Source organism: Schistocerca nitens, chromosome 2 (assembly GCF_023898315.1).
Source record: "Schistocerca nitens isolate TAMUIC-IGC-003100 chromosome 2, iqSchNite1.1, whole genome shotgun sequence".
Classification (NCBI taxonomy): Eukaryota; Metazoa; Arthropoda; class Insecta; order Orthoptera; family Acrididae; genus Schistocerca; species Schistocerca nitens.
Window position 1 is genome coordinate 21,487,150 of NC_064615.1, and position 288,358 is coordinate 21,775,507.

Genomic DNA, 288,358 nt, shown 5'->3' on the forward strand with positions numbered 1-288,358 from the left:
TTGCTTTTAAATATTTACTGTGCTAAGAGCGCCAATATTGTACGATGAATAGTGGAATACATGTGAGAATTGTTGTTGCAAGGTTGCCACCACTTAAATGTGCCAAGGTTTAGTGCACTTGTTTGCTAAAGCTACGTGAGAGATTTAATATATGTGAAGACAACTGGCATATGTATGTATGTACGTTTTTAGAGTTGTGTGTTAGAGGGTGCTTTTAAAGTAACTTGTAAATGTTTTTAGTGACTTAAAAGCCGAACGATTATTTTTTGTTGTTGGCAAACTTGATGAAATGCAGGTGGTTTTTAAACTGTGTTATCATCAACGATTGTGTTATTGCTCTTATCACAATGTGTAATATGCTGATTGTTTATCAATAAATGATGACTTGAAATTTATATCCAATAAAACAACCAGCACTCTCCTCTCTCCCAAGCTCCTACCTTATCACATAGTTACTTGAGTGACGAGTTTACTGCATAGCGGATTATCATCTCATTATGTGCTATCGCTTGACAAAAGTATGTCGATATTTTGAAATATTACGAAAAGAAAGACAGGAAAGAGGAAGATTATTATGTAATGACCCATCGATAACCAGGTCATTAGAGATAAAGCACAAGATGCAGCTGAAGTTAGATGGGGCAGGGAATCGTCCATAACTACTTTAAGAAAGCATTTCGGCATGCGATATTATCCAAGAATGTTAAAAAACTAAATAGACGTATAAAGTAGAAAATGAAGAAATAGTAAAAACAAAATGTGAGGAACGAATTGTGTGTAACAGCCTTGTCAGCCGAAGGACTAATTTAGTGGTATATCCGCTAAGGCATCCAGCAATAGTTAACTTGATGCTAGGAGCACAGTTGTTGCGGAAAAGAGTTGGGGCAGACAAAGATTACAATTCGCGGAACAGATTATTCCGAATGGAATGTTGTAGTTAGGTAGAGACGAAAAGATCAGCACAAGACGGGAAAATATAGCAGAGTGACTGATGACGTGGCAAAAATTACAATTTTTCGACGGTAGTGAAAGACCTGTGCAGGAATGATTCGAAGATGGTGCAGTATTTTGTTAAAGTGAGCTGTCTGGAAATACAACAGTTCTCAGTTTGGTTCTTAGCGGATAGGCACAGTCTGTCGTTAAGTACGCGACGCTTTTCACACTGTGATGTTGACTTTATTGTAGGCAGTCCTGTTGGCCACTTCACCTATAAACGACATCTGCATGTAGTTACAACACTGCCATGTAGATTAGCTACTGTTCGGAATATACACTCCTGGAAAAAAAAATTTGTTCACGCTTTTAGAGGTTTCCCGTTTACTCAACATTTGTTATTGCAATACTGCATGTAGAGTACGTGGAATATGAAGGACATTTGCAAGTAGTTAGAACACTGCCGCATAGAACAGCATTTGTACGGAATATGCAAGAACACTTCTGGAAAAAATAATTAGTATGCCATTTTAGAGGTTCCCAATTTACTCAAGATTTATTGTTGCAAAAGTGAGCTTAGACTACATGAAACGGGCAGTGTGTAGTTGCGCGTGGTACAAGAATGGTATAACAGCATTCGGCACATACTCATTTCTGCTTAGTGCCCCCTCCAGAAGCACCAAAGATGAACGACAGTTGTAGCTTATCGCATCCCAGACCGTAAGGTGCAGGTAGAATCTGCTTTCATCGCTAAAGACCATAGCGCGCCATCCCATTTTCTAAGTGATCTTCTGATGGTACTAGTTGAGCCATGCACATCGATGCTGTGGCGTGAATGGAAGATGGGCTAGAGGTGTGCATGCCCGTAGTATAGTTGCTAATAAATGACATGTAACACTTCTTGTTGACACGTCTGGGCTCAAAAACCTTCTTTTCTAGGTTATCGTAGCTATACGATCTGCCACTGCTGCCCTTACAATACGACGATCTTGGCAGGTGTCTGTGCTGCGTGGACGTCCACAACCTCGTCTATGGATGTGAGAATGTTCGCATGACAACTGATACCACGGTCGTTGGACAACTGACACAGCAGGTCCAACTTGTCTGACAATTCTCCAAAAGGACCATTTCGCCACTCGAGAGGCCACAATATGACCCCTTTCAAACTTGCTCGGTTGGCTGCAGGAAGCACGATAGCGTCTAGTTGGCACGGTTACCTGCTTGCGTCACAAGTTTGCACCACACTGAGCCTTTGGTTTTTTTTTTTTCCTTTATTGAATTTCAATTCCCCCCGAAGGGGGCGGGCTGGCAGCAGCTTAGTATGCCGCTCTTCAGCCTACAGACTTTGTTGGAAAGATGAGAGCCTTTGGCTGTGAGCATTTCCTCTTAAAGGGCAGACACAGAGGGCACTCTGGTAGCTATGCCACTAAGCTAGCTGTTCGCGGAAGAAGTTGAAACCGTTATCAGTACATCTACTATCCCCCAGATGGCATACGCCAACATCGCTTCAAAATAGACGTAGTCTTTCCTGGTGTACCAATTTTTTTCTAGCAGTCCATAAGTAGATACGGAAGAGTTGTGTAAGCAGGCTGTTTAGGTTTTTATGTTGGTAACGCCACGTAGCGCTCTGTATGAAAATCACTGACTGCGCTGTGTGCAGTCTGTGACTGGTTGGACTCATTGTTGGAATATTCGCTTGTGTGGTGTTGGGCATTTGGATGTGAACAGCGCGTAGCGTTTAGCAGTTGGAGGTGAGTCGCCAGCAGTGGTGGATGTGGGGGGAGAGATGCCAGAGCTTTGAGCGGACGATCCGGACGTGTGTCCGTAAGAAAATGGAAATTTGTTTAATTGGATGTCACAAAATATTATATATATAATGACTTTTGAACGCTATTAAGGTAAATACATTGTTTGTTCTCTATCAAAATCTTTCATTTGCTAACTATGCCTATCAGTAGTTAGTGCCTTTAGTAGTTAGAATCTTTTATTTAGCTGGCAGTAGTGGCGCTCGCTGTATTGCAGTAGTTCGAATAACGAAGATTTTTGTGAGGTATAGGTTATTGTTAGTCAGGGCTATTCTTTTGTAGGGATTATTGAAAGTCAGCTTGTGTTGCGCAATAAATAAATAAATAAATAAATAAATTGTGTGTCAGTTTAGTGATGATCAGAATAAGTAAAGAGAGGACTGTCTGAGTACGTTCAGTTTTACTCAGCTGCCTTTGTACCAAATACCGTAGAAGTTTACCAGCACAGTAATTTTAAACTTTTCAAAGGGGATGTTTAAGTTGTAAAGTCGTATTGATTAGCAGGTCGCAATTTCATTAGCCGTACGATGTATTTATGGCGAAGCGTTTAAGATTTTCATCTTATTTTGTTGGAGTTTACCTCAAGAAATTGTTTAGTGTTCCGTTCAAGCTGTCACTTTTGGTTTTTGTAGCAAAGGCTCACCTTATCCGATGGTCGTCTGGTAATACAGGAAGCAATCTTTTCTCCACCAAGTGAAAGAGCTAGTGTTTCCACAGATGGAGACGGAAGGCAGACGAGCAGGTTGCAATGTGAGAGGGTTCGCAGCTGCGACAACCCTGCTGAGCGGCTTACGTCGCTGGAGCAACAAACACTGCCCGCCCCTGCTTGCTTCCAGTTCTCAGGTGGGGAGTGCACCTCGGGGAAACAACAACAGAGAAACAAAGCCGGTGTTAAGTTCTCCTGTTTCGAATCACACCAGCATCGTTATTCCGTCTCAGATAATGGTGTGCGAAGGAGAGTGTGTACGAGGGAAAGTCAAAAAACAAAGCTTTTCTTTTTCTTTTTTAAAAAAAAGATCCGTTTTATTAGGAAAGCAAGATTGCAAGTAACATCAATTGTTCTCATATTCTCCCTTAAACTCTATGCGCTTGGTCCATCTCTTGGCAAAATTCCTAATTTCGCTGAAACTTTGTGGCGTGAAGCACATCCAATTTTGCACCGCTTTCACAGTCTCGTGATTCGTAGAAAACTTTGATTCAAGCAGGTGTTCCTTCAGCGAACTGAAAAATGAAAACTCACTTGGCGTTATACTTCGTTCATCATAAGATTAAAAGTAATGCAAACAGTCACAAACGCGGTGACTGGTCAGCAACCGTAGTACACGAACATTGGTGTTGTTCCGTTTTTGGAAGTAGGTCCAACTTACGTGTTAGATATCTCATTACTGTGTTGCTGTAAATGAAACTTTAAGATACACGAATGTATTAACAGCCATCAAGGTTTTTCTTAATCACACTTTAGCTATGAAGTTTTAATTTCAAAAATTATGTACAGTCGTATTCTCTGTAAAGGCTAGTTCCATTTCGATTGTCGGCTGTTAATATGTAGTGTGAAAATGGCGGACGCTGCTTCCGGCTCCGTAGTGAAACAAGCGCATGGATCATAGTTAAAATTGGCGAGAAACAGATTTTTATTAAAGTTTTTCATAAGTTCTTAGAGAAAATGGGCTATGAAGTTGTTAGAACAACTTCGTAGCCCATTTTCTCTAAGAAATACGTTATTTAATAAAAATTAACGGGATTTTTGTTAATGAGAATGGCAAGCGGGTGTTCTGTGGATCGCTGGATTGAATCTCCCAGTGATTTTTTTTTAGTTCGAAACTTACCTCATTTAAATGTACAGTTCATCAAACATATGCTAATTCACAAATATCTAATTCTCATTTTTTATAAAAAAAATGCATTTCTTCTTGTTTCTAATTACATGTCGCATGCAAAATTTCTGTTTTCATTGTAAATATGAATTCTTAACTATCGGTATTTCATTAAAGATTGTTAATAAAGGTTATTTAAAGTAAGAAAAGATTACAATTAAATTTTTAGGAGAAAAATGAAATACTTTTTATTTGGACTATGTCCATAGTTATGTACTCCAGATGCCGTCCCACAAGGGCCAGAGTGACAAGCGTCGCAGAAACATGGAAAACAATAATTTTTACGGATTCCAACACACCGTACAAATGCTGCCTTTTTAAACTTGCTACTGTACCAGTGCAATATGAACGCAATAGAATTGATCTGGTGTCAAGTTAAGGGGTTTGTCGCAACAAATAACAAGATTTTAAGCTGCCAAACATACTGGAACTAGTGCACAATGTTATATTGCTAGAGAAGGCCGAAATGCACACTATAAGCTCACGCAGGATGGCGTGAGGTCTGAAACAAGATACGTAATGAATGCTACAAAGAAAAGTACGTAGCTTCTGGAATACTTAACTTTAATCCATCATTTGTATACATCGTTCTTGATGAGACATGCTTCATACGATAACTATCAATTGCTATGGCGCCTTGCTAGGTCGTAGCCATTGACTTAGCTGAAGGCTATTCTAACTATCTGCTCTGCAAATGAGCGCGGCTTCGTCAGTGTAGCTTCGCTAGCTAAGTCGTCCGTACAACTGGGGCGAGTGCTAGTGCGTCTCTCGAGACCTGCCGTGTGGTGGCGCTCGGTCTGCGATCACTGACAGTGGCGACACGCGGGTCCGACATGTACTAATGGACCGCGGCCGATTTAAAGCTACCACCTAGCAAGTGTGGTGTCTGGCGGTGACACCACATTCCTCCCCCGCAAATCGGCGGACGGTCGTATTATAAGGCTTCCGCCCGCCGTGGGGAGGACCCCATGTTGACGTATGCGATGAGGTGGGGAGCCTAACAACAGGCGAGGCTGTGCCACCCGCACCCGGCCATTCGGTCCGAGGGGAGCTAGGAAACGCCTGAAAACCTAGTCCAGGGTGCACGTCAACATGCGGCGTATGCGCCCGTAGAGAGACAGGAGGGACCGAAGGGTCGACCTCCATTGCGTCGGGGTACCCGACGCGCAAAGACGACATCTGGTCCGGAGCCGGCAAGAGTTTCAAGTCTGAGGACAGCTGGTCACGGGAAGCGATCGGCGGCGCGTGACCCAGGGAGGCGCCCGGCGGCAGCAGCGAAGCGTCCACTGCGGGCGGCGGCGGCGGCGGCGGGAGGACCGGCGGCGGCGGTGGCGCGTCGCCATGGGGCAAAATGGAAGGCAGCGTCGGTAACACCTGGGGATGAGGCGAGCCAGTAGATGGGTCCCCAGGGCGCTGACCGGACGGCACCGTCGCTGAAAGCAGACGGGGAGCAGCAGAACCCAGGCGACGACAGAGGCGCAGCTGATTGAGATGCCGACGCACCTCACCAGAGGCCTCCAAAACCAGATACATAGCGCGGCCGAGGTAGCGAAGAATGCGCCCTGCGAGCCAACGCCGTGAACCCCGATAGTTGCGATAGTATAGAACGTCGCCTGGAGCAAAAGCAGGAGTCTGCCGCTGCACAGGAACCTGATGCGGCGGATGCAGCAAAGACATCAAGGTTCGATGAGGACGACCGTGGAGCAACTCAGCCGGCGTGGCGACCATCTCGGGGCTGAGAGCGATACGAAGACAAAAAGAGCAATATCGCGTCCTCCCGAGAATGCGACTCTTTCAACTTCAACATCCGGACCAATCGTTCAGCGACACCGTTTGAGTGAGGCGATAACGGCGCAGATGTCAGATGGCGAATACCATTGGCCTTGCAGAATGACTGAAATTCTGCGGACATGAATTGTGGGCCATTGTCGGAAACAATAGTCTGTGGAAGACCTTCAATGCAAAAGATAGCAGACAACGCTTGGATGGTGGCAGATGACGTCGTGGAAGACATCCGGACAACAAAAGGAAAATTACTGAAAGAATCGACCAGAACCAACCATCGAGCATTCCAGAAGGGACCAGCAAAATCGATGTGTAAGCGTTGCCAAGGGGAAGTGTCTTTCGGCCATGCAAAGAATTTCCGCGGTGGGGCGGATTGTTGTTCGGCACACGCCATGCAAGAAGAGCACATTGTCGTAATCGCAGCATCGATTCCGAACCAAGTATAGTGCTGACGAGCAAGTTGTTTCGTTTGCACTATACCCCAATGTCCTTGGTGAAGAAGCCGTAAGACAGAGGACTGTAACGAACGTGGGACCACAACTCTGGACTGATCATTATCAGAACGCAACAACAAAACACCACGTCGTACAAAAAGTCTCTCCTTGTGAGCAAAAAATCGGCGAACCAACGGATCCTCGATCCGTGACTTTGACAAAGGCCATTGCGTAGCAACAAAACGCAAAACGGTAGCAAGGACAGGGTCAGCACCTGTGGCGGTAGCCACACGACGAAAATAAATCGGAAACGATTCGACCACGTCATCGATTTCCGAATCAATGAACATGCAAGCAAGTTCGGACGAATCGAATGCTCTATCCTCAGCAACAGGCAAACGGGACAACGCATCAGCGTTGCCGTGCTTAGCAATGGACCGATACAAGATATCTTAGCGGTACTGCGAGAGGAAAATTGACCAGCGAATGAATTTCTGCGCTGTAGGTGGAGGTACAGGCTTGTTCGGATGAAAAAGCGATGTCAAAGGTTTGTGGTCTGTGATGATGGTAAAGTGACGACCATACAAGAAATCGTGAAACTTTGTAACACCAAATACGAGAGCCAAAGCTTCTTTCTCGATCTGTGAATAATGTCTTTGCGCAGACGAGAGCAATTTTGACGCAAAGGCAATAGGGCGATCCTGCGAGCCATCTTTGTGCGCAAGCACAGCACCGATCCCGAAATCCGATGCATCTACCATCAACAAAAGGGGTTTCTGGGGATCGAAAGGCGTAAGGCAAGTATTTGAAAGCAACGCCGATTTCAACTGGCGAAAGGCGCGTTCGCATTTCGTCGTCCAGACGAACGGAACACCTTTACGGCGTAAGCGATGAAGCGGAGCTGAAATGGAAGAAGCGCGCGGCACAAATTTATTGTAATAGTTAATTTTTCCCAACACACTCTGCAGCTGCTTCAAATTCTGCGGCGAAGGCAAGTCTTGTATGGCACGGATGTGCTCTGGACTGGGGTGTATGCCTTGGGCATTGATGACATGTCCCAAATATGGTAAGTCACGAGCAAAAAACACACATTTGTCCTTCCGCAAGCGAAGACCATTTTGTCGCAAAACCTGAAATAATGTTCGGAGATTTGCTAAATGATCGTCTGCTGTCTTTCCGGAGATCACAATATCGTCCAGATAGTTCGCAGCAGTAGGGACCGACGCACAAACAGTTTGTAAATATTGCTGAAACAATGCAGGGGCGGATGCACACCCGAATGGCAGTCTTTTGAATCGGTACAAACCAAGATGCGTGTTAACCACCAAGACGCGCTGGGATTCGGCGTCCACTGGTATTTGCAAGTACGCATCTGCTAGGTCCAACTTCGAAAAGTAGTTACCTGGGCACAGTTTATCAAAAAGATCTTCCGGGTGGGGTAAAGGAAAAGTTGCAACCACTAGTTGTGGATTCACAGTGGCCTTGAAGTCCACACAAAGTCTCAATTTTCCGGAAGGTTTTGGCAAAATCACTAAGGGTGAGGCCCAGAGAGAAGCCTGCACACGTTCAATTACACCTTGTGATTCTAAATCGTGTAACGTTCTTGCGACCTCATCACGCAATGCGTGGAGAACATTGCGCGCTCTGAAAAATTTCGGTTGCGCGTTGACTTTCAGTTCCAAATGTGCTTCATAGTTCTTAGCGCAACCAAGGCCCGGTGCAAAAATGTCTGCAAATTCTTCACATAGACTAGAAACACTGTCTGAAGGCACAGTCTGGTTCACTGATAGGACCTGATTTACTATAGACAAGTTAAACAACTGAAATAAATCTAAACCGAACAAGTTCACTGCAGTAGAAGAACGAAGAACATAAAATGACACAAGTTTTGTTTGTCCCTTGTATGTTGCAAGAAGGGTGCACTGTCCTAACACAGGGATATTCTGACCTGAATAGCTAGTTAATTCAACATTTGCGGCACGCAACGGAGGTTTGCCCAGTTGTTTGTACGTGCCGTGATTGATCAAGGAAACTGCAGCTCCCGTATCGAGCTGGAATGGTATCACTTTGCCTTCAAAGTCCAAGTCTACAAAAAGTTTATTGTCCTGCTGACGACAAGAGCGACTTTCTCGTGCAATTGGAACTGATACTGGTACAGAAGCACCTGCGACCGGACGAGATTTCCTGCGACGTCGACACACACTATTTGTGGGACGAACACAGTCACTGTTAGAGAAAGTGGCACTGGACGGAGTGGAATTAACTACATGAAGGGCGAAGGTGCACGAGCCTGAGTATGCTTGGTTCGATTCCAGCGCGAAGCAAAGGGCCTGGAATGGTCGTGATTGTCTGATCTGAGCTTTTTCTGGCAAACACTTTGAACATGTCCTTTCTTATTACAGTAAAAGCAAATAGCTTGGCGTGACAGGCAATTGTCACGCGAATGTCTAGTTGCACACCGCGGGCATGATTTTAGAACTGCGTTGGCATGCTTACGCGGCACACGTGTTTGAGAGCTAGGCCGCAGCTGCGCAGACGGGCGTGAGGGCTGTTTATCGTTCCGTGCAGCGCGCCCGGCGGGCCGGTTAATGTGACACACGGCTGGCGAAGTTTCAAATGATTCCTGAGCAAAGTCAAGTCTGTCTTGCCTATCCAATATGTCTATCATTTGCTGAAGGAAGGGATTGACTAGTTTCAAAATCTGTTCCCGTATACGAACATCAGAAACGTTCTGCGCAATTGCATCACGTACCATTGTATCTGAATAAGGGAGGCCACATTCACACTCAAAAGCACAATCCCTAGTAAGGCCTTGCAATGTTGCAACCCACTCCCTATTAGTCTGACCGGCCGTACGTTTTGTACGAAAGAACGTATACCTTTTTTGCAACGACATTGACTGTTTCTCTGAAATAGGCATCTAATGCCGACAAAATTTCTTCGTAGGACAGAGTTGCGACGTCGCGTCGGGGAAACAATTTCACTATCACACGGTAGGTGGACACACCTACACAGGCCAATAAAAAAGGCTGCCACTCGTTACCTTGAATTCTGTAGGCGGCGAGATGAAATCCAAATTGGCGTGACCACTCCGTCCAGGATTCCATGGCCGGGTCAAATGGCCGGAACGGGGGTGCAACGGCATGTTGTTGCTGCGGCAGCGGTGAAGCGGCGGCTGCCGCATCGGTTTGCAGTGCACGCTGACCCTGGACGAGCTGTCCAAGGGCATCCAATAACGCCTGCGTCTGCTGATTCTGCAAGCGATAAAATTCGGACAGTACATCTGGAGATTGTGGCGAAGCCATGACACAAATTAGAGCAATACGAACGCGAAATCCTCGTTTAAGCCTCGTCGCCACTTGTTATATTGCTAGAGAAGGCCGAAATGCACGCTATAAGCTCACGCAGGATGGCGTGAGGTCTGAAACAAGATACGTAATGAATGCTATAAAGAAAAGTACGTAGCTTCTGGAATACTTAACTTTAATCCATCATTTGTATACATCGTTCTTGATGAGACATGCTTCATACGATAACTATCAATTGCTATGGCGCCTTGCCAGGTCGTAGCCATTGACTTAGCTGAAGGCTATTCTAACTATCTGCTCTGCAAATGAGCGAGGCTTCGACAGTGTGCATCGCTAGCTACGTCGTCCGTACAACTGGGGCGAGTGCTGGTCCGTCTCTCGAGACCTGCCGTGTGGTGGCGCTCGGTCTGCGATCACTGACAGTGGCGACACGCGGGTCCGACATGTACTAATGGACCGCGGCCGATTTAAAGCTACCACCTAGCAAGTGTGGTGTCTGGCGGTGACACCACACACGAAGCGTTGTCACACGCCACTAACGAACGCTGGCAAGATGCCGAGCGGCACGTCATCAAAGAAGAGGAGAAAATATGGCGCTTGGGTTACTTGCGGATTCTGTTGTTGGCGTCTCGTTATCAATGTAACATTTGACGGTTCCTATACTGAAACGTATTCCTCCGATTCAGATGTGGAAGAAGTCCAGAGGTTACCAGTCGACTGACTGTAATACCTTCAGTGGCTTAGATATTTAACTTTACAGTGAAATTTCTGCAGTACGCGTATACACCACACATACTTCACACAGAAGAATTGCCTTGTGTTTAAATAAGGTAATTTTATCCTTCCTGTTTTCAATTACGGTGCCATGTTAGCTAAGAAAGAGAGAACGTTACGTTTACGTCTGGTCCCGTAAGAAGCGTATTGTCGAAGTTTTGCTATATATTTTTTCATTCTGTTAAAAAATTCAATGACATTCCAAGGTATAATGCTTCTCTGCTCGTCTGTTTTTACGCCTTAACTGCAACTGTTCTCGTCACTGCAGGTCAGTTTGATCAGCTGGGTGGCCAGTACAGTCACAGTTAATGCGCCAGTAAAGTTGTTCTGTCCTATTATCGCTGAGTCGATGTACACGTAACGAACAACATAATCGTACTTTTCGTACAACATTATCGTACTTTACGCAGGACAGCTTGGCTGATCGCTCCACGTGAGAGAGATTTCAGCACATGCATAAGAATACTTGGTGTAATGTTTACATCTGGTTTATTCTTATGATGAACGCAATACAGGTAATGACCGTACTGCGGGTGCTCCAGCAACAAAAAAACTTAGATTTGGAATGCACTGAATTATTTTCCCGTCTGTATGACGGCAGATATTATCCTGAAGCAAAATCACGGCTTTGAAAACATCCCCCCACCTCTTCGTTTTGGTTTTGAGTTTCAGACCTCGCAGTAGCTCCGAGTAGCTGTAACTGTTCACTAATTGGCCATTTGGAGTGTTATGCAACAGTAGGCATTACATTCGCACAAAACCGTTACCATCAGAGGCTTGGCTTTGAAATGTTTTGCTTCAGGTGCATGTAAGTGTTGTAACGCTCTTTAAAGAAGTGTAATGTTCTTTTACATAATAATCTTTATGATTACGTTTGTACAGGATGGGCGTATGGGGGCAGGCGGTGGGCGTTGTGGAATAATAGGGTAATTTTTAGAGAAAGGCCATTTATTGGCTAAAGCATGTTGAATGGGGCTACATAGGCCTAGGGAGGTGAGGGTGAGCCAGAGCTTATAATTTGGCGAACATTGTTCGCGAAGCTACCGAAAGTGGTTGTCTGCCAAAACTGTCCACAGTGCCGCAGCACCGGGAGAAGCGGGAGATGTTCAATGCTACAGGGAGCGCATCCGACTCGCGGGTGAGCAAGAATACAAGAGCGGGGGCCCGGCGACGGGCGGCCGGGTATATTCGACGCACCACGCGGCTTCCTCCACCCTGGTTGGTCAGGACCGAGCAAATCGTGCGGGCGGCATGGAACTTTCCAAAGCGTTGCCTGCTAAGCGACGCCTGAGGCGGCGTTACCTCGTAAGCACATGAGAGAAGCGCGTGATCAAGGTGCCCTTCCTCGGTGCTGACTTCCTGTTACTAGACCGTGGGACGAAAGAATTTACAGGCAGCTAACACTGCCGGCTGTGGCTTGGCCGCAATGGAAAAATGAAGTTACCGTTTGGGTGCTCATATAATAAAGTAAAATCCTCTATTGTCTGGCTCATCCTTTACACGTTGAATGAAGTGTGCATATAACAAATAAATAACTTTCCTTAATTAAATTTTCAGAATGATTATTTTGAATGAAAGTCTGAACTGTGGAATGGGTACTGAACTCAAATTATGGTGTAGCTTGTTGTAACTGCAAGTGGTGTGATTACTCTGGGTTTTTGCTAGCAAAAACTTTATACGAACAGTTTGGCCAATATAACTCTCAATGCCAATAAAGAAATACAGTCACTGCAAAATAGACACATCAAAAAAAGTTTTGCATAACCTCGGTTCCGAGAGTTCCGGAACCTGTACAAAAAATTGTAATAGAGATCTACATAAACATCATTTCCTGCCATTTTTATTGCTGACGAAAACCACACATTGCATGTTGTACCACCACACAGCGAGACCTCTAGAGGCGGTGGTCCAGATTGCTGAACATAACGATACCTCTAATACCCAGTAGCACGTCCTCTTGCATTGATGCATGCGTGTATTCGTTGTGTCCTACTATCCAAAAGTTTATCACGGCACTGCTGGTCCAGATTGTCCGACTCCTCAACGGCGATTCGACGTAGATCCCTCAAAGTAATTGCTGGTTCACGTCTTCCATAGAAAGCCCTTTTCAATCTATCCCAAGCATGTTCGATAGGGCTCGTGTCTGAAGAACATGCTGGCCACTCTAGTCAAGCGATGTCATTATCGTGAAGGAAGTCATTCACAAGATGTGCACAATGGGGGCGTGAATTGTCGTCCATGAAGACGAATGCCTTGCAAGTATGCTGCTGATGTGATTGCATTATTGGTCGGAGTATGGGATGCACATATCGTACAGTCGTTACGGTGCCTTCCATGACCACCAGCGTCGTACGTCGGCCTCACATAATGCCACCCCAAAACAGCAGGGAGCCTCCACCTTGCTGCACTCGCTGGACACTGTGTCTAAGGCGTTTAGTCTGACTGGGTTGCCTTCAAATACGTCTCCTACGATTGTCTGGTTGAAGGTATATGCGACAGTCTTTGGTGAAGAGAACGTGATGCCAATCCTGAGCGGTCCATTCAGCATGTTTTTGGGTCCACCTGTACTGCACTGCATGGTGTCGTGGTTGCAAAGATGGACTTCGCCATGGACGTCAGCAGTGAAGTTGCGCATCATGCAGCCTCTTGCACACAGTTTGAGTCATAACACTTTGTCCTGTGGCTGCACGAAAAGCATTATTCAACATTGAAGCGGCAACACCGTTTAAGAAGGGAAAAGGTTAGCTTCAGTGCAATATTTTGAAGCACACAAGTTACAGCCAGGTGCAGGCCTGTTGACAGTAAGTTACGCTACCAGTGGTTGAGAAGTAGAATGGAGGTCACAAGGCCGTAGACCCACTGAAAAGAGTAAATGCAGCGGTCTGCATGACGCAAGTTACAGGCAGAAGGGGTCCACTGGCTCAACGCGGGTGTTATGAGTACATGTCTCGGAGCGGCACGTTAGCAAAACAGAGGGGCACAGCTGCATATAAATAGGCGCTGGTTTACTAACAAGGTATTCAAGTGTGACAGCTCTCTTGGATGGTGGGGCGTGTCACACCACCAGCCACACGTAGCAGCAGATGGGGCGCCAGCGTTCAAGTCCATGGCAGGTCGCTAGTTCGATCCTCTGAGGCCAACACAGGGTCCACAGCCAGCCTTCGGTGGGCCACTCCACGGCTTGCGAGTGCGGGCAGTCTTGTTGGCTCCCAACACACGCTGGAGGCATCCCAAGGCGAGGGCCACAGATTCAGATGACGGCTCTTAGCCACGCTGGTGAGGAACCACGCTGCTGGGCCACCTTGCAGCTCCCAGCAGGTGGCGTTGAGGCGACAGCAGCGAAGACCGCTGAGTCTACTGCCGGTGCATCCTGACGTCGTCACATTTCCGCGGCCGTACAAGGCCGACACACAGCAAGCGCTGCACAGGTCACTGAGGCAGCCATTCTGCGCCAAGCCGTTTTGCAGACAGTAAAGTGGTGTCCTCAGCATTGTGGGACCCAGTGACGTAGACCAAGAGGAATGGGGGCACTGTAGCTGGAAATAATAAATCACTTGGGAAACTCAGATGAGTTTTAATACGGCGCATCCTGACAGTTACCATTTTCGTCCAACATTCCTCTACATTTGATGTCAGAATAGTGGGCGTCGTCTGTACGGTACGATGTTCGAGCCCACCGCCTGCATTACAGTCACAAAATGTGGTAAGTGGTGACCAATTTTTCTTTTTGAGTGTTAGACGTTTTCTTTCTTTTTTTTGTGTTTTGAGTATGGCTCTTGGCAGGCCATTTTAGATGTTTTGCGCAGGCATTTTTTTTTGTCAGAATAAGTGTTAGTGTGTTTGGGGCAGTATGATGTTGTTTTTCATGGCATTTGATTACTTTTGTATTGGTGTATGATGATACTGAGTATGATGATATGGAGCTGTAGGAAGTCAGGTAATTCTTGTACTTAAATGTTTTGTTTTGGGACTAACTGGAACGAAAGCAACACAATGGCAGAGTCAGGGACGTGAGGTGCGTCGAAACCAGAAGCGGTACGGATTTTGTTGGAAAAGGTAGCACAACTGACAGTGGACAATACGCAGTCGAGAAGTGAATTAGTATCTAGAAGTGAGTGGGAAACCGCATCCAATCAGTCATTGTTGCCTAGGGTGCCGCAGCAGGAGATTGATCCAGCTGCCTGAGTTTGATTATTCCATTTTCTGGCAAGGCATCTGAGGATGTGCGTTCGTTTGTGGAGGACTTGGAAACTTCAGCTGTGATGAATGGTTGCTCAGATGAACAGTTGTTACATGTAGCCAAGATTAGATTAACGGGTGAAACGAAGACATATGTAAGGTGTTCTGAGGCCTTAAGGAAGGCGGGACAGTTTAAGCAGTTGAAGGAGGGGCTTTCACAGAGGTACAAGAAACAGAATAGCGCTTGGTACTTCAGGGAGAGGTTGAGTACAATGACAAAGAGGCAGGTGGAGACGGTAGAGAAATTTGCGGACAGGATAAGAGAAACGAAAGAGTATACTTACGAGTTGGGTCAGAGCAATAGGTGCCGACAGTTCCTTTCTCTCTGTATCTCCTCCATGTCCGAACAACATTGCTTTGGTTCACTCCGAGATGGCTGGACACTTCCCTTGTTGAGAGCCCTTCCTGGTACAAAGTAACAATGCGGACGCGATCGAACCGCGATATTGACCGTCTAGGCATGGTTGAAGTACAACAACACGAGCCGTGTACCTCCTTCCTGGTGGAATGACTGTAACTGATCGGCTGTCAGACCCTCTCGGTCCAATAGGCGCTGCTAACGCTTGGTTGTTTACATCTTTGGGCGGGTTTAGTGACATCTCTGAACAGTCAAAGGGACTGTGTGTGTGATACAATATCCACAGTCAACGTCTATCTTCAGGAGTTCTGGGAACCGGGGTAATGCAAAACTTTTTTTGATGTGTGTAAATTCAGCTCCTTAGCCACTGAATCCTCTGGCCCTGTTCAAAACTGATAACTTTTGTCCCTGTGGACATAACAAAAATTAATTAGTCTTACCTCTAAAGCAGCAACAGTGGAACGCGATATATTCTGGTCTCTCATGAAAAAATATGCTCAGCGGTGTGCAGTGCTGGGCGTAATACTCTGAAATGCATATGAAATTCCTTTGGCTGATAAATGAAAATATTTGAGAAAATTCCAACTTTTTAGAAAAAAACATGTGACCTGCATAGGGAGGCGGTACTAATTATGGTGAATTACTAACACTGGTGTTCTTTAGCAAAATTACATTGCAAATTATGTTTGTCGCTCCAAAACATTTGGTAATTGAATTTGGTCAGAAAAATACATCATATTTACTAATTGATTCACGAACAATGAGATTTATACAGCAAGTATTATCTAACCTCACTAAAGCAGCATAAATGCAAATCATCAAATTACATATAGCTCTGCTAACAAATCTTAGAAACATTACAAAAGTGAAACATGTAAGTAAACTTTTTATCACATCAATTTACATACATTTACGTTCGGTTACTCAACAATTACAAATTATCAGCCAACTCATCTATACTAACGCGCTGGCAAAACAAAAATCGTAGTTACTTAATATCTTTACCTTGCTTGCATGAAGACTTCTGCTTCCATATTCAACAATATTGATATACCTTCCTTTACCTAACACTTGGCTTCACAGAACACATCACAAAAACTGCCTACTCCATCGTCTTTCGCTCACAAAGTAGCTACCTGCAACTGTGCGCTCGTTTACTCCAACACTATAATATCAGACCAGACTCTCTGCCGTCGTACACAGTCAGAGATCCCCATTATAAAGCCTATCAGAGACATACATCGTTTATAATATCATATTTTCAGTTTAACTTAAATTAATATTCATATCATATTCGGGTACCACATACAGGTGTGCCCCAGCAGACTCCTTTCATGTTTCGCCACCATACTCTGTTTTTTACACTATGATTGGTAGTCATGGCATAGAGTCATCTATGCGGGTAGAAAAGTGTTCTCCTTCCTCTTCAAAACGCCTTAAAGATGGCATTGGCCTTTCCAAACGTTCTTCTTTCTCCATACAATGTAGACTTTCACGGCAGTTTGAAACTCCCCTCTAAGTCTGTATAACCACTGATGACGTCTCAAGCATTAGGAGACGAAACGTTCCGGCAAATTGGACCGCGGCGTAATGGCCATAAAATTAAATTCACCAAGGACATCCTTGTTTGTATTTCTCAGCTTACGTGATATCCACTAAGTACAAATTTCGCCATTCGGTTTCATAGAATTTTGAACCGTGGCTAACGTTCGACACGAGCGTAATGTCATCAGTTCAAGGAAGACGGTCATCATGAATCATTCGCTCGGCTGTCTCGGTATTTTTCTCTGTTTTCGTGGTGGACGGTCTGTCTGAAAACTCCTCGTCACATACACATACACGCCCTCTTCTAAAGCGATTTGTCCACTCGGAAACGGATGCTCTCCCTCCATTTCTGCCTTGGTGCACACGGACAACGGTACATTGAAATAAAATGCTCGAGAATCACTATGTTTATAAGTATTCACTGAACCAACATACATAACGCACAAGAACAACAGTCAAGTTAAGGCTTGTCGTTGTCAAGTCAGTACTGTCGACCTACGGAAGAGAAAAAAATGCATTTAGTTACTTACCTGCCCTCGTACTAAGCTTTTATCATTACAACTCCCTGTCACTTCTCATTCGCTGCGGATGAGCGAATGTTACTTGGCTTGTGTGCAATCCTAAATTTCTTAAGTTTATCATCACAGTCTTCATGGAAGAAACAAGGGGATGATGGTAATAATTAATATATTTTTACAGTGTACGGTAAAGCAGTAGTTAGCCACGGAACAGCATGTTGTGTGCCCAGACAGATACTTTTATAAATGGTGCCGTTATGGCTTGTTTAATGGCGAACCTCATGCACAACATTGTGAGATTGTTCTCCGGAAGAGTTGTGCTATCTCTGAGTCTAATCTACTGTCGACGGCGCGACGGTGCTTGGCAGTTGTGACGGTACGTCACATAAATACTGACATTTTTATCGGTTGTAAACCGTAGTTAACGTATTTTATGAATATAATTAGTATAAAAGATACAGTTAATGTTCTTGAAACAACTGATATGCAGCGATAATTTAAGAGTAGCATCTGTATTTAATGTCTATGAAAAAAAAGGATCGAAAGAGACGCGATTGTATGGCCGAGGAGGAAGGACGTACTTTATGGTACACACTCTGTTTTGTTTCGCGACACGGAAGGCAGCCATTGAGCGGCTACACATATTTTATGTGAGTTATTCTGTATTCTACTAAAATAAACTAATTATTATTATCAAAAAATGAATTTCTTTGTAATAGTTGTCACCTCAAATCCTCGCAGTGGCTAATTATTTTTAATAAGCATTTTTTTAGTAATTTGCGCTGCGAGAAGCTCATCTTGCGATGCAGCCTCTGGTCGGCCATTACGCGCCGAAGTATTAATTAATGTTTCAAAGTGTTAACAGTAAATGTAAATGCGAGAGATTTCGTTGTAAGAACCTTTTTAAATTGCAACACATAATTAATTTACGTTAAAGTTCATTTTTTAAATTATACAGATTCCATTAGTTCAGTAAGTTTTATCTTGGCCGCTCCACGGCAACAATCGATATTCTCTCGAGCCTTCCTTTACAATCAATAAATAGAAATTAACAAAATTACATTCAATTCAGTTAACGGCAACTATATTTTAGTCATCACGTTCGAAATCTAAAGTTGGTACGTGAATAACAGCGGCCCTTCAAGAACCCGTCTCATATTTACTTATGCACGTAAGTAAAAGTGATAAGAAAAGATAATATCCCTGAGAGAAAGAATCATGCTCTAACAAAAGAAAAATTCATGCTGATAATATATATGTAGATAAGGTCATTAGAGAATTTGGTGTTAAATCAAAACTAGCAAACATAATTCGTGAAACACTAACAGGTACAGTATCTAAAGTCAAATTTATGGGAGAAGTATCTCAGCGTTTTGAAATAAAAACTGGAGTTAGACAAGGTGATGGTTTATCACCTTTACTGTTTAACTGTGTTCTAGAAAAAATTGCAAGGATCTGGAATTCAGAGCTAAAAAATCACAAAATTGAACCAATAGCTCTGGGAAGGAGAACAAATGGAATTAAGGTAAACTACTTGGCTTTTGCGGATGATTTCGCAATACTTTCAGAAAACCTGACAGAAGCAGTTACTCAAATAAACATCCTGGAAAAATTAGCAAACAGAACTGGTCTCAAAATTTCAGCTGAAAAAACAAAATTCATGACAAATATAAAAAATGCACCAAAATACATAGAAACACATTAGGTAAAATAGAGAGAGCAAATAAATTTAAATATCTTGGAGAAACTATACAACAAAATGGAATAGAAAAATCTGCAATAGATGTAAGAATAACAAAATGGAAAGAGCATATGGTTTGACCAAAAATATTTACAACAAGAAATGTATATCTAGAAAAACAAAACTAAAACACTACACCACAGTGGTATGACCAGAATGTTTATATGGACCTGAATGCCTAACGATGAACTATAAGATGGACAAACTAGAGGTACTGGAAAGAGGGATTATTATAAAAATAATGGGTGGAATGAAAACTGCAGGTGGTTGGAAAATAAGAAGTAATGAAGAGATCTACAAAAATATAGAGAAAATATCTGAAGTAATGGCCAAACGAAGATTAACCTTTTTTGGACATCTCTACCGAATGGATGGAAATAGACTTACAAAACAAATACTCCTATATTTCTGGAAGAAGAAATCGACAATAGCATGGATTACAGAAGTATGAAAAGATCTTGAAAGAAACAACATCAAAGAATCAGAAATAGCAGAAAGAAACCGTTTTAAAAACAAAATACTAAATTTGGAAGGCTTTCAAAGTAGAAGAAATAAAAAACTGGGAACAACATGACAGAAGAAAGGAAGAGACTTCATGGGGAGAAAATGAGGGAATACTGGAAAAATAGGGAACAACAACAAAGGAAAAAGAGGAACTGAAGTTGTTAACGTGATCCTAGTTGGTCAATACAATTGTGTATTGGCAACGACGTAACACAGTGCTGTCTGGCCCCTGCGTCTCCAGTTTTTGCTTAAAGCATAATGCATCACATTCAAAACAAAGGAAGAAGTGTAACTGAAAAGTAATGAATGTACTTAATTCCTCCAAAAAGAAATTGTTCGAAGTCGGGATACATCACAATGACCACAGCACGAACATGAAAAAGAAATATATGTCATCAGAAGTTCAATTTTGATGAAATTCACACCTACTGTTGGCCAAAATAAAACTCTTTCGTTACCTGATTTAGTAAGGGTCAGGTTCAGAGTCGATGTTGAGGAGTAGATAAACTTGGTGATGGCGGACTGTGATAATATGAAGGATAATGCGACAAAAAGTTTTGCATTACGCAAAAAACATTGACCGAACTTGTTGACAAGAAATTTAGACTGCAAGGTTTGACTTGTAGACAATGCAAATCTGTATACAACAGTGCGCGGATGGCGCGCAAAACAGCACGTCACCAAACCAATCGCTTCTCAACGCTATTAATACTGGAACAAATAAATTTTGGGCGCATCATTACAAGATCTCCATTGGACTACAATAAAATAAACATTTAAATGCATCTGAATACTATTACTATTAACTGTAATAGCGTAAATAATAAGAAAATACTTCCTTACATAAAGGCAGACAGAAGAAGAAAGAGAATATTCAGGTGCTACGCGTGCCTCAGTTATTTTTTAAATTGAATGACGAAAATACATCAAGGATTACAGATAGACAGTGATATATGATGCAACTGGATCTTTGGTTTAGCATACAAAATTAATTTACTACAGCGTCTACGCACACAGTGCACTGCTTTGTCGCCTATTTGGTTCACACATTTCATTCAAATTGAACGGCTTATAATGATAGCAGCACGTCAACGGGAAACGGGCTTCATCCGTATCTATAACATTCGTTGCAGCTTTTGGAAGGACACAAGCTTAGGATTTAACGCCCCATCTCGTCAAAATCCTACCAATGAACCGAACCATACCACCTATTTTACCTACAACTGAGTCTATGTGATCATTTCATTTCATATCCTTTTAAATTGTTACACCCATGTGTTTGCATGATTTTAGAGATTGCAGATCTGAATCATTGACATTCTGGTCATAGGATATTATGTTTCTGCGTTTTGTGAAATGCACGATTTTACACTTATGTACATTTAAAGTAAGTCTGCAGCTTTATTCAGAGAGCACTTCGTTATATATAAATGTATCATTTGTAAAACTGTGAGTTTACTGTTAAGATTTTCTGCCAAATCACTGATATACAACATGAACAGCTAGGCTGCCAATACACTTCGCTGGGATGCACCTGAAGTTACTCTGCACCATTTTAAGAAGTGTAACGACTTTAACGGCTTCTGACATCAAATGTAACAATTGTGTTACTAAATGTGACACTTCTGCTACTAAATGTAACTGGGTTTTCTCTTTGGATGCTGTCAATTGTCAGGATGAGCATTCTAAAGCATTCTGTCAGGGTGAAAATATTAAATAAATTAACTTTTCTCTCTTAACAACATGTGGGCAGGGTGGGTTCTTCCTTGGCTCGGGTATGAGGTCGAATGAAACATCATTTTTACATAAGATAACTTTTATTGACGATTTGTACAACTGTATCTTACGGGATGTTCTGGTTCGGAGAGCGGCAGCTGTGTCGTTTGTGAAGTCTTCTGCTGCGGTAGCGGCGGCAGCGGCGGCGGCGGCGGCGGCGGCGGCGTCTGATTACGCGTAGCGGTGTGTATCTCGTGTCGCTGTCTCGCTCAGTTGACTGGAGAAGCGCAGCGCGAGGTGGCCCGTTTAATTATTGCGAGCGAAATCGTGCATCGGATGATACCTTGGGTGTCGCGTCCCAGTGTTTCTCTTCTCTAAGCGGCCGCGTGTGTTCTGCGTCGGCCAGCGGAGCGGCGCGGCGGGGGAAGGCCAGTGTGGCGGACTCGAACCACGGACTCCTGCTTGCCAGTCTTCGGCTGTCAGGTCTTCATCCCAGCTCACAGGTGACTACTGACGTGAGGCCGTCTCCTTCCCGTCCTCACGAGTCACCCGGGTACGTAAAAATCAGACTTCAAATACCTTTTAACTTCTGTCTTCTGGCGCTGCGGCTACTGCTTGCTATTCCTCTTCTTACATGACGGTCTTCAGCACCGAAACTGACTGAAAACTACTGCTACGCTTCTTCGTCTTCTTCGTCTCTCGTCTCCGTCTCCGTCTTCGACTCCGTCTTCATCTGTCTTCATCTGACTTCCTCTGACTTCATCTGTCTGGCCCACTGCGTCTCGCGTATTTATTCACTTCAGTTTACTGGAGGTGAACGACTTCACGGTCATTGCCTCGTCTGTCACGTTGAAAAGCTTCTCGAAGAATCTTCTTAACGTCGGTCGTTGGCTCTTGGAATGTAGGTGAGGGCCTTTGATCACATGTGACGACTGAGAAACACGTGAGCCGGTCATTGCCTCTTCTGTCACGTTGAATAGCTTCTCGAAGAATCTTCTTTACGTCGGTCATTGGCTCTTGGGATGTAGGCGAGGGCCTTTGCTCACATACGACAACTGAGAAACACGTGAGCCGGTCGGGCGATGCCCTGACGGCTGAATCGACAGCGCCCGCTTATGTGGAATTTGCTGACTTCAGGGTCATTGTCTCTTCTGTTCTGCTGTACGGCTCGCTGCTTGCGAGTATGTAACTCTCTAAACTAAACCAAGTTTTTCATTTATATTCTAATTTCTAGTTCACTTTAATTTCACTAATTTATTTACTTACGTACCACTCAACAGAAGAGAAATAATCAGTCGTCAGCTGCACAAATTTTATTGAATTAACTTCTTGACTAATTTCGGCAAATTAATTTGCTATCCTCAGAAGATCGTACAATTAAGCTTATACCGGAATGGGATCGTCAAGCAAACTCTGGACTATAGAGCCCTTCATTAAAATTTTACATAGTACTGTCAAACAGTTAAAAGGTAACGTAAAAATGCGAAGATAAGGTGATCAGAAAAACTTCGCATCATAAGTAAAATATTAAAAAAACCACGAGACATATGATGATTAGTACCAACAGACTGCTTTCCGATGTAACCTTAATTGTATGATCTTCTGAGGATGGCAAATTAATTTGCCAAAACTAGTCAAGAAGTTCATTTAATAAAATATGTGCAGCTGAGACTCATTATTTATATTCATAAAATATGCTCCACAGTTGCTGACTGACAGCCGTGAATAAAATTTTATACTCTATATTTGTCAATGATTCTTCATCCAACATTGTAAGCCCCCCCTACGAAGAAATCCCCAACCCGATCACAAATTTTGTTTGATATGCGATCGTAATAACGTGATCGCTTTCATCCATGGCATTACGGATGTCATTTGAGGAAAGCACAAGTTGGGTTTCGAATGATCAATTCTTGTGGCATCAGTACTGGTTGACATGGAGGAGGCCATTCTGTTGGGTACTTCATTATGGGAGACTGTGTTGTAGGATTTCACAAAAAATGGACATCAATGAGATGATAGTTTTGTGGTTCACCTCTGTTACCCTTCTCATAAATAAGTCCAGTTTCCTGTCCTGGCAGGGTCACCAAGTGTAAAGTTCTTTTAAAAAATATTTAATCTTTTAAGATTATGTTGAATGAATGTCTGAACTGTGGACCTGATACAGCACTCGGATTGTCGTGTAGGTTGTTGTAACTGCAAGTGATGTGCTTATTCTGTGTTATTGTTAGCTAAACTTTACTCTAATTGAGCAGGAAATGTAACTCCCAGTAACGATAAAGAAATGCAGTCACTGCAAAACAAATTCAGCCCATTAGGCGCTGAATCATCTGGCCCTGTTCAAAACTAATAACTTTGGTCACAACATTTAAATAAAACATTCTTACCTTTAAAGCAGCAATGGAGAAACGCGATATATTCTGGTCTCTCATAAAATACAGGCTGAGCATGTAACAAAGACATTGTACTATTGTACATATAAATAATATTTTTTCCATCTGATTTTTCGTTAAACTTGTGTAACTGATGTTCTGATTTCATTTCTTTTTTGTTTCATGCCATTGTGTTAAGAAAACTGTAAACGAGTTTCAAGGTGATATTAATGTTTATGTCAAATGTCAAGTAATATTGTGATAGAATTGAAATGTAACAAATTTTGGAACTGTTGTATGATGTTTAAAATTGTAACTGTGCGTCTGGTCCATACGTAGGCAATGTGTTAGGATATGTAGAATGCAAAACCTCGGGTGAATACCCAGTCTGTAAGAGAGCGGTAAAAGGTGGATGGCAGGCGAGCACGGGAAAATGCGCACGGGCGCTGCACGGCACAACGGGCTCAGCAGTAGTAGTTGGAGTTTGGCACTGGTCTGAGCAACACCTTCTGGAGCGAGGAGGCTCTCCTGGAAGACGTAGTTTCATTGAGCCTCGGGTATGCCGTTCCAACGCCCACACAGCATGGCAAAATTTCATAGGCACTAAATGGAAAATTATTGCGACGCTAAGAAGAATTAAAGTGCCGATACATCAAGAGCCATAGCTGTGGTTGTATGTGTGCTCTGTGCCTCGCCATCTCGCCGCCCGCCAACCGCCGCATCGATACAAGCAGGTTGAAACTTTTAGTACTGTATTCGTATGGACCAGAGAGTGAACGGTTCAATAATAACCTAAATTTTACCGGAACTTTCCCATCATTTAATTATCCTCACAACTAACCTAGATAGGGTCCTTTCCAAATGTTGTGCAATCCGAGTGTCCCGAAATGAAAAATTAAATTTTGTGTTAATAATAATTACTTGCAGACCTAGATATGTTAGAATGGTGTTTAAAGATCTGTTTTGTTAATGAACCAATATATGACTAACGAAGGTCTAACGAAGTTGAAAGATAGCTTTAATATTGATATAGTAATGAGGTTTAACTATTTCGAGACAGATATAAAGGTATTTAAATGAGCAGTAAATAAGATGAAAAAGAGTAGTAACTTGCATACTGGAAATCTTGAACGCATAATAAAATCAGTAATAATTTGTTTTATTACAGTTTCAGGGTCTCTCCCCCCCTTTTATTCATTTGAATTCTGAAGTGTTCTAAATTGATTTGACCAGCAAAAGATAAAGTCAATATAAAAGCCAAAATCTATCAGTGTTTTGTCTTTATCATAATTGACATTTTGTGTGTGGCTCGAAAGTGCTATTTCTAGGGTAACCTATGCCCGATTTTAATCAGATTAATAGACAGTATAAAGTTTTGTAGAATACATTATAGTATAGTGTTATGTATTCATGGTTTTTCCATATCAGTACAGAACGTGAAACTATAAGTTCAACAGATTTTTTGGTTCTAAAGTTCTACTATATTATGCAGTGTTACAACTTGTTGTTTTGCATGAATATATACCAACTTGCACAGGGAAGAAACTCAGTTAATGCCTAATTAGGCTGGCGATCGTATTATTATCAAATTGGTAGCATTTTCAGTGTTGTTTTTGGTCCACCCTGACATGTAATTGCATTTCGAACTTGCTTGACGGATCATTGTTATTACAGAGTGGGTGTAAGTTTGATTTGCCACCATTCAGGTACACGCGGTCGATATCTGTAAGAAAATACTCTCTCATGAGGTGAACCCCACTCAATTACCACAGCGCAGGCTTCAATGAGTATTGTGTGCCCCACGCGCATGTTGCAAGTGGCGCCCGGTGACAGGACATCCAGTTGTCGTCGGTCACAAATTAACGTGAATACCGAACAGTGGATGTTCAGTGGCACGAATTGCAATAATATTCAGTGAAGTAAATAGCAGTGAACGGCAAGTACGGTAGTGAGGTGTAACTTGCGTTCGGTATGGACAAGAATGTAAAAATAGTAGATGTGCCGAGCGTAATGGAAGATTCTGCTGGCAATGATAGGAGTTTACGTGGCCAGATAACAGATGGCGTTAGCGGTAGACAATTGGCGTACATACAATACCACGAACATGTTAACGAACAGATTGAAATGTCGAGTTTGCCTAGAACACACCAAGGAATAAAACAGGAAGTACAGGATGACTTTGTAGATGATAGTGGGTATGTGAACGAATCCACTGACGTGTTTGATTCACCACAGATAAAGAAAGAACCGAAAGAAAATTTTGAAGTAGGATCGGAACGCACCAATTCCGTAGAACAAAACAGTGTGAAAATTTTAAGCATGAACGACTTATTTGAACTATTAACCAAACAAATTGCAGGACAGAGTGAGCAGCTCAAAACACAGAATGATCAGCTTCAAAAACAAGTTAGTAATCACGTTAGTCAGCTTAAAACACACGTTCTTCAGCTCAGAACACATGTCAATGTTCAGCTCAAAACACAGAATGATCAGCTTCAAACATAAGTCAATAATCAGGTTAGTCAGCTTAAAACACACTTTGACGAGCAGCTTAAAACACAAGTTGGTCAGCTTAAAGCACAGGTCGAAGAACAAGGAATTAAAATTAGTAAACAAATCGAACAGATAGAACAAAAAGTGGGTAATTTGAGTTCTGCAATAAATACAATGAAATCTGAAATTGACACAATTAATAAAAATTTGAATACTATGCAGGGGGAAATTGACGACATTAACAGTAGGTTTGATGTTGAAATTCTCAACATCCAGGAGAAAGTAGAGCCTCTAGTTGAAACAAAAGTAGACGAAAAAGTTTTCGGTCTTAAAACTGAGATCGTAAACAAATGCCAACATGAAATATCACAGCTGAAAAAGGCAGATTCAGATACTGAAAGAAATTTAGGCGAAAAAGTTACTGGATGTGTAGAAAAGTGTGAACAAAATACATCAAAAATTCAAGGCAAAATTTTCGATCTCGAGAGTAAAATCAAAGATATGCCTGGTGTTGTCTGTAATGGCACGCCACTTACGAAGTCGTTGGAAGGTGAGGAGCGCTTCGATCCCGCCAAAAAACATAACGGATGGCATCCGTTGGATTTCATCAAAAATTGCGAGAGGATGTTTCCTGAACACCTGTCTGATCAGGAGAAGATAAACGTAGTAATTAGCGCCCTAGCAGGTGACCCTAAGCGCTGGGGAATTAACTTGAATACCGAACTAATGACGTTCGAAGAGTTTAAACAAAAGTTTACAGAAGAATACTGGTCCGAACAAAAACAGGATCGTTTGTGGCGTGAGTTTATCATGGCCAAACTTCATGATAACAGGGGCAGGAATTCTTTGAAAGATTTCTGCGAATATTGGTACCGTTGACACACTTAAGAGGTAGAAGATCTGATTCTGAAATCGTATGGGAGCTATATAAAAAGCTTCCAGAAGATTCGAAGAGATATGTGCAAAGCAATCATCGCAGCTTCCAAGCGTTTCTCGGAAGGGTCGAAGACGAAGACCACTGGCGCGAAAGTCGTGCCAATTATCAAAATTTTAGTAACAGGAATAATCGTAATAATGACGAGAGGAATGACGGCGAGGGTTTTCGCGTCAATATGATACAGAGAGGTAGAGGCAGAGGAAGAGGAAGAGGGAGTTATCCAGGTCGTGGTAGAGGGTACACTGCGCAAAATAATAACGACGCGGGAAACTGATTTCCGCGAACGTTGCGGGCCAAACGGAAGCGGACAGAACATACCGGCCCCGATTTAAGAAATATTAGCGGACTGACAGTGAAGTTATGAGACAGCTTAGGGACAGGCGTGGAACGACGCAGCGTGTTGTGGCGCAGTAAGCGTCAGGTGCGAGCCAGAATGAGTCATCTCCGCCGCGCGGAGCGCTACTTGTTAACAGGCGATTAGAGCATCAGAGGGCAACGGCCCAGCCTAGCAGAACAGCTGTTCGGAGAGAAGCCACTAGCAAGGCGGCAGCATTTGGTACGAACATTGCCGTCAGAGCTGGCGAATACATTATGAGTGGTAATTCCGTGGCGAAGGAAATAGTGGACGGAACAGTGGATACACAGAGAGGTGCGGTTAGCAGTGTTAGCAATGAAGTAAATGGCGAGAATAAATTAGCAGAAGTAACTGATTGGTGTGTGCAGATCGACGATCTGTACAAGGGCCTCAAGCAATGTGAGTGGGAGGATTTTAAGAAGGAATATGAGGCAAGGAGGTTAATTAGTGAAAAAGGAAATAGTAGGGACGTCGATAAGGTGACGTGGCCCGAATTTGAAGAGGAGAGAGTAAATAGCGCCGCGCAAAGTACGCGTGCTGCCGATAGGACGATGGTTAAAAATAGGAAGGAATTGGAGGATGAAATCCTAAGCATTGACGAGGAAGTAACTTCTGTTAACGATCCGCCAACGATACAAGACGTTACCGAAAGGCACCGTGGGGAAGGGGCAAGTAATTACCTACGAGTAACTGAAGTTCACGAGGATTACACTAAGTATGAAGTAACATTGGATGTGAGTAAAGCTGATGATGAGGTCGTTTTGCCAGAAGAGGATATTGAGTTAAAATTAAAGCCTGACGAAAATGCAGAGGAAGAACTTAGTGCCTGTCTCAGAAAAGCTTTTATGTTAGAACCTGAAAGCGATCCAGAATGGTCGGATTCTGACGATAGTTCAGATGACGAGTATTTCGGTACTAGTGAAAATAATGGGAATACAGCTAATTGCGATATTGTACCTACTGATGACGAAGTTTCAAAACAAAACCCAGATGTTGAGACTGAACACAGACAGAAAGAGCCACCTGACGACTCAGTATCTATTTTGCAAAGAGTTCAAGTAAGCAAAGACTTTGAACTCCAGAAACCTAGAAAGCCACCAGATATAAATGGTTCACAGGTCAGGAACGTATCTTGGGACGATGTCACAGTCGACCAAGGTGCGTTGTGGAAAGAACAGGAAGGGGCATGATTTAGAGTCTGGGGCAGATTTATATCGGACTTTGAGAATGTCATGAACACCTTACGTCATGAATCTACTGGGTTCCCACCGGAAGAAATTTTGTTAGGCAGCAGAAGTAAAAGTTTAATTGAGGAAAAATTAGAGTTTCCACCTTGTACAAGCTCGGGGTTGAGTCAAAAGAAAGAATTAGTCAGAAAAAGGACAAAGCAAAAAGCTGAATCTAGATCTAAAAGACACGATATAAACCTGAAAGTTTCAAAATTTAAAATTGAGGATTATGTTCTTTTAAAAACCCACGAAAAATCTAGTGAACTGAACCATGAAATTTCCAAATTTATATATATTTATAATGGACCGTATATAATACAGTACATTCCGATCTACCCAAAATCCAAGAGACCTTTAGATGTAAGAAACGTTGTGGACCTGAAACTGTATGTTCCTAGGAGTAGGTGACCTAAGTACACTCAGCAAGCAGTCTGCAGTAAATGTGCTGAATCTTACGATGAAACTATTTTATTCTAAATGTAACAAATCTTTGTAAATGTATGTATACTAATGAAATGAAATGAAATGTCGTGTGGCTAGGGCCTCCCGACGGGTAGACCCCTCGTCTGGTGCAGGTCTTTCGATTTGACGCCACTTCGGCGATCTGCGCGTCGATGGGGATGAAATGATGATTATTAGGACAACACAACACCCAGTCCCTGAGCGGAGAAAATCTCCGGCCCAGCTGGGAATCGAACCCGGGCCCTTAGGATTGACATTCCATCACGCTGACCACTCAGCTACCAGGGGCAGACATGTATACCAATGTCAGTGTGCTAATGTACTTATGTAAGTTTCAGATTACCAAATGTACTATAAATGTAAAGATGTATGGAAAAAAGGGCTGAAAAGAAAGCGTAAATGCGGCAAGCCAAATAAAAGATGGGAATACCAAAAATCAAAGTGGGCAGTACGTGAGTCATTATATAAAGGACTGACAAACACCAAAGAGGGCAGATAAATAGTCAAAGGAGAATTGTAAGTGTGGTACAGGTGATGTGATAAAATGATGCGAAATGGACTGCCCAAATCTGAATAATAGGCAGGAAATATATGTAGTGATTTTTCTAAATAGTATTTTGTGTTTATTAGTAAATAAGGAAATGGACTGCCATTCAATGCAAGCAGCAACAAATTGTTTTATAGTGTATATAGGTATTTGTATATGCTTTGTAGTTAAGTGTTTGTGTTCAAAATTTTGATTTTATTTACCTGAGAAATTTAATAATAATGAGTAATTTGCTACTTAAATCACGTTGTGATAGGAGGATGGACTGTGCCAAAGGCACTTAAGTAAATGATAGGCAAATTTTCTCGATGTATTAAAAAGTATAGACCTCTATAATGTGAGTGAAAGGAAGTTTAGTGATACAAAATTTTATGATGGTACCTTCACACAAAGATTCAGAACCCCTGTACAAATATAAAATTCAGTGTTCCCATCAAATTTGCACTTAGTGAAGTTTGCTAGAAACAGGGGCATGTGTAACAACAACGACGTTGTAGTATTGTACATATAAATAATATTTTTTCCATCTGATTTTTCGTTAAACTTGTGTAACTGATGTTCTGATTTCATTTCTTTTTTGTTTCATGCCATTGTGTTAAGAAAACTGTAAACGAGTTTCAAGGTGAATATTAATGTTTATGTCAAATGTCAAGTAATATTGTGATAGAATTGAAATGTAACAAATTTTGGAACTGTTGTAAGATGTTTAAAATTGTAACTGTGCGTCTGGTCCATACGTAGGCAATGTGTTAGGATATGTAGAATGCAAAACCTCGGGTGAATACCCAGTCTGAAAGAGAGCGGTAAAAGGTGGATGGCAGGCGAGCACGGGAAAATGCGCACGGGCACTGCACGGCACAACGGGCTCAGCAGTAGTAGTTGGAGTTTGGCACTGGTTTGAGCAACACCTTCTGGAGCGAGGAGGCTCTCCTGGAAGACGTAGTTTCATTGAGCCTCGGGTATGCCGTTCCAACGCCCACACAGCATGGCAAAATTTCATAGGCACTAAATGGAAAATTATTGCGACGCTAAGAAGAATTAAAGTGCCGATACATCAAGAGCCATAGCTGTGGTTGTATGTGTGCTCTGTGCCTCGCCATCTCGCCGCCCGCCAACCGCCGCATCGATACAAGCAGGTTGAAACTTTTAGTACTGTATTCGTATGGACCAGAGAGTGAACGGTTCAATAATAACCTAAATTTTACCGGAACTTTCCCATCATTTAATTATCCTCACAACTAACCTAGACAGGGTCCTTTCCAAATGTTGTGCAATCCGAGTGTCCCGAAATGAAAAATTAAATTTTGTGTTAATAATAATTACTTGCAGACCTAGATATGTTAGAATGGTGTTTAAAGATCTGTTTTGTTAATGAACCAGTAAATGAAAAGCGAAGGTCTAACGAAGTTGAAAGATAGCTTTAATATTGATATAGTAATGAAGTTTAACTATTTCGAGACAGATATAAAGGTATTTAAATGAGCAGTAAATAAGATGAAAAAGAGTAGTAACTTGCATACTGGAAATCTTGAACGCATAATAAAATCAGTAATAATTTGTTTTTATACAGTTTCAGGGTCCCCACCCCCCTTTTATTCATTTGAATTCTGAAGTGTTCTAAATTGGTTTGACCAGCAAAAGTCAAAGTCAATATAAAAGCCAAAATCTATCAGTGTTTTATCTTTATCAAAATTGACATTTTGTGTGTGGCTCGAAAGTGCTATTTCTAGGGTAACCTATGCCCGATTTTAATCAGATTAACAGACAGTATAGATTTTTTGGTTCTAAAATTCTACTATATTATGCAGTGTTACAATTTGTTGTTTTGCATGAATATATACCAACTTGTACAGGGTAGAAACTCAGTTAATGCCTAATTAGGGTGGCGACCGTATTATTATCAAATTGATAGCATCTTCAGTGTTGTCTTTGGTCCACCCTGACATGTAATTGCATTTCGAACTTGTTTGTCGGATCATTGTTATTACAGAGTGGGTGTAAGTCTGATTTGCCACCATTCAGGTACACGCGGTCGATATCTGTAAGAAAATCCTCTCTCATAAGGTGAACCCCGCTCAATTACCATAGCACAGGCTTCAATGAGTATTGTGTGCCCCACGCGCACTTTACAAGCAGTGTGCAATGCTGGCCATAATACATGTAATGCACATGACATTATTTTGGTTGATAAACGAGAACATTAAGAAAATTCAACTTCTTTGAAAAATATTTGACCTGGACAGGGAGGCGGTACTGAGTGTGGTGAATAGCTAACACTGATTTTTTTTTTGCAAAGTTATATTGCAAGGTAAGTTTGTCTTTTCAAAAATGTCTGACAATTGAAGTTACATTACTCACAACTGATTCACAAACAATGACATTTAAACAGCAAGTATTATCTAACCTCACTAATCCAACAAATGCAAATCATCAAATTACACATAGCTCTGCTAACAAATCTTGAACATTACAAAAGCGAAATATATAACTAGACTTTTTAACAAAACAGTTTATGTACATTCCGGGGTTACTCAACAATTCCAAATTATCTGGCGACTAATCTATACTAATGCGCTGGCAAAAATAAAAATCATAATTATTTAACATCTTTACCTTGCTTGTATGAAGACTTCTGCTTCCAAGTTCAACGATGTTGTCGTACCTACATTAATCTAACACTTGGTGGCTTCACAAAGCACACCACAAATAAAGCCTACTTCATCGTCTTTCCCTCACAGACAGCTACCTACAACTGTGCGCCAAGCGCTCTTTTACACCGAGTATGATCGCAGACCAGAAGCAGTCCGTATCTCTGGTTCTGCTGTCGTACACAGTCAGCGATATAAAGCCTATCAAAGAATACATCTTTCATAAAATCACATTCGGGTGCCACATAGAAATGTGCCCCAGTAGACTCCTTCGTGTTGTAGGATTTCACAAAAGATGGTCATCAATGAACTGATATTTTTGTGGATCACCTCTTCTAGTCTTCTTACAAGTTAAGTATGAGCTTTTATTTCTTACAGCTACTAGCAACGTTTTTTGTTCGAGCGATCTTCAAGTGAATGTTACAGGGACTCCATCGGATCATGAAGCATTCTTTATTTTTAACTATTATAGCTACTCCTTAACACCTCTGACACTACTATCTGCCGAAGTTGGATAAAAATGTGGAAACATCAAGAGAAATGCATGCCTGAACATAAATGCTGATGTTAACCAAGCCTCAGAGCCGCGATTTTATTTGACTACAGATGGGACGCGTTATCCTCATTACGTGGCCATCGTTGTCAGAACAGTGTTCGTGTAGTTGTGAGCGCATTATGTCGGAGCTAAGTGAATTCGAATGTGGGATAATTATTGGTGCTCGTACTGTGGGTGCTCTCATAGTCAAGGTAGCCGAAGCATCTAGTGTTTCAATAGGCACCGTGTCGAATTTTTGTACACATTCAGGGAAAGCAGAGAAACGTGTTCGCTAAGCCACAACGCAGACGAAAGTGTATGTTGAATGATGGTGACGGACGGTCATTGAGGAGAATTTTGAGGAAAAATAAGAGGACAGCAACTGAAAGTAACTCCAGAACACGATGTCACACTCGCGAATCCTGTGAGCACGTAACATCGCGAAGGAAGCTCCGTAGGCAGGGAATTTCAGGGAGAGCTGGAACTGCAGAAACAGTCATCACCGATGCGAATGCCCGTAAAAGGAAAACGTGGTGCCGAATCCATTAAACCTGGACTATGGTCCAAAGGCAGAAAGTCTTTTGGTCGGATGAGCGTTGTTGCACACTATTTCCAATTTGTGGTAGGGTTTACGTCCCAGGACGAAACGTGGCGAGGGTTGCATGATTTGGGCAGACATATCGTGGTATTCCATTGGCTCCATGGGCACTCTGAAGGTCTCATTATTCCCAAGGATTATTTGACCTTTTTGGCTGACCAGGTCCATTCCATGTTTGTTCCCCAATGGTAATGCTGCCTACCAAGAACACTGAGCCCCTGTTCACACAGGCCTAACCGTCCAGAACTGGTTTTGTGAGCGAGAGGATGAATTTTCGTATCTCCTCCGGCCATTACAGTTGCCAGAGCTCAATATTATTGAGCCTTTGTAGTTTACTTTGAAGAAAAGGGTGCATTGTGGCTGTCCACCTCCATCATCCTTGCCTGAACTTACCATTGTTGTACAGGAACAATGGCATAGGATTCCCTTGAAAACCATAAAAGGATTATATTAAAATAAAACAGTTATGGCTGCAAAGTTTTCTTTTATAAAAATGAGAAGATAGAAATGACTTTGCAGCCGTGACTGTTTTACACGCATCATAAAAGTTTTTGCATCACCTCGGTTCCGAGAGCTCCGGAACCCGTACAGGAAACTGAAATAGAGATCAACATAAACATTATTTCCGCCCTTATTATTGCTCATGAAACCCACACATTGATTGTTGTACCATCATACAGCGATACCTTCAGAGGAGGTGGTCCAGACTGCTGTACACACCGGTACCTCTAATACCCAGTAGCACGCCCTCTTGCACTGATGAATGCCTCTCTTTGTCGCAGCATACTATCCACAAGTTTATCAAGGCCCTGTTGCCTCAGATTGTCCCACTCCTCAACGGCGATTCGGCATAGATCCCATAGAGTGATTGGTGGGTCGCGTCGTCCATAAACAGTCCTTTTTCTTATTGATTTGATTATGATTATTTCTTTCCTGTTATTTTTTTAGTTTTTTCTGTTTGTGAAGGTGCTTTAGGTCTTTCTATTTTGGTTTCAATAATTCGGTCTCATGGTAATGATTTTTTAATTCTTTTGGGTTATCTTTATGTTAAAGTATTTCTTTATAACTATTTTTTTGATCCCTCTTTGTTAAATAATTGTTGGTGGTTGGTTCATTCTTTTATGTTTCTGTCGAGTTTTGTTCTTATGATTTGTGTTTATTCATATGCTGAATTGAACATAATTAGATATTATTTTGGTATTGATTATTTTTCTTTTAGTTTGATTTTGTTGAGTTTTTGAATTTGTTCTTTAATAATTACTGCTAGAGGTTCAGTTTATTTAAGTTCTTATCACCCAAATTTTTTTGTTTTTATGGTTTTAATTTTAATGATTATGCTTTATTGTTCATTTGCTAGATTGAGTCTTCTTTCTTTTTATATTTTTTTTTGAGGCTAGGTTAGTTCCTACTTTACTTTTGATTTTGGGTTGGGGTTACCAGCCTGAACGTTTACAAACAGCCCTTTTCAATCTATCCCTATCCATGTCTGCAGAATATGCTGTCCACTCTAATCGAGCGATGTCGTTATCCTGAAGGAAGTCATTCACAAGATGTGCACGATGGGGGCGCGAATTGTCGTCCATGAAGACGAATGCCTGGCCAATATGCTGCCGATACGGTTGCACTATCGGTCGGAGTATGGCATTCACATGTCGTACAGCCGTTACGGTTCCTTCCGTGACCATGAGCAGCGTACATCGGCCCCACATAATGCCACCCCAAAACAGCGGGAACCTCCACCTTGCTGCACTCGCTGGACAGTGTGTCTAAGGCGTTCAGTCTGACCTGGTTGCCTCCAAACACGTCTCCGACGATTGTCTGCTTGAAGGCATATGCGACACTCATCGGTGAAGAGAACGTGATGCCAATCCTGAGCGGTCCTTTCAGCACGTTGTTGGGCCCATCTGTACCGCTTTTTATGGTGTAGTGGTTAAAAGATGGAAATCGCCATGGACGTCGGGAGTGAAGTTCCGCATCATGCAGCCTATTGCGCACAGTTTGAGTCGTAACACGACGTCCTGTGGCTGCACGAAAAGCATTATTCAACGTGATGGCTTTGCTGTCAGTGTTCCTGCGAGCCATAATCCGTAGGTAGCGGTCATCCACTGCAGTAGTAGTCCTTGGGCGGCCTGAGGGAGGCATGCCATCGGCATTTCCTGTCTCTCTGTATCTCCTCCGTGCACGAACATCATCGCTTTGTTTCACTCCGAGACGCCTGAACACTTTCCTTGAGAACCCTTCCTGGCACAAACTAACAGTGCGGACGCGATCGGACCGCGATATTGAGCATCTAGGCATGGTTGACCTACAGACCACACGGAGCCGTGTACCTCCTACTTGGTGGAATGACTGGAACTGATCGGCTGTCGGACAGCCTCCATCTAATAGGCGCTACTCATGCATAGCTGTTTACATCTTTCGGCTTGTTTAGTGACATCTCTGAATAGTGAAATGGACTGAGTGTTTGATACATAATACAGAGTCAACGTCTATCTTCAGGAGTTCTGATGTATGTATTTTAATATAACAATGAAAACGAGTTGCTGTCTCAATCCGCCAACAATGCAGTGGAATGAATAGATACAGGGACTGTATTTATCCACTCCGAGACAACTGGAAGCTGTTGTAAATGCTAACGGGTTTACTACACCGTATTAGACATGGCAACTGTAGTTGTGGTGTATCTATATTTTGTTCTCTCCCTGTATATAACTCATTTCTGGTGCGGGAAGTAAATTTCTGAAGTACTTCTGCATCATCATTCGTAAAGGAACATTTGAAGCAGACCGTAAACCATGGAATTTATTGAGATTTTGTACGATTGGAGTATTGTTTTAATCGTGTTAATTGCAGTGGGGAGACAGTGGCAAACAGAGCTTACCACTGAAAAGTCGCCCGACTCCTGTTCGCTGAGATTATTTCAGGACCAGTCCGGAGGACGAGACGCACCACGGCAGTTTCGCCTCCGACGCCCTCACGCGGCACAGTAAAGCGATACGCCCGTGCGAGAGGCGCCTCGCCGCAGCGAAACAAAATCCTGTTACCCGCCCGCTACACCCCTGAATTTAAATGAACACGGCGGCGTCCGTGTGGACCACGCGCTTTTCAAATTAAAACATGTAGCCTCACTACAAGTATTTTTCTTCCCACTCGCCTTTTTTTCATCTTTTTATTTTGCTTAGCGCTGACCCAGTACGTGTTTGGAAGCTGGAGCCAAGTACAGAACGCAGGCCCCTTTTTTATACAGTCCTGTCCCTGCTTTTAGAAGCAAATGTGAGCCAATTTATTAATTATAACACTTCGTGTTGTAATGTTGATGCATTAAGTTGTTCTGAAAGCGGTGCTGATATTCAAGATAATAAAAGCGGATTAAAAGCTGTGAGCCATCTGGGGAAGTTATCCTTGCATTACTGACCAACTGTTTCACCAGGTATCCAGTCTAGTTTACCAAATTCCCAACCAGATTAACATTAATTATAATCTTTTAATAGTCATCTCACGACAACCTGTGATAAAAAGAAATAAATCAGTTTATATTTAGACATTTATTTTAACATTGATCATTGTACCATTAAAATTTTAGCATATTAAACTTGATTCATAACTAAACTGGTGCCTTATTTAGGATTGTGAAAATGTGAGTTTGTAATCTTACGGAACACATCAAATATGGAGCCAAGATTGGGAGACCGCATACAGCACTGCATTCATAAAATAACACACAAAGAACGTTGAAACATATGCATGGGAAATTAACCACAACGAACCGATTCAATTTTCTCTCAAAGAAGTTACGGTCGTAGCGCAATCCTGTCCGTCATGAAATTATCACACACTGGTATACTAAATTCATACTAACTCTCTGTGAAATCTTCCCGAAAAGAATAGCTGAGGGCTACTTTGATGATTACACTACATGCTTCACGCGGTCAACTTGGTTTACACAAAGAGTGTAACTCCACAGTAATTTTGATAGTTAAAATAAATTACATCGAAACGCAATTTACAAAAGAAAAACCTCGAACTGGTTACTATCGTCATACTATTAACCTGACGGGTCAAACAATTATATAAGCACGTGATACTGGTCTCACAAAGTACACCCCACGTGGGTTGAACATAAAGAAAAGTTGCTATATTGAAAGATATTGTCAAGACGAGACATTCTAATCTCACGCACATTCGCATTTAAGATTGATGATCTTAGTTAGAGTTACGGATCATCAACTCGTGGTTCCACTTTACTCACAAAGTAATGACAAAGCAAACTACTGGAAGATATTCTAAACTTCACACTCGAATTACACTGTGTTGCAATTTAAGATAACATAAGATATTTTACATCTAAACCTGAAACAAAGGTGATTAAATTTTCAGTTAGGCTGAACTTAAGAAATCCATTGTCCTACGGACTTAGCAGAGACGTGCTTAGCCGGAGATCTTACCACTTCAGATGCTTGCCGCGGACAGACTGACCTGGGCTCCTAACGAGCGTGCTTAACAAACGGAAGTGACCAGAGAGGCAGCTTCCTATACCAACATGACAAGGGATGGACAGGACCATACTAAGAATAGAAACCTCTCTGCTTTTATAAAGTGTAGCTACCTGTTCCGACGTTGGTCCTACTGTTCTCTAGCATTCCGACGTTGGTCCTACTGTTCTCTAGCAGACAGGCTTGTCTGCTACCATCAAGCATGCAACTAGAAATACATTTGCTCATTCATCCTCTCACAAAGAAGGGAAGGGGGATGACAGTATCTTATCATATACAGTATATAAAAGAAAGCGGATGTAGGTTCCGTATGAGACTGTGTGACATGAATTACATATAAACTGTGTTTTAAAGTGTAGTAGTGTGACAGATCGTTCATGTTTATGTGTAAAAGTAACACGTTTCACTGCTCAGTCTCCTCCCAGATAGTCAGAAACACCACAGTAAATTTAGAAGAGGAATTTATGCCGTAAATGACAACAGATTTAAGAAATTAACATGAAAGGAATCTAACAGAGACCTTTCAGTGTCGCCTCCATTCCTAGAGTCCTTTTATGGTTACAGCAGGAGCGAAGAAACATCACAGAATGTTAACATCCACAGAAAATAACTTTCGTTTCATTGTACCTTAGAATTTGTCGAAATCCGACTTTTCTCTGAATCCCGCCGGTTACGCTGTACTCTGTACTGCAGAACTCGAAACGTCATTCTTAACGGCACGGGAACGTCATATGCAAAAGTAGCTTCCAGCATAACAGAGTCCGCAGCTGGAGGTCTATGGCGAGCGTTGCTTCCTCTGGATAACGGGGTCCCGGGTTCGATTCCCGACCGGGTTGGGGATTTTCTCTGCCCGGGGACTGGGTGTTGTCCTCATCATTTCATCATCACCATCATCATTGGTGACAGTGGCTAGATTGGACTGGGAAAAAATTGGACTGTGTAAAAATTGGGACTTTGTACTGGCGCTGATGATCGCGTAGTTGAGCTCCCCACAAACCAAACATCATCATCACCAGCACAACCAAAGGGAGTATACTCGTATAAGTCTTCAGGCTTTCGTGGCCGTTGTCATTCACGGTAAATAATCTGTGCTCTAAGGCTGCGTGATATTCCTCTTCAAACTTCTGGAATATTCCACAGCCCTGAGTGCTCAGTTACGTATTGCAGAGTCGTCAGCGTGCTAGTCGAATTACACAGACGGAAAAAAATCGCAACATCAAAACAAAATTAATGTAGAGTAATGAAATTACGGGGGTACATTTGTCTCAGTAAGATATTTAAGCGATTAACAATGCAAGGTGACAGCTCGATGTAAGCCATGGCAAATGTGAAATGCAGGTGCATTAATAACTGTTGTAACTGCTGGGTTGGGTTGTTTGAGGGGAGAGACCAAACAGCGAGGTCATCGGTCTCATCGGATTAGGGAAGGATGGGGAAGGAAGTCGGCCGTGCCCTTTCAAAGGAACCGTCCCAGCATTTGCCTGGAGCGATTGAGGGAAATCACGGGAAACCTAAATCAAGATGGCCGGACGTGGGACTGAATTGTAGTCCTCCCGTGTGCGGGTCCAGTGTGCTAACCATGGCGGGTGTAACTGCCAGAATGTTGAACGGAAGCGTGCATTGTGTTGTATAGGTGCCGGATGTCAGTTTGTGGGATGGAGTTCTATGCCCGTTGCGCTTCGTCGGTCAACGCAGAGACGAATAATGATCTTTGTGGATGAAGCTCGAGTTGTCGTTGGATGATGTCCCACATGTCCTCGACTGGATACAGATCTGGTGGTAGAGCAGGCCAAGGCAACTTGTCGACACAATGTAGAGCATTTTGGGTTAAACCAACCGTGTGTGGACAACCGTTAACCTGTTGAAAAACAGCTCCTGGAAAGCTGTTCATAAGTGGCAGCACAACAGGTCGAATACCTGATGGACGTAAAAATTTGCAGTCAGGGTGCGCGGGATAAACACGTGAGTGCTTCTTCTGTCATACAAAATCGCACCCGGACCGTAACTCCAGGAGTAGATAACTCCAGGAGTAGATCCAATATACACTCCTGGAAACTGAAATAAGAACACCGTGAATTCATTGTCCCAGGAAGGGGAAACTTTATTGACACATTCCTGGGGTCAGATACATCACATGATCACACTGACAGAACCACAGGCACATAGACACAGGCAACAGAGCATGCACAATGTCGGCACTAGTACAGTGTATATCCACCTTTCGCAGCAATGCAGGCTGCTATTCTCCCATGGAGACGATCGTAGAGATGCTGGATGTAGTCCTGTGGAACGGCTTGCCATGCCATTTCCACCTGGCGCCTCAGTTGGACCAGCGTTCGTGCTGGACGTGCAGACCGCGTGAGACGACGCTTCATCCAGTCCCAAACATGCTCAATGGGGGACAGATCCGGAGGTCTTGCTGGCCAGGGTAGTTGACTTACACCTTCTAGAGCACGTTGGGTGGCACGGGATACATGCGGACGTGCATTGTCCTGTTGGAACAGCAAGTTCCCTTGCCGGTCTAGGAATGGTAGAACGATGGGTTCGATGACGGTTTGGATGTACCGTGCACTATTCAGTGTCCCCTCGACGATCACCAGTGGTGTACGGCCAGTGTAGGAGATCGCTCCCCACACCATGATGCCGGGTGTTGGCCCTGTGTGCCTCGGTCGTATGCAGTCCTGATTGTGGCGCTCACCTGCACGGTGCCACACACGCATACGACCATCATTGGCACCAAGGCAACAAGCGACTCTCATCGCTGAAGACGACACGTCTCCATTCGTCCCTCCATTCACGCCTGTCGCGACCCCACTGGAGGCGGGCTGCACGATGTTGGGGCGTGAGCGGAAGACGGCCTAACGGTGTGCGGGACCGTAGCCCAGCTTCATGGAGACGGTTGCGAATGGTCCTCGCCGATACCCCAGGAGCAACAGTGTCCCTAATTTGCTGGGAAGTGGCGGTGCGGTCCCCTACGGCACTGCGTAGGATCCTACGGTCTTGGCGTGCATCCGTGCGTCGCTGCGGTCCGGTCCCAGGTCGACGGGCACGTGCACCTTCCGCCGACCACTGGCGACAACATCGATGTACTGTGGAGACTTCACGCCCCACGTGTTGAGCAATTCGGCGGTACGTCCACCCGGCCTCCCGCATGCCCACTATACGCCCTCGCTCAAAGTCCGTCAACTGCACATACGGTTCACGTCCACGCTGTCGCGGCATGCTACCAGTGTTAAAGACTGCGATGGAGCTCCGTATGCCACGGCAAACTGGCTGACACTGACGGCGGCGGTGCACAAATGCTGCGCAGCTAGCGCCATTCGACGGCCAACACCGCGGTTCCTGGTGTGTCCGCTGTGCCGTGCGTGTGATCATTGCTTGTACAGCCCTCTCGCAGTGTCCGGAGCAAGTATGGTGGGTCTGACACACCGGTGTCAATGTGTTCTTTTTTCCATTTCCAGGAGTGTATCTAGCACGCAGACAGGTTGGCTGCAGACCCATAACAGGTGTGTTTGTAAACAACACACAGTCACCATTGGCACCGGGGTAGAACCAGCTTTCGTCAAAAAACACAATAGACCCCCATCCTGCCCTCCTATGAACTCTCGCTTGACGCCACAGAAGTCACAAATGGCGGTGGTTTGGGGTCAGTGGCGAGTAGTTACAGGGCGTGTGGCTCGGAGCTACCCTCGAGGTAACCGATTTGTACAGTTCGTAGTGCCACTGTGGTGCCAACTGCTGCTCAAATTGCAGCTCGAGATGCAGTACGATGTGCCAGAGCCATACGCCGAATACGATGGTCTTCCCTTTCGGTAGTGCCACGTGGCCGTCCGGAGCCCAATCTTCTTGCGACCGCACATTCTCGTGAACACGGCTGCCAGCAATCACATACAGTGGCTACATTCCTGCCAAGTCTTTCTGCAGTCCCGCAGAACGAACATCCAGCTTCTTGTAGCCATATTACACACCCTAGTTCAAACTGATTGAGGTTGCGGGGCGGCGGATAATTATCAAATTGTCGTTACTTCGTCATGTCATTATGAAAAGACTCTTAATTTGTCTGTGTGTGCACTCCACCTTTCTTCAAAAGCCTAAAAACTATTTTTACGGTCAGCCAGAAAGTGACAGGGATAATACTGTCCATAATTTCCTATGTGCAAGTCCACATTACACCTTGTGTTCAATGACAGAATACGTTCCTACAGGATGTTTCAAAAATGACCGGTATATTTGAAACGGCAATAAAAACTAAACGAGCAGCAATAGAAATACACCGTTTGTTGCAATATGCTTGGGACAACAGTACATTTTCAGGCGGACAAATTTTCGAAATTACAGTAGTTACAATTTTCAACACCAGATGGCGCTGCAAGTGATGTGAAAGATATAGAAGACAACGCAGTCTGTGGGTGCACCATTCTGTACGTCGTCTTTCTGCTGTAAGCGTGTGCTGTTCACAACGTGCAAGTGTGCTGTGGACAACATGGTTTATTCCTTAGAACAGAGGATTTTTCTGGTGTTGGAATTCCACCGCCTAGAACACAGTGTTGTTGCAACAAGACGAAGTTTTCAACGGAGGCTTAATGTAACCAAAGGACCGAAAAGCGATACAATAAAGAATCTGTTTGAAAAATTTCAACGGACTGGGAACGTGACGGATGAACGTGCTGGAAAGGTAGGGCGACCGCGTACGGCAACCACAGAGGGCAACGCGCAGCTAGTGCAGCAGCTGATCCAACAGCGGCCTCGGGTTTCCGTTTGCCGTGTTGCAGCTGCGGTCCAAATGACGCCAACGTCCACGTATCGTCTCATGCGCCAGAGTTTACACCTCTATCCATACAAAATTCAAACGCGGCAACCCCTCAGCGCCGCTACCATAGCTGCACGAGAGACATTCGCTAACGATATAGTGCACAGGATTGATTACGGCGATATGCATGTGGGCAGCATTTGGTTTACTGACGAAGCTTATTTTTACCTGGACGGCTTCGTCAATAAACAGAAGCGCATATGGGGAACCGAAAAGCCTCATGTTGCAGTCCCATCGTCCCTGCATCCTCAAAAAGTACTGGTCTGGGCCGCCATTTCTTCCAAAGGAATCATTGGCCCATTTTTCAGATCCGAAACGATTACTGCATCACGCTATCTGGACATTCTTCGTGAATTTGTGGCGGTACAAACTGTCTTAGACGACACTGCGAACACCTCGTGGTTTATGCAAGATGGTGCCCGGCCACATCGCACGGCCGACGTCTTTAATTTCCTGAATGAATATTTCGATGATCGTGTGATTGCTTTGGGCTATCCGAAACATACAGGAGGCGGCGTGGATTGGCCTCCCTATTCGCCAGACATGAACCCCTGTGACTTCTTTCTGTGGGGACACTTGAAAGACCAGGTGTACCGCCAGAATCCAGAAACAATTGAACAGCTGAAGCAGTACATCTCATCTGCATGTGAAGCCATTCCGCCAGACACGTTGTCAAAGGTTTCGGGTAATTTCATTCAGAGACTACGCCATATTATTGCTACGCATGGTGGATATGTGGAAAATATCGTACTATAGAGTTTCCCAGACCGCAGCGCCATCTGTTGTTGACAATTGTAACTACTGTAATTTCGAAAGTTTGTCTGCCTGAAAATGTACTGTTGTCCCAAGCATATTGCAACAAACGGTGTATTTCTATCGCTGCTCGTTTAGTTTTTATTACCGTTTCAAATATACCGGTCATTTTTGAAACACCCTGTACTTGCTGTTTAGTCAGTGGGATCAGTAACTACGACTATAAACAAATGTTTTGTGTTTTAACTAACTGCTATATTCTCTAAAAGTTTACATGGGCAAACTAGACTGAAGAGCCTAAGAAACTGGTACATCCGCCTAACATCGTGTAGCGCCCCCGCAAGCAGGCAGAAGCGCCGCAACACGACGTGGCATGGACTCGACTACGTCTGAAGTAGTGTTGGAGGGAACCGACACCATGGATCCTGCAGCGCTGTCCATAAATCCATAAGAGTACGAGGGGGTGGAGATCTCTTGTGGACAGCACGTTGCAAGCCATCCCAGATCCCAGAGCTCAATATGTTCATGTCTGTGGACTTTGGTGTCCAGCGGAAGTGTTTAAACTCAGAAGAGTGTTTCTGGAGCCACTCTGTAGCATTTCTGGACGTGTGGGGTATCGCACTTTTTTTTTTGCACTATGGGACTTTTTTGTTGCACTAGGGGACTTAACATCTGAGGTCATCAGTCCCCTAGAACCGCTCGGTCACAACGGCTGGCGGTATCGCATTGTCCTGCTGGAATTGCCCTAGTCCTTCGGAATGCGCAATGGACATGAATTTGTGCAGCTGATCAGACAGGATGATTACGTACGTGTCACCTGTCAGAGTCGTATCTAGAAGTATCAGGGGTCGCGCATCACGCCAATTGCACACCATTACAGAACCTCCACACTTTAGAACAGTCCCCTGCTGACATGCAGGGTTCATGCATTCATGAGGTTGTATCCATACATGTACACGTCCATCCGCTCGATACAATTTGAAACGACGAGGCAAAATATTTCCAGTCAGTCCAATGTCGGTGTTGACGAGCCCAGGCGAGGCGTAAAGCTTTGTGTTGTGCAGACATCAAGGGTACACGAGTGGGCCTTCGGGTCCGAAAGCCTATATCGATGATGTTTCGTTGAATGGTTCGCGCGCTGACATTGGTTGACGGCCCAGCATTGAAATCTGCAGCAATTTGCGGAAGGGTTGCACTTCTGTCACGTTGAACGATTATCTTCAGTCGTCGTTGGTTCCGTTCTTGCAGGATCTTTTCCGGCCGCAGCGATGTCAGAGGTTCCGCTAAGGATTGCTGTTATTCGCGGTACACTCGTGAAATAGTCAAAAATGGCTCTGAGCACTATGGGACTCAACTTCTGAGGTCATCAGTCACCTAGAACTTAGAACTACTTAAACCTAACTAACCTAAGGACATCACACACATCCAGGCCCGAATCAGGATTCGAACCTGCGACCGTAGCGGTCGCACGGTTCCAGACTGTAGCGCCTAGAACCGCTCGATCATCCCGGCCGGCGTGAAATAGTCGTACCGGAAAATTACCTCTTCATTGCTGCATATAACAACACGTTCAAACTCACTTAAATGTTGATAACCTGCCGTTGTAGCAGCAGTAACCGATCTAACAACTGCGCCAGACACTTGTTGTCTTATAGAGGCGTTGCCGAACGGAGCGCCGTATTCTACCTGTTCACGTATCTCTGTATTTGAATACGCATGCCTATACCAGTTTCTTTGGCGCTTCAATGTATGTCTTAGTACATTACTACATATCCCTATCGGAAACAGCACTATTAACAGTTCAGAGGTGACCTTTACTGGAAGTTCCAAGTAAAATGGTCTGGCGCCCTGACGTATCACCAAATGTGCTTGCCTTGGAGGAAAATAATCTCGCCACTTGCCACACTGTACGGGCAACTAACACAGTTACTTTCATGTAATCTAAGCGAAGCAGGACGGTGTACAGTGTTTTGGTTGGCAGGAGAGCCAACACCGTGTTACTAGAAGGAGGCCGAAAGGCACGCGTTTTAGCTCACGCAGGCTGGCGTGAGGTCTGGAACAGGACAAGGAAATTAGAATTTAGAAAAACGGACGTAGCTGGTGGAATACCTAACTTTAATCCGTTAATGAAGAACGTCGGTCTTGACGGTACATGATTCATAATATCAATAGTAACTGATAATGGCGCCTTGCTAGGTCGTAGCAAATGACGTACCTGAAGGGTATGTTAAACTATCGTCTCGGCAAATGAGAGCGTATTTTGTCAGTGAACCATCGCTAGCAAAGTCGGTTGTACAACTGGGGCGAGTGCTAGGAAGTCTGTCTAGACCTGCCGTGTGGCGGTGCTCGGTCTGCAATCACTGATAGTGGCGACACGCGGGTCCGACGTATACTGACGGACCGCGGCCGATGTAAAGGCTACCACCTAGCAAGTGTGGTGTCTGGCGGTGACACCACATATAGTCCTCGCAAGTTCACTTCCTAACGAAAACGCATTCAAGTGTGTCCAGCTGTGACGCAATCCGAGACACAACGTACGCGGTCGTTTGACAGACGCAGACGATCTGATGTCTGATATCTCGGCGCGAAGTGTGTCTTATCACTGCCTCTGTAGTTGTGTTTATGTAGGGGCGCAGCGGACACCTCCTATCAACCGCCCTAGGCACAGGGTGGAGTATCTAAATGACCCTTTCTCTGATACGAATTAATTAATAGCTCTGTCGTTTAACAATTTACAATCTTCTTGATTTATATATAAGTAGAGTTAAGTTTGCTTTAGTTACTGAAAAAGTTTACACTCGACTACATTAAAACTTTGCCGCCTAGAATTTTTAGAACGAAACCAGCAATACAACACGACCTATGAACTGTCTTTTTAAGATTCCTTCTAAGCATCGTTATTTACAATACAGTCTTGAAATTTTCCTTTAATTTACGTGTGTGGTCACAAACCTTTTGTTAACAAAAAGTTTGAGCATAGACGTAAATTAAAGGAAACTTATTTTATATACGGGTCACTGTTTTATTCGCAACAACGTCGCAGCTTGTGAAACAGTCTTGAAACTTGGTACAGCTGTACTATTTCAAGAATGAAATCAAGTGCTGTAATTATAACTTCCTTTTCAAATACAAATGAGACTTAATCTACCATGAATATGGATGTTTTCGTTCCAGATTTGGTTTTTAGTAAATAACTTGACAACTAATAGAGATAGAGTTGTAAATAATAGATTTCAGCTATCAGTCATCCTTTTGAAATTTTATTGGCAGATCTAGATTTCAGCTAGAAACTAGCCATTCTCAATGCACTGTCATTTATATGAATGTATGTAATGCCTGTTGGTCGGGCTTCATCCACAATTCATTGAACTGTGGATGAAGCCCGACAACAGGTATTACATGCATTCATCAAAAATGATAGTGTATTGAGAATGGCTAGTGTCTAGCTGAAATCTAGATCTGCCAATAAAATTTCAAAAGGACGACTGATAGCTGAAATCTATTATTTACAAGTCAATATAACAGTCGCTGCGAGCAACAGCCTTCTGAATGGAGGGTAACCTGACAATACAGATAGCTTGTTGATGTCATATATTTAAAGTTTTTGCATGAAATGAGGCTACATACCAATTTTCAACTTTCTGAGTCTAATATTTAGCGGCTTCAGTTCTTCGTAAAACACCGATTTTAACCAAAATATTGCTGTGATCAAGTTGAGACTTGTAACTTTTAATTGTGACATACATCTACATATTCTGACCAATTTTCAGCTTCCTAATTTTATTATTCAACGTCACTAATTTTTTCTTAAGATCGTATATTTTGCCTAACATATTCATTTGATCATTCTGAGTCTCTACAACGTTAACATTAATATACCTAAGCATACACTGATGATGTTTGGAAAAGTTATTTTAATTTTCAATTTCGCTCTTAAATTATGTTTCAGTCCTTTGTATGTTAACCACAGGTGCGTTACGATGACGTGGGGCTGATAGTGAACTGTCTTAAGGGGGGACGTACGAAAAAGCGACGAAAATTGTGAAATATTTTGTATTCGATGTTTATTTACTACATGCTATTGAAATTTCAATTCCTGAATATTAGGTCAGAATTCCTTTTCTAAGAGTGTTAAAAATAATAATTAACAGAAGCTTGCACGCGGCCACGCCCTTTCATGTTCTGTATTTCCTCATACTATTTGCTGTATCCTTAGTGGATAAGCAGAGCAAAAGTGTGGATTCAATTCGAGGAAGTTTTCCGGGCTGTGAGGATATGCAACACAAGGCCAACAATTAGTAATAACTTGTATTAAGAGAAACAAACAGATTACACAACTTCTGATATGTTGAGCGAAGCAAAGTACAGGATACAATGTTCATAGATAATATGTTCTTCTCCGCTGGCTAGCTGGTGTGCGTCCGCTGTATGGCTCGTCGTCTTATCAGCAGGAAGACTGGGTGCTCTTTTTCTATTGGCTGCCGCGTGGCGGGGCGCCCTCGTGGCGACCCGCAGCAACTTTGCTGCCAACCTGCGTTTCGTATCGTGCTATCGATACTGCATTATTTATTCCTGCGGTGTTTTCTTCCAGTTTTATGCCGTCGCAGTTTGCAGAATATTTCGGTATTTAGCAGATCCAGAACGTCTACAAATGTGTGTACATGGAAAAATTCAAAATTATAATGAAAGTTACAAATTTCTGACAGGAAAATCATGCCCCAAGCCAACATTTGTTTCCACAACTACTGATGAATTTGCAGCGTACGATACTTGTTTAGTTTTTAACTGTGCTAATCTTGGCAGACTATGGAGGCTAGGATTTTATCCAGAAGCTTTCACACTGTCGATATTGAAGGAAATAGATAATAGGACAACTGATGCAGCTGACATTATTGTTACTGAGTTTGAAAATCAGGTTAACCTAATAGAACAAGCAAAGAAAAGACTACTTGAGAGTGAAGATGGAAATGCATATGGTTTCCACTAGTTCACCCGGATAAGGTAAGGCCTGTAAAAACACTGTCGAATTTTTAATTCGTGTTTCCCATAACTTACATTTTTGCAACTGTATGTACCTTTTCCTCACAAGCCACTAAGATTATAGTATTTGAATTTGGCCTGCAATTAGTCAATAAAAAAATAACTAAACTCCGTCCGAACAGGAAACGAAGGCCAAACGGTACCGACTGGCCGAACTCAGGCATCACTGTGTAACGCCAGAAATGCATATCCTCCTATTTCCATCTATTGTACTATAAATTTTTTTCCTTATTTTGCTACCTGAAGATATGACATTTCTGTGTCTTTATATATTGTAATTGTTTTACTGTCTGTATGTATATATTTATGCATTTATGTCGATGTATAATTGGTTTGTTTTGTAAATACTATTTGAATTTTTGCGCTGGGTCTTGCCTAGGGAAAACTATGCTATCGAACGATTACATCGATAGGTCGTGTGGAGAACCAAAGTGTTTAGGATCTTTGGTAGTGTGAACTCGGCCGCATGGAGCGCGGGCAGAGCAGAGAGTGTCTGGCTGGAGTAGTGCGGTTGAGCAGGTGTGTTGTGTGACGCTCCCGCGAGTTGCCGCGCTTTCGGGGTTTCGCAGCATGTAGTTGCGCTCGTCTTGCTATATTAGTTTCTGACACGGTGTCGTGGACAGGAAGCGTTATCTGGCACACGTCAAGAGCCCGTTTCGGCTGGAGACCGTGTCGAGAAGAAGGCGCGCCAACATCCAGCTTCTGCAACAGCTACGGCCGACAATGAGTGATTGTCGCCACCTCCTCGATCGACGACTTCAAACCACCAATCAACCAACAAGGAAGACTGGAAGCACGTAAAGTTTTAGAACTGTATGGCAGACCTCAGCTTTTCAAACTGGTCAATTTGTGTCACCAAATTACAGCAACGTAGGATGAACCTTTGTTGCTCATTGTTCCAATTGCATTACCAAGCAGGGTCCCTTCCTTTTCCGGAATGAACCCGAGTGTCGTTGAAATTCAAACGCCAGCATTAAAGTAATATCATTCGATTTCACTGCTTTAATTTCAATGTTCAGTTAAAGTATTCATAGCTGGCTACAATATTTAGATTACACATGCACAAATTAAGAGTGCGAGTTTTCTTACCATATTTTAGCTTACCTGTGACTGCAGCTCAGCTTGGTACGTACTAAATTTTACTATTGTTAATTGTTCAGAATCATTTAATTCAAGTTCGAAGCTAAATCTCTTATTTCTAAATTGCGTAGATTCAAGTTGCTTTTGAGATGATTGTTGAGGTAGCCCAAGACTAACCTCATTTTATTTAATTTCGTAGTGCTTCAGAAACAAAGTTCACTATTAATTTCAGTCACTAAATTAACTTTCAGTTTTCCGGTTTTATTAATTCTTTTGCTAAATTAATCCAGAGTGTAGAGAAAATTTGTTACTTCTGACAAACATTCAGTTTTCACACAATACGCTGACGACTGTTACAGCGTGTTTTTTAAGAAAATCTGATTTGCATCCTCACAGTGGAGCAATTAGCGCCACTCTTATGCGACTGGTGCGAAATCTGAAAAGAAATCATGATTCGGATGTAGAAACACGCCTACCAACTTTCGTTTATGTTGCAGAACCCCTTCTCTGTAAAGCGATTTTTTTTTTCCATGAGTGTCTCATGTTCCGAGTGACTCAGATGCGGGGCGAGGAAATTGGTCAAGTACTTCGCCAGCTTGTATGTCGGTGAACCAGCCGTGGGTACGTTGAGGCAGAAGGGTGTCCCATCCTTGTGGATCTTCAGTAGAGCATTAGCGGTAGAGAGTCTAGGCGCACAAGGGGATCCTTCACCACACTGTTTCCGGCGATGAGCGCTTCGAGAAGCTCAGAAGTCCTTTTTAAAACTCTCGATGTTGGATAGCGTGGGACCGCTGGTAAGTGTCTTTGTGCAGTAGAGTACTTGTGTTCGTATGGTAGTCCCCGTGTTCCATAATTACGGGTGCGATGCTGTTTGTTAGCAGTAACAACAACAACGCTATCATCGCTGCGAAGTGAGTAGGGCGACTGCACTCAGCTCTGGTCATATTAGGAGCTTGTAATTTTCCTTCCTTGAGAATACGGCTCGTTTCACTTCGTATTTCGTCTTCATCCCCCGCCCCTCCCACTCCCCCCCTCCCCCCCCCATGAACCATGGACTTTGCCGTTGGTGGGGAGGCTTGCGTGCTTCGGCGACACCGATAGCCGTACCGTGGGTGCAACCACAACGGAGGGGTATCTGTTGAGAGCACAGACAAACGTGTGGTTCCTGAAGAGGGGCAGCAGCCTTTTCAGCAGTTGCACGGGCAACAGTCTGGATGACTGACTGATCTGGCCTCGTAACACTAACCAAAACGGCCTTGCTGTGCTGGTACTGCGAACGGCTGAAAGCAAGGGGAAACTACAGCCGTAATTATTTAAGAGGGCATGCAGCTTTACTTTATGGTTAAATGATGATGACGTCCTCTTGGGTAAAATATTCCGGAGGTAAAATGGTCCCCCATTCGGATCTCTAATTGAGGACTACTCAGGAGAACGTCGTTATCAGGAGAAACGAAACTGGCGTTCGGCGGATCAGGGCATGGAATGTCAGATCCTTTAATCGGGCAGATAGGTTAGAAAATTTAAAAAGGGAAATGGATAGGTTAAAGTTCGATATAATGGGAATTAGTCAAGTTCGGTGGCAAGAGGATCAAGACTTCTGGTCAGGTGAATACAGGGTTATAAATACAAAATCAAACAGGGGTAACGCAGGAGTAGCTTTAATAGAGAATAAAAAATAGGAAGCTACTACGAATAGCATAGTGACGTCGTCTTCATATAAAGATTTTTTTATGCTGTTAACAGAACCCGTATTTTTAGAAAGTCACATTTGATCTTACCATACGAGAGTTCTCCTTTATTACCATTATTGGCTTTTGATGTGTTACCACATTACTGTAAACCTTTACAAGGTACAAATTGCGGCCATCGGCATTGCTCCGTATTTTAGCGCTATACATGCACCTGGCCCATTCTTTCCTGGGTGTAATTTTATGCTTTTGACTTCTCATTTCATGAAATGATTATTTACCCAGAGTTCGACCACCTGAAGATGCCCTTCAATACAGGCGAAAAGTGTCGCAAAAATAATACCATATCTACATCTACATCTACATGGATACGCTGCAAATCACATTTAAGTGCCTGGCAGGGGGTTCATCAAACCACCTTAACAATTCTCTATTATTCCAACCTCGTATAGCGAGCGGAAAGAACGAACACCTATGTATTTCCGTGCAAGCTCTTATTTCCCTAATTTTAACATGGTGATCGTTTCTACCAATGTAGGTCGGTGTCAACAATATATTTTCACATTCGGAGGATAAAAGTTGGTGATTGGAATTTCGTTAGAAATGATGTCCAACCCAAATCCTGTATCATTTCAGTGACATTATCTCCCCTGTTTCGCGATAATACGAAACGTGCTGCCCTTGTTTGAACTTTTTCGATGTTCTCTGTCAATCCTATCTGGTAAGGATCCCACATCGCGTAGCAGTATTCTAAAAGAAGACGGACAAGCGTAGTGTAGGCAGTCTCTTTAGTAAGTGTCCCGCCAATAAAACGCAGTCTATTGTTTGCCTCTCCACAACATTTTCTACGTGTTCCTTCAAGTTGTTCGTAATTGTAACTCCTAGGTATTTAGTTGAATATACGGCCTTTAGATTTGACTGATCTATGGTGTAACCGAAGTTTAAGGAATTCCTTTTAGCACTTATGTGGATGACCTCACACTTTTCGTTATTTAGGATCAATTGCCAATTTTCGCACCATACAGATATCGTTCCTAAATCGTTTTGGAATTTGTTTAATCTTCTGATGACTTGAGTAGTCGATAAACGACAGCGTCATCTGCAAACAATCTAACACGGCTGCTCAGATTGTCTCACCAATCGTTTATATAAATAAGGAACAGCAAAAGGCCTATAACACTACCTTGGGAAACGCCAGAAATCACTTCTGTTTTAATCGATGACTTTCCGTCAGTTACCACGAACTGCGACCTCTCCGACAGGAAATCACGAATCCAGTCACATTACTGATACGACATTCTATAAGCACGCTATTTCATTTCAAGCCGATTGTGTGATACAGGGTCAAAAGCCTTTCGGAGATCCAGAAATACGGAATCAATTTGAAATTCCTCGTCCGTAGCACTCACCACCTCGTGCGAGTAAAGATCTAGTTGTGTTTCACAAGAACGATGTTGTCTATATCGTTATTGACTGTTATCGCACCCACGACTGAATTCTCTCAACATTACCACTGTTGCTGTACAAGTGCTACAGAGTTTGACATTGGAGTGGAATGATTTCTGAAAAGAAATTAGGTTCCGTGCCGTTCTGTGGCGTTGTTCGATACAGTTCCTCACAGTCGTTTAATGAACAAAGTAAGAGCATATGGACTATCAGACCAATTGTGTGATTGGATTGAAGAGTTCCTAGGTAACAGAACGCAGCATGTCATTCTCAATGGAGAGAAGTCTTCCGAAGTAAGAGTGATTTCAGGTGTGCCGCAGCGGAGTGTCGTAGGACCGTTGCTATTCACAATATAAATGGCCTTGTGGATAACATCGGAAGGTCGCTGAGGCTTTTTACGGATGATGTTGTAGTATATCGAGAGGTTGTAACAATGGAAAATTGTACTAAAATGCAGGAGGATCTGCAACGAATTGACGCATGGTGCAGGGAATGGCAACTGAATCTCAATGTAGACATGTGTAATGTGCTGCGAATACATAGAAAGAAAGATCCTTTATCATTTAGCTATAATATAGCAGGTCAGCAATTGAAAGCAGTTAATTCCATAAATTATCTGGGAGTAGGCGTTAGGAGTGATTTAAAATGGAATGATCATATAAAGTTGATCGTCGGTAAAGCAGATGCCAGACTGAGTTTCATTGGAAGAATTCTAAGGAAATGCAATCCGAAAACAAAGGAAGTAGGTTACGGTACACTTGTTCGCCCACTGCTTGAATATTGCTCACCAGTGTGGGATCCGTACCAGATAGGGTCGATAGAAGAGATAGAGAAGACCCAAGGAGAGCAGCGCGCTTCGTTACAGGATCATTTAGCAATCGCGAAAGCGTTACGGAGCTGATAGATAAACTCCAGTGAAAGACTTTGCAGGAGAGACGCTCAGTAGCTCGGTACGGGCTTTTGTTGAAGTTTCGAGAACATACCTTCACCGAGGAATCAAGCAGTATATTGCTCCCTCCTACGTATATCTCGCGAAGAGACCACGAGGATAAAACCAGAGAGATTGGAGCCCACACGGAGGCATACAGACAATCTTTCTTTCTACGAGCAATACGAGACTGGAATAGAAGGGAGAACCGATAGAGGTACTCAAAGTACCCTCTGCCACGCACCGTCGGGTGGCTTGCGGAGTATGGATGTAGATGTACATATGTCGAACAAGATAAGCCGCCTGATGAAAAGCACACCAAATCGATCTTCAGGCCTACGTCAAAATGCCGGTAATTACTGAGACCAGTTAAATATGTGGCAAGTCTCAATGCACCTGGGATCTACACGATATCTCCGGAGCGTTGTCAGTCTTACGCCGGACCTACAATGTGCACAATAGAAAACACAGGAGTGAGCATAAAAGGTTTTACGGTCTACGCTATTCCTAAAAATCCTCTGTAGCAGCATTTCATAATGACCACGGAGTGCTTGGTTGAAATCTCATGGCTTTTTAACCGCTTGACATGGCTGGAAGTTTGAGAGACCCCTTACTGCTGGTTTACGTGGCGTAGATTGTAAACGTGTGGTGATTTCTTCGTGGTGGTCCAAAAACATCCACTGCTCTATCTGAAGCCTTGGCTTTCAAACAAAATGTTAACAGACCAAAGCATCGTTACTTTTCATGACCAACATAAACGATTCTCTTGCAGCGTTTCAAGAATAGCCCCTGTGTGACGTGAAGCTTCCAGGCCCTGGCGTCGTCTAACAGCTAACGTCACCTTGCAGTTGTGTCCCTTTGTAGTCTTGGTTTTCAAGAAAATCACTATCTCGACAGTGATTAACAACTAGGTAGCAAGTAGCAAAAACTCATCATTATATGTTTATGATTTCTCGCTCACTATACCATCGCACACAAAATAGATATGATAATTTTTCCACTCATAAATTAATGAAGTTTCTGAATTAATTTTTAGCCTCAAGTGCTTCAATTTCTTTAATCTGATTATAAAGTTTTATTGCCATCCCACGGGAGTGAGGTATGCATTGACAGGACACATCTTGAGGTATCAAGGAATTGTTAGTTTAGTAATGAAAGGAATTAGGGGGGGGGGGCGGAAAAAAGTGTAGAGTGAGACTAAGATTTGAGTACAGTTAGCTCTTTCAGGTGGATGTAGAGTGCAATATTTGTGCAGAAATGAGGAGGTTTACATAGGACACAAAAAGCGTGGAGACCTGCATCAATCCCGCTACAGCAATAGCAACAATATTTCTTCATTTTTTTCCTAAGTATTTCAAATTTTTCAGTTTCTCAGTGCAACCTAGTACTTGGCTGGTATCGAACAGTCTAGCGTGGTTTAAAGACCATTACTATCTAGCACCATTCGCGACTGAGTCCCTGTACGGCCACTGGCGAGTTTCAGGTCAGAGAGAGAGATAGGGGAGGGAGAGAGAGAGAGAGAGAGAGAGAGAGAGAGAGAGGAGGGAGGGAGGGAGGGAGGGAGGGAGGGAGAGAGAGAGAGAGATCGTAGTTGTTTACAAGACCCGTTGCACTGCAGCGAACGACCATTCTGCAGAGCCGCGGAAGCTCCGCCGTCGGAGTGGAGAACCTAGTTTCCCTTACAGATGTAAATCCCAGGTCAGATGTTGCGCCCGGCCGCACCCGCTGTTAATTTGGGGCCTGTTACAAAGTACACGAGTCAGCACTTAACTGTAAGCGCCGTGGGACTCTCCCCACGCCGGCGGGCGCCGCCGTCTCGGCGCTGGTCCTTAGGCCTCTTGGGAGGACACCTCGGCAGCCCCTCGGATGACCCCTCCACACATTTCCCTTTCTCCTTTATTTCGATCACTGATGCAATTAAATTACACTTTTCCTGACCACGAAATTACAACACGCACGAAAGCTGATGGTCCTCGAGCGAATTGAAATCGGCCTTCACCAATGTGTTGTACCTCAAGGTATCTGCACTCACAAACCTGGCAAATGGACCTTTTTTGAAAAATTTCGAAGATGTAAATTTTCTATGAGGTGTACTCCATGGATTAGATACGTTGCACGAAAAACATTTTTTATGCCACCAAGAGCTGCTTCTGCTTAACATGAAGTACTTTATTGTGCTGTGACTGATTTCGTCATCTAACAGGCATGGACATAACGTATAACAAAATAATATTTTTACTGAAACTTCCTAGCATATTAAAACTGTGTTGCTCATCTCATACCTTACAAACTTGCTCATTCTGGAGACACCCTCAAGCATTGAATAAGCCACGTCTCCACAGTATACTTTCTTTCAGAGGAGTACTAGGTTTGTGAGGTTCGCAGGAGAGCTTCTGTGAAGTTTGGAGGTTAGAACATGAGGTACTGGTAGAAGTAAAGCTGAACGGACGGGCCCTGAGTCGTGCTTGGGAAGCTAAGTCGGTGGAGCACTTGCCCGCAAAGAGCAAAGGTCCGGAGTTCGAATCTCCAAAAAATGGTTCAAAGGGCTCTGAGCACTATGGGACTTAACTTCGAAGGTCATCAGTCCCCTAGAACGTAGAACTACATAAACCTAACTAACCTAAGGACATCACAAAAATCCATGCCCGAGGCAGGATTCGAACCTGCGACCGTAGCGGTCTCGCGGTTCCAGACTGTAGCGCCTAGAACCGCTCGACCACCCCGGCCGGCTCGAATCTCCATCTGGCACAGTGTTTTAATCTGCCAGGAAGTTTCATATCAGCACAAACTCAACTTCAGAGTGAGAATCTCATTCTGTAATATTTTTATTGAAGGAAAGGCGCGTTATGGTATTACATTGTTAAGCACAAACTAGATAGCTCAGAGTGGTATAACAGGTAGGCACATAAACACTGACACATTATACACTACTGGCCATTAAAATTGATACACCACGAAGATGTGTTACAGACGCGAAATTTAAGCGACAGGAAGAAGATGCTGTGATATGCAAATGATTACCTTTTCAGAGCATTCACACAAGGCTGGCGCCGGTGGTGACACCTACAACGTGCTGACACGAGTAAAGTTTCCAACCGATTTCTCATACACAAACAGCAGTTGACCTGGGTTGCCTGGTGAAACGTTGTTGTGATGCCTCGTGTAAGGAGGAGAAATGCGTACCATCACGTTTCCGACTTTGATAAAAGTCGGATTGTAGCCTATCGCGATTGCGGTTTATCGTATCGCGACATTGCTGCTCATGTTGGTCGAGATCCAATGTCTGTTAACAGGATATGGAATCGGTGGGTTCAGGAGGGTAGTACGGAACGCCGTGCTGGATCCCAACGGCCTCGTATCATTAGCAGTCGAGATGAAAGGCATCTTATCCGCATTTCTGTAACGGATCGTGCAAACACGTCTTGATCCCTGAGTCAACAGATGGGGACATTTGCAAGACAACCATCTACACGAACAGTTCGAGGACGTTTGCAGCAGCATGGACTATCATCTCGGAGACCCTTGATGCTGCATCACAGACAGGAGCGCCTGCGATGGTGTACTCAACGACGAACTTCGGTGCACAAATGGCAAAACGTCATTTTTTCGGATGAATCCAGGTTCTGTTTACAGCATCATGATGGTCGCATCCGTGTTTGGCGACATCGCGGTGAACGCACATTGGAAGCATGTATTCGTCATCACCATACTGGCGTATCACACGGCGTGATGGTACGGGGTGCTATTGGTTACACGTCTTGGTCACCTCTTGTTCGCATTGACGGCACTTTGAACAGTGGACGTTACATTTCAGATGTGTTACCCCCCGTGGCTCTCCCTTTCATTCGATCCCTGCGAAACCCTACATTTCAGCAGGATAATGCACGACCGCATGTTGCAGGACGTGTACCGACCTTTCTGGATACAGAAAATGTTCGATTGATGCCCTGGTCAGCACATTCTCCAGGTCTCTCACTAATTGAAAACGTCTGATCAATGGTGGCCGAGCAACTGGCTCGTCACAATACGCCAGTCACTACTCTTGATGAACTGTGGTATCTTGTTGAAGCTGCGTGGGCAGCTGTGCCTGTACACGCCATCCAAACTCTGTTTGACTCAACGCCCAGGCGTATCAAGACCGTTATTACGGCCAGAGGTGGTTGTTCTGGGTACTGATTTATCAGGAGTTATGCACCCAAATTGCGTGAAAATGTAGTCACATGTCAGTTCTAGTATAATATATTAGTCCAATGAATACTCGTTTATCATCTGCATTTCTTCTTGGTGTAGCTATTTTAATGGCCAGTAGTGTACACCATGATTACGCTGCTAAATGCTTACCACCTACTTTTCATACTGTATCACGAACTACCTGGAGCATACCTCGACCTATTGCTGCACACAATCACAAATGAATTTGTACGTAATTTAGGCTACTAAATTCGTTTACTTTTAAGCCTATGAACTGCATTTCTACACTGGTAGTTCCACGTATCCGGTCTGAGACATACTCGTAAATAAGCGGATCTTTGAGCCCCAATCCAAGCTTGGTTCTGATCGCTCAAGATAGCTATCAATATCGGACTACATCTAAAATTTTTTGCAGAGTCATTGGAAATCACTTTGAAACCTATCTGCCAATGGTCTGGCTGACTTGTTTCATTTCATATTAATTTATGTCATTTTGTTAAATGGATGGACTTGGAATTCAAGTAGTAACAGAAATAACTGCAGAAGATTGGTAAATAGTACCTCCGGCATCCGACCTTCAGATTGCGACTTAGATGCACCTCCCAGTATGGGCAAAGCAAGAGCAATTTTTTAAAACCTGTTACGATGTTAAATGAGCTGTCACTTTGAAGCTAAAATTGTGTGTCATTGTAGCTCAGTGGTGGGGTTGACCTCGCACGGCATGAGAAAACTTTTCTCCATGGGACAGGTAACCCGGCCGCACGCCACGTGGGGAGGGGGGGGGGGTTCCCCTATTTGTGTCCCTTCACAAAAGGTGTGTTGTTGGCTGCGTTAACAAAGTCTGTGGCGGTGGAAACTTCAAAGGACAGACACCACTTAACGCTCTGTGTGTGTCTTGCAATGAGGCGCCACAACATCGCGTAGCAACCAAAGACATGCCTTCCCTTTGGGTGCTGGAAAATTTATCAGTTACAAATTTGGGAATTGTTAACGCATAGGCTCATCGTGACGTACAGGTGTCGACTCATATGTTTCCTCCCTTTCTATGTAAAGGACTGGCTCGGTCACGCCTTGAAAAGTTTGGAGCGAGGAACGCAATCCTTGCCCTGCCAGAGAAGTCGACATAGCGCCGTGATGTTAGGTGTCACGCCGAGGGACCCAACTCTCTTGCTTACTGTATTGATTAGACGATGCAATTGCAGAGTTCCTGAATTCAGGTACGTTGCGACGAGCCATGCCGGCCATTAAATAGCCCTCTCTCGTTTCTAGTACGGGAATTTCAGTTCGTTATTTTCAAAATTTTCTTGAAAAGTGTTTTCGAAGAGTCTATCTCCCCTCGTCGCATTGGCTGACCACTAGTTATGCGATTGGCCTCCATATTCTAACGCTGACTTTCCGTTTGGTAAGCGCTGATTTGCTGGATAGTGTGTAGGCTCCAGCAGGTGTTCCTAATCCGTGAAGGAATTTTGAAGACTCCAGTGATTTATTCAGTTCGGTGACAATGATTCCATTCGTTGCTTTGTCCGATTCACGAATAGACGTCATCTTAGTGAATCGCTTCCATGCGCTTTCGAAAGATGTCTCATGCAGTGCCCAGTACATGCCGTTAATTTTTTGCACGTCTGATTAACATCCACTTCATATAACACGATGCATGCACTTGTAACGTCGCCATTCCTAACTGGCCTATTGGATTACGACATAAATGAGTGTGATCGCGCATACCTAATGAAATTTTACAATGAGCAAGGTTGTCGTTACCGAAGGAAAATAATGTCGGTTAGTAGGAGGAAAGTGTACAACAGACACTTCTGAAGGGAGAATCTGTACTAAAACTAATCTAACTACTGGTAATAATTTTGAAATTGGGGGAATATAGTGCAATCGCTCACGAAGTACGCTGGTGGGAGAAGGGTACCATGAAGTACTTTTAAGACAAAAAATATTGATAGTACAAAAAATACTGATGACCAAAAAGGGGATAATTAAGCGGTCACCAGCCCACTAGGGTAACGAATATCCAGAATCTCAAGAAAGGTAATAGCAAAGAAAATCAAGCAAATAATCACTGGCGTGGCAACATAAGGTTGTAATTCTTCTCCACAACACAACAGTTCACGGGAAAATAAATGAACGAGAAAACACTGAGTTTAGAGTTACTTACTGTGAAATATCCAATTTTGAAAGTAGTTAAATGAAGTTGTTGGTTAAATAAATGACTGGCTGTAATTGGAACTTTGCTACATAAAAACGACTTTCGGTAACCTCAGCGTAACGTAACGCAAATTTTGGAAAAAGGCAAGGAATTTACTTTTAATTATTGAACAATGGAATTGATTTTACTCTAAGTAAATGAGCAACTGATCTACTTTTAACATAAGAACAGTAAGATCCGTACAAAGCCAGCAGAAGTCACTCGCTAAGCTAAATACAGAATAAATGAAATTGTGCACTCTTAATGTGTGCTGTATCGTTAGTTATTAGTTTTGCCAATGAAATTTTATGTTACTTTAATTGAGTGAAGTTAGTACTCGAAACAGTAAATTAGTCAAGCCTCTGTTACGGAATACAAGAATGAACAGTTAATGAGGCAGCAAAATTTAGACTGAAACTGGTCATTAGCAAACAGACAAAACTGACAGTAAAAAGTTAATCAGTTTTCGTATTTTTACGACACTCGGTGACTACATAAAAAGGAAAGCGACCCTGCTTGGTAATAATGTCTAAGGACAATGACAGCACAGGTATTGTACAAATTTTAACCATCGCACGTTATTGTTCAAGAAAGTTAGTTATTAAAGTTTGTGAAAGAAATACCACTGGGTAATGCCTGTACAATATTGGTTATATTCTGTTAGTTAACAGTCTCACGATGTTGTGGCTGTGCAGACGTCGAAGAATGCAGCGGAAGACAGTGCTGAGCTGCTGCTGTTACTGCTACTTGAGAACCACGAGTCGTTTCCAGGGCCGCGGATAATTTATGGGACAGGCAGTCATTACAAATGCAGCTTCGTTCGCCTGTCGGCTTCGACAGTGCTCTGAATACTCGCGGGTTAAGAAAGCAGGTGCCGCCTACACTGGCGGGATCACAGTTGCACCCCGCGACTCCGGGACCGACGAACAAACACTTCCGCACTCTTTCAAGACTCCAGCTGGTATATCATCTCTGCTCTCGGCGCGGCAGGCTCTCCATACGCAAAGACGAACGACGGTACAGGCTACTGCTATCGATACATTTAAATAAAGTTTCCTTGGCTGTTACTCAGCAATTTACAAGATTTACATTATAATTACAATCAATTATGTACATTTACAAATAAATGCACTAATACATTGATTACGTATTAAATATAGTTTCTGTAATGAAGTTCATCAGAATTAACAGTATATTACAATTTATCACCAGATATTAAAGGACGAAATGGTGCAGATGGTATTTTCTCTACAGTTTCGGTATTACAAACTGTTTCAGTACGACCGTCGTATATACACTACTGGCCATAAAAATTGCTACACCACGAAGATGACGTGCTACAGACGCGAAATTTAACCGACAGGAAGAAGATGCTGTGTTATGCAAATGATTACCTTTTCAGAGCATTCACACAAGGCTGGCGCCGGTGGTGACACCTACAACGTGCTGACACGAGTAAAGTTTCCAACCGATTTCTCATACACAAACAGCAGTTGACCGGCGCTGCCTAGTGAAATGTTGTTGTGATGCCTCGTGTAAGGAGGACAAATGCGTATCATCACGTTTCCGACTTTGATAGAAGTCGGATTGTAGCCTATCGCGATTGCGGTTTATCGTATCGCGACATTGCTGCTCGCGTTGGTCGGGATCCAATGACTGTTAGCAGAATATGGAATCGGTGGGTTCCGGAGGGCAATACGGAACGCTGTGCTGGATCCCAACGGCCTCGTACCACTAGCAGTCGAGATGACAGGCATCTTATCCGCATGGCTGTAACGGATCGTGCCGGCCGAAGTGGCCATGCGGTTCTAGGCGCTGCAGTCTGTAACCGCGAGGCCGCTACGGTCGCAGGTTCGAATCCTGCCTCGGGCATGGATGTGTGTGATGTCCTTAGGTTAGTTAGGTTTAACTAGTTCTGAGTTCTAGGGGACTAATGACATTAGAAGTTGAGTCCAATAGTGCTCAGAGACATTTGAACCATCCCTCAGCATCATCCGAGTTAATTCGACTACATTCCATTATCCTCGTTTTGCTTTTGTTGATGTTCATCTTATATCCTCCTTTCAAGACACTATCCATTCCGTTCAACTACTCTTCCAAGTCCTTTGCCGTCTCTGACAGAATTACAATGTCATCGGCGAACATCAAAGTTTTTATTTCTTCTACATGGATTTTAATACCTACTCCGAATTTTTATTTTGTTTCCTTCACTGCTTGCTCAATATACAGATTGAATAACATCGGGGAGAGGCTACAACCCTGTCTCACTCCCTTCCCAACCACTGCTTCCCTTTCATGCCCCTCAACTCTTATAACTGCCATCTGGTTTCTGTGCAAAATGTAAATAGCCTTCCGCTCCCTGTATTTTACCCCTGCCACCTTCAGAAATTGAAAGAGAGTATTCCAGTCAACATTGTCAAAAGCTTTCTCTAAGTCTACAAATGCTAGAAACGTAGGTTTGCCCTTCCTTAATCTAGCTGCTAAGATAACTCGTAGGGTCAGTATTGCCTCACTTGCTCCAACATTTCTACGGAATCCAAACTGATCTTCCCCGAGGTCGGCTTCTACTAGTTTTTCCATTTGTCTGTAAAGAATTCGTGTTAGTATTTTGCAGCCGTGACTTATTAAACTGATAGTTCGGTAATTTTCACATCTGTCAACACCTGCTTTCTTTGGGTTTCAAATGGTTCAAATGGCTCTGAGCACTATGGGACTTAACATCTATGGTCATCAGTCCCCTAGAACTTAGAACTACTTAAACCTAACTAACCTAAGGACATCACACAACATCCAGTCATCACGAGGCAGAGAAAATCCCTGACCCCGCCGGGAATCGAACCCGGGAACCCGGGCGCGGGAAGCGAGAACGCTACCGCACGACCACGAGCTGCGGACCTTTGGGATTGGAATTATTATATTCTTCTTGAAGTCTGAGGGTATTTCCTTAGGTTAGTTAGGTTTAATTAGTTCTAAGTTCTAGGCGACTGATGACCTCAGAAGTTAAGTCGCATAGTGCTCAGAGCCATTTTGTAACGGATCGTGCAGCCACGTCTCGATCCCTAAGTCAACAGATGGGGACGTTTGCAAGACAACAACCATCTGGACGAACAGTTCGACGACGTTTGCAGCAGCATGGACTATGAGCTCGGAGACCATGGCTGCGGTTACGCTTGACGCTGCATCACAGACAGGAGCGCCTGCGATGATGTACTCAACGACGAACCTGGGTGCACGAATGGCAAAACGTCATTTTTTCGGATGAATCCAGGTTCTGTTTACAGCATCATGATGGTCGCATCCGCGTTTGCGATATCGCGCTGAACGCACATTGGAAGCGCGTGTTCGTCATCGCCATACTGGCGTATCACCCGGCGTGATCGTATGGGGCGCCAGTGGTTACACGTCTCGGTCACCTCTTGTTCGCACTGACGGCACTTTGAACAGTGGACGTTACATTTCAGATGTGTTACGACACGTGGCTCTACCATTCATTCGATCCCTGTGAAACCCTACATTTCAGAAGGATAATGCACCACCGCATGTTGCAGGTCCTGTACGGACCTTTCTGGATACAGAAAATGTTCGACTGTTGCCCTGGCCAGCACATTCTCCAGATCTCTCACCAATTGAAAACGTGTGATCAATGGTGGCCAAGCAACTGGCTCGTCACAATACGCCAGTCTCTACTCTTGATGAACTGTGGTATAGTGTTGAAGCTGCATGGGCTGTACAAGCCATGCAAGCTCTGTTTGACTCAATGCCCAGGCGTATCAAGGCCGTTATTGCGGCCAGAGGTGGTTGTTCTGGGTACTGATTTATCTGGATCTATGCACCCAAATTGCGTGAAAATGTAATCACATGTCAGCTCTAGTATAATATATTTGTCCAATGAATACAAGCAGAAATTCACACTATGAGCATTTCTCTTTTACCTGTCCTGAATCCGTTGTTATGGTTTTCAAGTTCCAGCGTAGTACAAGTTGCAAGCTCTGACTGCTACGCTATAGACACACCTAGTGGTAACGCCCTCTGTTTTACTGGTTCCAGTGGTGTCGTCATTTACCAAAGTTATGCCCTTTCTCAGAGGCTGGTCTCACACTGCAAAACGATTTGGACAGCGTTTCGCACTTACTCGAAGAGTGTGCGTCGAGTCGCTCAAAAACAAAATTCAGCGACTGGTCTCGTGCACTGTAGTGCACTTGTGAACGGGTATTGGATACACACGCTAAGGAACGATGTTAGTAACATTTTAAGGACCATCTGATGTTTTGTTCAACCAAACAGGATAATGTGGCTGCCTGAAAACAACTTAAATGTCACTGACATTATTTTTTAAGTTCATTTACACCAGCTCGTGCACGTTACGAAGCTTCATTGTTGACGCGTTCATATTGATTGTAAAATCTTTGAGGAATTTTCTCAATGTTATATTCGTCGATCGTACAAAAACAGTTTCATGTATCATGTTATATGAAGTGGATGTTAATAAGACGTACAAAAAATTAACGATAAGCGCTTGGAACTGCATGAGTAATCTTCAAAAAGTGTGTGAACACAATTCTGGAGAACCAGTATACTATCAAGATTCATGAAACAGACCAGAAACACGTTTACAACTAAGTTGTTCACACACAGTTTGTCACCATGTATACCACCATTATATAGTCCACCGCCAGAGCGAGGTTTTAACTTTATGTTTATTCTATATAGAAGGCACCTCATTTCATTAATTGTACATTTTTTGGCTTATTGCGAGATACCTTCGACGCACGCAATATAAACAGTGCTTCCATCATACACTCCTGGAAATGGAAAAAAGAACACATTGACACCGGTGTGTCAGACCCACCATACTTGCTCCGGACACTGCGAGAGGGCTGTACAAGCAATGATCACACGCACGGCACAGCGGACACACCAGGAACCGCGGTGTTGGCCGTCGAATGGCGCTAGCTGCGCAGCATTTGTGCACCGCCGCCGTCAGTGTCAGCTAGTTTGCCGTGGCATACGGAGCTCCATCGCAGTCTTTAACACTGGTAGCATGCCGCGACAGCGTGGACGTGAACCGTATGTGCAGTTGACGGACTTTGAGCGAGGGCGTATAGTGGGCATGCGGGAGGCCGGGTGGACGTACCGCCGAATTGCTCGACACGTGGGGCGTGAGGTCTCCACAGTACATCGATGTTGTCGCCAGTGGTCGGCGGAAGGTGCACGTGCCCGTCGACCTGGGACCGGACCGCAGCGACGCACGGATGCACGCCAAGACCGTAGGATCCTACGCAGTGCCGTAGGGGACCGCACCGCCACTTCCCAGCAAATTAGGGACACTGTTGCTCCTGGGGTATCGGCGAGGACCATTCGCAACCGTCTCCATGAAGCTGGGCTACGGTCCCGCACACCGTTAGGCCGTCTTCCGCTCACGCCCCAACATCGTGCAGCCCGCCTCCAGTGGTGTCGCGACAGGCGTGAATGGAGGGACGAATGGAGACGTGTCGTCTTTAGCGATGAGAGTCGCTTCTGCCTTGGTGCCAATGATGGTCGTATGCGTGTTTGGCGCCGTGCAGGTGAGCGCCACAATCACGACTGCATACGACCGAGGCACACAGGGCCAACACCCGGCATCATGGTGTGGGGAGCGATCTCCTACACTGGCCGTACACCACTGGTGATCGTCGAGGGGACACTGAATAGTGCACGGTACATCCAAACCGTCATCGAACCCATCGTTCTACCATTCCTAGACTGGCAAGGGAACTTGCTGTTCCAACAGGACAATGCACGTCCGCATGTATCCCGTGCCACCCAGCGTGCTCTAGAAGGTGTACGTCAACTACCCTGGCCAGCAAGATCTCCGGATCTGTCCCCCATTGAGCATGTTTGGGACTGGATGAAGCGTCGTCTCACGCGGTCTGCACGTCCAGCACGAACGCTGGTCCAACTGAGGCGCCAGGTGGAAATGGCATGGCAAGCCGTTCCACAGGACTACATCCAGCATCTCTACGATCGTCTCCATGGGAGAATAGCAGTCTGCATTGCTGCGAAAGGTGGATATACACTGTACTAGTGCCGACATTGTGCATGCTCTGTTGCCTGTGTCTATGTGCCTGTGGTTCTGTCAGTGTGATCATGTGATGTATCTGACCCCAGGAATGTGTCAATAAAGTTTCCCCTTCCTGGGACAATGAATTCACGGTGTTCTTATTTCAATTTCCAGGAGTGTATTTTGTATTGTATTGTGTGGAACTGTGGACCTATAAACGACGGAGAGGCCTCGTCCCCGCCGTAGCCCTCACTGGTACACAACCCCACAACAGGCTACAGCAGTCCACTCACACCACCGCCGCCCCACACCGAACCCAGCGCTATTGTGCGGTCCACACCAGACGAGTGTAACCCCAATGTTAGCGTGGTAGAGTAATTATGGTGTACGCGTAAGTGGAGAAAGTGTTTGCGCAGCAATCGCCGACATAGTGTAACTGAGGCGGAATAAGAGGAACCAGCCCACATTCGCTGAGGCACATGGAAAACCGCCTTTAAACCATGCACAGACTGGTCGGCGCACCGGACCTCGACACTAATCCGCCGGGCGGATTTGTGCCGGGGACCGGGACGCCTTCCCGCCCGGAAAGCAGTGCGGTAGACCGCACAAATGATGTAAGTAAAATGTTTCAAACTCCTTCCATCTGGAGCTCCATCATACATAAACCATACATTTCTTCTTCTTTTTCTTCTTAACTATCATCACAACACTCTCAAATGTATCAGGCCCATATCTGCTACACATCAATACGGAGTGCTAACCTCTCCAGCATGCATGCATATAGAGAGATCATATGTAAATGAATGGGTGATATCACTAAGACTTGTAGGGAACAGTCTTTGCAGAATAACAGTTATAGTATTGGAATGAGAATTCCGGTCTATATCACTAGCGTTGGTCGGTTGTGCAAGTCTGGAACACGTGTTATACTCTTTCTGTAACGAAAGTATCGAAGTGTATTAATTACATGGAACTCAGCTTGTTCCGTTCCTTCATGAGACGTCGAATACAGTGGGTGTAGTACCATCCTACTTTTGATGAGTCCTAAATGAAATCGGAGACAATGCTGTAGGGAGCATTGTTTAAAGACAGAGGAAGAGGTGCGAGATGCATAGGAGTGACCATCTAGAGTTTTGCTCAGGATCATTGGCTGACAGGTTCAACGAAAGGGTACCTCGTTTCAGAATGGAGGACAGAGTGCTGCTATGGATATGATTCGTTTGTTGGGGTGGTAAGCATCAAACGTGCTGGTGAGATACTTCAATTCCCAACTTTATCCCACGAATGCGAGAATAACTGGTAACTCACATCTACATAGGGGGAGATGGTCAATCGTAATAAAATCTTACCGAATTTGTATAGTGTTTCGGCTAAGGAATGTAGTTTTTGCACTTCCTCTTTGCTGTTGACTGTTTCCCATACTATGAAACAGTATTTGCGTCATGCGATGCAGACGGTGTAACAGAGTTTGCGATATGTCCACATTTATATAGCACTCGCAGAGTAACAGAGGTGGTGGTCTAGCAATGATACGGACATTGAGAACTATGCTGCTACGTCATTGGCTAATAGAATCACGAGACCGACGCGATGAGACGTTTCTTGACGTGAGAAGTCATCGAGAGCTGTGGTTTTGAACTCGAGTAATTGGGTAAAATGCGGTAAAGATTACGGAAAAATCTGGTAAAATTGGGAAATTGACGGGGAATACGTAAAACTGAGGAAAATACTACAGGATTCTTATAGAACTCCAACCTCGGCATTTCGCTTATCAGTCATCGACAACAGAATCATATACTGAGTTCACAGTTCTATTCGACTCCAACATACGCACCATCCATTGAGCTGTGGATCACCTCAGAGATACCCCAAGTACAGACTGTGGATGGGAATGTACGAATAATCACTATCTGTGACATAAATGTATGGTGAAGCTGCACTCATGCTGAAATATGGAGACCGACCCATTTATTTACGACATTCAAGAGAATACCTAGCGTCTATTCTCTATTGATTGGTTGAAAGATGTATACGTTAAATAATTTTGTAGAAGTGACGAAATCGAGACATCTTGTGTGAATGAGACGTCTGGGGGCCTGAGGTGATGTTTTCGAATTTAGTTTTTCCTGCTTACGCCCTTTATTCCTCTACAAATATGTAATAACGACGATGTGACAAGAAGGTTTTGCTACAGCCGGCCTTGCAAGAGGATACCCAGCTGGTGTGAATGGTCATACCATAATTTTTCGGACGCTGTTCACCTGTGTATGAGAACCACGCTACTCGTCGGGAATGTTATGCTGTTTGTCCCTAACGTTACTGTGGACAGAAATGTCACCAGACATGTGTGGGAAGCGATCAGACTACTATTCCTGTAAAAAATTACGTATGTCTAGCCGTAAGGGGATGGTTGATATGATGCGGGGAATTGTGATTTCAACGCACTGACGAATATTTCCGACTGTAAGAGATCATAGATTCGTTTCGTAAACGCTTGCACATTGTACTAATGCAAGGGTTCAACTGGATCTGCTATAGTGTACAAACAGGGCATGCAATACATATGTAACTTCAACGATACGCAAAACGTCCTCTCATTGGCTCCCCTATGCAGATCCTCATAGTTTCTTTGTTACACCGTCGACTGTGATGTGCATTACAGTAAACTAACCCATATCGGCAGTGTCATCTCAACCCTTTCGTCCACAGGAGCTCTGTCGATTATTGCATAGTGTCAGGCGTCTGTGCACAACACTTCTTCCAGAAGTGCTGGCCGAAAATACCATTAGTAGTCTGTTCTCGAATCTGATTTGCTGGAAGACTTAAACGTTAAATACTTTCCTAGAACTGAGGAGAATCGAGACTCCTAGCCGGTGTGAGTGCGGACATGTTGTTGTTGTGGTCTTCAGTCCTGAGACTGGTTCGATGCAGCTCTCGATGCTACTCTATCCTGTGCACGCTTCTTCATCTCCCAGTACGTACTGCAGCCTACATCCTTCTGAATCTGCTTAATGTATTCATCTCTTGGTCTCCCTCTATGATTTTTACCCTCCACGCTGCCCTCCAATGCTAAATTTGTGATCCCCTGATGCCTCAGAACATGTCCTACCAACCGGTCCCTTCTTCTTGTCAAGTTGTGCCACAAACTCCTCTTCTCCCCAATTCTATTCAATACCTCCTCATTAGTTATGTGATCTACCCATCTAATCTTCAGCATTCTTCTGTAGCACCACATTTCGAAAGCTTCTATTCTCTTCTTGTCCAAACTATTTATCGTCCATGTTTCACTTCCATACATGGCAACACTCCATACAAATACTTTCAGAAACGACTTCCTGACACTTAAATATATACTCGATGCTGACAAATTCCTTTTCTTCAGAAACGCTTTCCTTGCCATTGCCAGTCTACATTTTATATCCTCTCAAATTTTTCTTTTGTTTCCTTTACTGCTTGCTCAATATACAGATTGAATAACATCGGGTAGAGGCTACATCCCTGTCTCACTCCCTTCCCAACGACAGCTTCCCTTTCATGCCCCTCGACTCTTATAACTGCCATCTGCTTTCTGTACAAATTGTAAATAGCCTTTCGCTCCCTGTATTTTATCCTTTCCACCTTTAGAATTTGGAAGAGAGTATTCCAGTCAACATTGACAACAGCATTCTCTAAGTCTACAAATGCTAGAAACGTAGGTTTGCCTTTCCTTAATCTTTCTTCTAAGATAAGTCGTAAGATCAGTATTGCCTCACGTGTTCCAACATGTCTACGAAATTCAAACTGCTCTTCCCCGAGGTCGGCTTCTACCAGTTTTTCCATTTGTCTGTAAAGAATTCGCGTTAGTGTTTTGCAGCTGTGACTTATTTAACTGATAGTTCGGTAATTTTCACATCTGTCAACACCTGCTTTCTTTGGGATTGGAATTATTATATTCTTCTTGAAGTCTGAGGGTATTTCGCCTGTCTCATACATCTTGCTCACCAGATGGTAGAGTTTTGTCAGGACTGGCTCTCCCAAGGCCGTCAGTAATTCTAACGGAATGTTGTCTACTCCCAGGGCCTTGTTTCAACTTAGGTCTTTCAGTGCTCTGTCAAACTCTTCACGCAGTATCGTATCTCCCATTTCATCTTCATCTACATCCTCTTCCATTTGTATAATATTGTCCTCAAGTACACCGCCCTTGTGTAGACCCTCTATATACTCCTCCCACCTTTCTGCTTTCCCTTCTTTGCTTAGAACTGGGTTTCCATCTGAGCTTTTGATATTCATACAAGTGGCTCTCTTTTCTCCAAAGGTCTCTCTAATTTTCCTGTAGGCGATATCTATCTTACCCCTAGTGAGATAAGCCTCTACATCCTTACATTTGTCCTCTAGCCATGCCTGCTTAGCCATTTTGCACTTCCTGTCGATCTTATTTTTGAGACATTTGTATTCTTTTTTTGCCTGCTTCATTTACTGCATTTTTATATTTTCTGCTTTCATCAATTAAATTCAATATTTCTTCTGTTACCCAAGGATTTCTACTAGCCCTTGTCTTTTTACCTACTTGATACTCTGCTGCATTCACTACTTCATCCCTCAGAGCTATTCATTCGTCTTCTACTGTATTACTTTCCCCCATTCCTGTCAATTGTTCCCTTATGCTCTCCCTGAAACTCTGTACAACCTCTGGTTTAGTCAGTTTATTCAGGTACCATCTCCTTAAATTCCCACGTTTTTGCAGTTTCTTCAGTTTTAATCTACAGTTCATAACCAATTGATTGTGGTCAGAGTCCACGTCTGCCCCTGGAAATGTCTTACAATTTAAAACCTGGTTCCTAAATCTCTGTCTTACCATTATATAATCTACCTGATACCTACTAGTATCTCCAGGATTCTTCCATGTATACAGCCTTCTTTCATGATTCTTGAACCAAGTGTTAGCTATGATTAAGTTATGCTCTGTGGAAAATTTTACCAGGCGGCTTCCTCTTTTATTTCTTAACCCCAATCCATATTCACCTACTACGTGCGGACATACCATAATTTTTTTGGACGCTATATGCATTCAACGATAATCGCACTGCTTGTCTGAAATGTGTATGTGTTGGAGTGTAAAGTTACTGTGGTCAATGTTCCTACATATTCAAAGAAAATGATGTGTGTGGGACTATGTCCGGTCGTAAGGGAGGGGAGGGAGGTGTAGATTTGATATGGAAAGTTGTGATTTCAACGCATCAATAGCTGTAAGCATATGAAAGATTTTATGTGGAATATTAAGTCCAGTCATAAGGAGAATATAGATTTATTGATATTTCCAGAACCAGAGTCGTCAGGAGGAGGTATTTCCGATACTTCGCTAATTTTTAATGCCACCAGCTGTAATCATAACATTTAACTGTAATTAAACTGATAAATGAGTGGCTGGTTTCCTTGGACAACTCTGCTTGGCATCTGGGCACATGGCGGAGATAGCCAGTGGCCAGAACAGATGGATAAATGGTTCAAATGGCTCTGAGCACTATGGGACTTAACATCTGAGGTCATCAGTCCCTTAGAACTACTTAAACCTAACGTACCTAAGGACATCACACACATCCATGCCCGAGGCAGGATTCGAACCTGCGACCGTAGCGGTCGCGCGGTTCCACACTGAAGCGCCTAGAACTTCACCGCTCGGCCACGGCGGCCGGCAACAGATGGACATTTCCGGCTTAAGGAGTGAGCCGCTGCTGAGCCTCCTAAACTGGAGAGGCGGGGTATGAGGTTTCAGTTGACCTAAGTGTGACGCCCCTTGGGCGGATGATTAGCGAACTAATGGTATGTGTTGGGCAGCCTTCATGCGCTACTATGTTGCGAGTATTCTCCGATTTTTATGTGGAAACTTGAGAAGGATCAATATGGCGAGTGTTTGCATTGAATGATTATTCCCTTCATGTAAACTGATCAGCTGATGGCTCTGCACTCATCTTGGTACTCTCACTGAACCTTGAACATCTGTAATGGCCAGTGTTTGGCTGTCAGGAGATGGCATGCAGTTGTTGGTGTGGCCAACATGGTAATGGCCTACAGAAGTTTCCACTATCTCTGACATCTAACTGAGACAACTGCTACAGAATGTATTATGGTTTAAGTCTGTGTTTACCAAGTGCTCTGTCAGTACAATGGTGGCTGCCGTCTGTGGCATTGAGTGCTTCTCAATACACCCCAGTAGACTCTGTCTTTGCAATGGAAAGGTGGAGTGATATTTGTTTAAAGAAAGGTGGCTTACTACCCTATCGCACGGTAGACGCTTTTGCCTCCATCTTCTTCCTGAAGTGGCAGACAGAACCAACTTGGAAATTCTATGGTGCTTTAAAAATACAGTTATCAGACCTGTAGGTAGTCGGTAATTACACAAATGTGACGGCATAAATTCCACCCAAAATTTGAAATTACAACTATCGCTTTATACAGCACCAGTTCCAATCACAACATCAAATTCCCAAGTAATCAACCTATTGTTTCCAGTAACTGTATTGCGAGCAGTCAAACCACTGTGCTATCTCCTGCAAATTGTTGAAGGACGTGGTGCTACTGAGCTGAAATTTGAAATTCTCACTACTATTTTCAACTATCTCCAACATAATGGATTCCCTGGCAAACGACCAACTGTGCCAGTGCCCACCAACACAATGCAAGGAAAATCCAGAAGAGGGAAGAGCAGGGTTTGGAAACCAGGCGGTTGTGGTGTCGATTCTAGATAGCCTCAAAATTTCCCACCAAATACTCAAGTCTTAGTATCCATCAATAGAAAGCAAGAGAAAGCTGTCCCATACAGAGGGTTTGATTTAATTAATTAGTCAATCAATTTGACTGAGTGAGTGTAGCACAAATAAACTATTTCCCAAACATCAATAGCTCAGCGTTTGGGTAGGGCTAGGGATTAACCAGGTATCCGCTACTTCGTTCGTGAAGAAAGAGGTGCTGCATGTGGTTTCTGGTGGCACACAACAGAAATTGCTGGGCAGGAAGTAGACACTTGAGAAAGAAAGGGGGCAGAGGGAGAGAGAGCATGTGTTTCGACAGGAATGTCCCAGGTATTAATATAAAGTAGTTGCTGCCACCTGTGTTTTGTAAGTAACTGGAGGGGTGAGGGGGGCAGGGAACTAGGGACTGGAGGGAGGAGGGGTGGAGAGGTTGCTTCTCCAGGCGTCCTTAGCTGGTGATGTTGTGAACTAAGTCAGTCACTATCTGCACAGCAGGGCGAGCATACAGGGGGAGTATTTTCTTCCACTGACCTGGTGTGGAAGTTGTGTGTTTGGTAACAAAACAGGAAGTGAGTTTGGTAGAATATTTAAAAGGAAGCTGACATCCGGTATTGTGGTTTCTTCCGTAGGTGGTAGGTGCCTCCCAGACCAGTGCTCTGGACTCAAAGGGTTGTCAGCAGTCTAGCACATGTGGTGTAGTGCAGAGCATTTGAAGACACAATCGGGATGCTATTAGCCAGATATGTTTAGTGTTCCAGAACGAGATTTTCACTCTGCCTGCCAGATTAAAACAGTGTGCCGGACCGGGACTCGAAATCGGGACCTTTGCCTTTCGTGAAAGGCCAGGAAGTTTCATGTTTAGTGTGATCTGTAACGGAGTAATTATGTGTGGTGAGTGTTTTGTGTTCACATCGATTTTATGGCGGTATTCCTTGTATGATGGGAAAAAAGAGAACTATTTATGTGTTTAATTACTTGTTTTTGATGTACTTTACAAGACTTGACTCAGCAGAAATTGAGCGATTTTCTGTGCCAGTTTTTTTTCTGGGAGGGATGGGGAGGGAAGAGGCTAGGGTCAGGGGTGGGTGGGATGTCTTCTGATGGTGGCGTTATCTACTAGCTCAGTCGATCAATGCATGTCAAGGTGAGCATATGGATGAAAATTTTCCAGCAAGGCAACACCTCGAATCTGCAGCAGTGTTTGCATAATTAGGACATGTAGTTGCTGCACAAGGTAATACTTGCACCTTCCAGTCTAACAGCTCAGCACTGGCTTAGCATTTCCTGCCATTTTCCCAGGTGGGGGAGAGGGGAGGTAATAGGCTGAGCTTTTCCCTCTAATTTTCAAGAGGGTTGCACCCAAACTAAAAAAGAACATAAACTATCCTATGTCATTCAATAGCTCAGCACAGACTGAATCTTTTTCCTGCTTTCCAGATGGGGAGTGGGGAAGTGGGGGGTGGGGGAGGGTGACTGGATGATTTCCCACAAATGGGGAGGGGTTCATTAATTGATCAAATTAATTAATTAGTCAAATAATTTGATATCAAAAGCGTGTTTGTATTGGCAAGGTGGCGAGGGAGGTTTGCCAATTTATGGGAGAGGCGGGGGAGGAAGGGGAGTGGTGGGGGATTTCTCAGAAGGACTAATTATCCCCAGGAAGTCATAAATCAACCACCAGGAGATCATAAATTATTTAACAGAACAATAGGTTTGCCTTTGAGTGTACACTTGCCCCTGAATGTATGCAATCCACACAAACAAATGGCACAGAACTTGCTTTGTCCTAATACTCTTGATTGTTTGTAACCTCCCCCTCACTTATCGACCTTAATGACATTGAAAATATTAGACCGCGTGTACCTAATGGGAATTTTGGAAAAGCAATCGTCACCGAAGTTAACCTGTCGGTAAAGAGGGAGGAAAGGGTTACATCTAAATGAAAGGAAAAATGCAAATGAAACTGGTGGAAATTAATTTTGAAAAGGGGTAAAGTTAATACAGAAAGTAAATGTGCGGCCGTTACATTAACAGTTAACTAGCGGTAATTAGATATTTGAGATCTGGGGGAAATTACGGTCGCCAGTCCTATGGACAATTACTATAGTAACTGAAAAAGAAAGATTATTACACATATAATTAGCACTAGAAGTGTGGCAACTGAAGGTTGACACGTGCAGTGTGAAAACTGAAAGTTTGTCAGAAGTAATAAATTTCGCTACACTCTGACTGAATTTAGCAAAAGAATTAATAAAACAGGAAAATCGAAAGCTAATTTAGTGACTGAGGTTAATAGTGAACTTTGTTTCTGAAGCATATCGAAATTCAGTAAAATACAGTTAGTCTTGGTCTACCTCAACAATCATTTCTAAAGCTACTTGAATCTACGCAATTTAGAAAGAAGAGATTTAACTTTGAACTTGAATTAAATGATTCTGAACAATTAACAATAGTAAAATTTAGTACGTACCAAGCTGAGCTGCAGTCACAGGTAAGCTAAAATACGGTAACAAAACTCGCACTCTTAATTTGTGCTTGTGTAATCTAACTATTGTAGCCAGCTATGAATACTTAAAGTGAACTTTGAAATTAAAGCAGTGAACTGGAATTATGCTGGCGTTTGAATTTCAACGACACTCGGGTTCATTTCGGAAAAGGAAAGGGACCCTGCTTGGCAAAGCAATTGGGACAATGAGCAACAAATGTTCACGCTAAGTTGCTGTAATTATAGTTACGAAAATGGTACAGTTTGTAACACCATGGCTCTAATGCTCTACTGATCTATTTTGTCTCTGTTTCATTTAATGTTTCATCATTGAGCTTCTGTAAATGTATTTGTTTGAATCGATAACATAAAATTGTATACCCCTTTCTTTATACAAACTTTGATGTCATGATTTGATTGTATGCTGTGTAGCATATCTGTCATTTATATTCTTTGTCCCATTTGGAGGGAACAAAACTTACTGTATATAATTGTAATCCTGTGTAAATAATGTTTTTATAGAAGTGTCAATATGTGCAAAGGTTCTATGTTATTCAATGCGTTTGTTTGCTGTTATGTAAACTGCTGATCCTCACTTAGGAATCTTAGTTATTCTGTATATAAGAGGTAGTGTGGTTCCCCTCGGGAACGGAACTGGGTAGCGCGCGCAAAATGTGATTGGCCTAGGTGGAAAAGGTGGAACTGATAGTCAGTCGGGGACGAGCAGTCAGTCGGGGACGAGCCAGCAGTCTGAGATGAGCTACGAGTCCGTGCGCTGCCGTGTAAAAGTTGCATAGTGCTGGTTTCGAGAGAGGTTTTTCTGTTATTTTCCAATGCCTCGGATGGGTGGATAAATAGCTGGGCTATTCTGGAATTCGTATCTATCTTCGCCACCAAGAAATGACAGAGTCCAGCAATTCTGCTTGCAATTCCACCTACCAACATGCTGTGGCCACCACATTGCGCAATCATTGCAACATATCACTATAATGATGTACAGTGAAGGATCAGCGTAATGGATGTGTGATTGTGCTGAAATATAAGGTAATTCGTATCTGAATTTATGTACCTACCTTGACTTTTCTCCTCATCATAACACCTCTCAGGGTCCTTTCCGTTCGAACTAAAGTGATTACCGAGTACCCTTACTGAAAATACGTTAAAACTCAGTTTGCTAATTAATACCTATTGGACAGAATAAAGTTAAAGTTAATGTGGCAAGAGAGTGAGTTATAATTAATGATGCTTGCTGAAATAATTTTCCTAGTAAAACTGATTATTAATGTGTTGTTGCCAACTTCAAATTAAAATCTCTCAAGACTGAGGTTTATAAAGTTTTGCTTAGTAAATGATCACATTACTACCTGTTGCTAATCGCAGAAAGTGAGCTAGTATCTTACATAAATGTTAATTTTATGTCTCATGGTAGTAAAAGTAGAAAATTGCATAGTAGAAAATTATATGTACATGATTACTAAGTGTTTGTCTCTCTTGTGTGCATATTAACAGTATAAAGACCACTCACTTTGTGTAAGCCCTGAAAGTAATAGTGGGTTTCGGTAGCTGTTATAATTTTGGAAATAGCTAGTGCTGATCCAATTGTTAGCTTCAATCTTAAAACATAGGTGTGTCAGAATTCATTGCACTCGTGTGTGGCCAAGTTTAGGTTGTGTTTGTCCGTTATAGTTACTTATACCTACTTTCCTAATCGAGAATGTTAATCTTTCTCTTGCCTAGTTAGGCTGGCGGCCGTTTTCTTTATCCGTTGAACAGTGCAAATAGGCAAAATTTCGTTTGGTACTGTTTAAATATTTACGTAATTCTAATTTTCATTTCCGATAAGCCACTTCCGTTGGGTACAACACGGTCAATTTAACAAAATTCGTCTCAGAGGGTAACACTGCTCTGTTGATTTGCACTATAATTGCTTTTACAAAAGAGTTATATGTCACAACCTGTTTCTAGCATTGAGGTTATGGTGCAGTAATAACAGCAGTTAGGAGTGTTATACGTGGCTTTTCCGTGACAGGACTATTTTGTTCTGTTGGGGACATACTACATAATAAACCAAATTTGGTATTTCTAAGCTACGTAAAAACGCTGCTGTAGTGTTAAAAGTTTGAAAAGCTGAGGTCTGCCATACAGTTCTAAAACTTTACGTGCTTCCAGTCTTCCTTGTTGGTTGATTGAAGGTTTGAAGCCATCGATCGAGGAGGTGGCGACAGTCACTCATTGTCGGCCGTCGCTGTTGCAGAAGCTGGATGTTGGCGCGCCTTCTTCTCGACACGGTCACCAGGCGAAACGGGCTCTTGATGTGCGCCAGCTAATGCTTCCCGTCCGCGACACCATGTCAGAAACTATCATCGCGAGTCGAGCGCAATTACATGCTGCCAAACCCCGAAAGCGCGGCAACTCGCGGGAGCGTCACACAACACACCTGCTCCACTCGCTACTCCAGCTAGACTCCAACTGCTCTGCCCGCGCTCCACGCGGCAGAGTTAACACTACCAAAGATCCTACACACTTTGATTCTTCACATGACCTATCGATGTAATCGTCCGATAGCAGTTTTCCCTAGGCAAGACCCAGCGTAAAAATACAAATAATATTTACGAAACAAACCAATTATACATCGACATAAATTCATAAATATATATATATACAAATAGTAAAACAATTACAATATGTAAAGACACAGAAATGTCATATTCAGGTAACAAAAATAAGGAAAACAAATTTATAGTACAATAGATGAAAATAGGAGGATATGCATTTCCGGCGTTACATGTTGGGCCCTGCCCATAATGCTCCTAAAAGTTCTTAACTTGGGATCCATTTGGAGACCTTGTTAGCAAAGATAAGGTTTGGCAAGCAGGAAGACAAGTAGCAGAAACACTCGCCATGTGTAGGTGGGCATTATCTTGCTGAAATGTAAGCTCAGGATGGCTTGCCATGAAGGGCAACAAAACGGGGCGTAAAATGTCATCGCCTTACAGTGGTGCTGTAAGGATGTTGCTGATGACCACCAAAGGGATCCTGCTATGAAAAGAAATGGGACGGCAGACCATCACTCATAGCTGTCTGGCCGCATGGCAGGCACCAGTCAGGTTAGTGCTGTGACTGTGCTGGAAGAATAATACACAGTTCAGCACACTTGCTTAACATTGGTGTTAGCAATATAAGCATTGTTAACTAAATGTCTTGAACTACGTGTGTCATCCTGAATAGTACACAGTGAAATGATGTTAACGGTCAAAGAACATTGTACAGGATAATGTCGTGAAAGCCGAAGTCTAAATTGTACAGAAGAAAAATACAGTAACACACAGGCAAATGGCGGCGTATTCTTGCAAAAAATATTGTATGACTGTGCCTCAGCACCAATGAAAACTTTTTTGTGCAGCGTAGTCAAAACATCCTGTCAACAAAATGTCCACCGACATGGTGCCAAGATTTTTATTCAGTTCACTGCATAAATTCACAAGGAAGCCCCAACATCTGTCTCATACTCTGCGAGCCACGTAATGGCGTGTGGCGGAGGGACATCTGTAAAATCCGAAGAAATTGAGGTCGTATGTAAAGTACACAAGCGGCAAGACGCAGTCAGTACCTTCGCTGCGCAAGGCCGATGGTACTGTTACCGACGACTGTACCGCTAAAGCGGAGTTATTGAACGCAGTTTTCCGAAATTTCTTCACCAGGGAAGACGAATGGAATATTCCAGAATTTGAAACACGAACAGCTGCTAGCATGAGTTTCTTAGAAGTAGATACCTTAGGGGTTGCGAAGCAACTCAAATCGCTTGATACGGGCAAGTCTTGAGGTCCAGATTGTATACCGATTAGGTTCCTTTCAGATTACGCTCATACAGTAGCTCCCTACTTATCAATCATATACAACCGCTCGCTCACCGATAGTTCTGTACCTACAGATTGGAAAATTGCGCAGGTCGCACCAGTGTTTAAGAATGGTAGTAGGAGTAATCCATCGAACTACAGGCCTATGTCATTGACGTCGGTTTGCAGCAGGGTTTTGGAGCATATACTGTATTCAAACATTATGAATCACCTCGAAGGGAACGATCTATTGAACGTAATCAGGATGGTTTTAGAAATCATCGTTCTTGTGCAACGCAGCTAGCTCTTTATTCGCACGAAGTATTGGCCGCTATCGACAGGGGATCTCAAGTTGATTCCGTATTTCTAGATTTCCGGAAAGCTTTTGACACCGTTCCTCACAAGCGACTTCTAATCAAGCTGCGGGCCTATGGGGTATCGTCTCAGTTGTGCGACTGGATTCTTGTCAGGAATGTCGCAGTTCGTAGTAATAGACGGCAAATCATCGAGTAAAATTGAAGTGATATCAGGTGTTCCCCAGGGAAGCGTCCTGGGACCTCTGCTGTTCCCGATCTATATAAATGACCTGGGTGACAATCTGAGCAGTTCTCTTAGGTTGTTCGCAGATGATGCTGTAATTTACCGTCCAGTAAGGTCATCCTAAGACCAGTATCAGTTGCAAAGCGATTTAGAAAAATTGCTGTATGGTGTGGCAGGTGGCAGTTGACGCTAAATAACGAAAAGTGTGAGGTGATCCACATGAGTTCCAAAAGAAATCCATTGGAATTCGATTACTTGATAAATAGTACAATTCTCAAGGCTGTCAATTCAACTAAGTACCTGGGTGTTAAAATTACGAACAACTTCAGTTGGAAAGACCACATAGATAATATTGTGGGGAAGGCGAGCCAAAGGTTGCGTTTCATTGGCAGGACACTTAGAAGATGCAACAAGTCCACTAAAGAGACAGTTTACACTACACTCGTTCGTCCTCTGTAGAATGTTGCTGCGCGGTGTGGGATCCTTACCAGGTGGGATTGACGGAGGACATCGAAAGGGTGCAAAAAAGGGCAGCTCGTTTTGTATTATCACGTAATAGGGGAGAGAGTGTGGCTGATATGATACGCGAGTTGGGATGAAAGTCATTAAAGGAAAGACGTTTTTCTTCGCGGCGAGATCTATTTACGAAATTTCAGTCACCAACTTTCTCTTGTGAATGCGAAAATATTTTGTTGAGCCCAAACTACATAGGTAGGAATGATCATCAAAATAAAATAAGAGAAATCAGAGCTCGAACAGAAAGGTTTAGGTGTTCGTTTTTCCCGCGCGCTGTTCGGGAGTGGAATGGTAGAGAGATAGTATGATTGTGGTTCGATGAACCCTCTGCCAAGCACTTAAATGTGAATTGCATAGTAATCATGTAGATGTAGATGTAAATGTAGATGTAGACACTAACTGATCCCTCCTACTCCGTACCATTCGCGAATGGTGCGTGGGAAGAACGATTGTCGGCAAGCCTCAGTTTTGGCTTTAATTTCTCGAATTTTCTCGTCGTCTTCATTACGCGCGTGATGTCTGTTGGATGGAGTAGCTATCCTACTCTTCCTGGAAAGTGCTCTTTCGAAATTTAAATAGTAAACCTCTCCGTCATGGTCAATGTCTGTCTTGTAACGACTGCCAATGGAGTGTGTTGAACATGTCGGTGTCACCCTCGCTCCGACTAAACGATCCCATGATGAAGCGCGCCGCTCTCCGATGGGTCTTCTATCAGTCCTAACTGGTAAGGATTCCATATTGATAAACAGTACTGCAGAATCGATCGAACAAGTTTCTTATAAGCCACTTTCTTCGTGGATGAGTTAAACTTCCTTAATATTCTTTCTATGAATCTCAGTCTGGCATCTGCTTTGGTGATTCCACTTAAGGTTCAAATGGTTCAAATGGCTCTGAGCACTATGGGACTTAACATCTGAGGTCATCAGTCGCCTAGAACTTAGAACTACTTAAACCTAACTAACCTAAGGACATCACACACATCCATGCCCCAGGCAGGATTCGAACCTGCGACCGTAGTAGTCGCGCGTTGCCGAACTGAAGCGCCTAGAACTGCTCGGCCACCGCGGCCGGCTCCACTTAAGGTATCTCTGGATAGTTGCACCTAGGCATTTTCCTGCAGGTACTGTTTCCAGCAGTTCCACATAAATAATGTAGTAGTACAGTAGTGGCTTTCCGTTCCTATGTATGCGCAATATCTTGCATTTACTTACGTTCAGGGTCAACTGCCAGAACCCGCACCATTCATCAATCCTCTGCAGGTCACTCTACAAGTCGACACTATTTTCTGGCGTTTCTACTTTGTTGTAGACAACTGCATCATCTACGAACAGTCTTAAAGAGGATCCGACGCTTTCTAGTGGTAAATTTATATACGAGGCATGTTTTTTTTAAAAGTAGGTATCGTTTCGAAATAAAAATGAAACAAGTAGACTTATCTTAGGAGTTTTGTTTTTACATGAAAACCTGTACTTTCTACGTAATTCTCCCAGTCTCAGGGCGCGTATCATATCGTACAACACGCCTTTGAATACCGTTCTCGTAGAAATCTGCCGCCTGATTAGGCAACAACTATAAAGTACACTTCTTGATATTTGAGGGAACTCATGACATAACGTCGAAGTCGTACAGCGACTGTTCTGCCTCACATTTTTTTGTCAACTTTCTGCACCAAATCGCCAATAATGACTGAAGATCGGCCACTTAGTTCCTCCTCGTACTCATTCGTACGGCCATCGTTAAAAGTTCTCACTCATTTTCCTAACATCTCATGGCTCACAATCTTTTCTCCATGCACGTCACTGATCTGACTATGAATTTGAGCCGATTTCACGTGTTTAGCACTAAGAAAACGAATCAGCGCAAATTTTACAATCGGCGTGGTTCTCAATCGGAGAAGGTATTTCAGATACTCGCAGACAAACATAAACACGCCGATTATTGGCGGGAATTACATAGAAAAGCTGGTTAAGGTACATGCCGTAATGCAAAAAAAATGCTAAGAAAGTCAACTTTTTTATTTTTAAATGAAAACGGTACTTATTTAAAAAAACACGCCTCGTACATTGTAAACAATAACGATACTATCACAGTTCATTGGAGTACGCCGAAAATTTCATTTACATCTGTTGATTTCGTTCCGTTAATAACGACACATACACATTCCATACAGTCCTGATCTCTCCCTATGCTGTTACCACACTTTCAGAGCCCTGAGGAAAGACAGCGTCGATTTCTTTCGAGCGAAAAGATGCACACCTGGGTACAATCATGGTTTCATAAGCAACCACAAACATCTGTCCATGAAGACACTGACAGTCTTGTCTCACAATAGGATAAATGTAATAACAGTTATGGTGATTCATTTTGAAACAATAAACAGTTTAATAAAATCTTTTAGGGCTTCCAGCTGTGTCAGGTGGTTAAAACCTGCGCGGCTGGAAATCCGAGAAGATATTATTAATTAATGTCGCCTTGAGACCTTGCGATAAACAGGTTAATTACTTTTAGGATTCTGAACCTCAATAGGTAAAACGGAACCCTATAGGATCACTTTGTTGTCTGTCTGCATGTCTCTCTGCCCGACTGTTAAAAACCCTTTTTCTCAGGAACGGGAAGACATATCAAATTGAAGTTTATGTCACATTCTGACGTCTATGGTCCCTTGATGTAAAACACATACGTTTCTAAATTAATGCAAGCAAATGATACGGCCATTTATGGCAGATATTTTGATACAAACTCATCAAAGCCTGTAGGATACTTGCCGATGGCCCAATAATTTGGCAAGAAGCAAGGCTTCACGATACAGCCAAAGGAGAAAATCCGAAAACTGTAGATTTGTATCACTTGAAAAAGAAATTTCTTTTGTCATTTGTCATCTGACTGTCCGTCCGTCTGTTCAGGCCCCTTTCTCTCTGGAACGAGTAGACACAAAGCTGAAATTCATGTCACATACTAACGTCTACGGCCCCTTTTTTTGGGTCATCAGTCTTCTTATGACTGGTTTGATGCGGCCCGCCAAGAATTCCTTTCCTGTGCCAACCTCTTCATCTCAGAGTAGGACTTGCAACATACGTCCTCAATTATTTGCTGGATGCATTCCAATCTCTGTCTTGCTCTACAGTTTGTGCTCTCTACAGCTCCCTCTAGTAACATGGAAGTCATTCCCTGACGTCTTAACCGATGTCCTACCATCCTGTTCCTTCTCCTTGTCAGTGTTTACCACATATTCCTTTCCTCGCCGATTCTCCGCAGAACCTCCTCATTCCTTAACTTAGCCGTCCACCTGATTTTCAACATGCACCTGTAGCACCACAGCTTCTAGTCTCTTCTGTTCCGATTTTCCCACAGTTCATGTTTCACTATCATACAATGCTGTGCTCCAGATGTATATTCTCACAAATTTCTTCCTCAAATTAAGGGCTATGTTCCATACAGGTAGACTTCTCTTGGCCAGGAATGCCCTTTTTGCCATTGCTAGTCTGATTTTGATGTCCTCCTTGCTCCGTCCGTCATTGGTTATTTTACTGCGTAGGTATCAGAATTCCTTAACTTCATATTCTTTGTGACCATCAGTCCTGATGTTAAGTTTCTGTTCTCATTTCTGGTACTTCTGATCATTTTCCTCTTTCTTAGATTTAGTCGAAGTCCATAGTCTGCACTCATTAGATTGTTCATTCCAATCAGCATATCGCGTAATACTTCATTTTCACTCAGGATAGCAATGTCATCAGCAAATCGTATCATTGATATCCTTTCACCTTGAATTTTAATTCTATTCCTGAACCTTTCTTTTACAGTGTTTCCATAATCGTTTCTTCGATGTACACGTTCAACAGTATGGGAGAAAGACTACATCTCGGTCTTACACCCTTTTTAAGCCGAGCGCTTCGTTCTTGGTCGTTCAGTTTTATTATTCTCTCTTGGCTCTTGTTCATATTGCATATTACCCGTCTCTCCCAATACATTACCCGTATTTTTCTTAGAATTCCGAACATCTTGCAACATTTTACATTGTCAAAGGCTTTTACCAGGTCGACTAATCCTATGAACGTGTCTTGATTTTTCTTTAGTTTTGCTTCCATTGTCAACCGCGAGGTCAGAATTGCCTCTCTGGTGCCTTTACCTTTTCTAAAGCCAAACTGTTCGTTATCTTGTACATCCTCAATTTTCTTTTCCATTCTCCTGTATATTATTCTTGTCAGGAACTTTGATGCATGAGCTGTTAAACTGACTGTGTGGTAATTTTCGCACTTCTCAGCTATTGCAATCTTCGGAATTGTATGGATGATATGATTCCGAAAGTAAGGTGGTATGTGGTGTAATGGTTCTTTACCACCCGCAAACCCTATTTTTCGATGCCGTAGACTAATGGATATTTTTCTACGTAATGTCCCATATTTTTCACTCTATTCAAATTTGGTTTCATTTTTATGTGTATGTACGTCGATATTTTGAGATGTTGAAATCGGTATAATATCTAGTGTTAATATCTTTGTACTCATTGCTATCTTTGATGGTGGTTTGTGTCTTTTGGCGCGGAAGCGTACAGAGTAGTCAAGTTTTTGTGTTGAATATGAACAGTCTTGAATTTGTGTTGTAAATGGAAAGATGAGTCTGAGTTGTGGACAATGACAAATGTTGTGAGTTTTATTAAGAGCAGTAACGGCTGCGAAATTGTATGATGAAGTAATGTTTTGAACATGCGAAAGTATAAAAAGTTTAATAAATGTGAATTTTCATGAAAAGCGAGTGTCAAGAATTATTTTCAAGTGACCATTCTTTAAAAAAGTATGAAGCACATTGCAATGAAAAAACGTGAATCATCAAATTAATCCTGAAAGATTGTCTTCGTAAGTTCTTCAAGTCGGCGTCATTAACATTCCAGTGCCTTTCGCACCAACAGCGACAGTCACGCTACCTGGACAACATTTTTAATTACGAGCCGAAGCCAGAGCGAGGTCGTCGTTGGATTGCAAATGGAAGATAAGTGATATTATTCTTAATTTTCTTCAGTAACTGTAATCAATTGATGATTGATGTAGCAATACTTGCCACATTAAAGACCTTTTAGTTGCGCAATAAAAAGATCATACTTTGAGTGCGCGACGTGTTAGTGGAGGTACTCTTATAATGGCCAGACTCATACATTCTACACACCAACGTGAATAGCCGTTTTGTTGCCACTTCCCCTAATGATTTTAGAAATTCGACCCTACGGTGGTGTAAAACACTTGGGATTCTAAGACAATGCAATCAAAAGCTACGGCCGTTTATGACATTCTGATACACCTATACTCATGCACCCAAACTTGTCCAATACTTCTCTCTGGCCTAGACGGAATGTTTAACAGCACAAGTAAAGGAAAACAAATCCGAAATGTTAATTTGTCATTTTATTTCTTTTGTCATTTCTTCAGACTTCAATTAAAAAAAAAATGGTTCAAATGGCTCTGAGCACTATCTGAGGTCATCAGTCCCCTAGAACGTAGAACTACTTAAACCTAACTAACCTAAGGACGTCACACACATCCATGCCCGAGGCAGGATTCGAACCTGCGACCGTAGCAGTCGCGCGCTTCCGGAGTGAAGCGCCTATAACCGCTCGCCCATCGCGACCGGCTCAACTTAAAACTTAAATATTCTCGTAAGTCTTGGGATTCCAGGGATCGATGTCCTGCCGGTATCAATGTCTTTAATAGATAAAAACCGTCAAAATTCTCGATTTCCGGGGCGGATGATCTGTCTGTACACTTATTTAAGTTTGTACAGAACTCCGAGAGCTCGAATCCCACTCACATCTGGGTAATTTTTTCCCCTATTTTTCTCGTTTTCAGTTGACTGCTGTTAATAAGTAACCCGAAACGGGAATCAGTTGGGCTAGTGATGAAATACGTGCGGAAGGAGCGTCTCTTAAACATTACTCGTCCATGCAGCCGTGCCCGTTTCCCTGCCTTAAAGGTTTTTGGAGCACTGTCTATTCGCTGCCGCCTGCTAACAAAAGCAGGGCCCGATGCACAGCGTCGAGCGCGCAGCTGCCGCCGTAAGGGGCCCGGCCGCGTTGCCCGCCTGTGCGGCGCCGTAATTTGGCAGTCGGCGCCGCGACGCCCAGCGCCGCGACGCCCCCTCCTCGGCTCAGCCGGCGGCATCTCTGCAATTCAGATTGCGACCAGCGCCACCCGTCGCCGCCACACTTGCTGGGCGCTCCCCCCCCGCTGTACGCCGGCTGGCGCCGTCGCAGCGGCGGCTGACCGCGCTGGGGTGACACGGGAACTGTGCGCCCCTTTCGGCGAAGCGCGTCTTTTATCCGCCTTCCTTTTTCCTCTCCACTTTACCTGTTCTGATTTCACAGCGTTTCTCGCCACCTCTTCTGCCGGTTTCCTAAATACGCTGCCTGACAAAAATGTAAAGCACTCAGAAGACACGGTCTAACGTCAGTGTAACTACGCGCACGTAATCAGCGGGTATGTAAATGAAAGTTGTAGTTCTCTGCAAAAGGTAGAATGACCACCAGACTGCATTAGTGCAGTGTAATTACGTACACTACTGGCCATTAAAATTGCTACACCAAGAAGAAATTCAGATGATAAACGGGCATTCATTGGACAAATATATTATGCTAGAACTGACTTTTTCATGCAATTTGGGTGCATAGATCCTGACAAATCAGTACCCAGAACAACCACCTCTGGCCGTAATAACGCCCTCGATACGGCTCGGTATTGAGTGAAACAGAGCTTGAATGGCGTGTAAAGGTACAGCTGCCCATGCAGCTTCAACACGATACCAAAGTTCATCAAGAGTAGTGACTGGCGTATTGTGACGAGCCAGTTGCTCGGCCACCATTGACCAGACGTTCTCAATTGGTGAGTGATATGGGAATGTGCTCGCCAGGCCAGTAGTCGGACATTTTTTGTATCCAGAAAGGCCCGTACAGGACCTGCAACATGCGGTCGTGCATTATCCTGCTGAAATGTAGGGTTTCGCAGGGATCGAATGAAGGGTAGAAAAAAATGGCCCTGAGCACTATGGGACTTAACTTCTGAGGTCATCAGTCCCCTAGAACTTAGAACTACTTAAACTTAACTAACCTAAGGACATCACACACATCCATGCCCGAAGCAGGATTCGAACTTGCGACCGTAGCGGTCGCGCGGTTCCAGACTGTGGCGGCTAGAACCGCTCGGCCACAACGGCAGACTGAAGGGTAGAGCCACGGGTCGTAACACATCTGAAATGTAACTTCCACTGTTCAGAGTGCTGTCAGTGAGAACAAGAGGTGACCGAGACGTGTAACCAATGGCACCCCATACCAACACGCCGGGTGATACGCCAGTATGGCGATGACGAATACACGCTTCCATTGTGCGTTCACCGCGATGTCGCCAAACACGGATGCGACCATCATGATGCTGTAAACAGAACCTGCATTCATCCGAAAAACTGACGTTTTGCCATTCGTGCACCCACGTTCGTCGTTGAGTACACCATCGCAGGCGCTCCTGTCTGTGATGCATCGTCAAGGGTAACAGCAGCCATGGTCTCCGAGCTGATAGTCCATGCTGCTGCAAACGTCGTCGAACTGTTCTTGCAGATGGTTGTTGTCTTGCAAACGGCCCCACATGTTGACTCAGGTATCGAGACGTGGCTGCACGATCCGTTACAGCCATGTGGATAAGATGCCTGTCATCTCGACTGCTAGTGATACGAGGCCGTTGGCATCCAGCACGGCGTTCCGTATTACCCTCCTGAACCCACCGATTCCGCTAACAAACAGTCATTGGATCTCGACCAACGCGAGCAGCAATGTCACGACACGATAAATGGCAATCGCGATAGGCTTTATCAAAGTCGGAAAGGATCAAATGGTTCAAATGGCTCTGAGCACTATGGGACTCAACTGCTGAGGTCATTAGTCCCCTAGAACTTAGAACTAGTTAAACCTAACTAACCTAAGGACATCACAAACATCCATGCCCGCGGCAGGATTCGAACCTGCGACCGTAGCGGCCTTGCGGTTCCAGATTGCAGCGCCTTTAACCGCACGGCAAAGTCGGAAAGGTGATGGTACGCATTTCTCCTCCTTACACGAGGTATCACAACTATGTTTGACCGGGCAACGCCGGTCAACTGCTGTTTGTGTATGAGAAATCGGTTGGAAACTTTGCTCATGTCAGCACGCAGGAGGTGTCGCCACCGGTGCCAACCTTGTGTGAATGCTGTGAAAAGCTAATCATTTGCATATCACAGCATCCTCTTCCTGTCGCTTAAATTTCGCGTCTGTAACACGTCATATTCGTCGTGTAGCAATTTTGATGGCCAGTAGTGTACATGTAATCGCTGGGTATGCAAAAGAGAGTCGTAGTTCTCTGTAAACGGTAGAGCGACTACCAGAGTGTGGCTCTGAGCACTATGGGACTTATCATCTGAGGTCATCAGTCCCCTAGAACTTAGAACTACTTAAACCTAACTAACCTAAGGACATCACACACATCCATGCCTGAGGCCAGAGTTGGTGATGTTCGTGTTTACTGTTACTACCAGGCCTCGTAATGTGCGTGAACAGCGTCATATGTTTTTGCTCCATCACTGTCAAGGGCACGGAAATGCTGCATTCTCGTGTTGGGACATCGTTATCAGCACCTGACAGTATGTACGATCGGAGCACAGCACTGTATGGTTGTGAAACATGGACTGTGGGAAAACCGTAACGGAAGAGAATCGAAGCATTTGAGATTATGGTGCTACAGACGGATGTTGAAAAGTAGGTAGACTGATAAGGTAAGGAACGAGGACGTTCTCCACAGAATCGGAAATGAAAGGAATTTATAATTAAAACAGACACTAAGAAGAAGAAGGGACAGGATGGTAAGACGTCTGTTAAGATATCACGAAATAGCTCTCGTGCAACTAGAAGGAGCTGTAAACGATAGAAACTGTAGATGAAACCAGAGGTTGGAATACATCAAGCATATAATTGAGGAAGTAGGTTGCGGGTGTTACTCTGAGATGAAGAGGTTGAAACAGGAGAGGAACTAGGGGCATCAAACCGGTCAGAAGAGTGGTGACTCAAAATTTTCGTAGCCATTACTGTTTTCAACGCGCCCTTGTACTGACGAAGAGTAGAAGTCAAACCAGTGTGCAGGAACAGAGACTTTAAGAAATTTGGTGCTACAGAAGAAGGGAAAAATTTAAATTTAATGTCCGATCGCTAATGAAGTGACACTGAATCAATCTGGAGAAATAATAAATTTATGGGACAACATGACTAAAAAACCTCTTGGGACACCAAGAAATTTTTAATTCGGTTATGGGAGCTGAGGGTGGAGACAAAATTGTAAAGGAAGACAAGGGCTGACTGATTACTGCTTCAACTGTTGCCGTGTACCCATATTTCAGCATTACAGCATTTACAGCATCGGCAGTACCATGGAGCTTCGAAACAGCGCACCATAAAACTGCAGGTAAGTGGCCTAGGCCATAATCGTTATGCATTGCCACTGCTTGTCCTGCTTTTCAGAGTGAGAACACTATTAATCTTGCATATACATGCCGTGTCACTAACTAATGCCTCCAAGAATAGCCCTGACAGTATAATAGGAGCTGAAAAGTTTATGGGATAAAAGTTGCATGGGACAACCGGGACACAATATGACGTTGGTTTTTTGTTGTTAAGTGGGGTCACTTTGTTTTTTAAATGGGATGCTATAGTTTGGTACTTATTTTCTCATAGCAGCTATCGAGACGAATTCAATGATGTGTAACAGTAATGCCTTTGAAGGTCAACGAAGGTCAAAAAGGTGGCACGAACGTCCATTTACAGAATGTGTTCGAGGTGATGACCATTGGTATCAGTGCAGTGCTGCAATATTCTTATCATGGAGTGGTATTCCTTATCACATCGGCACTTATCAAAGCACATGCTCTGACAATTATCTCTCGCATATCTTCAGGTGAAGTTAGAACATCTTAATAAACAATGCCTTTTACGAATCCCCACAAGAAAAAATCCAGAGACGTCAAGTCTGGCGAATGAGCCGGCCACGACGCATCCCTTCCGCGTCCAATCCCACGATATGGGTATTGTCTCTGCAGCTCATTTCTAGCCATCAGCGAAAAATGTGCCGGACACCCATCGTGTTGATACCACATTCTGTTCCTTGTTCCAAAAGGTATTTCTTCCAATAACAGACCTAATGTTTCTTGCAGAGATGTGGTGTACTTACTACCATTAGATTTCCTTCAATGCCCGCCGAAGTGGTCGTGCGGTTAAAGGCGCTGCAGTCTGGAACCGCGAGACCGCTACGGTCGCAGGTTCGAATCCTGCCTCGGGCATGGATGTTTGTGATGTCCTTAGGTTAGTTAGGTTTAACTAGTTCTAAGTTCTAGGGGACTAATGACCTCAGCAGTTGAGTCCCATAGTGCTCAGAGCCATTTGAACCATTTGAACCATTTCCTTCAATGAAACAGGGGCCTATAATTCTGTCCTCCAGAATTCCACCCCATACATTCACCGACCACGGTTTCTGGTGTGCAACTTGCCGCAGCCAACATTGATTTTCAGTTACCCAGTAATGCATGTTATGCAAATTAACATATCCATGGTTCGGAATGTAGCCTCGTCAGTAAATAAAATCGAATTAATAAATGTGTCGTCCATCTGAATCTGAAGTTGAGCCCATCTGCAGAATTCAATGCGACGCATAGAAGCCGTACCAGTTAACTCTTGGTGGAGACTGATATGGTAAGGATGATACCTATGGCGGTGCACAACACGAACAACATTACTCTGGCTCATGCCAGATTCGCTTGCGATTTGACGAGAACTAACACAAGGATCTCGAACCACAGTGACAAGAGTACCAATTTCCATTTCCTCGTTAGTAATTTCCCTTTGCCGGATATGTTTCCGATGCGTTAAAGATCCAGTTGTTCTCAATTTATCATACACATGTTTAAATGTACGACGTATACGGTGAGAACGTTGAGGATATCTTTTAACGTATTAGTCTTTAGCTCTCACTGAATTTCTCTGGCCTCTCCGTAAATGAGAAGCGAATCGATTTGTTCTGCGAAGGAATACATCATTCACATTCGCTTGATTCGACGATACTAGTCTTACCGTTCCTATTAGTGTTGTATAGTGAAACTGTCGGATGGTGTTTACATATCAATGGCACGTTAGATGGATACGCGAATATTTGCTATGTGCATGATATGCGAGAGAGAATTGTCAGAGCATGTGCTTCGATAAGCGCCGAAGTGATAACGAATACTACTCAATCCATTATAAGAAAATTGCAGCACAGCATTGTTACCAATGGTCTTCGCTTCGAACACCTTCTGTAAATGGACGTTCATGCCACCTTTGTGGCCTTCGTTGACCTTCAAAGACCCTACTGTTACACATCATTGGATTCGTCTCGATAGCCGGTATCAGAAAATGAGTACCAAACTGTAGCATCACATTAAAAAAAAAAACGAAGCTGACCTTCATATCTCTGACGTGACCCCACCTAGTAACAAAAAAGCAACGTCATATTAACGCTGTCTGGTCTCCTTCCCCAACCAACCATCCAACCATCCAACCAACGTCATATTATGGTCCCCGTTGTCCATGCAACATTTGTCCTTTGTCCCCCAAACCTTTCAGCTACTATCATACTTTCGGAGTTATTCTAGGTGGTAACAGGTAGTCATTAACCCTGTATGACGAAAATGCAAGTGGCAAGGGTCGCTTACGAAATTCCACATATGTTATGTCGTTAAAGTGCTCTTCGAACGTTCTTTCCAATACGAGAGCGAGTATTATGTGGTTCCATTAAAAAAATTAAAGACCATCTAAAACCCTTAATGCTTCACACTTACGTCAGAAAATTCACCACACTGTCTGCTAAAACATAGCGAAAACCTTACCCCAAAACGTGTACTCGATCTGGAAGTACAGGTATATTGAGGTTGTCTCTCTTACAGCTTCACCCTATATACAACACTTACGAACAAGACATTCATGGAATTGCCTCCTCGGCAATTTAAGGTTACCTGAAATGCCGTAGTATCCGATATGTAGTGACCGAAGTAATGACTTTTCAGAAAATGAAGCGTTATTCCTTTGTGCTTAAGAGTTATTCAGTGAATAAAATTTGTAGTAACGCCACTTTGCCAACTTATGAAGGAAGTAAGTTTTTGAATCATCATTATTGCAACTGCTGCAAAACCCCACCATAAAAAAGGAATTCAAAGGGCGAAAAAATGTTTATAAAACAGGAATGTAGGTGGGTGAACTTAAATGCAGGAATGGGCTGTACTGCCATTTCGTGCTAAATCGCACCAAGCGGGCTGTAACAATCAAATGGCAACAGTATGAAAGCGTCACCAGCGGAGGGGGTGGATATGAACAATTATGTGGCGGCGAAATTGTCTCGTCCCTGTTTCATCTGTATGCAGAATGATGGAAATGTGATGTTGTTTGGTGTTTTAACCGCAGAGAAAGCAGTTTGTGACAGACCGCATTACGCTCGTTTGTGGGCAAATCCAACTGCAGCTATTGACCACTGAAAAATGTTTTACTCTTATTTTGCTTTACTGCAGTACGGTTGTCAGTCTGACGCGCGGTAACGGTTTATTACGGCTATTAGCTGCAGATAAATTCTTTAGAGAAATACGGACGCTTCTCTGTTGATTACGAGGAATAAAAGTGCAAGTTATAGCTGCAAATGTAATGTTACATTCAGCTGCATTTGTTGTCTATCGTACTGTAACGTCTACGCTCGGGCGTACGTTAACTCTTTAAAGCCTGTACTATGGTAAGTTGACGGGCTTCACCTTATAAGAAAGGACTTTAGTAAAAATGTTGACCGCGTGTACCTGAATGGAGGCAAAATCAGACTTTCACCCACTCAGTAACAACAATGATACGTCAAGCAAGTTTAAAGTGCAACTACACGTTAGGACGGGCAAGAAACATACACAGCAGATGCTACCAATTGTTAATAATACGGTCGCCAGCCTAATTAGGCATTAAGTGAGTTTTTTGCTTGTACAAGTGGATGTACGTACGAGCATAACAACACGTAGTAAAACTGCATTAAATGGTAAATTTTAGAACCAGAAAAACCTACTGAACTAATATTTTCCCTTTCTGTACTAATTTGGACAAGCTATAAATACACAACATTACACTATAATGATTACTACAAACTGCGTTTTGTCTATTGATCCGACTGAAATCGGGCATAGGTTACCCAAGAAATAGCACTTTTGAAACACACATACAATGTCAATTTTGATAACGGTAAAACATTGATAAATTTAGGTTTTATATTGACTTTAACTTTGCTGGTCAAATCAGTTCAGTACACTTCAGAATTTAAATGAATAGGAAAGAAAAGAGTGGAGGGGGGGGGGGACCTGAAACTGTTATGATCATTGTGTTGAAACTATTAACTATTGGAACCATTAGCATTAAGCACTCAAGATTTACAATGTATGAATTACTACTCTTTTTGTCTTATTACTTCCTCATTTAACTACCATTATTTTTGTCTCAAATTAATTAAGCTTCATTACTAAACCAATTCCAAAATTATCTTCCAACTTTGTGGTGGTGGTGGTTAGTGTTTAACGTCCCGTCGACTACGAGGTCATTAGAGACGGAGCGCAAGCTCGGGTTAGGGAAGGATTGGGAAGGAAATCGGCCGTGCCCTTTCAAAGGAACCATCCCGGCATTTGCCTGAAACGATTTTAGGGAAATCACGGAAAACCTAAATCAGGATGGCTGGAGACGGGAATGAACCGTCGTCCTCCGGAATGCGAGTCCAGTGTTTCCAACTTTGTCAGACCTTTGTTCTTTGCTTATACACTCCTGGAAATTGAAATAAGAACACCGTGAATTCATTGTCCCAGGAAGGGGACACTTTATTGACACATTCCTGGGGTCAGATACATCACATGATCACACTGACAGAACCACAGGCACATAGACACAGGCAACAGAGCATGCACAATGTCGGCACTAGTACAGTGTATATCCACCTTTCGCAGCAATGCAGGCTGCTATTCTCCCATGGAGACGATCGTAGAGATGCTGGATGTAGTCCTGTGAAACGGCTTGCCATGCCATTTCCACCTGGCGCCTCAGTTGGACCAGCGTTCGTGCTGGACGTGCAGACCGCGTGAGACGACGCTTCATCCAGTCGCAAACATGCTCAATGGGGGACAGATCCGGAGATCTTGCTGGCCAGGGTAGTTGACTTACACCTTCTAGAGCACGTTGGGTGGCACGGGAGACATGCGGACGTGCATTGTCCTGTTGGAACAGCAAGTTCCCTTGCCGGTCTAGGAATGGTAGAACGATGGGTTCGATGACGGTTTGGATGTACCGTGCACTATTCAGTGTCCCCTCGACGATCACCAGTGGTGTACGGCCAGTGTAGGAGATCGCTCCCCACACCATGATGCCGGGTGTTGGCCCTGTGTGCCTCGGTCGTATGCAGTCCTGATTGTGGCGCTCACCTGCACGGCGCCAAACACGCATACGACCATCATTGGCACCAAGGCAGAAGCGACTCTCATCGCTGAAGACGACACGTCTCCATTCGTCCCTCCATTCACGCCTGTCGCGACACCACTGGAGGCGGGCTGCACGATGTTGGGGCGTGAGCGGAAGACGGCCTAACGGTGTGCGGGACCGTAGCCCAGCTTCATGGAGACGGTTGCGAATGGTCCTCGCCGATATCCCAGGAGCAACAGTGTCCCTAATTTGCTGGGAAGTGGCGGTGCGGTCCCCTACGGCACTGCGTAGGATCCTACGGTCTTGGCGTGCATCCGTGCGTCGCTGCGGTCCGGTCCCAGGTCGACGGGCACGTGCACCTTCCGCCGACCACTGGCGACAACATCGATGTACTGTGGAGACCTCACGCCCCACGTGTTGAGCAATTCGGCGGTACGTCCACCCGGCCTCCCGCATGCCCACTATACGCCCTCGCTCAAAGTCCGTCAACTGCACATACGGTTCACGTCCACGCTGTCGCGGCATGCTACCAGTGTTAAAGACTGCGATGGAGCTCCGTATGCCACGGCAAACTGGCTGACACTGACGGCGGCGGTGCACAAATGCTGCGCAGCTAGCGCCATTCGACGGCCAACACCGCGGTTCCTGGTGTGTCCGCTGTGCCGTGCGTGTGATCATTGCTTGTACAGCCCTCTCGCAGTGTCCGGAGCAAGTATGGTGGGTCTGACACACCGGTGTCAATGTGTTCTTTTTTCCATTTCCAGGAGTGTATTTTCATTAACAATAAAGCTCCTTAAACATCTTTCTAGCATAGATAGGTCTGCAGGTAATTCTTATTAACATAAACTTTAAATCTTCATTTCGGGACACTCGGATTGCACAACATGTGGAAAGGACCCTGTCTAGGTTAGTGATGAGGATAATTAATTGATAGGACAATTCTGGTAAAAGTTAAGTTGTTATTGAACAGTCAGGAACAAAATTAACACTGGTCCACACGAATACAATTCTAAAGATTCAACCTGTTCGTGTCGATGCGGCGGTTGGCGGGCGGCGAGATGGCGAGGCGCACAGCACACATACAATCACAGCTATGGCTCTTGATGTATCGGCACTTTGCTTCTTCTTAGCGTCGCAATCCTTTTCAATTTAGTGCCTATGGAATATAGCCATGCTGTGTAGTCGTCGGAAACGGCACATCCGAGGCTCAATGAAACCACGTTTTCCAGGAGAGCCTCCTCGATCCAGAGCGTGTTTCTCAGACCGATGCCCAACTCCGACTATATTGCCGAGCCCGTTATGCCGTGCCGCGCCCGTGTGCATTTTCCCGCGCTCGCCTGCCATCCACCTTTTACCGCTCCCCTACAGACAGGGTATTCACCAAAGGTTTTACATTCCACATATCCTAATACATTGCCTACGTATGGACCAGACGCACAATTACAATTTTAAACATATTACAATAGATTCAACATGTGTTACACTTCAATTCTGTTATAGCATTGCTTGAAATTTGACATAAATATTAATATTCACATCGAAAGTTGCTTACAGCTTCTTTAACATAATGACACGAAAAGAAAAAGAAATGAAATCAAAACATTGCTTACACTAATTTATCGAAAATCAGAAGGAAAAAATTATTATATGTACAGTTGATTTACAGTACACTGTAAAATTTACGTCGGTCGACTCTGAATGTTACATGGAAAACGAAGAGCGAGATACGTTGAAATAACTGAATGGATAGTTATTCAGATAAAAAAAAAACTGGTATTCAGAGTGAGATATGACATGTTCGTTGCTGAGTATTTGAGTGTAATCTAGTGGATACATCCCGTTACGCAGCTTGCCAACCAATTTTAATCGAAATAGATAGATCTGGATCGATCAGCTAACTAGTGACAAATAACGCGCTCTCCTTGAACAGTCGAAAAAAAAATAGTCTTGCTCCATCCTCATGTCTTATATACTATACCCGACAAGAAATGTGAGGCACCCAGAAGAGGACGTATAGACAAAATGAAACGTCATTGATTGAGAGCGTTAAGCCCTAGAATACATCGTCGATGAACTGCTGACGGATTACCTCAAAACTCATAACATCCATGACAAATATCAGTCAGGCTTTCGAAATCACCATAGTACAGCAACTGCATTAATCAAAGTAACTGATGACATTAAGCATGCTATGGACAGACGTGAAGCTACCATCCTAACACTGCTTGACTTTAGCAAGGCTTTTGATACAGTTGACTTTGATATATTACTAATTAAAATGAAACAGCTGAATTTCTCAAACAGCGCAATACACTGGTTCGACAGCTACCTCAAAAACAGAAGTCAACAAGTCATTTGTGGGTTGGAAAAGTCATCATGGAAAAACGTTCGCTCTGGAGTTCCCCAAGGCTCCGTCCTTGATCCATTACTCTTCTCACTGTACGTTAATGATATTTCTTCAGTGATTCACTCCTGCAACTACCATCTATATACCGAGCGAGGTGGCGCAGTGGTTAGCACACTGGACTCGCATTCGGGAGGACGGCGGTTCAATCCCGTCTCCAGCCATCCTGATTTAGGTTTTCCGTGATTTCCCTAAATCGTTTCAGGCAAATGACGGGATGGTTCCTTTGAAAGGGCACGGCCGATTTCATTCCCCATCCTTCCCTAACCCGAGCTTGCGCTCCGTCTCTAATGACCTCGTTGTCGACGGGACGTTAAACAACACTAACCTAACTAACCTACCATCTATATGCCGACGACATCCAACTGTACATAAGTGCAAGCCCCACGAACATTGCTGACGCAGTAGCGAGTATGTACGCAGATCTTTGCTCTGTTTCTCGATGGGCACAGAACCTAGGTCTGAAACTAAACCCCAAGAAATCCCAGGTCATACTTATATCTCATCCAAAGTTAATCAGTCGGTACTTTCGCGAAACTACCATACCAAAAAACAGTAAGAGACCTTGGAATAATCTTGGATGAACACCTAAATTGGGAAGAACAAACAGTCACAGCTTGCCGGAAATCGCTCTCCTCCCTACATGCAATTCAAAAATTTAGAAAAATATTTCCAACCCATGTAAAACAAAAATTAGTCCAAACACTAGTCTTGCCTAATCTTTACTACTGTGATGTAGTTCAACACGACACAAATAGTGAAAATTCGAGATTCTTCGAGCTAGTGATGAACGCTTGCGTTAGATACGTGTGCAATATACGGTTGTATGATCATATCAGTCCTTCATACTCCCAGCTAGGTTGGATACGCCCACATAAGGCACGCGATCTCCACACGATGTGCTTACTTCATCGATTTCTTAGCCACTGGTGCCCCCAATACTTATCTTCTCACATTAAACACTTATCATCATTCCACAACCGCAATACCAGATCGGATACGTCTAGCATCTTGGCTGTACCTTTACATAACAAATAATCTTTCTCCGTGTCATTCTCCATCTCAGCCATACGACTATGGAACGTGCTCCCCTGTGATCTGCGTCTTATCCAGAACCACTCAACATTCAAGAGGGAACTCAAAACTTACATAGTAGTGACGGTATAGCCACCATTGTTGTGCCCCTCTCATCTCTCTCTTTCTCCTCTCCATCACAGCTTCGAATTTTACCATTCTATTTCTCTTCCTATAACCTATCTACCTCTTCTGTATCTCTTTCACCCCATTCTATCGTCTTATGTCTCTGCTCGATGAGAATAACTCACAAGCTGCAAGAACATAAATTCCCAACTAGCAATAGGACTGACATTCACAAGAGAAAAATATGTTTACTTTCATATACATAGTCATTATTATTTGTTATAATTATTTTTTGATTGTTATAATTATCATTGTACTACTGTTATAATCTCTATTTTTTTTCTTTAACATTAATACTGTATAACACGTGGTATGTCCATAATGTTCTGTACAAACTGAAATTCGTTCAATCTGAGTATGCCCGGTTAGGTGTAAGAGAGGGCCTGAAGGCCCTAATCTTGCCAGGGTAAAATAAATGCATAAATAAAGAAATTTATTTCAGTGGTTACAACATCGAGTCAAATTTGCGAAGAACTAGAACCCACTTAGCCAGTACAGTGTTACATCCTCTCGGGGCTCGATGCATGCATTGATTCTGCTGGGAAGAATATCAAAAGCCGTTGTATCCTCCTTCCATGACTCAAATTGGCCCACAGCTGTTGTACTTGGTCCTTGATAATTTTGGTACGGGCACTGGGACGTGGTTGACGTCCGAACTGGGCCCCCACACTTTCTATCAGAGACAGATCCGTTGATCTTTCTGGACATGCGAGTACCTCAGCTTCAAGCAGGCAGTTCATGGAGACATGTGAGAGGTGTGGATGAGCATTGTCCTGTTGAAAAATGTCACCACGATACTGTCGGATGAGAGGTAACAAAAGAGGACGGAAGATGTTCCCTCAGTGACTACGAGCCTTGACTTGAAGTCATGCCCGATGGCTCCCCATACCATGACGCCAGAAGTGACACCTCTGTTCCTCTCCCCACGTAGCCGCCGTATTGGGGGGCCAATGATAGTCATCCGCCATAGTGAAGAACCACGATTTATCGCTGAACACAGTCTGACTCCATTCGCAACTATCCATGCTTCCCTGTCGTGTAGTGGTGAGTATGCATGGGACGGTAACTCCCCAGTCTGGCTGCTGGTAGTCTCTGACCACTAGTGCAGCATAAGACAGAACACTTCAGGGAGTCCATTTCTTGTTCTCGGATGGCAGGCGCAGATCTGAAGAGCTTACGATGTGCTTGGTACGCAACATGATGATCCTCCTTTGTGCTTGGCGGAAGTGGACTACCAGAAACTTGACAACAAATATGCCTGCTCTCACGCTCCCAGGCAGTGGAAAGTTGAGGCACTGTCACAACCCAATGCCCCATGAATCTGGGTCATGGTTCGACCAGCTGACCAAATGGAGACCCACAATGAGTCTCTTTTAAACTGTTGTCAGTTGCTGATAGCTGAGTGATACAAGTACTCTGTATCTCCATCTCCTTCTCAGTGATCATACCGTCTGAAGCTGTTTACGCTTCTTGCATACGCTACAAACTTGGGAAATGAAGTATCTGCACTAGCAGAATAGAAATGCGGAAAACAGAAGTCCGAAAACAATTTATTAAAACGAAACAATAATACAATACCAAAAGAACAACCGACTCGATCCCAACTGCGGATAGACACAAATACAAAATAACAAATAATAATAATAAGAATAGGCCTCCGGTATGTTCTGCCAGTCGTAAAAGGCGACGAAAAGAACAAACCACTAATAGGGCTAACCCCCCTTTTAGTGTGATTACTTGGTTCAGGACAGAACTAAAGAAGCCTCGGACAAGCGCCGTCATGGTCGGGGACGACGCTTGAACCCTATGCCCGCCCACAATGGTAACGACACTGCTAGCCAACTGGAAAATGATTTAAATCCAAATAGAGGTGTTTTGCAGGATATGCTTCCTGCAACCACCCTAGAAGGAAAACAAAGACAGAGGATGAGATGGTCAGATGAAGTTAATCGACACCTCATGTTCTGTTATTACCAAGCAACAAACCTAGGAACCAACACAACTGGATACAGATCACAAGTACACACAACATTTATTACCAGATACCCAGAATTAAAATTTTTAACAGAACAACGACTAGCTGATCAGATCCGTGTAATAATCAAAAATAACAGGATACCCCAGTCAGAATTAGAAAACATCAAACAACAAGTACAACAAATACTAGAACAAAATAATGTGCAATCAGAAGAAGAAGAAGAAAATACAGTAATGGACTCAAACATCCCAGAGCAAACAAACAAAGAACAACACACATCAATTAAACAATCAGAGGAAAACGACATCTTAAGACAGCCACCAGAACAAGCACAAATAGAACACGAAGTGACACACATGTTAGATATAGAAGAGAAATTTCAGCTGACATATATAGAATACAAAGACACAAATACAGACATTAGACCATTCTTGCATAGACCACCAAATAACCCACAAGTCGAAACAACAATAACAACTATCAACACAATCATACACAACAAAATAAATGAAAATACAACAATGGAAGAGTTACAACTACTGGTTTATGTAGGAGCACTCACTACACTAAATATACACACTAGGCAGAGATCAGAACCAACCAACACACAGAAGAAACCCACAAAACCAGCATGGCAACACAGGCTACAGATCAGAATAGAAAAACTGAGAAAAGACATCGGACAGCTAACACAATTTATAAGAAATGAAATATCAGACAAAAAACGAAAAAGGTTAGGTAAAATCTCACAACAAGAAGCAATAGAGCAATTAGATGAAAAGAAGCAGAAGTTACAAGCATTGGCCAAACGACTTAGAAGATACAAAAAAAGTGAAAATAGAAGGAAACAAAACCAAACATTCAACACAAACCAAAAGAAATTTTACCAGACAATAGATAACACACACATTAAAATAGACAATCCACCAAACATAACAGACATGGAACACTTCTGGAGCAACATATGGTCAAACCCGGTACAACATAACAGGCATGCACGGTGGATACAAGCAGAAACAGACTCACACAAGATGATACCACAAATGCCTGAAGTGATAATTTTGCAACATGAAGTCACCCGAGCAATTAATTCTACGCACAATTGGAAAGCCCCTGGAAATGATAAAATAGCAAATTTCTGGCTAAAGAAGTTCACCTCAACACATTCACATCTAACTAAATTATTTAACAGTTACATTGCAGACCCATACACATTCCCTGGTACACTTACACATGGAATAACCTATCTGAAACCTAAAGATCAAGCAGACACAGCAAACCCAGCTAAATATCGCCCCATAACATGCCTACCAACAATCTACAAAATATTAACTTCAGTCATTACACAGAAATTAATGACACATACAACACAGAACTAAATTATAAATGAAGAACAAAAAGGCTGTTGCAAAGGAGCACGAGGATGTAAAGAGCAACTGATAATAGATGCAGAGGTGACACATCAAGCTAAAACTAAACAAAGGTCACTACACTACGCATACATTGATTACCAAAAAGCTTTTGATAGTGTACCCCACTCATGGTTACTACAGATATTGGAAATATACAAAGTAGATCCTAAATTGATGCAGTTCCTAAACATAGTTATGAAAAACTGGAAAACCACACTTAATATCCAAACAAACTCTAATAATATCACATCACAGCCAATACAGATTAAGCGTGGAATATACCAAGGAGACTCATTAAGTCCTTTCTGGTTCTGCCTTGCTCTGAACCCACTATCCAACATGCTAAACAATACAAATTATGGATACAATATTACTGGAACATACCCACACAAAATCACACATTTGCTATACATGGATGATCTAAAACTACTGGCAGCAACCAATCAACAACTCAACCAATTACTAAAGATAACAGAAGGATTCAGCAATGATATAAGTATGGCTTTTGGAACAGACAAATGTAAGAAAAATAGCATAGTCAAGGGAAAACACACTAAACAAGAAGATTACATATTGGATAACCACAGCGACTGCATAGAAGCGATGGAAGAAACGGATGCCTATAAATATCTAGGATACAGGCAAAAAATAGGAATAGATAATACAAATATTAAAGAAGAACTAAAAGAAAAATATAGACAAAGACTAACAAAAATACTGAAAACAGAACTGACAGCAAGAAACAAGACAAAAGCTATAAATACTTATGCCATACCAATATTGACCTACTCATTTGGAGTAGTGAAATGGAGTAACACAGACCTAGAAGCACTCAATACACTTACACGATCACAATGCCACAAATATAGAATACATCACATACATTCAGCAACAGAAAGATTCACATTAAGCAGAAAGGAAGGAGGAAGGGGATTTATCGACATAAAAAACCTACATTATGGACAGGTAGACAATTTAAGAAAATTCTTTCTAGAACGAGCAGAAACTAGCAAAATACACAAGGCAATCACTCATATAAATACATCGGCTACACCACTGCAATTTCATAACCACTTCTACAACCCTTTAGATCACATAACATCAACAGATACGAAGAAAGCAAATTGGAAAAAGAAAACACTTCATGGCAAGCACCCATATCATCTAACACAGCCACACATCGATCAAGACGCATCCAACACATGGCTAAGAAAAGGCAATATATACAGTGAGACAGAAGGATTCATGATTGCAATACAGGATCAAACAATAAACACCAGGTATTTCAGCAAGCATATTATTAAAGATCCCAATACCACAACAGATAAATGCAGACTTTGTAAACAACAAATAGAAACAGTAGATCACATCACAAGCGGATGTACAATACTAGCAAATACAGAATACCCCAGAAGACATGACAATGTCGCAAAAATAATACATCAACAGCTTGCCTTACAACATAAACTTATAAAACAACACGTTCCTACATACAAGTATGCACCACAAAATGTACTGGAGAATGATGAATACAAATTATACTGGAACAGAACCATTATAACAGATAAAACAACGCCACATAACAAACCTGACATCATACTCACCAATAAAAAGAAGAAATTAACACAACTAATCGAAATATCCATACCCAATACAACAAATATACAAAAGAAAACAGGAGAAAAAATTGAAAAATACATCCAACTGGCTGAGGAAGTCAAAGACATGTGGCATCAGGATAAAGTTGACATCATACCAATTATACTATCAACTACAGGAGTCATACCACACAATATCCACCAATACATCAATGCAATACATCTACATCCAAACATATATATACAATTACAGAAATCCGTAATTATTGATACATGTTCAATTACCCGAAAGTTCCTAAATGCAATATAACATGTACCGTACAGCAAAAAGGAAGTGACGCTTGATAAAGGTCCGCGTCACTCTATTCTTAACCAGACTTAAAAAAAGTCTGAGAAAGTAAAGAAATAATAATAAAGAAAGACCCGACTCTTCACGGGGAGCGAACACAAACAGTTCTACAACATTAATAGTGAAACTTCTTTACTAATATTCTCCTTAAGCTGAAATAACTGGGAGGTGAAACTTCTTAATTTATTTCTGAAACTGCTGAGTGAAATTGAATGCAAGTGAACCTACTTTCTCTTTACTTACTCTTATCAATTCAACACTGACCCACAATATCCTAGTGCAGCGCAATCTGCCTGCTCAAAAAAAAAAAAAAAAAAGGCACAACCTGGCTTCAAATGATTAATTCAAAAGAAAAAAGAATGGCTCCGACTGTCAAGAAATCCTAACAATAACCTATACATTTCATTAAGCACTTACCTCGAAAAAATCTTCATTACGCGGTCAACTGCAATACAGCGAGCGTCAATACTGCCAACTAAATAAAAGATTCTAACTACTAAAGCCACTAACTACTAATAGGCATGTGGTAAGCGAAGGAAAGATTATGTTGCAAACCAAGTAATGTATTTTCTTACCTTAATAATGTGACATCCACTTCAGACACGAGTATAAATCGTCATTGACATCTAGTACAAAGGTATATAATAATGAATAATATTCACTCTCCAAGTCGAACATGTACAGATCGTTAGCCTACGCTAACACTTCAGACCTCTACCCTCCATCAATGCTAACTTGTCACATTTAACATGCATCACTGCTGGCTGTTCACCTCCAGCTGCCCAACAGTACTTCCATCACTGCTGGCGACTAACTTAAATGGGTCAAATCAAATGGCTCTGAGCACTATGGGACTCAACTGCTGACGTCATTAGTCCCCTAGAACTTAGAACTAGTTAAACCTAAGTAACCTAAGGACACCACACACATCCATGCCCGAAGCAGGATTCGAACCTGCGACCGTAGCGGTCTCGCGGTTCCAGACTGCAGCGCCAGAACCGCGCGGCCACTTCGGCCGGCGACTAACTTAAAACAACGAGTCCAACCAGCCACAGAGTCTCTTACAAAGAAAGCCCAGTCAGATCCAATGCAAAGCGCTACACAGCGCTGTCAACACAGAAGCAGCCCATTTACAAGATGTTCGTCGACTATACCAAGAGACCGGCCAGCTAGAAGAGGCGTCTGGCCGTCACTGCCGGGGCGGCAGCTCTGTATCATTCCGAGCGGTGTGTTGAACTGCCTTTTGCCCTCTGTGCACCGCCCTATAAAGCCCGTTGGCGGATGTATCTGCCGGAACTATTTGCGATCACGTGCCTGGTGTAGCAAAGTAGTTCCTAGGCTAGCTGCGACCTCTCGTGAAGCTGCTCTGCAGGCTCCGCGAACGGGTAGCGTTCCCTGGCAGCCGTTGGTTGAGACCTGGTGGTGTGTTGTGTTGTGGCCGCCGGTAAGTCTTCGTTTTGATGACCTAGACGACGTATGTTTTCCTGGTGAATATACACCCTGTGGTGCAGGCATCCCTTGATGGTTGGACGTAAAGTGCAATGCCGATGGACTAGGCGTTACTTTGTCCGACGTGTGCGACCACAGCAGTAACAAAACTACACATGGCCTTGCTACCTGTGACAGGGAATTGCAACCCTAATCGTTAAAAAACCCGCCGATGGCGTGTCCTTGCACTAAGTTACACTGACATGCGATCATCTCTTCTGGGTGCTTCACTGTTATTGACAGGCAGTGTACTTCATGTGTTCCTGGTCGGTACGCAGTTTCTTAGTATCCTTTTGTTCACAATAGGTCGCCGCGTCCAAACACCTTTGTAATGGTGGGCAATAATAAACCAGCACCATCTGTGCAATTCATTACCCGCCAGGGTAGCCGAGAGCGCTAACGCGCTGCTTCCTGGACTGGGGTAGGCGCGCCGGTCCTGGATCGAATCCGCCCGGCGGATTAACGACGAGGGCCCATGTGCCGACCTGCCTGGATATGGTTTTTAGGCGGTTTTCCACGTCCCGATAGGTAAATACCGGGCTGGTCCCCATGTTCCGCCTCAGTTACACGGCTCGCAGACATCTGAACACATTCGCACTATTCCATGGATTACACTCGACGCAGACAGTTGGGGTACGCTAATTCTGTCCCGGGGGGTTCGGGGGGGCGGGGGGGGGGGGGGCGGCAGGCAGGGCATCCGGCCGCCCCTTAAACATTAACATGCCAAATCCGATTAACGATGGCTGACCCTGCGGGAAAAGGCTCAAGCGATAGATAGACAGATCTGTGCAATTCAGTACGGCGCGACTCCAATTTCGAAAGGGACAATGCGGCTGTCTGCTAACGAGTCTCGAATGGCCGTTTTAAGCCATGCGTGCATTTCGACATTATGGAAAGAAGGATTGGCAACATGAGAAGCTGTACGAAGATTCGGCATGAAACATTCAATAGCTTCAACGACATCGTGTTCACTTCTACATCTGCACACGTACGCCGCAAGCCACCGTACGGCGCATAGCGGAGGACATCACGCAGTACTACTAGTCATTTCCTGTCCTGTTCCACTCGCAAATGGAGCGAAGGGAAAAAACGTTTGTCTAAAAGCTTCTGTATTAGCCCCAATTTCTTTTATCTTACCTATGTTGGCCTCAAGGGAAGTGTACGCCGACGGCAGTAGAATGGTTCTGCAGTCGGTCTCAAACGCCGGTTCTCTAAATTTCCGCATATCGCCTCTCGTCTTTCCTCCATGAATTCCTATTTGGGTTCACGAAGCATCCCGTAAGCATCCCGAAGCATCCTGTAAGGTTTGGAAGGTAGGAGACGAGGTACTGACAGAAGTAAAGCTGTGAGGACGGGGCGTGAGTCGTGCTTGGGTAGCTCAGTTGGTAGAGCACTTGCCCGCGAAAGGTAAAGGTCCCGAGTTCGAGTCTCGGTCCGGCACACAGTTTTAATCTACCAGGAAGTTTCATCCAGTAATACTTGCGTGCTGAACGAACCTACCAGTTAAAAATCTAGGAGTACGCCTCTGAATTGCTTCGATGTCTTTTTTTAATCCTACATGACGGGGATTCCAAACACTCTACTAGTAATCAAGATTGGGTCGCAACAGTATCCTACATGCAGTGTCATTTACAGACGAACCACACTTTCCTAAAATTCTTCCAATTAACCGAAGCCAACCATTCGCCTTTTCTATTACAGTCCTTACATACTCCTTCCATTTAATAATGCTCTGCAACGTTACGCCTTGATTTTAATCGGCGTGGCTGTGCCAAGCAGCGCACAACTAATGCTGTATTCGAACATTACGGGTTTGTTTTTCTTAGACAGCTACATTAACTTACATTTGTCTACATTTAGAGCTGGCTACAATTCATCACACCAACTAGACATTTTGTCTACGTCATCTTGTATCTTCTTACAGTCACTTAACGATGACATTTTCCTGTGCACCACAGCGTCATCGCCGGCCGCGGTGGTCTAGCGGTTCTAGGCGCTCAGTCCGGAACCGCGCGACTGCTACGGTCGCAGGTTCGAATCCTGCCTCGGGCATGGATGTGTGTGATGTCCTTAGGTTAGTTAGGTTTAAGTAGTTCTAAGTTCTAGGGGACTGATGACCACAGATGTTAAGTCCCATAGTGCTCAGAGCCATTTGAACCATTTTTGAACAGCGTCATCGGCAAACAACCGTAAATTGCTGCTCACCGTTTCCGTCAGATCATTTATGTACACAGAGACTAGGAGGGGTCCTATCACACTTCCCCCGAGGAACTCCTGACGATACCATTGTCTCTAATGAACACTCGCCGTCGAGGGCAATGTGCTGCGTTCGGTTACTTCACAAGACTTCGAGCCTCTCACGTATATGGGAACCTAAACCTTATGCTCGGGCCCTCGCCGACAGTCTCCAGTGGGGCAGCGTGTCAAACGCTTTGCGAAAATCTAGGAATATCAAATGTTCCTGTCGGCCAGCACCTCGAAGGAACCATAGTGGGGAAGATGAGAGGAATCATGGCCGCTTGAACATCTTACAAGGAGTTTAGAGACAATTATTAGTCATGTGATACACAAGAAAGGATGAAACATGAGATGATAATATGCAGGAGACCTCGAAACGAAACGGCGTGCAGGAAATAGATTTCTCTGTTTGATGGGGAGAACGTTCCAACAATACATGCTGAGTTATGGAAGTGTACACCAATAATACATCATCATAATAATGATGTAATATTGGGTAGGTGCTGCAGACACTTTCCTGCGTGGTGAAACAAATCTCAATGATGAAGAATGAAGTGGCAGACCATCTCTCTGTGAAGAACCAAGAATCGAAAAATAAGTGGAGGCCCTGGCGCTCACAGACCAGCGTATCACAATTGTGGTGATAGCGAAAAAAGAAATAGAAATTAATCATGGATCAGTTTTCAACATATTTTGAACATGATAAATGTCGTAGGACATTGGGCTCCACAACTGCTCACACTCATTCAAAAATTCTGGAGAACCGAGGCAGCAGTGTAAATGTTGCAACTGAAGCAGGCCATTCCAGGCGGCTCCTTTAGCTATGGATGAATTCCTGGTGTATCACTATGCAATCAAGTAAGGATCAAACCAAGCAATGGCACATGTGCATTCAAAATAGGTGAAGGGCTAACCTCCATTGGGAAATGTGAGGCTAATTGTTTTCTGGGACTAACATGGTGTGGCGCGAAGAGGCTGTATTCACTGGGGGCAAACTATCACAGAAACGTAACTACCGAAATCTCCAGCCGAGGCTGCATGACAATGTCAAGCTGTAAGTCGTCCAAGCGGGTGTTTTTCCAACACAACAATGACCCACCTCATTCCGCGCAGTACAAAGACACACATGCAGATTCATTGGGTTACCACCCTCTCCCCTTCTTCCTTCTGTTCTCTCTCCACATGGCACACACTAAGGCCTTCCTCTTTCCTCAGATGCAGAAACCATTGCTTGGCAAGTATTTTTATAAAGGCGATGAGGTGGTTTTTGTCGTGGAACGTTTTATAAACACCTAAAATGCAATCCACTGTAAGCAAGGGCTCTACCAAGTCATCCAGCGTTGGAAAAAAATCTTTCACGTTTAAGGATAAGTATGTGCAGAGGAAATAACACCAAATATCATGACAGCAACTTGATTTTTTCGCGGCGATACTTCAAACTTTATAATTGTCCCTTATAGTTTAGCCGGCCGGAGTGGCCGTGCGATTCTAGGCGCTACAGTCTGGAGGCAAGCGACCGCTACGGTTTCAGGTTCGAATCCTGCCTCGGGCATGGATGTGTGTGATGTCCTTACGTTAGTTAGGTTTACTTAGTTCTAAGTTCTAGGCGACTGATGACCTCAGAAGTTAAGTCGCATAGTGCTCAGAGCCATTTGAACCATTTGAAAATTATACTTTATTTTGGTAACAACGAACTCGCGAAATCAAAACCACTGCGAAAATCGGATGAAACTTTGCGCAGATGTGTTGCACATAGTCTCTAGTATGTCTGTCAATTGCGTCACAATTTTAAGTTCTGACTGCATGAGGAGCACGTAAAGGTGCAGAGCCTCCTGCGAGGGGTAACGTGCGTGCTGTCATTCGATTTTCTCGGGTTGAAGGGTTCTACCTGATTTCATACAGCCCGCATGACGTATCTGTCGTGCGTGTCAGCACACGGTGGAAATGGCACAGGAACTTTTGAAGTAGGACGTACAGACGTTCACGATGCAGGCGACCAGGGAGGAAAGCGAGTTACAATCGATGATCTCTTTCAGTCAGTGGACCACGCGTTTGGAAAAAATCATCTGCAAAGAGCAGTTCACAACAAGGGAAGAGGAATCTCGTTGTCAGGCAATGTCCTTCACCATGACAGTCCGATGCTGCGAACTGCAGCCGGCATAAAAACAATCCTGCAGCGTTTTCGAGGCGAAATGATCACCCACCTTACAGCCCGGACTTGACTGCTCCTGTCTTTTAGATCTTTGCTCAACATGAGCCGCTGGCTATGAGAACAGCATTTTCACAACAGACAGCGAGCTGAAGACTAGCGAAGAGATATGACGGAAAGCATACGTCGCTGGCTGCCTTTTATGGCACAGGTATTGGAGAGTTGGTACGCCGCTGTGACGACTGTCTATCGCAGAGGCGACTATGAAGTGAAGCAATTGGAAAGTGCACCTAAATATTGCATATAAATCACTTTTAGGGTTCCGTACTTTGATCAGTAAAAACTGAACCTTTATAGGATCACTTTTTAGCCTGGCTGTTTGTCTGTCTGTCTGTCCGATAGTTAAAATCCCTTTCTCTCAGGAATAGGTAGACGAATCAAGTTGAAGTATATGACACACATTAAAGTCTATGGTCCTTTGGCGCAGTTGGAAATTAAAGCTTCTAAGCCAACGCAATCAAAAGATACGGCCATTTATGTCACATATTTTGATACATATCTTAGAAAATAGATTATTGAAAGGCAAACCTACGTTTCTAGCATTTGTGGACTTAGAGAAAGCTTTTGACAATGTTGACTGGAATACTCTCTTTCAAATTCTGAAGGTGGCAGGGGTGAAATACAGGGAGCAAAAGGCTATTTACAATTTGTATAGAAACCAGATGGCAGTTATAAGAGTCGAGGGGCATGAAAGGGAAGCAGTGGTTGGGTTGGTTCAAATGGTTCAAATGGTTCTGAGCACTATGGGACTTAACATCTGTGGTCATCAGTCCCCTAGAACTTAGAACTACTTAAACCTAACTAACCTAAAGACATCACACACATCCATGCCCGAGGCAGGATTCGAACCTGCGACCGTAGCAGCCGCGTGGTTCCGGACTGAGCGCCTAGAACCGCTAGACCACCACGGCCGGCTGCAGTGGTTGGGAAGGGAGTGAGACAGGGCTGCAGCTTATCCCCGATGTTATTCAATCTGTATATTGAGCAGCTGAATGGAATGGACAGTGTCTTGAAAGGAGGATATAAGATAAAACATCAACAAAAGCAAAACGAGGATAATGGAATGTAGTCGAACGAAGTCGGGTGATGCTGCGGAAATCCGATTAGGAAATGAGACACTTAAAGTAGTAAATGAGTTTTGCTATTTGGGGAGCAAAATAACTGATGATGGTGGAAGTAGAGAGGAAAGAAAATGTAGACTGGCAATGGCAAGGAAAGCGTTTCCGAAGAAGAAAAATTTGTTAACATCGAGTATAGATTTAAATGTCAGGAAGTCGTTTCTGAAAGTATTTGTATGGAGTGTAGCCATGTATGGAAGTGAAGCGTGGATGATAAATAGTTTGGACAAGAAGAGAATAGAAGCTTTCGAAATGTGGTGCTACAGAAGAATGCTGAAGATTAGAACGGTAGATCACATAACTAATGAGGAGGTATTGAATAGAATTGGGGAGAAGAGAAGCTTGTGGCACAACTTGACTAGAAGAAGGGATCGGTTGGCAGGACATGTTCTGAGACATCGAGGGATCACCAATTTAGTATTGGAGGGCAGCGTGAAGGGTAAAAATCGTAGAGGGAGACCAAGAGATGAATACTAAACAGATTCAGAAGGATGTAGGTTGCAGTAGGTACTGGGAGATGAAGAAGCTTGCACAGGATAGAGTAGCATGGAGAGCTGCATCAAACCAGTCTCAGGACTGAAGACCACAACAACAACATTTTGATACACGCAAACTCACTCATCAGAAGGTATGGTTTTGATGAGAATCATGTGATCTGGTAAGAAGCAAGGTTTTACCCTATAAGTAAGAGAAAAAAATACATAATCATTAATTTGTGATTTTATCACATAAGAACATATTTTTGTCATTTGTTATCCGACTGTCTGTTCATCGGCTAAGACCCATTTTCCTCAAGAACAGGTTGACGTACATTTTGTCAGTATCGATATCGATAATAGATAAAAATCGTCCAGATTCTCGATTCCGCGGATGAATACATTATCTTTATACGTAATTAAGTTTGTACAGAATCCTCAGTGTGCAATTGCTACTCGTACTTTCTTTGATTTTGCTGTTTTCATTTAAAGACCGATCGGACCTTGAAAAAAAATGTACACAGGGTGGTCCATTGATAGTGACCGGGCCAAATATCTCACGAAATAAGCATCAAACGAAAAAACTACAAAGAACGAAACTTGTTTGAAGGGGGAAACCAGATGGCGCTATGGTTGGCCCGCTAGATGGCGCTGCTATAAGTCAAACGGATATCGACTGCGTGTTTTTAAATAGGGACCCACATTTTTTATTACATATTGATGTAGTACGTAAAGAAATATGAATGATTTGGTTGGACCACTTATTTCGCTTTGTGATAGATGGCGCTGTAATAGTCACAAACGTATAAGTACGTGGTATCACGTAACATTCCGCCAGTGCGCACGATATTTGCTTCGTGATACATTACCCGTGAAAAAATGGACCGTTTACAAATTGCGGAAAAGGTCGATATCGTCTTGATTTATGGCTATTGTGATCAAAACCCCCAACGGGCGTGTGCTATGTATGGTGCTCGGTATCCTGGACGACATTATCCAAGTGTCCGGACCGTTCGCCGGATAGTTACGTTATTTAAGGAAACAGGAAGTGTTCAGCTACATGTGAAACGTCAACCACGACCTGCAACAAATGATGATGCGCAAGTAGGTGTTTTAGCTGCTGACGCGGCTAATCCGCACATCAGTAGCAGACAAATTGCGCGAGAATCGGGAATCTCAAAAATGTCGGTGTTGAGAATGCTACATCAACATCGTACCATATTTCTATGCGCCAGGAATTGCATGGCGACGACTTTGAACGTCGTGTACAGTTCTGCCACTGGGAACAAGAGAAATTACGGGACGATGACAGATTTTTTGCACGCGTTCTATTTAGCGACGAAGCGTCATTCACCAACAGCGGTAACGTAAACCGGTGTAATATTCACTATTGGGCAACGAAAAATCCACGATGGCTGCGACAAGTGGAACATCAGCGACCTTGGCGGGTTAATGTATGGTGCTGCATTATGGGAGGAAGGATAATTGGCCCCCATTTTATCGATTGCAGTCTAAATGGTGCAATGTATGCTGATTTCCTACGTAAAGTTCTACCGATGTTACTACAAGATGTTTCACTGCATGACAGAATGGCGATGTACTTCCAACATGATGGAAGTCCGGCACATAGCTCGCGTGCGGTTGAAGTGGTATTGAATAGCATATTTCATGACAGGTTGTAAGTAGGCTGTTTAGGCTTTTATATTGGTAACGCCACGTAGCGCTCTGTATGAAAATCACTGGCTGTGCTGTGTGCAGTCTGTGGCTAGTTTGCATTGTTGTCTGCCATCGTAGTGTTGGGTAGCTGGATGTTAACAGCGCGTAGCGTTGCGCAGTAGGAAAATGGTTCAAATGGCTCTGAGCAGTATGGGACTTAACATCTATGGTCATCAGTCCCCTAGAACTTAGAACTACTTAAACCTAACTAACCTAAGGACATCACACAACACCCAGCCATCACGAGGCAGAGAAAATCCCTGACCCCGCCGGGAATCGAACCCGGGAACCCGGGCGTGGGAAGCGAGAACGCTACCGCACGACCACGAGATGCGGGCGCGCAGTAGGAGGTGAGCCGCCAGCAGTGGTGGATGTGGGGAAGTGAGATGGCGGATTTTTGGGAGCGGATGATCTGGAAGTGTGTCCATCAGAAACAGTACATTTGTAAGAATGGATGTCATGAACTGCTATATATATTATGACTTTTGAACACTATTAAGATAAATACATTGTTTGTTCTCTATCAGAATCTTTCATTTGTTAGTTTGAATCTTTTATTAAGCTGGCAGTAGTGGTGCTCGCTGTATTGCAGTAGTTCGAGTAACGAAGATTTTTTGTGAGGTAAGTGATTTGTGAAACGTATAGGTTAATGTTAGTCAGGGCCATTCTTTTGTAGGGATTTTTGAAAGTCAGATTGCGTTGCGCCAAAAATATTGTGTGTCAGTTTAAGCACAGTCATGTACAATTTTTCTAAGGGGACGTTTCATAAGGTGGATTGGTCGTCGAAGCACCATACCGTGGCCCGCACGTTCACCGGATCTGACGTCGCCGGATTTCTTTCTGTGGGGGAAAGCTGAAGGATATTTGCTATCGTGATCCACCGACAACGCCTGACAACATGCGTCAGCGCTTTGTCAATGCATGTGCGAACATCACTGAAAGGCGAACTACTCGCTGTTGAGAGGAATGTCGTTACACGTATTGCCAAATGCATTGAGATTGACGGACATCATTTTGAGCATTTATTGCATTAATGTGGTATTTACAGGTAATCACGCTGTAACAGCATGCATTCTCAGAAATGATAAGTTCACAAAGGTACATGTATCACATTGGAACAACCGAAATAAGATCAAACGTACCTACGTTCTGTATTTTAATTTAAAAAACCTGCCTGTTACCAACTGTTCGTCTAAAATTGTGAGCCATATGTTTGTAACTATTACAGCGCCATCTATGACAAAGCGAAAAAAGTGGTCCAACTAAAACATTCATATTTGTTTATGTACTACACGAATATGTAATAAAAAATGGGGGTTCCTATTTAAAAAAAGAACAACGCAGTTGATATACGTTTGATCTATGGCAGCGCCATCTAGTGGGCCAACCATAGCGCCATCTGGTTTCCCCTTTCAAGTTAGACAAGTTTCGTTCTTTGTAGTTTTTTCGTTTGACGCTTACTTCGTGCTATATTTGGCGCGGTCACGATCAGTGAACGACCCTGTATACAGCGTGTTACAAAAAGGTACGGCCAAACTTTCAGGAAACATTCCTCACACACAAATAAAGAAAAGCTGTTATGTGGACATGTGTCCGGAAACGCTTAATTTCCATGTTAGAGCTCATTTTAGTTTCGTCCACCTACGCTCAATGGAGCACGTTATCATGATTTCATACGGGATACTCTACCTGTGCTGCTAGAACATGTGCATTTACAAGTAGGACACAACATGTGGTTCGTGCACGATGGAGCTCCTGCACATTTCAGTCGAATTGTTCGTACGCTTCTCAAGAACAGATTCGGTGACCGATGGATTGGTTGAAAATGGTTCAAATGGCTCTGAGCACTATGGGACTCAACTGCTGAGGTCATTAGTCCCCTAGAACTTAGAACTAGTTAAACCTAACTAACCTAAGGACATCACAAACATCCATGCCCGAGGCAGGATTCGAACCTGCGACCGTAGCGGTCTTGCGGTTCCAGACTGCAGCGCCTTTAACCGCACGGCCACTGCGGCCGGCGATGGATTGGTAGAGGCGGACCAATTCTATGGCCTCCACGCTCTCCTGACCTCAACCGTCTTGACTTTCATTCACGGGGGCATTTGAAAGCTCTTGTCTACGCATCCCCGGTACCAAACGTAGAGACTCTTCGTGCTCGTGTTGTGGACGGCTGTGATACAATACGCCATCCTCCAGGGCTGCATCAGCGCATCAGGGATTCCATGCGACGGAGGGTGGATGCATGTATCCTCGCTAACGAAGGACATTTTGAACATTTCCTGTAACAAAGTGTTTGAAGTCACGCTGGTACGTTCTGTTGCTGTGTGTTTCCATTCCATGATTAATGTGATTTGAAGAGAAGTAATAAAATGAGCTCTAACATGGAAAGTAAGCGTTGGGGACACATGTCCACATAACATATTTTCTTTCTTTGTGTGTGAAGAATGTTTCCTGATAGATTGGCCGTACCTTTTTGTAACACCCTGTATATAGAATCCTAATTTTCCGCGTTATTGCTGTTTTTGTCTTTGAAGCAGCTAACTGTGTGGATAACTGGAAATCTGCCTGGCGACAGTTGTGGCCGGATAGCCGAAACATCTTTAGTGTAACTTGTCATTAGAGCGTGCAAGAGCGCGTTCCCCCTGTCACGTAACAAGGCGGCGCGGCCGAGGCAGTATTTATTTCGGTGGGTAATCCCGGCATTAGGCGAGGCAGGGGCGGGCAGCGTTACGGCCGCCGTCCGTCTAGCGCCGTGTCTCGCTTAGGCCGGTCGCGATGGGTGCCTCGCAACATGCAAATGTCCGCTAATGCGGGATTACCGCTGCCGCCCCTATATTACTTTGCGGCGCACGCGCGCGGCGTGAGGTCGTCAGGGTGGCCCGAGGGGTTGCAGCGGGCCTACCGCGTCGCGTCAGCCCGGTAACCTTCGTTGCTGCTGCACCCTCTGCTTACGTTTCACGCTAACCGTACGGCTATTTTTGGCAAAACCGAGAGAGTAAAATAAATGAAAAAATTTAATGAAATCAGTCTACTGCCTTTCCAAAAGCGTTCCTTTTTACTCTGTCAATGTGCGTTTCGATCTCACAGCATCATCAGGACTTCAGTTATGTAAGGATAACTATTTCGCTCTATCAAATCGCCATAAACGCGAATCTCCGAATTTTTTATTACTGATTTATTTTCTTTCTGATCTCACAATGAGGAAACTCCTATTATTATACGACGACTATTCGGAAAGTTTGCTCCGATCGAACGTGGAATGTAAATCACAGTGAAAATCCGATGAAGCTTTCCGCAGATGTGTTGGGCAGTGTCACCAGCATGCCCGTCGATTATGTCAGGCTACCTTTCCCCTTTCCCACCAGAGGGAGACACCCAAGCTGCGATTGCCACAGCGGCGCCACCGCCAGAAACGGAGGGCGACTGCTTCACGCTACGCGCTGCGGCGCGCTCTTCAAAACAGCAATTTTTACCAGTGCTCAACCTCCTCTCCTCAAACTAGAACCCGTTCAGGAAGTAAGTCTTGGATGCGCCATAAGTTAGACAAAGGCGAATTGACAGGATAGGCCAATAAGAGAGAGGCCGGAGTAGTCTTCAATGCCTTATGAACCGCAGTGTTGAACGCAAAATTAATCCAGGGCAAGTTAGTATCCCACTTACTTGGTTTAACCTGATGCTAAATTATTAAAGCTGATTTTAGGTTGCGATTCACAGCAAAGGACCTTTGAGGGTAATACAGTGTTGTGTTTATGTGCTTGATGCCATTCCCGAAACAAAAGGCCTTAAACTTATCTGACACAAAAGCAGGGGCATTATCACTCACCAAGCTCTTAGGAAGCCCAAAGATCGAAAAGATGTTAGTAAGGTGAGAAATAGTTACGTTGGTAGTACTGCTTCTACTGGGAATCAGCCACGTAAAACCAGAAGAGGCATCAATTACCACCAAATTATAGATATTCCCTCTACTGGAACGTGGCAACGGACCCACATAATCGATATAAAGACGATCCATCGGATAATTTTCGCGTTCCGAAGACATTAGACCTTGATGTGGGGCACTGCTAGGTTTCGCGGCCTGGCACAAATGACAAGCGGATACTAATTTCTTAATGTCACGCTCAAGATGAGGCCAGTTCTGAGCTCACAGTGAGCACGTAAAGATGTCTATAAAATAGTAATCCCGCCTAGCATGAGGGCCTGGTGAGAGATCACGCCTGATGTGATGCACCCCTTTTAACATAACTGTCATGCGGTTCCTATTTCATGATAATATTCTCGTCTGCACTCTGCAGGGGCTGATCTGGAAACGTTTTGGAAATTTGTGGTAAGTTCGTATGGGACCAAACTGCTGAGGTCATCGGTTCCTAGGCTTACACACTACTTAACCTAACTTACGCTAAGGACGACACATACACCCATGGCCGAAGCAGGACTCGGACCTCTGACCGGGGAGGGGAGCCGCGTGAACCGGGGCAAGGCGCCCCTGACCGCACGGCTACCCCTCGCGGTCATATTCTGCAGGGGAAATGAAGTCGCATCTGTCTTCTATGACGAGGATATTGGAAAGTTGTTACGACGCTACGAGAAATGTCGAGTCCGAGCAGCGACTACGTGGACAAGTAGCAGGAAGGAGTAGCTAACCGTTGCAAACAAATCATTTTTGATTTTCTACATCTACATGGATACTCTGAAAATCACATTTAAGCGTCTGGCAGAGGGTTCATCGAACCACCGTAATTCTCTATTATTCCAATCTCGTATAGCGCGAGGAAAAAAGAACACCTATATTTTTCCGTGCGAGCTCTTATTTCCCTTATTTTATTATGGTGATCGTATCTCCCTATGTAGGTCGGCGTCAACAAAAAGTTTTCGCAGTCGGAGGAGAAAGTTGGCGATTGAAATTTCGTGGGAAGAAAACGCCTCAACGAAAAAGTCTTTGTTTTAATTTGTATTAAGTATTACTGTTACTTTAAGGTTCCATTATTTTCTTCAGAATTCTTCTTTCAACTTTTTCCAGTTTGCCAGTATCAGAAAATCTTGTTAATTTAAAGTCTTTCTGCTGCATAGCTACTGTCTTAGTTTTGTGCTCCAGGACAACTTTTTTATAATACATGTTTTTTTGTCATATGGAAGTCCTTCCGATTTTATGTACTCTATTTTCTATTGATATCTTTTCTTTCGTATTACTCCTTATTTGTTCTCATACGTATTTCAAATTATCCGTGTTATGAATTTAAGACTTTGGAAATCATCACTGACGTCATGAACTATGATATTTCATATATTTTTAGTCCTGTTTTGGCTGCTTGTATCTTGGTTCTATGATTTGTTCTTTGGCGCTATCGAAAGTGTCAGTAATTAATGCCATGTCGTCTGTAAAAGATACACAGTCTATGGCAATTTTATTGGGATTTGTTCCTAGATGTACACTCTTTGTATTGATGAATTTCCTCCATTCTCTCACTACATTCTCGAACACGCAGTTGATACGTAGAGGTGACAAACCATCTCCTTGTCTTACACCCGACTTTTTTTCAAAAGGTTTTGACAGCTCACCCATAAATTTCACTTTCAAGGTTGTGTTTGTTAAAGTTACTTTAATCATTTCTGTTGTTGAATTATCTAGAACCTAATTTCCTTGTACTACTGATCAGTGTATTTACGTTATAGGGCTTTATAAAAATCTACAAAAATTATCACTCATAAGACGTAACTCTTACATTAAAATGCGCATGACAGCTGACCCTTTTCCCATTAGGTACAGTCATCCTAGGTGGAAGTGCAGCTAAACCACTCTTCATATCAGTTGTTTTATGATTCCCCACGTCGATGCTGTTGGTATAACACTCCAGGCCACGTAAGACTAATTACGAGCCAACAGGGGGGGGGGGGGGAGATACAAAATTACTTACGCTGATTGTGGTAAGCTTTATATTGATCAATCAGGCAGAACGTAGCAACTTGAACAAGATTGCTGTTGGAGGTTGCAGAATTATGATTTCGCATTTTATGAAAATGTGCTAAGTGACTGATATAGCTACTAGCCACAATCCCACGTGCAGTTACATGTCCCATGTGAAAAGCGGAAAACGTAACCTGTTGGAAGCCCTTGAAGCCGACAACATCTGACCCACTGTCGTAATATTAAGTGACTAAACACAGCTCAGTACTTTCCCTCTTCTACACTTCACTTAACCCTCACAGTTTTCCGATGCTCCCCAAACATTCTGTGCTATTCTTTTCCTCTATTTTCTTGTTTTTATTTGTTTCATTGTAATAACAACAATAAAAATAATTTCGTGCGGATCAGTGGGCTGATGCAAGTAAGTTAGTTGGACGCCATTTCGGCGACTTGCGTGTCCCTAACAAACCCCATTTATCCAATCAGGTAAAGGGCACCTACAGTTGAACGAGGAATGCGATCAATGTGTTGTTTCTGGCGACTTCTCACATCGTGAAGAACTGAAGGCTAGGTCAAACCGAAAAGTGAAAAACCTTTGCTACGCCAGACGTACGATCCTACGACTTCCCTGTTCCCATACATACACTTAACCGCTAGAGCACCAGGCCCGCGTGGTTTTCTCTTCAAGCTGTTTTTCAGTACTCATGTCATGAACTACTTTTATTTTATTGCAATTGTTAATTTAATTTAAACTGTTGTATGGGCCCTGTTTTTTTGGAGTTTAGTGTTAAATGTCTTCTGGCTCTTCCTTTGATGTCTATTGATTATTTAACATTTGTAGATACATTATCGCCGCTCTGTCAAAGATGACATTAACTTTCCGTTTTTACGTCTTTCTTGAGTGTAGCAACTTATTTAACTGTTTCAATGTTGTTCAAGAACACTGTACTATCTTTAACAACGATGGACTGTTAAAGGCTGATAATGGCTTTGTAAGCCGAAAACCGGTTAACAAAAAATGTTAATACTATGGAACATACACAAGACTGTGCTGTTCCTTTACATACATAATACACAGAACAAAAACGTTTTGCTTCACCTCGGTTTCGAGAGTTCCGGATGAATTCCTGAATATCAGTAAATAAATGTGGAGATATAATATACGCATTTTGTGCCATTTAAGGGAATGGGATAGATAACAGAAATATTTAGGTATAACACTCTAATTTCTTGTGCATTTCACACGTTCCACATCATAACGGTTTTTCCGTGCTATTGATCAACGGAACACGTAACTAACTAACTAACTAACTGACGGAAATCAATGGATGTGCTATATATGTACAGCCAAACAAATGATTAAAATGACAGGTTGTATATTCAAGAGAAAGAGCTTCACAAGTGGAGCAATTCAGTAACGCGTAGGTCCACCTCTGGACCTCATGCAAGCAGTTATTCGATTGGCATTAATTGATGGAGTCGTTGGATGTCCTCTGTCCAACTGGTGCGTTATGTCGTCAAAATCCCAGGCTGCTTGGAGGGTCTTGCCCACAATGCTCCAGACGTTCTCAATTTGGGAGAGATCGGGCAACCTTTCTGGGCAAGGTAGGTTTTGCAAGCACGAAAAAAGCAGTAGAATCTCTCGCCGTGTGCGGGCGGGCATTATCTTGCTGAAATGTAAGCCCAGAATGGCTTGCCATGAAGGGCAACAAAACGGGCCACAGAATATCATCGACGTACCGCTGTGCTTTAAGAGTGTCGTGAATAGCAAGACAACAAGACAACAAGAAATGACCTGTAATATCATCCATTGGAGAAAACTGTCTTCAGTGACGAGCCCCAATGACCAGCGAAAGACACTCCAGACAGCTGTGGGCCGACAACCAGGTGTGATGGCCAGGGTTGCATGGCAGGACACTTTGGTTGTCGTACACTGCACCCTTCAAACAAAGCGGTATGTCGACTGTATTCTACGCTCCGTTTGATTACCTTCACGGCAAGCCCTACTGGCCTTACATTTCAGCAAGATAATGCCCGCCCGCACTCGGCGAGAGTTATATGGCTTGCTTTCCTTCTCGCCACGCCCTACCTTGGCCAACAAGATCGCCGGATCTCTCTTCCCTTGAGAAAGTTTGGAGCGTTATGGGCAGGCCGTCCAACCAGCTTGGGATTTTGACGATCCAACGCGGCAAGTGGACAGAATTTCGCACAATATCCCTCAGGACATCAATCAACAACTCTCTCAGTCTACGCTAAATCGAATAACTGTTTTCATAAGTGCCAGAGGTGAACCAAAGCTTTATTGATTTGTTCAATTTGTGTAGCTGTTTCTTTTGAATAACTAATCCAATTTTTCTGGAACTGTATAATAATTTGTTTTTTCATGTTCGTAACATCTACCGATTTCCGTCCCATTCGGATAATGCATTCGTGGTGCGTTGTTTCTTTCTTTTTTGTTTTTGTCTTACAGTGTATTACGATCTAACGAGAAACTTTCGAACGATAAGATGAAATAAGGGTGCGAAACACATGTCGTTACTTTCAGTTACGAAAACGTTGCTTGCTAAAGGTGTTTGCTTGATAAAATGCCTTATTTTCAAGTTTATTTTTCGTTTTAGATGTGCGTTACGATGGTTTTCTCAACGTGTGCATTAAATAGAACTATCAAAAATTCGAGTTTTGAGACGTAATTGAAGAGGACATAAGAAAAAGAAATATCTCGAGAGGAAACTCTGCCACTGGAGAATTTGACCACAGTGGTAACAGATTCACAGCATTCCCTGATGTAGAGCATGATGTAAGCGTGGTCTGGACAATGCAATACGTGAGTAGGAAGTCCAGCTTGATGCACCTATTTCGATACATACGCTGTCTTATCCCATGCCTTATTTTCAGACAGTGCCAAAAACATCGACCTCCAAAGAACAATTTATACTTTGGGCAAAGCATGTAACCTAGAGATATCAACGGAAAAATCATAGCTTTTAAGGGAGAAAGCCCCAAAAGATCATAAATTATTGTTTTTTCAACAATCAAGGAAGTGACTTTGCGGGGATATCACAGAGACAGATACAAGTAACTAGTAAAATTCTCAAATGCATGTGGAATAATCAACAGCTCCCTGAAAATCAAAACACGGGAAGAGACACAATTAAAATTTTTGTAAGACAATGGCTGTTCCTACTATATTGCGGGGACGTGAGTCATGCGTCGCATATATACAAGAGAATAGAATTAAGGCAGTAGAAATGAAATTTTTCCGATTAGTAAAATGATTTAGCGGATTAGCCAGAATTAAGAATGCTGACATGAATTAGGAAATTAAATCTATGAAAACAGAACAAAACTGAAGGAACACATTAACAGGGCGAGTATCCAGATGCAGACATAATAGGAGAAGAAGTCAAGGGAGACCGAAGAAAATGTGGGAATCCTAGAAGGAAAATGACTGACGGTCGACGTATGGAAGAAGAAGAAAAGCAGGATAAGTATGTGCTGTTGATAACACGTCAACAAAACTTCGTATCAATAGTTGGTATGTTCAAGAACCAGGAACTGCATTTACTAGCAATATCTTTGACTTCACGTTTTACTCTGATGACGTATTATCATAATTTCAGCCCAGCTGACAAGTTGATCAGACCCATTTAAGTAAGAAGATATTATTGCAGATACTAATTTGCCTTACGGGCAGTTTTATGCGCAAGCATTAAGAGTGAATGGTCTCTTGGTGTCGGTCGTAACAATTTTACGATGCTGCTGAATTATTCTCTCGCCCTTTAACGACGACTCATCACTGGCATTAAGAGCACTTGACTGATGCGCCGGCCGTTATTACAAGTGATGACGGCACACATGAGCAGCCATTTGAAGTTGTTCATATTACATTTTTCTAATTTTATTTTGACGTTATGGTCATTGGATTGTAATACTGTTAAGCGTTCGCAATTTTTAGTGAAGTTATACGACAAAAACTTGTAAGACTTCGATATTTCTTATGAGACTGACTGCTGAAGTTCTGGTTTTAGTATGATCATAGATGTCCAAAAGCGAAGTCTGGAAAGGGCACTTGTCCCTGCCTGGAATATGGAGTACATAGTATTTATGTATGGAGTGGTTAACCATCAATTCTCTGAGTGCCACCTGTAAAATTGAGTTCTTCATGGCATGACGTGTCTCGAAACATACCAGATTGACTACGTAGAACACTCTGTAGTGATACTATTGTGGAAACGAAAGTGGCTGCCAAATTGTGATCAGCAGGTCGCTATGTACGTCTGGTTACTTTACATTTTGAGCTAGTTGCAGATTATGCTTATAGAACGTCAACTTCTGAGCTTATTAAGTTTGGTAATTAATTTTCCACATATTACTCTCTCAGTAGATATTGTGACATGGAAAGCGTAAAGGAAAACGACACTACCTGGCCATTTACGTGTAGGTAGTTACTTAAAATGTATTCAAGAACTTTTTTCTGATACAGTAGGAGTTCTTAACGAGAAAGAACTTTAATATTCATTTGAAAAGTTTGACAGCCATTTTGGTTCTGTAGGTATAATGCCAAATAGCTTAATATCAAAGATATTCGCTCCATTCTGAGGCAATGCTTAATTCACTAGAAGTGAGTGCAGTTTTATTTACAATCTCAACTTTGTTAGTACCAGCGTCATTTTCAAACTCAAATGGATTATTGCAATGTGAGGCTGTAGTTAATATTGTTCTACGAAATTAATACTGAAGCATAAACTGATAACTCTCGAAGAATAACATACAGATTATAAAAGCAGAGATTTTTTAAAAGAAAGAACATTGTTATGTGTTGTGTTGATGACAGGAATATTCTATCTTAGAGTCTAAACAATCAGATGATATTCTTTTGAAGCTGAAGCGATTACTAATTTCATCTTGCACGTCAGCCAATAATTTGATAAAGATCTTTGCAGTAGTAAACACACACTTGATTTAAATGTTCAGAAAAGTAAACCTATGCACTCCATAAACGTAAAGAAAGTACTATCCTATGGATAAAACATCAAATGTCAGTGGGCCACAATTCACGCAAATACAGTTTCAACGATACGCGAAACGATCACATTAGCTCAGTCACAGAGACTTAGGTTGATTGGTAGAATACTAAGGAAAATCAGGCAGTCTACAAATAAGATTGCTCACAACACAGTCGTGTGAGCATCCTAGAATGCAATCACAGATTTGTTTGACCCTATGATGAGCATTAAGGAGACAATAAAAACCTGAATTGGTGAACGCTTGAAGAGATATGCAGACTATCCAGTGACAGAGGACTATTAATATTTTTTTATAGTTTTAAATTTAGATGAAATTTACAGAAATGGGAGTGTAAGAATTGTAAGATCATTAGAGAGACTTCTGCTAGATGTGTAGTTATATTCTTACATTCTGATGTTATTTGCTAATTAAATATTTTATTTACGTCTACTGCATTACTCTAGAAGATAATTCCACGAGACAAGATCTAATCAAAATAGCAACGTAATGGAATACTTGTAAGCGCAAAATAAACTTAAGCGAGGTTTCTTAATGGTACGTATTCCAAGTTTACTAGCTAGCCAAACAGACAAAAGGAACTTTACCCGCAGTGTTTCATTTAGTGAGGTACATTAATAGTTTTTCTCCTAACAAGATATCATTTTATCTGTTCCAGATTCTTTTGTGTTTTTGTTCAGAGTGCTCAACATTGACGTAGTTAGCTTCCATGAAAATTTCGTTACATATGCATGAGCCTTAAAACTATGGAACATTTCGTTTAAATATGTCAAAACAGCAGAGAAGGCATAAGGAAATATTCTCAACTGAACATTCAGCATTAACATAAACGTTTTTCTAATTGCATTTCAAGTAAATCTAGCTAGCTGACCGGTAATATAAAAAAACGGAAAAAAGTCAGCCAGTCTCAAACGTGATGCAACCTTCGAATACCTATCTGAAGACACACCTGCTCTTTGTCTCTCTCTCTCTCTCTCTCTCTCTCTCTCTCTCTCTCTTTCTCATTCATAGAAGTGTAGCACTGATGATATAAAATATTTCACTATTAAAAGTAGCCTACTTAGAATGGCCCCCCATGAACCATGGACCTTGCCGTTGGTGGGGAGGCTTGTGTGCCTCAGCGATACAGATGGCCGTACCGTAGGTGCAACCACAACGGAGGGGTATCTGTTGAGAGGCCAGACAAACGCGTGGTTCCTGAAGAGGGGCAGCAGCCTTTTCAGTAGTTGCACGGGCAACATTCTGGATGATTGACTGATCTGGCCTTGTAACACTAACCAAAACGGCCTTGCTGTGCTGGTACTGCGAACGGCTGAAAGCAAGGGGGAAACTACAGCCGTAATTTTTCCCGAGGGCATGCAGCTTTACTGTATGGTTAAATGATGATGGCGTCCTCTTGGGTAAAATATTCCGGAGGTAAAATAGTCCCCCATTCACATCTCCGGGCGGGGACTACTCAAGATGACGTCGTTATCAGGAGAAAGAAAACAGGCGTTCTACGGATCGGAGAGTGGAATGTCAGATCCCTTAATCGGGCAGGTAGGTTAGAAAATTTAAAAAGGGAAATGGATAGGTTAAAGTTAGATATAGTGGAAATTAGTGAAGTTCGGTGGCAGGAGGAACAAGACTTTTGGTCAGGTGAATACAGGGTTATAAATACAAAATCAAATAGGGGTAATGCAGGAGTAGGTTTAATAATGAATAAAAAAATAGGAGTGCGGGTAAGCTACTACAAACAGCATAGTGAAAATATTATTGTGGCAAAGATAGACACGGAGCCCATGCCTACTACAGTAGTACAAGTTTATATGCCAACTAGCTCTGCAGATGATGAAGAAATTGATGAAATGTATGATGAGGTAAAAGAAATTATTCAGGTAGTGACGGGAGACGAAAATTTAATAGCCATGAGTGACTGGAATTCGAGAGTAGGAAAAGGGAGAGAAGGAAACATAGTAGGTGGAATGGGGTTAAGAAATGAAAGAGGAAGCCGTCTGGTACAATTTTGCAAAGAGCATAACTTAATCATAGCTAACACTTGGTTCAAGAATCATAAAAGAAGGTTGTATACCTGGAAGAATCCTGGAGATGCTAGAAGGTATCAGATAGATTATATAATGGTAAGACAGAGATTTAGGAACCAGGTTTTAAATTGTAAGACATTTCCAGGGGCAGATGTGGACTCTGACCACAATCTACTGGTCATGAACTGTTGATTAAAACTGAAGAAACTGCAAAAAGGTGGGAATTTAAGGAGATGTGACCTGGATAAAGTGACTAAACCAGAGTTTGTACAGAGTTTCAGGGAGAGCATAAGGAAACAATTGACAGGAATGGGGGACAGAAATACAGTAGAAGAAGAATGGGTAGCTCTGAGGGATGAAGTAGTGAAGGCAGCAGAGGATCAAGCAGGTAAAAAGACGAGGGCTAGTAGAAACCCTTGGGTAGCAGTAGAAATATTGAATTTAATTGATGAAAGGAGAAAATATAAAAATGCAGTAAATGAAGCAAGCAGAAAGGAACACAAACGTCTCAAAAATGAGATCGACAGGAAGTGCAAAATGGCTAAGCAGGGATGGCTAGAGGACAAATGTAAGGATGTAGAGGCTTATCTCACTAGGGGTAAGGTAGATACTTCCTACAGGAAAATTGAAGAGACCTTTGGATAAAAGAGAACCACTTCTATGAATATCAAGATCTCAGAAGGAAACCCAGTTCTAAACAAAGAAGGGAAAGCAGAAAGGTGGAAGGAGTATATAGAGGGTCTATACAAGGTTGATGTACTTGGGGACAATTTTATGGAAATGGAAGAGGATGTAGATGAAGATGAAATGGGAGATACGATACTGCGTGAAGATTTTGACAGAACACTGAAAGACCTGAGTCGAAACAAGGCTCCGGAAGTAGACAACATTCCATTAGAACTACTGACAGCCTTGGGAGAGCCAGCCCTGACAAAACTCTACCATCTGGTGAGCAAGACGTATGAGACAGGCGAAATACCCTCAGACTTCAAGAAGAATATAATAATTCCAATCCCAAAGAAAGCAGGTGTTGACAGATGTGAAAATTACCGAACTATCAGTTTAATTATAGTGACAGCTGCAAAATACTAACGCGAATTCTTTACAGACGAATGGAAAAACTGGTAGAAGCCGACCTCAGGGAAGATCAGTTTGGATTCCGTAGAAATGTTGGAACACGTGAGGCAATGCTGACCTTACGACTTATCTTAGAAGAAAGATTAAGTAAAGGCAAACCTACGTTTCTAGCATTTGTAGACTTAGGGAAAGCTTTTGACAATGTTAACTGGAATACTCTCTTTCAAATTCTAAAGGTGGCAGGGGTAAAATACAGGGAGTGAAAGGCTATTTACATTTTGTACAGAAAGCAGAAGGCAGTTATAAAAGTCGAGGGGCATGAAAGGGAAGCAGTTGTTGGGAAGGGAGTGAGACAGGGTTGTAGCCTCTCCCCGATGTTATTCAATCTGTATATTGAGCAAGCAGTGAAGGAAACAAAGGAAAAATTCAGAGTAGGTATTAAAATCCATGGAGAAGAAATAAAAACTTTGAGGTTCGCCGATGACATTGTAATTCTGTCAGAGACAGCAAAGGACTTGGAAGAGCAGTTGAACGGAATGGACTGTGTCTTGAAACGAGGATATGAGATGAACATCAACAAAAGCAAAAGGAGGATAACGGAATGTAATCGAATTAAGTCGGGTGATGCTGAGGGAATTAGATTAGGAAATGAGACACTTAAACTAGTAAAGGAGTTTTGCTATTATGGGAGCAAAATAACTGATGATGGTCAAGTAAAGAAGATATAAAATGTAGATTGGCAATGGCAAGGAAAGCGTTTCTGAAGAAGAGAAATTTGTTAACATCGAGTATAGATTTAAGTGTCAGGAAGTCGTTTCTGAAAGTATTTGTATGGAGTGTAGCTATGTATGGAAGTGAAACACGGACGATAAATAGTTTGGACAAGAAGAGAATAGAAGCTTTCGAAATGTGGTGCTACAGAAGAATGCTGAGGATTAGATGGGTAGATCACATAACTAATGAGGAGGTATTGAATAGAATTGTGGAGAAGAGGAGTTTGTGGCACAACTTGACAAGAAGAAGGGACCGGTTGGTAGGACACGTTCTTAGGTATCAAGGGATCACAAATTTAGCATTGGTGGGAGACGTGGAGGGTAAAAATCGTAGAGGGAGACTAAGATATGGATACGCTAAGCAGATTCAGAAGGATGTAGGTTTCAGTAAGTACTGGGAGACGAAGGAGCTTGCACAGGATAGAGTAGCATGGAGAGCTGCATCAAACCAGTCTCAGGACTGAAGGCCACAACAACAACTTAGAATGGTTTTTCAGGGATATGTAACTGGTGAATCAGGCGAACGGAAATGTATGCCCTAAAAATATGCAAAGGCATATTCACTCTGTCTTCACACCTTGTCACCAAGTAAAATATTCAGCTAAATTATGGCATATCGAGAGCTGAAAACTGCTTATTGAAAATCTATACTAATAATAAAACCGTACAACCATCGCGTCTGCCTGTTTGAACAGCTAACTTCCAAAACAAGTAGACGAATTATCATGAGGTTTCCACAGATAAACTGAGTGTTGCTTGAGGCAAAATACAGGCTTTATTCATAAAATCAAATCACGGAAAAATGTAGTTTAACTTAAAATTTTATCTAACAGCGTTGTACTTGTACACGCTAATGTCCAAAATCACAAGAGGAATTTTCATGACGATTTCACAGGCAACTTGGGAGAAAGTAGAGCTTGTACTTCATCAAAACCGGATCACGAAGAAGATAAGGATATAGTAAATGAAAGTTAAGTGAGTTTGCTCAGCTTTGTAGTTCCGTTGTTTACCTTACAAATGGACCGTACGAACTTCCCTCATCGATCTCATTCACGTTGACAGGTTGTGAGGCTGACGACTCTGTCTTCAATATACATAAATAGGAATACGCAACTCTCGACCATTTTCGAGAAAATATAGTTTGAAAATTTTATGTGTGTTTATACATTCTGTATGGTTGCTATTACTCAAGAAGTCTGCAGTCTAACATGAGCAGTTAGGTTCACAAGCATTAGGCCTATTTTTCGAATATCCCTGCCTCAACTTTTTTTTTCTTCCCACGTATTTACTGTGACTGTGCAATCACTCTACATCTACATCTACATGATTACTCTGCAATTAAGATTTAAGTGCTTGGCAGAGGGTTCATCGAACCACAATCATACTATCTCTCTACCATTCAACTCTCGAACAGCGCGCGGGAAAAACGAACACCTAAACCTTTCTGTTCGAGCTCTGATTTCTCTTATTTTATTTTGATGATCATTCCTACCTATGTAGGATGGGCTCAACAAAAATATTTTTGCATTCGGAAGAGAAAGTTGGTGACTGAAATTTCGTAAATAGATCTCGCCGCGACGAAAAACGTATTTGCTTTAATGACTTCCATCCCAACTCGCGTATCATATCTTCCACACTCGCTCCCCTATTACGTGATAATACAAAACGAGCTGCCCTTTTTTGCACCCTTTCGATGTCCTCCGTCAATCCCACCTGATAAGAATCCCACACCGCGCAGCAATATTCTAACAGAGGACGAACGAGTGTAGTGTAAGCTGTCTCTTTAGTGGACTTGTTGCATCTTCTAAGTGTCCTGCCAATGAAAGACAACCTTTGGCCCACCTTCCCCACAATATTATCTATGTGGTCTTTCCAACTGAAGTTGTTCGTAATTTTAATACCCAGGTACTTAGTTGAATTGACAGCCTTGAGAATTGTACTATTTATCGAGTAATCGAATTCCAACAGATTTCTTTTGGAACTCATGTGGATCACCTCACACTTTTCGTTATTTAGCGTCAACTTCCACCTGCCACACCATACAGCAATCTTTTCTAAATCGCTTTGCAACTGATACTGGTCTTCAGATGACCTTACTAGACGGCAAATTACAGCATCATCTGCGAACAACCGAAGAGAACTGCTCAGATTGTCACCCAGGTCATTTATATAGATCAGGAACAGCAGAGGTCCCAAGACGCTTCCCTGGTTAACACCTGATATCACTTCAGTTTTACTCGATGATTTGCCGTCTATTACTACGAACTGCGACCTTCCTGACAGGAAATCACGAATCCAGTCGCACAACTGAGATGATACCCCGTAGGCCCGCAGCTTGATTAGAAGTCGCTTGTAAGGAACGGTGTCAGAAGCTTTCCGGAAATCTAGAAATACGGAATCAACTTGAGATCCTCTGTAGATAGCGGCCATTACTTCGTGCGAATAAAGAGCTAGCTGCGTTGCACAAGAACGATGTTTTCTAAAAACTATGCTGATTACGTATCAATAGATCGTCCCCTTCGAGGTGATTCATAATGTTTGAATACAATATATGCTCCAAAACCCTACTGCAAACCGACGTTAATGATATAGGTCTGTAGTTCGATGGATTACTCCTACTACCATTCTTAAACACTGGTGTGACCTGCGCAATTTTCCAATCTGTAGGTACAGATCTATCGGTGAGCGAGCGGTTGTATATGATTGCTAAGTAGGGAGCTATTGTATCAGCGTAATCTGAAAGGAACCTAATCGGTGTACAATCTGGACCTGAAGACTTGCTCATATCAAGCGATTTGAGTTGCTTCGCAACCCCTAAGGTAGCTACTTCTAAGAAACTCATGCTAGCAGCTGTTCGTGTTTCAAATTCTGGAATATTCCATTCGTCTTCCCTGGTGAAGGAATTTCGGAAAACTGCGTTCAATAACTCCGCTTTAGCGGCACAGTCGTCGGTAACAGTACCATCGGCACTGCACAGCGAAGGTATTGACTGCGTCTTGCCGCTTGTGTACTTTACATACGACCAGAATTTCTTCGGATTTTGTACCAAATTTCGAGACAATGTTTCGTTGTGGAACCTATTAAAGGCATCTCGCTTTGAAGTCCGTGCCAAATTTCGCGCGTCTGTAAATTTTAGCCAATATTCGGGATTTCGCGTTCTTCTGAACTTCGCATATATAGTGAATAATTCATTTATTATTTTCATAATATTTCTCCCGAAAAGTGGAGAAAAAATTTCATAATCAGACTAAAAAAATGGGTATACAAAAACTTTCAATCAGAACAGTGCAGTAATACTATTTTTATTATTTTATCTACCTGCGTGGAAGTATTGTGGGTAATCTATGGAACACTGTACGAATCAGGATGCTAATGATCATAGAAACATGGGAAACAATAATTATTGCGACATATAGCACTTGTGACGAACGCCGAATCTTTGTATGCGTATGGTTTTTTTCTATACATCTCTTGCAAAACAAAGTTGGGTTACGTTCGTAGGCGATGTTCGGTCATCATACAATTTCGAGGTGTACCACGCATATTTGTTGTTATAATTACGTGGGAATGAAATAAAAAAAGTAGTAGAAGTAGTACTCGATCCACAGACCTGCTTATGAAACGAAGTGCTTGCTCGCTCGGCTGTGGAATGCTTGCTTATTAGCGATCACACGAAGTACACAAGCACGCGTAAAGTGTTCAGAATTCATTTTCTCGAAAATGGTTGAGAGTTGCATCTTGTTATTTGCATACGTTGAAGTCCTAGACGTGCCATACCCAGCCTGTCAATATGAATCAAATCGCTGAGGGGAAATTTGTACGGTCCCCATGTTAGAGACACGATCTTCACAGAGTAGTACACCAAAGAACAAAAAGATGGCTCTGCTAGTTTCGTAGTACACCAAAGAACCAATAGACAGCGCTGTTAGTTTACTTCAGTGACACAATTAAGCGCCGCAATCATATGTTTACGAGTACAGACTAACATTGAATCACTTGGCTAGGATAAATGGATTTAGTAATTTCGATTTGTATAGTAAACAGCTAACGAAATGGCTTTTCTACACCTACCACGTAGTGGTTCCTTTAACTTTCGTATGAGATCAAAGTCAGATCATGGTAGGCGGTTTGTGACACGAGAGGGCATTAACAATTCTGTGCGACAACAGGTGACCCGATTCAAACACGCTGTGGCAAATGGTGAGGCGGATGGCATTCAACCCCTCCCAGTGTAGTGTGATGAATATTGCAGGGGGCTACTTTTAGGACCTACACACCCGCTTTTTTCATGTTAGTATATGTGTGCTATGCTGCAATGATTTTACACCATGCCATGAAACCAATATTTTCCTATACGCTACAGTAACAAATATGTGAGGCAGAATGTTCTCATGTTCTTCCGTGTCCATACATGTAGCGCCCACCCTATCCATTCATCTATATAACCGTGTTTTCCAACCTTGCTAGTATCTGCGAGAAAAGAAATAGTTGCAATAGCAACCTATTGGTAGGTGTAGCATTTGAAGTAAAAAGAATAAAAATAGACACGTAAATATAACTAATCACTCACTGTTAACACAGACTGATCATATAGAAATATCAAAAGATGATCGCAAATTCCATTCCTCTATTAAGTATATAAGTGGAAAAAAATAAATAAACAAAGAAAATAAAAAGGGAACTGACAATAGAAATAAATAAATAAAATAAAAATAAATAAAAATAAAAAAGTAACAAATATAAAGAGTGTAGACAATAGAGTCACACACACACACACACACACACACACATACACGCGCGCGCGAGCGCGCGCGCGCAGATTAAACTTAAAAAGTTTTCAATGGTGCCGAGCCACAGTCAGACAGTACACTTTGAAAGGATAAACCAATCTTCTTTATTGTAATAAAAACTATTAATGTTTAAAATGGTTCAAATGGCTCTGAGTACTATGGGAGTTAACATCTAGGTCATCAGTCCCCTAGAACTTAGAACTACTTAAACCTAACTAACCTAAGGACATCACACACATCCATGCCTGAGGCAGCATTCGAACCTGCGACCGTAGCAGTCGCAACTATTAATGTCCTCGACACGATGGCTTCTCCCAGCAGGACAAGGCAATGTGCCAGGCAGCTCGCAGCGTACGTGCATGGTTCGAAGAGTTTACCGTGCCCTCTGGCCATCATACACCCCGGATTTAGCTGCTGAGAATTCCTCCGGGTTGTATGGCCGTGTTCCATGGAACTCTTCAATCCCTGACGTTTCGTCCAAGACTACGGTGGACATCTTCGGAGATGCTGCAGGTTGTGCTGAGTCTTGCCGACTGACAGTCGGACGAACGTAGCAATGGACGAAACGTCAGGGATAGAAGAGTTCCATCGACCACGGCCATACAACCCGGAAGAATTCTAGGCAGCTGAAACATCCAGTCATGAAAGCCTTCATTGTACGGCTTTAACCCGACCGAGACTCTGTGTGACTATCTCTATCGAGCTGTTCGCGCCTTGCATCCTCAACCAAGACACACAGCTCAGTTGGCAATGGGACTGATGTCGGCATTGCGCCACATCCCTGTTGGTAGCTTCAGGACCTCATTGACTCTCTTCCTGCACGTCTCGCAGCGATCCGCGCTGCAGAAGAAGGTTATTTAGGATTTTGACAGGTGGTGTGACTGGACAACGTAAAATAACCAGTAGGACATAACTTAAACTTAACTACACCCGAACAGGCCATGAAGACCCAAAGGTACCGACCGGCCGCCGTGTCATCCGCAGACTACAGACGTCACTGGATGCGAATGTGGAGGGGCATGTGGTCAGCACACCGCTCTCCCGGCCGTAGGTCAGTTACCGAGACAGGAGCCGCTACTTGTCAATCAAGTAGCTCCTCAGTTTCGCTCACAAGGGCTGAGTGCTGCACGCTTGCCAACAGCGATCGGCAGACTGGTTGGTCACCCATCCAAGTGCTAGCCCAGCCCGACAGCGCTTAACTTCGGTGGTCTGACGGGAACCGGTGTTACCTCTGCGGCAAGGCCTTTGGCTTACCAGTAGGACATGAGGAACCCTAAATAATTTGGCTCTTCACATAGGGCTCGATCAAATAACCGCTACAGAATGTGACACTCAGTGGTGGACCAGCGAGCGCAGCACTATAGCAATGCCTAGATAGTGCTTCGTTAGACTTCGATCACGCGATCTATTCCACGTCGACAGTGAAGCAAGCTCAGCATAGTCGAGCTGTGCCAAACAGAGTTTACAAGAAACGCGTCAACAAGAGATGTCGTCATTGATATAGTTTTTTCTTCTACCACTATCCTATAGAGAGACCCAAGACTTTGCAGCTCAGTTGCTTTGATAATTATCTTGCTGTCAGATTATATACTACATCAAACATTAATACTGTTCTTGCACATAGTTTCAAATAATTTTTTTTGAAAACAATTTCAGGTAACAATTGGCTCTGCTGCCCACATTTTTATAAAGGAAATTTCTGTTGGTGACGGAATCAAAGTAGACAGTATTTCAGAATTACTTTTACAAACTTTGGGTACAGGTTCCTTATATTAAACCAAGAAAAGAAGTCCGTATAAACATGCACGAAAATTCTACGTTTTCCAGTTATTAATGGTAGTGTACGATTTAAGTGACTGGAACTCATCAACATACAAACTCACAATAATTCCTCCCAATGTCCTTCTCTTGCTTCTAAACACGCATGAATTCGTCGAGTCATGGACTGTCGCACCATTTCACATATTCGCTGGCGGTCTCGAACTGTTTCGCATGCTTCCCTGACACGTGGATGAAGCAATGTCTGCATCCGGGTGGTCTGCTGCATGGACCATTTAAGATAACCCCCAGAGATAATAAAGCAAAGGGAGGCTGTGGTACAGGTTCTTCACTACCTATCCATGTATCACGGTAGATACCAGGCAGTGCATCCCGGAGACTGAAATGTGCCGGAGTTCTTTCCTACATAAGCCACATGTTTCTTCGTATATGCAGGGGCACATCTTCTAGCATTTGTAGACTTAGAGAAAGCTTTTGACAACGTTAACTGGAATACTCTCTTTCAAATTATGAAGGTGGCAGGGGTAAAATACAGGGAGCGAAAGGCTATTTACAATTTGTACAGAAACCAGATGGCAGTTATAAGAGTCCAGGGGCATGAAATGGAAGCAGTGGTTGGGAAAGGAGTGAGACAGGGTTGTAGCCTCTCCCCGATGTTATTCAATCTGTATATTGAGCAAGCAGTAAAGGAAACAAAAGAAAAATTCGGAGTAGGTATTAAAATTCATGGAGAAGAAGTAAAAACTTTGAGGTTCACCGATGACATTTTAATTCTGTCACAGACAGCAAAGGACTTGGAAGAGCAGTTGAACGGAATGGACAGTGTCTTGAAAGGAGGATATAAGATGAACATCAACAAAAGCAAAACGAGGATAATGGAATGTAGTCAAATTAAATCGGGTGATGCTGAGGGGATTAGATTAGGAAATGAGACACTTAAAGTAGTAAAGGAGTTTTGCTATTTAGGGAGCAAAATAACTGATGATGGTCGAAGTAGAGAGGATATAAAATGTAGACTGGCAATGGCAAGGAAATCGTTTCTGAAGAAGAGAAATTTGTTAACATCGGGTATAGATTTAAGCGTCAGGAAGTCGTTTCTGAAAGTATTTGTATGGAGTGTAGCCATGTATGGAAGTGAAACATGGACGATAACCAGTTTGGACAAGAAGAGAATAGAAGCTTTCGAAATGTGGTGCTACAGAAGAATGCTGAAGATAAGGTGGGTAGATCACGTAACTAATGAGGAGGTATTGAATAGGATTGGGGAGAAGAGAAGTTTGTGGCACAACTTGGCTAGAAGAAGGGATCAGTTGGTAGGACATGTTTTGAGGCATCAAGGGATCACAAATTTAGCATTGGAGGGCAGCGTGGAGGTTAAAAATCGTAGAGGGAGACGAAGAGATCAATACACTAAGCAGATTCAGAAGGATGTAGGTTGCAGTAGGTACTGGGAGATGAAGAAGCTTGCACAGGATAGAGTAGCATGGAGAGCTGCATCAAACCAGTCTCAGGACTGAAGACCACAACAACAACGTCTTCTAGTAGGTCTTGTAAAATTCCAGCCCACAAACAAATCTTAAACTGATGCTAATGTCTTGTCATACATCTATATCTACATCTACATGGATACTCTGCAAATCACATTTAAGTGCCTGGCAGAGGGTTCATTGAACCACCTTCACTATTCTCTATTATTCCAATTTTGTATAGCGCGCAGAAAGAATGAACATATATATCTTTCCGTACGAGCTCTGATTTCCCTTATTTTATCGTGCTGATCGTTTCTCCCTATGTAGGTCGGTGTCAACAAAATATTTTCGCATTCGGAGGAGGCCGAGTGGTTCTAGGCGCTACAGTCTGGAACCGCGCGACCGCTACTATCGCAGGTTCGAATCCTGCCTCGGGCATGGATGTGTGTGATGTCCTTAGGTTAGTTAGGTTTAAGTAGTTCTAAGTTCTAGGGGACTGATGACCTCAGCAGTTAAGTGCCATAGTGCTCAGAGCCATTTGAACCATTTGAACCATTCGGAGGAGAAAGTTGGTACTGTAGCATGAGGACTGCAATCGGCCCATATCTGTTGATTGTGGAAATTTGTTATTCCACAACTTCCAAAAGTTGATTTGTCTGCAAAAGAAACTGAAGAGACAAACAACGGATTGGCAGTTTCTGCAATAAACTATCGACAAAAGTTCTCCTGTGGTAGGTACTCGGGAGGTGTAAAATCCTGCACACGTTGAAGGTGACACGAACCTATCTTCATCCAGAATCAGGAGTACGAAGTCAAGTGTCATTGTTTGAACGTTACTTTATGAAAAGGTCAATTCTGTTGGAAAAACGTCTAGTTATCTCTCCAAGGTCAAGTATCATCGTGCCGGTGGTGGGCCGGCGACGCAGGCTTTCCGATTTTAGTTCCTCCTCTCGTCAATGTAATAGCACTTTCTCTCTGTTGCTTATCTTATTCCTTACAACCAACACTTAAAAATTAACGTTCAGAGAAAAGATGATTATAGACATAATTTCGAGTACTGGTCGAGTGTTTGGGATCCCAGCCAGGTAGGATTAAGGAAGATATCGGAGCAGTTCAAAGGCAGCTAGCTAGATTTGTCACCGGCAAATTCGACTAAACGCGTGTATTACGCAGATGCTTCGTGAATTCAAATAGAAATAGCTGGAGGGAAGACTCGTTCACTTCAGAGAGCACTACTGAGAAAATTCAGAGTGCAGGAATTTCCGGCTGACTGCAGAACGATTCTAATGTCGCCAACCCGTATATTTTTTGCAAGGACCGCGAAGACAAAGTAAGAGAAATTAGGGATCGTACGTAAGCATGTAAATAGTCGTTTGCATTGTGTTTAATAGACATTGTGAAACATTACACACGTAATCAAGCCCTACCACTCCCCTATAGTTCTATTATAAATGATAAAAGTATTGATTAATAATCTCATATAACAAGTGAAATGTACGGTGAATGAGACGTTTACCCAATGATGTTAGAGTTTCAGGGCAGTTTTTGTGAATTATTTACTTTATAATTTTATTACATTGCGTCTGGTGGCTGAAGATCGACGAGAAGGAGATTACGGTTATTAGAAATAAGTTATTCCCAAAGTACCTAACTTACCCTCACAATCTTATCAGGAAATTCTTTCTTAACGCATATTTACAGAAACGTACAAGCACTAGTTTCTAAACTGAGTAAATACACTCTAAAGCAGTCCACCGTCCGAGGATCGTTGACGAGGGAGTGGAAAGGAGTTGCCTGGATTTACAGCCGGTCCACAGTCCATATTTTCTGTGTATTCTGTAATTAATTTGAAGAGTGCAACGATAATTTTTAATTTAGTTTGTTGATGAACATTCCGTGCAGTAGGCGAAATGTCAAATTAGTTACGCCATCGGCGAGCGCTGACCGGGGGCTTATCTGATTTCACGTACCAGTGCTACTTGTTACGTTCGCTATGCGTCCAGCAACGTTTTAATTAAAAGATCAACTCGGTGAATGTAGAATAACGATTGCTGTACGATGATCCAATAGAATAAAATAAGCAACACTCATCGCGGTACACAAGATTTTTGTCATGTTGCACTAGTGTTCGCGTAGTGTAACGACTGACAAGCAAATGTACTTGTTAATGTCATTAGACTATTATATGAGTAAACTGCAGACTTTTCTTTTAGACGCTGGTGCGAAAATGGTTTAGTACGAGAACTGTAATCTTGTATAATCACTGATTTTTATTAACAGCGTTAAAAGCTCCCATATATCAGACATTTTTGATAAAAAACTGTGCGAGTGATTTAGCAAGTTCTGCCGTTCACTACAACTACCTTTCTGTCACCCGTCCGCAATAAGGAGGACAAGAGAGAAATTAAATTGAGAAAATTGCTGTTGTAACATTCTTCTGAATATTGATTAATCGGAAGTCAGGATGAGTCACAGTGAATGAAGTGCGTAATTCAGAGTTGAATCAAGTAATGCTGAGGCAGTACTTTTTCTGCTGTGAATGGACTATTTTGTTCGATTCGTTTACCGGGTGTGGTGGAAATCAGGTGCCGAAGCGAAGATGGCGAGCATATAAGTTTGGTGACTGCGGAGTTTGTTTGTATTAAACACAATACAAAAAATGATTTATCATTACGTGGAATAGTATAGATCTGACTCTGGTAAGTAAATTTAGCTGCAAAGTCTCGGCTTTTTTGAGGTGCACGTATTGGTGCGAATCGACACGTCACAAAATTGATCTCCTTCCATCCTCAGTACCATTGAAAAAGATAAATTTTGTTATCACCATTAACAAGCGTTAACACAGTGCCTTGAACGTTAAACATAGAGATAAAGATTGCAATTATTAATCATCTTGTGGTGCAGTTCTTCTTGTTGTCTCCGTGCTTGCAATTATTGTTTTTGTTATTACTATTATTTAACTACATAAATAGTAATACAAGGATGCTTGCATGAAAAGCTGGTGCGAGCAAGCAGGCTTACGAAGAAGTGGTGGCAAAAGATACGAGGCAAATCGTGCCTCTCTTATTTACAAATGAACGTCGTAATTAACATTAGAGACTGCTGTAGAAATGTCGTAGTAGTATCTGTGTTTGACGCTGAAATAATTACTTACATAATATAAACAACGGTTTTCACACCAGGCTTAGAAATGACTGATATGAAGGGTATTTGAACCGGGGATGTCGTCCATATGGTGCAATATTTCGGAAAACTGACTCATTTATATTATTTATATTTTTATTCTTCCCAGTTACAGCCTGATGTCTGAGAAAATAAAATAGACAATGCAATTCACAATTAGTGGGTAAAACTCAAAAATTGGTTGAGTTATTCAAGAGAAAGAGCTTAACAAGTTGAGCAAGTCAGTAAGTATTTGATCGAGCTCTAGGCCTTATGCAAGCAGTTATTCGGCTTGGTACTGACTGAAGCGTTGTTGAACGCCTCCTCCCCCCCCCCCCCCCCCCCCCTATCTCCACCCATTGGAATGTCGTGCCAAATTCTGTCCAACTGGCCCGTTATAATGTCAAAATCCCGAGAAGGCTTGAATGCCTTGCCTATAATGCTCTAAACGTTCTCAGTTGCGGAGAGATCCGCCGACCTTGCTGACCAAAGTATAGTTTGGAAAGCGCGGAGGCAAGCAGTAGAAACTCTCGCCTTGAGCTGGCGGGCATTATCTTGCCGAAATGTAAGCCCGGCATGGCTGTCCACGCACGGCAACAAGTGTGTGAGTGTGGCGAGGATGTCAACTGGAGGTGTACTGGTGTGAAATGAAATGACACCCCACGTTATCACTGTCGGTTGTCAGTTGTCGGGCTGTCGGTCGGACGAAATTCAGGCTAGTACACAATGTGATCAAAAGTATCCGGACACCCACAAAAGATATCTTTTTCAGATTAGACCCACTGTGCTGCCACCTACCCCCAGGTGCTCCATATGAGCGACCTCAGTAGTTATTAGACATCGTGAGAGAGTAGAATGGGGCGCTCCGCGGAACTCACAGACTTCGAACGTGGTCAGGTGATTGGGTGTCACTCGTGTCATACGTCTGTAAGCGAGATTTCCACACTCCTATACATTCCTAGGTCCACTGTTTCCTATGTGATAGTGCCGTGGAAACGTGAAGGGGCCCGTACAGCACAAAAGCGTACAGGCCGACCTCGTCTGTTGACTGACAGAGACCGCCGGCAGTTGAAGAGGGTCGTAATGTGTAATAGGGAGACATCTATCCAGACCATCACACAGGTATTCCAAACTGCATCAGTATCCACTGCAAGTACTATGACAGTTAGGCGGGAGGGGAGAAAACTTTGATTTCATGGTCGAGCGGCTGCTCATAAGCCTCACACGACGCCGGTAAATGCCAAACGACGCCTCGCTTGGTGTAAGGAGGGTGAGTATTACCCACTAATTGTGAATTGCATGGTCTATTTTAGTTTCTCATACATCAGGCTGTAACTGGGAAGAATAAAAATATAAATAATATAAATGAGTCAGTTTTCCGAAATATTGCACCATATGAACGACACCTCCCGGTTCAAATACCCTTCATATCAATCATTTCTAAATCTGGTGTGAAAACCGTTGTTTATAATATGTAAGTAATTATTTCAGTGTCAAACACTGAGTGGAAAAACGTTGTACGGAGTGACCAATCACGGTACGCAATGCGGCGATGCAATGGCAGGGTGTGGGTACGGCGAATACCGGTTGGATATCATCTGCCAGCGTGTGTAGCGTCAACAGTAAAATTCGGAGGCGGTGGTGTTATGGAGTGGTCGTGCTTTTTTGGAGGGGGCTTGCACCCCTTGTTGTTTTGCGTGGCATTATCACGGCACAGGCCTACATTGATGTTTCAAGCACCTTCTCCTTTCCCACTGTCGAAGAGCAATTCAGGGATGGCGATTGCATCTTTCAACGCGATCGCACACCTGTGGCAGAGTTGTTACACGACAATAACATCCCTGTAATGGACTGGCCTGCACAGAGTCCTGACCTGAATCCTATAGAAAACCCTTGGGATGTTTTGGAACGCCAACTTTGTGCCAGGCCTCACCGACCAACATTGACACCTCTCCTCAGTGCAGCACTCCTTGGAGAATGGGCTGCCATTCCCCACGAAACCTTCCAGCACCTGACTGAACATATGCCTGCAAGAGTGGAAGCTGTCATCAAGGCTAAGGGTGGGCCAACACTAGATTGAATTCCAGCATTACCGATGGAGGATGCCACGAACTTGTAAGGCATTTTCAGCCAGGTGTCCGGATACTTCTGATCACATAGTGTATCTCTGCGCTGTCCGGGGCGTCTCTAGAGACGTTTCGGCTTGAAATCTCATTGAATGGATCAAAATTGTCATGAGCCCCGCTTGGAACTGGGCCTCGATACCAGCGAAGGCGCCCTGGACGGCAGTGGGTTAGCAAACTGACTGTCCCCCGTGCCTGTGCTGCCATTCCATTTCATAGTAGTACCCCTTTGGTTGTCATCCTCGGCTCCCTTACAGTACAGCGGTACGTCGACGATATTCTGCAGTTCTAGGCGCTTCACTCTGGAACCGCGAGACCGCTACTGTCGAAGGTTCGAATCCTGCCTCGGGCATGGGTGTGTGTGATGTCCTTAGGTTAATTAGGTTTAAGTAGTTCTAAGTTCTAGGGAACTGATGACCTCAGATGTTAAGTCCCATGGTGCTCAGAGCCATTTGAACCATTTGATATTCTGCAGCTTGTTTTGTTGCCATTCATGGCAACCCATCCTGGGCTTACATTTCAGCAAGATAATGCCCGCACACGTCGAGAGTGTGTACTGCCTGTCTTCGTGCTTGCCAGACCCTACTTTGGCCAACAAGAACGCCGGATCTGCCCTCAGTTGAGAACGTTTGGAGCATTATGGGTAGGGCGCTCCAACCAACTCGCGTTTGTGACGATCTAACGCGGCAAGTCGACAGAATTTGCCACGATATCCCTCAGAAGCACATACAACAACTCTATCAATCAATGATAAGCCGAATAACAGCTTGCATGACAGCCAGACTGGACCAACGCATTACCGATCTACTCAATTTGTGAACTCCTTCTCTTGAATAAATCATACAATTTTTCTGAAGTTGTATTCATTTGTTTTTTGGTCCCCTTTTGGGGAATTTCTTCATCATGTGTCTATTTTGTCTTAGAGTGTGCGTTAATTATTTATTCCCTGTACTTAATTGAAAAAGAAATGCTAATGCTGCTAAAATGCTAATGTTACTACTACCTTATGCCACTACAAGACTACACACATCAAAAAACGTTTTGCATCACCCCGGTTCCTAGAATTCCTGAAGATAGACGTTGACTGTGGATATTGTATCACAGACACAGTCCCTTTGACTGTTCAGAGATGCCAAGCAAGATCGTAAGAGATGGAAAAGAGCCACCGTGGTACAACAACCGAGTTAGAAAACTGCTACGGAAGCAAAGGGAACTTCACAGCAAACATAAACATAGCCAAATCCTTGCAGACAAACAAAAATTACGCGAAGCGAAATGCAGTGTGAGGAGGGCTATGCGAGAGGCATTCAATGAATTCGAAAGTAAAGTTCTATGAACTGACTTGGCAGAAAATCCTAAGAAATTTTGGTCTTATGTCAAAGTGGTAGGTGGAGCAAAACAAAATGTCCAGACACTCTGACCAAAATGGTACTGAAACAGAGGATAACAGACTAAAGGCCGAAATACTAAATGTCTTTTTCCAAAGCTGTTTCACAGAGGAAGACTGCACTGTAGTTCCTTCTCTAGATTGCCGCACAGGTGACAAAATGGTAGATATCGAAATAGACGACAGAGGGATAGAGGAACAATCAAAATCGCTCAAAAGAGGAAAGGCAGCTGGACCTGATGGGATACCAGTTCGATTTTACACAGAGTACGCGAAGGAATTTGCCCCCCTTCTTTCAACGGTGTACCGTAGTTCTCTAGAAGAGTGTAGCGTTCCGAAGGATTTTAAAAGGGCACAGGTCATCCCCGTTTTCAAGAAGGGACGTCGAACAGATGTGCAGAACTATAGACCTATATCACTAACGTCGATCAGTTGTAGAATTTTGGAACAAGTATAATAACTTTTTGAGTATAATGACTTTTCTGGAGACTAGAAATCTACTCTGTAGGAATCAGCGTGGGTTTCGAAAAAGACGATCGTGTGATACCCAGCTCGCACTATTCGTCCACGAGACTCAGAGGATTCCCAGGTAGATGCCATGTTTCTTGACTTCCGCAAGGCGTTCGATACAGTTCCCCACAGTCGTTTAATGAACAAAGTAAGAGCATATGGACTATCAGACCAATTGTGTGATTGGATTGAAGAGTTCATAGATAACAGAACGCAGCGTGTCATTCGCAATGGAGAGAAGTCTTCCGAAGTAAGAGTGATTTCAGATGTGCCGCAGGGGAGTGTCGTAGGACCGTTGCTATTCACAATATACATAAATGACCTTGTGGATAACATCTGAAATTCACTGATGCTTTTTGCGGATGATGCTGTGGTACATCGAGAGGTTGTAACAATGGAAAATTGTACGGAAATGCAGGAGGATCTGCAACGAATTGACGCATGGTGCAGGGAATGGCAACTGAATCTCAATGTAGACAAGTGTAATGTGCTGCGAATACAAAGAAAGAAAGATCCTCTTTCATTTAGCTACAATATCCCAGGTCAGCAGCTGGAAGCAGTTACTTCCGTGAATTATCTGGGAGTAGGTATTAGGAGTGATTTAAAATGCAATGATCATATGAAGCTGATCGTCGGTAAAGCGGATGCCAGACTGAGACTCATTGGAAGAATCCTAAGAAAATGCAATCTGAAAACAAAGGAAGTAGGTTACAGTACACTTGTTCGGCCACTGCTTGAATAATTTCACCAGTATGGGATCCGTACCAGATAGGGTTGATAGAAGAGATGGAGAAGATCCAACGGAGAGCAGAGCGCTTCGTTACAGGATCATTTAGTAATCGCGAAAGCGTTACGGAGATGATAGATAAACTCCAGTGGAAGACTCTGCAGGAGAGACGCTCAGTAGCTCGGTACGGGCTTTTGTTGAAGTTTCGAGAACATACCTTCACCGAGGAGTCAAATGGTTCAAATGGCTCTGAGCACCATGGGACTTAACTTCTACGGTCATCAGTCCCCTAGAACTTAGAACTAATTAAACCTAACTAATCTAAGGACATCACACACACCCATGCCCGAGGCAGGATTCGAACCTGCGACCGTAGCGGTCACACGGTTCCAGACTGTAGCGCCTAGAACCGCTCGGCCACACCGGCCGGCACCGAGGAGTCAAGCAGTATATTGCTCCCTTCTACGTATATCTCGCGAAGAGACCTTGAGAATAAAATCAGAGAGATTAGAGCCCACACAGAGGAATACCGACAATCTTTCTTTCCACGAACAATACGAGACTGGAATAGAAGGGAGAACCGATAGAGGTATTCAAGGTACCCTCCGCCACACACAGTCAGTGGCTTGCGGAGTATGGATGTAGATGTAGATGTAAATGTCACTAAACCCACCCAAAGATGTGAACAGCGATGCACGAGCAGCGCCAATTGGACGGAGGGGGTCCGACAGCCGATCAGTTCCAGTCACTCCACCAGGAAGGAGGTACACGGCTCGAGTTGTCGATAGTTCAACCTTGCTTTGACGGTCCATATCGCGGTTCGATCGCGTCCGCATTGTTCCTTTGTGCCAGGAAGGGCTCTCAACAAGGGAAGTGTCCAGGCGTATCGGAGTGAACCAAAGCGACGTTGTTCGGACATGGAGGAGATACAAAGAGACATGAACTGTCGATGACATGCCTCGCTAAGGCCGTCCAAGGCCTACTACTGCAGTGGATGACCGCTTCCTACGGATTATGGCTCGGAGGAACGATGACAGCAACACCACCCTGTTGAATAATGCTTTTCGTACAGCCACCGACGTCGTGTTACGATTCAAACTTGGCGTAATAGGCTGCATGATGCGCAACTTCACTCCCGACGTCCATGGCGAGGTCCATCTTTGCAACCACGACACCATGCATCGTAGTACGGATGGACGCATCAACAAGCCGAATGGACCGCTCGGGATTGGCATCACGTTCTCCTCACCGATGAGTGTCGTATATGCCTTCAACCAAAAAATCGTCGGAGCCGTGTTTGGTGGCAACCTGGTCAGGCTGAACGCCTTAAACACACTGTCTAGCGAGTGCAGCAATATGGAGGTTCTCTAGTGTTTTGGGGTGGCATTACGTGGGGCCGACGTACGCCGCTGGTGGTCATGGTTCAAATGGCTCCAAGCACTATGGGACTTAACATCTGTGGTCATCAGTCCCCTAAACTTAGAAACATAACAAACCTAAGCACATCACAAATATCCGTTTCCGAGACAGGATTCGAACCTGCGACCGTAGCTGCAGCGAGGTTCCGGATTGAAGCGCCTGAACCACTTGGCCAGTGGCCGCTGGTGGTCATGGAGGGCGCCGTAACGACTGTATGATACGTGAATGCCATCCTCCGGCCGATAGTGCAATTATATGAGCAGCATATTGGCGAGGCATTCGTCTTCATGGGCGACATTTCGTGTCCCCATCGTGCACATCTTGTGAATGATTTCCTTCAGGATAGCGACATCGCTCGACTAAAGTGGCTAGCATGTTCTCCAGATATTAACCCTATCGAACATGCCTGGGATAGATTGAAAAGGGCTGTTTATGGACGACGTGACACACCAACCGCTCTGAGGGATCTACGCCGAATCGCATTTGAGGAGTGGGAGAATATGGATGAATTTGTGAATAGTATGCCACGACGAATACAAGCATGCGCCAGTGCAAGAGGAGGTGCTACTGGGTATTAGAGGTACCGGTGTGTACAGCAATCTGGACCACCACCTCTGAAGGTCTCGTTGTATGGTAGTACAAAATGCAGTGTGTGGTTTTCATGAGCAATGAAAAGGGCGAAAATGACGTTATGTTGATTTCTATTTCAATTTTCTGAACAGGTTCCGGAACTCTCGGAACCAGGGTGTCGGAAAACTTTTTTTAATGTGTGAACAATTAATCTTAGTCAATTACCCAGCTATTAGAAATACTATTAGCACTGCCGTATCTGCTCTGTTTTTGTTATATATTATAGTGAATTCTCAGACATCAAAAAATTTACAATAAAAAACTAGTTTGTACCTTTGTAGATTTTAGAAAGGCTTATGACTCAGTGGATCGTGAATCTCTTTTCCAAATTGTGAAAGAACAAGGCCTGGGTCCTAAAACCACGGCAATTATCAGAGACACGCTAACTGGTACAAAATCAAAAGTAAAGTTCAGAGGAGAAATTTCAGAATCCTTTGAAATAAAAACAGGCGTGAGGCAAGGTGATGGACTCTCTCCGTTGCTATTTAACTGCGTTCTAGAAAAAGTAATACAAGAGTGGCGCGAACGAAAATTGGAGTTCAAAATTGACCAACCAGTGAAATTAGGACGAACAAATATTCGAATAGACTGTTTGGCCTTTGCAGACGACTTGGTTATTCTAACGCAGGACATCCAAATTGCTCAGAAACAAATAGAAATCCTTAAAGAAACAGCAGAAAGAGTAGGTCTACAAATCTCATTTGAAAAAACACAGTATATGACTAGCAACAAACTGGCACCCAAACTTTTGGAAACTAAGTATGGAAAAATCAAAAGAGTTTCGCAATTCAAATATTTAGGTGAAACAATCTCAGAGACTGGTCTAGAAAAAATTGGAAATGAAATTCGTTGTCAAAAGATGGAGACAGCTTTTAGACTTACAAAAGACATCTACAACAAAAAATGTCTCTCGAGGTACTCTAAATTGAGACATTACAACACGGTCATAAAACCAGAGTGCCTTTATGGGGCTGAAACGCTAATTTTAAACAGAAAAAAGGACATTCAAGAAATCCAAAAAAGAGAAAGAAAAGTAATCAGAAAAATTCTAGGTCCAAAATATACTGAAGAAGGAACATACAGGCTAAGAGCAAATAGTGAAATTCAACAATACACCAGCATATATTCAGATATGAAAAAACGCAGATTAAAATTTTATGGGCATATTAAAAGAATGGATGCTACCAGACTAACTAAACAAGTAGTGGAATTCTACGAAAATCGAAGTAAAGCTAAATTTGAGACAATAAAATGGATTGCCGCTATAAAAGAGGACATGAAAGAGGCAGATATAAAACAAGATGAAATTCAAGACAGAAAATTATTTAGGCAAAAAATTCATGACTGGGTAGTTGGTCAAGCTGAAAAACCAAAGAAAACTGGAACCACATGGTCTGATGAAAGGAAAAGAGCTCATTCCGAGAGAATGAAAACAATTTGAGCAGAGAGAAAGTCTAAAAGAAAATAACTGAATGCCCCGTGATTGTACTTCGCGTGGTCCAGTAGGGCCCAAACGTGAATAATAATAATAGTGAATTTAGACTGTAGATGGTTTTTTCCGCTACTGGATCCGAAAACGTATTACCCCTGTCAACAGCTGATGTCTTCTTGTTTCATTGCGCATAGCACTACCTCTACGGAGGACGTGGCGTGAGGTATGACAGGGCCAAGCTGCTGCAATAGTCCACTAGTTTCTGGGACCTAATTCTAAAGGAATCGGAGGAAATTCATATACACGACGGACTTTTCAGCTTTGCAAAGAATGCGAGACATCTTTGAGACTGTTCAACGCCAGATAGTTCAGAGATCTATGCGTGCTACACTGAGGACGATGTAACGTTCCCTGGCAACACACACACTATTAATAAACTAAAATTTAATTGTACTATATACGCCGCTATGAAGCAATTTGTATATACTGTAATTATTTAACAAAAAATATTATTTAATTTTGTGTAAAGGACATTCGTTATTATTGTAATATTTTCTGTAGTAATATAATTACGAAATGTGTCAATATCTGCGATAAGAAAAATGTAAAATACAGCCGCAGATTGTAAAGAGACAATAACGGTTGAGAGTCGTATAAATAGGAATACATAGTGTGCATTCTTTGTTGTCTTCCTCGAGAGCTGAGAGAGAGAGGAACTCGTGACGTAGCATTTTATGAATGGGTAGACTTCTTTTGTCTGTATCTAGATTTAGCCGCCATTAGAGGAGAAATTACAAACTAATGTAAGTTGAATTATTGTTGTGGTCTAAATACATTATAATTTATCAAAAGTGTGTATTACTAATGTCAATTAGCTTGCCCATGTCATCTATAATATTTCTTTAAAGAATTTTCAGCATTTTTTAGCGGTGTTGCTGGGCTGTGCCGCGACCGAACGATTTGCAGCGGCGGCACATTTAAAAAAATTGTTCTGCTAAGAAAAATTAACCAAACCCGTAAATCGGGAGCAGATAAAAATTAGCAGTGAATTAAGTAAATGTTTTCTTTTACAGCGATCCTGAGACTGACGGAATTTATTACTAGTTTCACATTTGTGCATTCATAGGCGGATAGTTAACGTTGAAATTTAACAATTTGTTGGTTCTTTCAAATAACTTAAATGTATATTGAAGTGTGTTTTATCAATGATAATTAAACGTTCAGGTCGGCTTGGCAATATTTAACCATTTTCTGCTAATGGAGACAGTCTTGTGTTCCATAGCTAACGCCGGGAAAGAATTCAGTAAATATTTAAAAAAAAACCCACTGCATTTAGAAAATGTGTGCCAAGGCCGAATTATGTAAAAGATTTAATTGTCAACTAAATATTCTTAATCAGTTAATATGAATTTATCAGCATGAGAGGGTTGACTAAGTTCACGTAATTTTAAATGTACTTAATTCTATTTAAATGAATTTTTATTACCACACGTAAATAAGGGGTTCTACAACAAAGTTCGTACAGAAAGAAAAAAAGAGCAAATAATAACAAAAACAATTTAAAAAGTAACATTTACAATCCCCCCCCCCCGTACATTTTGCAAAAACATTTCACATTTCATTTTATATATATTTATATTTCGTTTTTAATTTAATTTCATTAAAACGAGACAGTAGCACGAGAAGGCGCTTGCTCTGCTCCAGCTGTGGTCTGGAGACAGCGGGGGCGGAAGGGCTGCAGAGGGCCGCGGCCTGTGCCCAAACGACGCGCTTCCCCCTCCACCTCGATAACGGAGCCTCGCCCGACAATCGAGTGCCCGGGGTTGGCAGCAGAAAGGGGGGGGGGGGGGGGGCACACACAGGACATACGACCCGGCACCCAAAGGAAGGCACTGTCTGAGAACGGCAAGAAGTCTGCCGAAATATCGCAGCATTTTAGCGTCCGTTAAAAATAAATAACTAAAAGATTAATGCTTTTAACTGTTTAGTTTCAGTTGAATTTTAGACCATACTGAAGCTCCATAATACAGTACAATCCCGCTAAAGTGCTAGGATGACAATGTAAAACCCATCTATAATAACTCTGTCGCAGCAGCATAGGACAGACTTAAATAGAGAATTTCATGGCTAAGAACAATACTGGACTGTTCTATCGCGCACTACAGATAACTGACGACAGATTATGAATAAGCTTAGATTTATTCAATAACATTAACAGTCGTTCAAAATGCATATGGCTCGGTCCTTCTATAGGAAGTCCATTGCAACTACGGGAGTAGCCAAAATTTTACGTACTGTACGCTTGCACATCCAGACAAGAAAGCCACTACAGGAAGAGAGGTAAAACCGAATCGCATAAAACAAGCGCTGGGATACCTCGTCTTTGACAAGAATTATAATTTTTACTACAGAGATAGTTAATAAAATAAATAAATAAATAAATTCGCGTCGAAGTAGCGATTGATACTACATCATTTGGATGACGACAACTGGCCGAATGCGCGTGAGTAGTTTAAAATGGTCACACGCAGAGATCACACAGAAAATAGTTGTTTGAATAAACGTACGTTTGGAAAAACAGCTATATGTTACCTGAACGGCAATGCGCCTGAATATAGTTGTGTTGCATGCTACAACGTAATTTTCTGCAGCGGTTTCTATCGATAAAGTCTTCGTGGTTGATAAGCGGTGCCAAATCGAAGGTAAACAGTCCAAGTTTCCGAGTAACGGAAACCGTGATCACTGTAGAGAGTGCAGCTCTGAAGATCCAGTTGCTCGTCCAAACTGATGTGGCTTAGCTACAGAAAATATCGTATCCACTATCCATTATAATCTGTTGCTTCCGAGAGTTTAGATAATTAAAATGTGGGTACTTTAAGGTAAGGATCAGGACGCCGATGAGAAAGGACCTAAACTTCCTTGAGTCTTCTCATTCACACTAGTGTAAAACAAGCAGGAAGGCTGAGGCGAAAAATGGAAGAAATCGAAAAAGAAATGGTCGTCGGATGTCAGATTCAGCGTATAGAAAAGTCAAAGAAACCTTTGCTGAAATTAACAGCAATCAACATTAAGAGCGCAGGATGGATTCCGTTGTGAAATATAGGCAAGAGAGCGTATGAAAGGTTTCGCAGTGAAACGTGTACATAACGTTACGCAGTTCGTGGTAACAAGGCGTCGGACCGAAGATCAGTACTTACTGATAGAATAAAGGAGCTACAACCTCATCACTAGTACACAAATGTTTCTTACTGCACACAGCAACGAAATGTAAATATGGTAATAAATTAAAGTCTCACTGTAGTTAGCCACAATTTTGAATGTTATAACATGGTTTGAATGAAATTAAGATTGCGGAATAAAACGGGCGCCAGCTCCAAAAACGGGAAAAAGTAAATTTTGGTAAATGATTGTAATGAATTTGAAATCACGTAAAAATCATCTGGGAATGACCAAGCAGCAACTTGAAAAATGGGGGCGAGCTAGCTTACATGTACAAGACACGTGTGACACGAACACAAAAGACGTTAATTTGGAATGAAATGATGTTAGTTACCATCACCAATAATAATCGACGACTAGCTGCACTTTGTTGTTGTTGTTGTGGTCTTCAGTCCACAGACTGGTTTGATGCAGCTCTCCATGCTACTCTATCTCGTGCAAGCTTCTTCATCTCCGAGTACCTACTGCAACCTACATCCTTCTGAATCTGCTTAGTGTATTTATCTCTTGCTCTCCTTCTACGATTTTTACCCTCCACACTGCCCTCCAATACTAAATTGGTGACCCTTTGATGCCTCAGAACATGCCCTACCAACCGATCCCTTCTTCTAGTCAAGTTGTGCCACAAACTCCTCTTCTCCCCAATTCTATTCAATACCTCCTCGTTAGTTACGTGATCTATCCATCTAATCTTTAGCCTTCTTCTGTAGCACCACATTTCGAAAGCTTCTATTCTCTTCTTGTCCAAAATATTTATCGTCCACGTTTCACTCCTATACATGGCTATACTCCATACAAATACTTTCAGAAACGACTTCCTGAGACTTACATCTATACTCGATGTTAACAAATTTCTCTTCTTCAGAAACGCTTTCCTTGCCATTGCCAGTCTACATTTTATATCCTCTCTACTTCGACCATCGTCAGTTATTTTGCTCCCAAAATAGCAAAACTCCTTTACTACTTTAAGTGTCTCATTTCCTAATCTAATTCCGTCAGCAATACCCGATTTAATTCGACTACCCTCATGCTCACAAATTAAGGATAACTGCAGAATGTGGTGCCACACAACGTGGCACTACACAAAACTGGCGCTAATAGCATAGGCACATAGGGAACACACACGACACAGATCAGTATGTCCACCGTATTGGTGATAAGTTGAGAAAACAGTCCCGAAACACATGTGCTGCAAAACGCCACTGTTTCCTGCGCATGTACCGCGACATCAATATGGGATATGATCACCATGCACGAGTACACAGGCCGCACAATGTGTTGGCATACGCTGGGTCAGGTGGTCGAGCAGCTGCTGGGGTATATCGTCCCATTCTTGCACCAGTACCTGTCGGAGCTCCTGAATTGTCGTAGGGGTTTGAAGACGTGCAGCGATGCAACGACCGAGAGTATCCCAGACTTGCTCGATGGGTTTTAGGTCTGAAGAACAGGCAGGCCACTCCATTTGCCTGAAAACTTCTGTCTCAACGTGCTCTTCCACGATGGCAGCTCAGTAGAGCCGTATGTTATCATCCATTAGGAGGAAGGTGGAACCTACTGCACCTATGAAAAGGCAGACATACTCGTGCAAAATGACGTCCCGATACACGTGACCTGTTACAGTTCCTCTGTCAAAGACATGCAGGGGTGTACGTGCACCAATCATAATCCCACGCCACACCATCAAACCATGACCTCCATACAGGTCCGTTTCAAGGACATTAAGGGATTGGTATCTGGTTCCTGGTTCACCCCAGATGAAAACCCGGCGAGAATCACTGTTCAGACTATACCCGTACTCGTCCGTGAACGTAACCTGGGACCACTGTTCCAATGACCATGTACTGTGTTCTTGACACCAGGCTTTACGGGCTCTCCTGTGACCGGGGGTCAGTGGAATGCACCTTGCAGGTCTCCGGACAAATAAACCATGTCTGTTCAGTAGTCTGTAGACTGTGTGTCTGGAGGCAATCGTTCCAGTGGCTGCGGTAAGGTCCCGAGCAAGGCTACCTGCAGTATTCTGTGGCTGCTTGCGGGCACTGATGGTGAGATATCGGTCTTTTGTGGTGTTGTACACTGTGGACGTCCCGTACTGTAGCGCCTAACACGTTGCCTGTCTGTTGGAACCGTTGCCATAATCTTGAGATCACACTTTGTGGCACACGGAGGGCCCGTGCTACAACCTGCCGTGTTTGACTAGCCTCCAGTCGCACTAGTAATCACCCCTCATAACGTCATATGTGTTCTTTGAGCCATTTTCAACACACAGTCACCATTAGCACGTCTGAAAACGTTTGCACACTTGTATTGTGTTGTATGTTAACCGGGGACCTAGAAACGACGGAGAGGCTCCGTCCCCGCCGCAGCCGAAGTGGTCCACAACCCCACGACGACTGTCGCAGTCCACTTCACCCCTCCGCAGCCCCACACCGAACCCAGGGTTATTGTGCGGTTCGGCCCCCGGTGGACCCCCCCCGCCCCCCTCCCCCAGCGAACGTCTCACACCAGACGAGTGTAACCCCTACGTCTGCGTGGTAGAGTAATGGTGGTGTACGCGTACGTGGAGAACTTGTTTGCGCAGCAATCGCCGACACAGTGTAACTGAGGCGGAATAAGGGGAAACAGCCAGCATTCGCCGAGGCAGATTGAAAACCGCCTAAAAACCATCCACAGACTGGCCGGTTCACCGGACCTCGACACAAATCCGCCGGGCGGACTCGTGCCGGGGACCAGGCGCTCCTTCCCAATCCGGAAAGCCGTGCGTCAGACCACACGGCCAACCGGGCGGGCCGTCTGCACACTTACTCGCTGCACCGTACTCTGACGTGCACCAACACACCTTTGCGTACGTAGACTGCTGCCAGCGTCACTGTGCGACGACCGCAGGTCAAATGCACCGCATGGTCATACCCCGGGGTGATTTAAACCCGCAAACCGCCCAACAGAGCGTTGTTTCACCATGTATCAGCATTATCCTTAATTTATCAGCATGAGTGTACATCCATTAACCTCGTTTTGTTTTTGCTCATCTTACAGGGTGTTTCAAAAATGACCGGTATATTTGAAACGGCAATAAAAACTAAACGAGCAGCGATAGAAATACACCGTTTGTTGCAATATGCTTGGGACAACAGTACATTTTCAGGCAGACAAACTTTCGAAATTACAGTAGTTACAATTGTCAACAACAGATGGCGCTGCGGTCTGGGAAACTCTATAATACGATATTTTCCACATATCCACCATGCGTAGCAATAATATGGAGTAGTCTCTGAATGAAATTACCCGAAACATTTGACAACGTGTCTGGCGGAATGGCTTCACATGCAGATGAGATGCACTGCTTAAGCTGTTCAATTGTTTCTGGATTCTGGCGGTACACCTGGTCTTTCAAGTGTCCCCACAGAAAGAAGTCACAGGGGTTCATGTCTGGCGAATAGGGAGGCCAATCCACGCCGCCTCCTGTATGTTTCGGATAGCCCAAATCAATCACACGATCATCGAAATATTCATTCAGGAAATTAAAGACGTCGGCCGTGCGATGTGGCCGGGCACCATCTTGCATAAACCACGAGGTGTTCGCAGTGTCGTCTAAGGCAGTTTGTACCGCCACAAATTCACGAAGAATGTCCAGATAGCGTGATGCAGTAATCGTTTCGGATCTGAAAAATGGTCCAATGATTCCTTTGGAAGAAATGGCGGCCCAGACCAGTACTTTTTGAGGATGCAGGGACGATGGGACTGCAACATGGGGCTTTTCGGTTCCCCATATGCGCCAGTTCTGTTTATTGACGAAGCCGTCCAGGTAAAAATAAGCTTCGTCAGTAAACCAAATGCTGCCCACATGCATATCGCCGTCATCAAACCTGTGCACTATATCGTTAGCGAATGTCTCTCGTGCAGCAATGGTAGCGGCGCTGAGGGGTTGCCGCGTTTGAATTTTGTATGGATAGAGGTGTAAACTCTGGCGCATGAGACGATACGTGGACGTTGGCGTCATTTGGACCGCAGCTGCAACACGGCGAACGGAAACCCGAGGCCGCTGTTGGATCACCTGCTGCACTAGCTGCGTGTTGCCATCTGTGGTTGCCGTACGCGGTCGCCCTACCTTTCCAGCACGTTCATCCGTCACGTTCCCAGTCCGTTGAAATTTTTCAAACAGATCCTTTATTGTATCGCTTTTCGGTCCTTTGGTTACATTAAACCTCCGTTGAAAACTTCGTCTTGTTGCAACAACACTGTGTTCTAGGCGGTGGAATTCCAACACCGGAAAAATCCTCTGTTCTAATGAATAAACCATGTTGTCTACAGCACACTTGCATGTTGTGAACAGCACACGCTTACAGCAGAAAGACGACGTACAGAATGGCGCACACACAGACTGCGTTGTCTTCTATATCTTTCACGTCACTTGCAGCGCCATCTGTTGTTGAAAATTGTAACTACTGTAATTTCGAAAGTTTGTCCGCCTGAAAATGTACTGTTGTCCCAAGCATATTGCAACAAACGGTGTATTTCTATCGCTGCTCGTTTAGTTTTTATTGCCGTTTCAAATATACCGGTCATTTTTGAAACACCCTGTATATACTCCTTACAAGATACTGTGCATTCCGTTCAGCTGCTCTTCCAGGTCCTTTGCTGTCTCTGACGGAATTACAATGTCATCGGCGAACCTCAAAGTTTTTATTTCTTCTCCATGGATTTTAATTGCTACTCCGAATTTTTCTTTTGTTTCCTTTACTGCTTGCCCCATATACAGATTGAATAACATCGGGGATATGATACAACCCTAACTCACTCCCTTCCCAACCACTGCTTCCCTTTCATGCCCCTCGACTCTTATAACTGTCATCTGGTTTCTGTACAAATTGTAAGTAGTAAATGTTTAACGGATCGTGAAATCCAGTTGTATTTTTAAAATTAATATGACGACCTTGCATCGTTTAATTTGATAAGAAACATTCGTGTAATAGCCTCCTACGGACATGGGTAGACTTACGAAAACAATAAAAATAAAAAAAAAAATAAAAATAGTAATCGGGTTTCGAATAAGGGGCGCAAACCAAAACTAAGAAGCAGTCTCGCTTTTTTCCTTTTTTTTTTAAAAAAAAAGAAAAATGCCGTACTAATACAGATGAAATGCTGGTTACCATGAAAACCATATACCGGAAGTCTATTGAAAGAAAACATAAGATATATGCAACACGAATGAGCTGTATAAGCAAGGACTAAGAAGATATTTCTCACAATGGACTTACGAATGGTCTGTGTTTGTTTGCTGTCCAGTGTCACTCTCAAGTAGTTTAGAAATGCGGCAGTTTGTAAATAAAATAAATAGGATTTCTCTGTTACTTTTAGACCTGGCGGCCTATCGGTCTGTCACAAAACTGATAAAAAATATGGCCTTCAGCGAGACTGCAAACGCGAGCCAAAGTAGCCTTCGCTTCATAGGCAACCACGTTTCCTTTTCTCAGGATAACAGTCCGCTACAGGCCTTGTCACGGTGTCTTCCACCCTCCCTAATACTAGCATACCCATCTGGAAACCGGAAAACCCCGTAAGGCGGTAAGGGATGGCAGGCGGACCGAGTGCAAAGGGTGAGCACGTCATGTTCTGTTGCGAATCAGACGGGCGATTGTCACGCCGGGAACATATTACTTAGCCACGATTTCGTCCGAGCATACCGCATGGTTAAAGGCACGAAATTACCTGGAAAATACCTCGAAAACTTTGACTGTCGTTTTTTCAGAAACGGTCGAGTATCTACGGTTAAGCCGAGACACGTTGTCGCTTATTTTGACTCCTTTTCCACTGAGCGAAGTTCCTGGGAAATCGGGTGATGCCACTTGCCGTGTTCCACCGCAGTATCTGCGCGTACTCGCCACGCTCCGAAGTACACCACTGGCCATTAAAATTGCAACGCCAAGAAGAAATGCAGATGATAAACGGGTATTCATTGGACAAATATATTATACTAGAACTGACATGTGATTACATTTTCACACAATTTGGGTGCATAGATCCTGAGAAATCAGTACCCAGAACAACCACCTCTGGCCGTAATAACGGCCTTGATACGCCTGGGCATTGACTCAAACAGAGCTTGGAAGGCGTGTACAGGTACAACACGATACCACAGTTCATCAAGAGTAGTGACTGGCGTATTGTGACAAGCAAGTTGCTCGGGCACCGTTGACCAGACGTTTTCAGTTGGTGAGAGATCTGGAGAATGTGCTGGCCAGGGCAGCAGTCGAACATTTTCTGTATCCAGAAAGGCCCGTACAGGACCTGCAACATGCGGTCGTGCATTATCCTGCTGAAATGTAGGGTTTCGCAGGGATCGAATGAAGGGTAGAGCCACGGGTGGTAACACATCTGAAATGTAACGTCCACTGTTCGAAGTGCCGTCAATGCGAACAAGAGGTGACCGTGACGTGTAACCAATGGGATCCCATACCATCACGCCGGGTGATACGCCAGTATGGCGATGATGAATACACGCTTCCAATGTGCGTTCACCGCAATGTCGTCAAACACGGATGCGACCGGCATGATGCTGTAAACAGAACCTGGATTCATCCGAAAAAAGACGTTTTGCCATTCGTGCACCCAGGTTCGTCGTTGAGTACACCATCGCAGGCGCTCCTGTCTGTGATGCAGCGTCAAGGGTAACCGCAGCCACGGTCTCCGAGCTGATAGTCCATGCTGCTGCAAACTTCGTCGAACTGTTCGTGCAGATGGTTGTTGTCTTGCAAACGTCCCCCCATCTGTTGACTCAGGGATCGAGACGTGGCTGCGCGATCCGTTACAGCCATGCGGATAAGATGCCTGTCATCTCGACTGCTAGTGATTCGAGGCCGTTGGGATCCAGCACGGCGTTCCTTATTACCCTCCTGAACCCACCGATTCCATATTGTGCTGACAGTCATTGGATCTCGACCAAAGCGAGCAGAAATGTCGCGATACGATAAACCGCAATCACGATAGGCTACAATCCGACCTTTATCAAAGTCGGAAAGGTGATGATACGCATTTGTCCTCCTTACATGAGGCATCACAACAACGTTTCACCAGGCAACGCCGGTCAACTGCGGTTTGTGTATGAGAAATCGGTTGGAAACGTTCCTCATGTCAGCACGTTGTCGGTGTCGCCACAGGCGGCGGCCTTGTGTGAATGCTCTGAAAAGCTAATCATTAGCTCATCACAGCATGTTCTTCCTGTCGGTTAAATTTCGCGTCTGTAGCACGTCATCTTCGTGGTGTAGCAGTTTTAATGGCCAGTAGTGTAGCTCTCCCTTGAATTTTTGCGCGTGAGTGGTACGGTACAGGAGGATGGAATACCAGCTCCGCAGCCGGCACCGTAAATCGGAAACGAGTAAGTTAGGCACGTGAGAGGATCGCGACGTTGCGCGGAAACAATCTGTTATTTAAATGAGCGGCTGGGGTTGCTCGGGCGGCGGCAGGTGGCTGCCTGACCATCGGCAACAGTGGCCGGTGCTGCCGCCTGGCGGCCGCGCGGCCATTAGCTATGTAAACAAGGACAGGATTACGGCGCTCCCTGGGGGCGGGCCGCCCAGCGCCGCCGTTATTGAAATTCCTGCGCCGGGCGCCGCCGGCTGCGACCGCGGAAGTACTTCGCCGCCGCCCGCACTGTGCGGGGGCTGCTCGCCCAAAGGAGGCCGGCGCCGCAGGGGGTGCTTTCTACTTCTGGCCGGGCCGCCGCTCCCTGCTCTGCCCCCGCAATTCCGACGTTATACCCCGCAAAATGACGATGCGAACTAGTTACAGAAGAATGAGAAAAAAAAGGGTACAATCCGACCTCGGGGAAGATTAGTTTCAGTTCCGGACAAACGTATGAACACGTCGGGCCAGTACTCACCCTAAGTCGTATCTTGGAGGATAGATTGACGAAAGGCAAATCTACAGGGTGTCCGAAAAGTCTTTCCCTGATTACATAAATTGATAACTCTGGCTAGAAGTAAGATGCAAATATGAAACTGGTGTCTAATTGTTTACAAACTACCAAAGTTTTTTTCACACATCAGTAAACTTCCACTTCCATTGTTGCCCAATGACAGTACACGTCGATATGACTTTGCGGTCGAAATGCTATCACGTATTGAGGACGATGATGGTTATCTCAGACGAACTGCCTTTTCCGACGAAGCGACCTTTTTTGTCAGTGGAGTTGTGAATCGCCCTAATGTGCGCATTTGGGGTTCACGAACCCCCTGGTGAGGTCATGGAGTGCACCAGAGGCGCTCCAAAGGTGAATGTTTGGTGCGCGCTATTGCACGATCGAATTATCGGGCCATTCTTCTTCGCTGATGCTACCATCACGTCTGCAGTGTATCTGGACATGTTGCAACTGAATGCTGTTCCTCAGCTGCTTCATTAACACCCCGATGTTCTGTTTCAGCAAGACGGTGCACCGCCGCATTGGGGTTTGGACGTCCGTGCCTATCTCGATATGACCTTTCCTGGGCGATGGATTGGTTGTGATGGGCCAACGGTTTGGCCTCCACGCTGTCCTGACATAACCCCATTAGACCTCTTTTTATGGGGTTATGTCAAGGACAAAGGTCTACCGAACACGTGTACCAAATCTTGAAACCCTGCGGCAACGGATAACCACAGTCGTTGAATCGATCCCTCCAGTGACGTTGGCTAATGTGTGAACGGAAATTGAATGTCGCCTAGACGTGCTACGCGCTACCAATGGCGCTCATGTGGAAGTTTACTGATGTGTGAAAAAAACTTTGATAGTTTGTAAACAATTAGACACCAGTTTCATATTTGTATCTTACTTCTAGCTTGAGTTATTGTAACGTCTTGTAATAAACAAAGACAATATATTATGTAATAATTAAAATATTAGATGTGTCATATTGTGACATTATGTAAAATTATGTATTATTTTCTTTATTTTTTATTTTTGAGAACGTCTGTGTCGGCGAGTAATAAGACCGACACAGAAGATAAATGTTGTACAAAGATCACCAAATGAATTTGTATATAAGGCATGATGTAAAGCAATGTCTCTGTTCTTCTTAATCTGAAAGCTGTGAGAGAAAGATCTCCTGCTATTGTCGTAGAGAGCGTGAAGGTAGCATTCTTTTGTCGAGATTGTGAATTGGACGCCATTGCGCGTGAATGTACACAGGTCTGTAATTATTAAGATATTTAAATGTTTAAATAGAGTTGTTTAAATGAAAACTTGTATTACTTAAATGTTAAAGTGTGCCTGCCTATTATCCCATCCTGTTAAGATATTTTTCAGCCATATAAAAATATTATCTGTGGAGCTGAGCTGTGTGGAGAAAGAAGAGCCGCTGCCGCGGCGTATTTAAACGACTTACAATATAGTCGAGTATACCGCAAGGAAGCGGTAAAATAATAGTAAAAAATAATATTATTTCTTTTAGCTCCCAGGTTGGCAGTGAAGATCAGCAGATTTTATGATGTGTTGCAGGTTGACGCGGGCTGCTGATAGGATATAATTTCCAGTGCAAATAATTTTATGTACCTAAAGAATCTGATAGGAAACTTGCTGTGCTCCGTTCTGATCTGGCTAAATTTTATAGTGAATACGTAATTTTCTTTAATGAGAGTCTCATGTTCTTGGGCTAGCCGTGGTATGAAATAGCATTTTAGTAAGAAATAAAATCCACTGCAGACTTGTATTTGTGAACGATCGTACGAACTGTAACATTAGTGATCATAGGACATTAGTTTCAACTTTGAATAATTATGAAGTAGGAAAGATATATTGATATTTAGCATGAGTTGCAGTTACTTAAAAATCGTTCTTTAAATTGTAGGCCAGATTCAGAACAATAATACTTCCATCATTTTATTTTGCTAAAAAGGGTAACGATGATAAAGCAATTAAAAGCACAGCATTGTTAAAAGAATTTCACGTCACTCTTTCCATATATGCGTTGTTACGCCAATAATAATTAAAAATAATTAAATAAACCAGAAGGAGCAAAAACAATTTGCATAAAAGCAACAATTAACGAAAAGTCAGCAACAGCTATAATAGTTTTTTTTTAAGAGAGAAGACGTGAAACTGTCGCCCAAAAACGCGGGGCCCGAATTTGCAGTGGCCACAATTATAAAATTTTATGTATTTTCTTTCAGTGTCTATTGCTATGTAGGTGTATATGTATATGTATTTAGTGTTAAATGTATGTATATCATGATCTATGCTATGTATTAATGAATGTTCAAACACTCTTACATGACAAAACGTACTACTGCAAGCGAGTTTGAGAAGACGATCCTGATTGTACTGAGAAGCTCTAACGACTACGTAATCCGGGGGCAGCCGGACCCCGAGATAATAGAAACTAAAGGTAAGACTACAGTGTAGTTGTCCTGTTTGTAGAAGTTGAGCTCCAGTGAAGTAATCTCATATCGCTAGTGGTGTGCATACTGTATGTAGTTTGATGTTAGTATTTGTGACAGGACAAAGTTGATGTAGATAGTAATTTTTAGTGTGCAGTGTAGTGTATATAAAGTGATGTATTTTGTGTGCAAGGGGAAAAACTGTTAGATTTTGTGTTTTAGTAAGCAATTTAGGAATATGGTTAAGTTGCGTAGTCAACGTCCAAGCAATATGGATACTGAAGAACAACAATTAGCTAGTGAAGGAAATGTGGAACCGGGTGCCTCAAGTAGTACTAGTACGCTCTTTGAAGATATAACTGGCGAAAATGTGGGGGCAGGGCCACAGGAAGTAGTGCCACCGCCCACTAGTCATCAAGTTGATGTAGATAAAGAAATTGTACCACCACCAGAAAAGCAGGAACCAGAGAGTGGTAATCTGCCTGGTGGGTATTCAATTCAGGCTATATTAGAGCGTGTGCTAAATTACCAGGCAAAATTTGCGCAACAGCAAGCTGAACGAGATCGTCAGCAAGCTGAGCGAGATCGCAGGCTAGAAGAAAATTTACTTGCACAGCAAGCCGAGCGAGATCGCCAGCAAGCTGAACGAGATCGTCAGCAAGCTGAGCGAGATCGCAGGCTAGAAGAAAATTTACTTGCCCAGCAAGCCGAGCGAGATCGCCAGCAAGCCGAGCGGGACCAGCAACTTGTGCAATCGTTAGAAAATATGAAAAAAGAGATAGCAGATATGAAAAGGAATTACGAGTCGATACCTAAGGCCGTGCAGGAGCTGACTGAACAGGTCACCCACCTGCAAGTAGCAAACACTAACATGGTAGATGAAATAGGTGTCTTAGCCAACAGAGTAGAAAAGCTAGAAATAGATTCCACACAGCTTGTAGAGCAGAAGTGGAATGAACAGGCAAATAAAATTGAAACAGAATTTAAATCATGGATAGAAGTGAAGGAGACTGAGATTGACACGAATATTAATTCTAAAGTAGAAGCAGCAATAGCGAATAGAGATTCAGAATCGTTCAGTACCGCCGTAAATAGTCAGGTACAGAACGATGTGCAAACCATTAAACAAATACTCAGTGAGGATATTCCGCAGTGGCAAGTGAATGTTAACAAACGGATATCCGATCTGGAGAAGGGTTTAGCACAAACCAGGAAACAAGTGGAACAGGAACCTCTGTCGCCAACAGCCCATGGTTTTGGCAACGCACAAACTTATATGCGATACAACAATGGGGAATCTGTAGTCGATAATGCGAAGAGCTGTAGCTCCGGTTCGGAGCACCCAGCATATGTCCCAGCAGCAAACCCCTGTAGTTCAAAAATATTAGTGGAAGAAAGTTTAATTAAAAATAGACAATTTCAAACATTTACTACTGAAAGGAAATCAGTACACCCAGTAGTATTTATAAAAAGCTTTAAAAATATCTTACCCAGTGTATGGAACGAAACACAGAAAATACAATACGTAATGTCGTACATTCAAGGTGACGCAGCACTGTGGGCTACAGAAGTAGCAGACAGCTGCAAGACATACGAACAGTTTGAAAGGGCATTTTTATCGAAATATTGGTCGCCGTGTATACAAGAGCGACTAAGAAAAGAGGTATATAATCCCGAACCGTACTCACCCCGTCTTGGGAATTTGAGGCGGTACTTTGAAAAATATATAAACAAAACACGCTACTGGGACGAGCCTATATCACCGAGAGACATAATAAGACTACTCAAATCCCATTTACCAATTCAGATCAAGGAGAAGTTAATACATGTACCAGAAAGCGACATGGAAAACTTCCTGTCGGTCCTAGATTCCATAGATTTGATACAGGAAGATGTAAAATCGGCGTGCGACCATTTGCGGAATAATGGGTCAGGATGTAATCACGACAGAAACAGTAGTGCACAGAACCACAACCATAGAAATGGTGGGGGTGGGAGCAAGCGACAAGAACAATCGCAAAATGGTAGTAACGGTAGAGGCCAAAACGGGTATGGACAACCAAATTATAACAAAAAGCGTCGATTTGACGACAGATACGAATCCGGAATGTCAGGGACCAACCGCTGGAAAAATGCGCGAAGTCAGTGGCAGAGTAATTATAATGATAGTAATCGAAATTGGCAACAGAATCAGTGTAGAAGCCCAGAGCGACAGGCTAGTGACCGGTATGACAACAATAGACCACCACCGCAAAACGCGCCTATTGCGCAGCCGTGGCGGCCTACAAATCAGAACGTACATATAGTGGAGGTCGCGGACAATAGCCGTCCAAGTACCTCCCAAGTAACTAATCCAACAAACTAGAATCGGCCTCGATATGCTCTCCATCGACGGCCGAGGGATGGAGTGAGAGCAACTCGAGTAATAACAGTAATAGACCTGGGATACGCATGCTGCGATACAACGAAGGTGTCAGTATGGATAAAGATCTGCTGAACGAACCGCACGAATGTAAGAAGGATAATAACGAAAATGTGCAAGCTATTATTGAAGCTAGAATCAATGATGTTGCAGTAAACATAATTATCGACACAGGTGCCTCAGTAAGTGTGATGAGTATGGAGCTATTTAAAGCACTGGGAAAGGGACATAGTATTCCGACCTTCCCGGTTAATAATTGTAAGGTGTCTGGAGCCATTAGTGCACAGAGCCAATCAGTTAAGTACCAGGTGCAGGTGGAGATTTATAAGGAGGGCGAAGCCATAGTGAGCTCGTTCCTCGTGGTTAAAGGATTGAAGGTGGCCTGCATTCTGGGAGTAGATTTTCTCCGTGAGAGGGACGCATTGATCGACCTCTCCGTGGGGAAACTAAGCATAATTAATAGGGGTAGAAGGATTGAATTATCTATGATGAAATCGAAGGAGGTACTTGTGCCGTGCTGTAATCGAATCGATATCAAAGGTAGGAACCCTTGGGTACTACACATCGATGATTTTTCACATGCAACAGACCTCTATTACCCGAACTTAGAGGATCAAAATTTCGAAACAAATGTTGAGGCATTTCAGACTAAAGTGCACGAATCGGAAGGTTTAAATGATACGCAAAAGCAACAGTTGACGCAGCTGCTATCGGAATATACTATGGTATTTACCGACCGTCCAGGAATAGTAAAAGGGTACCACTATCACATAGAGGTGATACCCCATAATACATACTGTCGCGCAACCTACTCCATCCCTTGGTCGAGGAGGGAATTAGTAGCTATTTGTTAGCACATCCCCATACGGGGAAGATCAAAGGATTATATCCACGTAAAGACGTGAAGTTATTTATTCAGTGACACATAATATATAAAGAGTAATAGGTGTAAAAAGATGTTAATTGTGTTTTAGAATATAAGTGTGTTAGTATTTAGAAAGAAATTTGTGTGTAATGAAGTTGGGAGGAAGTGGAATCAGAAAGTGAGCAATAGCTTACACAGGACAGATTTTGTTTACAGACAATTAGTCATTAAGATATTATGTGCTTATTAAAAAATGAACAATTTTCTTGTTGTATAAAGGATTAATTTCTTGAACCATTTTCTATGGGTAGTGTGTAAGTGCAATTAATGATGCAATCTTATAGAGTAAGGGAATTGCTGTAATTGTATTAGGATAAGAAACCCTGAGAGAGAGAGTCTTTACTAGCCAGACATTGACTTTGCAATATGCAACAATGATGTAATGTGATGTTGGCTGCCAGTAGTGATTTGAGAACGACACTGGAGCAGAACCTAATTAAAAACGAGCCCGTTCCGTGGAAACTCCGTTCTGTATGTAGCAATGCTTCAATTGAAGCCTGTGTACTTGGTACACGACCTTGAATATTCATTACGCGATACGCGAGTCAAGTCAGACAATGCAGAACCTACACTGTAGTCATATAGGAAAAATCATTAAAAATAATGTTATTGCTGAACGAAGTATTTATTGAACAATATGCCCGAGTCAAGCTGTCATGCACATGGTAAAATCTGTTTGATAGATGGGTGATAATCAGGCAAGCTACACTAAGAAAAAAAAAAAAAAATATGTATAAAAAAAAAAAAAAAAAAAAAAATTCACACACCGTTAAAAAAAAAAATTTTTTACAAAAGGGACAAATACGCCTAGCAACAATATGAAGAGTATGTTGTGATAAAGTGAAAACAAATAAATGCTATGTAAATCAGAGTGACTATGCAAAGAACAGTTAAAAGGTGTTAAAAAAATAAACTGTGTGCATAAACACTTAAGGACAGGACGGAATATTGTGTGTAGTAGGGACAGAAAATGACTGTTGTATCTGCACCAATATATACGTCGATAAATCTAGTGTTGAGTGATAGACTGTCCTAGTGCAGCGCTCAACGAACAATAGACAGTGTATAAAAACAGTAGTTATTGATCCGTTCGGAGACGATTTACACAAACATCGCTCAACGGAGACATGTGGTATGAGTGTAACGAACCATTTTCGCGTGTTGAAAGACGCTCTGGCAGTGCGTCAACCGTGGAAGTGAGTGAAAACGTGTAGTACAATGTGCGTGTGACGAACTCTGAATACCAGTGTCACGATGCCACAAAAAACCTGTTATCACGCCAAAACATCCTGTGCATACCAGTGAAGCGACGGCTTACTGAACAATAAACGCTTTTAACAAATTGCCTCTTCTTCCACAGCTAGTAATCTGTGTCCTTAAAGACAGTACACCGTTGTGGAATGTTTGTTTCATGCGCCACGACGGGGAGCCATGCGGAGAAGCAGAGACGAGTGCCGTGCCGCCATCCAGCCGGTTGCGGTAAACCACTGCCACTCGCCGACAACAGCGAATGGTTCAGCGCGGTTCGCGACTGCTTGGGCGCCACGCTAGCACGACCTCACTGTTATTGAGAGCCGGTCGTCGAACCCAGCGGCCGTCGGTACGCGGCGTTCCAGACGACGCTACTCAACAATTGCTTCGCGCCGCCAGCTCCATACCACATTGTTGTCATTCAAATGAACTATTAACTATATGTATAATGTGCTAACATGAATGGTGTTTAATGGACACGCAATGACGTGATAAACATCTTTTTTTTGTTGTTATCCAACACGAACTCACAATATTCATGGATTTAGTGATGTATCGATCTAATATGTTTGCGTCATGTTAATGAAAGATACTCGCACGAATGCTAGACATTTTAAACCAACTGTCGCGAGTAAGTGCAAAGACGGTTCATTATACTATTGTAAAAATGTGTAATAAGTGACTTTCATAACAATCCAGAATACAAGTAGTATATTGATAACAAAGAGACTAAAAGTGTAGCATGCTATCACAAATAGCCTTTGTTATATGTGGACATTGAATAGAATCTAAACTTTTCGTGAGATGACCATGGCTCCGGCGCAGTTTTCCCAGGTTTTCTGATCGCACGTAGCCCGAATGGGGGAGCCAAATAAATGTAATGACCCTGGGACTAGGTTGACGGTCACCTCGCAAGGTGTAAGAACAGTATACGAAGTGTAATTAAACCTACAGTGTAAAAGAACTGAGTAGTGTAAAGTGAATGTTCCAACCAAAGTAATAAACCATAAACAAGACAGATGTTAGTGGCAGCATATTGCCGAACATTTTCATCGTTAGTCAAATGCTGCCAGGGGGCAGTGTAACGTCTTGTAATAAACAAAGACAATATATTATGTAATAATTAAAATATTAGATGTGTCATATTGTGACATTATGTAAAATTATGTATTATTTTCTTTATTTTTTATTTTTGAGAACGTCTGTGTCGGCGAGTAATAAGACCGACACAGAAGATAAATGTTGTACAAAGATCACCAAATGAATTTGTATATAAGGCATGATGTAAAGCAATGTCTCTGTTCTTCTTAATCTGAAAGCTGTGAGAGAAAGATCTCCTGCTATTGTCGTAGAGAGCGTGAAGGTAGCATTCTTTTGTCGAGATTGTGAATTGGACGCCATTGCGCGTGAATGTACACAGGTCTGTAATTATTAAGATATTTAAATGTTTAAATAGAGTTGTTTAAATGAAAACTTGTATTACTTAAATGTTAAAGTGTGCCTGCCTATTATCCCATCCTGTTAAGATATTTTTCAGCCATATAAAAATATTATCTGTGGAGCTGAGCTGTGTGGAGAAAGAAGAGCCGCTGCCGCGGCGTATTTAAACGACTTACAATATAGTCGAGTATACCGCAAGGAAGCGGTAAAATAATAGTAAAAAATAATATTATTTCTTTTAGCTCCCAGGTTGGCAGTGAAGATCAGCAGATTTTATGATGTGTTGCAGGTTGACGCGGGCTGCTGATAGGATATAATTTCCAGTGCAAATAATTTTATGTACCTAAAGAATCTGATAGGAAACTTGCTGTGCTCCGTTCTGATCTGGCTAAATTTTATAGTGAATACGTAATTTTCTTTAATGAGAGTCTCATGTTCTTGGGCTAGCCGTGGTATGAAATAGCATTTTAGTAAGAAATAAAATCCACTGCAGACTTGTATTTGTGAACGATCGTACGAACTGTAACATTAGTGATCATAGGACATTAGTTTCAACTTTGAATAATTATGAAGTAGGAAAGATATATTGATATTTAGCATGAGTTGCAGTTACTTAAAAATCGTTCTTTAAATTGTAGGCCAGATTCAGAACAATAATACTTCCATCATTTTATTTTGCTAAAAAGGGTAACGATGATAAAGCAATTAAAAGCACAGCATTGTTAAAAGAATTTCACGTCACTCTTTCCATATATGCGTTGTTACGCCAATAATAATTAAAAATAATTAAATAAACCAGAAGGAGCAAAAACAATTTGCATAAAAGCAACAATTAACGAAAAGTCAGCAACAGCTAGAATAGTTTTTTTTTAAGAGAGAAGACGTGAAGCTAATGTGTGAACGGAAATTGAATGTCGCCTAGACGTGCTACGCGCTACCAATGGCGCTCATGTGGAAGTTTACTGATGTGTGAAAAAAACTTTGATAGTTTGTAAACAATTAGACACCAGTTTCATATTTGTATCTTACTTCTAGCTTGAGTTATCAATTTATGTAATCAGGGAAAGACTTTTCGGACACCCTGTAGATTACATTTATAGCTTTCACATAATTGGAGAAAGCAATAAAATGTGTTTACTGGAATAAATTCGTTGAAGTTCTGAAGGAAGTAGATTCAATGAGAATATTCTCAGGACGAATACAATGAGGAGACAAAAGTCGTAGGATAGCTACAAAAATAGTGTCGGATCTGATTTTGCCTAGAGTAGTGTAGCAAATAGGCGTGTCATGTATTCAAGTCGCTGGAAGATCGCTGCGAAATATTGAGCCATGCTGCCTACATAGCTGTCCATAATTTTGTAAGTGTTACCGGTGCTTTGCTGTCCTTAAAGTGTCCGATTTGTAATAGTTCATTGTGTCACTGAGATGCTAACTTCTGCTCAGATCACTGCTATAGATACAGTGCATTGCGCCGCAGGCATGCACTGAACACGATGGTCTTCCCTCTCGGCAGTGCCACGTGGCCGACTGGAGCCAGATCTTCTTGTGACGATACATTCTCGTGACCACAGCTGCCAGCAACTATGTACATTGGCTACATTGCAGCCAAGTCCTTCTGCAGTACCGCAGAAAGAACATCCAGCTTCTCGTAGCCCTATTACACAATTTCGTTCAAACTAAGTAAGGTGCTGATAATGACATACCTCACTACCATCAGCTCACCGCTTCCAAAGGTAAATAACTCTGTTACTGTGCGTATTTAGAGCAGTATTTGCATGGTCATTGTGGTGCTACTAGCGTCACACTGGGGAGAAATTTGATTAATCATTTTTCAGATGTAGAAACACACCTACCAATTTTCATTTATGTCGCACGACGCCTTCTTGGTGCTACCATTTTTTTCCATCGGTATATGATTGAAGGTTGCTACAGAAGAGTGCTGAATATTAGATTGGTAGATCATGACAAAACTCTACCATCTGGTGAGCAAGATGTATGAGACAGGCGAAATACCCTCAGACTTCAAGAAGAATATAATAATTCCAATCCCAAAGAAAGCAGGTGTTGACAGATCTGAAAATTACCGAACTATCAGTTTAATAAGTCATGGCTGCAAAATACTAACGCGAATTCTTTACAGACGAATGGAAAAACTGGTAGAAGCGGACCTCGGGGAAGATCACTTTGGATTCCGTAGAAATGTTGGAACACGTGAGGCAATACTAACCTTACGACTTATCTTAGAAGAAAGATTAAGAAAAGGCAAACCTACGTTTCTAGCATTTGTAGACTTAGAGAATGCTTTTGACAATGTTGAATGGAATACTCTCTTTCAAATTCTGAAGGTGGCAGGGGTAAAATACAGGGAGCGAAAGTCTATTTACAATTTGTACAGAAACCCGGTGGCAGTTATAAGAGTCGAGGGGCATGAAAGGGAAGCAGTGGTTGGGAAAGGAGTGAGACAGGGTTGTAGCCTCTCCCCGATGTTATTCAATCTGTATATTGAGCAAGCAGTAAAGGAAACAAAAGAAAAATTTGGAGTAGGTACTAAAATTCATGGAGAAGAAGTAAAAACTTTGAGGTTCGCCAACGACATTGTAATTCTGTCAGAGACAGCAAAGGACTTGGAAGAGCAGTTGAACGGAATGGACAGTGTCTTGAAAGGAGGATATAAGATGAACATCAAATAAAGCAAAACGAGGATAATGGAATGTAGTCAAATTAAATCGGGTGATGCTGAGGGAATTAAATTAGGAAATGAGACAAAGTAGTAAAGGAGTTTTGCTATTTAGGGAGTTAAATAACTGATGATGGTCGAAGTAGAGAGGATATAAAATGTAGACTGGCAATGGCAAGGAAATCGTTTCTGAAGAATAGAAATTTGTTAACGTCGAGTATAGATTTAAGTGTCAGGAAGTCGTTTCTGAAAGTATTTGTATGGAGTGTAGCCATGTATGGAAGTGAAACACGGACGATAACTGGTTTGGACAAGAAGAGAATAGAAGTTTTCGAAATGTGGTGCTACAGAAGAATGCTGAAGATAAGGTGGGTAGATCACGTAACTAATGAGGAGGTATTGAATAGGATTGGGGAGAAGAGAAGTTTGTGGCACAACTTGACTAGAAGAAGGGATCCGTTGGTAGGACATGTTCTGAGGCATCAAGGGATCACAAATTTAGCATTGGAGGGCAGCGTGGAGGGTAAAAATCGTAGAGGGAGACCAAGAGATGAATACACTAAGCAGATTCAGAAGGATGTAGGTTGCAGTAGGTACTGGGAGATGAAGAAGCTTGCACAGTATAGAGTAGCATGGAGAGCTGCATCAAACCAGTCTCAGGACTGAAGACCACAACAACAACAACAGATCACATATAATGAGGAGGTGTTGAATAGAACTGGGGAGAAGAGAAATTTGTGGCACAACTTGACTAGAAGAAGGGATCCGTTGGTAGGACATGTTCTGAGGCATCAAGGGATCACCAATTTAGTAATGGAGGGCAGCGTGGAGGGTAAAATTCGTAGAGGGAGACCAAGAGATGAATACACTAAGCAGATTCAGAAGGATGTAGGTTGCAGTAGATACTGGAAGATGAAGAAGCTTGCACAGGATAGAGTAGCATGGAGAGCTGCATCAAACCAGTCTCAGGACTGAAGATCACAACAAACAGCAGTGTAGCAACTAGGCGTGGCATGTATTCAAGTCGCTGGAAGTTCTCTGTCGAAATATTGAGCCATGCTGCCAACATAAGAGAAGGTACAGTAGTTGCGCCTTTTCCAAAACTCAACAGCACACATCAGATTAGCCTACCAATGCTCCAGTTAAGTCAGTTAACGACCCTCAGCCCTATGCCCCAGTTGTATACACTTAAACCAAGTACCAAATAATACGTAAAGCACCGCACCTGGGAAATTTACCTTTAACTGGTATCGTTAACTAAATTCGTCCCAGTGGCGACGCATATATATGAGGACACCATAATAATAACTTTACGACAATCAGCGGGTGCTCAACAAGTCAGTACAAGGTGTAATTTGAGTCAAGATCCTACCCAGAGGAGAGGTATTTATGGGGTATATTAACTGTTAGGAGCGAGAAAATTACTATTAGCACTCCCATCAGAATCATAAAACAGAAGGAATACATAAATAAAAGGAATTGTACCACTCTGCATGGTACCTGGATTCTATCAAACATAGTACGAACCTTCAGCGACCCATATATGCTGGGACACGTAATTAAGCACGAGTATTGCCAAATTTTACCCATACAAGAAATATGTTCACTATCTTAGGTACAACCAAGTGCATTCGCGATACCATACATACATCTCGCGTGTTGACCACGAGGAGAAAATTCGAGAAATTAGAGCCAATACAGAGGCTTACCGACAATCGTTCTTCCCACGCACTATTCGCGAGTGGAACAGGGGTGGAGGGATCAGATAAGTACCCTCCGCCACACACCATTAGGTGGCTTGCGGAGTATAATGTAGATGTAGTATCTGATTTACTTACTGGCGCTTTTAAGCAATTCAATAATTATCTTACGAGAAATTAACCAAATAATCAAGTGTGCTCAGGTACCAACCTGTGCCTCATGTAAATTGCTGGAGCGAAATAAATTGCAAAATATTTTCAGCTAACTGAGGGCTTAGTTACTTGCCACTCCTGGATCCCCTCACCCTTACCACTTCAAATAGTTCTTAACAGATTGACTGTTATTGAACTCACGTTATTCATTAGTATTTAGCTTATTCAAGTTTACATAACCCTCAATGTCTGTCTTTGCTCTGACAGTCCTTTCTTTTCCACAAATATTGTAACTTTTGTCTTATGTTATTCCATTTCATATTATGTTTTTCCTTTCAGTACGTCATGTTCAATATTATTTGTCACATCATAACATCCTCCCGTCATAAGTTATCCTCCATAAGTATTATTCTATTTCGATAATCGTTCTAATCATTAACTTAATTTTTCATCGTTACTTGATTTAACATGACATATTAAATAGAACTTGTCTAATACTCTGCAGAACATTTCATTTTTGTCATGAAACGCATTTACGCTCCTTAGATAGGCGTCAGATAGATTCTAAACAAATACGAACGGACCAAAACAGTGGCGTAATAGAACATGGATAGAAGACACCAGAATCCCTACAGGTGCATAGTGGACTAAAAATGACCACTTCTAACGTTTTCTGCAATTAAACCTTGTGCTACATCTTGCTAATCTTTGTTATTGTCTCTAAACCCTTTCGCTGTGTTCTTTCTAATAAACTGTTAGGCTTCAAACACTACTTTGCGAGTCAGTTTTCCACAAACATGCATACGCTCATTAATACACATACACGTCCTACAAGAATACTGGCCACGTTTGTAGTAATCCTCAGTCGTACACTGATGGAAAAGGATCGCAGCACCTAGAAGGCGTTGTTGTTGTTGTGGTCTTCAGTCCTGAGACTGGTTTGATGCAGCTCTCCATGCTACTCTATACTGTGCAAGCTTCTTCATCTCCCAGTACTTACTGCAACCTACATCCTTCTGAATCTGCTTAGTGTATTCACCTCTTGGTCTCCCTCTACGATTTTTACCCTCCACGCTGCCCTCCAATGCTAAATTTGTGATCCCTTGATGCCTCAGAACATGTCCTACCAACCGGTCCCTTCTTCTTGTCAAGTTGTGCCACAAACTCCTCTTCTCCCCAATTCTATTCAATACCTCCTCATTAGCTATGTGATCTACCCATCTAATTTTCAGCATTCTTCTGTAGCACCACATTTCGAAAGCTTCTATTCTCTTCTTGTCCAAACTATTTATCGTCCATGTTTCACTTCCATACATGGCTACACTCCATACAAATACTTTCAGAAACGACTTCCTCACACTTAAATCTATACCCGATGTTAACAAATTTCTCTTCTTCAGAAACGCTTTCCTTCCCATTGCCAGTCTACATTTTATATCATCTCTACTTCGACCATCATCAGTTATTTTGCTCTCCAAATAGCAAAACTCCTTTACTACTCTAAGTGTCTCATTTCCTAATCTAATTCCCTCAGCATCAACCGACTTAATTCGACTACATTCCATTATCCTCGTTTTGCTTTTGTTGATGTTCATCTTATATCCTCCTTTCAAGACACTGTCCATTCCGTTCAACGGCTCTTCCAAGTCCTTTGCTGTCTCTGACACAATTACAATGTCATCGGCAAACCTCAACATTTTTATTCTTCTGCATGGACTTTAATACCTACTCCGAATTTTTCTTTCGTCTCCTTAGAAGGCGTTGTGCGACATAATCGAAAACTGATAGGCCTATTTCTACATCCGAAAAATATCTATTCAAATTTCTCTCCAATGGTGCCACTATGGGGATGCAAATCAGGTTTGCTCTAAATACACGCAGTAACGGTCTTGATCTTTATTTACCTTGGAGATTGGTCGTGGTGCGTTGATGTTAGTCAGGTATGTCATTATCATCTTCCTGAGTTCGAACGAAGTCGTGTAATAGGGCTGCGAGAAGCTGGATGTTCCTTCTGTGATACTGCAGAAAGACTTGGCAGGAATGTAGCCACTGTAGATGACTGCTGGCAACGGTGTTCACGAGAATATATGATCGCAAGATGACCTGGCTCCAGTCGGCCGCATGTCACTACCGAGGTAGAAGACCATTGTGTTTACTGTATGACCCAGGTGCATCGAAATCGGTTACTTCAAGGTCACATCCGAGCTAGACGCACTATGGCGTGCATTCCACTGACCCCAAACCACTGCCATTTGTGACTTCTGTGGAGTCAAACGCGAGCTCATTGGAGGGCAGAATGGAGGTCTACATCTACATCTACATCCATACTCAGCTAGCCACCTGAAGGTGTGTGGCGGAGGGTACTTTGAGTACCTCTATCGGTTCTCCCTTCTATTCCAGTCTCGTTCGTGGAAAGAAAGATTGTCGGTATGGCTCTGTGTGGGCTCTAATCTCTCTGATTTTATCATCATGGTCTCTTCGCGAGATATACGTAGGAGGGAGCAATATACTGCTTGACTCCTCGGTGAAGGTATGTTCTCGAAACTTCAACAAAAGCCCGTACGGAGCTACTGAGCGTCTCTCCTGCAGAGTCTTCCACTGGAGTTTATCTATCATCTCCGTAACGCTTTCGCGATTACTAAATGATCATGTAACGAAGCGCGCTGCTCTCCGTTGGATCTTCTCTATCTCTTCTATCAACCCTATCTGGTGCAGATCCCACAGTGGTGAGCAGTGTTCAAGCAGTGGGCAGGTCTGTCATCTTTTTGCTGAATGTTGTTTCTCCCTAGGTGCCACTGACGACCAGTTGAGGGCCTACAGCCAACCGGTTTGTGTGCTAGACAGACTGGCTCAAAAAATGCCTATGGGACTTAACATCTGAGGTCATCAGTCCCCTAGAACTTAGAACTACTTAAACCTAACTAACCTAAAGACACCACACACATCCATGCCCGAGGCAGGATTCGAGCCTGCGACCGTAGCGGTCACGCGGTTCCAGACTGTAGCGCCTAGAACCGCTCGGCCACTCTGGCCGGCAGACAGACTGAATCTGCACTTTGTGATGTGGTTGTGATGCAACTTCGCATGACAGCGTGATTATCCCACCTACCCTGACTCCAAATTTGTCTCATAAACAACTTTTCAGAGGATATTTCCCAAGAGGATAACGCTCGCCCACATACCGCTGTCGTAACCCAACATACTCTACAGAGTGTCGACATCTTGCCTTGGCCTGCTTGATCACCAGATCTGTTTCCAATTGAGGACATATGGGGCATCATCGGACGACAACTGCAGCGTCATCCACAACCTTTATTGATCGTCTCTGTATTGACCGACCAAGTGCAACATTCATGAAACTCCATCCCGGAAACTTGCCGCGCGGGGTAGCCGAATGGTCTAGGGCACCTTGTCACAGTCCTCGCTGCTACCCCCGTCGGAGGTTCGAGTCCCCCCTCGGGCATGGGTGTATGTGTTTAGATTTAGTAGTGTGTAAGCTTAGGGACCGATGACCTCAGCAGTTTGGTCCAAAAGACCTTACCACAAATGTCCAAATTTTTCCCAGGAACTTACATTCGGCATCATTGCAACACAATGGATACATCCAGAATGAGATTTTCACACTGCAGCGGAGTGTGCGCTGATATGAAACTTCCTGACGGATTAAAACTGTGTGCCGGACCGAGGCTCGAACACGGGACCTTTGCCTTTCGCGAGCAAGTGCTCTACCAACTGAACTATCGAAACACAACTCACGCCCCGTCCTCACAGCTCCATTTCTGCCAGTACCTCGTCTCCTACCTTCCAAACTTAACAGAAGTTATCCTTTCTTTCAGGAGTGCTAGTTCTGCGAGGTTCGCAGGAGAGCTTCTGTAAAGTTTGGAAGGTAGGAGACGAGGTACTGGCAGAAGTGAAGCTGTGAGGACGGGGCGTGAGTCGTGCTTGGGTAGCTCAGTTGGTAGAGCACTTGTCCGCGAAAGGCAAAGGTCCCGAGTTCGAATCTCGGTCCGGCACACAATTTTAATCTGCCAGGAAGTTTCAGGATGGATACATATTTGGATGTTTCCATTCAACATTCTGGCGGTTACACCGGTTATTATTGTACCAGCAGTTCACATTTTCAATCGCTTATCTCGCGCTTACGTTAATCAGTGATCTTGCAGTGTTAATCACTTACAAATGTTATCTGGACGAATGTTTTCCCGAAATTTCATTCCTCTACATAAATTATTTTTTAATGTTGCGATTCTTTTGTTCGTTACTGTCTAAGAGTATTGGCAACAGAAACATGAATACAGGGTGAAAAAATAAAGCTCGTGTGTTGGATTTTTGTCACTTAAAGGTCTCTGGTAACAACGGAATTTGTTTTATATTTCTGGTTTGCTGGGCTGTACTCCGTATGCAAAATTATGCAATGAAACTTTTAGTATTGACCACCAAACAGTGCAACTTCAACACGCAATTTAAATATCCCGATGGGTAATTCTCATATAGTTTTTACAAATTTAACTTCAAATTCTTCTCTCAGAGAGGCGTGAAGTTAATTAAATATTTATACTAGTTTGAACAGTTCTGACAGTTTAATGGTAATTACTATTACTGAAGTCAACAGAAATATTTTAAAGGTACCACAACGGGTGGTTCTGCACAGGTGATGAATATGTTATTATCGTTCTCCCGTCGCTAGGTATGTAATCCTCTTACTTTGTTGACATTACAAGAGGCTACTGTGGAAAGCGATGTGAGATCTGCTCTTTCCTCGCAGCAGTAATTGAAGGTCATTGTCTCAGCAAATGACGCTCTTTCCTAGTATTTTGGAGTAAATTACAGTGAAAATATTACGCTGAAAACTGAGGCTCTAGATCGTCATCTGACAGAAAATAAAAAAAATAAAGGATTAAAATAATCAACAGAATTACACCTGGCGGGATTAGATGAAATGTTCCACTAAAAATACTACGTTGTTATAACAAAGGTTACTCGTCTGTTTAAATATCGAGGGCGTGCTGAAAAGTATTGCCTCCGAATTTTTAAAGTGAAAACTGTGATGTTATTAACATTCTACATCTTCATTCTTCATATCTACATATTCATTTCTCCATATGGTAACCCTAGCGACGAACACATTTCTCACACTGCGAGACCAGTTTGTTGATTCCGTCACTGTACAATGTTTTTGTTGACGGAACCACAACCTCGCCTCTGCTTGCACCGCTTTATCACTATCAGAATTAAGTCCTGGAAGCACGCAGAAATCGGATGGGGTGCAGTCGGTAGGATGAACCCGAAAAGTCGGACTGTTGCAATGTCGCATCGCATCTGTGTGATCTGACATTGTGGTGGTGAAGGAGATGGTGCTCCATGTGTACACGAACTCTTCGAATTCGAAACTGGATTGCAGCTCGCTGTTACTCACTCAACGACATACTCGTGGTTCCTTTAGACACTAACATGTTACACGCTACAATTCTGATCCCTGTAACGATAGAGGGCTGCAGATCTGTATATAAAGAATAAAGATCCAGAATGTTAGTAACTTTTTTAAAACAACCTTTAATAGTTTTCCCATAAAAAAATTCGGAGGCAAAACCTTTCAGCAAGCCCTCGTGTTTGTTGGAAACGTGCACATTTAATGGTAAAATTTCGCCATGTGCCTTCATATACTGTCTGATAGCTCCAGTTCAGTTGACAGTTTGAATGTCCAAGTAGTATTTTAGTCCCTTTTTAACTGCACAGTTCGATCATGTTGTTGTTGTTGTGGTCTTCCGTCCTGAGACTGGTTTGATGCAGCTCTCCATGCTACTCTATCCTGTGCTAGCTTCTTCATCTTCCAGTACCTACTGCAACCTACATCCTTCTGAATCTGTTTAGAGTATTCATATCTTGGTCTCCCTGTACGATTTTTACCCTCCACGCTGCCCTCTAATACTAAATTGGTGATCCCTTGATGCCTCAGAACATGTCCTATCAACCGAACCCTTCTTCTAGTCAAGTTGTGCCACAAGCTCCTCTTTTCCCCAATTCTGTTCAACACTTCCTCATTAGTTATGTGATCTACCCATCTAATCTTCAGCATTCTTCTGTAGCACCACATTTCGAAAGCTTCTATTCTCTTCTTATCCAAACTATTTACCGTCCATGTTTCTCTTCTTTACATGGCTTCACTCCACACAAATAGTTTCAGAAACGACTTCCTGACGTTCCCATTGCCAGTCTACATTTTATATCCTCTCTACTTCGACCATCATCAGTTATTTTGCTCCCCAAATAGCAAAACTACTTTACTACCTTAAGTGTCTCATTTCCTAATCTAATTCCCTCAGCATCACCCGACTTAATTCGACTCGTTTTGCTTTTGTTGATGTTCATCTTATATCCTCCTTTCAAGACACTGTCCATTCCGTTCAGCTGCTCTTCCAGGTCCTTTGCTGTCTCTGACAGAATTACAATGTCATCGCGAACCTCAAAGTTTTTATTTCTTCTCCCTGGATTTTAATAGCTACTCCGAATTTTTCTTTTGTTACCTTTACTGCTTGCTCAATATACAGATTGAATAACATCGGGGAGAGGCTACAACCCTGTCTCATTCCCTTCCCAACCACTGCTTCCCTTTCATGTCCCTCAACCCTTATAACTGCCATCTGGTTTCTGTACAAATTGTAAATTGCCTTTCGCTCCCTGTATTTTATCCCTGCCACCTTCAGAATTTGAAAGAGAGTATTCCAGTCAACATTGTCAAAAGCTTTCTCTGAGTCTACAGATGTTAGAAACGTAGGTTTGCCTTTTCTTAATCTATTTTCTAAGATAAGTCGTAGGGTCAGTATTGCCTCACGTGGGCCAATATTTCTACGGAATCCAAACTGATCTTCCCCGAGGTCTGCTTATACCAGTTTTTCCATTCGTCTGTAAAGAATTCGTGTTAGTATTTTGCAGCTGTGGCTTATTAAACTGATAGTTCGGTAATTTTCACATCTGTCAACACCTGCTTTCTTTGGGATTGGTATTATTATATTCTTCTTGAAGTCTGAGGGTATTTCGCCTGTCTCATACATCTTGCTCACCAGATGGTAGTGTTTCGTCGGGACTGGCTCTCCCAAGGCTGTCAGTGGTTATAATGGAATGTTGTCTACTCCCGGGGCCTTGCTTCGACTCAGGTCTTTCAGTGCTTTGTCAAACTCTTCACGCAGTGTCGTATCTCCCATTTCATCTTCATCTACATCCTCTCCCATTTCCATAATATTGTCCTCAAGAAATTCGTTCATAGACCACAGTATAGACATGCAATGTTCTTGGTGTTAGGACAGCAACCAGCCACAAATTTACTTTCAGTTCCTTTATTGAAAGGATACCGTTACCGGTTTCGAATCGTTGTGATTCATCCTCAGACGGTTTACACGCTTTCTCTATGACATGTGGTGTGTTTTTACAGATTAATTGTCGTGTAATGTCGGTTTCGAGTGTTTGTTTTCATAACATTCGTCCAACAGACGTAAATGCATTTCCACTGCATCCTCGTTGTCTCACTGAACACTTTAAATTTGTCACTAACACCACCAACATTTGTCTTCAAACAACAGCCACGGTCTCCATCATGTCATCATATGACAAAATCGCATGCAATGTTCTTCTGAAGGCAAAATTATTAATTCTTGAAAGCAACCGTCTCTTCACAATTCTCGCTCTAGTCCGCTTTGTTGCAATGTCTACCAGTTACGAAACTTCTCGAATTTCACGTAAAAGCTGTCCGTCACAAGAGATCTTTTGAATATCTTCTATTCTTCTTTAGGTCGTGAGTCTTTACCAGGAGAGCACTTCATTCCCATTTTCCGTTCCCGTTCTTTTAGGCTGCCTTCTTTCAATACATTCTCTGTCCTCGTGTAACACAGATCACAAAAGGCCCCGTGTAGCGTTCACCAAAGAATTATACAGCAAAATCATTACGCACCGATTTGTAGAGAATTTAAATCCCGCGAAAGCCAATTTCACGTTACGCGGTATCGACATACACTTTTTTATTTTCTTTCACAATTCCAATTCACAAGTCCAAGTTACAGTTTCTCCGCATATTCGCTTCATTGACTTTCATAAACCTCAAACATTTACGCACTTCGGCAATGAATTTGTCAGCCTGCAGTGGAGTGTGCGTTGATATGATAACTCTCGCACTTCCTTCACAGTTACCCTCAAAATCACACATTCTCTCAGTCATCTATTTCTTCCGTTTTACAACATAAATTATTTTTGTCCTAGTCGGACATAGCATTTCTTCTTCTTCTTCTTTTGCTTTTACGGCCTCATTGGACCACTTCAGTCAATCATTTCTGGTCCTCTTCTCTGGTATTTTCCCCTTCCGAGTGGCCCAGTATCTCTTCATTCGTTCCGATGTTTTTCGTCGTTCCTTATCTGTAAATACCCTTTTCATTGTATGTCGTTTGTCAATTTTTGGTTTAAATCTTATTTCTGTGTCCCTCAACTTCTTTAAATTTGGCGTTTTGTTCTGCAAATCATCCAGGGTTATTTCCAGTTCTTCCATATCCTCTCTTATTTCCTTAAGCCATCCTCTTTGTTGTTTCAACTTCCAGAGTTTCTCAATAATTTTCCTTGATAATCTGGTTTCTGGTGTCCTCAGAATGTGACCGCAAAAAGAGATCCTTTTCTTTCGTATAGTATCAGTGATGGGCTCCAGTTCTCTGTATACCACTTCATTTGGAACTATCCGCCATTGCCCAGCTTTTTGATATTTCTTATTTATGCATGTTCTAGCAATTCTTCTCTCTACTTTTAAAATTTTGTCAATTCTGTTTTTCTGGGTGACTTTAAAAAGAGTTTCACTTCCGTATGTAACCTCTGGTTGAAGGACCGTCTTGTAATGTTTTAATTTTGTTTTAATTGATAGACATTTTTTATTGTACGTAGACCATGTTAGTTTTTGAGCTTTTATCATTTTATTAGTTCTTGCTCGCCATGCAGGTTTCTCGTCCAATTTATGTGTTATAATTTCACCCAGGTATTTAAATTGTTTCACTATTTTAATTTCCCTATTATTCACTGTGATGTGATCTATTACAAGTGGATCCGTTACCATTATTTCAGTCTTTTCAAATGATATCTGGAGTCCTAATTTTTGTGCTATATTTTGTAAGCTTGTTATTTATTTCGTGGCTTCCTGAATATTATTAGCTAGTAATGCTAGGTCATCAGCAAATCCCAAGCAATTTAGGTTTATTTTATCTTTCTTAGTTCCAATTTTAATATTCATAGGATTTTCCTTGTACCATTCTCTCATTACATATTCAAGAGCACAATTGAATAGCAATTGTGATAAACAATCTTCCTGTCTCAACGCTGTTTTAACTGTAAATGATTCAGATATTTCTCCTCTAAATTTTACTTTGGATTTGGTGTTTGTTAAGGTTAACTGTATCATTTTTATTAATTTAGGATGAAGTCCAAAATTCCTTAATATTTTCATCATTGAAGATCTATGGATGCAATCATACGCCTTTTTGAAATCTACAAAGGTTATGACTAGTTGTTTTTGCCTTCTTTTGTAGACATCCATAACTAACTTCAAGGTGATTATCTGTTCTGGGCAGCTTCTCCAGGATCTAAATCCTCCTTGATATAGGCCTTATACCTTAATTTACAAGAAACTATTAGCACATGGCACAGGTTTCGTAGAAAAAGTGTTTTACAGACAGCAGTTTACTTAATGAAATACATTCGTAAGTATATTAATTCACATGAACCGAAATAAGTCATTAAAATATGAAAAGCATATACACTCGAAACATAGACCAATTAACAAACACCAACAGTCCAGAAAGGATAATTGCAGAGAGACAAATTTTCTGTCACACATATTCCTACAACCGAAGATCTTGAAACATGGAAAAGTCATTAGCAAGTCTTATCTAGGCAAATGGCGCAATTGTTAATTTATTGGACCTTGTTATAAGAACTCTAGTTTAGATGCCGATGAATAAAATTAGGAAAAGAAGTACAAAAAACAAACACTGTCGCATCTTACTCTTAATTTTTCGTATGTACTCCTCTTGCAACCCTGTTCCAGTTATACTCACTGTATATCATACTTCGATAAGCTTACTCTTCATATAACGATAGCAAAGTGTTTAAATCTCTGTGTTTTGTAAAGCCTATGCACGATGCTTCCAATAGTCCCGGTCACATGTGCGCATTACTGTATTTGGTAGACGTTTGTGCTGAATATGCACAATATTCTGACCCTATAGTCTAAATATAAGAATTTTATGTCAGACGTTCCCTCGGCTGTATCAGCCACCGCCTCAAAGGTATAACGAATGTACGGAGCTGTTATTACATACTCATATCTCCATTCTCATTGAATTTTAACTGGCGCCTCAGCTATTCAGAACCACTTTAAAATTATTTTTCATTACATAGAATGCTCCCATATTTTTCATATTGAGGTGCCACGTCCATTACAACACCAGCGTAGCATGTTTCATAAACATCATAGCTGTATTCCAGTCTAGCGTGCAGCACTCAAACTGTCACTGTGACTTCTCAAAGTGAGTTCGTCTCAGATCGGAACATCTTGGCGCTGTGAGCCCTCCTCGTACAGTGGTGGCTGGGAAGGGCGCTAGAACTATCTGCCCCGCTGATGAGTCCCCAGCGCTTGGGTCAATACCAGAGAATTACAGCCAAGTTGGCATCGCGGTCCCTCGACAAGCGGATACTGGTATCCGCAACTGCTGCAGCCTACCTCCTTGTTATAAGGGTCATAACAACGGCCGGCCGGAGTGGGCGTGCAGTTCTAGGCGCTACATTCTGGACCGCACGACCGCTGCGGTCGCAGGTTCGAATCCTGCCTCGGGCATGGATGTGTGTCATGTCCTTAGGTTAATTAGGTTTAGGTAGTTCTAAGTTCTAGGGGACTGATGACCTCAGAAGTGAAGTCCCATAGTGCTCACAAGGGAACCTCCCCATCGCACCCCCTTCAGATTTAGTTATAAGTTGGCACAGTGGATAGGCCTTGAAAAACTGAACACAGATCAATCGAGAAAACAGGAAGAAGTTGTGTGGAACTATGAAAAAAATAAGCAAAATATTCAAACTGAGAAGTCCATGCAGAACATAGGCAACATCAAGGACTAAACGGGCGTAGGAGCGCCGTGGTCCCGTGGTTAGCGCGAGCAGCTACCGAACAAGAGATCTTAGGTTCAAGTCCTCCCAACAGGGAAAAAATTTTTTTTCTTTATTTTCGCAAAGCTATTATCTGTCCGGTTGTTCATCGACGTCTCTGTTCACTGTAATAAGTTTAGTGTCTGTGTTTTGCGACCGCACCGCAAAACCGTGCGATTAGTAGACGAAAGGACGTGCCTCTCCAATGGGAACCGAAAACATTTGATCCCAAGGTCATAGGTCAACCGATTCCTCAACAAGAAAACGCGTCTGACATATTCTATACGACACTGGCGACGCCATGTGCGTCACATGACAGTAATACGTTGTCGACCCACCTAACTTGTACACTTGGCGAATGGGTAAAAAGATTCTTCTACCTTGCCCGATAATTGTCTGAATATAAACAAATTAAATTTTTCACGCAAAGGAAGACTAGAACCAACGACCTTTCACTCCGCAGCTGAATACGCTAACCACGGGACCACGGCGCTCCTGAGCTCGTACTCTCCTTGATCTTGCCTATGATACGCATGGACTACTCAGTTTTTATATTTTGCTTGTTTTTTTCCTAGTTCCACACAACTTCTTCCTGTTTTCTCGATTGATCTGTGTTCAGTTTTTCAAGGCCTATCCACTGTGCCAACTTATAACTAAATCTGAGGGGGGTGCGATGGGGAGGTTCCCTTGTCAGAGCCATTTGAACAATTCTTTGCATAACGACGCCCATAAACTAGTAACGGAAGTTTACTCAGACTGGTGAAAAATTCATTTTTAAGCACATATTGTATTTTAGGTAATGGCTAATCGAATGCATTTTGTTGATGATACAGAATTCAGAACGTCGGATATAGGCCAGCCTACGAGGAGCGTTCAGTAAGTAACGCAACACTTTTTTTCTGCCAGTTTCGGCTGAAAAAATGCGGAATTTTTTGTGGGACATCATGGAATATTCCTGCTTCAGCCCCTAAAGTTTCATGAAGTTCCTATAGGTGGCGGCGCTTTATGTAACTTTCAAAGTGGCATCTGAATTGGAGGTGCGTTCCAAGCAGATAGCTGTCATTGAGTTTCTTTTGACGGAAAACCAGAGCATCGCAGATATTCATATGTGCTTTTAGAATGTTTCCAGACACCTAGCAGAGAACAAAAGCACGATGAGTCGTTGGAAGAGGCATATGTCACCTTCGCAACAAGGTCGCGGAAACCTGTTCGATCTCCAGCGTGTCAGCTGGTCGGACACTGTTGCGACCCCTGGAACGTCGGAACGTGCGGACACTCTCACTCTAAGTGATCGACGGACCACAAACACCTCGCTGCTCAACTGGTCGACTCTGTTGGCAATGCTGACCCTTATCCACCAGTTGGGGTACTCAAAAGTGTCTGCCCACTGGGTTACTTGCCGCCGAACAGAATCTACATCTACATCTACATGGATACTCTGCAGATCACATTTAAGTGCCTGGCAGAGGGTTCATCGAGCCTTCTTCACAATTCTCTATTATTCCAATCTCGTATAGCGAGCGGAAAGAACGAACACCTGTATCTTTCTGTACGAGCTCTGATTTCCCTTATTTTATCGTGGAGATCGTTTCTCCCTGTGTAGGTCGGTGTCAACAAAACATCTTCGAATTCTGAGGACAAAGTTGGTGATTGGAATTTCGTGAGAAGATTCCGTCGCAACGAGAAACGCCTTTCTTTTAATGATGTCCAGTCCAAATCCTTTAACATTTCTGTGACACTCTCTCCCATATTTCGCGATAATACAAAACGTGCTGCCCTTCTTTGAACTTTTTCGATGTACTCCGTCAGTCCTATCTGGTAAGGATCCAACACCGTGCAGCAGTATTCTAGAAGAGGACGGACAAGCGTAGTGTAGGCAGTCTCCTTGGTAGACCTGTTACATTTTCTAAGTGTCCTGCCAATAAAACGAAGTCTTTGGTTAGCCTTCCCCACAACATTTTCTGTGTGTTCCTTCCAACTTAAGTTGTTCGTAATTGTAATACCTAGGTATTTAGTTGAATTTACGGCTTTAATATTAGACTGATTTATCGTGTAACCGAAGTTTAACGGATTCCTTTTAGCAATCATGTCGATGACCTCACACTTTTCCTTATTTAAATTCTACTGCCACTTTCGCACCATTCAGATATCTTTTCTAAACTGTTTTGCGATTTGTTTTGATCTTCAAATGACTTTATTAGTCTATAAACGACAGTGTCATCTTCAAACAACCTAAGACGGCTGCTCAGATTGTCTCTCTAATCGTTTATATATATATAAGACTACCTTGGGGAACGCCAGAAATCACTTCTGTTTTACTCGATAACGTTCCGTCAGTTACTATGATCTGTGACCTCTATGACACGAAATCACAAATCCAGCCACACAACTGAGACGATATTCCATACACACGGCCGGCCGGTGTGGCCGAGTGGTTCTAGGCGCTTAGTCTGGAACCGCGCGACCGCTACGGTTTCAGGTTCGAATCCTGCCTCGGGCATGGATGTGAGTGATGTCCTTAGGTTAGTTAGGTTTAAGTAGTTCTAAGTTCTAGTGGACTGATGACCTAAGATGTTAAGTCCCATACTGCCCAGAGCCATTTGAACCATTTTGAACCATACGCACGCAATTTCACTACAAGCCACTTGTGTGATACAGTGTCAAAGACTTCCGGAAATCCAGAAATACGGTATCGATCTGAAATGTCTAGTCACTAGCACTCAACACTTCATGTGAGTAAAGAGCTAGTTGTGTTTCACGGGAACGATGTTTTCTAAACCCATGTTGACTGTGTGTCGATAGACCGTTTTCTTCGAGGTAATTCATAATGTTCGAACACAATACATGTTCTATAATCCTGCTGCACATCGACGTTAACGATATGGGCCTGTAATTTAATGGATTACTCCTGCTACCTTTCTTGAATATTGGTGTGACCTGTGCAACTTTCCAGTCTTTGCGTACGGATCATCCGTCGAGCGAACGGTTGAATATGATTGCTAATTATGGAGCTAATGCATCATACTTGGTATATAGTTTGGACCAGAAGACTTGCTTTTATTAATTGATTTGAGTTGCTTCACTACTCCGAGGATATTTACTTCTACGTTACTCATGTTGGCAGCTGTTCTCGATTCGAATTCTGAAATATTTACTTCGTCTTCTTTTGTGAAGGCATTTCGTAAGGTTGTATTTAGAAGCTCTGCTTTGGCAGCACTGTCTTCGATAGCATCTCCATTGCTACTGAGCAGAGAAGGCATTGTTGTTTCTTGCCGCTAACATACTTCAATGCGACCAGACCTCTTTGGATTTTCTGCCAGGCTTCGAGACAAAGTTTAGTTGTGGAAACTGTTATAAGCATCTCGCATTGAGGTCCGCGCCAAGTTGTGCCACAAATTTCTCTTCTCTCCAATTGTATTCAATTCCTCCTCATTAGTTATGTGATCTACCCATCTAATCTTCAGCATTCTTCTGTAGCACCACATTGCGAATGCTTCTATTCTCTTCTTGTCCAAAATATTTATCGTCCACGTTACACTTCCATACATGGCTACACTCCATACAAATACTTTCAGAAACGACTTCCTCACACTTAAATCTATACTAGATGTTAACAAATTTCTCTTCTTCAGAAACGCTTTCCTTGCCATTGCCAATCTAAATTTTACATCCTCTCTACTTCGACCATCATCAGTTATTTTGCTCCCCAAATAGCAAAAGTCATTTACTACTTTAAGCGTCTCATTTCCTAATCTAATTCCCTCAGCATCAGCCGATTTAATTCGACTACATTCCGTTATTCTCATTTTGCTTTTGTTGATGTTCATCTTATATCCTACTTTCAAGACACTGTCCATTCCGTTCAACTGATCTTCCAAGTCCTTTGCTGTCTCTGACAGAATTACAATGTCATCGGCGAACCTCAAAGTTTTTATTTCTTCTCCATGGATTTTAATTCCTACTCCAAATTTTTCTTTTGTTTCCTTTACTGCTTGCTCAATATACAGATAGAATAACATCGGGGAGAGGCTAAAACCTTGTCGCACTCCCTTCCCAACCACTGCTTCCCTTTCATGCCCCTCGACTCTTATAACAGCCATCTGGTTTCTGTACAAATTGTAAATAGCCTTTCGCTCCCTGTATTTTACCCATGCCACCTTCAGAATTTGAAAGAGAGTATTCCAGTCAACATGGTCAAAAGCTTTCTCTAAGTCTACAAATGCTAGAAACGTAGGTTTGTCTTTCCTGAATGTAGCTTCTAAGAGAAGTCGCAGGGTCAGCATTGCCTCACGTGGTCCAATATTTCTACGGAATCCAAACTGATCTTCCCCGAGGTCGGCTTCGACCAGTTTTTCCATTCGTTTGTAAAGAATTCGTGTTAGTATTTTGCAGCTGTGGCTTATTAAACTGATAGTTCGGTAATTTTCACATCTGTCAACACCTCCTTTCTTTGGGATTGGAATTATTATATTCTTCTTGAAGTCTGAGGGTATTTCGCCTGTCTCTTACATCTTGCTCACCAGATGGTAGAGTTTTGCTATTTCATCTTCATCTACATTCTCTTCCATTTCTATAATATTGTCCTCAAGAACATCGACCTTGTATAGACCCTCTATATACTCCTTCCACCTTTCTGCTTTCCCTTCTTTGCTTAGAACTGGTTTTCCATCTGAGCTCTTGATATTCATACAAGTGGTTCTCTTTTCTCCAAAGGTCTCTTTAATTTTCATGTAGGCAGTTCCTATTTTTGCTCCTAGTGATATGTGCCTCTACATCTTTACATTTGTCCTCTAGGCATCCCTGCTTAGCCTGTATTATTCTAACGTGACAGCTTCGTGGTGTCATTTTCCAACATGGTTGTTCTCATACACACATGGCACGCGTCTATGGACTATTTTCGCTATTTGACGTACTCCCATGGCCAGTAATATATCATGAAATTTTCCCGATAGAAGTGTGGGACCAGCTGGGATGTCAACTTCGTTCGAGGATATCAAGGATATGTGTTAGCTTGCCTCAGCAGGGAATACATTGGCCTTGTGATACCCTTCATGCGAATCAGTGAATGCATTAAGGCCAGAGATTATGCGGTCACATACCGATAAGTGAGCTAATACTACCAAGTTCTTTGCAAATCTGACTATTTTGTAATCGCTGAAATGACATCGTATACCAGCTCAAGCGGTGGAGCTACGTTTTCTCCTCCCCTTGTGGACACCTTAATCCTTTTGTCATCCAGTGTACTTTACAGTCACGATTTCGTCATGTGCAGCAGTAGTATTAAGAATACGTTGTCCTAGTGTCCAACCATATTGACAATTTTACATCTTATGCATAAGAATAAATCAGATTCCACGTAATTTATTTAAAAAAGAAGACATGCCACTTTGTATATCACTTCCTATCGAAATTGTCTAACTCCTGCATCCTTATTTGTCACTGCGTATATACCATGTATGACCTATACTCTTAACAGCAAAGAATACGCCTTGAAGTTCTTATATTGTTACCCGAGTACGGCACATGTGCAGAAACGATGATCGTTAAATAAATAAAGTCAATAACAGTGCTCGTGGTACATGCTGTATCTGAAACATTGTACGCCGGACGGAGTGGCAGAGCGGTTCTAGGCGCTACAGTCTGGAACCGCGAGACCGCTACGGTCGCAGGTTCGAATCCTGCCGCGGGCATGGATGTGTGTGATGTCCTTAGGTTAGTTAGGTTCAAGTAGTTCTGTGTTCTAGGGGACTGATGACCTCATCAGTTAAGTCCCACAGTGCTCAGAGCCATTTGAACTTTTTTTTTTTTTTTTTTTTTTTTTTTTTTTTTTTTTTTTTTTTTTTTGGAAACATTGTAGGGCTGTAGATGCAACTTGAAAGCTGTCTGTTACAGTTTGCTATCTTCCATATATTACGTCTCTATTTCTTGCGAACAATCTTTGATATTATATCTGCGGCCACTTATCAGTTTTCCGTGTATTCGCTTCTTTGTCTGCTATACCATTTTAGCTTGCCTAAAATCTTTGAGGCGAAAGCAGCCACTGAGAATCGACGGCACTGAAACGCTCCATATGGCTTGCAAGTCTGAAGGAGAATAAAGCCTTCTTCACACCATTCCATTTGGGTTATTTTGGAGCGAAGGTATGGAAAATTTGGAAATTTGTCATCAGGTGTTAAGGGACCAAACTGCTTAGGTCATCTCGGTCCCTAAGTGTACGCACTACTTAATCTAGCTTACACTAAGGACAAGTCACACACCCATGCCCTAGGGAGGACTCGAACCTCCGACGGGGGGGGGGGGGGGGGGCGTGCCGACCGTAACACGACCCCCTGGACCACTCGGTTACCCCGCGCGGCGCGAAGGCATGCTTTTGAGTGTGCCTGCATTGCATTATACTGAGAAAGATGGAGAACGATACTGATAGCAGCTTACGCTTTATATTGATGAAGTGGTACTGAGAATTGTTCTCAATATTTTTCCATACATCCACTCTGGAATACAAGATAATATGTTTCCTTGTTTACGACTTTCTGATCCATTTTTTAAAAGTAGTGTACCATAGTTACTAAATCAGAATGAATAGCAGATAGTATTGGCGGCTATGATTAATGTGCGACAACTTCTGTTCTGCTTACATGCTGTATTTGTTCGCAATTGAGTTTTGCAGGCCAGTATTTCATTCAGCACTTCGTATATTTCACGACTATCCAGAAGTGTTCGTGTTTACATGATAGTGACATGTGTATTACGTGATTCACATATTGTAAATCTTATTGTCCTACATTAAAACATTTGTATTAATTGGCAGTTAATAACAACAAATAAAAAGAAAATCTCATACTTTTATTTATATTTCGTTCCTTTCATCTGTTTAGTTAAATGCAGTATATTTCTCATATGTATGGCGGTGGCAATGCTTCTCTTGGTGTACGGATTGTATGGCAAGCAAGTATTTCTATTACTTTATTGTCTTTTCAGATTCCAGAAAATAAATTTGCCTTGAGAATTCCAGACCAGCAATTGTTCGCTGTATTGATACGATTTTTATGGGAATCACGTTCTACTAGTCATACTGACATGGATTTAATACAGAACGAATTATAAGCAAGGATATATTTCGCCACTTTCTATTCTCCGTCTTCAGTATGTTATTTGCCTTTATTATATTCGCTATGTCAGTGTGCGTCAAATTTTTATTTTGAGCTTCCTGAAAGAAATAACTTGTGAAAATTTTGGAAGTCTGTTGTAGTTTGGGGAAACTAGGTAACACAGCGATATGCTTCATCTAATGGTGTGGCGTATCTTCATCTTTCCCTTAGTGTTACTGCGATACAAGGGTGCACGCACTGAACGTGTTTCATGCTATATATAAAAGAATGGCTCTTTATTTAAAAACCTTTAGGGTTTTTAAGTTCATTTATTGTCATAAACAGTTAAATTTAAATATAAATCGTGCGCAATTTCATGCGCCACCACGTATAAAATGTAATTACACAATTCATTAACAACAGTAACATTAATATTATTTGCTCTTGGCACTTTGCACAAAGCTTTTGACGTGGCATCGAATTGGAAATTTTGCGAAAACACCGTCACAGTTTTGGTGTTTGCCTCCTATGAGTTAGTGGCGAATTCGTAAACGCACTGTAGATAAAACACTTACCAGTAAGGTATTTCAGCATACTGTTACGCCAGAATAACTGACGTGAAACAGGATTTCATTTACCTGTAAATCAGCAAAGTATCAGTATGTTTTGGTCATCTTCGGATAAAGATGGATGTGGGATATAACCATACGAAATGACAGTAGATAGTCTAAGAAGATTTCTTGCGCCTAACAACAGACGATTTAGAAGATGACTTAACGGAAAGTGAATAGACAACGTAAGGCTGCAGGCAAGACTTACTTTGATGAATAAAATTATTTTCCAGCAACCTACGGGAAATGACTGACAACAAAGATGATCGTAGTCGCTTTGCTTCATGTACAGTTCTTGTGGTGGTTTCACGACAATTGTCTACTGCTGGGAAGAAAAGCATTCACAGGTCTACAACTGTTTATGTTAAGTAATTATTGCTCAGAACTTTCTTACACATAAATTCTCCTTTACGTTGCTATTAAACTTCTGCTCACTCTTCATCATTACTGAATTATGACCTGAGTGTAGATACTCTTAGATACGCCTTACAATACAATACCTGATTCCGAAACCTCCGTTTCCCCGTGAAACGAGCTGGTATCTATCTTTTACTCCCCGTCATTTCTGAGCACTGTATGTGCTGTTACTGGTTGTTACTGTATTGCACAACTGGAGAAGTTCTTTTACTCTCTCATTCTATTGCTGAGTCGATATTCTCCCGTAACTCTGCCTTGTATTCTCCTACTATAGCGTTCCAGTCCCCCGACTATTAGATTTTCCCCTCTTTTTGCATACTGAATTACAGTACAATTTATTCATGTACTCTGTCAGACTCTTTATCCTCTGCTTAATGTATTTCTGTACTACAGTTGTTGGCATTGATTTGGGTTAGATTCTTATGGGAGTAGCTATACCACTGAACTGACCACAGTAACTCATTCTTTTTCCCTACCTTCGTAGTCATACCGAATACCGCTCCCCTCATATATGACAGGTAGTCAAATGAAAACGAAACAAATGAAAAAAGATAAATTGTTTAATATTTAAAAAGTAATCGCCATAACTGTTAATATATTTATCCCACTATGGGACAAAATGTCAATGTCATCACTGAAAAATGTTTGCTGTTGTCCAATGAACCATGATTGTGCCCAGGTGTGCACCTTCTAGTCGCAATCAAATCGACGGTCAGGAAAATCTTTCTGGAAGGTTCCATAACTATGGGAAGTGCATGGGGAGGCATCGGGCCTATACGGAGGGTGTGTAGGGGCTTCCCAGCGAAACTTCTTGAGCGTATTCGGAAGAACGTTGACAGCTATCTACCCATGCGCTTACCATATTCTTCGGGCCCAGAAGAAGGGCACTCATGGCCGCAGATTTGAATCAAACGAAAAGGCGCACACACGTGTACAGTCATGGCTCCGTTGGCAACCGCAAACGCTTTTCCATGAAGGCACTGACGGTCTTGTCCCCCACTGGGGTAACTGTATTAGCAGTTATGGTGATTACTTTTGAGGTAATAAACAATTTTCTTACTTAATAAAGGCTTCTCGAGCTTCCCGTTGTTTCAGGCGGTTAAAATACGGCGAACTTTCGACCGAGCTCTCTTCGGCCATTCTATCTATCGCTTGAGCCTTGTCCCGCAGTTACGCAGGGTCAGCCATCGTTAATCGGATATGGCATGTTAATGGTTAAGGGGGGGGGGGGGGGGCGGATGCCCTTCCTGCCGCCAACCTGTACCCCCTGGGACGGAATTAGTGTACACCAACTGTCTGCGTCGAGTATAATCCATGGAATAGTGCGAATGTGTTCAGATGTCTGCGGGCCGTGTAACTGAGGCGGAACATGGGGACCACCGAAACAGAGGACGACCGAAGAAAGGCAGAAATACTGAATTCAGTGTTCCGAAACTGTTTCACTGCGGAAAATCGTAACACGGTCCCTGACTTCAGCCGTCGCATGGACGCCAAAATGGAAAATATTGAAATAAACGATATCGGAATTGAAAAACAACTGCTATCACTTAGTAGCGGAAAAGCATCCGGACCAGACGAGATACCCGTAAGATTCTACAGTGATTATGCTAAAGAACTTGCCCCCTTTCTATCAGCAATTTATCGTAGATCTCTGAAAGAACGTAAAGTACCTAGCGACTGGAAGAAAGCGCAGGTCGTTCCCATTTTCAAGAAGGGTCATAAATCAGATGCGAATAATTATAGGCCTATTTCGCTTACGTCAATCTGTTGTAGAATAATGGAACATGTTTTATGTTCTCGTATTATGACGTTCTTAGATAATACAAATCTCCTTCATCATAACCAACATGGATTCCGCAAACAGAGATCATGTGAAACTCAGCTCGCCCTATTTGTCCAAGAAATTCACAGTGCCGTAGACACTGGCGAGCAGATTGATGCCGTATTCCTGGACTTCAGGAAGGCATTTGATACGGTTCCGCACTTACGTTTAGTGAAAAAAATACGAGCTTACGGAATATCGGACCAGGTTTGTGATTGGATTGAGGATGTCCTAGAAGAAAGAACACAACATGTCATTCTTAACGGTTCAAAATCTGCAGATGTAGAGGTAATTTCGGGAGTACCGCAAGGAAGCGTGATAGGACCTTTATTGTTTACAATATACATAAATGACTTAGTTGACAACATCGGTAGCTCCGTGAGGCTATTTGCAGATGACACGGTTGTCTACAAGAAAGTAGCAACATCAGAAGACTCGTACGTACTCCAGGAAGATCTGCAGAGGATTAATGAATGGTGCGACAGCTGGCAGCTTTCCCTAAACGTAGATAAATGTAATATAATGCGCATACATAGGGGCAGAAATCCATTCCAGTACGATTATGCCATAGGTGGTAAATCATTGGAAGCGGTAACGACCGTAAAATACTTAGGAGTTACTATCCGGAGCGATCTGAAGTGGAATGATCACATAAAACAAATAGTGGGAAAAGCAGGCGCCAGGTTGAGATTCATAGGAAGAATTCTAAGAAAATGTGACTCATCGACGAAAGAAGTAGCTTACAAAACGCTTGTTCGTCCGATTCTTGAGTATTGCTCATCAGTATGGGACCCTTACCAGGTTGGATTAATAGAAGAGATAGACATGATCCAGCGAAAAGCAGCGCGATTCGTCATGGGGACATTTAGTCAGCGCGAGAGCGTTACGGAGATGCTGAACAAGCTCCAGTGGCGGACACTTCAAGAAAGGCGTTACGCAATACGGAGAGGTTTATTATCGAAATTACGAGAGAGCACATTCCGGGAAGAGATGGGCAATATATTACTACCGCCCACATATATCTCGCGTAATGATCACAACGAAAAGATCCGAGAAATTAGAGCAAATACGGAGACTTACAAGCAGTCGTTCTTCCCACGCACAATTCGTGAATGGAACAGGGAAGGGGGGATCAGATAGTGGTAGAATAAGTACCCTCCGCCACACACCGTAAGGTGGCTCGCGGAGTATAGATGTAGATGTAGATGTATTCACCTAGTGGGATGAGGAAAACCGCCTAAAAGCCACATCCAGGGTGGCCGGCACATCGGACCTCGTCGTTAATCTGCCGGGCGGATTCGATCCGGGGCCGGCGCGCCTAACCGAGTCCAGGAATCAGCGCGTTAGCGCTCTCGGCTACCCTGGCGGGTGAGCTCTCTTCGGCCGTTGTCAAGTGGTAAATGACCGTCTTGTCGCCTTGGCCTCTCCCTCATATAGCCACGCTGCTGGCTGTGACGTCACTGGTGCTCTCTTCTTCGCCAGCTGTGCTAATGTTTTCGTCCCGTGTCTGTCGTGCCCAGGCAGTGCTGAGCTGAAAACCGCCGTCCCTGTTGGTGGTGTTTTCAGATATTTTTATTTCTTCCTCTTTTTTTATGACGTTATCCGAAAATCCCATCGTCCTCATCGTGACAGATGTCTAGTCGAATAGAATTCGGTGTCCATTTTCCATAGCGTGTTCTGCCAAGACTGGGTTTTCAGGATAGCGTAGGTGTAAGCACCTCCCGTGTTCCGTCTGGCGTTGCTCCACAGTGCGTGCTGTTAGGGTGACGTAGTATCAGCCACCATGACATTGTATTTTGTATTGCAGGTGTTCTAAGCCTTAGATAATCCTTCACAGGCCTCATGAACTGTCGTATTTTTGCTGGGGCCTGAACACTGGTGAGATGTTGTGTCTCTTCGGGGGCTGGCTAATCTTTCCCGACACTGTGCCACGGAAACGCAAAAACGCAAGTTTCTTGATCTCTTCTTCGGTACTGTTTTTCCTGAATGTCTCACCAGAAACAGCCTGTGACAGCGGGCGGTGATTGTAGCCGTTTTCTCGCAAGATTTTTCGGATGTGGTTTAGGTTTAGTGGCAACGGCCTTGCTGCAGTGGTAACACCGGTTACCGCCAGATCACCGAAGTTAAGCGCTGTCGGGCTGGGCTAGCACTTGGCTGGGTGACCATCCGGTTTGTCAAGCGCTGTTGCAAGCGGGGTGCACTCAGCCCTCGTGAGTCAAAGAGTCAAACTGAGGAGCTACTTGACTAAGAAGTAGCGGCTCCGGTCTCGGAAACTGACATACGGCCGGGAGAGCGGTGTGCTGACCACATGCCCCTCCATATACGCATCCAGTGACGCCTGTGGGCTGAAGATGACACGGCGGCCAGTCGGTACCTTTGGGCCTTCATGGCCTGTGCGGGATGAGAGTGCAAGATTTTCAACGTCTAAGACGACTTTAGCACGGTGGACGATGGTGTTCAGAACGCCACGTTTTTGTGCCGGATGATGGTGCCTAAGGGCGTGCAGATGCCGAGCCAGGTGTATAGGTTTTCTGTACATACCATGGCTGAGGTGTCCATTGGTTTTCCGGCGATCAAGGGCTTCAAGGAAGAGCAACGAACCATGTCTCTCTATTTCCATCCTGAACCTAATGTGGTCGTGAATGCCGTTCAGGTATTCTAAACATTCTCCCAGTTTTTCACGACTGTGGGGACGGATGAAAAGGTATCGTCGATGTAACGATAAAAACAACTTGGCTTATGTGGAGCCATATCCAAATTTCTCCATAAAAAGGTGGACGGAGCTAATGGACTTTCCATCACCACGCCGTCCAACTGGTAAGTACTGGCGGCCATATAGGAAATACAGTTATTTAAACATATGCTTAAACAATCCCACAATTGTACTGTCGAATAACTGGGAGAGAAGATCAATGCAGGCTTTGCCAGGACTACTGATCATTGTATCACATTACCCAAGACGCAGATGTCTAATTCCGTTGATCGTTGGTATTCTTGATGTGATGCACACAGTGATCAACATGTGGCGTAAGGAGGTTGGCCTTATGTTTTGCCAGTCTGTAAGTTGGTGACCCAATAGTGTTAGCAAGGGGACGAAGAGGAGAACCCGTTTTGTGTATCTTTGGTAGCCCACTAAGGGTAGGTGGTCTCGCCGCATGAGGCAGAAGATTCGTAATAACGGCCTCTTCCGATGATGACTGTTGTAGGAGCTCTGATGTCTTCCTCATTTATTCTTGGCGTCGGATCCTTTGGCAGTTTCCGGTAGGTTTCCCCCTCGAGAAACAGCTCAATTTTAGCGTTTTAGTCACCTTTATTCAGAATGACGGAAGCAGTGCCCTTGTCAGCTGGCAGAACCACGATGAGGGGGTCGTTGCGCAGTGCGTGAAGCCTGTTGCGTTCAGCCCTAGTCAAGTTAGATGGTGGTGGTTTAGATTTTGAAATAATCCGACACGCTTCGCGAAGAATTTCGATTGCACTCTCGATCTTGAGGATTGCTTGTTCAACCCCAATTCTAATATTACAGATACGGATACTGTAAGGCGCTGGTGCGAAGTTAAGACCCTTCTTAAGTGCCGAAATGGCATCCGCGTCGATATCTCTCTCTGTCGTACTGATGACACTTCGTTCTGTTGATTTCCGGTCTGCATCGCATTGCTGTTGAGGGAGCCGGATGGATTTCCCTTTCTGGTTCTCTGCGGTCGTTTTCTGCGACGACACCTGTTGTGCTATAGTAACCGCGTCGTTCGACTCCTAATCTAGTTCCGAGAGTATCTCTATGACAAGATTTTAAACATGGCTGCAGCAGCAACTGTTAAAATTCTTCACAATAAAGGATGACAGCCAGAAACAGTTGCAGGATAGAATTTTTTTATTAAAATTCTTGACCAAGGTTTCGGTACATATAAATATACCTTCATCAGAAGTAAAACTTCTAAAATTACATCATGCCATGGAGAATAATAAAATAATTATGCCAAAGGCGTCGTCAGTAATTTAAAACATCATCTCCATTTGTACGACATGTGTAATGGGCACAGGATCATAGCGAACAGTTTAACACCGTTACTGACGACGCCTTTGGCATAATTATTTTATTATTCTCCATGGCATGATGTAATTTTAGAAGTTTTACTTCTGATGAAGGTATATTTATATGTACCGAAACCTCGGTCAAGAATTTTAATAAAAAAATTCTATCCTGCAACTGTTTCTGGCTGTCATCCTTTATTGTGAAGTATCTCTATGAATTGCATGTGGACAGCCAGTACCTCACGAAGGTTTGAATCCAGCTTTGTCCTATTGAAATGTAACCTTTCCCGTAGCAGGGCATAGCTGGCACGATGACAGATTCTTCTGGCTGCCCAAGTGTTCATGTGATGCCTCACCACGGCAAATAGTGGAATAATGTTCTCACATTGGCGGCGTATCAGGGAGGCAAGAGAGCTTAACAGGTTAGCCTTCTTAACACACAGCTTCTCCAGGCGTTTAATGCTGCGCACCGTTTCCTCCCTGTAGGGGTACATAATGTATGAGAGAATTGCGTGGTGGCGATATGAATTAATAAAATCTTGTCGGGCTTCCCGTTGCATAAGATAGTTAAACTTCCACAAGCTTTCGACCGAGCTCTGCTCAGCCATTGTCAAGTGGAAAATCACTGCCGAGTCGCCGTCACCTCGCCGTTATATAGCCGCCTTGCTATATACTAACCTATATGTACAGAAAGAAATGTATGATGAAATTAAAGAAATTATTCAGATAGTGAAGGGAGACGAAAATTTAATAGCGATGGGTGACTGGAATCCGTCAGTAGGAAAAGGGAGAGAGGGAAACGTAGCAGGTGAATATGCATTGGGGGTAAGAAACGAAAGAGGAAGCCGCCTGGTAGAATTTTGCACAGAGCACAACTTAATCATAGCTAACACTTGGTTCAAGAATCATAAAAGAAGGTTGTATACATGGAAGAATCCTAGAGATACTGACAGGTTTCAGATAGATTATATAATGGTAAGACAGAGATTTAGGAACTGGGTTTTAAATTGTGAGACATTTCCAGGGGCAGATGTGGACTCTGACCACAATCTATTAGTTATGAACTGTAGATTAAAACTGAAGTAACTGCAAAAAGGTGAGAATTTAAGGAGATGGGACTTCGATAAACTGAAAGAACCAGAGGTCGTAGAGAGTTCAGGGAGAGCATAAGGGAACAATTGACAGGAATGGGGGAAAGAAATACAGTAGAAGAAGAATGGGTAGCTTTGAGGGATGAAGTAGTGAAGGGAGCAGAGGATCAAGTAGGTAAAAAGACGAGGGATAGTAGAAATCTTTGGGTAACAGAAGAACTACTGAATTTAATTGATGAAAGGAGAAAATATAAAAATGCAGTAAATGAAGCAGACAAAAAAGAATACAAGCGTCTAAAAAATGAGATCGACAGGACGTGCAAAATGGCTAAGCAGGGATGGCTAGAGGACAAATGTAATGTTGTAGAGGCTTATCTCACTAGGGGTCAGATAGATACTGCCTACAGGAAAACTAGAGAGATCTTTGGAGAAAAGAGAACCACTTGTATGAATATCAAGAGCTCAGATGGAAACCCAGTTCTAAGCAAAGAAGGGAAAGCAGAAAGGTGGAAGGAGTATATAGAGGGTCTATAAAAGGGCGATGTACTTGGGGACAATATTTTGGAAATGGAAGAGGATGTAGATGAAGATGAAATGGGAGATATGATACTGTGTGAAGAGTTTGACAGAGCACTGAAAGACCTGAGTCGAAACAAAGCCCCGGGAGTAGACAACATTCCATTAGAAGTACTGACGGCCTTGGGAGAGCCAGTCCTGACAAAACTCTACCATCTGGTGAGCAAGATGTATGAGACAGGCGAAATACCCTCAGACTTCAAGAAAAATATAATAATTCCAATCCCAAAGAAAGCAGGTGTTGACAGATGTGAAAATTACCGAACTATCAGTTTAATAAGTCATAGCTGCAAAATACTAACGCGAATTCTTTACAGACGAATGGAAAAACTAGTAGAAGCCGACCTCGGGGAAGATCAGTTTGGATTCCGTAGAAATATGGGAACACGTGAGACAATACTGACCCTACGACTTGTCTTAGAAGCTAGATTAAGGAAAGGCAAACCTACGTTTCTAGCATTTGTAGACTTAGAGAAAGCTTTTGACAACGTTAACTGGAATACTCTCTTTCAAATTCTGAAGGTGGCAGGGATAAAATAGAGGGAGCGAAAAGATATTTACAATTTGTACAGAAACCAGATGGCAGTTATAAGAGTCGTGGGACATGAAAGGGAAGCAGTGGTTGGGAAGGGAGTGAGACAGGGTTGTAGCCTCTCCCCGATGTTATTCAATCTGTATATTGAGCAAGCAGTGAAGGAATCAAAAGAAAAATTCGGAGTAGGTATTAAAATCCATGGAGAAGAAATAAAAACTGAGGTTCGCCGATGACATTGTAATTCTGTTGGAGACAGCAAAGGACTTGGAAGAGCAGTTGAACGGAATGGATAGTGTCTTGAAAGGAGGATATAAGATGAACATCAACAAAAGCAAAACGAGGATAATGGAATGTAGTCGAATTAAGTCGGGTGATGCTGAGGGAATTAGATTAGGAAATGAGACACTTAAAGTAGTAAAGGAGTTTTGTTATTTGGAGAGCAAAATAACTGATGATGGTCGAAGTAGAGAGGATATAAAATGTAGACTGGCAATGGGAAGGAAAGCGTTTCTGAAGAAGAGAAATTTGTTAACATCGAGTATAGATTTAAGTGTCAGGAAGTCGTTTCTGAAAGTATTTGTATGGAGTGTAGCCATGTATGGAAGTGAAACGTGGACGATAAATATTTTGGACAAGGAGAGAATAGAAGCTTTCGAAATGTGGTGCTACAGAAGAATGCTGAAGATTAGATGGGTAGATCACATAACTAATGAGGAAGTATTAAATAGGATTGGGGAAAAGAGAAGTTTGTGCCACAACTTGACTAGAAGAAGGGATCGGTTGGTAGGACATGTTCTGAGGCATCAAGGGATCACCAGTTTAGTATTGGAGGGCAGCGCGGAGGGTAAAAATCGTAGAGGGAGACCATGAGATGAATACACTAAGCAGATTCAGAAGGATGTAGGTTGAAGTAAGTACTGGGAGATGAAGAAGCTTGCACAGGATAGAGTAGCTTGGAGAGCTGCATCAAACCAGTCTCTGGACTGAAGACCACAACAACAACAACAACAACAACATGTACAGAAACCGTTAAATCCATATATGGGTCAACTGAGAGATGTTGAATGTTCGGATATTCTCACCAAACACGAGCAATAGCTCATACCGACTGGACAACCCTGTCACGAACATACAGTTCGAAACATTGGAGATTGTAACTACACCATGTGAGTTGATTTAATAATCTATTTTGAAGATAATTATAACCTTGATGATTATTTCACATCCTGCATTGGCCTAGTCTATGAAAAATATCTAGACTGAAGTTAAATTTACCAAGTAACAAATAACAAAAAACTCTAAACAGCATTTTCAATTTAGGATCAAAATTGTACAATGTTCCCAAGGAGATCAGATTACCAGAATAAACAGCAGTAAAAAAAAGGGGCTCTCTTAAGCGTTATATATACTCCATTACTTCGATAACACGAAGCAAATCTATGGCAAAAAATGTAACACAAAATAATAATAAAATACCTCTGTCATTTCATACCGCACTCTCACTGTGAAATGCTTTTTATCCCGAAACTCTGCAGTGGATAATACTAACATCTTAGCCTCTTTCTGAGTTCAATCTGTCACTTAATATGAAGGAATACCGACCTGTTTTTCAGTCTAGCGAATGAGAAGTTCCTTTTCACGAAATGGAAAACAGTAATCGACGTTGTATTCCTAATGTCAGCTTAGTGTATGGTGTGTGTAATATCTGCAGTGATTTGTGCTGAGAAATGAATGTACAATGTAGCATGAGATTTTTGCTTAATGAAATAGCGTCTTAAAAGAATGTATGAAGAAACGAGTTCTGCACAGGAGGCATAAGTCGATGCCGCGGTGGTTTTGACAGACCGGCGGTGTTTATTTAATGTTGTCCTTCGTTTCCTTAATTCACTTCAGGCAGATGCCGGGATGGTACCTACTATGAGCTCACTATTGACTACTTGTAAAAGCCTGAATTACGGATCCACGGATCAATATAACAACTACTACCCACATTAAACACGTTCAAATCGTAGACTGTTGGCCTTTCGTCAGTTTTTTCAGTCTGTTTCTCGTGGTCACCTCCCTCTTGGAAGGTCTCAATGGGAAATTTATCCAGAATATTTTTTCCGAAAAAGAAATCATGAGATTTTCTTTTTTTAAATTACAGGCCACATTTTGAGTCCTTAACGCAATGATTCCATTACATTCTGCATCCTCAACCCTTTGATCACTGCTGATTATTCCGCCATTGCCCGAGTTTCCCACTCCTAGAACTTCTTCGACAACGCTGTTGGCAGAATAACTGCTTATAGGCGCTACTTGAAGTCTTCGCCACGATTACTGATAAATTGTTTAGTTGAAATTCCAAGTGGACTCTGGTATCGAACCCGCACACAGGGGCTTCTTGTTAGTAGTTAAAGATGGTATCCATAGACATGAGTGGACAGCTGTATTGCTAGTGGCTAGTAAATTATTTCCAGTGAGCGAAAGCCTGATGTGCCTCCTTCCCATCCTCCACGGCTTCGTCGGACGAACTACAATCTCGTTCCTGTATCTGCCACTAGAGCGCTCTGCCTGTAGCGTTCGCGGCACGTGGCGACGAAGCGCGAACACATTCCGTAATGCGGACGAATTCATCAGCTTCTTCGAAAGTCATGTAGCAATGTTTCTCCTGTTTTTCGAATGGAGCTCATTTTCCTGTGTAAGAAAATAATCTTCAGATTCCTGAATGAGGCCACTAAAATGAGTTTCCGAAGCTGTTATGCATCGAAGTAATTTTCTCCTTAGAGGCGTCGAATGTCTTACAGCTAAGAACCATAACATTAATTTATAAAATCAGCTAATGGACGCACGACACGAGACTAGGAGCGATGATATAATGCACATGTTTCCCTTCCTTCTGTTGGCTAAATTAGAAATACGTATTGCTGTTGATTGTTATGTTTTAACTTATAAATTGTTGCATACTATTACTTTTCACATGAAATATGGAGTACCTGTTACTAGATCCCTATTCTAAAAAGAAGTACCCACCTGTGCTCATTTTTTGTGTAGACATCATATGACGAGTGTTTGAGTCACAATTTTCCTCTGCCCGCATCTCGTAGTCGTGCGGTAGCGTTCTCGCTTCCCACGCCCGGGTTCCCGGGTTCGATTCCCGGCGGGGTCAGGGATTTACTCTGCCTCGTGATGGCTGGGTGTTGTGTGCTGTCCTTAGGTTAGTTGGGTTTAATTAGTTCTAAGTTCTAGTGCTCAGAGCCAATTTTCCTCTGCATTGTTTTTGTTTTTATATATATATATATATATATATATATATATATATATATATATATATATATATCATTACGCTTCTGTACGTTATTCTATTTATAATTTTATTGTAGGGCAAGTATAAAAAGAAAAGAAACAGAAATATGACTGGAACTGGCCATTTTAATAAAGTGTTTAACTATTAATTCACTCAAAACACATCAGAAAACGAAGAAATAAAAGAAAGAAGAAATGAAACTTTGTTTGGCAAGTTTCTACATCTACATTTATACTCCACAAGCCACCCAACGGTGTGTGGCGGAGGGCACTTTACGTGCCACTGTCATTACCTCCCTTTCCTCTTTCAGTCGCGTATGGTTCGCGGGAAGAACGACTGCCGGAAAGCCTCCGTGCGCGCTCGAATCTCTCTAATTTTACATTCGCGATCTCCTCGGGAGGTATAAGTAGGGGGAAGCAATATATTCGATACCTCATCCAGAAACGCACCCTCTCGAAACCTGGACAGCGAGCTACACCGCGATGCAGAGCGCCTCTCTTGCACAGTCTGCTACTTGAGTTTGCTAAACATCTCCGTAACGCTATCAAGCTTACCAAATATATTTTACATCATTAATTTACCGATGTTAATATAGGCTGAGCTCCATAGCTGCAGATTAAATGACTTGAAGAAACATTCTTGCTATTAGGCTTTATTTACACCAAGGAACATTTCGGGTTTCCATCCATGTTTGGCGTAATACATTTACGATATGCACATGAGTACGACAAAAGGAGCTGCTAGCTACAAGTCAGCTACAGCGTTCAAAATTCAGTCGATAAAAACATTACATTGACTAAAATATAACTGTATTATTCGTACACCACATAACAAATCGTGTTATGAACTCTATCAATAACGTCACGTGTATGATGAGAGCATGGGCGGCCCCTCAAGGCTGGAAACAAAGAATGAGTCGAGAAGAAATCAGGTGATAGATTCGGGAACTTTTGATGACGGACAAACCGCTGCTTTGCCCGTAGTTTGTATATAAATTTAATTTCAAAGTATCTAAAAATTCAGCCGCGAATCAAAGCATATAAATTATTGCAGAAACGAAAGAAACCTTGTAACTTCAATTCCCTACATAAAGAGCAAAGGAAATCTGTAAGCAGATATCGGCTGCCGTCATTTTGAGAGAAATTAATAAATTGTTCAATATGGCGGCGCCCGTTAAAATGATTCACGTTTAAAGCGAACAATTTTTAGTCTCGAGGAGCGCACGAGCACAGGAAGGTCAGCCGTTCAACGGCCGAGGCTGCGCCAGGTTAGGCAATCTCTGGTGGACAGTTCTATGGCCCACCAGGCGACAGCTAGCAGCTTGACCACCCAGCAATTTGGCACCGGAATTAGTTTTTCAGTCGTAGGCAAACTAATGCGAGGTGCCGACCAGCTAACAAAATCCATGAGCATCGGCGCTCCAGCCCATTCTAGAACCGTCTTGGAAGTTCCACCAACTGCCTTCTCGCCGTCGACCGCCTATTGTCCACAGGTACGCTCTGCCATGCGACAGTAAAGCTTAACAGTTCATGACTTCGGGCTCAGTCTAACAATGACGCTCTGATTCGGTCGTTTGACGATCGCCCGTATTTCGCGATACTACGGGAGAGCGGTAAGGTTCACCGAATTCTGCCACCACCCCCCATTTTTGGTGCCGAAACCTAGTTATCATGGTTCAGCATTCCCTGTCCGGGGTGTCCTCCTTTAAACTTGTGCAGCTATAGGTGAATGCTTTTTTTATTTGTCATTCTCTGAATGTGTCTATATCATTGGCGGCTGCCTTCAATGAGGAACGCGTTATTCTATGCTAATTTCAGGATGTACCTGTTTGTACTAGTTTCTAAATCTTTTATTTGTGTTGCGATTTCCTCCACCTCTCCCAGTATCCATTCAACTAAGCGGCTCTCAGCAAGTAGGGTCGTTGACCATGCCTTCCACGGTCTGATACTGGGTAGAATAACAACACGAGATTCCGATGGCTGGTCAACATTTACCTCGCAACTGGGGCATGCGCTTTTCGTGCATTCCGCTTGGGAATCGAAAACTGTGGCACTCAGTTTGGGTGAGGTAGAGCAGCCAAATGAAGATGGGCGAACATCCCAGACGCTTTGAATAGATGAACTGTGTAAAAATGGGCTGGTTGCTGCATTCCTTAAAGAAATTAGGTTTCATCTCTCTTAGTTGATTACAAGGAAGAACTAGCCTTCGTGTTGTGAGTGCACGCTCGCGTTTGTCCACCTTATGACAATTCCTGGCACTTAAGGAGAACATTCTGGCCGTAAGCAAACATGTGTATATCTTTATCAATAAAAAAATTGTTCAAATGTGTCTGAAATCTTATGGGACTTTACTGCTAAGGTCATCAGTCCCTAAGCTTACACGCTACTTAACCTAAATTATCCTAAGGACAAACACACACACACACACACACAGCCAAGCCCGAGGGAGGACTCGAACCTCCGCCGGGACCAGCCGCAGAGTCCTTGACTGCAGCGCCCTAGACCGCTCGGCTAATCCACCTCCAAGTCTGTGGAGGAAAACACCGCTTGCAAAAGTGTGCACTGAAATCTGGTTTCGCAGGATAGAGCAGATCAGGTTACGGTTGTGAAGGGGAGCCGTAATCGGTTACTGTTAGTTGCACAAAACACACAAACTTTTATTTTCCTAAGAGCCACGTAATTACACATTGCCTTAAAAGGATCAAATTAAAACAATACGGCTGAAGGTCTAGTTAAGAAAACTTGTGATACTTCCTGGGCTGAAGGCCCAAAACCACACCAAAAAGAAGAACGGCTGAAGGCCTGAACAGAAGTTCTTAAAAACTGCTTTAAAGAATACACTCGGTTGAAGGCCTTACTTAAAGAAAAACTATTTCACGTAAATACTCGACTGAAGGCCACACACAAGAGATTGAACAACTCAGGGCTTAGGGCCTGGATAACAAAAATTTCAGAAAGAGCAATTTTTAACAAATGAAACTTCAAATTTTAATTTAAGACAGCTGAAGGCCTTATCTTAAAAAATTAACAAACCAAATTAATAGACAGCTGAAGGCCTCTCACAGTACTTCAGACTAAAATGAAAATCACAATCTAAAACTAACAGAGCAATGGTGCTCAGAAGTGTTCCAAGGGTCGGTCTGAGGAGGTAGCCCTAACATAAGGTGAGGTGAGACAGGCAGCCAAGAGTAAGGTAAAATAATCGGATGACAAACCGACCCAGAGATGGCTGAAGACCGACCAACAACCTAATCAATTCCCTTCCACCTGACCAACGGCATGACAACAGAAGGTATCAGCCAAGGACAATGATACCAGCAGCACTATGTCTTCAAAATTGGTGTCTAAAAATATCCAAGGCACCGTAACCACTCTAAAATAAATATGAACGAACAACTAAAAGGCTGTCAGACTACACGCCGTACCGGACAGTGTCAACACGGTGAGGAAATACACACTGCCAGAAAACTACAGTAACGGCCAGGGCAGGTAACTGAGGCGTTAACGGCCATAAGGCAGAAAATACCACTGGTGCCCTTCACTGATAAGTAACAACCAGTTTAATAGTTAAAGACCATACGGGAAGATGGCTGCAAAATCTCGCTGACAGGGGAGGCCGCCAATTGTGAAATTCAGATTCGATCCATACTGCGCATAATAAAAGCTCATGGCCAGAGGTCTAATGTGGCAAAGCACCAAGATGCACTTCTCAGCCGTTGTCGAGAAAATCGACAGTTAAAAGAAACCGTTGCGGTGAAATACTCTCTACGATTTATAGTTTTCTACAGCGTCGTGGCGCAGCGGTAAGCGCTCGGGTTCGTAATCCGAAGGTCACCGGATCGAATCTCACGCCATGCAAATTTTTTTTATTATTAGTTTTTTGTAACATATATATATATATATATATATATATATATATATATATATATATGTAAAAGTAAACTATTAATGAATTGCTTATGCATGTTGGTGAAGGCGGATCGCTCTCCAATTGTACCACCTCCATTTTTCCGTTTTTTTAACAGGGTGTACCAAAACTCTCCCGTCCGCAGTGATTTTCGACGATGTTATAAGTTGCGCTACGGACCGCATCTACCTTTTTTCGAAGTTAGCAGGCAACTACGCTGTTATGCGGCGGCTCGTTTCGGCCCATTCAACATCTGTCCTTCAAGTGTAACGAGCGAGTAACGGAGTTTATATTTCATATCTGCCACAGCGAATTTGTGTTCGTGGGGTCTCATTTCTAATTCGAACGTTTGACTTACGTTATACGTATTCGTTTCGGAATATCGTTTCTACGTCTTCCGTTAACCATACGTGGTTAACATTATGAAGAAAATTAATAACATTTGTGAAATACAACTTTGTTTGCGGAAAACATAGTGATGTTCGAAGTCGCCAGTTTTTCCACGACAAACGACTTTCAACAACTTATTATATGCATAATTGCCGGGAAATATATATATATATATATATATATATATATATATATATATATATATATATATCCCGGCAATCAGCTGCAACAATTATGCATATAATACGTTGTTGACAGTCGTTTGTCGTGGAAAAACTGGCGACTTCGAACATCATTATATTTTCCGCAAACAAAGTTATATATATATAATACTAAAAAAAAAGTTGCATGGTGCGAGATTCGATCCGGCGACCTTCGGATTACAAACCCGTGCGCTTACCGCTGCGCCACGACGCTGTGGAAAATTATTAATCGTAGAGAGTATTTCACCGCCACGGTTTCTTTTAACTGTCGATTTTCTCGACAACGGCTGAGAAGTGCATCTTGGTGCTTTGCCACATTACACATCTGGCCATGAGCTTTTACTATGCGCAGTATGAATCGAATCTGAATTTCACAATTGGCGGCCTCCCCTTGTGAGTCCAACACACCATACGTTGCTGCTAGCCGGAACGTCCCGGGAAGCAACAACCGGCAATGGACGAAGAGATGCCACAGCAGTTGAGGTTTCATAACAAGTTAACTGATCACTACAACTTCAGTGTCCAGGTTCGGTGGGCAACCAACTTTGTAGCTCTCACAGCTACCACCTCACAATTCGACCGCGCGCGCACGCCGCCAGCGATCCCGGCCTGACATTGCACCACGGAGACTTCCTCGCTGCTCTATCCCAACCCACTGACTATCAGAGACACCACCACATGGAAGTATAGTGGTCACACCAAAGATGGTACAGCAGTACTAGTATCGATAAACGCTACTGCTGCCACTGATGGAGGCAACTCGTTATGGTAGTGACTCAGGGAGAAATAAGAGGCCACTCGATTGTGACAAAATGCCAAAGAACAAATGGCATCAACGCGAGCCGGCCATGGCTCATGTACTTTTATATCTGTGTTAACTTCTATTACAAATATTTGGAAAGCTGCCACCTTTGATCGTAACTCTGTTCTGCTGGAGCATGGGGTGACAATATAAAGCCCAGGTCGTGAAAACAGAAATAGAATACAGGCTGATTCCGTGATGATGTTATAGACTTTAAGGAATTGTGAATAAGGAGTAAATGTATAAGTTTGAAGTAAGCGACCCTTTTCCGGAAACGACCGAGTCGAAACATATAAGTGAAAATCTACCGAAATTCGTCCTTATCCTCGCGCAGCCCTCAAATTAAGGGCCCCAGGTTCCGAACCCTGATCATGACTTACAGGATCCCGACTGGATACTCTCCAATACTTTCACACAATTTCGCTTCTTGACAGACTAGCAACGGCGATACAATTAATAAAGAATTTCACTAACCTGCACAAGTTTCACAAGCCGCTACGTGTAACACAGTTATTCAAAGTGGCGTGCCCTAGCGTCAGGCATGTCGCTGTCACACTAAGTTCCACCGTACCCGTTCTAATGTCCCCAATGTCGTTTGAACAGTGTCGCAGGTAGAGACAATCCTTGCCAGGAGTTGTCCTTCAGTCTCGACCGACGTCTCGCAACACAAAAACTTTCACGTGGTCGCGCAAGACGGAATCAAGCACGATGAGGTCAGGTGAACGTGCTGCCCAAAAAACAGGACCGACGCCTCGTATTCACTTTTCATGGAAAGTCTGATTCAGGTGTTCGCGAACCCTCAGTCCAAAGTAAGATGGGGTTCAATCATGTTGCAACTACAACCACTGACGAATAACGAGCGGGATGTTTCAGGAACCGGGGAAGTATGTTTTTTAAACACTGTGTACACAGGTGTTTGTTTCCCACTGTCGGAGGTGTCAGTACGACATTTGCTTGTACCTTTAGTTTCGGTAGTCTCCAGACAAGGGCCCCTTAGCTCTGACTGATACAGTCACCCTTCTCTATAATCCATGAAAGCTTGAAACCATCACGGAATCACCCTGTATAGTAGTATCAAACATGTGCGAGACTGTACCTATATTTTATTTTCCTTTTTCCCCAAGTTTACGACCAAATCCATCGCACTCGGGGCAGGACTGTCGTTATCTTCAAACACACAGTTTTTTAAGCCGTGTTATAAGTTTGTTAAGAGTATGCACTTGAGCAAGAGGAGCTCAAAAGGGACAGTGCTACTAGATTTACGATTCACGGATATACGATATACAGGATAAGCCAGCTAAGCTGCTAACTTCAGATATTCTAGGAACCTCTTAAAGTATCGTAATTCTGTTTCCACTAGCACGAATTGTAAGAGAGCCTCAATATAGTCTTATAAATCTTCTGTAGGATCAGCAAAAATTTTAATTGTTCCATTAACGAAAAAAAACGAGTGGATACCTATACTTCTGTAATGAATGACGAGACCTTCTTACATCTCATCTGAGAGAAAACAGACGTATTTTCATAGAAGAAAACCGCAATTTACATCTACATCTACACAATTACTCCGCAACGAACACTGACTGTGTATGGTTGAGAACACATACTGTACCAGTGCCATTTGCCTGCCCTTCAAGTTCCATTCGCACCGGATATTCAGGAAGAAGTTCTCTCGGTACATCTCTATACAACTGTGGACATCTCTATTTGTAGTGTCGATGCCATTATGCAAGACATATGTTGGCGGAAGTAGTATTTCTCTTAACGCGAAATGTGGGTTCTCGGAATTCGAGAGTGTGGCTTTCGCGATGCACAGCTTTTTTCTTACACCTTCTTTTGCAGTTTGTTGAATATCTCCACGAAACTCACATTGTTATTAAATAAATGCATGACGTGTCGTGCAGCACTTCTTTCAATATTTTCTATTCCTTCACTTAACGTAACTTGGTAAGGATCCCACGAGGAGAGAAAAAAATATTCTGAAGCTATCTACTAATTTAAAAAAAAAGTTTTATTCTGCAGAAGCGCACAGGGAGAAAATGGTGTAAAATCGATAACTGCAGCATTGCCTCAGACCATGAGTGAAAATATGCTGGCTATCCCATCTGCAGGGGAACACAATGACATTTCTGAATGTAAAACAGTCTGAACTGAGCTTTTTGGTTAACTTATCCTCATACTGGTTGTCACCTCAGATTCCCATCTTCCTGAATGCTCGGCAACTTCACACATCGCGTCTCATCTACTGTGTGTTCGTTATTCTCTACTACTGATACCTGTGCACTGCCCCAGAAGATAATTATATATGACAACAGTGAGAGAAAGAAAAATGCAAAATAAACCAACACTCAAGCCACCATCTACACAGGATGACTCAAAAGTCGCAGTACACTCTGTTACGTCAAAACCCCTGCAGGAATGGAGAAAGCCTAATATTCCAGTAAGGTATGTACCGACCGTGGGTACCATATTGAAATCGGTCATCTTGAATCTAAGTAACTTTTTTTTTAAATGGAAAGGGGGTCGTGTGATATCAAAAGACATCAGCAATTTTTTTGACTAGGTAAATCATGTATACAGATTCGAAGTAGCAGCCATGGTTCAAAAGTTACAACACATTTTGTTTGTAATTACAGGCTGGACTGTTCTCTGTAAAGGACAGCCATTTAATGTGTGCAACCTGGTATACCTCTCGGTCAACGCACGTTTGAAGGCTCTGAATCCAATCGTCATGCACTCGCAGAAGGATTTCCACAGAAAAGCTGGCACACGCTCCTTCAGTGCGTTGCTCGAGTTGGTGCCTGATTATTATTTCTATGCACATAAAAATTGTTTTAAATGCTCCCAGATAAGAGTCAAGTGGTGTGACATCAAGTGATCAGAGTGGCCAAGTCAGCCAATCCAGGAAATCGACCATCTGACCACTGACAGACCACTGCTTCGTAGTGTGGTGGAGCCCGAGCTTGTTGAAAGTAAGAAGGAAAGCTGCATCTTTATTCAGATCTAAGGGAAACCACTCTTCTTGCAGCATGTCCAGGTGGCATTGACCATTTAGGTGCTGGTCAATGAAAATGAGTCCAATTACACGGCTATTCCATATTCGACACCACACCATAACTTTTACATCACCAACTACCTTGTAAGGTCCATCCAGTGTGGATTCTGTCACCCAGTATCTTCGGTTGTGGCGATTGACCTTACCACTGACAAAAATGTCTGTCACATCAGTGAACAAGATATCTTGTGCAAAAGAGGGACCTTGTCGAACTTTCTCTAGCGCCCATGTGCAAAACTTTATACGTCTGACTGGGTCATTCTCTGCTAGGTTCTTGAGAAGCTGAGTCTTAAATAGATGCCACTGATAAGCATGAAGGATTCGTACGATAGATGAGTGTCTGATTCCACATTCTGCTGACAAACATCGTGTGCCCCGGTGTTGGCTCTTCACGAAGGACGCCAAAACCATTGTTGAAGTTGTCTCGTCAGTAGCACTTTTTGAACTGCCACTCCGTGCCTTGTCAGCCACAGTCCCAGTTTCTCGGAATTTGGAAATTAAGCACCTGACAGTGTTGTGTGAAATTTAAGATCTTTTTGGCTGCCGGCTGTTAAACTCTGCCTCTATGACACGAAAACTCCTTTCTCCAGACATCAAACTGGTCTCAGTTCTCTCCTCGTTGGTCAAAGCCATCTTTAGTTACCTGCAACAAATAAGTAACTTCTGGACCATAGCTGCTCCTCCGAATCTGTTTCCAGGAATGAACTTGTCAGATAATGTTGATATTATCTGATATATCACACGACCCTCTTTCCATTAAGAAAAAAAAAAGAAAAAAAGGAGAACTAAAAGATAGACCACCTTGTGGGGCGGCGAGTTTGTTGTTGAAAAATAATTGCTGTATAAATGTTGTTAATGCTGTCTTTCGCCGTTCTTAACACTGGCTCTCTATTTACTTTTTAGCCCCCAGAAAGCGATTTAACAAAACGTGAAGCCTGTAATTAGAGTTCCTAGCGCCCACTTCATCTGAGAGTACCATTATAGCTGCAGCTTATAGCTCTGAGGAATTAGGAGATTGTCCGGGATTTCTAATCAAAAACGATTTTCCAAAATAGTTGAGTATATTCTCAAAGTCACAAATAAAAAACACAAGTATCCCTACAACCTGACTAACAGAGCAGTTCAGAGTCTAATGCGCTGATGCAACTATAAATGTCCGAATTAAATGTTGAAAAGAATGCTCGCCATAATTTGATGAGAGTATTTCATCAAACGCCACGCTAAATATTTGGTAGAATGTCTGTCCCGCGACGGCACGTGAACGACAATACGCAAACTGAAGGTAGATAATGAAAATCACTTGACATGATTTCATGGTTCCGCGTAACTCTAGTAACTTAATACGGCATCCGAGGCTGTTTGTCGCAGTGATGCCGACGCGACGCGGCTCCCGACACAGATGGCGTGTTATTCAGCGTCTGGAGAGAACTGGGGCCTTGCTTCCTCGCGCAGCGCTCTTATATATAAAGCCGCGGTGCGGACGGCTGAGGGAACGCCTGATCAAATCGGCTCTCCCGACTAGCCGCTGGGCTAGTAACGCACCACTTTAAGTTACATAATAAATTATAGCTTCTTTTGCTGATGGCCGATGAAGCTCTTAATTTAAATGTGCATTCAGCACGTAGGTAAGTATTGATAATAAAATTTTGACGTGGCTAAGTTAAATATTTTGGGCGAGAGAATTAATTAAATTACACTGCACGCAGCAGATGAGCTCTGAACTGTCCCTTTTGAGATCCGCTATCGCTATAATTTTATAGGTATTCCAAAGAAACTTTTCACATCTTCATAGTCATAGCGGACCTCCAACCTATTTAAATCTAAACATCCTAGCCTTATTTCTTAGCCTACTTAATCTATCTTGCTTCCTTCAGTTTTGAGACGAAAACCAGAAAATCATGAATTTCCACAAAAATCTTAATTTGTGAAATCCAAAGTACAGTTTTTATTAAATCATTATGAAAGATGAATCGAAATATAAATTTTGATGTCTCTAGCTCTTTTCTGTTGCGCCAATGATTTTTACAGAAAAACGTCCAAATTTCGGAAATGGCTTAAGTTATCGAACTGATATTCAACACACATTAATTTAGTATTATTCCTGACATGCCAGAAAAGTTTTAGGTTATTTGCTTGATTGCGCAACATTTATGACGTCAGAGCTAGTTACAGCAGACTGGCTGGCACACAATGGGAACTGATGTGAATTTACTACAGCGTGAGTAGGCCGCTTCCCTACAACCTCACCAATACCTTGATGGAATATTCAGGTTTCCCCATTCCTGCAGGGTTTCTAACATAACAGGGTGTACTGCGACTTTTGACTCATCCTGTATTACTAAACAGTTATCTCACAACGCAGTACCAACTGCAGTTTGCCTGTCTAACGGTTGACAGGAGGAACAAAAAATTGTATTTTCATTATTTCGCGTGTTTATTGACCGAATTTCAAAAAATTAAAACTCTGTCATAGTCTACACTTTAAGAGGCATAATTTTAAGTTAAAAGATTAGTACAGTGAGACAAGTGTTATAGGTAGAAAATGAGTGTTTGTTTTGTGGCAGTGTTAACTGACGGCACCCGAATACTCGGTCTTTATTCACCCAGCATTTGAGAATGCGAGCACTTAGCGACTTCCGCCAAATATAACGCACTATCAGATCTTTACGGAACGTTTTCCTACTGACACGACTCCTCTCCCCTTACAATATGATTAAAGAAGAAAAGTTTATCTCTTACTTCATTTTTTTCTGCACATGCAGTAAAACTTCAGCGTCAGGCATGACGTTTTAATTTATTACTTCTTTATTACTGGCTCTATTCGCAACACTCTTTGCAGACCACATCCACACACATATGACACTGAATGCACATGCTAAATTATATTATTGTACAATGCATAGTTCAGGATATATGACGCCACAAACATTTAGATGTGAAGAATACTTGGTTTTGCTTAAAATGGAGAGCAAATTACCCATGTCCCTCTAGTGTTTCATGTGAAGGCCCTCAGCGAATTCCAAAAACTTTAAGCATAATCTCAAACGTTTCCTGAACAATATGAAATGTATTCGCTGTTACGAATAGGGACAATCATCAGTTGTATAAGGGAACGACGACAGTGAAAATTTGTGTTGGACTGGGGATGGAACCCTGATATCCCGCTTTACGCAAGGGGTAGCCTTAACCGATTCGCCTATCCATGGACGATTCACGGTCAGATTCAGACTTCCATTTTTCGTCGTTTCTCTGACACAAGCTGTACTCTATATATACACTAGTGGCCATTAAAACCGCTACACCAAGAAGAAATGCAGATGATAAACGGATATTAATTCGACAAATATATTATACTAGAACTGACATGTGCTTAAATTTTCACGCAATTTGGGTGCATAGATCCTGAGAAATCAGTACCCAGAACAACCACCTCTGGCCGTAATAACGGCCTTGATACGCATGGGCATTGAGTCAAACAGAGCGTGGATGGCGTGTACAGGTACAGCTACCCATGCAGCTTCAACACGATACCACAGTTCATCAAGAGTAGTGACTGGCGTATTGTGACCAGCCAGTTGCTCGGCCACCATTGACCAGACGTTTTCAATTGGTGAAAGATCTGGAGAATGTGGTGGCCAGGGCAGCAGTCGAACATTCTCTGTATCCAGCAAGGCCCGTACAGGACCTGCAACATGCGGTCGTGCATTATCCTGCTGAAATGTAGGGTTTCGCAGGGATCCAATGAAGGGTAGAGCAAAGGGTCGTAACACATCTGAAATGTAGCGTCCACTGTTCAAAGTGTCGTCAATGCGAACAAGAGGTTACCGAGACGTGTAACCAATGGCACCCAATACTATCACGCCGGGTGATACGCCAGTATGGCGATGACGAATACACACTTCCAAAGTGCATCCACCGCGATGTCGCCAAACACGGGTGCGACCATCATGATGCTGTAAACAGAACCTGGATTCATCCGAAAAAATGACGTTTTGCCATTCGTGCACCCAAGTTCGTCGTTGAGTACACCATCGCAGCCGCTCCTGTCTGTGATGTAGCGTCAAGGGTAACCGCAGCCATGGTCTCCGAGCTGATAGTCCATGCTGCTGCAAACGTCGTCGAACTGTTCGTGCAGATGGTTGTTGTCTTGCAAACGTCCCCATCTGTTGGCTCAGGGATCGAGACGTGGCTGCACGATCCGTTACAGCCTTGCGGATAAGATGCCTGTCATCTCGACTGCTAGTGGTATGAGGCGGTTGGGATCCAGCACGGCGTTCCGTATTACCTTCCTGAACCCACCGATTCCATATTCTGCTAACAGTCATTGGATCTCGACCAACGCGAGCAGCAATTTCGCGATACGATAAACCGCAATCGCGATAGGCTACACGGGTTCGATTCCCGGCGGGGTCAGGGATTTTCTCTGCCTCGTGATGGCTGGGTGTTGTGTGCTGTCCTTAGGTTAGTTAGGTTTAAGTAGTTCTAAGTTCTAGGGGACTGATGACCATAGATGTTAAGTCCCATAGTGCTCAGAGCCATTTGAACCATTTGATAGGCTACAATCCGACCTTTATCAAAGTCGGAAACGTGATGGTACGCATTTCACCTCCTTACACGAGGCATCACAATAACGTTTGACCGGGCAACGCCGGTCAACTGCTGTTTGTGTATGAGAAATAGGTTGGGAACTTTCCTCATGTCAGGACGTTGTAGGCGTCGCCACCGGCGCCAACCTTGTGTGAATGCTCTGAAAAGCTAATCATTTGCATATGACAGCATCTTCTTCCTGTCGGTTAAATTTCGCCTCTGTAGCATTCATCTTCGTGGTGTAGCAATTTTAATGGCCAGTAGTGTTAATATTGCGCTATTGTATTTGCTAAATCTGTTTTCATATATATATGCTTTATGTCAGATATTCAACACATTAACCCATTTGCAAAGTAGTCAGACGTTTGAAGCTGTTTTTCTCACGGGAATTCAATTATTTAATGAATCGGGGGCCTACTGGTTACAAAAAACTGCGTGAAAGAAAATGGTGGTTTATAATTTTGAGTCTCCATCGTATAGAAATGCATAGATATATATCAGCTGGAAACCTTTGGATACACTAAGAGCCAGTGGCCTCTGTTGTTCCGTAAGATCTTTGACTAGATATCATGTATCCGTAGAATCTGTCTGACGATGTTCTTAAAGCGAAACGCCTAAGGAGTATAATAAAAAGACCGAGACAAGAATATGTTATTGAGCGAAACATTGTCGCAGACCCAATGACAAACAATGTCCAAAGTCATGAAAACCCTCATGATACCTAGCATGAATAGGTGAAACATGTTTGATTAGAAACAAAATAGACATTCGTTTGTAAAAGACGGAATTTTTCTTACCTGTACTTAGAGAGGACTTTCTTACATTGATCGGTGTGAGAACACCAACGCTCAAGAAATGCCCTCCACGTGTATTACAATTTCTTAGCTTTGCCTCTGCCTTCTTCTTGGCTGGACTGATGTGATTCTTCGATCGATGCTAGTAGATATTTAGTTCTGACTGATTCCAGTGCCTGATCACTGGCAGGGTACTAAGGTTATATCGGTTTTTAGTACACAGAAAAATCAGTCCAAAGTTGCTCTATGCTCTGTAACCGTTCGTTGCACATTTTTGACATGATTTTTACAACTTCGGAAATACTATTTTTGACTACGTTACGATGATTTGAAAATGGACCTCGGCCTGAAACTAGTCATCGAGTGAACAAAAAAAGTAAACTTTGCAACTTTGGACTGGTTTTTCGTTGCACTGATAAACAAAAGTTGTTGACCCACAGCTATTCCAGCATGCTAGTTGTTCATATATATCGGTTTTGCCTATTTACGCGCTTCAGATTACGTTCTACCAATTTCGAACACCAGTGGCGATTTTCAGATGGAATATGCAACATGCTGCATCACTTTGTACACGCACAGGTGACACGTTGTCAGACAGTAAAACTGTTAAAAGAATCACGAGGTCTTCAACGATTTCGGTAATTTTTGAGGTTGTCAGCTTAGGTGACTCAACTGTATATAGAACGGGGAGAACAGTAAATAGTAGCTAGGTAAGCTGTAAGAGAGTGGCTCAAGTGTGTCAGTGACATAAAATACCATTTTTGTATTTATGTTTATATTTTTATTCCTTAACTCATCGACGCTGTTTGACGTACAAAGTTTTAGTGTCAGTAACAAGCAGTTTTGTGAAGGAATCAGAGTCTTCCGTGTATCACGCCACCGGTATAGGAGGGGTTCAGTGACGTAGCTGCTGCCTCACTGAGACCTGGCGTTGTGCGTGGGACTTTCGTAAATCCTGACGCAGAAACTTTGTTGTCTTCCGCGAGTCAAGCTCGACCTTGCCACATTGTAATGCTATTTGCGAAATCGCATTCCACATGTCACGTTCCCGTTTCTGCTTCTTCTTCCAGCACGCATAGTGCTTCGTCAATTATTCGAAAGCCACGCAGTCCCATCGTACGCAAAACATTTGCGCACTTCGCTAGCGTCCCATGTTAGGTAACCTCCAACCAAAATACTTACGGAACGGGGAAAGAAATATTACTGAATACATAGAGAAACAGGTGTAGGTTTCCAATACTTTGCTTTCCGCATGTATGATATACACACTAGCGTTAATTGTGCTGACACATTAAATAAAGAACAACTTATTTCCTATTAGTGGAGTTTTATGGAAATGATTTGAGAAAGAAAGACATTGCTATTATTACATTACTATTTCTTGTTATTATTTTGTTATTTATTCCTTTGTTTTGCCCACTTGATAAGTGCTGTGTTTAGTTTCCTTCTATGAAGTTCATGTCTTAGAAATCGTCCTTAGTCTCCTCTGATTACCTTACTTTGACCTGCTTTGTCTCGATAATCTTGAGTCCATTCTGTAAATATGGGTACAAAATCTGAAGTAAGTGTCTCTTGGGCACGTTAGTAGTGAAATTATCAATTTGCATGCAGAAATCAGATGCTCTGCTCTTCAACCAAATTCCATTTTCTTGTGTGTCTCTATAGCCACGTCAGGTTTTCTATTTCAGTAGCTTGCTCTTCGACGGCTAAGATCTCTGAAGGATGTACTGTTTTCGGCGAAAGAACTATCTTGCAGTGATTCAATTTCGCACGGCACGAAATTACTTTTTGGTTGTAATGCTTCGGTATCATTTTGAAGTTCGATGAATGTTTCTCAAATATTTTTTTGTCAAACATGCCCCACAGTTCTACTTCAAGAAACATGTGATGTAGAGGACATATGACAATACCACAGAAGCTTTTGATGCAAATTTTCTTGACCAAGACAACCGTTAACTCGGACAGGACGTTCTTCGGGTGAACCTGTCCTACCAAAATGTTATAATGTATTTTTACGTTCACTTCAAAATAATACTTTACACTGAGTTGATGTAAGTCTTGGGAATGAGTTGTGCACATATAAAGATGGCGGTAGTATCGCGTACACAAGGTATAAAAGGGCAATCTTTCATTTGTACTCAGGTGTTCCACGTGAAAAGGTTTCCGACTTGATTATGGCGTCACGACCGGAATTAACAAGCTTTAACAAGCTTTGGTAGTTGCAGCTAGACACATGGGACATTCCATTTCGGAAATCATTAGGGAATTCAGTATTCCGAGAGCGACAGTTTAAAGGGAATTTCAGGTACACTACTGCCCATTAAAATTGCTACACCAAGAAGAAATGCAGATGATAAACGAGTATTCATTGGACAAATATGTTATACTAGAACTGTCATGTGATTGCATTTTCATGCAATTTGGGTGCATAGATCCTGAGAAATCAGTACCCAGAACAACCACCTCTGGCCGTAATAACGGCCTTGATACGCCTGGGCATTGAGTCAGACAGAGCTTGGATGGCGTGTACAGGTACAGCTGCCCATGCAGCTTCAACACGATACCACAGTTCATCAAGAATAGTGACTGGCGTACTGTGACGAGCCAGTTGCTCGGCCACGATTGACCAGACGTTTTCAATTGGTGAAAGATCTGGAGAATGTGCTGGCCAGGGCAGCAGTCGAATATTTCTGTGCCCAGAAAGGCCCGTACAGGACCTGCAACATGCGGTCGTGCATTATCCTGCTGAAATGTAGGGTTTCGCAGGGATCGAAGAAGGGTAGAGCAAAGGGTCGTAACTCATCTGAAATGCAGGGTCCACTGTTCAAAGTACCGTCAATGCGAACAAGAGGTGGCCGAGACGTGTAACCAATGGCACCCCATACCATCACGCCGGGTGATACGCCAGTATGGTGATGACGAATACACGCCTCCAATGTGCGTTCACCGCAACGTCGCCAAACACGGATGTGACCGTCATGATGCTGTAAACGGATGCTGGATTCATCCGAAAAAAAGACGTTCTGCCATTCGTGCACCCACGTTCGTCGTTGAGTACACCATCGCAGGCACTCCTGTCTATGATGCAGCATCAAGGGTAACCGCAGCCATGGTCTCCGAGCTGATAGCCCATGCTGCTGCAAACGTCGTCGAACTGTTCGTGCAGATGGTTGTTGTCTTGCAAACGTCCCCATCTGTTGACTCAGGGATCGAGACGTGGCTGCACGATCCGTTACAGCCATGCGGATAAGATGCCTGTCGTCTCGACTGCTAATGATACGAGGCCGTTGGGATCCAGCACGGCGTTCCGTATTACCCTCCTGACCCCACCGATTCCATATTCTGCTAACAATCATTGGATCTCGACCAACGCAAGCAGCAATGTCGCGATACGATAAACCGCTATCGCGATAGGCTACAATCCCTTTATCAAAGTCGGAAACGTGATGGTACGCATTTCTCCTCCTTACACGAGGCATCACAACAACGTTTCACCAGGCAACGCCGGCCAACTGCTGTTTGTGTATGAGAAATCAGTTGGAAACTTTCCTCATGACAGCACGTTGTAGGTGTCACCACCGACGCCAACCTTGTGTGAATGCTCTGAAAAGCTTATCATTTGCATATGACATCATCTTCTTCCTGTCGGTTACATTTCGCGTCTGTAGCACCTCATCTTCGTGGTGTAGCAATTTTAATGGCCAGTAGCGTATTACTTCTTATCATGGACGGCGCAGTGACTTACAGCCTTCACTTAACGACCGAAAGCAGTGGGGTCGCATAGAGTCGTCAGTGCTGTCAGACAAGTAACACTGCGTGCCTTAACCGCAGGAAACAATGCGGTACGTATGAAGAGATATCCGTTAGACAGAGCTGCCAAATTAAGCTCTCATGGGTTGTGGCAGCAGTCGACCGACGCGAGAGCCTTTGCCAACAACACGACACCGCCTGCAGCGCTTGTAATGGGCTCTTGACCGTATCGGTGGGACCCTGGTTGAGTGGAAAACCGTGGCCTGGTCAGGTGAGTGTCGATTTAAGTTGGTAAGAGCTAATGGTAGGATTCGAGTGTGCCGCAAACCGCACGAAGTGATTGACCCAAGTTGTCAACAAGGCACTGTGCAAGCTGGTGGTGTCTCCGTAATAGTGTGGGCTGTGTTTACATAGAATGGACCGCCCACTGGTTGGAAATGGTTATGATCCGCTACTTGGAGACCATTTGCAGCCATTCATGGACTTCATGTTTTCAAACAACGAAGGAATGCGCCATGTTGCCGGGCCACAATTGTTCGCGAGTCGTCTGAATAACATTCTGGACAATCGAAGCGAACGATTTTGCCACCGAGATTGCCTGACATGAATTTCATCGAACGCTTATGGCACCTAATCGAGAGGTCAGCTTATGCAGAAAATCTTTCACGGACAACACTTCCGCAGTTATGGACGGCTATAGAAAGCACTCTGTCTTCAGGCCACAAGTGGCCCATCGAGACTGTGGTGTCACCGCTAGACACCACACTTGCTAGGTGGTAGCTTAAATCGGCCGCGGTCCATTAGTACATGTCGGACCCGCGTGTCGCCACTGTCAGAATCGCAGACCGAGCGCCACCACAAGGCAGGTCTCGAGAGACGTACTAGCACTCGCCCCAGTTGTACGGACGACATTGCTAGCGACTACACGTACGAAGCCTTTCTCTCATTTGCCGAGAGACAGTTAGAATAGCCTTCAGCTAAGTCCATGGCTACGACCTAGCAAGGCGCCATTAGTTACTTCATGAATCTAAAGAGTCTCACTTGTATCATCAAGAATGCTGTATACCAAAGGACGATATAAAAGTTAAGTGTTCTAGTAGCTACGTTCTTTTCTTTATCACATTCATCACGTATCCTGTTCCACACTTCGCGCCAGTCGGCGTGTGTGTACGTGTGCCCTTTCGGCTACCCGTCTCTGTGGACTGGCTGCTTTGTCAGTCCACTACAGAGACCATCCGACCGCCGTGTCATCCTCAGCTGAGGATGTGGAAAGGAGGGGCGTGTGGTCAGCACACCGCTCTCCCGGTCGTTATGATGGTTTTCTCTGACCGGAGCCGCTACTGTTCGGTCGAGTAGCTCCTCAGTTGGCATCACGAGGCTGAGTGTATCCCGAAAAATGGCAACAGCGCATGGCGGCCCGGATAGTCACCCATCCAAGTGCCGGCCACGCCTGAGAGCGCTTAACTTCGGTGATCTGACGGGAACCGCTGTAGCCACTGCGGCAAGGCCGTTGCCAATGGACGGTTATAGAGCCAGCAAAAAATGGCTCTGAGCACTATGGGACTTAACATCTGAGGTCATCAGTCCCCTAGAACTTAGAATTGCTTAAACCTAACTAACTAAGGACATCACACAAATCCATGCCCGAGCCAGGATTCGAACCTGTGACCGTAGCGGTCGCGCGGTTCCAGACTGAAGCGCCTAGAATCGCTCGGCCACACCGGCCTGTTATAGAGGCGGCGTGGCTCAATATTCCTGCATGGGGACCTCCAACGAGTTGTTGAGTCCATGCCACGTGGAGTTGCTGCACTAAGCCCGGAAAAAGGGGTTCCTTCTTTTATCTATTTTGGTTTGTGACAATCACGGCAAGTTGCAGTAATTCCTACAGTCTTATTAATGAAAAGATCTTCGACACGTTTTTAGGAGGTATCCACGACTTTTGTAGTCCCAGTGTGTGCCAAACCTAGTAGTCAACAAAGCGTTATTTACTGTTCGGTAAATATCGTTTTACCACAGGATGTTGTCTTTATTACACAGCTGATGTCTGTAGTGTGTTGCATAGTCCTGGCCAGTCGCTTGGATCTTGCTAGTCGAGCGGTTCTAGGCGCTTCAGTCAGGAACCACGCGGCTGCTACGGTCGCAGGTTCGAATCCTGCTTGGAGTATGGATGTGTGTGATGTTCTTAGGTTAGTTAGATTTAAGTAGTTCTAAGTCTAGGGGACTGATGACCTCAGATGTTAAATCCGATAGTGCTTGAGCCATCTGAACCATTTGATCTTGCTAGTGTTTGTTCTTTGAGAGACTGTTAGTATTATGTTTGGAATATTTAGCGTCTGTCCATGGACAACCCTTGCTTTTTGGTCTACATCTATCGGCTGCAACCGCACAGTGCATTCGAACGGAAGATAGGAATTTCCGCACATGTGAGTACGTCCGCGTCGCGATCACAAAACCCTCTCGTTTCTCTGCCACAAGATTGACATGGTCTGAAATGAGATGAAGCAGGGGCAGTGCCTGAGTACAATAAAGTTTGTAACTGTGGTACATACTGACTACGGTGTTTTATGGTCTGCGAAGTTTTGAACATGCTAACAGTTGCCACAAGGTGCGTCAGAAAACATTACAGAAAGTTATAATTAAATGTTTCCCTGAGACATGTAAGTCTCTTTTTATTATCTACGATAATGATCGAAGCAGACGAAATGAATTAAAATTTGTGCTGTGGCTAGGGCTCAAACCCAGGTGTTCTTGCTTGTTAGGCAGATATGCTAACCGTTACACCACCGCAATACGATGGTCAACATTGCTGCACGAACTACCTAAGCGGAAAACCCTCCCCAACACGAACTTCGAGTCCCGGCCGTAGCACAAATAGCAATGGAGCGGTGGTGTAATGGTCAGCATTTCTGCCTTGCAAGCAAGAAGACCCAGCTTCGAGTCCCGGCCGCAGCACAAATTTTAGAGGTACAAGGACGTCCCATTATGTCCAATGCTAGGGTGCTTGCCAATATCGGAGGGACCTAGCAGTAGTGACAATATGTAAGGGAAAAATGAATTGAAGTTTGTGTTGTGGAGGGCACTCCGTATAGGTAATTCGTGCAGCAATGTTGACCATCGTACTGCGGTGGTGTAATGGTTAGTATTTCTCCCCAGCAAGTAAGAAGACCCGGCTGGAGCACAAATTTTAATTCATTCCGTCTGCTTCGATCATTATCGTAGATAATGAAAAGAGACTTAAATGTCTCGGGGAAACATTTAATTATAAGATCTATAAGATCACCAATGGTACAAGGACGTCCCATTACGTCCAATGCTGGGGTGCTTGCCAATATTGCAGAGCCCTGGCAGTAGTGACAATATGTAAGGGTAAATGAATTGAAATTTGTGTTGGGGAGGGCATTAAGCTTAGGTAGTTCGTGCAGCAATGTTGACCATCATACTGCGGTGATGTGATGGTTAGCATTTCTGCGTAGCAAGCAAGAAGACCCGGGTTCGAGTCCCAGCCGGCACGGTTAGTCAGCGTGTTCGGTCAGAGGGTTAGCTGCAATCTGTAATAAAAAAACTGAGTTAATGGATCAATGACGAACTGAAACGGGTGCCTTGCGACGTCCGCCCCGAGCATATACAACGAACAAAAACGAACAAAATGAGATTAATAAAAAAAGAGCAGCGTCAGTGTCCTCTATTAAAAAAAAAATAAAATAAAAAAAGTCCCGGCCGCAGCGCAAATTTTAATTCATTTCGTCTGCTTCGATCATTACAGAACCCGTTTTCAAGAAGGGACGTCGAACAGATGTGCAGAACTATAGACCTATAACTCTAACGTCGATCACTTGTAGAATTTTGGAACACGTATTATGTTCGAGTATAATGACTTTTCTGGAGACTAGAAATCTACTCTGTAGGAATCAGCATGGGTTTCGCGCTATTCGTCCACGAGACACAGAGGGCCATAGACACGGGTTCACAGGTAGATGCCGTGTTTCTTGACTTCCGCAAGGCGTTCGATACAGTTCCCACAGTCGTTTAATGAACAAAGTAAGAGCATATGGACTATCAGACCAATTGTGTGATGGTATTGAAGAGTTCCTAGATAACAGAACGCAGCATGTCATTCTCAATGGAGAGAAGTCTTCCGAAGTAAGAGTGATTTCAGGTGTGCCACAGGGGAGTGTCGTAGGACCGTTGCTATTCACAATATACATAAATGACCTTGTGGATGACATCGGAAATTCACTGAGGCTTTTTGCGGATGATGCTGTGGTGTATCGAGAGGTTGTAACAATGGAAAATTGTACTGAAATGCAGGAGGATCTGCAGCGAATTGACGCATGGTGCAGGGAATGGCAATTCAATCTCAATGTAGACAAGTGTAATGTGCTGCGAATACATAGAAAGTTAGATCCCTTATCATTTAGCTACAAAATAACAGGTCAGCAACTGGAAGAAGTTAATTCCATAAATTATCTGGGAGTACGCATTAGGAGTGATTTAAAATGGAATGATCATATGAAGCTGATCGTCGGTAAAGCAGATGCCAGACTGAGATTCATTAGAAGAATCCTAAGGAAATGCAATCCGAAAACAAAGGAAGTAGGTTACAGTACGCTTGTTCGCCCACTGCTTGAATACTGCTCAGCAGTGTGGGATCCGTACCAGATAGGGCTGATAGAAGAGATAGAGAAGATCCAACGGAGAGCAGCGCGCTTCGTTACAGGATCATTTAGTAATCTCGAAAGCGTTACGGAGATGATAGATAAGCTCCAGTGGAAGACTGCAGGAGAGACGCTCAGTAGCTCGGTACGGGCTTTTGTTAAAGTTTCGAGAACATACCTTCACCGAAGAGTCAAGCAGTATATTGCTCCCTCCTACGTATATCTCGCGAAGAGACCATGAGGATAAAATCAGAGAGATTAGAGCCCACACAGAAGCATACCGACAATCCTTCTTTCCACGAACAATACGAGACTGGAATAGAAGGGAGAACCGATAGAGGTACTCAGGGTACCCTTCGCCACACACCGTCAGGTAGCTTGCGTAGTATGGATGTAGATGTAGATGATAATCTCTGTTAAAAGTAAGCCGTCCGGACAAATATTTAGACACCACAGTGCGTATGTAGAAATGACTTTCTAAGTCTTCACAGATTCCACAGCTATCGAGTCGCGTGCCCAACATCATGCGCACTGCCTCTACATGATTACAAGTAGCGATCAGTGAGACATTTACGTTTCTAGCGGTCATTGTACGTAAAATAGGGAGAAGGGGCTACAGTGTTTGGCCGTGCCCCTTTTCGCTGCGGAATTTCCAACGTGTCCACAGGCAGTGGTGTAACACACGTGGCTACGAAACACGATATCAGAATTGTGGTCAGAAAAAGAGCCACACTGAGGGGACTACAGATGCATTTCGCGGCTTATGAATCAAAATCGCATCCTAACTGGGCAGGAATAGCTGCAGGCAGTGAACAGACGTCCCACCAACTGCGACATGGTCGCGTATATAAACAGTGATACAATACTGTCAAATGGTTTTTATTCCAGTCTTTGATCACAATGTCAATTCTTTAGACGATGACCGGTTTCGTCCGTATTTTAGATCTATGTGACGATGCTGTGCTGATTATATTTATATGTTTTGACGATGCCATTATGGCCTTATCACTTTAGGACATGGTGTAAAAAAGATCTGAGGATGGTCGTTACGGACTGAAACAGGTCATCGTCTAAAGAATTGATATTGTGATCAAAGACTGGAATAAAAAACATCTGAATAGACGTCCGTCTCAGCCTGCTAGCGAGAAATTATTGCGGCGGATCCACGTGCATTAAACATTTGGAGTCGGTCACTTCTGCTCACAAAGGCACATAATGTATTTTTTTTTAACATGGCTGCTTATTCAGTGACCGTTTATAAATTAAAGTTGAAACAATTGAGCCCTCGGTCACAATTTTTAGTCTTATTAACCAGGTTTCAACACTTCTAAGAGTGCCTTCATCAGAATTTAAATGTTTAAAGTGGCCTGTAACATAATTACAAATTTATGGGAAAAGAAAATTTTTATATAACATTTTGCTTATGTAAAAGCATAGAAATACAGTTCGAAAATTGAAAACTGATGAACAGTACAAAAAGAAGCAGTACTTGCGCGTCACGTATAAAATAAATATAAAGCGAAACAGCTTTAGTCACAATTTAAAGTAAAATGTGTGGAAGACGAGCCACTACAGGCTGCTCACATACGTCGAGCTACAGGTAGCCTAGACTCTGACGCGTTAACAACTGCGGGCAGGTCAACATTGCAGCGAGCGTGCCATCTTGTAGCCGCAAGTGGAACTTGGCTACTTAACATTCAAAAGTAGACAGACGAGTATTATGATGAACATTATTCAGTACAATATGTAAGAGGTAATATTTTGTTTAGCAGTGGCAGCAAAAGTAACATTTTGTCTACACCAGAGCTTAGAAGTACAGTTTGAAGTATAAAAACATCACTATAGAAAATACAAAAAGGGGCTGAATGACAGCCTGTAGAAAACGATATGACATGAATTACAGCCCATAAACTATTTAATAAATGAAAAATTATGTATTGACTTAGATGGAAAAAAAACATGTCACTAACTGCGCGAGGAGACCTGAAATTAAATGTCAAATAACGGCTTTATAACGTTGAAGAAATTTTTATTATGCAACTGCAGCTGTTCATTGATAATCAGGCTATCATTTCGAGAAATATGTTAAAAAATCTCTAATTTTTCAAGAATATCTAATCTACGCCCTTTCTTCTCGGTGTGCAAAATGTTGATATCGTAAATAGCTTTAGGCGCGTGACCTGTAATCAGAATATGGTCGGCAAAAGACAAATTTTGGGTGCTAATGCTATTTTTTCTTATAAGGTGTTCTTTATATCTGGTTGTAAAGGCACATCCTGTTTGTCCTATGTAGTAAGAAGAGCAGGTGCCGCAGAAAATCTTATAGACGCCAGGACTTTCTAAAGGGGAGCGAGTCGATTTTAAATTATGAATGAAGTTTTTTTCAGGTTATTATTTGTAGAAAATGCAACGTTGCAGTTGTAATTATTATGAAGAAGGCGTTAGATGTGATAGGAGACGGGCCCCAAGAAATGAATAGAATTTTTTTTTGGGTTAGATTCAATGACAGAAGTGCCGAGCATAGTAACCCTTTAAACAGTTTTATTTTTAAGGATGTTATCTACTATGCCAGGTTCATACTCGTTATTAACTGCTATCGTTTTGAGTAAATTGACTTCATCGTAGAATTTTTCTTTCGGAAGTGGAGTAAAAGCTGCTCGGTGAATAACAGAGTGAAGGAAACCGTTTTTATGAGATTGTGGATGCAGAGAAGACGCAAGTGCGATCTAATCAGTATATTTTTCTTTACGAAAAATATTGAATGAGATTTTATTTTCTCTATTGTAAGCGTCAAGTCAAGAAAGTTTAATTGGCGGGACTCATTTTCAAGTTCGATGGTGAAAGATATTTTCACATGAAGTTCATTGAATAGATTAAAAATATGGTCAGTAGCACCAGCACGTCCCTTGTAGAATACCAAAATATAATCAACGTATCTGAAATATGAAAGAATGCCTAGTGCTGTAGCTGAAAAACAGTTGAAAAACTTTTCTTCCAGAGAATTTATGAAAATTGGATGGATTTTCCATAGCGAGACCGTCGGACTGCTAGTACAATTGTTTAATAAACTTAAAATAGTTGTACTTGACCACGACTGTGATGAGATTCATGAAATCAGTGATTTGTTCGTCTGAAAAATCTTTTATGAATTGCTGTAATTTTTTTTCTACGATTGTAAGCGTTTCCTGTACAGGGACATTAGTACAAAGATTTTTGATGTCTAATGAAAACAACTTGGTGTCTGAACTCCATTCTAAATCTTTCATTTTGTGGACTAAGGCGTGACTATTGGGGATGGAGAAACTGTTCTCGAAAACGGATGATTTTTTCAGAGTTTCATGTAGACATTTGGCCAAACCATGGTACGCGCTATTCATACTGTTAGATATCGGCCGTATCGGATGGTTAGGTTTGTGGATTTTAAATTGAGACCGAAGTTTTAGGGTCTGAGGGTTCATGTTAATAAGTATTTTCTTGGGAACGTTTGATTAGAAATTTTGCGTCATTGATGGCTGACCTGACTTCTTTTTGTGATTCTGAAGTCGGATCCTCAAACAGTTCCGAAATATTATTTTCGCTAAAAAATCTAAGGTTTTGGAAATATATTCGGACTTGTAGGCAATAACTACAATAAGTATCCACAAGGCCTAAATTTGAGGAAGAAATTTCAGTGAATATACGTTTTGAGCACAGCATTGTATGGTAGTGAAATATGGGCTGTGGGAAAATCGGGAAAGAAGAGCATCAGAGTGTTTGAGATGTGGTGCTACAGAAGAACGTTAAAAAATTAGATGCACTGATAAGGTAAGATATGTGTAGTTTCTCCGGAGAATCGGCGAACAAAGGAATATACGGAAGACACTTACGAGAAAAGGGGGCAGGATGGTAGGACATCTGTTAAAACATCACGGAATAACCTCCATGGTAGTAGAAGGAGCTGGGGAGGTGTAGAGGGTAAAGAAAAACTGGAATACGTATACGTCCAGCAAATAATTGAGGACGCAGGTTACAATTGCTACTTGCTTAAGGTTGACACAAGAGAGGGATTCGTTGCGAGCGGGCCACATCGAACCAGTAAGAAGACTGACTGAAAAAAAAAAAAAAAGGAGAGCGGGTAAGTTTGGTGGAATTAAGAGATCAAATCCTCAGCAAAGAAGTCGGAAGAGCGGGTAAGTTTGGTGGTATTACGAGGTAAAATCCTCAGCGATTTGACTTATCATGGGTGCGATGTACCTGCACAGTCTTTTGGACTCACTTCCTAATTGAATGGAGGCTGTTATGAAGTCCAAGGCCGGGATTACGGGGTATTAAGCGATGCTTGTAATGGTTTCCCTAAGGGTGACTTATTTTTGTCCACTGAACTTGTGTTAGAAATCTTTGGAATTGTGTCGGAAGTTCCATGCGGCTTTTCGCGGATGATGCTGTAGTATACAGAGAAGTTGCAGCATTAGAAAATTGCAGCGAATGCAGGAAGATCTGCAGCGGATAGGCACTTTGTGCAGGGAGTGGCAACTGACCCTTAACATAGACAAATGTAATGAATTGCGAATACATAGAAAGAAGGATCCTTTATTGTATAATTATATGATAGTGGAACAAACACTGGTAGCAGTTACTTCTGTAAAATATCTGGGAGTATGCGTGCGGAACGATTTGAAGTGGAATGATCATATAAAATTAATTGTTGGTAAGGTGGCTGTGAGGTTGAGATTCATTGGGAGAGTCCTTAGAAAATGTAGTCCAACAACAAAGGAGTTGGCTTACAAAACACTCGTTCGACCTATACTTGAGTATTGCTCATCAGTGTGGGATCCGTACCAGGTCGGGTTGACGGAGAAGATAGAGAAGATCCAAAGAAGAGCCGCGCGTTTCGTCACAGGGTTATTTGGTAAGCGTGATAGCGTTACGGAGATGTTTAGCAAACTCAAGTGGCAGACTCTGCAAGAGAGGCGCTCTGCATCGCGGTGTAGCTTGCTGTCCAGGTTCCGAGAGGGTGCGTTTCTGGATGAGGTATCGAATATATTGCTTCCCCCTACTCATACCTCCCGAGGAGATCACGAATGTAAAATTAGAGAGATTCGAGCGCGCACGGTGGCTTCCCGGCAGTCGTTCTTCCCGCGAACCATACGCGACTGGAACAGGAAATGGAGGTAATGACAGTGGCACGTAAAGTGCCCTCCGCCACACACCGTTGGGTGGCTTGCGGAGAATAAATGTAGACGTAGATACAAATAATAGGACAACAACTTGTGGGACAGTGTTCGTTTGCCGCGTGTCCGCGAACTTCGCGCCAGAGTGTGTCGGGCTACGCGTCATACCAGCGGCCTTCGTCGCGGCTATGCACGGACTGCTGTTGCTGACCCAGCAGGCACAAGGCAAGCTGAGAAGAACGCGGCTAGGTGAGTGAGGAGCTGACGGTGCAGCGGGGTGCAGTAACAGAGCACGCGGCAGGTAAACAAACGTGGCAAGCGATCCAGACCAGCCGGAAGCGGCAATGGGTGAAGCAAGGTTGCTGCCTGAGAGCCAGAAGACGTACAAGGTCTGTACAACAGACCAAGTCAGAGGCAACGATACACCCCGAGCTTGAAATCACTGTTCACGTAGTCAGAAGAAGATTACGGTCTAAAGTCCTGTCGACGACTATGTCATTATTACAAGAATTATGGAAGGGTGGGGAAGAAAATTAGCATTTCCAGCGTTAATTAGACTGTGCGACAGCGGATATAGAAGGGAAATAGACTAATTGATGTATTTCGTGCACCCAATGGTATATAGGGTGTAACCTCACTTATCGACCTTAATGACAGTGAAAAATTAAACCGCGTGTACCTAATGGAAATTTGGGAAAAGCAATCGTCACCGAGGTTAGTTTGTCGGTAAAGAGGGAGGAAAGGGTTACATCTAAATGAAAGGAAAAATGCTAATGAAACTGGTGGAAATTAATTTTGAAATAGGGGTAAAGTTAATAAAGAAAGTAAATGTGCGGCCGTTACGTTAACAATCAACTAGCGGTAATTAGATATTTGAGATTTGGGGGAAATTACGGTCGCCAGTCCTAAGGACAATTACTATAGTAACTGAAAAAGAAAGATTATTACACATATAATTAGCACTAGAAGCGTGGCAACTGAAGGTTGACAAGTGTAGTGTAAAAACTGAAAGTTTGTCAGAAGTAATAAATTTCGCTACACTTAATTTAGCAAAAGAATTAATAAAAACGGAAAATCGAAAGTTAATTTAGTGACTGAAATTAATAAGAAGCTTTCTTTCTTAAGCACATCGAAATTCAGTAAAACCGTTAGTCTTGGACTACCTCAACAATCATTTCAAAAGCTACTTGAATCTACGCAATTTAGAAATAAGAGATTTAGCTTCGAACTTGAATTAAATGATTCTGAACAATTAACAATAGTAAAATTTAGTACGTACCAAGCTGAGCTGCAGTCACAGGTAAGCTAAAATACAGTAACAAAACTCGCACTCTTAATTTGTGCTTGTGTAATCTAAATATTGTAGCCAGCTATGAATACTAAAACTGAACTTTGAAATTAAAGCAGTGAAATGGAATGATTGTACTTTAATGCTGGCGTCTGAATTTCAACGACACTCGGGTTCATTTCGGAAAAGGAAGGGACCCTGCTTGGTAATGGAATTGGGACAATGAGCAACAAAGGTTCATGCTAAGTTGCTGTAATTTTGCGAGGCAAATGGAACAGTTTGAAAAGCTGAGGTCTGCCATACAGTTCTGAAACTTTACGTGCTTTTACTCTTCCTTGTTGGTTGATTGAAGGTTTGAAGTCGTCGATCGAGGAGGTGGCGACAGTCACTCATTGTCGGCCGTCGCTGTTGCAGAAGCTGGATGTTGGCGCGCCTTCATCTCGACACGGTCACCAGGCGAAACGGGATCTTGATGTGCGCCAGCTAATGCTTCCCGTCCGCGACACCGTGTCAGAAACTATCATAGCAAGTCGAGCGCAATTATATACTGCCAAACCCCGAACGCGCGTCAACTCGCGGGAGCGTCGCACAACACACCTGCTCCACTGCACTACCCCAGCCAGACTCTCTCATGCTCTGCCCGCGCTCCACGCGGCAGAGTTCACACTACCAAAGATCCTACACACTTTGATTCTTCACACGACCTATCGATGTAATCGTTCGATAGCAGTTTTCCCTAGGAAAGACCCAGCGTAAAAATACAAATAATATTTACGAAACAAACCATTTATACATCGACATATATATATATATATATATATATATATATATATATATATATATATATATATATATACAAATAGTAAAACAATTACAATATATAAAGACACAGAAATGTCATATATTCAGTTAACAAAAATAAGCAAAACAAATTTACAGTACAATAGATGGAAAAAGGAGGATATGCATTTCCGGCGTTACAAGGGTGGTCCACTGATCATGACCGGGTCAAATATCTCACGAAATAAGCGTCAAACGAAAAAACTAGAAAGAACTAAAGTCGTCTAGCTTGAAGGGGGAAACCAGATGGCGCTATGGCTGGCCCGCTAGATGGCGCTGCCATACGTCAAACGGATATCAACCGGGTTTTTTAAAATAGGAACCCTCATTTTTATTACATATTCGTGTAGTACGTAAAGAAATACGAATGTTTTAGCTGGACCACTTTTTTCGCTTTGTGATAGATGGCGCTGTACTAGTCACAAACATATGGCTCACAATTTTAGACGAACTGTTGGTAACAGATAAGTTTTTTAAATTGAAATACAGAACGTAGGTACGTTGGACATTTTAGTTCAGTTGCTCCAATGTGATACATGTACCATTGTGAACTTATCATTTCTGAGAATGCATGGTGTTACAGCGTGATTACCTGTAAATACCACATTAATGCAATAAATGCTCAAAATGATGTCTGTCAACCTCAATGCATTTGGAAATACGTGTAACGACATTCCTCTCAACAGCATGTTCGCACATGCATTGACAATGCGCTGACGCATGTTGTCAGGCATTGTCGGTGGATCAATATAGCAAACATGCTTCAACTTTCCCCACAGAAAGAAATCCGGGGACGTCAGATCCGGTGAACGTGCGAGCCATGGTATGGTGCTTCGACGACCAATGCACCTGTCATGAAACATGCTATTCAATACCGCTTCAACCGCACGCGAGCTATGTGCCGGACATCCATCATCTTGATGGTACATCGCCATTCTGTCATGCCGTGAAACATCTTGTAGTAACATCGGTAGAACATTACGTAGGAAATCAGCATACATTGCTCCATTTAGATTGCCATCGATAAAATGGGGGCCAATTATCCTCCCTCCCATGATGCCGCACCATACATTAACCCGCCAAGGTCGCTGATTTTCCACTTGTGGCAGCCATCGTGGATTTTCCGTTGCCCAATAGTGCATATTATGCCGGTTTACGATACCGCTGTTGGTGAACGACGCTTCGTCGCTAAACAGAACCCGTGCAAAAAATCTGTCATCGTCCCGTAATTTCTCTTGTGCCCAGTGGCAGAACTATTCACGACGTTCAAAGTCGTCGCCATGCAATTCCTGGTGAATAGAAATATGGTACGGGTGCAATCGATGTTGATGTAGTTTTCTCAACACCGGCGTTTTTGAGGTTCCTGATTCTCGCGCAATTTGTCTGCTACTGATGTGCGGATTAGCCGTGACAGCTGCTACGACACCTACTTGGGCATCATCATTTGTTGCAGGTCGTGGCTGACGTTTCACATGTGGCTGAACACTTCCTGTTTCCTTAAATAACGTAACTATCCGGCGAAGGGTCCGGACACTTGGATGATGTTGTCCAGGATACCGAGCAGTATACGTAGCATACGCCCGTTGGGCATTTTGATCACAATAGCCATACATCAACACGATAGCGACCTTTTCCGCAATTGTCCATTTTAACACAGGTAATGTATCACGAAGCAAATACCGTCCGCACTGCGGAATGTTACATGATACCACGTACTTATACGTTTGTGACTATTACAGCGCTATCCATCACAAAGCGAAAAAAGTGGTCCAACTAAAACATTCATATTTCTTTACGTACTACACGAATATGTAATAAAAATGGGGCTCCCATTTAAAAAAAACCTTAGTTGATATCCGTTTGACCTATGGCAGCGCCATCCAGCGGGCCAATCATAGCGCCATCTGGCTTACCCCTTCAAGCCAGACGAGTTTCGTTCTTTGTAGTTTTTTCGTTTGATGCTTACTTCGTGAGATATTTGGCCCCGTCAATGGACCTCCCTGTATAAGAGACGATGTCAGAGGCAACATACAGAAACTCACGATTTGTAGTACGACGTAATTAGAAAGGCATGGTCTAACCAGCGAATAAAACAGTATTCTTTGCAAAATAAGGTATTACGAAAACAAATCTAAATTCGAAGTGAAAAAAAAAACTTCCTTTCCGCGGCTCCAAATAAACAATCTTTGAACGAACTAAACATGGACGACATCAGTGCAACACGCACTAATTAACATCCGCTTGGCGCTGAAGTACCTGGTACTGGAAATACTCCACTGTCCTGTCACATTGATGTAACCACCCGTCGTCGGCCGGAGTGGCCGTGCGGTTCTGGGCGCTACAGTCTGGAACCGCAATGCTGCTACGGTCGCAGGTTCAAATCCTGCCTCGGGCATGGATGTGTGTGATGTCCTTAGGTTAGTTAGGTTTAAGTAGTTCTAAGTTCTAGGCGACTGATGACCTCAGAAGTTAAGTCGCATAGTGCTCAGAGCTATTTGAACCATTTGAACCACCCGTCAAAAGCCTGAATAACAACCTGGAAGCGCAGAAAGAGTCATTGACGTTGTAGAACGTACCGACAGGGATGCGGAGCCAAACCGACCCCATCACCGTGGTTTCTCCGTTGAGGATCCATGGCGCGAACCGCTCGATCGATTAGGTTTAAATGCGCGGAGTTTGGTGGCCAGGGGTGTACGCTAAGCACATCCTGGTGTTCTTCGAACCACAACCACGCACGTACCCTGCGAGCTTTCTCACACGTGACATGGTCCTGCTGGTAGATACCATCGCACCGAAGAGAAACATACTGCATATAGGGCTGAATATGGTCCCCAAAGATAGGTGGTTACATGTGTTGAATCAGTGCGCCAACCAGAATAAGTAGGTAACCCAGTGGATGTCACGAAAAAGTTCCCCGGATGAGAATGCTCCATCTTCTTTCCTGTGCCCTTCCGAAGAGTATTGCCTTCAGTTATTTCACGCCGTACACGCCAAGGGTCATTTGTCCGATGGTTCATAAAACCTGGTTCATTTGAAAAGGTAGAATCTTACGGAAGATACTAAATTGTCACACATTAGGATATATGTAGAAAATACCTCAAGTTACGATATATAAGTTCATGTTAACTGCGGTGTGTACATGCCAGGAAGGAAATTATAGAAATAAGTGGGTATAAGAACGTTTCTGCACTGGTAAAAAAAAAAAAAATCAGTGAGGACCATAAATAAAAGTGATTATTGTGCCGTGGAAATCAGTACAAAAGGTCCATAACAGATATAGCGACAAGACATGGAAGCAATGACTTTGCAAGGGAGAGCACCTGATCAGCTACGTTGCAGAACCGGTTAAAGGACCCCCGGAGAGCGAAACAAGCATAATGAGGCAGCTATTGTAAAAGCGGCGCTCATTATATTGTCTCATTATAAGAGGAATTCCTTTTAGAATGTACCAGCCCTCTTTTAAAGGGAATTATTTGTATTCTCAAGGTCGTGGTTACTGTGCAAAGCCTTTTCCATTTTGTGCTGCCTGAAATAAACTGCTACGTGACTTTCGAAAATCTCAGTGATCTAGAGATGCCCTATGAGTTAATTTCTCACTGCATGATGATTCAAGATACTGAAGCCATTTTATGTACGTTAAATTAAAACTGAAGATATAACGTCTAAGGGTATTGTGATCACTTTTACTGTAATGAAGAAAGACAGTGTCTCGGTTAATTTGATTATTCCAATTACGGTTTTCAAACTCTGTCAGTCTGAATTGAATCTATAGCCTGCCGACAAATTGCGACTCGCAGTACTGGATTTGAAGTCGACCTGTAACAGAGCTTGAAACTGGTAATCTGAATAAACAAAAAGTGACCGAGGCGGTGTCTTTCTTCGATGAATTGTCTGCAGTTAATTTTTGAATAATGTGTCAGTCGTCAGTTAGTGTGCTTTCCTATAGATTAAAGCTAAATGTAGTGGAAGGAACGTGTACTTTGCCTTTGGTTAGTGAAAAAAGAAAATCAGAATTATGTGAGGATGGGTCGACCACGACACTAGGTTATTTTCTTGCCTCATCAAAATAAGTAACATACAACACTGTATCCTTTTCTTTGGCATTATTCACCAACAGAATGAACTGAGAAAGCTATTATTTACTTATTACACCTGAGTGATAGTATCACGTAACGATTCTGGGCCATCCGGTTTCAAACGACTATGTGTCAAGTACACTTCCCTAAAACTATAACTAAAAAGCACAAGCTTATTAAAAAAATTAGTTCAACGAGAATTCATCGAATTGTGAAGCGATTGAAGCTGGTCATCTAGTACAAAATCACGTACTGGTTTGTAAACGGTGTCTGAAATGGCCTGCGTCCAGTTTCTTTAGCTATGTTTCATGAAAGCATTTAAGGGATTTCAGTAAGAAACAGTGGAAATTGTAATGAATGGAAAGCTCATATTTCTGGCTCTTGAGATCTATCGTACGATTAAAATACACAAATCAAAAAACGTTTTGCATCACCCCGGCTCTTATTTAAAAATCACTCCTCTTGATTTCATCCTATCGCAGTTTAACAATCCTTTTATCCACACATACAAGAAGAAAGTGTATATGTCTTTGAGGAGCGGCAAAATAATGATTTAGAGGTATCGGCATTTGTTCCTGTGCTATTTTGATTTACCCACATGGTTATGACTGCCTCATGTGAATCAAGAGGACAAATAGTAAACGATTTAAGAAACATTGGCGCTCATTTAATACAATGAACGAGATATTTGATTCTATGGCAGTCTATGTAAGCCAATGGCGTTTAATGGTTTAAACCCAAAGAAATGGGCAGACTAGGAATATGCTAGCTATTTAGTTTCATCTTTCAGCAGTATATCCATTCTTTGGCGATATCTGATAATAATGTGCAAGCGCCTATCTACATTTGACTACTTCTTTTAATTTTTATTCTGTGACCAGATTTGCAACCTATAGTCACAAAATTCAGTTATAATTAGTTTTCAGAACATGTGATCTAATTTACTAAGGAAAGGTTTTAATTATCCACACCATATTTCTAATGTAGTGCATTTTTTATAACTCACCCAATAGCCACATTCGCCTAAAGACAGCAGCAATGAAAGTAAGAATTTTAAGATCTATCGTACGATTAAAATACACACATCAAAAAAAGTTTTGCATCACCCCAGTTCCCAGAACTCCTGAAGATAGACGTTGACTGTGGATATTCTACGACAGACACAGTCCCTTTGACTGTTCAGAGATGTCACTAAACCCGGCAAAAAAATGGTTCAACTGGCTCTAAGTACTACGGGACTTAACATCTGAGGTCGTCAGTCCCCTCGACTTAGAACTACGTCAACCTAACTAACCTAAGGACAACACACACATCCATGCCCGAGGCAGGGTTCAAACCTGCGACCGTTGCAGCCGCGTGGTTCCGGACTGAAGCGCCTAGAACCGCTCAAACCGGGAGAGAGGTGTAAAAAACCATGCATAGGCAGCGCCTATTAGACGGAGTGGGTCCGACAGCCTATCGGTGCCAGTAATTCCACCAGGAAGGAGGTACACGTCTTGTCTGCAGTTCAGTCATGCCTAGACGGTCAATACCGCGGTTCGATCGCTTTGTTACTTCGTGCCAGGAAGGGCTCTCAACAAGGGAGGGTGTCCAGGAGTCTCGGAGTGAACCAAAACGATGTCGTTCGGACATGGAGGATACACAGAGAGAGACATGCCTCGCTCAGGCCAGCCAAGGGCTACTGCTGCAGTGGATGACCGCTACCTACGGATTACGGCCCGGAGAAACCTGACAGCAACGCCACCACGTTGAATAATGCTTTTCGGGTAGCCACAGGATGTCGTGTTACGACTCAAACTGTGCACAATAGGCTTCATGATGCGCAACTTCAAGCCCGACGTCCATGGCGAGGTCCATCTTTGCAACCACGACATCATGCAGCGCAGTACAGATGGGCCCAACAACATGCTGAATGGACCGCTCAGGATTGATATCACGTTCTCTTAACCCATGAGTGCCGTATATGCCTTCATCCAGATAATCGTCGGAGACGAGTTTGGAGGCAACCCGGTCAGGCTGAACGCCTTAAACACACTGTCCAGCGAGTGCAGCAAGATGGAAGTTTCCTGTTTATTTTGGGTTGGCGTTATGCGGGGCCGACGTACGTCGCTGGTGGTCATGGAATGCGCCGAAACGGCTGTACGATACGTGAATGCCACCCTAATGCGCCGAAACGGCTGTACGATACGTGAATGCCACCCTCCGACCGATAGTGCAACCATATCGGCAGCATACTGGCGAGGCATTCGTCTTCATAGACGACAATTCGCGCCCCCATCGTGCAAATCTTGTGAATGACTTCCTTCAGGATAACGACTCTGCTCGACTGGAGTGGCCAACATGTTCTGCGGACATGAACGCTGTTCTTCAGGTATATAAAATTGTACTTTGAAGCTGCAGTTAAACACTACATTCCTTAAACAAGATAAGCGTGGGTGATGGTCACACTTATTGCTTGATTTTCTGTAACGAAAGCTACGTTCTTAAAAGTAACATAGACCTGTGTTGTACGAGAAGCATTTAGTTAAAATAAATCTATTGTGCTGTAGATTTAATCAGTGCAACTAGCATCACATCTTTGGTATCCATCTGCACGAGCTTATCGGAATAAATATTCTACAACTGCCACCATGAGCCTGCAGCGGCTTTAAAACTAGCTCACATGAGTATGAATATTTCAAGACAACAAATCAGGATTGCTAACTCCCAGCTTCCTGGAGTGGCAGTGTGTCAGCAACTTCTGTTAGTCAGTACAACAGAAAACCAGTCCAAATTAGCAACTTTTAAATTTTTTTCGTGAAAACCATTTCAAAAATGTGGAACGGACACTTACAGTGCATACAGATGACTGTAATCTGTACGCGCTGTAACTGTTCGTTGTACATAATTGACATGGTTTTCACATCTTCGGAAATACCATTTTTGACTATGTTACAATGATTTGAAAATGGATCTCGGTCCAGAACTAGTCATCGAGTGAACAAAAAAGTAACATTTGCAGATTTGGACTGGATTTTCGTTGTACTGAAATCAGGAATGGTCCTTATTTCTTCTCGAATCGTCCACTGTTTACAAGTTTGTTCCATAATTTGTACGACATTCAAAATGGAAAAAATAAATACGTCACTGTATGGGTGGAAATTTTGCTCATTGTAGGAACACCGGAAGTGAAGGGACTGGGAAAAAAATCAAACGTCCTGATACAAAATATGTAGACAGTTCCCAATGAGCAGTGACTCGATAACCCAAACAAGGGGGGGGGGGGGGGGTCTGAGACTGGGATCAAACGGACCTGTTGTTTCCCATGTTTACTTCATTGCTTCTCTGAAGGCGTTTCGCCATGAGCAGTTTGCTCACAAAAGCCTTCTAATTGTTTAACTTTCAAAGTGGTTTTTGTGTCGTTCACCAAGATGAACTAGGAAGTGTGATAACATTTTATGACCAATGTTTTTGCGGTAGCGTTCTCGCTTCCCACGCCCGGGTTCCCGGTTCGATTCCCGGCGGGGTCAGGGATGTTCTCTGCCTCGTAATGGCAGGGTGTTGTGTGCTGTCCTTAGGTTAGTTAGGTTTAAGTAGTTCTAAGTTCTAGGGGACTTATGACCACAGCAGTTGAGTCCCATAGTGCTCAGAGCCATTTGAACCATTTTTGAACCAATGTTTTAATTAATAAATTATGTTAAGTGTTTCGTGCCGTTGTCGTTAACGTAGAAACAAGTAGCTGCTACAGCCATGTGGCGAGCCACTCAGGCTCAAACAACACATCTGCTAATCGCCTAGGTGATTGACGTTGTTTGCTTTTTTCCTCTGGGATCCATGTGCGCATCTCGTCTGGCCATCTGTTATCATCCATTGTTTCTAAACGCCCATAATATAGTAATCACTTCCTTTCGATGGCTTCCAAGATTCTTCCTTGCACGTCTTCATTTTTTTTTGTTCATACTCCATGTGGTCTAAACCTGACCCTGCTGCACTTACTGTGTTCCTTCCGTTTTACTTCCCAATCTGCGGACTCATATATACACATGCCATCGATTATTGATATTGAACGTAATCCTTTTAATTTGTTAGTGATCTTATTACTCGAAAGGTTGAGTACACTTTCCCTTGTCCAATCTTATTTTTAATTTCTACACCCTTTCCGTTTCCATATGTAATTACCAACAAACGCTTAAAAGAAAAAAAGAAATTAATATTGTCTATTTCAATTTGTAAAAAGTCTCTGTTCCTCCAAGTAGCCAAGTAGTGACGGAATATTCCATAAATGTTAATTAATACTAAAATTCCCACTATTTAAATCATAGTGCTCATCACCACCAGCTATTATTTACCCAGTTTTGCTTCTGTCTTTGTGTTTAGATTTATACCTCACGTGTCACATTCTTTAACTTAGCTTCCGGAACTGAGTTGTCGACGCCGCTGACTGCCATTCGAAGACCCCGGGTTTGGTTCACAGTACTGTCAGGGATTTTTCCTTAGTGTGTGTGTGTGTGGGGGGGGGGGGGGGCATGGGGGCTGTTACGGAGTGTACTCAGACTCGTGAGGCTACCCGTGGATCTACTCTACCAATTAGTAGCGATTCCGAGGTCAAGAAATCCGACAAAGCCGGGAGAGCGGTATGCTGATCACCTGTCCCTCTGTGCCACATCTAGTGCCAGCATTGGCAAAGGATGACACGACGGTCAGTCGGACCCAATTGGCCGTTCAAATTGTTCAAATGGCTCTGAGCACTATGGGACTTAACTGCTGAGGTCATCAGTCCCCTAGAACTTAGAACTACTTAAACCTAACTAACCTAAGGACATCACACACGTCCATGCCCGAGGCAGGATTCGAACCTGCGACCGTAGCGGTCGCGCGGTTCCAGACTGTAGCGCCTAGAACCACTCGGCCACTCTGGCCGGCCCAATCGGCCGTCTGGGGCCAGAATGCGTAACTTTACATAACCTTAAACCGGATCAACTGCATATACACAGCGTTTCAGGGGGAACAGCAAATATCCTACGAGGCTGTAGTATAGAATAAAACACTGCATATTATATGTGTCCAATTTTTATTTTTTACAGATATACAACTGATTATATAGCTAAGTCTTCATTTTGCGTGTTGGTACTCCAGTTGCTATGGGTTTATTTATCGACTGTCATTTTTGTTTAGAATATCAAATTATGGAGTTGTGCTTGATGTTCCAAAACGCAATTTTTTAACAGTGATAGTGTTGGTCCCTTGAGAGCTGTCCAAAAGTTACTCTTGCCCGCACTGTGAAAATTCGTACGTAAGTCTACGAAGAAGAACTCATTGTTTGAATTATGAATAGTGCCGCTTTCATGAAAAAATAAGAAAATCGGCCAGTGCGACCTCTGTAGAGTTACATGTATAGTTGTCACTAAAATTTTTAAATGCTTTGAAGTCCGAAGTGAACTTTATTAAGAAAAACTTCTAAATTAATCATTTGCCTTTTTTAACATCTCCAGTGAGTATGTTTTTGGGTTACATTCTAACAAGTGGATGTTTGCAGCTTGGATACATGTTACATGAAATGTTTTCTACGAATTAGTCTATACTGCCGTTTATTAAGATATTTACTATTCTTCAAGAATCACCTTCTGTATACGAAAGACACATGCGATCGGCTGGAAGAAGCAGTAATCTTAATTATTACTGAAGGAGGAAAAAATGTTCTACTAAGTGTATGGCCGACAAAGGGCATATGATTTAGAACAGCGTGCTGAAAACTAATGCCTCCGAAATTTTTATGTGAAAACTTTTAGGGCTTTTTAAATAAAACAAACGCTATTAACATTCTACATCTTTATTCTTCACGCCTACATACTTGAAGCCCTCTGCCGCTACAGGGTTTCGAATTGTAGCGTCTAACATGGCGATATGTAATGTAATTATGTCGATGCGTAAAAACTGTGTGGTGCAATCGAGTTTCGGATTCGAAGAGCTCGTCCACATATGGCGCACCTCTCTTTCAGAATGACTATGCCAGACCACAGACGAGCGCTGCGACGTCTTTCGACGTCTTGGGTTCACTGTCGTCGATCGCCCTCCATACAGTCCAGACTTGGCCGCATCCGATTTTCACCTGTTTCCAAAACTGAAAGGACACCTCTGAGAACTTCACTTTGACGGTGCTGAAGCGGTGCAAGCAGAGCTGAGGTTGTGGCTCTGCCAACAAGCCAAACATTCTACAACGACGTTCTCAACAAACTGATTTCACTTAGGGAGAAACATGTTCGTCGGCAGCGTGAGTATGTTGACAAAGGGCGTTCAAAAAGTTTTGGAGAGTCGTCTCTACTTTTTTGAATTTTTTGCAGGAATAGAATGAAATTTTTTGTGAACATACTTGGACCATTTAGCTATAAGTTGGTGTATAAAAGTATTTTCTTTTATTTACAGGTGAGCCATAATGGACCGTCAAGAAGATGCCAGGTTGCGACAATGGTCGGTGTTGGAGTTCCTCTTCAAGACTGGCGATGACTCTGCCACACCGATTCACATGAAGGTGCGCCCTGTTTATGGGGAGGACATAGTGGATCGCTGCAATATCCAGCGGTGGTTGCAGAGGCTTAAAGAAGGTGATTTCTCTCTGCTGGACAATCCACGATGCGGTAGACCATCGACGACAGTGAGTGATGTGAATAAGGAGACCATTGATCAAATCATCCAAAATGACAGATGTCTGACGACACGACAGCTTGCTGAAATGACTCGTTTGTCAATGGGTAGTGTGGTGTCACTGGTACAGTCACTAGGGTGCAGAAAAATCTGTGCACGTTTGGTGCCTAGATTATTCACAAGAGAAATGAAAAGGACGAGGAAGAATGAGTGTGAGGGTCTCGTGAAGACCTTTACTGAAGAGTGGAAACAGCGTTTTGACGGCTTCTTTACCCAGGATGAAACATGGTTGTTTTTGTCCGAACCTGAGAGCAAATCCCAGTCCATGGGGTGGCGTCATCCGGACTCCCCTCGGAAGAAGAAACCAAAATTTTCACGAACAGCAGGCTCAAAGGTGATGGCCTCCTTCTTCTGGGATCAGTGCGGTGTAATTCTCATTGACTTTTTGGAACCAGGCTCCACAATTAACCGCGACCGTTACTGTTTGTCATTTACAAGCTGCGATGTGCCATCAAGACCCACAGACCACAGCTTCAGGGTCATCTCAAGAGACTACACCATGACAATGCCAAACCCCATACAGCCCTTATGGCGCAGGGGAAAATCAGGAAAATGGGTTGGAAAATTGTTCCTCATCCTCCCTACAGTTCGGTCTTGGTTGCGTCTGATTTTTACCTCTTTTGTCGTCTGAAGGCCCACCTGCGCGGTATAACTTCTGATAGTGAGAAAGACCTTATTTCCTGTGTCAAGGGCCGGTCGGGGTGGCCGAGCGGTTCTAGGCGCTACAGTCTGGAATCGCGCGACCGCTACGATCGCAGGTTCGAATCCTGCCTCGGGAATGGATGTGTGTGATGTCCTTCGGTTAGTTAGGTTTAAGTAGTTCTAAGTTCTAGGGGACTGATGACCTCAGGAGTTAAATCCCATAGTGCTCAGAGCCATTTGAACCTGTGTCAAGCGATGATGTAAAAGTCAATGCCGAAAATTTTACCAAAGTGCATTTACGTCATGGAAAGAACGTTGGGCCAGATGCGCCACAGCTGATCGAGGCTACAATGAGTAGGCTCAATGTATAGCTAAATGTTCCAAGTATGTTCACAAAAAACTAGAGACGACTTTGCAAAACTTTTTGAACGCTCTGTGTAGAATGTTAATAATGTTTGTTTTATTTAAAAAGCTTTAATTTTCAGTATGCTCTTGTACATAGAAATAAAAATGGTTTGTATGCGGCAGAAGGAAGCACAAGGCGTCATGAAGGCTAATGGCTAAAACAGAACGTAGTTCAAAGGCCCTTCCAGCGGAATTGAATTGTTACACTTGTTAACAAGTGATTTTTGTAGATAGCAATATTTCAAGTTTTCTTGAAAGTAAATGGACCCTGTAGTCGTGTTGGATGGATTGAACTCGTGCCCAAGGAGCGCGCTGCGTACTGTGCCCTAGCTGGACGGGACGTGCGCGCACAGTGGCGTGCTGTGCAGTGTTGCCGACTCAGTTAGTTGTGGGGGCGGCGTGGCGCGTGCCTGGGGCTCACTCTTTGGGCACAGCCGGTATCTGCGGGCCGCGAGCCGGCAATGAAGACGCATGGAGCCATAACGGCCCTCAATGGCCTATACAGGAGACACTTCCAATCCGCCAGTAAATATGACGCACATAAAACTGATATGTGGCGAAAAGTAAAGCGCCTTGGGAGCAACGACCGTCTCTCGCGCAAATCGCTGCCTCTTTCACGCGCTCCGTAAAAACGCCGCTCGGGCCTTTTGTTCTCGGCAAACTAAAGCGTCCTGCCGCAGCCCCGGCTCGTGGAAAGCTTGCCAGTAGCTGAAACGGTGCGGATAAAGGTTATCAGAGCGTGCCAGTGATATTAAAGCATTTCGTGGTTTCAACCTTGTGGGCTGGCGCGGTTCGATACTTATTGGCACAGTGGCTGCGACACCGGACGCGAATTCGGAAGGGCGATGGTTCAGTTCCTCTTCCGGCCGTCCAGATTTAGGATTTCCGTGATTTCCCCAAATCTCTCCTGGCAAATGCCGGGATGGTTCCTTTGAAAGATTTCCTTTCCCATCCCTGAAACATTCCGAGCGTGTGCTCCGTCTCTAATGATCTTGATGTCGACAGGACTCTAAACCTTGATCTTCCTTCCTTCGATATTTACTTCTGTAGCAAAATATATGAGACTGTCTTTCAACTTCTACGTCCGTGCTCTATTTTTTTTTTTTTTTTTTTTGAGCTCAGAGAAGTCAGGAACCAGAGAAATCAGAGGAAGAGAGGGAGAGGGAGAAAGAGAGAGGGAGAAGAAAGAGAGAGAAAGACGACACGATGCCGAGTAGAGGCTCCTGAGGAAAGCTTGCCCACGTGAACTAGTAACAAGGCACTCCGTCTTGGGGCCACAAGTGGCCCGTCGGGACCATCCGACCGCCGTGTCATCCTCAGCTGAGGATGCGGAAAGGAGGGGCGTGTGGTCAGCACACCGCTCTCCCGGTCGTTATGATGGTTTTCTGTGACCGGAGCCGCTACTTTTCGGTCAATTGGCATCACGAGGCTGAGTGTACCCCGAAAAATGGCAACAGCGCATGGCGGCCCGATGGTCACCCATCCAAGTTCCGACAGCGCTTAACTTCAGTGATCTGACGGGAACTGGCCGTCGTCAGTAACAAGAACTCCACAATAAATGAGCCAAGGAAATGCAATACTCTTTTGGAAGAGGTGGGACCAGAGGATGGCGGTAATGTGCCGCCGATACTATTCACCTGAGACAATAAAGACATTCTCAAGTTACAGCTGTGGCGGTACTTTTTCTCGTATACAGTATATCATCATCTGAAGTTCTTCGTCAATGCAATAGCATGGACATCCATAAATTACCCAAATTATCCGGGATATTATGCCGAGGTCGAATGGATTCCACATTTAAATCCAACATTTCGTCCTCATCTGCAGAGGAAAGTTTCATGGGGAATCGTAGGTTCTTGACACCGTCGTCCGCAGATTGGGACGAAAGGTTCGGTTTAAATGAGAAATCCTTTCGAATACGGCAAAATAGCCCGAAACATTTTGTTAATTGTGACATTTACGGATGTGGAAGTCGCGGTAAAGCCTAATATAAAATATTACCATTTAAAAACAAAATAAAAATATTTTAAAGAAAGTTCATAATTAATGAGTGTCCAAATTTTTCATCACCTTCTACGACATTTCTTCCTTTTTGTATTATGTCCATTCACTATTACGCTATTAAGTATTAGCTACAATGCGTGATTTAAAACTTCCCAGGCGTACGTATTGTTCCACTAAATTTCGTGTGAACTGCCGGATGTTTCCAACTTCCTGCCACAATATTTCGGCGCAGAGTCCTTTGGCCGTCTTCAGGTGATACTGGCGAAAACTCCGACAATGCGATCCTGAACAGTACGCGTCGTTTGCCCTATATAACTTGGCCGCATTCACACGGAATCCTGTAAACACATGCCTTTTGTGACAGATCCCAACAACGACGAAATTTTTGCAGGAGGGCGAAAGATTGCTTTCAATTTATATTTTCTTGGTATTCCGCCTATGTGCGTTGAAATATTACCAATATATGGTAAACAGGCAGTCGTTTTAAAAGCCTCTTCCTCTTCTTTGTTCCGTCGTTTACAGGTATGCAACGCTCTCTCCACTTGCTGGGACGAGCACCCATTCTTCAGAAATACAGTCTGCAGGTGCTCCACTTCCTTTTGCAAACTATCGGTGTCAGAGATAACGTGGGCTCAGTGAATCAATGTCTTCAAAACACCCATCGTTTATGCCGGATGGTGACAACCAGCGGCTTGCAAGTAAAGGTCTGTGTGAATGGGCTTTCTATATACCGAATGACCAAGTGTGCCATCGTTCTTACGTCGCACTGATACGTCTAAAAACGGCAAGCAACCCTCCTTCTCTAACTCCATAATAAATTTTATATTTTCGTGTATGGAGTTCAGATGTTGTATGAACTCTCGCAGACGATCCAAACCATGTGGCCACACTATAAAAGTATCATTAACATATAGCCAAAATACTGTTGATTTAGAAGTGGCTGAAGCAAGTGCTCGCTCCTCAAAATCTTCCATAAAAAGATTGGCTACCAGGGGAGATAAAGGACTCCCCATGGCGACACCGTCTGATTGCTCATAAAACTCGTTGTTAAATAAAAAATATGTAGAGGAGAGAGTGTGCTCCAAACCTATTCCCAATGAGATGTAGTGAGTCCACAAGAGGTACATTTGTAAAAAGTGAAACTACGTCAAAACTGACCAACAAGTCATGACTTTTCAGCTTCAATAACTTAAGTCTGCTGATAAAATCGCTAGAATTCTTTATGTGATGTGGACACTTTTCTACCATTGGTCTCAGCAAAGACGCCAAATACTTTGCTAAGTCTTAAGTGGCTGCTCCAGTATTACTAACAAATGGACGTAATGGCACGTTATCCTTGTGGATCTTCGGCAATCCATATAGCCTAGGTGGAAATGAACTATTTGGCTTTAGTTTCTTAATTAACTCCTTTGGTAAAGAGCTGTTAGTCAGAAGTTCTGCTGTTTTCCTCACCACTCGAGTTGTAGGATCCTTATCTATTCTGCGATATGTTGAGTTGCTTAATAAAACATTATCTTATTACTATAGTCCTCCCGTAGCATTAAAACAGTGGCATTACCTTTGTCCGATTTAAGCACAACTGTATCCTGGTCTGCTCGCAAGTTCCGGAGGGCTGCCCTCTCCATAGGCGAGATATTGCTCTTCGGCGGTGTAGCTCTTGTCAACACAGGACGTTGTCGCACTGTAGAACATCAGCGGCACACTCGCCTTCTTCAGCCTTGTAAGTCTGCCATCGCCGAACACTGTATTTCCACTGGTCATGCCATGAATTACAATGAGACAAAAATTGTGGCCGATAGTCTAACTTTTGGAGTTCTATTATTAACGAATCCGTGGGAATACGGCTGTCTGACAACGAGTCTCTTACTAATCGTGACGGCGGTTACCAATTGAATTCGGCATGGAATCCAATTGCCGAAAAACTTCGTGTCCTCCGTAGCCGGTGTAGGTCTGTGATGGAACCGTACGAAAAAAATCGAATTGACATCGATGCGGCGAGTTTTCACCACGGAGGGCGCGCAACGCAGCACAATCGAACGCGCTCATCGACAAGTGAATCTACACTCCTGGAAATGGAAAAAAGAACACATTGACACCGGTGTGTCAGACCCACCATACTTGCTCCGGACACTGCGAGAGGGCTGTACAAGCAATGATCACACGCACGGCACAGCGGACACACCAGGAACCGCGGTGTTGGCCGTCGAATGGCGCTAGCTGCGCAGCATTTGTGCACCGCCGCCGTCAGAGTCCGCCAGTTTGCCGTGGCATACGGAGCTCCATCGCAGTCTTTAACACTGGTAGCATGCCGCGACAGCGTGGACGTGAACCGTATGTGCAGTTGACGGACTTTGAGCGAGGGCGTATAGTGGGCATGCGGGAGGCCGGGTGGACGTACCGCCGAATTGCTCAACACGTGAGGCGTGAGGTCTCCACAGTACATCGATGTTGTCGCCAGTGGTCGGCGGAAGGTGCACGTGCCCGTCGACCTGGGACCGGACCGCAGCGACGCACGGATGCACGCCAAGACCGTAGGATCCTACGCAGTGCCGTAGGGGACCGCACCGCCACTTCCCAGCAAATTAGGGACACTGTTGCTCCTGGGGTATCGGCGAGGACCATTCGCAACCGTCTCCATGAAGCTGGGCTACGGTCCCGCACACCGTTAGGCCGTCTTCCGCTCACGCCCCAACATCGTGCAGCCCGCCTCCAGTGGTGTCGCGACAGGCGTGAATGGAGGGACGAATGGAGACGTGTCGTCTTCAGCGATGAGAGTCGCTTCTGCCTTGGTGCCAATGATGGTCGTATGCGTGTTTGGCGCCGTGCAGGTGAGCGCCACAATCAGGACTGCATACGACCGAGGCACACAGGGCCAACACCCGGCATCATGGTGTGGGGAGCGATCTCCTACACTGGCCGTACACCACTGGTGATCGTCGAGGGGACACTGAATAGTGCACGGTACATCCAAACCGTCATCGAACCCATCGTTCTACCATTCCTAGACCGGCAAGGGAACTTGCTGTTCCAACAGGACAATGCACGTCCGCATGTCTGCACGTCCAGCACGAACGCTGGTCCAACTGAGGCGCCAGGTGGAAATGGCATGGCAAGCCGTTCCACAGGACTACATCCAGCATCTCTACGATCGTCTCCATGGGAGAATAGCAGCCTGCATTGCTGCGAAAGATGGATATACACTGTACTAGTGCCGACATTGTGCATGCTCTGTTGCCTGTGTCTATGTGCCTGTGGTTCTGTCAGTGTGATCATGTGATGTATCTGACCCCAGGAATGTGTCAATAAAGTTTCCCCTTCCTGGGACAATGAATTCACGGTGTTCTTATTTCAATTTCCAGGAGTGTATCACGCATGTGCCGGAGGGGCCTTAAATACCAGAACTCAGGGAGTTTTCGCCAGTATCACCTGAAGACGGCCAGAAGACTGCGCCGAAATATTGTGGCAGGAAGTTGCAAACATCCGGCAGATCGCCCGAAATTTTGTGGAACTATTAGCTACAATCTTTGCGATCGTCTGCTGGTGCCTCGTAAGTTTCGTAGGGTAAACTGAGAGTGGTGTCGACACGCACCAAAATTAACATTGCTCTACTTTCAACATTTTCGTGACGCATCATCGGTTTTACAGGTGGCGCAGTCTTACCAGACAGCAGTAAGGCGGAGAGTCTGTCCCAAGTTTTATCAGTGGTCTATTATCTTTAAACAATTAATCCTTTAAAAAGTGCGGATTACATTTTAAAGAGGTGTGGCTGACGGTTTTTGGAGCAGGGAGATTACAGCCGCAAATGAAATAACTGAGCGGTGCACAGACACATAACGGTTCGGCCTAATTTCATATTCGTACGTTGTCTCTCTTTAGAATTTTATTATATGCGCAAACATTTATTTAATGAAGCTTTGTTTCACTGAGCAAAAACGAAAAACACGCCCCCTCTTCCCACGCATTTAATTAATTCCGGTCGTGTTTCGCGGGACCTGCTGTGTGAATTACTGAAGAGCGGCGCGCCTACGGTGGCGCACCGCACCCGAATGCGGGAATAAATTGCGTTAGCGGGACGGCGTCGGCTCGGCGTGAGGTGTGCGGGAGGTCTTACACGCGGGGTTCGGGCGCTGCAGCAGCGGCCGAGGCAGCGGGAGTTTGCTCGAAGATGTTTCCAACAGTGTTTTTCCTGCCGGTAGAAGGTGCATGCGCCGTACATTTGATATACGTACCCGGTTACAATTGCATTCCGTTATTACAGAAATATAAAAATTTGACATCAGTTCCCTAGAACGTGATGTATTCAGGGTGGTCCATTGATAGTGACCGGGCCAAATATCTCAGGAAATAAGCGTCAAACGAAAAAACTACAAAGAACGAAACTTGTCTAGCTTGAAGGGGGAAACCAGATGGCGCTATGGTTGGCCCGCTAGATGGCGCTGCCATAGGTCAAACGGATATCAACTGCGTTTTTTAAATAGGTACCCCCATTTTTTATTACATATTCTTGCAGTACGCAAAGAAATATCAGTGTTTTAGTTAGACCACTTTTTTCGCTTTGTGATACATCTCGCTGTAATAGTCACAAACGTGTAAGTACGTGGTCTCACGTAACATTCCGCCAGTCGGACGGTATTTGCCTCATGATACATTACCCGTGTTAAAATGGACCGTTTACCAATTGCGGAAAAGGTCGATATCGTGTTTATGTATGGCTATTGTGATAAAAATGCCCAACGGGTGTGTGCTATGTATGCTACTCGGTATCCTGGACGACATCATCCAAGTGGCCAGACCGTTCGCTGGATAGTTACGTTATTTAAGGAAACAGGAAGTGTTCAGCCACATGTGAAACGTCAACCACGGCCTGCAACAAATGATGATGCCCATGTAGGTGTTTTAGCTGCTGTCGCGGCTAATCCGCATATCAGTAGCAGACAAATTGCGCGAGAATCGGGAATCTCAAAAACGTCGGTGTTGAGAATGCTACATCAACATCGACTGCACCCGTACCATATTTCTGTGCACCAGGAATTGCTTGTCGATGACTTTGAACGTCGTGTACAGTTCTGCCACTGGCTGGGCACAAGAAAAATTACGGGACGATGACAGATTTTTTGCACGCGTTCTATTTAGCGACGAAGAGTCATTCACCAACAGCGGTAAGGTAAACCGGCATAATATGCACTATTGGGCAACGGAAAATCCACGATGGCTGCGACAAGTGGAACATCGGCGACCTTGGCGGGTTAATGTATAGTGCGGCATTATGGGAGGAAGGATAATTGGCCCACATTTTATCGATGGCAATCTAAATGGTGCAATGTATGCTGATTTCCTACGTAATGTTCTACGGATGTTACTACAAGATGTTTCACTGCATGACAGAATGGTGGTGTCCAAGACGTCTGTCTCCATCTCGTCAAAATGATCAGTTATGGGCAAGGGAACGAACAACTTCTGTTTTGTATTTCTCAGTTTCTTTCGTTCTGTCTTCCGACAATAGTTTTTCACGCAACTATTCGTGATAATTCAGCACCTGGTTTCGGTACGGTCCTTTTTCTCTTCGCGTTCCTGGTCTGTCCCTGTTATCCTTAGGTTGAAATGCGAGCTCTTGCACTTCTTCCGCTCCTCTGGGCCGCTCTTTTGGCCCACCTCATCTATGTAACGCGATAACGCACACAGGTTCGTTCAGCTTTTCATTTCGTTTCCTCCCCCAAATCTGGTAATTTTCACGGAGTGAAGACAGACTTGTTGAACTCTACCTACACTCTCGACTCATTTCCCGTTCTTTGGCGGGTTGTTTACGGTGCTATCATCCCGGCAGTGTACCAATACTGTCTAGAGCTTTTTCTAAAATCCTTCCGTATCACATCTTCGAATGGCTCTGAAACACTTCTTCTCTTCTTTCAGAAACGTCATTTTAATTAGTACAGTTAATTTCCCGGGACGAAAAGCCTCTGTCAGAAGCATTGGTCATGGTTTTGTTATAGGAGCTTGGCGTACTCAAGCCAGTGTTCCTATCAAACGGTCGACCCCGCTTAATACGACTCCACTTTGCGTTGAGCAGAATTCGTTCAGAAATCTAGTTTCAGAATCATCAAAGGTCTGTCAAAGTTTTGTCACTCTCATTCCCCACAAAAGGCTCCTTCTGGAAAACTTTCTTCCCTCCAATTTTTCGGCAATACATCCGCGAATTATTTAATAAATGTAACGAAGTGCAGATTGGCAAAAATCTACCGTTCCCATCCACGATTCACACATGCTCATCTCACTCCTGACTTGCCATTTCCGACTAGCACTTCCAGTCACATGATCGCGCTTCTTTCTGACATCAGTACGTTCATCTCCTTCCCCTGTAATTGCGAGATGCTTATGGATACCCTTTCTCTATCACTTAGTCTATCTCATCCGTCATCTCACTAACTCGTTCTTCTGCCCGAGATTCGACTTCTTCAGATTTTTCTATTAGGGATAGCAATTACAAAGTATGCCCACTGAGTTGGCCCTGTTCTTTTATTTCCTGCATGAACATTTATTCCATGGCAGACAACGGTTTCGGCCGCAGTCTCTTGCCACGGTCTAAGGCGCTGCAGTCATGGACTGTGCGGCTGGTCCCGGCGGAGGTTCGAGTCCTCCCTCGGGCATGGGTGTGTGTGTTCGTCCTTTGGATAATTTAGGTTAAGTAGTGTGTAAGCTTAGGGAGTGATGACCTTAGCAGTTAAGTCCCATAAGATTTCACACACATTTGAACATTTTTTCTGTTGCCACACCCTGTACTTCCTTTTCAGTGTTTGTCAAAAGCTGTCTCATTTCATTCCTATTGCGTGTGCCTTCAGAGCGCGAGTCAGGCTCTGCTTAACCGTTCACCGGAATTTCTGCGACCAACCTACGCCTCTCCTCCTACGCATTGCGTAACTCTTGCAGCACACACAGAACACCGCCTAATCCATTCGAATCGGTCAGAGTGAGATCATCACAATCATTATCTACCGAATGCATCAGCCTCTCTGGCCCCAACAGTTGGCTCTGTGACGCCTCAGAATAGCCATTCATATGGACTCTCTAAGGGGGTTACCTTAACGTAATGCAATTAATTTCTCCATTTGCAAAAATTGACAATGTCTCTGGACAAGAGCAAATCCGCACTGACTCGTTGAAATAATATTTTTGTATTCCCTCTTGATTGCACTGATTTTTTTTTAAATGACCAGCTTCGGTTCGCTACGCGCTATCCTCAGATGTGATCGTATCTGTTACAAGGGTAACGCGTCCAACCACAATGTTAGCAAAATTGCATGCAACGCCACAGGATTGAAATATAACTCCTTTCTATTGTAAGTAGGCTGTTTATGTTTTCTTATTGGTAACGCCACGTAGCGCTCTATATGAAAAATCACTGGCTGTGCTGTGTGCAGTCTGTGGGTAGTTTGCATTGTTGTCTGCCATTGTAGTGTTGGGCAGCGGCAGCTGGATGTGAACAGCGCGTAGCGTTGCGCAGTTGGAGGTGAGCCGCCAGTAGTGGTGGATGTGGGGAGAGAGATGGCGGAGTTTTGAAATTTGTAAGACTGGATGTCAATTATGACTATTAAGGTAAATACATTGTTTGTTCTCTATTAAAATATTTCATTTGCTAACTATGCCTATCAGTAGTTAGTGCCTTCAGTAGTTTGAATCTTTTATTTAGCTGGCAATAGTGGCGCTCGCTGTATTGCAGTAGTTCGAGTAACGAAGATTTTTGTGAGGTAAGTGATTTGTGAAAGGTATAGGTTAATGTTAGTCAGGGCCATTCTTTTGTAGAGATTTTTGAAAGTCAGATTGCGTTGCGCTAAAAAATATTGTGTGTCAGTTTAAGAACAGTTTTGTATAATGGTTTCAAGGGGACGTTTCACTATGATTACTAAACACTCTCATTTACAACTTAACATTGACAAAAGACACTCAGTATACTGCCTATTGTTATTCTTCTCACGCAACTTAAATTTATTCTAATCGGTATCTGATACAGAACAGATAGACATCAAGAACACCTTAAGCAAAAAGGACGTAAAAAGCAATTCTTGTATTACAACAAAATCTTCATTCAACGAGTGTGCGTTGGCATTTACAATGTCGCGTTTGAAAAACATAAAACCAGTCAAACTTGCGAATACACGGGTCACTGCATCCATAAAAAATCTTCTTACCGCACCAAAAAGTTTCGTAATTTATAACTCTTAATTTTTTATCGATAAATTGCTCCTATTCCACGTTTCTTATCTTGGTGGCTGCAGTGTAGTTGCCGATTCTATGCTCACCTTGGCTGACTTGCCGTTCCTGCTGCTGAGTTCTTTATTCGTCCTCCTTCGTCGCCCAGAAGATACGGAGAACATGGCAGTGTCGTCTAGTGTGGTGTTATTCGGAATTTATGGATGGTTGCTTAAGTATTGACCTTCAGAGTGTAAGCCCCTTTATTAATTCGGCACCATCGTTTCATTTCCGCATTGTCCCACAGCTTGTACAGTTTACTGTTTAACTAATGCCCTGCTGCGTATCAGCTAGTAAGTCTGAAACACGGGATAAATATATTATGAATTGAATAACAGGGTTGCAGTCACCACTGCGCTTTAGTACCTAGAAAAGAAATAAGTTCTGCTGCCCTTCATGTCTGTGTCAAAGCAGCGACTTAACTTTCCTAATCATATATTATCAACTGGGGTAACATACAGTCCGGCTGCTGGGGTCGAGCGGTTCTAGGCGCTTCAGTCCGGAACCACGCTGCTGGTACGGTCTCAAGTTCGAATTCTGCCTCGGGCATGGATGTGTGTGATGTCCGTGGGTTAGTTAGGTTCAAGTTGTTCTAAGTCCATGGGACTGATGACCTCAGATGTTAAGTCCCATAGTGCTCAGAGCCATTTGAAGCATTTGGAACTTACAGGCTTTGATGATACTCTCATACCGTGAGAGAAGCTGAGGTACGATACTTTCTTCGACATTTAAAATGGTTCAAATGGCTCTGAGCACTATGGGACTCAACTGCTGTGGTCATCAGTCCCCTAGAACTTAGAACTACTTAAACCTAACCTAAGGACATCACACACATCCATGCCCGAGGCAGGATTCGAACCTGCGACCGTAGCAGTCGCACGGTTCCGGACTGCGCGCCTAGAACCGCGAGACCACCGCGGCCGGCGACATTTAATTAAAGTAAATTTATTATACTTACGAAAGAAGAAGAAATCTATTGGAAGTAATACAACAGGTAGATACATGATATTCATTCGAATGTGTACAGAGATAATCCTAGAGACTCATCCATCTGTGCCAATACACTTCCGTGAATCTTATTCTCAGCCAACCCTGGATATCATTTTGGGCACATCCATCATCTATCAGATCGCAGCCACGAATGAGGTCCTGGCCAGCAGTTTTAGCTGTCTGGTGTCAGCTTCGCAATTAACTGGACGATTGAGAAATGAGCCAGTCCCCGGAAATCACTACGACATTAGGCTTTATCCGCTCAAAGGACATCTCTAATTGTAAAATGTTGCCATCATTACATTACAGTACCAGTCTCCGGGTTTGATGCAGTACGTCCGCTGCAGGAGATTTTCGTTTTACTTTATTATTTGGCTATCTTGGAGACAGAGTGGGTTCGCAAGGTGTAGCGTACTTTAGCAGCATCTGTGAAAATAACAGCCCATAGTCGCAAATTATTATGCAGGAACCTGTGCACTGCAGATCACGCTATTTGTAACTGTCTGCAGATAAGAAAACTTTTACAAGTTCATTCTTGCAAAGAAGAAATCAGTAGCCACCCACTTTTAATAATTCTATTTATTTACACAAATAGGGAAATTACCGGTTTCTAACCGATTGATTCATCTTCAGCCGTTGGTTCACCTTGTTGTTTACGTTAGATGTTCCATGTTTTTTCGAACAACTAATGTAAGCAACAATAAATTTAGATATTACATGAAAGCGTGGTGTCTGTTCTTTCGGAACTGTTGAGGCGTAGCGCCGTATAACGATCCTGCCTTGGAGGCAGTTAAGTGGTAGATGTGTCTAAGAGCTGGATCGGAACAGATGGTGACGCGAGACTGGATGCGCACGTAGTTTATGTATCAGCCGATAGAGGACAATATTGGATAGGGGGACTGTGATTTTAGTTTCGGTTGTGCCCACTAGGGTGCACTAAAGTAATAGAATGTTTTTCATAAACTGTTCTAGTATTTTCATAAAGTGTTATTATTTCTTTTCGTGTATGTAAAATGTTATCAAATGTGTTTTAGCAGTATGAATGATGCGTGAGTGTGGTTTAAGGTTAATATGAAGATAATTGTTTAACGAGTTATGTAGTAGGATTTAGTATGGGAACATTTCGAAGAAGTATGGATATGAACAAAGGGGATTTTTGTAGAATAGATTTGTAAAGTAAGTTTATGGTAAAGGGAAAGTTAATTCAGGTATAAATAACAATAGTAACTAACTTTATGTATAAGCAAAACTTCAGCATATTAGATAATTACGTCGGTAAAAAGTGCAGTCGTTAGGTTTACTATTTTGCGATTGGTTATTGATGAAAAGCGCGGATTGACGCGGAAGAATGTTGTTTTGTTATTGGCTGTTGAGTGAACTGACCAATGGGAAAGCAATATTCTTCGCGCGCCTTTCTCTGCTGGTAGAGAAGACTTAGAGTATTCTAGAGAAGAGTGGGAGCGTAGCCATGAAACAGTTCGGACGTGTGCGGTAGTAGTTCCGATGGAAACGATAAGTTGCCGGATCTAGCAGTGTTTCATACATCAAAAATGTTGGATAGTGACGGTATAATTATTCCGATGTGTGTGTAGAAATTTCGGAATTTTTAAGTGAATTTTGTGACGAAAAAAGACATACATTCCGCGTGGCGTATTGAGCAGGTCGGTGGCAAAAAACTGTGACAGCATTTGGTACCCACAGACTTAATATTTGGCGAGCATTCTCAATCAAAAACAATCGGTATTTTTGTAGCTATTACGTTTTCGGGAAATGCAACGCCATAAACTTGCTAACGTGGGTGAAAGGGATTATGAGTGACTGTGTTAAGACTAGCACGGGCTTGGCAGTGATACTTGTTCACTTAAATTTCGGAATATATTAATTGAGGACAAAATTTCCAAACTTTCATTTCTATGAAAACTTTCTCCCGAAACGTAAATTAGTGACTTAAATTGCAGACTGGTTCACGTCGAAGTACAGTAGGTTTCACTCGGCTTTCTTGCTGATGATCTGCTGAGGCAATGTTCACAGGTAGGCGCAGGTTCGTCGTAAAGGGACGGAAAGAACCGCGCCGCCGCACTGTCTGAAACACCAGACAAAACGCGGGATTCGTAGCTGTGATACAAATTATGTAAATTCCAGGTGGAGGTGGGAAGAAAGGAAAGGGAAGGAATTATTTATATCATCTGCATCGGGAATTTTTACGGAATCAGCGGCGACGAGTGAAAATGTGTGCTGGACAGGGATCTGAGCCCGGCATCTCCTGCTTACTAGGCAGCCGCGTTAACCCCTGCGACCACCTCGGCACTCCTCCCCGCCGCCCCGCTCTCCCACCGAGCGCCACCCACCCGCATTCCCGGCCACGCCCTCCATGCTAGCTAGTTCGAGATTCCCGTAGGAGGTCGAACGTAATTTTGCATCAGCATTAAGGGTGCTGGATTTCTGGCCCATTCAGGCGAATCAGTCACATGAATGCGTGGTGTTTCATCTCAGAGAAGATGAACAAGTGCTAATAGCTGTTAAGGTATGAAGTTTACAGCCCATGTTTATTGAACATTCTTTTCTTCTACATCTACATTCATAATCGGCAAACTACCGTACGGTGCATGATGGAGGATACCTTGTACCATTACTAGTTATTCCTAATCCATTCGCAAGTAGAAGGAAGGAAAAAACGATTGTTTAAAAGCCCCTGTACGAGGCCTAATTCCTCTTATCGAATCTTCATGGTCCTTACGCAAAATGTACGTTGGTGGCAGCAGAATCTTTTTACCGTCGGCCACAAAAGCTGGTTCTCTACATTTGCGCTATAGTGCCTCGCAGAAAGAGCACCGTCTTCCCTCCAGGTATTCCCATTTACGTCCTCCGTGTGCTGATCGAAACTACCGGTAACAAATCTAGCAGCCCGCCTCTGAATTGCTTCGATGTATTCGTTTACCACAACGAGGTGGAAATCATAACCACTTGAGCAGTGCTTTGGTACGTTGGATATCCGCAAGGGGGGCGTGATAATTAATTTAGAGTCCTCCGTTTCAGTTGTACTAATTATTTATTGAAACCACAACTGGTTTCCGGATTTCTCAAATCCCTTCTTCAGGTATAAGTCACAGTTTCATACACCGGAGGATGGCATTTTAAAATCCCGAAACTGGTGGTGGTTTCAATAAATATTCGAACTGAGCATATGTTCAAGAATTCTGCGGCGAACCGATGTTAGGGATATTGATCGGTAATTATTCGTGTGTGTTCTTTTATCTTCCTTGTATACAGGTGTCATATGCGCTTTTTTTCCTTTCGCTTGGGGCTTTTCGCTGGAAAGCAAATAGCTGGCAATACAAGAGATATATTTCAAACTATCGAAGGCATACATTTTCAGGCCTATGTTTACGAGACTCTTTTTTTACCTCTAGCATCGTGTGCTTTCCACTCTCTACGTTTACGGCATTAATTCCACTGAGGTGATAAAAGTCTTGGGGTAAATCCTAACACCGTTTACGACTTTTTGTCCGGCGAAGTGCAGCAACTCAACGTGGCATGGGCTCAACAAGTCGTTGGAAGTACCCTGCAGAAATACTGAGCCATGCTGCCACTACATCCATCGTTGATTGCGAAGGTGTCGCAGGATTTTGTGCACCAACTGATCTCTTGATTATGTCTCATACGTGTTCGATTGGGTTCATGTCGGGCGATCTGGGTGGTGAAATCAATCCAATCGCGAATAATTGTGGCCCGGCGACATAACGCGTTGTCATCCACAATACTTCCGCGTTGATTGGGAACACGAACTCCATTAATGGATGCAAATGGTCTCAGAGTATCCGAAGATACAATTTCCTGTTGGCTGGTTGGTTAGTTGATTTGGAGGAATGGACCAAATAGCGAAGTCATCGATGCCATCGGATTACGGAAAGATAGGCAAGGAAGTCGGCCGTGCCCCTTCAAAGGAACCATCCCGGCATTTTTCTGAAGCGACTTGGGGAAAAATTAAAATTAAATGTGTGTGAAATCTTATGCGACTTAACTGCTAAGATCATCAGTCCCTAAGCTTATACAGTACTTAACCTAAATTATCCTAAGGACAAACACACACACCAATGCCCGAGGGAGGACTCGAACCTCCACTGGGACCAGCCTTACAGTCCATGACTACAGCGCCTGAGACCGCTCGGCTAATCCCTCACGGCATTGGGGAAATCACGGAAAACCTAAATCAGGATGGCCGGACGCGGGCTTGAACCGTCGTCCTCCCGAATGCGAGTGAAGTGTGTTAACCACTGCGCCACCTCGCTCGGTCCATTTCCGGTCAATGATCGGTTCAGTTGGACAAGAGGACCAAATCGATCCCTCGTAAACAGAGGCCACACGATTCCAGAGCCACCACCAGCTTGCACAGTGCCTTGTTAACAATTTGGGTGCATAGATTCGTGGGGTCTGCGTCACACTCGAACCCTTCCATAAGCTGTTACCAACTGAAATGGGAAACCAGGCCGCAGTTTTCCTGTCCAACGAATATGGTTGTAACGCTGCGCGCTTTGGCACACGATACTCATTAAAACCTGTACTATGGTAAGTTGACGGGCTTCACCGTATGAGAAAGGATTTTTGTATAGAAATTGACCGCGTGTACCTGAATGGAGGCAAATCAGACTTACACCAACTCGGTAATAAAAATGATACGTCAAGCAAGTCCGAAATGCAACTACACGTCAGGACGGACAAGAAACAACACAGAAGATGCTACCAATTTGTTAATAATACGGTCGCCAGCCTAATTAGGCATTAACTGAGTTTCTTCCCTGTACAAGTTGATGTACGTTCATGCAAAACAACACGTAATAACACTGCATAATATGGTAAATTTTAGAACCAGAAAATTTACTGAACTGATAAATTCACTTTCTATACTGATATGAATAAACCATAAATACATAACATTATACTATAATGTTTACTACAAAACTTCGCACTGTCTATTGATCTGATTAAAATCGGGCATAGGTTACCCTAGAAATAGCACTTTCGAAACACACACACAATGTCAATTTTGATAAAGGTAAAACACTGATAAATTTTGGTTTTTATATTGACTTTAACTTTGCTGGTCAAATCAGTTCAGTACACTTCAGAATTCAAATGAATAAGAAAAAGAGGGGGGGGGGGACCTTGAAACTGTTATGATCACTGTATTAAAACAATTAATTATTGAAATCATTATGAACTCAAGATTTCCAATATATGAGTTACTACTCTTTTTATCTCATTTCCTGCTCATTTAAATACCATTATATCTGTCTCGAAATAATTAAGCTTCATTACTAAATCAATATCAAAATTATCTTCCAACTTTGTCAGGCCTTCGTTATTCGTCTATTAGTTCATTAACAAAAAAAGTTCTTTAAACATAATTCTAACATAGCTAGGTCTGCAGGTAATTATTATTAACACACACTTTAATTATTCATCTCGGGACACTCGGATTGCACAACATTTGGAAAGGACCCTGTCTAGGTTAGTTGTGAGGATAATTAAATGATAGGACAGTTCTGGTAAAATTTAAGTTGTTATTGGACAGTATGGAACAAAAGTAACACTGGTCCGCACGAATACAGTACTAAAAGTTTCAACCTGTTCGTATCGATGCGGCGGTGGGCGGGCGGCGAGATGGCGAGCACAGAGCACACATACAACCACAGCAATGGCTCTTGATGTATCGGCACTTTTCTTCTTCTTAGCGTCGCAATACTTTTCCATTTAGTGCCTATGGAATTTTGCCATGCTGTAAGGGCGTTGGGACGGCTTATCCGAGGCTCAATGAAACTGCGTCTTCCAGGAGAGCCTCCTCGATCCAGAACGTGTTGCTCAGACCAATGCCCAACTCCGACTACTACTGCTGAGCCCGTTATGCCGTGCAGCGCCCGTGTGCATTTTCCCGCGCTCGCCTGCCATCCACCTTTTACCGCTCCCCTACAGACAGGTTATTCACCCGAGGTTTTGCATTCTACATATCCTAATACATTGCCTATGTATGGACCAGACGCACAATTACAATTTTAACATCTTACAATAGTTTCAACGTTTCTTACATTTCAATTCTGTTACAATATTGTTTGACATTTGACATAAACATTAATATTCACATCGAAATTTGTTTACAGTTTTCTTAACACAATGACATGAAAAAAAAAGAAATGAAATCAGAACATAGATTACACTAATTTATCGAAAATTCAGAAGAGAAAAAAACATAATATTTATATGTACAATAGTACAGCGTTGTTGTTGTTACATGGTCACGAGCCCAGGAGAAGCGCTGCAGGCCATTTAGTCCTTTTAGCCAACGCCAAACCGCGCTGTCCTAACGCACAAGTTCGTCGTACGTCCCACATTGATTTCTGTGGTTATTTCAAGCCGTGTAGCTTGTCTATTAGCTCTGACAACTCTACACAAATGCCGCTCCTCTCCGTCGTTAAGTGAAGACCATCAGCTACTGCGTTGTCTATGATGAGAGGCAATGCCTGAAATGTGGTGTTCTCAGCACACCGTTCACACTGTGGATGGCAGAATAGTGAATTCGCTAATGATTTTAGACATGGGATTTCCCAATGCGCCTGTTGCCAATTACTAGTCCTCGTTCAAAGTCTATTAACACCCATGGTGCGGCCATAATGACTTCGTAAATCTTTTATTGCTTGAGTAGGCGATATGCCGCCATTTTTATTTGTGCATACCGCTATCCCATGGTTTGCCTGCTCAGTGTATAACGGACCCTGAGTACACCTCTAATGTGCTGTCAGAGACAGCAAAGGACCTGGAAGAGCAGCTGAACGGAATGGACAGTAACTTGAAAGGAGGATATAAGATGACCATCAACAAAAACAAAACGAGGATAATGGCATGTAGTCGAATTAAATCGCATGATGCTGCGGGAATTAGATTAGGAAACGAGACCCTTGAAGTAGTAAATGAGTTATGCTATTTGGGGAGCAAAATAACTGATGATGGTCGAAGTAGTGAGAATATAAAACGTAGACTGGCAATGGCAAGGAAAGCGTTACTGAAGAAGAGAAATTTGTTAACATCGAGTATAGATTTAAGAGTCAGGAAGTCGTTTCTGAAAGTATTTGTATGGAGTGTAGTCTTGTACGGCAGTGAAACGTGGACATTAAATAGATTAGACAAGAAGAGAATAGAAGCTTTCGAAATGTGGTGCTACAGAAAAATGCTGAAGATGGGTAGATCACATAACTAATGAGGAGGTATTGAGTAGAATTGGAGAGAAGAGAAATTTGTGGCACAACTCGACTAGAAGAAGGGATCGGTTGGTAGGGCATATTCTGAGGCATCAAGGACTAATTTAGTATCGGAGGGCAGCGTGGAGGGTAAAAATCGTAGAGGGAGACCAAGAGATGAATACACTAAACAGATTCAGAAGGATGTGTGTTGCAGTAGGTTCAAACGGTTCAACTCTGAGCACTATGGCACTTAACATCTGAGGTCATCAGTCCTCTAGAACTTAGAACTACTTAAACCTAACCAACGTAAGGACATCACACACACCCATGCCCGAGGCAGGATTCGAACATGCGACCGTAGCAGTCGCGCGGTTCCGGACTGAGCGCCTAGAACCGCTAGACCACCGCGGCTGGCTGCAGTAGGTACTGGGAGATGTAGAAGCTTGCACAGGATAGAGTAGCATGGAGAGCTGCATCAAACAGTCTCTGGACTGAAGACCACAACAACAACAACATGATTGCACGAGATTTAACACTGATAAATTGATTATAAATTTGTCGATAAGCGCTAATAACTCCGTCCTTACTTTCGCACTATTCCAGTGCCACGCTAAAACAGAAAAATGTGTACTAATACAGTAGGAGAAGAGGTGCTACCCGTGTGTTTGATTCAGTGTATCTGAATAACAGGACAGCCCCGTAACAGCTCTCCATCTGTTTTTGGCCCCTGCCGTGACGGTGATTTGTGGTGGTGTGGATGAAGATGCGAGGGTGGCAGTGATTTTCACGGCGCACAGGTCGGCGTGTGTGCGTGTTTATGTGGGGTCGGGCTGCCGGCAGTCACGTGACTCGGCCGGTCCATTAGGAGCGGCGCGGCTGCGCCTGACAGCCGCAGATAGGCAGCCCGGCGCGCGCTGCCCTGCCCAAAAACACGGCCCAGCGCGGCTCGGCAGGCGTCGCACCGCATCCCGCCGCACACCGCACCGTGCCGGCTGGCTGGCTCGATAAGACCAGCACTCACGCGTCAAATTTATCACCGGCCGCGCACGCCCGCGTAAGGAGGCGCGCTAAACGCGCAAAAACGGACCGCCGGGAGCAGGCTGCGCGGCTACTGGAATATGAGCTCCAGCGCCCCGGAGGTTCAGAGATTGGCACGAGGTCGTGTCTGCGTAACGTACGTTAAGTGGCAGCGCCTGTCCGCCTCTCGCACGGCTGACAATCTAAATTCAAACACAGGAAACACTAGCAAATGCCGCAAATTTTTACAGTGCGATAGGTCGAAGACATAATTAATTTTTAGGGGATTTTGGAGGTGAACAGGGTGTGAAATTCAGTATATGGAGCTGCCACCTCCGGCAGCAACAGTCCAAAGAAAATAGGAAAATGTTGTAGGGAATGCGAACAAAAGACTGCGTTTTATTGGCACAACACTTAGAAGATGCAAAAGAGCTACTAAAGAGACTGCCTGCACTACACTTGTCCCTCCTCTTTTGGAGCGCGGTGTGGGATCCTTACCAGATAGGACTGACGGAGTATATCGAGAAACATGATTTCAAATTAAACACCTTTCAGCTGTCTAATTTCCCAACTTATTTTATTTGGCTACCAGTTTCGGCGATTTACGACGCCCTCTTCAGGCCGCTGACCGAGGTGTAGGAAGATTCCACCTCGGTTCTCACCAAAACAGGGGCCGCCAATACTGATTATAGTAGATTTCTGCTTGCCCTAGCGATCACTTCAACCATCATTTTTCGACTTTTCAGTCTAAACGGTCGGCAGATAATGGTTGAAGCGATCGCTAGAACAAACAGAAATCTACTAATACCAGCACTGCTGGCTCAAAAAATGGTTCAAATGGCTCTGAGCACTTTGGTACTTAACATCTGTGGTCATCAGTCCCCTAGAACTTAGAACTACGTAAACCTAAATAACCTAAAGACATCACACACATCCATGCCCGAAGCAGGATTCGAACCTGCGATCGTAGCGGTCGCGCGGTTCCAGACTGTAGCCCCTAGAGCCGCTCGGCCACTCTGGTCGGCCCAGCACTGCTGGCCTCTGTTTTGATCAGAACCGAGGTCGAATCTTTCTACACGTCGGTCAGCGGCCTGAAGATGGCGTAGTAAATCTCCTAAACTGGTAGCCAAATAAAATAAGTTTGGAAACTATACGGCTGAAAGGCGTTTAATTTGACGTCCTGTATCGAACAGCCGAGTCTCGCAACCACCTCTGAAACGTACAGAGACTATATCGAGAAGGTTCAAAGAAGGACAGTACGTTTTGTACTATCTAGAAACATGTGAGAGAGTGTCATGAACATGAGACAGGATTTGGGGTGGAAATCATTAAAGGAAAGGCATTTTTCGTTGCAGCGAATGCTAAAATATGTTGTAGGCACCGACTTACATAGGAAGAAACGATTACCGTAATAAAATAAGGGAAATCAAATGGTTCACATGGCTCTGAGCACTATGGGACTTAACATCTGAGGTCATCAGACCACTAGAACTTAGAACTACTTAAACCTAACTAACCTAAGGACATCACACACATCCATGCCCGAGGCAGGATTCGAACCTGCGACCGAAGCAGTCGCGCGGTTCCGGGCTGAAGCGCCTAGAACCGCTCGGCCACCGCGGCCGGCTAATGGAAATCAGAGCTCGCACGGAAAGGTATAGGTGATCGTCTTTTCCGCGTGCTGTTCGAGAGTGGAATAATAGAGAAATTAGTGTAAAGGTGTTGCGATAAACCGTCACACAGATACTTTAGTGTGATTTGCAGAGTAGCCATGTAGATGTAGAAGCAGATCTTACCCGGCATGAAACTGAATCGAACTGACACGGAGACCAAACGCCAATCGGATTTTTGGAATTTTGTATATTTGTGGTATATGAAATTTGCATCTCAAAAACATGGACCAGTTACATTAACGTGTCTGTGCTCTACGGCATCGTGCAAATACATTACAGATGGCGGCACTAGGAGTGGAGGGTATACAAAGCGTGTCGGAGGGGACGTGGAAAACGGTGCAGTTGTTCTAATGAGGAAATGGGGCGATTTACCTGACGCCCAAGAGGGCTTGATCACTTCGAAATCGCTGGTAACATGATCTTTAACCAACTGAAAAATGTCTTTTTCGTGAAAATGCATTTTTGAAACCCAGCGAATCAGATGATTCTGAAATACAAATAAAAATATAACATTACATTTATTCTGACCTTTTTCTGTACACTACGTACTTCACAATGCTGAAGACTTCGATTTATATCTAACTTTTACACGCTGAAATGGAAATTAATAATTTGTAATGATATTTTACAAGACGTTTATACGAAGAAATTATCGCTAGTAAAAATTTCTATTTTTCCTAGTACACAGTGGAATTACTGGAATAAACTATGTAAAATATTATTATGCTAACTTTTTCCAGATACTATAAAAACGTAATTGCAAAGTAATATGAAATTAACACTTTGAAAATGTTATTATTTATTATTTGTTAACTTATTATTACTTAATTAAAAATAATTAATAAAATAAATAAACACATCAGTGAAATATGTAATAGTAAAATGTAATTTAAAATACATTAATTAAGGAAAAGCTTATGGATCTGAAACAATATAATTATTTTATGAAGAACATTTTTTGTATTTTTAATATGTTTAAAACATATTTTTATATTAGCTGGTACCTGGGGCGTTGTGCTGAGGAAGACTAAATGGTGGAAATATCGTTTGAAACTTGAGAGAGTTACCTAATTTAATTAGGAATGATAGAAAGAACGATATTTACCTTATTGTCGATAATGAATACATTTATTGAAAGTGAATGATGTATTAAAGAAATATAAATCATATTTTGTTTTGTTGACTTTATTACTCAACTGCTTTACGGTAGACAATATTTTCTGTTTTTCCGCTCCAGGAAAAACAGGTAAATATCTTGGCTGTCTGACTCGTGAGCAGGCAACATACAACATGCCAAGTGAAAAACATGGATTTCCTACATTCAATCCGTACCCTTGAAGTGGCTGGCCTTGTTGATGGTCATTGAGAATGCAATGCGAAAGTGCAGTCGTTTTAAAAAAAAATGCAAGTCTCTGAGAATGATGGGAATGTGTAGAATGAGCACGTCATCTTCTTTCGATTTTACATTAAGCATAGATGCCGCGATAACATTCGGCATCAGTTTCTTCGCAGCGAGTCTTCTTCCATTACACAATCAGGGCGGATTAATGATCCGCAAGAGAATAACTGGGACGTCCACTTTGAGTGACAATTTGTACGGTGGCACACCAGGAAGATAAAACGAATTTAAAAACTCGATTGGATAATTAACAACTTCATCAGCACTCATGACACTGTCAGTCAATTTATAGGTAGCAGAATCGCCTGCAATTTGTTCTTGAATTGCGTGGTTGATAGCATTGACGTCCATGGTTTTTGCTGCCAAAACAGCATGTTCGCGAACCCCTTCATGATTTTCATGACTAGTGACAATTTGAAGAAAAACTTTATGAATGAGTTGTTCGATGGATGGCACAATGAGGAAAAAGTTCAATGGAAATGAAATAAATTTTGTGATAGCATTAACTCGTACTTTTCCTTCACACCAATGTTCGACAGCTGTTTTCAAAATGTGGCTGCCGACGCATCGCGTTGCAAATGTGAACGCTTATTGGTCTTTAATGTGAGTTTTCGCACACCTAGCGAAATATGATATGCTTTGAGGCAATCATTGAGCTCATCAGCTGTTGCCGATGTAGGTATTACTAGAAGAGTTTGTCTAGAGTAGCCAGATAATAGAATAAGAACGTCACCGGACGGTTTTGCATTTGGCTGGAAATCTTTAAGAGTTCGATGAAGCGGTTCGAGTGATTTATTATGAGCCCTGGTTCATCCCAGAAAATGAGCTTGCAAAGTTTCATAACTTTAGCCGTGCCAGATCTTTTGAAACGTTATATGTTGGAGCTTCTGAGAAATGCATGTCCAACGGCAATTTGAGCGTCAAATGTCCTGTTCGTGCAGCATCCAATAATGTGCTCTTTCAAATACATTTGCCTGTACGACGCGCACGCCAACAACTGTAAGTTAATTGCACTATTCGTACAATCTTTCCGCAAGGGAAAGCAATGAGTTCACAAAGGTTTATCCCAATCTCAGGAACGGCATGGCAGAGCATAAAATACGAACAAACAAGCAAACACTGATTTTTATGTATTAGATTTAGTAAATATACTTTTACACTGCAATAGCTTATTGACGATGTTATAGAAATATCAGTTGTATGATTAGGGTGTATATGTGTTTTACTCGTATTTCAGTTAAATACTGAATTCTATTTCCTCAGTCCAAATAACGGAATTCTGCAATTGTCGCTTAAAAATGGCTCAAAGTCGTAGTTGAGGCTAGTAGCTGGATTTTAAGGCTGATTCATGAAGATAATGGTACATACTTAACGATGGAATGAAAAAGAAGGTGGAATGTAGTGGAATATAGTATTTATCTCTTTTTTTCGCTCTTGTTTTATCATATTTTTGCTTGCATTCCGGTAAGAAATTAATAAAGAAAACCCAACTGTTCATTAATGATTAATTACATACCTTACGGAATAGCCTCGATTAAAAAAAGATCTGATTTCGCTGAACAAACAGCCTAATGACGCAGTACTTTTTCAGCCCGGCTAGCACGGCGCGGGACTCACTAATGAATGCTGTGTTGAACTTGAACTTCAACATTTGGAATAAACAGCTGGCCGCCTCTAAGAACGGGATTCAACAGTGACAGTATTTCTCAACCAACCTATTAAACGAAACTTCTTAACTCTGAACTTTTTGTTTCGATTTATTATTTGTGACCATTTTTAGGAATTCTAACCCAATGTGCATCGCCGCAGTGTGCGTACTATTGGAAACATTTCCATTTCCTGACTCACAACACAGTATGTATCATACCCTTGGGATCTTGCACAGCCGGGCGAACAAAATGTCTGTCTTCTAGGGCGGCAGTCGCCCTTGGCCGCTGATATTCTGCAGAGCGTTGAGTGTGGCCCTGCTAAATCAATAGATTGCATATTCACATGTCAGTCGTAAGATATAAATCAACGTATCGCGGAATGATAAAGCACGATCTCGACAGGCGATCATCCTGCCACTGTTGAAATCAGGCTTTCTTAATGAAATATTAAAAGCTTAATCCATTCTCTACTTTGCACGGCTGCGATGGAATGGTAAACATTTGAATATCGAAGGGTGTAATGCAGTATTTGGTCAAAAATATGGAGACACCGAACGCATGCTTGAACATAAGTGCTTCTGTTAGACAGGCCTGCAGGTTTCACGGTTGTGTCTGAAGAAGTACGGCACCTGTTCTGAGTGCATTACAAGTGTCAATCGTGGCATGTAGCAGCTGAGTGAATTCGAATGTAGGAAAATTATTGTTGCCCATATGATGGGTGCTTCTGAAGTGTTTGGTATTTCAAGAGGCGACGTATCGAAGATTTATACTGCATACTGGGAGAGCGGAAAGAACATCACTCGCTAAGCCACGACGCGGACGGAAGCATATGCCGAGTGATCGTGACGCACGGACATTGAAGAGGAATGTGACGAAAAATAAGAAGATGGCAGTGTAAAATCCAATGCAGAACTGAATGTCGCACATCCGATCCTGTCAACACCAAAATACGAGCAAGGAACTGCAAAGAGGGAGAGAGAGAGAGAGAGAGAGAGAGAGAGAGAGAGAGAGCTGGAACTTCAAAATCACTCACCTATAATGCAAATACCCGTCACACGAAAACGGGATGACAAAGCCACAAACCATGGACTACGGAGCAATGGAAGAAAATAATTTGGTCGGATGAGTCTTGAGTAGCCATAGCGTGGTATTTCAAGGTCACCTTGATTTGAGTAGCCATAACATGGTATTTCATGAGCTGCATGGTTACTCTGCGGGGTCTCATTACTAACAAGTAATATGCGACAGTTTTGGTCGATCATGTCCGTCAAACGGTACAAAGTGTGTTCCCCATGTTATGCTATGTTTCAGAACGGTACGATCCCTGTTCACGAAACTCCTATCGTTCAGGAGTGGTTTTGTGAGATCGACAATGATCTGTAGCATCTTTGCTGGCCACCACGGGACCCAGAACTCAATGTTATTGAGCTTTTATGGTATACTTTGGAGGGAAGGGTGCCTGATCGCTATCTAGCCCCATCATCTTTACCTGAACTTGCAACTGTTTTGCAGGAAGGATAGTTTAGGATTCCATTGAGAACCGTAGAGGTCCTCTACAGTGAAATGAAAGAATGTCATGGGATGGCGATATGCACATGTACAGATGGCGATAGTGTCGCGTACAAAAGGTATAAAAGGGCAGGTTATCGATGGAACTGTCATTTGTTCTCATGTCATCCATGTGATTATGGCCGCACTACCGGAATTAACAGACTTTGTACGCTGAATGGTAGTTGGAGCTAGACACGTGGAGCATTCTATTTCGGAATCATTAGGGAACTCAATATTCCGAGATCCACAGTGTGAAGAGCGTGCCGAAAATATAAAATTTCAGTCATTTCCTCTCATCATGGACAACACAGCGCCAATGATCTTGACTTACCGACTGCGAGCACCGGCGTTTGCATAGGGTTATAGGAGTTAACAGACAAGCACCAATGTCTGAAATAACCGCAGAATACCGTATTCGTCAGCACAGGGCGACTGAATTAGACATTAATTGGCTATGGCAGCGCACTACCGACGCGAGTGGCTTTAATGACAGCACGACATCCACTGCATCCTGCACAGGAAACACTTTTGCGATTATGGACGGCTACTAAGACAGTATGACTCAATATTTCTGGAGGGAACTTCCAGCGGTCTTCCATGGCACGTCGAGATGCTACACTAAGCCGGACAAAAGAAGGTCCGACACGATATCAGGACTTTCGTCACTTTATTGTATTTATCCAGAAACGATTGCAAACTGTTTTGATTGCCAACAGTTTTACAACAGAGTATTTTGCATGGTAATGTGTGGTGTTTATGGTGTTTCCATATTTTTGTCTATGCCCTATATACTGTAACACGCACGGGGGTACAAATGACGGGGGTCACATAAACTGTTTCTCATTTCTTGACCGCGCGCCCTGTCCACACCACGCACCTGATACTCCCGCGGCAGTCGTATTGTTCTGCTCCACGCTGCTACTAGCTTGCCTGAAATAATGTCTCTAAATACGCAAGCGGATTTAGGGGAGCCACTCAATAATAAACACAACGCTGTCCTTGGTCTTGTTTGAACAACTACACTACTGGCCATTAAAATTGTTACACCACGAAGATGACTTGCTACAGACGCGAAATTCAACCGACAGGAAGAAGATGCTGTGATATGCAAATGATTAGCTTTTCAGAGCAATCACACAAGGTTGGCCCCGATGGCGACACCTACAACGTGCTGACATGAGGAAAGTTTCCAACCGATTTCTCATACACAAACAGCAGTTGACCGGCGTTGCCTGGTGAAAGATTGTTGTGGTGCCTCGTGTAAGGAGCAGAAATGCGTACCATCACGTTTGCGACTTTGATAAAGGTCGGATTGTAGCCTATCGCGATTGCGGTTTATCGTATCGCGACATTGCTGCTCGCGTTGGTCGAGATCCAATGACTGTTAGCAGAATATGGAATCTCTGGGTTCAGGAGGTTAATACGGAACGCCGTGCTGGATCCCAACAACCATCTGCACGAACAGTTCGACGACGTTTGCAGCAACATGGACTATCAGCTCGGAGAGCATGGCTGCGGTTACCCTTGACGCTGCATCACAGACAGGAGCGCCTGCGATGGTGTACTCAACGACGAACCTGGGTGCACGAATGGCAAAACGTCATTTTTTCGGATGAATCCAGGTTCTGTTTACAGCATCATGATGGTCGCATCCGTGTTTGGCGACATCACGTTGAACGCACATTGGAAGCGTGTATTCGTGATCGCCATACTGGGGTATCACTTGTCCTGATGGTATCACCTCTTGCTCGCGTTGACAGCTCTTTGAACAGAGGACGTTACATTTCAGATGTGTTACGACCCGTGGCTCTGCCCTTCATTCGATCCCTGCGAAACCCTACATTTCAGCAGGATAACGCACGACCGCATGTTGCAGGTCCTGTACGGGCCTTTCTGCATACAGAAAATGTTCGACTGCTGTCCCGGCCAGCACATTCTCCAGATCTCTCACCAGCTGAAAAAGTCTGATCAATGGTGGCTGAGCAACTGGCTCGTCACAATACGCCAGTCACTACTCTTGATGAACTGTGGTATCGTGTTGAAGCTACATGGGCAGCTGTACCTGTACACGCCCTCCAAGCTCTTTTTGACTCAATGCGCAGGCGTATCAAGGCCGTTATTACGGCCAGAGGTGGTTGTTCTTGGTACTGATTTCTCAGGGTCTATGCACGTAAATCACGTTAAAATGTAATCACATGTCAGTTCTAGTATAATATATTTGTCCAAGGAATATCCGTTTATTATCTGTATTTCTTCTTGGTGTAGTAATTTTAATGGCTAGTAGTGTACGTTATCGGCGGCACTGCTCATATTTAATTACATTTTTGCGCCTCTTTTCACTGAATTCACTTCCATATCTCATTACTTCACTATAATAGCACTTGTCGCAACACTAGAACTTCCATAACAATGCCTTTGACATGTAGAGCTACTCACAGCACAACATAACAGCTCCGTGTCCCGTGCTCGACACTCATAACGCCGCCGCTTCCAAATATACTCCGCAAGCAAGCCAGCGATATGACAATATGCTTATATTCCCGCACGGAAAAGTTTTCGAAATATTGAAGTGAATAGCGAAATCAGATAATTCCCTCCCGGAGGGGATTAAAGAGATGGCTGAGGGGTATACTGCCCCATCCTACAGGTATTGACCCATTGCCACATTGTGGACCAGACATGAGTTACCATCATAGAAACATAAAGAACAGGAAGTAAACAGTTGTCAAAAGAGGAAAATACATAACAATAGAACCCTAACTACAGTGCAACCTGTATAACAAAACTCATTTACAATACAGTGGATAAACAAAGAGTTAATACAATAAGATAGAAAAATATTAAGTCCCTAAAATAGAACAGCTTACAATTGCAGATACAATAGACAAAAATAGTTGAAAAAACACACGCGTTCACTGCTACTCCAGGTAGACAATATCACTAGTGACACTATTAGGTATAAAATACCTAGAGAACCTCCATCAGCACTTGGCCGTCAAAAATACAGCAAAAAAATTATTTCACTATTCATAACACTGCGTCATAAGGGGGCGTTTTTTTGCACTGAAAGGGGTGGGGATGGCTGTACCGTCCATGCTGCGCCGACTGGCAGATGTGCAGAATAGTCGTTAGCTCACCGCTCTCGCCTCGCGGTAATCCGTTCATTGGCGTACATGAAACAGGTTAATGACGGCCTCAGTGTTGTCCTAGCGATGCCTATTCAACTTACTAATGGTTCTAATGGCTCTGAGCACTATGGGACTTAACTTCTGAGGTCATCAGTCCCCTAGAACTTAGAACTAGTTAAACCTAACTAACCTAAGGACATCACACACATCCATGCCCGAGGCAGGATTCGAACCTGCGACCGTAGCGGTCGCGCGGTTCCAGACTGTAGCGCCTAGAACCTCTCGGCCACCCTGGCCGGCCTTCAACTTACTCTTAGTCTGTTACTGCTACAATAGACATTATGTTCTAAATGACTTAATAAACACATAGGCTAATAACGATAGAATATATGGATCTTCTCTAAGTTAAATTTAGTTACTAAGTGAATAATACAACCTATAGACACTAGTAATCACTCAAACCGTATCACTGTATGGACAAGACGAAACGTAATATATATAATCCAGATTGAACAGATAGAAAGTGAAAAGAAAAAAAAATTGCCTATGATGGGAACACATCCTAGTTAAAGCTCACTCGATTAGATTGTCCTCATGAAACCTCATAATAATCAGAAATAAATGTTTGTACGTAAGGACAATAACAGCTGACATATATACATATTCAGACACGTCATGTATAACAATCAGTCAATCTTGCTCACTATGGTATGGTTTAATGTTTCCCACATGGTGTTAGCCGTCGTGTCTATCTGACTTCACACGAACTAGTTCAACAGTACTAGGACATCTGATATCAATAATACGATATGGACGTTGGTTTTCATGATGAAACTTCTTAATTTCTTCGTTCAGCTTGCTAGAACGCGTGTGGGTTTTGATTAACACAAGGTCATCGACTTCATACTTAAACGGTCGCACGATGTTATTGTCTTTCTTTCCACCGTTGAGCCTCATCACGTAAATGTTCTATGGCCAATTCAATTTTCCTGTCCTACGGTTGATCCACAGCGGAAGAGTCATTCAAGATATTGGAGAATATACCTTCAGGAGATTGGTTCAGCAGGATTTCACATGGTGCAAAACCTGTCGCGGCATGAGGTAGGCTATTGATTACACCCTCGAAATTTGTTATATACTCTTTGCATTTGCTATGTTCCCAAATTCAATATGTCCTGCACGTGCGGTTCACCTCTTTTATGACTCTCTCAGCTGGATTTGAGGCGCCTGTATTAGAACTTGTTACACGCCATTCCTCCGCAACATCTTCTTCCACTCATTTGATATGAATTGCAGCCCATTATCTGATAGCACTTGGTTTGGTCGTTTTCCATTTTCGCCGATGTTGCATTGTCAGTTGCCTTCCTTAAGGAGTAGAACTTTAAATATTTTTGAACACACTTCTAACACCACCATGAAATGTGTGAAATTGCCACGGGACTTCGGCAGTGGACCAAGTAAATCGACGGCCACAATGTCTTTGATTCCATCGGGAATTATCCTTAGTTTTTCTGGATATTTCTTTGCGCCAAAGTGGGCATTACTGAAATGCGTGTACCACACCAGCTTCTCAATAATATGTTCCGGAATGCACAACTTCCAGTCCTGCGACGATTCATCCACACGACGTTATAAAATGTTGTGATGAATTAAATAATATTTTCATTGCATCCCACCTTCACACTCTTCAATGCAGGATCTTCATTTTGCTCTCGTCGGATATTCTTAAGTAATTTGGTAACAAATGATTCGTATTGAACACCCCTGATTATATTAATGCTCAATTCCTGCCGTTGTGGTCCATTAACATTTATATCATCAGCGCCAGGTGGCATCCTCGAAAGTGCATCAGGTATGATATTTCGGTGGCCAGGTCCGTAGATAACACTAAATTGATATTCTTGTAAGGCAAGTGCTCATCTGGTGAGATGTCTATGATATAATTTTCTATCAAGTAAGAAGGTCAGTGGCTTATGGTCTGTGACTACCTTGATGTTTCTACCAGCCAGGTAATACTTGAATTTTGTGAAACCCCACAGGGCACTAAGTGCCTCTCTCTTTGTGACTATATATTGCCGTTCCTATTTAGTCAAATGCGATTGTTTTAACATTATTCGAGTCCATTTCATCCAATTGGTATAGTACACTCGTAATACACAGTCTGTGAAACGTCCAATAAACCCACTCGGCAGAACAGGTAATTAGGATTGTGGAAAGGGCCAAATAAGTTTGGGATCAGTTTCACCTTCTAATTTTAATTTATTGTAATTTAATAACACATTTACAACCAATGCGGCACATAGCCGAACCTTTACCAAATGCAACTCTTTCACGGCTGAAGGCCTCCAAACAAGAAATCTTAAAAATTCAACAAGATAAAAATCCTATTAAAATAGCAATAAAGTAATTAAAAAAACATCTATGACAGCTAGGTGGAGAGCCTCAAAGCAAAGTAGATAGAACAAACATATGCAAGGTGCAATACCAATGGCTGAAGGCCACAATTGAGTTTCAAAATTTTAAAATATATTACCATAGACTTTTAAAGGCCGAAGGCCACAATGTTTAAAAACAAGAAATCTTAAAAATCTGCAAGATAAAAATACAATTAAAAAAAGGAAATAAAAAAACATATATCACGGCTAAGTGGAAAGTCTCAAGGCAAAGCAGATAGAACAAACATATACAAGGTGCGATACCAATGGCTGAAGGCCACAATTGAGTTTCAAAATTTTAAAATATATTACCATAATATTTTAAAGGCAGAAGACCGCAATGTTTAAGATTGAAAGATAATCTTAAGAATAAGGCTGCAAGATTGAAAGCCCACAATTAATTTTGCAAAATTATTGAGAAATAAAGGAAAAAATAACCATAAGCTTTAAATTTTAAGTAGCTGAAAACAGATAATTAAACACCTGTGGGAAAGACAATAAAGACAACGACACTCAGAAGCCTCCAGAGGGTCGCTCTGCCCTAGTTCACTTAGGTGAGACAGGTGGTGAGCCCAACTACACTTGATCCGTCGGAACCCAACCAAGGGACAGCCACGGACTGACAGACAAAACGACTTGCTTGCCACCAATCGGTGCATGAGAACTCAAACACAAAATGTTACGGACATAATTATCACAATCAAATATGTACAAACACTGTGTTGCTCACAGGAAAACCTCCCCAACAGCGAACCACCGAAACGAACCACAATATGAATGGACGAGGCACCACTCAACTTTGACGTCCACGGTCGGTGAAACACGAAGCTGGTTGAGATCGGACAGCTCCACTCACGCTCCGACGCTGCGCAGGGACCGGCAGCGGACCCAGCGACTACACCGCGCGGAGATATCTTCCCTGGTCCGCAGTAACCGACCGACTGCCTGCTGGTCCGTCCGCGACTGCTGCTCCGTCGCGACTGCACTGCTAGTGCGTCTCCCTCTCACTTCCAGACACACGACGGCAGAAACACTGGCTCGGACCCAACCATACAGAGGAAACACGCCCACAGGCTAACCGACATCCCTGCACCAGGAAAGGACCGACCCAAGTTCCACAAGATGGTAACTGAAGGGGCCCAGAAGCGCTCGGAGAACCAGTTACACGTCGCCCGATGAGACGACCGACCTCTCAGAGCCAATGCGCCGACAACATTTAAAATAGTCGTCAGTGTAAATAACGCCAACAACACACAGAACCTGACAAACACTTGCACGAAGGCCTGAACGATACCCAACAGTAACTAAGCACGCACGAAGACAATTGGGAGTCGATGCACACACTCATAGCCGACCCATGAACGATCGGCGAGCCAAAACTCGTCGTCCGGTAGGACGAGCGACCGACTATCCACCAAGACCGTGGCCTGGCTCAGGTGATGCGTGGCGGCAATGGTCGGGCGAGCCATGTCGACGCAGACCTCACTGCTGCTCCAACCCGACTGCACTAGTGCCGCATTGCAACTCCCAGACTGGCATGTCCGAACCGCGCTCCAGACGCGTTCCAACTGACTGGCAGACCCGAACTCGCGATCCGAACTCGCAACCCGAACTCCACTTACGACAGACAACGACCGGGAAGTAATAGCAGTCGAGCAAAGATACTACGACAGGGGATATATCGCTACGCGCTGCTAGCGCCGGTCACGCTCAGGCAAAGCAGCAACTCAGTGATGTAGAAATTTTAAACTGACGTAGTGAAGTGAAAGTACGTTAAAAACAGGGTGTAAAATACATGATGGCGGAAACATGAGCCACACACGGCTCAGTCTGAGCTGTCACAAGCCAAGTACAATTCTTTGCTCAAGTCTGAGTGCGAAAGCAGCTTAAGATCGCTTGCTTTCTTTCCTCAAAAGCACCTTGACATTCATCTCTCCAATCCCATAACACTTTGTTCTGCAGCAGATTCAACCAATGCGGGTTACTAAGTGACTGCCCACTTATAAACTTCCTATACCATCCACATAAACCAAGGAAACCTCTTAATTGCTTCTTACAGCATGGCGCAGGAGAATCGTTGATCGCTTGTAGTTTGTCCTCATCCGGTTTGATGCACTGTGGATTGACAATGTGGCCAAGAAACTTAACCTAACTCCTTCCAAAATCTGATTTCCCCAAATTTGCGGTCACTTCTGCCTTCTCAAAGGCCACGATTACCTCTTCAGGCATTTTAACATGCTCTTCCCAAAGTCGCTATCAGGATGTCGTCAATGTACACAGTGACCTTCTTGCTGAGCCGCTCACCCAGTACTTTATTCAATGCTCTAACAAAGGCAGAAGTGGAAATATTAAGGCCAAATGGTAGTACACGATACTGGTAGCTTCTTCCTCCATACAGGAATGCAGTGAAGGGTCTTGAATCCTTATGTAGAGAGACATGCCAGTATCCAGATCTGAGATCAATACTACTGAATACTCTTGCCCAAGAAACTTTTGGAGTAACTCTTCCAAATTCTCGGTCTCTCAGGTTGTTATATTGGCTAGTTGACCTTTCTATTACTCCTATTCGCAACATTATCTGTAGCTCTTCTTCCACTGCTTCACGTTTCGATTGAGGTACCGCTTAAGGCCGTACAAAAAATGGTTCATGCACCTTCACTTGTAATTTGCAATCAACTGGCTTGATTACACCAGGTGAACTTGAAAGAACCTGCCTGTACCGTCGCAAGACCCTCATCAATTCTATGATCTCACGGTCTTTATGTTCTAATAACTCGAGTTTTCGTTCGACAACAGATTCAATGTCTTCTGTGCTGGTCTTGCCTCCCATCTCCACTGCTTCTTGCTCAGAGCTACCGAATCTGTTTTCACAGCGCCTTATGGTGATAGTAGCAGATCGATATCACAGCATATCCTAGTCGATCCAACTACTTCTTTGACTTTGATCTTCTCTTTAAAGGTAATAACTTCCGTTCCTCCTTTATGAACTTCCACACATCCTTTTCCAAAGTTTTATCGAGCCTTTTGTTCACTTAACCAGTCGACTCCTAAGATTATGGGCAACGCCAACCCTGGCACGACTAGCGCCGACACGTCATATTCATCGCCAAGCTTCATTGCGACTAAGCTCTGTTCCTTATAACCTTTCTCTTTGCACCGACGGCACCTGTGATACATATTCCCTGTACAGGAAAGTTGTGAATCCTCCTTCCTTGTTCCAACCACTTCGTGTAGAGCTTCTGACATACTGCATTGACCTGGCTACCAGAATCCACTAAAACATCGAAATGAGTACCAAAGATTCCTGATTCAATGATAGGCTGTATAGCTTCCTCACGGCCTTCACCAACTTCTTGCAATAGGTCCTCCACAGTCTGTCACATTATCCAGCTTGCGAATAGATATAATTATGGGCCCTCCATCCTTCGTTCCTGATCGGACCTCACCAGGAACCTTCCCTAAGCTGCGTGTCCGGGCTACGGTTTGAGTTTCGCTCCAGGTCATCCTATGCATCGTGCCCTGAGTTCTGATATCTACAGTCCTCTGTGGCCTCCCTGGCCACGGAATATTTAATGTGAATGACCTGAGTCTGACTGAATGTGTATAACATTTATTTATTTAAATACTGTTATAATAGTTTAGTCCAGGAAGTGGTCAAGTCAAATCATGTCTGTAGAACTTAAGAGCGATGTATTTGTGGTGGGTACAGACTGCAGCCAATGGAAAAGTAGACAGCAGTGGAACACTATGGGAGTCAAGTGGACAGTGGGACTTTTTCGAGTGAAGAGCTCAAGGGAGTGTTTCTGGGCATTTATTTTACACGAGTTCTAGGAGGAGGAAGATCTACCTGTGATAATGAGTGGTATTCGACTGTGGATGTCTTTGATTCTGTGTGGTGAATGGCTGCTACCATACTTTAACTTCTGAGGCGACTATTCCAGGGTACCTGAATGTGCTCCATGTTAGGACTGCAACTTTTTCCTCTTGTATTACGGAAATGAGGACAGACAGAGTATGAAGTTACTATTATTTGTATCACGTATGATAATTTGTAGATCATCATACTGAACTCTGAACTGTTTTGAGGTGGTGAACATTTCGTGTATTGTGATTACGAAATGGACTTCGTTTACGAATAACTTTGATTACAATTTAGTTTGGGGATTTTCTACCATTCTCGTAACGCTCTCAACGTAAATTAACTTCATTTGACCAGGGTATTTTCTGCCTGTATTTTAACTGAATATCGTTGGACCGTTTCCCATTTATTTAAAATGTTCTTTCTTAAATAGACATCATTCAACAAAATTCTACGTCGTCTACATCAATTATAAACATTTAAATAAAACTCTTGTTATTAAATTATTCATTTAGCTTGTATTTTTTTATTCCTGTGTATTTTATTGACTGGAAATTCTAGGCAATGCACAGACTGTCTGACTGAAAAATCACAGATACAGTTTATTACTTGCTGCGGGTAAAATGTAGGGCATGAAAACAGACTGGCGCGGTCCGACCCTATGACTACATCGAGCATGCCCTGCAATCTTTCTCAAACGTTTTTAGAGAAACTATTCACTAAAAAAATTCATTTTTGCTTTACTTGTATCTTTATATGTCTGGTTTATTATGATGTGCCCAACATTCCGTTAACGGTCATAATTATTGTGATATTTACGTGAAAGTAAGACACTGAGAGAAATTCGAAAAGAGTTTGCAATAAAAATAAGGGTCGCAATGATTCTGAGTTTGGTGCATATTATGAAATTTATGTAACATATCGGATATTTCTTTAGACTTTGGCGGAGGTCTCTATCTGTCACCAGTCTCGAGAAAACTAATCTGACGTAGGGCACTCATTTGCTATAGCGTCGCGCCAGCGATAAAGCCAGAGTGAAACATCCACAACATTTCTCATACTTCATAAACGGTTTGAGATGTTGAAATGAGATATTGGCAAATGACAGCACACAAAGAAGAGAGTATTTTGCAGTATGTTTATCATGTAAAATTCATTATCTGCCATGTTATTCCGCTAACTAAAAACTTTTTCGATGAGGGAATGTAATTTTTAAGGGCGTTCGATAGCTGGTTAAACGAAGAATGCTATGGGTCCTGGAACAACGCAGGTGAAGCCATTACACGTTTTATTTTTACTGATGATGTGCTTTTTCACAACATGCTGATCTTACTTTTCCTCAGTCCCCCACTTATTAAACTTAACAAACCACTGTTTCAGAATTCTTTCGCAGTTGTGTCTGCACAACGTGTTAGTGAGGTGAGACCGTGTAAACTCGGCTGAGGTTTGGTAAAAGAAGAAAATTTTAAGATGACAACAAGAGAAATGTGATTTTACTCAAAATTTTAAGATGACAACAAGAGAAATGTGATTTTACTCAAAATTCGTCACTCATGCCACTTCTCTGAAAGTTACAAATGGATAAACAAATCTGAAGGCTGTAAATTCAACTAAATACTTAGGGATTACAATTACAAAGAACCTAAACTGGAGCGATCACATAGATAATGTTGTGGGTAGAGCAAATCAAAGACTGCGATTCATTGGTAGAACGCTTAGAAGGTGCAACAGACCAACTAAAGAGACCACTTACACCACACTTGTCCGCCCTATTCTGGAGGTGTGGGATACGCATGAGATGGGACTGACGGATGACATCGAAAGAGTACAAAGAAGGGCAGCTCGTTTTGTATTAGCGCTAAGTAGGTGAGATAGTGCCACAGAAATGATACGTGAACTGGAGTGGCAATCATTAAAACAAAGTCGTTTCTCGTAGTGACGGGATCTTCTCATAAAATTTCAATTACCATTTTTCTCCTCCGATTGCGAAAACATTCTGTTGGTACCTACCTACACAGGGAGAAACGATCATCACGATAAAATAAGAGAATTCAGGACTCGCACAGAAAAAATTAGGTGCCCGTTTTTCCCGCGCGCCATTCGAGAGTGGAACGGTAGAGACAGCTTGAAGGTGGTTCATTGAGCCCTCTGACAGACACTTGAATGTGAATAGCAGATCACATAGATGCAGATGTAGATGACAAGCCAGGTGAAAATTAATTGCTGGATTATCAGCGGAATGTTTTTTTAGAGCAGAGATGACAGATCAGCCGGCCGCGGTGGCCGTGCGGTTCTAGGCGCTCCAGTCCGGAGCCGCGCTGTTGCTGCGGTCGCAGGTTCGAATCCTGCCTCGGGCATGGGTGTATGTGATGTTCTTAGGTTAGTTAGGTTTAAGTAGTTCTAAGTTCTAGGGGACTGATGACCACAGCGGTTGAGTCCCATAGTGCTCAGAGCCATTTTTGATGACAGATCTTTTCGAATGGTCACCATGCAAGTGTGGGCATGGAGGGGCTCCGTTTAATATTTACAAAAAGTGTGAGTGTAGGTTTCAATTAGAATGGCACTTCCCCTGCAGTGCTCGGCATTTCCCCTGCAGTACCTGCCTGTAGCCCCCACCACTACCGCTCTCCCCACGCATGCGTTGCCTTCTGTGCATCTACTGGCCATAGTATTCTGCACACACTATACCCAGCTCTCTGAGCAGGGAATTAAAACCATTCAGAATCAGCAAGATGCTGGCCGTTGATGACTGGCGCAGATTCTAGAACTAATCTAAGCGTGTTGGCGAAATCACTTGGCCGCTCTCATAAAGGTGAGCATAGGAAACGTTTGATGCATTGGGTTGTTAATGTTATAACAAAGTTAGTATTTTACCTGAGCCAGAGTCCATTAGTTTACAACTGTTTTAAATTTTTTTTTAAAAGATGACTGTTTTTGATTACTCTTGCAAGTGGTTATAAAGCATTGCCATTTAATGTAACCAGTGTATTGTACACTCACTGGCTGTTATGCTGCGTGTTGCACTTCCTGTTGTGTCAAAGAGAGAAAAGAAGATGTACAAACAGGTCTGTGTGCTGGGCTATCGTTTAGTTTTACTAGTTTTATTGTGTATGCTTTCAACATTTCTCCTACAGAAGTATTGGTTTAAAGGCTTATGGTTGGTCACATGCTAATTACAGAAGATACATTAAAATGAAATCAGTTTTCTGTTTTGGTAATTAAACTGTTTTCAACTATTTCATTTTTCATAGGATTGTTTTGGTACATATTTGCTTGTATTAATCAGTTGTGTTTTGTAATTCTTTTCTAGTGTAATCTTTTCTCTGTTTTATTTGTATTATCCAACTGCATCTAACCATTTGAACAGATGTGGCAATGAGCAGAGGTGAAGACAGAACTGGCCTGTGAACTAATCTGTTGAAACCCTTTTATAACTGCTAAACTCAGTATTGTGCATGAATTCAAATTAACGTCTGTTCTGTTGTGCTTGGTTCAAGTTGTGACCAACTTGGGTAAATGATTAACGCTTAACGATATTTTCTGTTGCTTCTGAAGTTTCTTAAATTAAAAGTGAAATAAAGGTTAGTGAAGTTTGTTTTAAATTAGTTTTTTTTTTACCTGGTAGCTTTCACTCACACAGATACTAGCTAGCAGTTTCATTTATGCTCAACAGATTGTATTGCTATAAACTGTGATTTATGAGGTGAGGTGTTTCATTATAAGTGTTGCCATTGAAACTGTCACTGAATGTGCAGACTAGCCTGGTTTTAGTGTTATGTAAAAATCAGAGTTAAGAACATCGTCAATGTCCGAGAGATCAATTTAAAGTTAGTAAATATATTAGGAAGGGAAACTACGACAACAATGGTGCTGCTTCAATTATTGTATAATACACTGGCGTTAAGAAAGTCATGGGACACCTCCTAATGTCGTAATGGACCTCCTTTTGGCGCGCGTAGTGCAGCAACATGGCGCGACATGGACTGAGCACGTCATTGGAAGTCCCCTACGAAAATATTGAGCCATGCTGCCTCTCTAAGCGTCCATAATTGCGCAAGTGTTGCCGGTGCAGGCTTTTGTGCATGAACTATCCTCTCGATTATGTCCCACAAGTGGGCAGTGGGGTTTATGTCGGGCGATATGGGTGCCAAACATTCGCTCGAATTGTCCAGAACAGTTGTGGTCCTATGACATAGCGTGTTATCAAGGGAATATCAAATTCGTGAATGGTTACAAATGGTCTCCAAGTAGCAGAACATGACCCTTTCCAGGCAATGATCGGTTCAGTTGGGCCAGAGGACCCAGTCCATTGCATGCAAACACAGCCCACACCATTATGGAGCTTCTACCAGCCTGCATAGTATCTTGTTGACAAATTGTGACTATGGCTTCGCGGGGTCTGCGGCACATTTTAACCCTGTTATCAGTTCTTGCCAACTGAAGTTGGCCACACTCTGACCCTACCATCAGCCCTGTTCTATAGCTAAAGCACTAACATTTGTTGACCGGTAGTTCGGAGGCAAGTGAAATCATATGAAAGTGTAGTTTGAAATAAGCACCAGATCACGAATGCGTGCAGTTCATCATCATCAGTTCAAGACACTGTAAACGGTGATTCAAAAGTAATGCTCCATAAGACATTACATTGATGATTCAATAGTCTTGGCACGTACGACAAAGTGATATTCATGGAGTAAAGAGATGTGCTTCACGGTAGGTAATATGAACAAGTGCTCATAGCTCTTAAGATATGCTTTTTACAGCCCATGTTTATGAGACTTTTTTGCTTCGAATGATGGTTCCATCATACTCATGAACACGACTTTGTGCTGTGAGTCAAGACTATTGAATCATCTATTTAGACTTTGTCCCATTGGGCACGACTTTTGAAATCGCTCTGTATGTTCTTCCAATTGGTCTGTGTTGAACATGAAACAATGAAACTATTAATTGTGTTAATATGTGTACTGAAGCGAATTTTGTGACGCTTAATACCTGAGTCACTATATCTCTATAAGATGCTGTATCATAGCCAAGAAAGTGAATTGGTATCGAATCACAAAATTATATAATTTAACAAATATCAATTCCACGGATATTAACAAGTTTCATTGCTACTATTGGCTAACTATAATTTCATTTCATAATCTTTCCTAATTTTATTTAATTTCATGATTCTGAAAATTTGTTGTTGTATTTGATATGTATTTCGGATGTTATCAGCGTTCTTTCCTTGGTGTGTCGCTACAATTACGAGGTAACGACTGTGATCTGTTATACGAGAAACGGCGGTATTGAAGTCAGTGATAAAGGCTTGCGTCCTACACAATAGTCGTAATTCAAGAGTGCAATGGGGGATACGTTAACATGTAGAAACGTAATACAAGTCATCCAATTTGAGTAAAGATAAGAATTTATATCGTTCCCCAATGGTTTTAAAGTATATTTAAACATCGCAGTGCTTTTATATTTAAACCTTAGGATTTCATAGCTTTTTGCGCACTGCTTATCGTATTTCAGGTCGTAATCTTTTCTCTACAAATGAACAAAATTTACGCTGGTAACATATTAGCTCAGAATAGTGCATGTTCTTACGGACTGGCGACCATTTTTTCATATACAATTGAACAGAGGAAGAACATGACCAATATTCCATAATAATGCAGTGCCATCTGTCCTTGTGTATATGATATCACTAAAACAGCATTTTCCGTATCGTTGGTCATTTACAACTAAAAAATAAACGTTTGACAATGCATAGATAGGGTAGTTACTGCGTGTCAGCAGCAGGTAGGCACGTTGCTGCCTGATGATATCGATAATGGTTAGAAATTTTCAACGATTTTAACACAGCAGTTAAGCCTACACAGCTGAAATATTTCAGTACCTATTGCCATTAAAATTTTAGTCCTTTCTACCTTACGGAAAACATTTGTTATAAATGAAGGCGTTTTATCCTATTCTATTTCGAATGTAGGTACTGTCTTGCTTCGGATTACTCAGTGCAGTACAAAGGATGGATATCGCCACTTTTTAAAGAAATTTTGAAGTCGAGTGAAAGTATGCTTATTACCTATTGTTAAGCACTCCAGCATGAAAAGAATGGATCCGTTAGCAATATATTCCCTACGTTGGATTCATTTTCGAGTTCCCAGTCCTCACTGCCTTCCACTCACAGCCGCTTAGCTTCCTGCGGCTGGCTCCACCTCTCCGGAACAAATGCCGGCTAGCGGGCTCTACCCACTCGTCTTAATTGAAATCCTGAAGAATCCGACAATTAAGTGCACCGGACCGCATTCCTTGAACCTCCAAGCTGCGTCGAGCAAAGGGCTCCTCGACGTTTTACAACCACTTTCCAATACAGGAATTCTGATCATTTTCCTGTGAAGAATTCCTATTGCCCTCTGTTAACAAAATTCCAATTGTTCAGGCTGTAATAGCGTGTGAGGCTGCAAAATTGAAAGTAAATTTTGTGGAGGCTATGCCTATGTTTAGACCTCGCACAAGTGAAAAAACTGAGAGAGAGTTTACGTAGGCTATTGTAGTACTTCAGAGAATACTGATAAGTGTGACAAATTTTCCTTATTATACCGACTAAGTGACACTGTGTATTGTATATGTTTACTGTATATCTTTAGCTAAAGGAAAGAAAAAATGCTTACATTTAATTGATTTTACGTCTTTGATCGCTTATCGTACGATACAACCTAGAATGTATTTTTGTATTGTCTCCAGACGCTGTAGGAAAGATACGAAATCCTGTATAGTTAACTGAATGCAGCCAAATTATTCGGAATGCGTGATGTCCACTTTCGATTAAGAGAAGGAAGATTTATAAGAACACGTAAAAACCCATAGTTTTACGCAACTATTCTCTCCAAAAGATATAAAAATGTGTATGCTTCGAAGGAAAGCTTTCAGTTATCAGTAATGTCTTGGAAATCAAAGGAGGTTAATTTATATTTCGGTAATGCTACCAAGGTTTCTGGCGGTATAAGATTATAATCAATTAACAGCAATGGCCAATTACACTCTCATGACAATGTTAACAGGACTTCCAGTAATGACCTTCAGCAGCTTAAGTATTTTCAGTATTATTATAGTAGATATCGTTATTACTGTGTTTTTTGTTGTTGTTATCTGATTGCTTGTATCCGCAACATTACTGAAAAAAAAAAAAAACACGCCATGTGCGAGTAGGAGTCGCGCCCTGAGAGTTCCGTACATACTTAATTATGTATATAGAGAGTTCAGCCATTGCAGGAATCAAGACTCAAGACCATTTTTGGCTGTGATCGACATTAATACTGGCAACGTATCGGTCCCAGAGATTCCAAGATTTTGGTGATGTTTCAATTTCGATAATATAAATGTGACAGTCATGCAGCAGGCAGGTGATCATTGTTACAGTACCAGTAGTTATGCATTCAGACTGACTGGGTCGCAGTGGTAGAAGTCAAACATCGGACATGACTTACAGCGTGACAGTTATTGAACTATATGAAAAAAAGAACGTAAATTAGCTACAAACTAAGGCGTCCACACACTTTATTCGACATGTGAAAGTTACTGCAGACAATAGGATTCAGTTCATGACAACATGTTCGATATGTCTGCCATCATTGGCCATGATGTGGCTCAGACGAATGGCGAAATTCTGCTTGATCCGCTGAAGTGTCAGAAAATCTATGCTGTCGATGATCTCCTGAATGGATGTTTTCAGCTCGGCAATGGTTTCGTGTGTTATTGCTGTACACCTTGTCTTTAGTATAGCCCCACAAAAAGGAGTCCAATATGTTCAGATCCGGAGAATAAGGCGGCCAATCGAAGCCAATGGCAGTGGCCTCTGGGCACCCCAGAGCCAGGATGCGGCTCCCAGAGTGCTCCTGCAGGACATCACTCTCCTGCTTCGATGCTCCGTCTTGCACGAACCACATCTTGTCGAAATCAGGGTCACTTTGGATAATGGGGATGAAATCATCTTCCAAAATCTGCACTTACCGTTCGGTAGTTACCGTGTCATTAAGGAATATGACACCGATTATTCCGTGACTGGACCTTGCACACCACACAGTCGTCCATTGAGGGTGAAGAGACTCCTCGATTGAGAAATGCGGCTTCTCTGTCCCCCAAATGCGCCAGTTTTGCTTAATGACGAACCCATCCAAATGAAAGCGTGCTTCGTCGATAAACCAAAGCATGCATGCCCATACTAATTGCCGGCCGTGCGGTTCTAGGCGCTACAGTCCGGAACCGCATGGATGTGTGTGACGTCCTTAGGTTAGTTAGGTTTAAGTACATGGTGATTCAAAAAGAATACCACAACTTTAGGAATTTAAAACTCTGCAACGACAAAAGGCAGAGCTAAGCACTATCTGTCGGCGAATTAAGGGAGCTATAAAGTTTCATTTAGTTGTACATTTGTTCGCTTGAGGCGCTGTTGACTAGGCGTCAGCGTCAGTTGATGCTAAGATGGCGACCGCTCAACAGAAAGCTTTTTGAGTTATCGAGTACGGCAGAAGTGAATCGACGACAGTTGTTCAGCGTGCATTTCGAACGAAGTATGGTGTTAAACCTCCTGATAGGTGGTGTATTAAACGTTGGTATAAACAGTTTACAGAGAATGGGTGTTTGTGCAAAGGGAAAAGTTCTGGACGGCCGAGAACGAGTGATGAAAATGTAGCACGCATCCAGAAAGCATTTGCTCGCAGCCCAGGAAAAATTGGCTGTTCCCTCAGCTCGAACAAGAAGCACAACAATTCATATTTCAGCAGGATAGAGCGCCACCACATTGGCACTTATCTGTCCGTAACTACCTGAACGTCAGCTACCCGAAGCGATGGATCGGCCGCCAGGCAGCCCGTGACAGAGCACTTCATCACTGGCCTCCAAGAAGCCCTGATCTTACCCCCTGCGATTTTTTCTTATGGGGGTATGTTAAGGATATGGTGTTTCGGCCACCTCTCCCAGCCACCATTGATGATTTGAAACGAGAAATAACAGCAGCTATCCAAACTGTTACGCCTGATATGCTACAGAGAGTGTGGAACGAGTTGGAGTATCGGGTTGATATTGCTCGTGTGTCTGGAGGGGGCCATATTGAACATCTCTGAATTTGTTTTTGAGTGAAAAAAAACCTTTTTAAATTCTCTTTGTAATGATGTATAACAGAAGGTTATATTATGTTTCTTTCATTAAATACACATTTTTAAAGTTGTGGTGTTCTTTTTGAATCACCCTGTAGTTCTAAGTTCTAGGGGACCGATGACCACAGCAATTAAGTCCCATAGTGCTCAGAGCCATTTGAACCATACTAATTCCCATCAAAAAATGGTTCAAATGGCTCTGAGCACTATGGGACTTAACATCTATGGTCATCAGTCCCCTAGAACTTAGAACTACTTAAACCTAACTAACCTAAGGACAGCACACAACACCCAGCCATCACGAGGCAGAGAAAATCCGTGACCCCGCCGGGAATCGAACCCGGGAACCCGGGCGTGGGAAGCGAGAACGCTACCGCACGACCACGAGATGCGGGCTAATTCCCATCATGCCCCGCGGGAAACCGTGCAGTTTGAACGTCCTAACGCAAATCGTTCAGGAGTTATGATGATTATATTTCATATAGTTCAATGACTGCCGCACTGAAATTTTTCATATGGCGCGTCGGAATTTATCCCATACCACCTGAAACGCCATATCTACGTGCAGCCATCGCAACTGTAAATCTGATGATGGATAAATTTCTTTGAAATCCGATCAGTTCGTTCTTGCTCTTTCACTGTTA